General features: G+C 38.4%; 3 protein-coding genes and 2 long non-coding RNA genes across 10 annotated transcripts; 3 read left to right on the top strand and 2 right to left on the bottom strand.

Annotated features, from left to right (window-relative positions):
* Positions 1-69288: 69288 nt before the first annotated feature.
* LOC148116598 (uncharacterized) lies at positions 69289-100392 on the bottom strand. Of its 2 annotated transcripts, XR_015731160.1 has the most exons (4): positions 100261-100392; positions 99494-99617; positions 92094-92178; positions 69289-69376 (listed from the first exon to the last, which is right to left on the bottom strand). It is a non-coding gene; the product is annotated as an uncharacterized LOC148116598 (long non-coding RNA). The 2 variants fall into 2 exon arrangements; XR_015731159.1 differs by lacking the exon at positions 69289-69376 and having other exon boundaries at positions 92064-92178.
* Positions 89940-97686, top strand: ATP5MC3 (ATP synthase membrane subunit c locus 3). Its single transcript, XM_034427870.2, has 5 exons — positions 89940-90331; positions 90467-90595; positions 93096-93173; positions 93933-94129; positions 97437-97686. The coding sequence occupies exons 2-5, from the start codon at positions 90554-90556 to the stop codon at positions 97549-97551; spliced, it is 432 nt and encodes a 143-aa protein (XP_034283761.1). The 5' UTR covers positions 89940-90331; positions 90467-90553; the 3' UTR covers positions 97552-97686.
* Positions 100393-100433: 41 nt separating the features above from the next.
* Positions 100434-149992, top strand: ATF2 (activating transcription factor 2). 4 transcript variants are annotated; one of them, XM_087882034.1, is made up of 14 exons: positions 100791-100847; positions 103409-103584; positions 109363-109432; positions 110340-110504; positions 113063-113159; positions 115567-115685; positions 116064-116192; positions 117313-117491; positions 118472-118586; positions 120124-120210; positions 127690-127839; positions 128569-128775; positions 142693-142798; positions 147138-149992. In XM_087882034.1, the coding sequence occupies exons 5-14, from the start codon at positions 113111-113113 to the stop codon at positions 147362-147364; spliced, it is 1368 nt and encodes a 455-aa protein (XP_087738160.1). In that variant the 5' UTR covers positions 100791-100847; positions 103409-103584; positions 109363-109432; positions 110340-110504; positions 113063-113110; the 3' UTR covers positions 147365-149992. The 4 variants fall into 4 exon arrangements, with proteins under 4 accessions (XP_034283750.1, XP_087738159.1, XP_087738158.1 ...); XM_087882033.1 differs by lacking the exon at positions 103409-103584 and having other exon boundaries at positions 100458-100847; XM_087882032.1 differs by lacking the exon at positions 110340-110504 and having other exon boundaries at positions 100534-100847.
* A 23088-nt stretch (positions 149993-173080) lies between these two features.
* On the top strand, positions 173081-283965 carry CHN1 (chimerin 1). 2 transcript variants are annotated; one of them, XM_034427839.3, is made up of 13 exons: positions 173081-173684; positions 209712-209750; positions 216191-216246; positions 224160-224191; positions 227299-227412; positions 244407-244695; positions 253307-253384; positions 265319-265403; positions 274375-274548; positions 275946-276023; positions 277410-277547; positions 278271-278376; positions 283092-283965. In XM_034427839.3, the coding sequence occupies exons 1-13, from the start codon at positions 173666-173668 to the stop codon at positions 283261-283263; spliced, it is 1380 nt and encodes a 459-aa protein (XP_034283730.1). In that variant the 5' UTR covers positions 173081-173665; the 3' UTR covers positions 283264-283965. The 2 variants fall into 2 exon arrangements, with proteins under 2 accessions (XP_034283730.1, XP_087738157.1); XM_087882031.1 differs by lacking the exon at positions 275946-276023 and having other exon boundaries at positions 173186-173684.
* Positions 240073-244421, bottom strand: LOC117671723 (uncharacterized). The gene is made up of 3 exons (XR_004592988.2): positions 244328-244421; positions 243911-244048; positions 240073-240574 (listed from the first exon to the last, which is right to left on the bottom strand). It is a non-coding gene; the product is annotated as an uncharacterized LOC117671723 (long non-coding RNA).
* Positions 283966-288358: the final 4393 nt, after the last annotated feature.

The following is a 288358-nucleotide window of genomic DNA, read 5'->3' as shown; positions in this document are numbered from 1 at the left end:
ACATTTCAGTAAAGGTTTAATCGTTTTAGCAATTACATATTCATCATTTGTACAGGATTATATTTTAATTTAAATAGTATTAAATTCTATTCTAAATTCAGTGTTCAAAATAGAATACAGTGTTCAGTACCATACATTATTTCAAACTTTTCAAACAATTGTACATAGGATAACCATCGATAAATATATGCCTTTCTGTTAAATCTTCACTCATTCCCCTTACAAAAAATCTACTATCTCATAGTAAGTTAACCATTCATGTTTACTTATCATTTCTCTTCTATAAAATGCTTTTTGTGCTGAGAGCCACAAAGACATTTTTTGACCTGGATTTACTTATGTATTTATTTAGTATTTAGTCCATATTCTCAATATGGTATGTCTAACAAAATGATTTTTAAAATTTACATGAACTTTGGCTTTATCGTACCACAAATATCTATCCCACCCAAAAGTCTGTTCAAGTCCTTCTGACTCCAAAAGCCTTCTATTTCTCAGAAATGTCACTTTTTCACCCAAACTAAATAACAAGCAGCAAAGTACAATTTCAAACCAGGGAAACCCAAGCCTCTTCTTTCCTTTGCATCTTATAACTCCTTATATTTAACTCGTGACTTTTTCCCCTGCCATACAAATTTGTAGCACATCAGTTGTCAAAACAGGCATTGTCTTAGACAAAAATAACATTTCAAGAAAAAATTAATCACAGACATTCTTCCCAACAATGACAATTGTATATTTTCCCATAACCTCATATGTTATTTAACTTCATTCTATATCTTAACATAATTATTTTGAAATAACGTACACATCATATTGTCAGAGTAGTACCCAAATATTTTATATTCTTCTCAATTTTGTATCCTACTTTCTTCTTCAATTCCATTAGATACCCTAATTCAGAATAATTTAAAGATTAACATACAATTGAAACTGGAGGCTTTTCTTTTGGGATTGGTAGACTAAACGGTGGGGGGAAAGTTATGGAACTGTGTTTTTATATATGACAACTGCAGCACGATTATTATATGCACATAAGTGAAAAGACTCGACATAACCCGCAATGGAAAAATGTTAGTGAAATTGATAGAATTTGCAGCAATGGTTTAATAGACTTTCCTGACCAGAGAAAAGCCTATATCTGCATTTATTCCTGATTGAAAACTCCTGATAGATTTTTTTGTGTGAAATGGGAAAAAAATAGATAATAGGAAAAAGAGAATTTGTTTTGGTAAGTACAGAATAAGAGGTAATTTTGCATATGTACTTAGAAGCCTCTCTTTTCTATTTCTTTCTACTTTTTCTTTTTATTTCCTGTGTTTTTTTTCTTCCTTTGTTTTCTTTTTCTTTTATATTAATTTTTGTTAGTTTCTTTTTTAAAAAAAATAAAATCATATTTAAAAAAAAGAAAACATAGATTATACTGATTTTAAATAAGCCACCAATCAGCAAAAGATAATTGTGCAGTCTCCTAACTTAATATAAAGTATTAAAATACATGATTCTGTTGTCTACATTGCATTCTACTTTGACATTTACTCACTTCAGCTACACTAGGTTGTACTTAGTATGGAGGGGGTTACTTTCTCCCTGTTTAAGTTTGCTTCTAATGAGCACAAGCTGAGTTATACAAAGCATCATAAATCTAATGCCATTTATAATTAGACCAATTTATACTATACTCTCTGGTGCATGTTCCTATTATATTTATAGCAAAACACACACACATGTAGATGCATTGATAAAGATAACGCAGTCTGGATTATTGATATTCATGAAATATAATGCAATTCCTCAGGAAAAAATAGAAAGAAAAAACATAGCTGTAAGAGCCAGTCAACGGAAATTGAATTGTTCAGCATTTCCCATAATTTACTTGGTTCCGTACAATTTGAAAGGGCAATGTTAATCTGAGTTTCTGGCCATTTTTATCTATTAACTTATAATAAACCATAGCAACCAGTTTTTATCAATTTTGCTGTGACGTGGAAAGGTTCAAAGCAGAACTTTAGAAAAAGTGTGAACTGAATGTCTGGTAAAGTTGGGAGACCCAACAATTCCTGTTTTCTGAGATTTCAGTATTTGTGTTTCCTCCTTAAAAAGTCTTCTGAACATGCTTTTGAGGATGGTATGCCATACTAAGTTTATCAGAGAACGGCAGAGATGCAGAAAATGGATTTCTAAAAATGTTCTGCCTTTTTCCTTTCCTTTCCTTTCCTTTTCCTTTCCTTTCCTTTCCTTTTTTTCTTTTCTTTTTAGAGAATATTAAAATTGAATATCAGAAATCATCTTGCTTCGCTTAGAGGCTTCTTCTCTTCCTCTACCTCCTCCAGTTTTCAGATTGTAGAAGCAAAAGATTAAAAAAGGATTCAGGGGTGAAATCTACTTACCTTCCCTACCGGTTTGGAAGTGCACGCGCCATCATCAGATCTGATTTTTGACCCTCTGCGCATCTGCAGAAGGTCAAAAACAACATCCGGGTGAGTGGGCGGAGCCTCACGCTGCCACCGCTACCGGTTCATCAAACCACACACCAGCGCCACTACCGGTTCACATAAGCCGGATAGAACCGGCAGAATTTCACCACTGATTTATACATAATGGAGAAGGGCAGGGCCAGAGGAGAAAGAACAAACAGGCTTTGAAGGGTGACAGACCTTTATAGAATAGTGTTAGAATGCCAGGTCTTATTAAAAAAACAGTGGGAGGCCTTGTACACAAGGTATCAGCTCTAGGGGGACAATTGCACTTAAAATGTGATGAAAAAATGTGATTTAAAAAGCCCCTCATGGGTAGCCTTCAAAAACACAGACAGGGTTCTGACTGGATTAACATATATTGACTGTTTAAGTCTCTCCCTCTTTTCTTCATCTTTTTTTTTTTTTTGCTTCAGGACAGAGATACATGAGCTTAATTGCAGAGGCATGTTCTGCCAACTGATCACCAGAGTGGCAACCAAAGCTCTACTAATCGCTTCTTCATTAAAGAAAAATCTCTATTACCAAACGAATTAGGCAGGTGGTGGTCCTTCAGCCTGCAGGTCCAACTGCATCATAGCAAAGTTAAAGCGGTTAGAAGCACTGAGGGGGGAAAGAAAACTTATTAAGGTTTTGTGCTGAGGTAGCACTTTTGTATTGATTTTACAATACACAGGTATTATGATTTATGGAGTGCTGGTGTCACTCTAACAAGCTGAAGGACACACAATATCATCTCTAACATCATTAAAATTCAGAAGCCTCTAGAACTAACTCATCAACCACTGTGCATTGTCACAGCCCAGAAAACGGTGTCTGAGGTTTGAGATGCCCTCAAGCTTTGGGGATAGTGGCCCTATTTAGTAGCTTAAATCTGGGAGAAAAGAAGTCAGCTGGGTTAAGAAATTATCAGATCAACACAAAAAAAAGTAACAAGAAAAACTTAAACTCCTTAACAGAATGTCAGCAGCTCCTGAGTAATCAAAAGACTTCACTCCACAGATACACAGTTCTCATTTACCGAGATTTGCAAATCCTATATTTGTGACAGGACAGTCTACTTGCAAATACCTACTTGTTATATTGTAGGTACCATCTACTGAATAGCATGTAGTCAATCAGAAACATTTTGTCATGTTATCAGATTCAGATCACAAATCTGTATTTTTATAATAGAGGCCCCCAGCAGCCCACTGAAACCCATTAGACTGCCCCACTGAAACAAATGAAATAACCCCCTTTTAAAAGTCATAATGAAGTTACAAGGTCCATTTTTTTTTCTTTAAGAGATTCAGCCAATTCATTGGCAGATTATTCAATTGTATCTCACTTTATTCAGTGGTGCTGAATCTCAGATAAGTATTTAGACTCAATCTGATCAATCCTTAACTAAATCATGGTTTTTTTTTATCTAATTTGTTTTCCCTGATGCCTTTTGTAAGTGTCCCATAGGAGTTATCTAAAGGAGATATTGAATGTATGTTTGCATGTTAAAAAATAAACAGCTAAAAAATGGCTCTATTCTACCACAGCCAAATACTAAATCTCTTTTCCTATCTCTCCTAGGTTGGGATCTCACTGCAGGTGGTTCTCAATTAATGATCTTTTGTTCAAACGTATGATAGCACTGAATGAGTGATACTTCTGACTGGTCCTTAAAGTTCTGATCTTCACAGTGTCCCACATGATCTCGATTTGTGACCTTCCCTCAAAGCTTCCCACAAGCAAAGTCAATGGAAAAGCCACCAGGAAGTCAGAAGTCATGGTCACCTGAGGTCTTCACTTAATGAACTATAGTGATCACTTAACAACAACAACTAGAGACTACTAAAACTGCTGTTGCTAAGCGATATGGACATGAGGTGTCATACTTTATGATTGCTTAGTAAATGGAAATTCCAGCCCAATTATCTTAGTTAAGTGAGGACGACCTGAATTATAATGAGCTCTTGGATAACATCCTATGGATGAACTCCTCAAGGATATCCTCCTAGCCCTACTTAAGGTTTTTTCCCCACCACAGGCTATTGGATGCTCTCCACCCATCTTTAAGACAGTACTAATACTGTCTTATGTACTAATGTACTAATGTTGTACTAATAAAGGAGAATATTTGTAGCTCAGGATTGACATGAGGGGTCCTTGGTGCTCTCTAAGCATGCTTGTTTTCTTGCAGACCAGCACTGATGATGTTACCTAGTTTGGGTAATGAAACATCTGCAAGAAAGCAAGCAAGCTCAGAAAGCACCAAGAACACTCCCCCTCCCCAATATCTGCAGTCCCTGTTGTCAGTCTTGACTTGCCTCTCTTCCCAGTCACTGCCAGCCAGCTGGCTCCCATGGCTCCCCCTACCTCAGATAGCTGGTAACAAGCCCAATAGATTTTATGCACTTTGAGGCTGCCCTTGGACAGTCTAAAGGGAGAAGTACTATTTGAACACCAGTATATGGGTAGATTAAGCCTCTCTCGCTCATGGGCTAAGTAGATGATGGCAACAAAAAGATAAAATCCTGTCAAGGCATGTTTGTGTCACTGGGGGACAATCCTTAGACTTGCTTCATTCTAAACCTTAATACACTTTTACTGAAAATAGGCTTCATTAGGCTTAACAGGGCTTACTCTTACATCCATGTATTTTGTACCGTAGAATAATTAATATTTTAATATATTTTTCCACAGATACAACTCAATCATTTTGTAGAAGAAACAGGGGAACCCTGATGTGTTAAATTACACGCTGAGGAAATTCGTATTAATTGTATACATATAGAAGCTTTCAATATATTAGATATTTATTTACTTATTAAATTTAATAGCCAGGTACATAGATAGATCTCCTGTTCTTAGAAGAGACTGAGTTTAAAACAATTCCTGCGGCACCAGGTCCATCTCTTTTCTGCACTTCACTGATGCAATGCAGACCCTTGAAAATAGCACCATTATGTGAATTGCACTTCTCAGAGACACCCCTCATTCTCTCTGTCTCGCTTCCTCTCACCACATTTTATACTGTAAATAATCATGAGTGAATTGTCCATATCAGTAGTTCTGTGATGCGCTGGAGACCCCTATTGGTGAGAATCTGACAGTGGCAATCTGGAGAAGAGCATTTTGGTTCTATCAAGAGTTGCCAAGAGATCCTCCTGGTATTTTAACTTTTATGTCTGTGAAAACAAAAAGAACCTCTCTTAAAATATATTCATACAACTTTCATTCAGCGTTGTGTCCCTCTGTGTGTGTATTGTAAAATTAAATAAAACCTTCCTTTCTGCAATGAGGAAACTCAAAATAGGCAGCAAATGCTCAAAAGATAAGTTAAAATAATTAAGAAAAGGGCGGATTCGTGGGAATCGCCTGATCACTTTCATCAAATAGCTCTCTGTCACAATTTAATCCCTTGCCCAGCAACCTTTGCAATTGATACATATCAAGGTATACCCTAACCCATGTGATTACAGAATGCATCCCGGGATTCAGATGAGGGTCATTTAGTTTTGGACTCCCTGCTGATTGAATACAATTATCCTTCTGTAAGTAAGATTGTGCTTGGCCCTGGAAAATAGAGATGTAAATATTTTGGGAGAGTTGTTTGATATTGCAGATGGCCTGCTGTTTCTAATAAATGTTATTTACTTAGATGTGTATTTTTTTTTTTACCTTTGATATGTATTCTACTGAGTTCAATGGAGCTTATTGCTAAAGCAATCTGGGTAGGATTCCAGGCTTCATTTAAAACAGAATAGCAATTTCATGTTAATAAAAATATTATATTTAAAGCAACATTTTATTTTATGATATGTCTAATTTAAAAATAATGGATGCATTTGTAACACAGCTAATGTAAACAGAGAATTCAAGAATTGTTTTTTTTTATTGCAAAAGTTTTACAATTACATTTTCACCCCTTTCCCCCCCCCTCAACCCACCCCAAACTTCCCAACCTCCCTAACCCTCCCTAACCCTCCCCTCCCCCCGGACTTCCACACAATATACTCATATCAGGTAAAAAAAAACCCTTAGTATAAAACTTATATAAAACTTGAACCCCTCCCTCCCCCTTATAATTTTTTTTATCTTCATTACATTAAAATATGAACCAAATAAAAAGGTTTATAAAACGATAAAAACAACAGGTCCTCATGGGCAATTATTTATCTCTTAAAGAGTTTTAATCTCATGAACTACCATTACTCATAGCAGATTCTGTATTTTTTATTTCAATTTTCTTATTTGCAGTCGGAAATTTTTATTGCATTGCCATTCATTTATATTTACCACTGAGTCAGTTTTTACCCCCTGCAAGCATATGTAGTTTTCCATGCAACATTTTCAAACTTATAAAACCATTAGTAACAATACCTCAACCGAGAATAAATTAACTCTTCCCCAAGATGGACTATGATAAAGCTTAGCTATAGGTAAAGACCAAGTGAAATAAACTGTCTTTAAGGATCTTCTAAAAACTATGAGTTACACACCTCTTCAAACCCCAGGTGAGTGGAATTCCAAAGCATGGAAGCTTCCACAAGGAAGAAGGAATGGGACAACTCGCTGCTACTGATTTGGCCTGGCCGACTCGCCCTGACTGACCACTGTGGCCAACTCACCACAGCCAATTTACCATGGCCAATTTACTACAGGACAATTTGCCATGGCTAACTTGCTGGGGGGGGAGGGGACAAATCGCTGCAGAAGAATTGCACCCTAGATCTGTACAGAGACTACCCAGGTGTGCCATGCTTGCTTCACGGCTTGGCCGACAGAGTGCATGGCTTGGCCGATTGGCCACTGGGACTCCATATTCAGGCTTATCCCAGTCTTGAGGACTTCTAAATTGAGAAGGTTCAAAGCAAGACAAGATCCGCTGTTATTCTCCCATGAAGAGTTGTCCCACAGCAAGTTGGCCAGGATGAGTCAGTTGCAGCGAGACACCCGGGGCAAGTTGGCCAGGGTGAGTCAGCTGTGACACGTTTCCCAGACCCTAGGGAAAATGTATCAACTTACCCACACTTCAGGGAGAGGGGGGTTCTCGACAGGCCTTCTAGAGATGTCCTTATATGATCTATAGATTTACTTCCGGCAAGGCAGTGCTTAATGTAATCCAGTGCTGGGCCTTACTGAGCTTTATGGGGTCATTCTCAACTCTTGAAATTGGGCCCAGAAACTTATTGGAAACTGGTGCAGAGAATGCAAAGGAAGTATTACTTTAAAAATAAAGGAACCTCAGGAATTGAACATTCAGATGAACTGCTTTGCTTTCGAGAGAGACGGGGGGAGGGGTGAAATTTATTTAACTGGAGAGCAAAACAATGAGGCCTGGCTGAAGAATATGCTCGATGAACTTAGAAAGAGAGAATGGCTTGGGCCAGAATGTAGTTTTCATCTTTATGGTAGTTTTATTGTATGATTTTCATTTGTTCTGATTAATTTTGAACTACTTTGCTATCTCACTTGGTGCAGCAGCGCTGGGCACATTAGATAATCAGAGAAATGAATAATAAACTATTCATAAAAGTGCTTAGCTCTCTGTTGCTCTTAAACTTAATGGAGTCTCTGCTGCATATTTCTAATTCTAATAGCTAATAGGTATATTTAAAATGGACATAGACCAATCAATTAGTTGTTTACAGCTAACTTATTGTTACAAATTGTCTGTGGTGAAAGCAATTGCATGTCTACACAGTCTACATTTTATTTCATTCCTATTCCAAGTCAGATATAATCAGCAGGCAAGAACTGAAGCATATGAATCTACACTTCAGAAATTGATCTCTGCATCACAGATCATACACAGTAGATCCATTTTGTTTTTAAGCCAAATGAAGTGTGGGGATTTTTAAAAAAAAAAATTTTTTTTTAAAGCAAACAATGTATACCTTACATTATTAAATTACTCTTATAATAAATTCAAAACATTAATTGAACTTTGTTATTTCTGGGTTTTTCAAGACCAGCTAAATGAGATCGAATATGGGAAACCAACTTCATTGCTGATGGGAGAAGAGAATTTCATGATAACAACTTTATAGATTCTTACATATTTGAGTGTATCAGTTTATAGTAGGGTTCTATGCAATCTTCTGAAATAATAGAGGATTTGCAAAGAGTTATGCAAAGACTGCAGCCTGGATCCACATTTGTTCCTCTAAACTGAAAAAGAAAGACCTTCATTGAAGCATATATTGAAGCTACTGATGTTTTCACTGGCCCTATTGACTTCACATTTAATTCTCTTAAACTGAAAATCCTACAGAGATAATAGGGGCCAGGACTGTGTAATATGTGAGCCTTCAAATATTGCTAAACTCCAGTGACCATCTAGATTATGAGAACTACAATATTATTAAATATCTAGAGTGTATGTTACATACTTATAACGTACTACTGAGTGTAGGATTTTGCTATATAATATTGATTTAGGATTACAATCTAAATGTTTCTCCTTAAACTTTTCTCTGAAAAGTTCTCTGGCAGTCATTATCAAATAATACTTACTGAATTATTGTTTTCAAAATATGTATTCTACATTTCTTATTTATCTTTGCAACACTTCTGTGAGGTAGGTTAGAATGAAAGATAGGTAATATGGTCAAATCTGTTACTAACAAACTTTAAAGCTCTGTATATCAACTAACCAAAATGGGATTTCTTATTAGTTTTTTAAAGATTGAAGCTCCTTTCATTCCCTAAAATTATCCATATACAAACATGCTTACTTCCCAAGTTCTTTTCATAAATCTTTATAATTTATCTTGATTTGTCCTCAGAGTGAGATGTGGAGAAATGGGGTAAGTACAAATTCAGTCATATGGTAAATGCAAAGATTATGTACATAATGCTGAGTTCATGTATCACAATACTGTAAGCCAAAACGTAATTGTTTTGGTTTGAGCTTGTCATATTGTGTTGGATCTGTGTGTGGTGACTCTGTGATGAAGGTCATGGTTTAGGATTTAGCATGCTATATGAACCTAGTCAGTTGCAACTTATTCAATAAACATATCTTTAAAAACATGGTTAACATGAAATACAGGTCCCACACACTTCATTACAGCTCTAAACCTTAATGCAACGCTTTATTTATTGATCTGTTTACTTACAGAATTTGCATGGCTGTCCTCTCAACTTTGCGATTCTAGTGGTAAGTGAAACCCACTGAACTCTACAGAAATAGCACTAGCACTTAGACTTATATACCACTTCATAGTGCTTTCCAGCCCTTCCTAAGCGGTTTACAGAGTAGGCATATTGCCCCCAACAATCTGAGTCCTCATTTTACCGACCTTGGAAGGATGGAAGGCTGCGTCAGTCTTGAGCTGATGAGGATCAAACTCCTGGCAGTGAGCAGTGAGTTAGCCTGCAATACTGTATTCTAACCACTGCACCGCCACAGCTCAGTGATACATAGGATCTTCATGAAAATAAATGGTTGTTGAAATAACCTGATGTATGGGAACAGTGCATGGTTTGAAACTCAGAAAACTTTCATTCATTCATTCACTCACTCACTCACTTATTCATTCATTCATTCACTCACTCACTCATTCTTTCATTCATTCATTCATTCATTCATTCATCCATCCATCCATTCAATACCCTACCTTCATTGTTTTTACAAATAACTCAAGGCAGCAAACGTATCCATCATACCTTCCTCCTCCTATTTTGAGTGTGCAATGCAAAGAAGGAAAAGTTCCCTAAAGTTGCCTAGTTAAATAGAAACACCCTCCAGCCCTACTGTGACTTGGCATGACCCGTTGGACAGCTGGAAACTGCAGAGGAATGGTGTGGCTACCAGGAATGAAATTCAGTGGGTTTTCAGTGCATTCTTTCCTGGGAATCGGTGGCTACAGACACAATCAGTTCAACAGAGATGCTAGTAAGATACATCGGTTAGGCACAGTAAAATGTTGGTATCAGATGTATATAGTCAAACGATTTCTGCACTAAACATATTGGTGTGTTTTGGCAATGGGAGAGCAAGAATAGAAAGCCTGCTATCCTTACGTTTTGCTTAATATAATCCCCGAAAGCAGCTCTTGCCTCAAATGCCTTTTTATTAAATGCATCAAGAAAGATGAGCCGTACACCTTTGCGGCTGTTTATTTATTTACTTACTTACTTATTTATAACATTTATGTCGCCGCCCATCTTTCAGCCAACTCTGGGCAGCTCCCAAGCTGACTGTAGATTGATTGCACGGTCACCCTTTCATATTTTTACTCCCCTCCCTAAAGCTATTAAATATACAGTGGAAGCAGTTTTTTTTAAAAAAAAAGAAAGAAAGAAAAAGAAGATTTCTCATTTTGGATGTATAAGATTGTATTTCAACAGCAATTGAGCACCGAGGCCACTTAAAGATGTAATTGAAAGGGATTAAGTCAAGGGCTCCATTTGTTCCAACACAATTAGTCCAACATAATATCACTTCTTAGTATAAAAGAAAGACACTTCCTACCGCTGCTTAAAAGCTCTGCCTGCTGAATGCTTTATAATAAATATGTGCTATAAAAGCAGGTACGTGAATCCCATAAAGAAAGCTTATTAACCAGACTGCTAATGCTGCAAAAACCAGCCTCCAGCAAACATATGACTGTTTCTGTTATAATATAATGATGCATAGCTGATTTCCTTTTATACTGTGTGCTGCACTTTGGGACTGTATTCATTTACCAAAATAATGCCAAATTAGTAGTGTAAATATTGAAATCAGACTTTTCAGGCTAACTAGTGGCCTAATTTTCTCTTCAATCTGCTCTTAATCTCAATTCATCAATAACGCTGCCTTATTATAGGGGCTTTGACAGCAAGCAAGGGCATTTGATAAATTATACATCTCAAGCCAGATTTAAAATTTGAAGCTCAAGTGCTAATTATCTATACAGGCCTAGTTAATAACGAGATTCCTTGTTAAGTATCTGATCACAGCATGGACGTCATTTGTCAAGAACCTCAAATCTACCTTGGAGACCCGCTCTTCGAATTCTCCCTTGCCTACCATATGTAAAATGGGGATCTTTGTTTCTATAATAACCTTTTATTAGGAAGCTGACATAATGATTAAGTTCGCTGTAGACACACACAATGAATTAGACAATTACCCTTGCTGCTTTAAACTACTCAGGCTCCTAGCAAGACAAAATAATTAATATTGAATTTTAATTTGATGTGTTACACATTTAAACCCCAATTTGCAAAGTACACCTGGAAAGCTGCTGCTGTTTCCTTGCAGTTTTGTGCTGATGAAATCAAGGCCCCTGCCGTTCGAACGTAAAAGCACAGAAGGCCTGATGCACCACAATCTCTCCTCAGTGGAGCAAAGAATTTTCCAGCATTAATGGGAAAGGTAATTACCTAGGTCTAACTTTATAGCCTTTTCTCTAATGAAACTATAATCTCCCAGGCCGACACGCTTTAAGCATTTACAGGATTTTAATGATTTCATTGCCATAATGGTTTGTTACTCAGGCTACTTTTAAACACACGGTGCCTTAAAAAGCCAAAGATGCCAATTGTGGTTTAACATTTAATTTTGCAGGTGGATATATGTATATGTCTGTTTGTTATGGCTTCTGGAAGGAAAGCTGTCTAAAGAGAACATGCAGAAGAGTACTATCTGTTTGAAAAGGCAGCAGGTTGTATTTCTTTGAGCTAAGGATGATGAATTCTGATGAGAAGAAGTTGGCTTCATCCATTGTATTTCCAACAAAAATTGTTGGACATAAAGTCTCCTAGATGTTGTCTTCCTTTGAGGTGCTGCTCAAAAATGAATTAATCTGAAGATGAAAAAGCACCCTTCTGGATCAGACCAAAGACTTATCTGTCCCAGCATTTTGGTTATTCTATATCAGATGGTGGCCAATAAAAACTTATCCAAAGTCCAAAAGCAAACAATAACACTCTTCTATCCATGCTTTCAATAAACTAAAATTGCTCTACAGAACTCAAGGTCATTATTCAAATTCAAGGTAGGGTAATTCAGAACCGATTAAAGGATATATTTCTTAGAATAATGCAGAGTTTGTATATGGCAATTGGTTGCAATTAGCTAGAAATGTGGATAGCATTCAAAAAAATATCTACGAGGATAGGTATGTGTGGTAGTGGTGGGGAGCCAGATTGCAAAATCTGGATAACAAACATCATACAAATGCCACAACTTGCATCTTTGTGACAGAAAGCACCATTTGCATGACAAAATCACCACACAATGTCATCATTTTGGCATCATCAGTTTGCTACTGAAGCTACTGCAGATTATTACCGTAGTTTTAATGGCTGCATGCAACCTACTGAATCAAAATAGCATTTCTTAACTTCTGGGTTTTGGCAAGCCACAATGGACAACTGATTCTGCTAGGTGCATTTGGGAGTTCCACGAAGCATTTGATTAGGTGTCATGTGACACAGAATAGATGGATTATTGGCTTGATCCAGCAAGTGTCTTTTATGTTATTACTATAAGTGCTGTAGTTCTTTCCGTTTCTTCTTTATAAACTGGATTTTTCACAGAACAGCCACCATTTTATGTATTTACAGTAACTAAATATTGGATTGTGCAGTGATCAGGATATGAAAGTAAAAACTTGCCTTATATTGGGTGTGCAAGTTGTACTTTTTGGCACACTCATTTAAGAAGCTGCAGGTTTGCTGCGATCTCAGAAAACACCTGCTTAATGAAAGGAAGTGACAAAAGGTGTAATATGCAGCCCATGCACACTCCAATAACTTTTTCCCTTTGAATCCAGGTAGTATAATTTGATATTAATCATTACCATCAACAGACACATAGAGATGAACCACATTTACACATCATTCTAAAGGACACAATAAAAAAAAAAACTAAGAAGAAATCAAAAAGTCTAGAATACATTCCTCCAGCAACCAACATCCAGATAGCAGGGATTACTATCAGACAAACAAGCAGAAAACAATATCCTAATCAAAAGTAATTACAAAGGAGAAAAAACATACTTCTGTCAACCCTGACAGGGTAAGCTACTGTATATAAACAGGGAGCAAATCCCATACTCACTGGCTGATGATGTTACCTAGTCAATAATAAAACACCTTCAAGCAAACAACCAAGCTCAGAAAGCACCAAAGACTCCACCAAAATCTAATGTACTTTTCCTAGTAGACCTTCCCCCCGCCCCAGGAATTCCTCCTCCTGCACTTCTTCCTTACAATATAAAGAATAGGATACTCCTCCTATTCACTGATTCTAATCACATTTAATTATACTTCCAAGTTCCTTCCCCCTTTTCTCTATGATATGCATATTTTATATACTTATTGTCTGTACTCTCATTTTCTTTGTTTCTGAACTAAACAGACCTATGTATTATGATTTTTCCCCTTTAGGTAGTTGCTCCAGCTCTTAGGTTCTTTATTTTGGCTGGTTGTCCTCTTTTGCTCCAGGTCCAATTTAACAATAACTTTTTGGCAGGGGGGGGGAGGATGTAGGGAGAGGTAGGATATATCACATTTGACATATAATCATATCATAGGTCTAGAAATACAATTATGACCTTAGCCATTTTTTTTTTCGTTTCCAAATGCTATCAGTTTACAGAGATATATCCTTTTATATCAGGGCAGAGCTGTTTCCTTTAGTCTGGAAATATGGATGGAGCAGCCAATAATAGATAACTTATCCATTTCAAATGAGGGATGCCAGGAGCTAAACTTGAGACTTTCCTCGTGAAAAGTAAATTTTCTCAAACTGAGAGAAAGCCTAACATACAGTCCTGACCAGAGGTAGAATTCAATTTTTTTTACTACCGGTTCTGTGGGCGTGGCTTGGTGGGCATGGTGTAGCTTGGTGGGTGTGGCTTGGTGGGCATGGCTTGGTGGGCATGGCAGGGGAAGGATACGGCAAAATCTCCATTCCCACCCCACTCCTGGAGGAAGGATATTATAAAATCCCCATTCCCTCCCCACTCCTGGGGGAAGGATATTGCAACATCTCCATTCCCACCCCACTCCAGAGGAAGGATACTACAAAATCCCCATTCCCTCCCCACTCCTGGGGGAAGGATACTGCAAAATTCCCATTCCCTCCCCACTTTGGGACCAACCAGAGGTGGTATTTGCCAGTTCTCTGAACTACTCAAAATTTCCACTACCATTTCTCCAGAACCTGTCAGAACCTGCTGGATTTCACCCCTGCATGAGATTCCCTCCTCACTCCTGGGGGAAGGATATTGCAAAATCTCCATTCCCACCCCACTCTGGGGCCAGCCAGAGGTGGTATTTGCCGGTTCTCTGAACTACTCAAAATTTTCACTACCGGTTCTCCAGAACCTGTCAGTACCTGCTGAATAGCACCCCTGACTCTGACCGTCCCATTCTCCTCCCATAACAGGATTTGAATTGGCAAACCTCTAGTCCTCTGGGAGGGTCTCTGACCAAATATTCCAATCCAGATATATTGGAGTAGATCTTCCACCAGTCCAGATCATTTATCGGCTAGGAAGATAAGAGTTATGAACAGTATTTTCTCATAATAGGACAAAAATGATGCTTTTGCATTTTTATTTATTGTTGATTGACTTGGATATATAGTGTCTGCCTATATACTATTTGCTCCAACAGGGTCAAAGTCCTGTCAGATACACAGTGCCATCTAGTGGGACCAGGAAGCAAGCCCCTTTTTTTAAGGGCACCACCTGTCCTTTAGAACATATGGTTCCTAGCTTTGATTGGATGTTAAGTTATTCTGTCTTAATACATGTGCATTTTTATAATGTTTTATTCTTCTTTTGCATATAATTCTTTAGCTTTTCAATTGTGAAGGCACCCAGAGCCTTTAGTAGTACTTTCAAGTTCTGGAGCACAGTTTTCATAAATTCCAGTCAACAAAAATATTGGTCATATTGGATGGAAATCACAAGAATGGTAGTCTAGTTGCACAAAGTCTCAATTCTCTTGGAAATTCTTTTAGGTTCTATTGAAATTAAATTTAAATTAATGTAAATGGTGCAAGGGCAGAATAAAATTCAAACCTGCATCCTATTTATTTCCATCATACCATCATTTCTGCTAGCTAAGGAATATCAGCTACTCTGGTATTTCTGGAAAGATTTTATTTAGTCATATTTTGCTACTTGTATAATCAGGTTAGTTTTTATCCATTCATAAGGAATAAAGCAACACAACATCCATTCTCCACTACAAGATGCACACTATTTACCTAGTCTGTCTTCACGTTTCCATGTCAAAATGAGTGAGATTCTATAATGACTCTGCTGAATTTCTCAGTCGTAATCTAATTTTTGATAGTTAAGAGGTTGGCACAGAATTAATCTCATAGTCCCAGTCATGAAATGCATATAATCTTGCATGTTTCGATAACATCAAGTAAGCATCACAAGCTTCTAAGTTGGTTAACAGGATTGCAGCCTTAATTAGTTGCTCAAATTGAATTGGCTTCAGGTATTGGTAGAAGTTGCCAAATCCAGACCCTAAGAGAGAGCTTACATTTTTAACAGTTGCACTGAAAGTTAAAATCCAATCAAAAATGGCTACTCCTACCTTTATCACATTGCAGTGGCATTTGGTCCAAACTCCAAAGTTTGAAGATTCTAGATTTCTGAACTTAGTCCTGTTTTAAATATGATTCTTGCTGTCATGGTTCTAGAGAAATGTTTGGGTTTGGAAATGAGTTAGGAAAAAAGAACCTTAATTCTTTGCAAATTTTAAGTTCCTCGGTATTCATGAGAGCCAGTTTGGTGTAGTAGAAGGCATTAGACTAAAAGCCAGAGGACTAGCCCAAGAAATTGTCAGGAGTCAATATTGACTTAAAAGCAGGGGTGAAATGCTCCCGGTTCGGACCGGCTCGGGCGAGTAGGTAGCGATGGCGGCGGACAGTTCGGAGAACCGGTAGCAAAAATCCCTGCCCCCGCCCCCCATGCCCAGCTGAGCCATGTGATCATCAGAGGCTTTTTTTCTTTTAAATGCCTCTGACAAGCCAAGCTCTGATGATCCAAACTCTGACGATCCCAGCTGAGTTGCCTGCCGATCAGGCAACTCAGCTTGGATCGTCAGAGCCATTTAAAAGAAAAAAACTTTTTTTCTTTTAAATGGCTCTGACGATCCAAGCTCTGACGATCCCAGCTGAGTTGCCTGATCTGCAGAGGGTTAACCCTCTGACGATCAGGCAACTCAGCTGGGATCGTCAGAGCCTTTTGAAAACATTTTTTTACATGATTTTACATGTAAAAAATGGTTTTAAAAGTAAAAAAAAATTGGCCACGCCCATCCAGTCACATTATCCCCCCCACCAAGCCACGCCCACAGAACCAGTAGTAACAAATTTTAGATTTCACCACTGCTTAAAAGCCCATTAATGAAGGGATAACTAGGCTTTAGGCATTTCAGGATGCAACCCAATGATGCTCAGGATAACATCTCAGGTGCCAGTAATTTCTTCAGATTTATATTAAAATACTAGTCTCACTCTCAATTCCTCATTCTCCTGCCTTTTTTAAAGGCTGGAAATCCTTATATTGTATTATGGATATAGTTTAACCATTTGTTATCCTGAAGCTTTACAGTTTAATCCCATGTTATCAAATAGGTGCAACAATGACAGCAATAACAAATTGATTCTATCGTGTTGCTAAGAAAACTACACAAGTTTTGTCCATGAAGTCTACAAAACTTGAACTCTACCTGAGAACATCTTTTTTTTTTTTAAGCTCCAAGGTTACTAAATTTTAGTCACAATTGATTGGCTTATTATAATAGATCAATGTCTAACTATCAAAGTGTACTTAATGTAGTTTTCATATAATTTGAACATTGCATATCTGTGCCTTCACATCAGTCTTTGACTCCTGGCAACTGCCTGGACTAGTCCCTACAATTTTCTTGGCAAAGGTTTTAGGAAGTGTTTTGGCATTTCCTGTTTCCTAGGACTGACTGGCCCAAAGTTCATCCTTGTGCTTTGTGTTTAAGATGGGACTAGAACTCACAGTCTCCTGGTTTCTAGTTTGCAGCCTTAACCACTACAGATAGTCCTGGACTTACAACAATTTATTAGTGACTGTTCAAAGTTACAATGGCACTGAAAAATGTGACTTATTACCATTTTTCCCAGTTACAACGTTTGATGCATCCCCATGATCATGTGATTTAAAATTCAGATGTTTGGCAGCTGGTTCTTATATATGACCATTGCTGTGTCCCAAGGTCATGTGATCCCCTTTTGCGACCTTCTCACAAGTCATTGGGGAAGCCAGATTCACTTAACAACTTAACAAATGTGGCAAGAAATGTTGTAAAATGGGCAAAACTCACTTAACAAATAATTCACTTAACAACATAAATTTTGGGCTCAATTGTGGTCTAAGTTGAGGACTACCTGTATACCATACTGGTTCTTTATACAGTATATAGTATGAACTATATATAGTTACTTATAAATGTATTAACAGTGTGCTGTATTTTTTAAATTACTTGGTTTTGGACTATAAACAGCATGACAATGAGGGACAATAAAACAACTAATCACACTGCTTATTAGTTATGGTAATCACAAAACCCCAGGGTGATCGCAAACTCAGCAATCTGAAGTCTGAATTTTGCTGTGTGGGACTTTTAGAGAGTGGAACTTTTCAATCACTGCATCAGAGTTTAGGGAATCCACCTCTTACCCATTTAGACTCTCTGGCTACCATCTTTGCTTATCTTAAACTGCATGCTTCAAATCTGAGGCTAGCCCATCTGGATCACTTGTAGGTTTGTAGGTTGTCCCTTTTTAAATAGTTTTTTCCCCTGATAATCCATTTGTGTGTAAGTGATTTTATTGCTTTTACATTTAATCAAATAGATTGACTTAATATTTTAATTAATATATATATTATATATTACAGAAGATGGGATTTGAGATAAATCAGTTGGTAACATTTCTTTTCAGTAGTAAATGTGTGTTGCATTTTTAAACAGCACTGATAATTCTTTGGGGAAATATGGATTGTGGCAGACATTTAATATACTGTATGTCAGGGTGGGGAATTATGGCCCTTTGATGATTTGTGGACTTCAGCTCCCAGAATTCCTGAGCTAGCCATTGTGGTTGAAGTCCACAAGTCATAGTTCCCCATCTCTGATATACATAATACATTGTTGACAAGAGGATGAAGTAAACATCTTATTGGCTTAGAAAATATGAAACTTGAGGAGGAAAACAAGGAAGTAAAAATCTTGATTACTTTTGAAAATAATGCGTTCAAAGATTCCCTACACATTTCAGAAACACAACTCCTATGCAGGTGGGCCTCGCTTCAGCAACCTTTTGAATTTATGATAATGATGAACACGCAATACTTACTCCTAGTCCTCCAAATTCTGCCTGTTGCAACAGCCCCATGGTCAGGATGATCGCAATCCCACTGCTTGGCACCCAGCTCATAACCACACCACAGAAACTTGCCACAGCCAACTCACCCCGACCAACTCGCTGTGGCCAACTCGCCGCAGGACAAGAGTTACGCTAATATCAAATATCATTAAAGAAAGGATGTAAAAGGAGGGACAGAATGAAATGTGAATGACAAAAATTTAAAATAATGTTTTATTTATTTTAAATAATTAAATTGAATTGTTAAAGTGTCCCACAGTGAGTTGTCCTGTGGTGAGTTGGCAATGGCGAGTTGGTCTGTGGCGAATTGGCCCTGTTGAGTTGGCCACGGCGAGTTGTCCCATACCATCTCACAGTCACATAGTCGCATTTACAACCTTCTTTGTTGGCTTTGTACAAACAAAATTAATGGAGAAGTCAGAAGATTACAAATGGTAGCCATATATTCCCACCTAAGGGCAGTGCATAATTCACTTAATGATAGAAACCAGGAAGTGCCAAAGTACCATTGGTAAGTGACACGGTAACATGACAGCATACTTTACAACCACTTCACTTAATTATGGAAATTGTACTCCTAATTGCCATCGTTAACCAAGGATTTCCTGCACTGGTTTTATATGTGCAATTTCATACTGGATACATTTCCAGTATATGGCTACTGAAATACAATCCCATTGGCATTTTGTGGCTTTCATTATTGTAGCACAGTAAATTGCAATACATTTTTGTATCATTGGCTTTTAGGATACGTAAACAAATAATACTGCACTGGAAAGAAATAACCTGTTCTTGTAAATCCCTTTCGAGTAAGGATTGCATTCAAATAAGAATCTAGTCAAAGTCTCCTCAGAATATGTTTCCATCTGTAGTCCCATAGAGAGTGTGCATTTTCCCACTACTGCTTGAACATAAATCCAGCATAATACCTGAATTATATTTCTACTGATGAAGCTCCACACTTGAAAAAGAAATAAACTGATTTACTAACTGGTGCAGTAATTAATCTCAGAGAGGTTAGGAGATATTGCATTAAACTGAAAAGGTTATAGAGATGAAATCAAATGAACAAGTTGGTGTCTTTAATATCTTAACATTTACTCTACCCGCTGTCCAAGTACATCAAGAGATTTAATTAATTCTGAAATCTTCTGATCTGTCAAAGGGGAAGAAAAAGGCCCATGTATTAAGCAAGAGATTCCTGGTTGACCTCAGGGCCTGATACTCGAGTCACTTAACAACTGAGAAGCAAATGCTTTAATAGTAACAGTAAATTGTGAAGGGGGCCCTGGCAAACAAGGATAAAAAGGTTAAACCCCAATGCAAACAATCACTAGCACATTTAGGTTGAAAGGCTTGTTGGCTGAGCCTGAATTTTACATAATAATAGCTCTTTGCACAAAATCTCCTCACCCGTTCAGTGAACCGTGCCTTTGTTATAATACCTGTCTCTCCATGCTTCCCCATTCCCACAGGTGAGAAAGATACTGCTGGAAAGTTAAGAATGTGTGGAATCAAAATGGGCTAGTTAAGAAGCTTTGAATTTTTCATCTGGGAAAGGAGCCTCACCTCACTATACTTGCTTTTCCTTGTTTGTTTGTTTTCCTTTGCTTTCTTTTGGTTTTTTTTAAAAGCAACTTTGTGGCCTCGGGACATATTACTACAGAGATACCCAAGTTTTTCTTGGCCAAGTACTTCTTCTTTAAATACGGTAATCTGCCATCAGTATCAGTTCAGAAAGTAATAGGCAGATCCAATGCAAAATCTGAATTTGTTTACAATTTCAAATTAGTGGAAGTTAAAGATAATTCTTTTAAAAAAAATCCAATTTAGTAACAACATTTGGTAGTTTTGAGGATATGTCTTAGAATTTTGAGGTCCACATTCAGCCCATGTTAGCTCTGCGAAATAGCCCAGGCAAGAAACCTATCCAGGAATAGAAGCTCTGTTTCTTTACTTATAAGACTGAAAGTATCTCTCCCCTTCTTTCCTTTTATTCTGTGCAAAACTATAGGGAGGATCCCTTCTGAAACATTTCTCATGCCATCCCTCCTTTTGTGGACTGAGACATCTTTTACATACCGGTTGTCCAATCTGTAGCTCTCCCTCCTGTCTCCCAATATCATTCTCACATACCATTATATCCAGCGTGCCTCACATTGTAAAACTCAGCATGACACAAAGGTGCACGACCTTATTACAACTTCTTGGAATTTTAACGATCAACACCTCTGACACAATGAAGAGGAGCAAAGTTTGTTGGATGCAGAACGCTCAGTGGCTAAGACGCTGAACTTGCCGATCACAAAGATTGGCGGTTCGAATCCCTCGTATAGGTCTCCTGCATGAACAGGGAGGTTGGACTAGATGACCTCCAAGATCCCTTCCAACTCTGTTACTGTTACTTACCTTCCACCCCAAGTCGAGGGTGTATCCTCAGTCCTCTCACCCAAATTTGGATTATACCCATATCCAAATTTTATACATAAAATTTATTTCAGTACTTAAGCAGCTCTCTAACCAATTACAGGACAACGATAACAAGGAAACTGTTATGTGCTCTATTTTGTGACAGTCCACTCATGCTGTCTTAGACAACCACTTTTAAGGCCAGCCTTAGCCATTCAAATGGTAAGCCCATAAATTGTGTCATTCGAATGTGACGGAGGGGTTTGCAATCATTAGCATTGTCCCTTTTATAACTTTTCTATTTCCTGTAATACAGAATTTTTAGTAATAAATATTTCACAGAGGAAGCCTTACCTTCTTTCATTCTCCTACTGATTTTCTCCATGATCAATGATCTACCATGCTCTATCTCACTAATTCTACAATATCATTGGCATATGACTTCATACATGTAATGTGTCAGAGTGCGCACAGCTTTACTATGTGAGACAACCCAGAAGCAATAGCAAGCAGGTTTGTAATAAATAGTGGTTTTATCTACCAAAGAATATATACTATACATACATACTATAGGCAGAGGTCAAACAATCAGCAATTATAGCAGGGAAAAACACACAGTGAGAGAGAGATGCCCTAACAGGGCCTCTTCTTATTATACAGGCTCTTAAAGAGATAACAGCCAAAAAACCTTGCTGATTCATTCCCATCATTACATCATTGCATCATTGCAGCAGCTGGTCAGCTCTTAAATCACTACCCTCACATAATGTATTGGGATCTTTTAATAATGAGCTGTTGGTTTGTCAACTAAAGGACCTTTTTTTACATCGGAAAAAAATAAACCCTTGTTTAGCACTTGAAAGCAGGACAAGAAGCGAAGGATGGAAACTAATCAAAGAGAGACTCAACCTAGAACTAAGGAGAAATTTCCTGACAATTAATCAGTGGAACAACTTGCCTCTAGAAGTTATGGGTGCTCCAACACTGGAGTTTTTAAGAGATTAGACAACCTTTTGTTTGAAATGGTATAGGGCAGTGATGGCTAACCTTTTTGCCATCGCATGCTGGGGGGGGTCGCGCATGTGCATGCCCACACCCATAATTCTATGTGCCCTGCCCCCACACATGCGCATGTGACCCCCCCGCTCCCCCCTCTCCTGGCATGCAATGTCCCGGTAGGCCTATTTTTCTTTCTCACCTGGCTCCAGGGCCTTTTTAGGAATCTGGGGACGGTGAAAACGGCCTTCCCCACCCTCCCAGAGGTCTCTGGAGGCCAAAAATGGGCCGTTTTCAGCCTCCAGAGGGCCTCCGGGGGTGGGGAAGGCCATTTTCGTCCTCCCCAGACTCCTAGAGAGGCCCTGGAGCCAGGTGAGAAAGAAAAACGGGCCTTCCCCACCCACTTCCAGGCCCTCCGGAGTCAGGAAACAGGTGGGCCCAGAAGACCCGAAAATCAGCTGGCCGGCGCATGCATGCATGCTGGAGCTGAGCTCGCGTGCCCACTGATATGGCTACGCATGCCACCTGTGGCACCATAGGTTCCCCATCACAGGTATAGGGTTTCCTGCTTGTGCAGGAGGTTCGACTAGAAGACCTCCAAGGTCCCTTCCAACTCTGTTATCCTGTATTGTTAAGGGAAGAATTGGTACACTCCTTTAGCCTTCTAAAAAACCAAATGAAGGCAGAATAAATAAATGATAGACTAAATATACCATAAGCAAGAATCAAGAACAGCCAAGGTAATGCCGGCAATAAGGAAAATTAATACAATCATTCCAAGCAAAGGAGTAGCAAGCTGGAAGCATTTTAGCATTATTATTATTGGAATGTAACATTCCAATAATGGAAAGTACATTCCTTTTTCCATTCTGAAAATCAATATCAAGGCATAAAAAACTTCACAAAACAAGCTAGTTACATGTATAATTGCATAGCCATACAGGCACATGTAAAAGTATCACAATGGCAATCAGTCATTCACAAAAATCAGATTATAGAAATCAGTAGAGAAGATGCCAGGGGAAATGGCATTATTTGCAGCTCCAGGAGTTCAGTGCTGTAGTAGAGTAATTTTATTATTTATTTATTTAATTTATATGCTAACCATCTCATTGTTAAAGTGACTCTGACTGGCTTATAAAATGATAATGAAATATGAACAAGTTTCACACTTTTACACATATAGAAAAAAATCATCAATACATTCTATATGGACTCCTATATTGAGCTGCTAGTCTGTTTTTTGGCAAAGGAAAAAAAAGGCAGAGTTATTTTCTTAAGCTTAAAGCAAAAGGGACTATATTCAAGGTGGGGAAATAAACTCATTTTGGAGGGACATATGCAATAAAGTTCTTTTCCTTTCAGGAAAAGTAAAATTAAGATGTTAGCTGAAATGTCAAAACTTTTCCATTTTGATCACTTTCATCATCACCCCCACCAAATATCCACAAACATTTAAAAACTTGGCCTTAAAATATTCCACACAAATAACTCTCACGTTGGTCAATGGTTCCTTTGAAACATTATACAAATCAGTGATGGGTTGCCCCCGGTTCGCACCGGTTCTATAGAACCGGTAGTAAAACCGGTGGGAGGCTCCGCCCACCAACCCCGACATCATCAGAACGCTTCTACGCATGCGAACCGGTAGTAAAGGTAAGTAGAACCCACCCCTGATACAAATACTTTGCAATAATTGCCGAGTATGAATATTCATAGACTGGAATAGGCAGAGCAACAGATCAGCCAATGGGGACTATTTGGATAGACATGGTAACAGGTCAGCCAATGGGGACTGTTTGGAAACTGAAACAGTATTTGTATGGGGCCATAAGAAAAAGTTTGGCATCTGGGTGTGGCTTAGACTTGCTGAACTGTATATAAGAGTTGGTTTGGCCTCGGTAATGGGTGCCTCTGTATAATATTAACCTCTGTATCTATCTACACTGTAATGACTTTCTTCTATGAATATTGCTTCTGTGTTCCTGATTTTGTATCCTGACTTCTGATGTATGATATTGTATATAAAGAAATTTTCTTATGTAGATGAATCCTGCAGAATTATTTAATTGTGTGTCTGATTGTGTGTGTTGCAACAAACTCTAACAATAATTATAATTTTATCTGAATATGATCTGTGTAATTGCCAATTCAGCTTTGCCAGGCAAAGATTTGCAGCTGTGATTATAGAACAGAAAAACTTTTCAACTAGGCAGGTACAAACAGAAGTGTATTGAAGTACCTGGCACAGCTAAGGCACTTGTAACCTTTTTCATGCCAATAGCACTCTCTGCTTATTCCTTCATTGAATGTAGAGTACTCCTTTATCAGGCATAAACTCAATCCTGGACACAATTTTCTATCGTTTTCCACCTCCCCACTTGTAGTTGAACCTTTCAGGATTCAGTCTTGGTTGCCAGAAATGGATCTTTTCAGAAAAAAACGATTTGGAATGGAAAAAATTCATCATTGCCTCCCGCGGTATCATTCTACTGATGGAATAGCACCTACCTATGAAATGGATTTCTCTTTTTTTCCCCACCACCGTGCCATATATCTCCTAAATCTGTCCCAAAGGACTGCACTGCAGTGAAACGGAGATATGCAGGGGAAAGGAACAATCCCTTGCATGAAGAAAAGTGTAGTAATTGTATAACCCTGGACATAACCCTGGGGCTGGAGATAGAAATCAGTGTTAGAAGAGTGGAATGAGATAAGAAGGGTTCGCCTCCAGCAGTGGGTTTCACATTATGTTGCTACCAGTTCTCCGCATGCGCGCACGCTCACTTTGTGCTTGTTCGCACATGTGCCTGCCTTCCATGCATGCGCTTTGCTCACATGCGGGCCTTTTGCACATGCATCCAGCCTCAAAAACGTGCCTAAATAGGATGGCATAGAGCCGGGGAAGGCTTACCCTAGCAACTGGTGACTATCCCTGCTCGCTTCTCCATTGACGATTTCCGCTACTGGTTCGGGCGAACCGGTCCAAACCGGCTTAATACCACCTCTGTTCACCTTCCAATATATCTCACTGCTATCTCTGGTCAAGTAGGAGCTGGCAAATCATTCTGAATTCAGCTAGATTTCTTTTCCAAAGACATTTATGATAGTCCTCAAGCTACAACTGTTTGTTCCATGTTGTTTCAAAGTTACAAAGGCGCTGAACAAAGGGGCTTACAAACGGTCCTCAGAGTTCTAGCAGTTGCACACTCCCGTAGTCATGTGTACAAAATTCAAGTGCTTGGCAACTAGCTCACATTACAACCGGTTGCAACATCCCATGGTCATGTGATCGCCATTTGCAAACTTCCCTGCTGGCTTCTCAAAAACAAAGTCAATGGAGAAGCCAGAGGGGATAGTCACCAGTTGCTAGGGTAAGCCTTCCCCGGCCCTGATCTTTCTTTATTCATAGACAGCACATTTCATCTTTCTCCAGCGTCTCTGTACTTGCACTCATGCATGCCCATATGCATCCTATGTTCTCTGTCCCAGACCTCCCTTCACTTGCATGCACCCCGTGTCCTCTTTCCCTGAACCCTCTGCACCCATGCCCTTTTTCCTTGTCTACCCTTTGCTTGCGCACACCCCGAACACATGCTCTTTTACCCCAGCCTCCCTGCGCTCACCCCCATCCTGTGCCTCCCTGCACCTGCACATCCAAAATCAGCTGCTAGCAAGCACTTTGCAAATTGACAGTTCTGCACTGTCCTGTGCCATGGAGATATTCAGCTTCAGATTGACAGCAGAAAATGCATGAGTATTGATTGACACATTTAAAACAGTTAAAGCTAAGCTTCAACCAAAAGGTAAGTTTCAGTGTGCCATATAAAGAGTCTTATGGGCTCCTGTTTGTCAGAGAGGCTACCAAGGAAAGCATTCAGCCAAATCAAAAGTGTTTTCAGGGAATTCATGCCAAGGCATTTTTTTTATATAATAGACCTACAATGATATGCTATCCTACCTAATAAACTCTTCTGAGGGTGTATAATAATTCCTGAAATCTGGTACAGTTCAAATTTTGCATCCTTTCAACTTTAAATTTGGTTTCACAGGAGGTGCATGTGGATAAAGCATATGCTATTAGAGAGGAACTTGGAGCTGTTATACCTAGTTGTGTCTTAGATTTTACTCCTGGCACAGCCCTGATGCCTTGGCCCAAGGTTCCGTTTCATTCTTGGAAAGAACATAAAACCAGAGGCATAGGAGAGTCCAGGAACAAGGATACAACTCTGGAGAAATTCTGAATGGTCCTACTTGTATCGCTACCCATTTTCTCCAAGGAGTCAATTAAAAGCGAAGCACTAACATGTCAAATGCCCGAGTACAAAGTCACCATCCATTGATTAACCACAATGGCACTGGAAAATTGGCTGAAGGTTGGCAAGAAAAATGGCCAAATACTGAAGCATTTCCACATTCAGATCAATTGGTTAGAAGGCCAATTGGGTGTGTTTCATGACAGATTTTTCATTGTACAATTTGTTTTTAAGTCCTATGAAGGATGATTTTGGTACTTTTTCTGTAGTTGCCCCCAATTCCCACCATATTTGTGAGGTTCTCAGATTAACATATGCATTATTTATATCATGATCTTTTCCTATTAGTTTTTCCTGTTAGTTTTATCTTATTTAATATTGTCTTTTCTATTTTGGTAGTTAATTAATGTCCATTTTGAAGGCCGAGGTGCCTGTTTCTTTTCTTAAACCTTAAATTGCAATGTAAAGGTAAAGGTAAAGGTAAAGGTAAAGGTAAAGGTTCCCCTCGCACATATGTGCTAGTCGTTCCCGACTCTAGGGGACAGTGCTCATCTCTGTTTCAAAGCCGAAGAGCCAGCGCTGTCTGAAGACGTCTCCGTGGTCATGTAGCCGGCATGACTAAATGCCAAAGGCACACAGAACGCTGTTACCTTCCCACCAAAGGTGGTCCTTATTTTTCTACTTGCATTTTTTAACGTGCTTTCAAACTGCTAGGTTGGCAGAAGCTGGGACAAGTATCAGGAGCTCACCCGTTACGCGGCACTAGGGATTTGAACTGCTGAACTGCCGACCTTTCGATTGACAAGCTCAGTATCTTAGCCACTGAGCCACCACGTCCCAAAGTACATTGCAATGTACCTTGCCTAATATTCATACTTTCTGAAATATTAAAGAGTCAGCTCAGTGGCTGCTAAGGTGGAGTGGACAGAGGAAGGATAGATAGATAAAGGGATAATGTGGGGTGGAAGGAAGACAAAGAAGACCAGGGGGTGGAAAAGGAAAGGAAGATAAATTGGAGGGTGGAGGGATCAGTTGTAGGCATAACTTCCAGATCCTTCTTCACTATAGGAATAAAATAATGTGCACTGCACGCATGCATGCACAGTGCGCACAGTGCACCAAGTGCGAGGTGTGCGCACACGCAGTGCACACCATAAGGAGGTATGGGGTAAGTAGAACAGCATGCGGGGGGGGTGATCAACTGTGATGCGCAATCTTTTTTTTACTTTTAAAAGCATTTTTTTACAACCTATTCGGCCGAATAGGTTGTAAAAAATGCTTTTAAAAGGTAAATAAAGGCTCTGACGGTCACACAGCACATCTGTGATCGTCAGAGCCTTTTTTTTTTATTTTTAAAATCAAAAAAGAAAAACCTTCTGTGCATGCACAGAGAGTACAAAACACATTACTTCCAGGTTAAAACCAGGAAGTAATCACAACCGGGTGGGTGGGTGGAGCCTCTCGCTGCTATCTCTACCAGTTCTCCAAACCACCCACCATGATTGCTACCGGATTGGGTGATCCGGTCCGAACCAGGAGCATTTCATCCCTGTCCCAAACTACTTTTATTAGTATAGCTATACAGGTAGTAGCAGAATCCTACAAGTTAGAATATGCTAACTTTCTTCCCTCTTTGATTTTATATGAATTAGGATGGGGCTGCTGAACACATTTTTGTGAACTACAGTACTTTCTTAGGTTGGGCTTAAGTTTTCTTTCCCTGTTGCCTTGGTAATGTATATATGTGTGTGTGTGTATTTAAAACATATATATATAATCTTGTACCAAACTCTGGGCAGTTCCCAGTCAAGATTTAAAGCAACATAAAAGCCATATAAAAACTATGAAAATCCTAAACCTTAAAAACAGAAACCTGATGTCAAGTCAAGCTTCCAACACACAGTCATCTCATCCTGTCGCAATGCTTAGGAGAAAATTCAGATGTGCAGTACTTTTCGGAAGCCTAGGAAGGTAGAGGCCTGCTGAACTTCCAGGGGAAGAGTATTCCATAGGACAGGAGCTGTTGCAAAAAAAGGCATGCTTCCTGGCTGCCATCAGTTGACAATGTTTAAGGGAAAGGAATAAGACAGCGACCACCCTATGTAACCTGGTAGGATGGGTAGATGTCCTTAGGGAAGGGCAGTGCCCCATGCCATATAGGGCTTTAAAGGTAATAACCAGCACTTTGAATGGTGCCCAAAAAGAAACTGGAAGCCAGTACAGCTCACGCAAGAGAGGTGTTACATGGGTAAACCTAGGGCCACCCATCACTGCATATGTAGCCACTTTCTGGACCAGATAAGGATTTTGAATGGTTTTCAAGGGCAGCTCCATGTAGAGCACATTGCAGTAAGCCAAATGGAGGGTGACCAAGGCATAAGTGTCTGTGGAGTAAGTATTCCCAGTTTAGGAAAGGGCACCATTGGCCTACCGGCCAAATCTATGCAAAGGCCTCCTTGGCCACATACCTGTCCCTTGAGCAAGAACCATGAGTCCAGGATGACTTCCATATTGCACACCAAATTTCTTCCCTCAAAATTGGTTTGTGATTTTTAATTTTTGGGCCAAATTTATATATATTTTAATTGTTTTTTAATATTTGTATTTCATGTCCTTAATTCTGGCTGTACACCGCCCTGAGTCCTCAGGGAGAAGGGCGGTATATAAATTGGAAATAAGATAAAATAAATAAAATAAAATAAAACCATCCTCTTCATTCACTACAATCATTGTTTTCAGTCCCCACACCTTGGAATCAGTTTCAAAATGCCCCCTTCCTTCCCCTCCCCCCCATGCTCTCCTTACCAGCCTATTCAAAACAAACAACTCTTCCTTTAGTTTACTGAAATGAGAGCAAAATTCCAAATTTAGCTGGTATTCTACCTCCCTCTTTGTCTAGGGCAAGGCCGGATTTTCCTATAGGCTAACTAGGCTTCAGCCTAGGGCCTCAAGATCAAGAGGGGGCCTCAAGATCAAGAGGGGCCTACATTCAAATTGTTAGCAAAATTAAAATTACACTTTCACTATAGGTGAAAGGGCCTCATAAGTGGAATAGCCTAGGGCCTCTTTTCATCTAAATCCGGCCCTGGTCTAGGGCTAGGCTATTCTTTACTATTATTTTTTAAAGTAACACTTTACTGTTAGGGAGAGGTACAGAATCACTCTCAGTGAGAAAGACTTGTGTAAAAGTAGCAAAATGCTGTTGTGCCTTTATTTTAGCAGGGAGAGGGACAAATCCAGAAATAAAAAGCATGTCTAGTGTTTTATTATAATCCATTCCCTAATCCTATCCAGGTTTTAAGAAACACCTGACTAACCAAATTCAGTGTTTTTTTTTAAACTAACCAAGGAAAGCCCAGCTAAACAAAAAAAGAAAGCCAAGAACCAACAATAAGAAGAGTATTAAATAAGGTAAAAAGCTCTTGCTCTCTTTTGATTTAAAAAAGTTTGTTTGTAGGATGGCCCTGAATTTCACATCTCTCTTGGATAATCTTCAAGTGACATAATACAGTGAGGTGTTCTTCACCAAAGGGAAAATACCCACTCCAAAGATCTAGTGTTCCCCTGCAAAACTACTTTCTTCTTCAGAACTGAACAACTCAGTTGTTGAGTTGTTCAACAACTCAACTTCAACTGAACAGAAGTCAATTGGTGTCATGTTGCTCTGGGCATTGTGCGAAATGGCTACATGATCATGTCCCAAATTGTTAGGCAGTGAAAATGAAGATTCTTATTTCCCTTACTTCAATATTTCCTTTTTTCCCCCTTCAAAACCCAAAATTACTTATCAGAAAGCCCTTTTTATCCAATGCAGATAAAATACTTTAAGTCAATTTCAGTGTTCCTTTTGTGATTAGGTAATGGGTTTGTGATTCATTACCCAAAGAAAAAGTAAGATTCCCTTTGCATATATGTGCTAGTCGTTCCAGACTCTAGGGGGTGGTGCTCATCTCCGTTTCAAAGCCGAAGAGCCAGCACTGTCCAAAGACGTCTCCACGGTCATGTGGCTGGCATGACTCAATGCCAAAGGCACACGAAACAGTGTTACCTTCCCACCAAAGGTGGTCCCTATTTTTCTACTTGCATTTTTTACATGCTTTCGAACTGCTAGGTTGGCAGTGTTGCAATATTTTCAGGATCAGACTCAATAATAATAATAAGAACTAGAGATTTAAATATAATTCTCTTTAATTACAATAGGCATTCTATATTCACTGAATATTCACAGATAGAAGCAAGGAAAATGGTGAAGATGGCTCCTTATATATACAAAGGGTGGAGCCAAGAATGGGAGTGGTGAATTATGAATACATTAAGAGACAAAGAATAAGTTAACCCCTGATATCCCATATATACATTATTTACACATTAGGGAATAAGGCATTTACATCTGACAAATCCCCCTCTAAATGCCGGTTCGCTATACAACACCAATTACATTCAGATTCAGGACAATATAAGACATACAATTTAGAAGTTAAATACTTGTGCTGTTTAGAAGGTAAAGGCTTCGTCAATATGTCAGCTAATTGTTCAGATGTATCACAATGTACTGCTTTGATAAATCCATCTTGAGACAATTGTCTCACATGCTTAAATTTTATATCTATATGCCGGGATCTTTGTCCAATGGCATCGGATCTAGATATTTCAATGGCTGCTTTATTGTCTTCATGCATAACAAAAGGCAAAGCAGGTTTTTTCCAAACATTTGAAATTAAATCATTAAACCATACGAGGTTATTTGCAGCTTTGGATAAACAAACATATTCCGCTTCTGTGGTTGAAGTGGCTACCAGTTCTTGTTTACCAGTGTACCAGTAAACTGGACAGTCATTTAATAGAAAAATATAACCAGAAGTACTTTTTCTGCATGATATATCTCCAGCCCAATCCGCATCTGCGTAACATGTAAGCTTTGGTCCTTTATTATCACTAGGTTCTAATACTAGGCAAAAGTCTAATGTACTTTTCAGATATCTTAAAATTCTTTTGACAGCTTCCCAGTGATACATTGTTGGTTTGCTAACGTGCCTTGATAATAAATTGAGTGGTAATGCAATATCTGGCCTAGTCCAATTAGATATGTAAAGAAGTGAACCTATGACTGATCTATAAAATGTATTATCCTTGAATTCAGGGGAAGATTCATCAGTGTTTCTAAGGAAATCAGTTTGCATAGGAGTGTCACAAGGTTTGGCATTGTTTAAATTGCATTTGTTTAGAAGTTCAATAATCTTATCTTTCTGAGTAAGTTTGAATCCCCTTCTAGTTTTGTTAATTTGTACACCAAGATATTTGTTTATTTTACCTAGAGATTTCAACGAGAAATGCTCATTTAGCTTGTTTACAAAGATTTCTCTTCTCTCTTTGTGTTTCCCTATATATAAAATATCATCCACATAAATCAATACGAATTCAACGTAATCATCACTCTTTTTGACAAAGAAACAGTTATCAGCAGTGGTAGCGTTGAAATCCATGGTCTTAAGTACTTTTACCAAGCAATCGTACCATCTTTTGCCAGATTGCTTTAATCCGTATAAACTCTTGTTTAATAGCCAAATTTCATTTTTATTAGTGTATTGACTGTGAGGTGCTCTTACATATATTTCCTTATCTAATTTTGCGTGTAGATACGCAGTCTGTATGTCATATTGAAATACATCGAGATTGAGTGCAGATGCTACTACTAGAGCTGTTTTAACACTCTCTGTTCTTACTGTGGGGGAGTACGTGTCAGTGTAGTCCTCCGGATATTTTTGTGCATAACCTTGTGCAACCAATCTAGCTTTGTATAGAGTATTGCCTCCTTCTAGGTTCTTAATTTTATAAATCCACCTGGTACCAATAATTGTTTTATCTTTAGGTGCAATCGCAGGTGTGAATACATTTAATCCTTGCAAACTTTCCATCTCTTTTTTCATAGCTAGTTCCCATTTTTCTTTTTCCTCACGAGGGAGTTTTAATACTTCCTCATATGTATTAGGTGTTATTTGTTCACCATCCATATGCATTATGTAATCTCTGTATTTATTTGGCATTTGATTTCTGTTGTTCCTAATAGCTCTTTCAGGTTTGCTATGGTTGTCATGCATATATCTTGCTTCCTTTTTTGTTAATGTGTCTGTCTTTATTTTGTGTTGACTATTTGTCCATGTTTTGGTTTTGTTTTTATTTTTGTTGATATTTTGATTTTCTATTGTCCCTTCCTCACGAGATTTTGTATCTTTGCATTTACTTGGAAATATTTCATTAAGATGTAATTTAGACCAGTTGGCCTGTTCATGGAACACAGCTGTCCTGGAAACTATAAATTTGTTATTATTATCAATGAATCTGTACCCTTTGGTGCCAGTTTCATATCCCATAAATCTTAGTCTTCTGGATACGTTTTCTCCCTTTCTTCTCAACTGTTTAGGTATGTGTACGTCTGCAGTGACCCCAAATATGTGCATGTGTGCTAATTTTGGTTTCCTATTATACATCACCTCATATGGTGTCTTATTCACAATACTGGACCAGGTTCTATTTTGAGTGTAATTTGAATAATGTAATGCTTCTGACCAAAATTGTTTGCCTAAACCAGCATCCTCTAATGTGCACCTAATCATGGTTTGTAATGTGGAATTCTTTCTCTCTGCAATCCCGTTCTGGAACGCAGAAAATGGACTAGACGTGTAATGTAGCATTCCTCTATCCTTTAACCATTGGGAGAATTCTTTAGACATGAATTCACATCCCCTATCTGTCATAATTTGTTTTATTCTGATATTATGTTGTGTTTCTATGCGTTTGTAAAATTCTTTAAATTTTTGAAATGTTTCATCCTTGTGTTTTAATGTGTAAACAAAACCATAGCGACTGTAATCGTCTACTATCGTTAGGAAGTAACGTTTTCTATAAGTGATTGATGGAGTTAGTGGGCCAACTAAGTCCATGTGTACTAAGTCAAAAATTTTGTTAGTTGATCTGGTGGATTTTTTTGGCCTGGGACTAGTTTTTAGTTTAGTAGATTTACATACTGAGCATTCCAAATAATTTTCACAATTTTTTATTTTGACACCTTCTGCGTGTTCAGTCATTTTTTGTACTACAGGAAAACTTGCATGTCCTAACTTCCTATGTAAGATGTGAGCGCACTCATCATGAATTGGTTTACCTATTTTTGGTTTCTTCTCATTGTGTGTATCTGCGTGATCATGAGATATTCTACATTCATCATTGTCACTGTTACTAATATTTTCATTATCTGCCTCAATGTAATCTTCCATATTTGAATCAATGTTATGTAACCATCTTTCCTTCGTTATCAGATAGGGTAGGCCTCCTTTAATCATCACAGTGCCTACATTTGTTTCATTCTTCTCTAGAGTTGCTTTTCCCTTTGAGAAAACTATATTGATGTCAGAATCTCTGCTTAGTTTTATGGCACTTAGTATGTTATGGGGTATTTCTGGTATTAATAATACCCCCTCTATTTTTCCTAGACCAGGCAAGGTCACACTCCCTCTGCCTAATACTTGAACCTTTTCTTGATTAGCTACCTTTATTACAAACTTATCTTCTGTAAATGAAGACAATATATTTTTGTTATTAGTGGTGTGATTAGTTGCCCCAGAATCAATAAGCCAATTATTGTTCTCATTTTGTTGCGTTTTTGTATTGTCTTGTTTATTTAGTCCATTCAGTGAACCAGATTTCCTCTCTTTTGAATTTTCTCTGCCCCCTCTACTCTCTCTGTAATTTGGTGGGCTTCTATATTTATGTCTATCTGTGGAAGATTGTCTATAATTGTATTTATTCCTATATTCTGACCTATGTCTTTCCTTTGAAATTTTGGGACAATCTCTTCTATTGTGTTCCCTGGACCCACAATTGTGGCATTTAAAAGTTTCATTATATTTTTTCTTGGAAAGCTACCTTCCTAAAAGATTTGTGTTCTGTGTGATTGCTAGAACGATTTTTTCTTGAATTGTCTTCTGCTATCAATTTGTTAGATAGACTTTCTATGGTTAAATATCCTAGATTGATGGTGTCTAAGTGTGACATAAAACTATCCCATGATGAATCAAGTGAATTGATAATAACACTTTTCATTGTTTGATCTGAAATCACTTCCCCCCTCAAATGCAGCTCGGCTCTTATTTTGTTTAAAGATATTAAATGCTCACTTATGGAAACCCCTGGTTTTACTCTGGAAGAAAAGAAATCCTTAGACATTCTTGTAGTGGTAGCTACACTATCGCTGTGAAACAAATTAAACATGCATTGAATTATTTCTGAAACAGTTAGATTTGATTTGATGCTATGATACATTGCAGGAGACACGCTAGATATTATTAAGAAAAATGCTCTATGGTGTAAACAATCTATTTTTAAAGTCCAAGGTCTTCTTGGGGGACTAGAGATAAAGAATAGTAAATTTTCTTTCATAAATACAACCTGGAGCTGTTGATACCATTCTTGCAAATTAATGCCATCAACCCTAAGTTTTGGGAAGTCACTGGGTAAGTTTCCCACATTATTTTGTCCATTACTTACAACCTGAGGTAGTCCGTGGTCTCGCAAATGTAGGAAATTGCAAAACGGCATTGGGATGCTCGCAACGAGTCTGCGCGGTTCTCTGGCCAGTTCAAGTCTTTCCGGACCGTCTACGTAGTTTCGCACATGCGCGTTGTTCATTTCTTCTTTGGCGTCGTCGTGGAAGGTTCTCTCGATTGTAGCTCGCTCGCTCCGCTCCTCTTCAGACGAGTCGGTCTCTGGTTCGGTCTTAGGAGTCCTGATGGCGGCGGCTGCTCTTCTTTTTCTTTTGGGTGCGTTGGCACTTGCTTCGGTCTGCGGTGTAGGGCGGAATCGGCATGGCTCTCTGGGCTCGGGCGTCGTCGCTCTCGAAGTCAGGACGGAAGCATGCAGATCTTGAGGTATCGGCTTTTTCGCTTGCTTCTTCGTTGGCACTTTGGAAATTTTTAATTTTGGCCCAAATGCAGCAAAAAGCGTCTTCATTGCTGACTTTACTTGAGATTTCGTTAAGTCGTCTTCACTTTCTGATTCTGGCTCTTCCGAAGAGTTTGAATCCTCCTTTTCACTTTCGTTGTCTGATAACGTTTTTCGCGCCAGAAATTTTGAACTGAGCATCTTGATTGGCTCATCTTCGTTCACTTTGGAGGCTCGTTGAAACCAAGATGGCTGCCATTCAAAATTTCGCGCGGGATCACATTTTTTCTTTTGCATAGCGATTTTCTCTGTAGTCATATCACTCACAGTTTTTTGTTCTTTGGGTTTCTCTTTAGTGATGTTTTTCTCTCTCGCTGCTCCGCTGTTCTTCAGCATTTCTTGGAGGTTCGCGATGAGGCTTTCATCATTCTTCTGGCTTTTTAATAGCTTCAATATCTCTGACCTGAGTTCGTTATTTTCTATTTCGATTTCCTCTTGGTCATCATTTTTATTTATTAATTCTTCTTCTTCAGTGGTGTATTCTTCGGATTCTCTCGAAATCGCGTTTGTGGATTCGTTGCTTATTTCTTGTTCAGTTTCTATTTCTTTGCTGTAGGCCCTGGTGTTGGGCCTATCTTTTTTAGACATTTTTAGGTATTTATTGAGTCAATTAACCATCCTCTGCTACCAGCTTGTTGCAATATTTTCAGGATCAGACTCAATAATAATAATAAGAACTAGAGATTTAAATATAATTCTCTTTAATTACAATAGGCATTCTATATTCACTGAATATTCACAGATAGAAGCAAGGAAAATGGTGAAGATGGCTCCTTATATATACAAAGGGTGGAGCCAAGAATGGGAGTGGTGAATTATGAATACATTAAGAGACAAAGAATAAGTTAACCCCTGATATCCCATATATACATTATTTACACATTAGGGAATAAGGCATTTACATCTGACAGGCAGAAGCTGGGACAAGTAATGGGAGCTCACCCCATTACACAGCACTAGGGATTCGAACTGCTGAACTGCCGACCTTTCGATCAATGAGCTCAGCATCTTAGCCACTGAGCCACCGCATCCTTCAAAAGAAAAATTAACTTTACCCAATTTTGGGTAATTAAACCAGGTTTGGGAAGCATTGCCCTACTTCCATATAAGTACCAAGATATGTGCTTGCCTTAAAAAATTGGTTCTTTTTTTTTTTTTTTTTTTTTTTGCCCACCAAAACATTTTCGCTTGCCAGTGAGTTTTGTGCACAAATGGATTGTGTCCACTTATTTCAGTGCTTTCACCCTTTTATTCTCTCCAAATGGGTTAAGGTTATCAATCAAAGGTTGACAGTTACCTCTGCAAATTTATGTATCCACATCATAATTGCAACCAGGATGTTGCACCAATCTAGTACATCCGCAGTAGGGCTGGCAAAATCTTGCTGAACATTTGTTGGCCTCAAGGATAATAGCACAATATTAGCTGGCATGGCTCTGTTTGGCTTTAGCTTTGACACCCTGATTCTCTCTTCCCTCCGTGCTCCAATGCATATAAATGGCTGCCTAAAAGTATAATCTACAATAAACATATACATTTTCAAATAAAGCAAATCCGGTTGTTTAGTCCCCATAACATGCACATCACATTTTTGGTACCTTTGCAGCATCCTCTGTTTCTACTCCTTCGCAGCATACAAGAACCAACAAGAAACCCAGATTGCAATCTATCTCGTTGATACTAAAGATAGTTTTCCCAGCTCTGGATGTCCTGTACACACTTAAATTATATTCATTTTGAGATGGTCGACTGTAAACACTTCTAATGAATCATCATTAATATGCTTAGGGAAGGAATTTATTGGTGTCAGAAAAGAAGAACATAAATTTTCACTGCAGTAGCTCTTTGGTCCACTTGTTTATATTAAAAATACAGCTCCTTTCTGGAAAAGCTGTAGGAGATATTATTAACTTGCAAGTGATTCACTGCTAACTCTGAAAGGAATGTTGTACCTAACTCACCTATTTGCTTCTGCCCTTATAGTTTCAATTAGAACTGACATATAAACAGCAGCATTATTATTGCAGAGGTCTTTTTTTTCCTTTTAGGGTGTCTTCTCTAGAGGAGTGCCGCTAAAATGGAGGGAGAGGGTGGAATCATTCAGGTAACATTGCGAGCAGAAAACAAAATAAGAACAGTTCTCTCAAATCCAATTAAAAGGCTCGCACTGCACAATGTAAAATGAAAGCCACCTTCACAAGTCCTTGTGCAGAACACTTCCAGTGTTCAAAATATTGAGGAGAAGTTGGAAAGGCCAATAGGCAAGCGTGAAAGGCCATCTCAAGTAGTAGATGTTGAGTGTTACGAAAGGGCAGCACTTATTTTTAGTCTCTTTGATCTTGTCAGGGATGGGATAGATCAGGAATCATGAGGGTTGTCTATAGGTATTGTATGCTTTCCAAGGGCCACACAGGATGTAATTCTTGAAACATGCTTTTTGTAGTACTCTAATTAATATGAGTTGTATTTTAAATTTTATTTTTTTTAAAAATATATTGCTAATAATTTGCCATAAGCCTTAACCTTCAAGAATAAGACTCTCTTTAATTCTTGTGATGTAATTGAACAGATGACTATTTGTAAACCAACCAACTTTTGTTTTGAAGTTTTTTGTTGTGCTAACTATAAAAGTAAATGCATAGCTAAATCTCTATGGAGATTCTCAGTCATCCAGGTTATGGTTGGCCCAAAGGTACTTTTTTCAAGAGGCAACTGGAGTTTCTGGTTTTTCTCTGAAGACGTTTCGCTTCTCATCCAAGAAGCTTCTTCATTTACTTATAAAAATAAATGTAATCCATTTCTCTGGGTTCCCCCTTTTCAAAGGGAGACTCCACTTTATCAAAGTACTCTAATAAATGGCTTTTAAATGATCTTCCAACTCGGTTGCTTATTGGAAAAGGTGAGCTGAGGCAGAACTTAGGGCAAGATTTGGCCAACATATCTACCATAGAGAAAAGTCAACTAGTCTCCTGGCCTAATAATGTAGGGTCTACCCTGTGTAGATTCTGAAGCTAAATGAAAAGTCAACTTTTACCATTTAATGATAGAGCAGAGTTAATAAGAAATCCACCTCACTAGAAGCAATGGCATTCACTCAAAATCATAGGGGCAGTTTAGGCTGCCAAATCTAACTCTCTGTTTAGTTCAGGAATCTATATTATCTTTAAATCAAGTTAGCCATGATTACTGGACTATAATTACAACTGGATTGTGTCTGTAAAGCTGTTTAGGCTTTAAACATCCAAGCCAGTACATGGATGTACATTAACCAAATGTATATATAGTCACAATCATAAAAGATTCTCTGTTCACAATAAAAGTCCCGTTTTACAATAAACAAAATATAATAATTAACTAAAAAGCTTACAAATGCATTAAAACATTCCCAAACAACACTCAACCCCCAAAAGTCTTCAGGAAATTTCTATTTTCATTTTTTTCTGGAAGGCTAGTAATGTTGGAGACAAACAAATTTTATTGTGGTTTGTCTTACTGTACACCAGAGAATACTCTGATTCTCTGTAATGACCCACAGTATTCCAAATGCTTATCCTAAATTTCAATTCATTTTAGAGAAAAAGGGTTGGAATTCTAGTAGAGTATACTGACAAGATGTTGGAGTTGATCCAGTCTGAAGTCCATTCTCAGCCATAGAAATTCACTGCATGAGTTTTAGGTCAGGGTTATTATCATGAGGAGGAATTGAAAAAGGGAGTTTGATATGCTATTTGATATGCTCTTGGATAAAATCTGAGACTTTGACAAATGAACACCTCCCTTTACTGAGACATTATTTTTTAAAAACTGCTCAAGTAACTCCAGTGGTGGGATTCAAATAATTTAACAACCGGTTCTCTGCCCTAATGACTGGGTGGGTGGGGTGGCCATGCTGGGCATGGCCAGGGGGTGTGATAGGCAGACTCAGCCTCCTGCACCCCCGGGAGGAAAAATGGGCTGTGGGGGTGTGTGCCGCACCCCGTACCCCATTTTGGGCCTAGTAGGTCTCCCTGCAGCCTTCTGGGAACAAGAATGGGTCATGGGGGGGGACGTGCCACACCCCCATGCCCTGTTTTGGGCCTAGTAGGCCTCCCTGCAGCCTCCTGGGAGCAAAAACAGGGCACATGGTGACTTCTGGAAGGGGCGGGGAGGAAAGGGGTGGGGCCAGCCAGCAATTTAACAATCGGTTCGATTGAAGTGGTGCGAACCGATTGAATCCCACCACTGAGTAACTCCCAATATGACCTCTTCTTCAGAAGTGAAGAGGTCTCACCTTTTAGACCATGGAGGCAACATAAGTATTACCTTGACCAACAAGTCTGTGAACTAAAAAAAAATAACCTACTCTATTCTTCTCTCTGTTTATATATTGGCCAATGAAGAATGGAGACATTTTGGACTTTTCTATTTTCCTCCCTTGCTGGTTTCAATGTGGGATTTTATTCCAGCTGGCTGAGGCTAGATGACTTCTTGCTTGCCTGAGTGGACAGTGGGCATATGGGCTGCATTTGTTTTCTTGGTTGGCATTGAAAGTGGCTGGCTTGAGGACAAATCTGTGGGCAAGAGTAATTTATTTTGCTAGCTCGAGAGTGGTTTGGTAAGCATTTGGCACTTATTTCTCTGACTGAAAAAATGGCAGGGGACTTATGTTTTTTTAATCCAATAAATATTCTTAAAACACTATTAACATATTTTAAGATATTTAAAAGTTTAATTGTATGTGCAGCAAAAACCGAAATGTTTCAGGAGTCCCTTGGGTTCAGTGAATATTATTCTCAGATAAGTGCTCATAGGATTACTATCTGAGACCTCTTAATGCATTTAGGCCACTGCTATTTCACCCTAATTTGCCCCATCATTTACCATACAGTATATTATTATATCATGTATCAACACAATCAAATTACATTTTTATTCCGTGTTTAGCTTCTAGTTTAATGATGGAAGTATTTTATCCACTACTGATATGTGTCAGGAAAATAGACCTATGATTTCAGCAAGTTGAAGATTCTCTTGCTGTGCAAGAGGTAACAGGTTTGATGTCTACTCTTTGTTGATGTCATGGATGTCATTTATTTTATTTCATTCTACTGGTTTCATTGTGTGATTTTGCTTTAAAGAATCCACCTGTGTGGCCCACTTGCCCCAATGTATATAACTTTCTAATCAGTTTTCCTTCCGATCTGTAACTTTTATACAATTTTATTTAATAGACACTTGTTAAAACACTGGAAACTCCAGTACATTTTTTTCCCCAAACACATCAATATCATGCAAACTTTCTGCAAAAAATTTTGCAAGTATACATTCCTGCAAAATTTCTCCAAAATATACATTTTTTGGAGGATGCCGTTTTCTAAAATGTATCCTTCCTGCTGCATATTTTGGACAAAGGATGTTCATTGTTCTTCACCAAGGCCATACTGGAGTCTGTTTTGAAGGTTACATGGTTTTGACCCCATTGAAATCTGTGGATATGTAAATTATTTTCTATTTCAACAGCCAGACCATTCACAAGACCAGTTCGCTTAGGAAAAAAATTGATAAATTTAAATTGTGCTAATTGTGTGATGCACACTTCATCTACTGGACTTTAGTAGCCATACAGTAAATAAAGTTGTTGCTTGAAACCCAGCATTCACAAAGCTGATATGTACAAAACTGAATCAAAATCATGAAACATTTGGGATGCAGTCTTACCTGGAGCTCTTTTGAAATCAATGAATGTGTCCACAGAAGACTGTGGAGAAAGATAGCAATCCACTAATAAGATGGAATATAATGAACAATGCAAAGAATTGGGGTTTTTTTGGGTGGTGGGGAGAAGAGGAGGGAATATAATATGCAAGAACACCTGCATATTAGAATAATTTGTCATCAGATGTGCCAAATGTGCTCTGGGTTGAAATGTCCAATAATCCAGCCACCGATTGTTTATTTACTCATATCACTCAGCTATGACAAATCAGTGATATTAGCCAAATGGGTTAAAGCCACTGCCAATCAACATTAACATCTCTGTTGCATAGATAATGGATAAAAATGGATTTAAAATATGCTAAAGATGTCAGGGGTTTTCTTAAAAGGGATTGTACTCCTATTTTTTTTAAAAAAAAACATTCACTTTTTGCCAATCCAGTTTAAAATGATGATTATAAAGATTAATTCAGTCCACCAACATTAATTTAAACACTCTCAGTTTTTGTTGTTGTTAGCTGCGAAGTCGTGTTTGACCCATCGCAACCCCATGGACAATGTTCCTCTAGGCCTTCCTGTCCTCTATCATCCTCTGGAGTCCATTTAAGCTCACGCCTACTGCTTCAGTGACTCCATCCAGCCACCTCATTCTCTGTCGTCCTCTTCTTCTTTTGCCCTATTATTTCCCACCCTAATAATGTAAGGTACCTGCTGCTCTTACATTGTGTATCCCACAAATCAAGTGTAGTTTGCTTGGGCTGCTGCAGGGCTAGGCAAGGAGGGGACCTCAAGGAGCAACTGGGAGTCATGATATAATTTCCTGCTGCTTCAATTTTGATCTATTTGTTCTTTAGTTTTACCCCAACAGTCTGGTTTAAAGAAGAGTAACAGGAAAACTGTCTATTTGTTGCTTGTAAATTCTCTTTGAATAGTTAGATTAAGCATATAAATTATCTTAAAAATGAGAATGCTGATTCTTCAGATTGTTTTCAAGAATTTAGAAAGCCACCAGTTAAGCCACTTACTTAATGTATACCACAATTGCAGTGGTTACTGTCACAACTGAGTTGTATCTTCTATTTCTCCACCTATCAATTGATCCAGTAATTCATCTATTATTTTACTCACAGAAATAAACATACATATACATGGCTTCGAAACCTTCCATAAAGAGACTTTGATTTCACTGACAGATGGTGCCTTAACAAGTTTTGGCTGAGTTTCAAATTCTAGTACCATGGGCAATCTTGTTAGGGAGAAAACTTTTCTGAGCTAGGTCTGAGGGCTGGCTTGATTTCTGTTAATATATTCAGTTAATATATTCAGTCTATGATGTTAGACTAGGTTTTATAACCTAGATTTTATTTTGCAATTCAGGTTTTATTTAATTTGATATTATCAAATTATTATTATCATGGTTGTTGCACAATCAACCAGATGTTTAAACTGGATTTGGCATTTTTTTATCTATGTATCAAGTCCTTCCCAAGGTCTAGGGTAGGGAGATGTTGTTTGATGATGTTAAAATTATTGTTGCAGGATGTAAGCTGTTCCAAGTAAAGCTCCTTTTGCAACTGACTGATGATGATTTTTGTCAATGTCGATGCTGTTCAGGTAGTACTCCAGATGTTTTGGAATTGTACCTAAGGTGCCTATTGCTACTGGTACTATCTTTGCTTTCTTTTGCCACTATCATTTTACTTCTATTTGTAGGTCTTTGTATTTTGTTATCTTCTTTCTCTTCCATTCTGCTGTCTCCAGGTACTGCAATGTACACTATTCAGATCTTTTGATCTTACTTATTGACAATTGTTAAGTCTGGGGTGTTATGTGGCGGGTGCTTCTCTGTTTGAATTCTAAAATCCCAGAGCAGTTTAGCTTCTTCGTTTTCTATTATTTTACCTATTTCGTGATCTCAGCAGTTCTTGCTTGCAAGCAAATAGTATTTCATACAGACATTCCAATGTATTTTTCTTGCGACTTTGTAGTGCCATTGTTTGTAGTCAGTCTGTGCAATCTTCTTGCAGCAGTTAAAACCAGGTGGTCCACTGTTTCTTCAGCTTCTTTACAGAGGCAGCATTTGCTATCTGTTGCTATCTTCTTATTTCTGGCTTTGTATGAATTTGTTCTTAAGGCTTGAATACAAAACCTATTACTTTATTATTTCAATATATATAGCTGCCCACCTCACATACTTGGCTTACAATTAAAAAAGATAAAATTATATAAATAATAGAATAAAAATAAAATAAAATACAGCAACCAGGCATCATCCAAATATAATATACTGTAATATAATTGCCTATAAACTGAAGTTTTACAAGGGCAGCCCATGTAGAGCCTGTTGCAATAGCCCACAGTTTTGCCACATGATGAGTCCAGAATTGCCACTTAATAAGCTCAGAAAACAGTTTTACATTCCCCTGTGATCATACCATGTCAAATGTTTGTGCTTTTGGGCGGGGTGCAACATACAGAGGGCTGCTGCCATTATTTTCATCTCTGATGTTTTCCAAGGCACAAAAAGCTAAGGCAGTGATTTGAAAGAGATGAGTGCAATGCAGTAGTGGGTTTCAAATTTTTTTACTACCAGTTCTGTGGGTGTGGCTTCGTGGACATGGTTTGGTGGTCATGGCATGGGAAGGATGTAAAACCTCCATTCCCACCCCAATCCAGGGGAATGATACTGCAAAATCCCCATTTCCTCCTGATCAACTGGGACTTGGGAGGCAGAGAATAGATGGGGCGGGGCCAGTCAGAATTTTTACTACCAGTTCTCCGAATTACTCAAAATTTCCGCTACTGGTTCTCCAGAACTGGTCAGAACCTGCTGAAACCCACCTCTGGTGCAATGTGCTAGCATGATTTCAAGATCAAAATATCTCCTTTTTTATAAGATACCTGGACTTTGCTCTCACCTGCAAAATCCATATGACTCTATGTCCTTTCTTCTCATGAAATAAATTGATAGAAAATTAAGGATGATTTTTTTCTTTTTTCTTTTTTCTTGTTCTTTTCTTTCTTTTCTTTTTTCTTTTCCTTTTCTTTTTCTTTTTTTTTTTTTTGCATTAAGAACTTTATTCAATATCTTTGGATGAAAAAGAAGAAAAGCTTCTGTTTGTTTCCTTTTCAAAAATCTTCAGTTTGGCTTTCAACATCTTGCTTTCCTCTTGTATCACCCAGCAACATCTGGCATTTTGATGAAAACAAAATACTGTTGCATTAATTACCTATATTTTCCCTCCTAATCTTTCAGCTAGAGAGATTGCTGTGGCCCGGGTTAGGTCAGACTAGAATATATGATTTCCTGTTACTCACACTGAATCTTCCTTCCTTCCTCAATCAATAAAATAATATGAATACCTACAGTGCCATTTTTCAGTTTTATTAATAACATGATTGAGAAAGGGAATTAGAAATGGGTTAGATGGCCCCACCCCCATCTATTCTCTGCCTCCCGAGTCCCAGCTGATCAGGAGGCAATGGGGATTTTGCAGTATCCTTTCCCCAGGAGTGAGGTGGGAATGGAGATTTTACAGTATCCTTCCCCTGCCACGCCCACCAAGCCATGCTACGCCTACTAACCCACACCCACAGAACTGGTAGTAAAAATTTTTGAAACCCACCACTTATCACCAGCTATACCAAAAGTGTTGGAGCACTGGAATATTCCCCACATGCAGAGTCCAATCTAAAACACAAACAATCTAAAAGATTGCTTCACCTGAACAGAAGGGTTAGTCAAAAGATTGGGAAGAAATGGAGATTTTGCAATATCCTTCCCCTGGAGTGGGGTGGGAATGGAGATTTTACAGTATCCTTCCCCTGCCACGCTCACCAAGCCACACCCACCAAGCCACACCCACAGAACCGGTAGTAAAAAAATTTGAAACCCACCACTGGCATGTACATTCTATGAAAAATCTGAGCATTTTTGTTTATAGAAGGGATTAATGCATGTGGAATGAGAAGAACATCTCCATTCAGTCTTGTCTTCCCTCTGGCCCTTAGTATTATATTACTATACAAATGGAGAGATGCTATCCTGTCTGCGGGACCTGCTGGAATAACGTGAATGTGCCCTTATAGATGTAATATTGAAGGATCTCCAGGGAAAGTACTTGTTAACCTATATAGCTTTATTCCTCAATTTGTCCAGCAATTGACAAGAGCAGGCACATCCCTGTACATATTTCCATTCTGTGCTATACACCAAGGTCTTTTAACAATGATATTAAATATTAATTCTGCATAGGTTTAATCCCTAACCGGAGCAACATCCTTAAGGTTAATAGTCCTTTTAATTAAGGGATAAGTCAGTTATTGAACACAGAAGCTAATCACAAAAGGATTACCACTGAAAATGAACATAGTCTGTGCAATTAGTCTGATAATTAAGACTTAAGTACTGGACGGAGATCAAAGTGCTGGTAATCTGCAATAAAGTTCCTCGAGCTGTAAGGATTTTCAAAATGTTAGCTCATGCTTTATTGCACCTTCCATTTATTGTGTGCCCAGGGTAGCAGCAAACATGCTTTCCCAGTGGATATCAGCCTGTCTAACTGCAACAGCTGTTACCACGTAAGCCTGGTGTTTCTCACAATATGATTACTCTGTCAACGAGGACTATAAAAGGTGGCATCTGTATTCATCAAACAGAGTTATCAATAAATGTAAAGCCATACAACAATTAGAGATCTCCAAGGAAGAACAAATTCAAGAGGAAAAAAAAAATTAGCCAATGACAGTATTTAATTACTAAGATTGTTAATCAATGAAATGCCGTCATAATTTTTCATTATTATTATTTATTTGGACAGAATATTTAGAGAATTCAATGCTTCGTTTTTATATCAGCCCCTGTTCTTTTTTTCTTTTTTTTAAAAAAAAACAGTTGTGCTGCCAAAGATTTGGTAGCATCTGAACAGCTGCCTACCCCAGGGAACACTTCAAGTCTGTAATTGCATTTTGTCACCTACAGAGGGTGTTCAGAATCCTTGTTAAAAGTGAAGGAAATAGTTAGGAGACATCTCACTCTAGTCATTACGATTGTGCAAATTACCGGGCAGAGCAATCCAGTAGCTGTCAGGAAAGGTTAGTGAGAAAGAGATTCAGGAAATCAGCCATTCAGCAATTCATCATGGCCTAAACACTGGCTCTATAATAAAACCTTTAAAGAAGGCCTTGCTTTATGAATTCAGCCAATGGCTCTTACTCTTTTATTATGATTTCTTTTATTGCAGTGAATAAAGGTACCAAGGAAGTGATTCCATTGCTAAAGCCAGGAAAAAGTAGCACGGTGGCAGCTGCTGATCATTTGATTATTCAAGATTAAGTTGGGAACAAACTTACTTAGAATAAAAACAGCTTCCCTGGCTAATATAGTTTTCCCCACTTTTTATTTTTACAACCCAGTCTTAAAAGATGCCCTATCATCATTTCTCCAACATCAGTAAAGAATGCTAAATTTCTAGCAGGACTCTTTTCTATGTTTCATTATTCAAGATGGCTTGGTCTGCTTTTGAATGGCTCCCAAACAACTGGAGTATGTCTTCTAAATAGAAGGAAATAGCTTGGCGTTATCACTCCCAAGGACAATCCACAGTTTGGCTTCGACATTTTCCTTGGGGGATGTGGACTATCAGCTGCATTGGGCTTCTTCCTTCGGCAGAATCTAACCCCATCATCTAGGACACATGATGGTGAACCTATGACACACGTGTCGAAGGTGTTCTGCCATGACGTTTTGGATGACATGTCAGTGTTCACCAACATCTGACCATAGCTACCCGTGTTTTCCCAAAAATAAGACCCTGTCTTATATTTTTTTGAACCCCGAAATAAGTGCTTGGCCTTATTTTCGGGAGGTCTTATTATTTTGGGGCACGTGGAGCAAGATGGGGCTCCTCTTTTTTTTTTTTTTAATTTGATTTATATGCCGCCCTTCTCCGGAGACTCAGGGCGGCTTGCAATGCGTTAAGCAATAGCCTTCATACTTTTGTATATTTATACAAAGTCAGCTTATTGCCCCCACAATCTGGGTCCTCATTTTACCTACCTTAGAAAGGATGGAAGGCTGAGTCGACCTTGAGCCTGGTGAGATTTGAACTTACAGTAATTGCAGACAGCTTGATGTTAATAACAGTGCTTTAGTCTGCTGTGCCACCAGGCTCTTGCTGTCTTACCTGATTTCTAGCTCTGCATTTAAATATTTGGGGGGCAGGGCTTATTTTCGGGGAAAGGCTTATTTTAGCACATGTGCTCAAAAGCCTGATTTGGCTTATTATCTGGGGATGTCTTATTTTCAGGGAAACAGGGTATTCTCAAAAGCATGACCCATTCTCAATAAATTTTCAGAGACTATAGAAGCCACGTGAGAATTGGGTGTGCTCTGATTTGGCTTCTGGAACCTTCAGAATTCACACAAGGCCACGTTCTTGCTCAGCCTTCAGAGCCTCCAAAAATTGCCAAGAATGAGGTGTGCTTTTGATTGCTTTACAGAGACTGCAGAGGCCATAGAAGAGCATTCTCCAAAGCTGCTTCGAGAATGAAGGCCTTGTACCACCTGGACCAGCCTCAAGTAGGCCGCAGAAACCTCTCAACAGAAAGAGAACAGTATCTGAAGGTAAACAGGTAAACCCTTTTTGAGTGGCAGTTGTGACACCAGGTCAAATATGAGTCCCAGGCAGTGGTGGGTTCCTCCCGGTTCGGTCCGGTTCAGCCGAGCCAGTAGCGGTGACGATATGACGTCACCGAACTGGTTCTCTGCCCCCCGCTCTCCCTCCCACCCACCCACCCACATTATTCTTACCTTTTATTTGGTCCCACCCCCAATCTATTGCTGCCTCCTGAGTCCTAGCTGATGACTAGAGGGAAAAAAGCTGTTTAAACTCTTGCCGCGGGGCTTCAAAGGGCCGGTCCTACAGCTGATCAGTGTTAAAAGCAAACAAATGAGTCGGGTCGTAAGTGCAAGGACCTTCCAGAAATGACTGACCAGCTAGCCACCCCACCTAGTCACATGACCACCAAGCCACACCCACAAAATAAGCCACGCCCACAGAACCGGTAGTAAAAAAATTTAGAACCCACCCCTGGTCCCAGGCCTCAACTTGCTGCCACCAAGTGACAAATGTTCAGGATAGCCCAAAAGGCTGCTAGGGGAGAGAAAGAATTGTTTCTCTTTCGTTCAGGAGAGGTGGGGGGACATTCCAGCAGAGTCAAGTTAGACTTTTTCCAACTTTTTGATACGCTGAGCCCAGGTTCACTATCACTGATCTAGGAGCATTATCTATTAATCTGTAGAGCTTCCATATACGATGATTTAAGAAGGAAGAAACTGTAAAATGGATCCTCTCTGAAATGCTCTCTCTGTGCAAAAGTTGGCCACATGCTATTGGGACTCCTCCTTCCATTTATTACAAGACATTATCCTCCGGAAAATTATTATTTCTGTTTTGCCACAGGTGATCCATTGTAGTGGAGAAGAGCACTTTGGACATTCAGCTGTAGTTAGGAATGATTAGACTGGGTTAGTGAGTAAAGAAAAATGCAATATAAATCAAAGGGGAGAATCTTTCCCTTCCTTACATTTGGAGCAACCATATTATGGCATGAACTGTTATCTTTGTCTTCCCATCTTTGCTCAAGCAGAGACACTCTGCCCTCTAATTATTCCTGCCCCGTGGCTAGTAACACTCCTAAGTTTATTAGGCTATATTATTCTACAGCAATGTTTGTACATGTGCTTTTTTTAAAAAAAATCATATCATCTTGCTTAAATAGAATTAATAACCTGAATTTACAGATGGGGAACTGATGCAGAAGCCAAACAGATGGTGGGTAGATGATCTGAACCGAGATGTCCCTCATTCAGATATAACAAGAATGACAGCCAGGGGGTCCCCAGGCCTCTCAGCACTTTGGTTTGGTCTCCAGAGTCCCTGCAAATATTGTCACCCGGTTATAAGTTTAATGCAGCAGAAGGAAGACATTTTAGAATAAATGGAGAACAATTAGACTAACTGCATCTTAATACTGAGGAAAGTTACATTTCATTTTCTTGAATCACGGTTCATTTTTGCCCCAGCCTTGTCTAATTCCTTGTTCTACTGTGGCTAACTACTTTGCCACGCAATGAGCATACTGTAATACTCAATGGGAAAGAGCAGCCCTCAACCTGTAAGTAATTTTGTCCGCCAGTGGGTCACATTATTGTCCTTTTATCCCAAGATGCTTGGGATGCCAGAACAGTAACTCAGCTTCAAACATCTTTACAAAGCGAATCCGGCAACATACTTGGGTTCAGAGGCGCATCTGCAATATGCAGATCTATTGCTTAGTCCAGTAGGTACCTGCCTGCATATGGCAAGGAAGGAAATGCTTATTATTCTGTCATCGTCACAGAAATGAATAAAGAATTATTATTTGCTTAATAGGCTCTCTTGCCTTTTTAGGTTGTATGGTTGCACTGAGGTGATGAAAAGTAATTTCCACTAAGTTCATCCAGTGGAATCCGATGTAGATGTTTAGAAATAAAGTGTCAGGGTAAAAGATGGCTTCCAGGACTGGCATAAAGTGTGTTTCGCTTTTCCATTCTTCCTGACTAAATCAAACAATGAGAAGATGGAAAGCAACTACAAGTAGTCCTTGACTTACGGACACTGCAACCGTCATAAATATGAATCAGTTTTCAAGCATCTGAATTTTGATCATGTGACCAGGGAAATACTGCAAGGGTCATAAGTGTAAAAAACAATCATAAATCACTTTTTTCAGTGCAGTAACTTCAAACGGTCTTTAAATGAACTGTTGTAAGTCAAGGACTAGCTGTACAATATTTCTGTTTAGGGACCCAAGTACCCATAATGCTCACTTCAGTCCCATATCTATTTTCTTAGGAGTGATCCAAGTGACTTACTCCTTATACCTGCTTGACAGTTATAAACCTCACTGTATTAAGTATATTAAATTTCTTTCTGAGATAAAGAACTCAGGAAATAATAGTTTGAAAGTTCACATTTGATTTTTCAAAAAAAAATATCACCTACATTCCAGCTGCAATTTCCTGAATAATACTGAGAATTTCAGGCAAAGGAAGATTACATCACAGCAGAAGAACTGGGATATCTACTTTTTATTTTTGAGGCTCTAAGTCCTAATATTTGTCAAATATCAGAAAGCCAGGAAAGCTGAAACTGATCCACACTCATCAGTAGCACTGAAAGATTGCTTGGAAATAATATGAGCTTGGGGAAGAGTCTGGAAGAGTCTCCATGGAGATAGGCTGGCTCAGGGAATTAGTAATGGATATATGGAGCATTTCACACGTAAGCCATTGGATCAATGTCAGCTGAGTTTTCTTGAGAGCAGATATCTTCTATTCGGTAACTCCAAGGAAGCTGCAACATTGCAAGCAGATTCTTCGACAAACCACAAAAGTGAATTAGACAATTGGCCTGTTTTCATTTAGTTTTTTTTTTTTTTTTTGTATTTTTCTAAAGTAGGCAGGTACAGATTTTTTTTGTACTTGAAACAGAACATACCTACAATATGTTCCGTCAAGCACACAAAAAAATCTGTACCTGCCTACTTTAGAAAAATACAAAAAAAATACTAAATGAAAACAGATCTAATTCACTTTTGTGGTTTGTCGAAGAGTCTGCTTTATAATGGAAACTTGGCCTGCGTCAAATCACACTTTTACCTGAATTCTTATCACCTCCTCCAGACTCCCAGATCAAGCCAGTATGACTTTTTCAGATAATTGGGGATGCTTCCATTAAAAGGCCTGGACTACTGGAATCATACACTTTTTAATATTCTAAAAATTTCTTAAAAATACCAATGTTCATGGCTAGCAATTTGCTTTGCAATTAGTCAACTTCCATTCATTCATTCATTCATTCATTCATTCATTGTATCTCCAAAACTCAGATTAGTCAGCTGGGGTAATGTGCCAGCTAGATACCAAATTCTAAGAAAGGGCCTCTGAAAAAGCAGAATGGTTCTCAGCATCTGTTCTGAATCAGACCTTTATGAGTTAGTGTGAGGTAGTTAAATCCATAAGCTTGATTATTTTTTTCTAAGGGAAAAATACCATCTCACATGTAGAGTTTTTGTGAATGAAATCCAGAATTATATCTATATATAATATATTTAGATTTATTAATCTATCTCTATTTAACCCACAGAAGAGCAGATTAAGAAAATGCTACTACTATGATATTCAGGATGAGAATCTATCTTGTTGAAAAGTTAAAAACTCTCAATCCATCAATTAAATGTGGATTCAAGGCACTATTTCATACAGTATATCCTTCTCAAATAAATTATGTGTTATATCAAAGACCACACTGATTCCTATTTCACATAACAGGGAAATGTCTGGATGCATCTTAACTGTGAAATATGAAGGAGGACAACAATACACTGCAAATAAAATCAAAGATTTGTTTGTCAGCTAAAAGCTACCTTAGAAACAATGACAGTGGCAATCAAGGCCTATGATTAAAGAGATATTCTTTAGTCTGCCACGATATTGAATTGAGCCACAATTAGAAAACAACGAAAATGACAAAGCCCAAGCCAAATAAATGAAGCCATTATGAAAAACAAGAGGAATATATCAGCACTAAAAATTTAAAGCCAAAGCTTTGATGTCCTATTCCATATTAATGAATGTACTTTCCCACCCACATATGCACACAAAACCCATTCTTCACTTATCAAGTCCTTCCATCACTTGCATAATCCAGGGGTGCCTGTCCGCTGTGTCACTTGCCTCTTCCATGTTGCCTAGAAACAGCATATGGTCTCTCCTGTTTTTAGGATCTGCCTGAGGTATTTTCCCTTTATTTCCCGTTTGTTCTGGTATATCATTTCTCCTTTCCCGTTTCCCTTAAACTAGAATGGAAAAGCTGTATCTCTCCAAATACTACTGGACTACATTCCTCAGGATAGTTCACCATGGAGCAAGCACTCATGTGCTTCCACAACTAATTTCTGTCATTTAGTTCTACTACTCAGCTATGTTTTCTCTGATTTTCTGTTCATTTTCTCTTCTATCTTTCTCTTAATTATCAACCAAGTGGAAGATGCTAGAATTAGTACAGATTATACTATGGTTACACTGTATGGTTTGTGATTATTGTGTTTTGATTTATGATTTAGCAATAGTAATAGCGCTTAGACTTTTATATCACTCCATACTGCTTTACAGCACTGTCTGAGCAATTTACAAATGTCAGCATATTGCCCCCAACAATCTGGGCCCTCATTTTATCGATCTCGGAAGGATAGAAGGCTGAATCAACCTTGAGCCTTTCAGGTTCCAACTCCAGGCTGTGGGCAGAACCTGCAATATCAGCCTGCAATACTGCATTCTAACCACTACTCCATCGTAAAAGCATTATGATGCTTTTAATATTATATTTATTGGGGATCTTGCTTAGGAGTCGTTTAGGTTGTCAGAATGATTGAAGTGGCATAAGAACATTTGCAATTACAGATAGTCCTCACTTACCGACTGCAACTGGGACTGGCTACTCCATCACTAAGTGATGTGTTCATAAATTGAAAGTCATATGACCACACTGACTTACACTAGTCCTCACCTAATGACTTTAATTGGAAAAATAGGACCCTGGTGTTCCACCCTCTATCAGATGATGACCTTAATATTTCATCTTCTTTACCACTGAAATTTCCCAGCTTCCAAAAGCAGCAATCCAATGATTGTTGTGGTTCTTGTCCACAGTGTGGTGCTCCATACTTCTGAATTTTCCATTACACTACGGGTAGTTAGGAGCACTTATCAATTTAAAAGTTCATGGCAAAATTCTTTTTGAGTGAAATTCAGCTCCTAGTAATTCATATACACAATGGCGTTTTCTTGGCAACAACATGAAAATGATTTGCTACTGCATTTTTCTGGCATTAAAAAAAATCATTTGTCTAGCTCGGAGCCTTGGGATTTGCTGGTGATCCCTATCCAAATACTAGCCATATCCAAACCTTCTTTATATTTCTGATTTTAACCAATTTGCACTGCTGTCATTAGCATGTGCCCACCAAGCAGGGGTGAAATGCTCAGACCGGATCAGCCAATCCGGTAGCGATGGCAGCAGGTGGTTCGGAGAACCAGTAGCAAAAATCCCTGCCCCTCCCCCCTGCCCATGCCCACCCAATCGCCCAGTCACCTGCTTGCCGCTTCTTTTAAAAAATGCTTTTAAAAGATTAAAAAAAGCTCTGACGATCCCAGCTGAGCCGCATGATCGTCAGAGCCTTTTTTTCTTACTTTTAAAATTTCGGTCAAATAGGTTGTAAAAAAATGCTTTTAAAAGGTTAAAAAAAATTGCGCACCACAGCTGATCACACACACACCCCGCGCGCGCTGTTCTACTTACCTCATGCCTCCTTTTGGCGTGTGTGGTGAGCACTGTACATGCGCAGCCAGTGAACCGGTAGTAAACCGGTTCAGATTTCACCACTGCCACCAAGAAACAACTGTATTATTGGGAGAATGGGATGGAGAAGAAGAACACAAAGGAATATTCATGTAGATCTTGCCACAATGTGGTGCTGAGCATTTTATTTCTGTTTTTGTGTCTTAAGAAGGAGGAGACCCTGTTCTGAATTGGGAATGTGGCACAGAAGGAGAATTGACAGTTTCCGCTTTTCTCTTTTTCCACTGAGCCAAAAGACACTTTTATAGCAACTGGCAATTGTAGCAGATAATTTGCAAAGATAAAAATTAAATCTTTTCCGTCTCACTCTTGATTAGCAACCCTCAGCTGGAGTTCTTTTTTTAAAAAATGACAATGACTTTGCCATCATTCAGCAAATCCAAATTTTCCCCCAAGGCTTGGTAAATCCATTCCCATTTCTTCAAATCCAGGCAGATACTCAAACCAAGAAGTTTATCAAACCCTCATGAATACTTGGCTATACTTGTAATATTAATGCTTAGTTATTAGCCAAAGGTGTAGAATGAACACCAACATGAAATATTTCCTTGTGGCTTGTGATTTATTTCAGCACAGATAGGTATAAAAGAATTGTAGATGCCGGGACAGTAACAGAGCCAGAGATAGTAACAGAGGACACTTCTTCAAAACCAAAATGTTCACTTCCAATTACCCAAAATATACTGAAACTGCTTTTTAATTGAATTCAGTGCTGCTGGCCTCAAAATGCATGGAACAGGTTGATATCACTATGAACCAGTCGATGCTCCCTTCAGTTAACCAGTAAAACAGTGCAAAAAGACCTTCGATCAGAGACATCTGGGTTTATAATGGTCCTAGAGAAATTAAAATCTCTTCTCTGTCATTTCCTAGAATAAGCAAAGGAAATGCCCCCACCCTGCCCATGTTCTACAATGGGAAGCAAAGGGAGGGACAAATGTCTGGTAGCACATTTTCAGACTGATGCATTTTATCAAAGAGCATCCACTGTAATGAGCTGCAGTCCATTTCATTAGATGCAATTCCAGAGCCCTTGATGAAATTTGTAACGATAGGTATCTACAAACATGGCACATTATGGAAGATAAATGGATCCGAAATCTTTCTTCCAAAAAGTAGCGGAATATGTTGTAGAGCAAGCAGCTTGCAACAGGCCATGGAATTGGTTGCCTATTTGCTTCCATGTCCAATCCAAGGTACTGTGTGTCACCTTTAAAACCCTACATGACTTGAGGTCACGTTATTTGAGGGTCCATCTTTTCCCAGTTATTTCTACTCGACACACCACAGCAGGAAGGCAGGGTCACCGCTCTTCAGTGGGACCAAGAAGAAGGACCTTCTCTGTGGTAGCTCCCTCTCTGTGGAACATTATCCCCATAGAGATAAGACTGACCCTCATCTTGATACCCTCTTTCAAAAGGCCCTGAAAATATGGTTTTGTCAGGCAAGCTTGTGGATCCTATACAGAGCCTATCAAATGGTTTGTTTGATTGTTGTGGTGAGGTGAATGGGGTTGGGTGGGGGTTATATTTGAGTTTTATTTCTAGCCACCTAGACTAGAGTCACTGTGAGTTAGTTGTGCAGCCATATAAATTTTCTTAATAAATAAATAGATAAAATTCTGATTTTCTTAGGATTATGAGCTATTGTCACAGACCACACTTCAGATTTTTCTGGGCAGGAAAGAGATGTGTGGGTAAGTATTGTTCATTTAGTAGCAAGGAAACATTAAACACTAGCACACACACAACTGCTGCCTCCCCTTAACTGGGGAACACAAGTTCTTAGGATTGGACAGTACAGTACTACATCACTACTAATTAGACATTTTAACAATTTAGACTTTAAAAGATAAGTAGGAATCCTTTTTTAAAAAAAAAAAATTACATTAGGCTACTATAAGCAAGCCTCCTTGACAACCAATAAAGGAAAATTGATGGCATTAACAGGCAATTTTCAGATTGTTCTATATAATGTTTCCCAGTTGCTTAAAAACCGAGTAGAATAGCAAGTAATTATGTTCAGCAGCCAGAAATGAGACATCTATAAACCAGACCCACAATACGATTTCTGTTCCTATTCTAAATTTTTCAATTTTAATTTTGTTTGCGAGTGACTCAAGTAATTTGCAAAATGACAGGTGAAAAACTGCAATTGTACGCACTCAGATGCTCTCCCACTTGATGTGAATAGTCTAGATAGAAAGCAAAAAGTTTAGTCACAGCCATGTTCATTCTGACTTAAAAACTGAAAGCCACCTCTATCCGAAATGTGAAGAATGGCTCCTGTAGATACCCAAATTTGCATGAACAGAGAAGCTGGCAAATTTAGAAACTACACAACTTATTAGGATTTACGAAATGATTTGGAAAAGTGGATCACTTTCTATTGCGTTACTTTAAGACATTATCAAAGAATTGATATGTAAGGCGCCCTTAAGCTGGAAGTAATTAGAACTCCTGCCCAGGAGAAAAGTGATTGCTTTGGGAAACTCTTTTCCGGGCACCATTTTCCCAAACGAGATGGGCTAGTAGAGCAATAAACTGGCAATTAAATTCCTGGACTTGAAAATAGACCTTCAGTCTCCACAGCTCTATAAGAGCAAATGTTAAATGGAGATAATTCACTCAGTGGAGGGAAAAGAGGATGTGACTACCTCAATGACTCTTAGTGGTTGGTCTCTCTTCAGTTGATGCTAATGGAGAGGTTTCAGATGAAAGTGGAACTATACAGAGACAAGGGACACAGTTAAATCAGTTTCAGATGGTGAGATGTATAGGAAAACTTGAGAGGAGGACACGCTTTTTAAAATAGGCCCAGAAGGATGTGGCAGCTGCTGAATCAGATAGTCAACTAAATGTACATTTCTGAGTTCCTAACATGGCTATGATTCTGAAATTTAACTGGAATTTAGCAATGAATTATAATACAGATTTAACTTTAATATAGCACAGGTAGTCCTCGACTTACCACCACAACTGAGCCCAACATTTCTGTTGTTAAGCGAGACATTTGTTAAGTGAGCTTTGCCCCATTTTACAACATTTCTTGCCACAATTGTTAAGTGAATCACAGCAGTTGGTAAGTTAGTAACATGGTTGTTAAGTGAATCTGGCTTCCCCATTGACTTTGCTTGTCAGAAGGTCGCAAAAGGTGATCACATGACCCCAATATACTGCAACCATCATAACTGTGAAAAATGGCGATAAGTCACATTTTTTCAGCGCCATTATAACTTTGAACAGTCACTAAATGAACTGTTGTAAGTCAAGGACTACCTGTAATCTTAAACAGTTTTGCACATGTTATGCACTACACAGAAAATTGGCAAGATGTTCAAAGAACTTGTGTTTATGTGTGTTTCGGTTTTATTTTTCTCCTGAATTTGAAAAGTCCCGCTTCTCGGTTATATCTCTAGCTATGTGGCAACATCTAGATAATGTTTCCCCTTAATTTTATACTTTTAAAACTAATAACAAATGTTCTGTGTTGGGGGGGGGTGTAGGAATGGTTGGGTTGTATGATAGGAGAAGGGGGTATAAATTCAGTTATCTTTTACTACAGTGCTTATAAAAAGTCTTCCAACATTCTGGAATTCTGGGACTGTTTTACTTGCTACTGATATAGAACAGCTGTTGGGCCTACAACAAAGGCTTTTGTTTATGGGCAGTCTGAGCCTAGGAGGTAGGTTAATTAATTCAGCTCTAAGAAGGGATGGAAAAGATCACCCTCCCACCATCTCTGATTCCAACTTGCAGGCATGCAAAATTGCCCCACCTCTTTGAACACATGAAGAGGCACTTCATTAAAGCGTTTAGTCACATCAACAAAATCCTAGATGAGATAATCAAGTAAGTGAAAAGGTCAAGCGTGTTTCATTAGCGAAGCTACACAGCTATTTGTTTTTCTTTTTAATGAAATTCAAATACTTCCTAAGGAAACTTATAAATCTGGAGGTTCTTGAAGATGATGAAAGAAATACTTCCCTGTAAAGCAATCATCAGGGTGCTAGTTCTATCATTGGTTGACTTTGTTTTTTATGATATTAGGGAGATAACTGATTTATAAGGCATTTCCTTGATTCCTGTTGGAATATATGCATAGAATATGTATAGTTTTGCATCGAAAGATAGAAATAGGAAATTTGGATTATTTATTAAAAGAGAGCAAAGTAAGTTGCATAATTTAGGTTGTGATCCTACTTTTCTCATTTCTGAGATTTTGTAATTTCTATTTATTATGTTTGTTTTTAATTAGCTCGTTGGGTCATGGATCTTTTTTTCAGAGGAAAATTTATGTCCATTTGCTCAACAGAAACAGTTGTCTGATAATAGTTGAATTAATCAATGTTCCTACTAAAATATATAATAATTGAAAATAAAGAATTAATGGATTGTCATGACGTTCAAGAATAAAGATGCATGCCAAACCATCTGGTTATAAAACATAAAACTGTACCATAGTCTATAACACAACCCTTTTACATCTGTAAGTGTGTTAGTATTTTAGACTAATAGGATTTCAGAATCCTGGCTGGGAGACATTCCTAATTGATTACCAAAGCAGGAAGTCAGAAGATGTTGAGGAGAGGGAGAGGGAGGGAAGGAGAGAGGGAGAGGGAGAGAGAGATCAGAAGCTTATAGAAGACATTGGAGGAGGAAAACCATATTAATCTATAATAGACAAAAATCAGAAGGAGTCTGGTAGTACCTTTTCAACTAACAATTTTTATTAAAAGACAAATTCTTTCATGAACATTTTTATAGTAATGTTATTAAATATTACACTTTACAATAAAATTAATACAATCCAAAAAAGAAAAGAAAGAAAAAAAAGAAGGAACAGAAAAGAAAAAGAGAAAATAGAAAAGAAAGGAAAATAAGAATATAGTAAAGAAAATGAAAAGAACTGTATAAAGAAATGATTTCCCCCTTTATCACAACAAATATAAACAATTTTAGTAATTTATCACCTTCTCTTAAAATATAACAAATAATCTCCCCCCCATCCCATCTCTTATCTATAAACAAATCCTTAAAGCCTCATCATTCAATCCTGATCAGCAAAAGTCCATTAAGTATTACAATGTATGTGTTTTAAACTTGGCAGCATGGTGGCTCAGTGGTTTAAAAACTTCTAAAAATCTTGTTTTTAAATCCCTTTCAATAATCTCTTACAACTTGATTTCTTTTCATTTTTTTCATTGACCCTTGTCACAAATTTCTGCAAAGCATTAAAAGCCTGTTTTGTAAATCTAATATAGGAAAATCTCTTCATTTGTTATTTGTATATTCCTTTTAATCATTAAGAGCATCAGCTGGTTTCTTTTGTATGGCCAATGTAATATGTTGATTGTTTCGGGTGATACTTGTTCCTCTTCAACAGCATCTTTTAGACACAATTTATCTATAAACACTATTAAAAATAACTTCTAGGTCTTATATTCAAAAATACCTTCAGTATGGCCAATGTTAAAATATTTTGCTTCATTTGGAATTAACAAGTCAAGTTTGAGTGTTCATCTCTTTAATTGTAATATTTAGTTTCTTCTACTTCCCTCTAATGTCCAACTTTTTAAAGTCTTCTCTTTTCTTTTTAAAGAATTCAAAACAAAACCATTTTTCCATGAGAGGGATTTTTTTATAAATAATTCCAAAATCATCTTACAAATTTATCTGGACCCTTAGTCCAGTCCATTTGTAACTTTCTTAAATGAAAGTTTTAATCACCTATTTGTTATTTATTCCATTAAAAAAAGTCCATAAACTTGTATTTAAAACTTATTTTGCTAAGGATTGAAGGAAACTCATCCAGTGCTGTAAAACGTGTTGATCCAAGGGTTTCTAAAAGTAGTTAACAAGCAATTTCCAAACCTGATTAGAAAAGGAAGTATGTGAACCCATTGTACTTTTAAAGATACTGCCTACAATTTGAGCAAAATGGCTACTTCGTCACCTCCGAGAGCTCTAAATTCACCTGAGACCAAGTGGTCTGGAGCACTTGTGGGTTATCTCAAGTCTTCTCCTTGTCCAAAAAGGAATTAGGAAGAGCCAATCTACCTGCCGGTTCTTCATTCCACCACTTTTTGTGGAGCCATCTCCAGTTTACCATTTCTTCTCCAAAAGTCACGTTCATGAGCATCTAATGAAGTGAGATATAACTCACAAAAGTTTGTGCCTTTTAATAAATTTTATTAGACAGAAAAGGTGCTACAGACCTCAGGGTGATATAGAGCCCATTAAGTGGTTTGTTTGATTTTTGTCAATGTATTTGTGTGGGGGCCGGGGGGATGTAGAGTTTCGTATTTGTGGTTTAGCTTCTGTAACCCAGAGTTGTCATGTGTGAGTTGGGTGACCATATAAATGTTCTTAATAAATAAAGAGTAATAATTGTCTTTTTATATGCAGACTTTTAAAGTTTAAGTTTATAAACTTTGCTTCCATTTAGCTCACCATACACTGTATAGGCTTTTACTGATAAATACAAATATTAACTCTAAATTTTTCAAGGATTCATTTGCGAACTGTGGAGAAGATAAAAAGAAACCATACCAAATGCTCTCAAGGGATGAATCAAATGGCTGCTTACTTAAGTAAATGCAATCTAAATGGACAGCTCTTAGCCTAAGGGGAAGTGGGGAATGGCTGTTATTTTAACCCCTCAATATCACATTCTGAAATGCTTCAAACACATTTACTGCCATTATGAGATGAAGAACACACAAATTAACAGCTGCTGAATTCTGAATCTTGAAATAAAGACAACCAATATCATAATTAATGCAAGCGTTCCTCAATGGCATTTAAGAAACAGGAAGTGACCATGACATCATTCAACTTCTCTAGGGTTATTTCCTTGACTGATGGGATATCTAATACATGCAATCCAATTATGCCTTAGCCCCGTGATGGCGAACCTATAGCACGCATGCTGGAAGTGGCATGCAGAGCCATCTCTCCGGGCACGCAGGCTGTCGCCCGTTGCTCTTACAGGTTCCGGCGCACCAGCCAGCTGGTCTTCACGTGTGCAGGAGCGCCGGAAACTGGTAGAGCAGCCACCCTGTGTGCATGTGCACGCCGGGAAGATGATCTTCCGGTTTCCAGCATGTGCATGCGCACCGGACACCTGGTCTTCGTATGCACATGCGCACCAGAAACTGGAAGCACATGCGCACGCCGGAAACCAGAAGATCATCTTCCTGGCACGTGCATATGCACTGGGTGGCTTCCGGTTTCCAGCACATGTGCATGCTCCTGTTTCAGCACTTGGTGCCAAAAAAGTTCACCAACACTGCCTTAGCCATTGGACCTGAGCCAACATTTTAAACATTTTGTGCTGCAATCCCTCTAGTCTAATCAAGTGCACTCTTACCCCTTCAGTTTAACTGGGATTAGAGCAGTGAATACAAAGCTATACTATCTAAAAGAAGAAACTTTTATTTCAGTGGGAATTGCACTTACGTAAAATTTTAAACTATGTACTTTCAGCTAATAATATAGGTATCTGTGGCTTAGTGACCACAATTGGGACTGGTAACTCCATCGCTATGCACTGTGGTGGCTAAACAGAAAATCACACAGTGCAACAGGCTTACGCCATCCGTTCCTATTTGATTGTTAAGTGAATCACTGAAGTCATTAAGTGAGACATCACATGACTGTGACCTGCATTAACTTTGCATGACGCAAACTAGTTGGGAAGCGCACAAATGACAATCATGTGACTGCAGGATATTGTGACAGGCATAAATGTGCGCTGGTTGCAAAGCCCCAGGATGTGATCGCATGTCCGTGGGATGCTACAATCATGGTGAATGTGAGGATTGATTGCGAACTTTTTTTAGAACACCATTGTAATGTCAAACTATTGCTAGATGAGGCAATCAATAAACAAGAAGTACCTGTGGTACAAGAAGTGCCCATAGAAAAAATAAAAAAGTCAAGATGGCAGCCACAATCATGGCACAGAAAAAGGAACTAGACTAATATATAAGGCAAGAGTCACACAAATGAATGTTGGTTGTTTGACAAATGAATGGAAATTCTGGATTGTATTTTTCCTCCTCTTCCTTCAGGCACATTGCTGAGGCTGCACTTCTAGCTTCCTGTACCTGAGGGTAAATCCCATTGAATATCTTATATCTGAGGAGAAAGGTTTAGAGCAGGGATTCCCAAAGTAGTCAATATTGACCCTCAAGGGGAGTCCATTATTATCTATTAATGGAGGTCCATTATTATCCATTATTGTTGTTGTATTATTGTTGTTCATAGTATCATTAATTAAACTAATATTTATTAAATTATTTTTATATAATAAATGTTTTTGGGTTGATGAACAATCCGAAACATTATGAAGGGTTCAATTAACTGAGTTTGAGGACCCCTTTGTCTAAGGTATCACTGTTAAAACCAAACATATAATACTAGTTGACATATAGTTACTGCAGCTTTTATTGTAATAAGAATTAGGACATTTTTTAAAACTGCAGTAATTTGTAACACAAAGCTCTCCCTGTAGATTCAAGTTTAACAAGCAATATTGGAATTTGCTACAAATTTACACAATTTGCATAACAACTTGTGTGAAGATATCTCATTAACTACACGAGCATGAAGAGAGGCCCCTAAGAACTTAATTTCATTTTTTTAAGACAAATCCATATAGATCAGTTATGATTTTTGTTTTCCTTTTTAGTAGATTTATCAGGATAGGAGTCATGTAGTTTAATCCTCATAGCACCCTCTCCTGGTAGTGAAAAAGAAGACACTGAAATAATGTACCATTTTTTAAAGATATGATTTGTGTTGGTTTTCATCATTAAAGCTGTACCTGCCTTAGGTGTAGTCTCTCTGAAGCACCTATGTCTCTCATTCCAAACAAATCAGACTTTAAAATCTGCAGGAGAGGCTGTTTTGATTGTGAACATTTGGAAAGCTCCATATGCCAGGCATAAGGCAGGGCCTTTTCCTATATTACTCTCAAATTATTACAACACTTTCTCACAGATTGCCCTTAGTTCCTCAAATCCTCCATTTTAGCAGGACTGTCATGGCAAATGTCTGCCATCTGGCTTGTTCAACTACTGATGTCATTATTCAGGAATAGTTTGTTAATACAGTTTTAATTGTGTTATTACTTTACTTATTCCGTATTTTCTTTAATTAGCCACCCTTGTACATCCTTGTCTGATAGGAAGGTGGGACATCAATTAATTAATACTGATAAGACATTACCTATTCATAAAATGGAAGGCAACTACAATGGATGTGTAATTTTTGTAACGAAAGAAAAATGGCAAAGTTTATTAGACCTCCATGAAACTGAAAAAAATCATTTTCAAGTGAATCATTGTGGTCATTATGATATTATTCTTGAAAGCTAAACACTGAATGTAGGGAAGAGGAAGCTAGGGAGGTCAATTGATGCCAAACTCTGCCATTCTTCCTTTCAGATCTTTTTTAGGCAGACACAATAACACTGTGGAGACTATCAAAGTAATACAAATCCATCTCTACTATCAACACTAAGTCACGGAGAGTACCTGTAGTCCTTTAGGTTAGGAAATGAACTGGGGCTTGCATTAAATTGTGGTACAAACATTGGAAAATTGTTAATGGAGCCACCTAGCTATATACTGCTTAGCATCTGGTGGCCCAGGTAAATATTTATGTGTTGTAACAAATAAAGATGGTACAGTAATTATTTTACAGTACAATTATGTTTTATGTTGCCCTTTTGAACTAACACAAAATTTAGGTCTCATTTTAAATTCATACTTCTCAAAATTTTGCCATGCGGTTCGTCTGTTTAAAAAAAATTGACTAGAAAAAACTCTCTTCTGAAATGCATGGAATTTAATGCAATTCTGAAATTCAGTGGAAATATTAGAAAGATTTGTTTATATCACAAAACTGCAAACAAAAATGTGTTCATAAGTGGAGCACCAAAATGCACTATAAAAATTGGTGTGAATTTTACAAAAAAGAATGATCCAATGAACTGATTTGGATAGATACACAAATTGAAAAAACTTAGAACTGATTCGCTTAACTGCCGTAGTAGTAAGAAATATCTTGCATCTTTAAGCAAAATTAAACATAACTAAGTCTTTGTTATTGGAGTGAGGACCTTGAAATCCATGATAAAGTTTAATGAGCTGTAACCCAGATATAATTCTTCCAACTGCAGCTGTCCAGTTTTGCCCAGATGAGGGCTCCTCTCTCCTTTAGCATAGAGATATGATGTCATGGAACATATTTTCTTCTCATATACTTTGCTCTTGACATCACTCTGCCAAAAGAAGAATTAAGATGATAGACATTTGTCTTGACCACCAACAAACTCTATCAGTACCTTCATTCAAAACAGTACACTATCCTTCAGTTCATTGACAGCACTTCATTTTTCTTTGCATCGCCATTCTGGATCTGTCACTTCCCTTGTAAAATATCGCAAACTGCTGCAGAAGAGAACTTGAATGAAGCCTTACTTCATTGTTTGAAGGCCAATAGATAAGTATTGGTAGATGGGACAGGAAGAACAACCAATAAGTTATTTTAATTATTCCTCCATCTACCCAACAAGACAGAGAGTATCTATATCAGCCTTAGGATACTGTTGACAAAGATCAAATCAGAAACAACTGGGTCTTCAAACAAAGCCCCTGATTTGAAGCGACAATCATCTAGAATACTGTCCTTAGTAACTTTAGGCCCAAGAGCTTTATACTGCTCCCAAAGATATTCTTCCTTTTATCAGAGGGTGCAAATCTTGAGGTTTCATTTTGCACTGTAACCATCAGTCAAAAAATGAAAAGAACGATTTCTTCTAAATGAAGAAAACCCAAAGGAAACGTAACTCTGAGGTTTGGGATATAACTTTACTTATGGAGGAACTGCCAACAAATTATGATTCCTTCTGAAAGTGCAGAAATTAACCTCAGCATATCTTACATTGACAAGGGATTCTGTAAAGTGACAAGGCTGCTTAAAACATATGCTGACCTTCGTTCTTAACAGCTTCCATAAATATGTTTGGAGAAGAAACATTTGGAAACTTGCTTGTTTCTGTTTTACATCAAAGGTGCAAAAGATGAAATGGCTGGAGGAGATGAATGGGAGGCATTTCATTAATATTCTTATTTGTTGCATGGATCAGTTTTGCCAGACAGGCAGAAGTACTGATCATGGGGAATTGTGGCAGATAAAAATGGATGATTGACAAAATGGCATTGCTATAAATAATGTTGACATATTGGATCCATTAGTTTTTAAACCCCATGAGTGTTATGTAATGGAAATGGTTTCCTTCCAGTTTTAGGCTACAAATGAAATGCCCTGTATATTTAAAATAGGAATAGTATATATGGAACTATTAGCTATTTTCCCCCAATCACTTAAGTAGATTTACTTATCAAGTAATGCTGATAAGTTAAAAGCATGTAGAACTGCATTTTTATCCTTTTCTTTCTTTTACAGTTTTCAATTATTCATTTATTTGAAATAGTGTGCATGGACAAATACAATTTTTATCACTTTTAAGGCAATTTCAGTTTCAATCAGGGCAGTTCCCAAGAATAATTTCATTGGGCCAATAACTAAGGAAATGAATCAATGGAAATATCATATACATAGAGTACCATATTTTACTTCAAGAATCCTTCTTTCCTCTGGGCAGAATTAAATTATACTGTACTTTGCTGCAGGTAAAAGATTTTCCTGCGGATGTTTGTAGAGTCTTTGAAGCAACTTAGACTTAAGTCACTTTGCTCCACTCCTCTGTTCCTTACCAGATATTTTACTGAGCAATGAAAAGTGAATCTAACCCACTGGTTCCTAAACCTAGATAAAACACCCACAATTTAGTAAAAAAATGTTGTTGTTGGTTTTTTTTGTAGGATGGCAGAATCTTGGGGGGGGGGTGGAATGAAAAGAGGATTCAGCCTAGAATCCCTGCATAGCTACAAAAGAACTAAGTTCAACCCTTCCTTGAGTGCCCTTGAAACTTATTTAACTCTAAGCAGATACCGACTATTAGTTGAGAAGATTCCTGTGCATAGGCTTTTAGCAATAAATTGGTTTAATCGAACCTTCATTTGTGGAACTGGTCTTTCACTCCTGACATTAATCCGTTTACAGTTAGATAAGGGTCAATGACACACAAGGGAGGTTGGACTTAATTCTCTTATGGCTACATAAGATTCTAGGCTGATCCCCCTTTTCCCTCTGCCCCAGATCCTGCCTTCCCTTCACCTACAGTTTTTCTTTAAAAAATACAGCAAGAACTATCTGTGAAGGCTGGTAGATGCCATGGTTGATGTATTTACAAATCGCTGGGAGGAAAGAGGAATATTAAGAAAAAAGATTGATTTTGAAATGCTCATAGAAAGCCAACGCCATCTGTTAGGATACATATATAAACTTTTACTTAGACATAATACAAAAACAGAACGAACAAAAAACTATATGATAAAATGGATGCAAAATTTTAAACAGTTACTATAGAACAATGAGAAGAATTATGGTCTAAATCTATAAAATTTACACCAAGCTATAACTTAAAGTAAAATTGGTACAAAATGTTCTACAGATGGTACACAACTCCAGCAATAATATATAAGAGACAAATCACACAGTAATAAATGTTGGAAATGCCTCGAACAGAAGGAATGCCTTATTACATGTGGTAGACATGTAAAAAAGCACAAAACTACTTGAAAGATATACATACCACAATACAGAAAACTTTGGGCTATAAAACTGAAATGAAACCACAACTTTTTATTGGGAAAGAAATATTGTAATTTAATGAGATAAATCCTCACAGCAGAGAGAATAAATTATGTTTAACATTGGAAGAAAGAAACAAAACCAACAATATCTGACTGGGCAAGCTTGGAGAATATGCAGCAATGGCAAAATTAACAATTTATTTACACAATAGAACTTTAAATGTAAGCAAGAATGGATCACACACATATATCTATGATGTATAATATATATCATGCAATCTTACAGATATACCGGTAATCACATACTATTTGGTTTTTAAGTGAGTCCGAACCCCTGCACACATTGCAAACTAGCAGATGCATAACAGTGGGGAAGTCTGAAACTCAACACCTTATTTTTTTTATTTTCCTTATTTTAATTTTTGATTCTCTCTTTTAATTTTCTTTGTATTTCAAATATTAATTTTTTTAGTATTTCCAGTTTTTTTTTTGTTCACTTATTCTTCCTTTGTAAACTTGTATAAAAATGTACACATATCCATATATCCATATATATGTACATACATACACATATAGAACACATACACACACACACCAAGTAATAACACAATGGAGTTTAATATCAGCTAATTTAGCTTACAACCAAAATCCTTTTTATAAAACAAATACCACGATGCATGCTCTTCCTCTTTTCTCATTCATTTCCATGTTATAGTTAATTTTGAAGAAAATAGCCAAATTATCATAAAGCTTGTAGCATTAATATCTGAAATTGTAATTAAAGTTGATAGAGTATCTACTTATCTATATACATTATTCTGAAGCACCTGAACTATGGAATATTAAAAATGTGTAATATAAATACCATTGTACTGAAATAATGTATTATATTAAAACTGAGCAGATGGAGTAATACAGTAGATGGCCCATACGGCTAGATTTAATAACGCTAAAAGTTAAAAGTTGAGCTCTATCTATCCATCCATCCATCCATCCATCCTAGGCAAAGTTATCAATATATACATTTAAGGGCACCTGTTCTTTTTCAAATGGCCTTCAATTTAGAACAGTGGAAGGGGCTATCTTTCCCATAAAAAGCATTCATTGAAACTTGTTTGTGAAGTTTTTCTTCAGATCAGTGGTGGGTTGCCCCCGGTTCGGACCGGTTCGCAAGAACCAGTAGTAAAATCAGCAGGAGGCCCCGCCCACCACCCTGGATGTCATCATCAGCGATCTGCGCATGCGCAGAAGCAAGGTGCGTGCGTGAGTAAAGCACGCAATCCCATTGCAAACCAGTAGTAAAGGTAAGTAGAACCCACCCGTTTCAGCTCCCTCTAGAACCGTGATGGCGAACCTCTGGCACACATGCCAGAGGTGGCACGCAGCACCCTCTCTGTGGGCATGTGAGCTGTCACCCCAATTCAGCTCCACCATACATGCGCGCGCACCTCCCACTGGCCAGCTGGTCTTCAGATCTCTGCCGCACATGCATGAAGGGTGTGCGGGGGGCACGTGTGGGGTGCTGTGCACGCATACATGGGGGCCAGGGCAGGGGCATGTGCAGTGGGCTGCATGCAAACACACGGGAGGCTGGGGTGCATGGGGGGGCGCATGTGTATTGGCAGGGACAGGGCAAATGCGGAGGGGCCAAGCATGCATTGCATTTTGGGAGCTCAGGCGCACGTGCACACATGCACTTTGGGCACTCAGTCCGAAAAAGATTAGGCATCACTGCTCTAGAATCTGAAGTGCAGTGGGCTGCATATCTGGGGAGAAAATGCAATGTTTTGGATGAAGGCACAAAGTAAGTGATTATTTTGCTTGGATAATGGAAACATTCTTGTAAGCAAAGAAGTACAAATCCCAGCATCAAAGTAACAGAATATAAAATTTTTGGTTATGAATGTGACCTCAGGTTTTACTTAGCTTTTCTCTTTCTTTCTCTTCCCGATGGATAGGTGGGATAGCCATCTATTCTGTAGATGTTTGCTTTTCAGTAAAAAATCAAATTGCCATTTTCTTCAGAAGCTGCTCTTTAGGATGACAGCAGCTTCATTTAGAGTTTTATAATGTGAATTCCTGATGTCTCCTATCAGCTGTATGCCTGTGAATATAAAAAGCTCTGTTTTTCCCCGAGCATCAGCCAATTTTAGTCTGAAATGTGACAAATGATACCTCCTGATTTTTCTCTCCCCTTTTAAGAAAACAAGAGGAAAACATTTTGAAAAAAATGTATCATGGAAAAACAATCATATATATCATAGTTGCAGGGGTAATTTAATATGTATGACAGACTATTTCCAGAAACAGTTTAACTTTGGTTGTATAGCACAGTATTATGAATATAAATTTCACAGCTAAAACAAGAAGCTCTTAGTGTTTCATTATACTTTAAAACCAAAAGTGATCAGGAATATTGTAAATGACATAGTTAGCTTTACTTTCATTCTCAGAGATTTTACCTTAATTTCTAAAGTTGTTTTGCTAATATCTCTCTGAGTCCGTAGAAAATCGTAAGCATGGAACCCAAAAAAGCAACAGCAAAGACTTGAGCATAGTGTTTCTCAAAATATCTGGAGGATATCAAGTTGGAGAAGCTGATCAAGACCTTCCAGGACAAAACCTCCAGGATTTTTTCAATTCTTTATATTTAAGAGTTGGGTTATGGGGGGGGTGTACCCTTTTAACATTTTGATGAGCATGGCTTGCAAAGAATTAATAAATATTACGCATAACTTATTGCTTCCCTTCCTGCCTGTGACTTTGCTATGCTTAATCAATAAGTGTCAGTTGAGTCATAATTTACAGAAAAATAGCTGAGATGAGTCCGACTGTTGGTGGAAAACCATTCCAGGAAGGAAATTCCAGGAATTTTCAAGGATTATATTCCATGCAACGCAATGAACTTCCATCAGAAAGAGAAAGGAGAACTATTGATAATACAGTCCCTTCTCAACAAGTCCAGATCAATTTGAAAGTTGTAGCTCCTGCAAAGCAAAATAAGACCTAGTTAGTACTTGGATGGGCTCCATCTGACAATCCTAAACTTTAGAGTAGATTAGGAAGTTGAAAAACATCCTGGACGAAGGAAATGCGAGCACTATGGCAAGCATCATTGCCAAAAGCAAAAAGAAAGCCCAACAGGAGTCAAGCTCAAGCTGAAAAAGAAATTACCTTTAACTTGCTAATTCAATATAACAGAAGAATTATGTATATCATTCATAATAGAGACAATTTATACAGGATGGATCTCAGGTGTACATACTGTATATTTCTATTTGATATTTTATTGTTAAAATAATGAAATGCAAAAGAGAATGGGAAAAAGTATAAGATAAAAATGAAAGAATAACTACTATGTAACAACCAACAGCATTGTGAAAAGACTTTCTAGTAACACATCTCCCCTTCCCTTTGGTTTGTGTCCCTAACCGCAAACCGCAATTTAGATATCTGACTTTTTATTAAACATTAGACATTGTTACTGGTTTTTTTTTAATCCTAGAAGCCATATTCCAGATGTCTGAATTTGCCTTGCTCTGTAATGTGTCATATATACACGGGCTATTTCTGCTTGAATTTGGTTAAACTTCTATTATAAATACGCACACTGTCAATTTTGCTACTGCAGCATATTCTCCAATTTTAGTCTCTTAATCTGATACCATCAACAAGGTTTCTCTTATCTAGATTTATTCATGCAGCTGCCAACATGTATCTTAGTAAATTGTGGTATTTTTCATTTATGTTTTCTGGAATTATGTCCAATTAAAGCATCTGTGGTTTCAGTTCAAATTTTTATTTTTAAGGCTTTTTGAATATTTTGATGCATTTCTTTCCAGTACTTTTGAGCTTTTTACATAACCCCACATGTGGTAGGGTATCTTTTCTTTGTTGTGGCATTTTCAACATTTGCTGTATGTTTTATCTATCTTGGCAATCATTGACAGAGTTATGTACCATCTGTAAAACATTTTATACCAATTTTTCTTTTAATTAGAACTTTGGGTAAATTTTATTGATGTTTTTCCATAATTCTTCCTATTGCACAACTGTGATAGCATCTTTAAAATGGATCTCACATTATAATGTGCCATCTCAGTTGCTACCCACTCAAACCTCACGATATTTATTCCTGTAACATCTTGTCTAATAAATTTTCCAATGCACAAATTTGTATCAGGCAGTGAATTTATGGTGGGGGTATCTGGCAATAGGACAGCATGCAATTATTCAAAGTCTCATGAGGCATGGAATTTAACCGCACTGCACAAAGTCAGTTTAAAATTTTGCCTTATAATAGTGTGAAGCATTTTGCAGGCTCATCACATACATCAGAGTTTCCCAACCTTTCTGGCTTTTCAGACCAGCCAGGGTTGGGGTGGGGGAGAGGGGATGGCTCTGCGGGAACAGCAGACAAGGCTGTGTATGTACGTTGCTCCATTTGCACAAACAACAGGCAAGCACGCACACCGCTCGTGCAAATGGAGCATGCACACACACACTTGCCCGCTGCTTGCACAAGTAGGGATCCACACATGCTCACCTACTACTTCCGCAGGGCCCAATTCCAAAGGGCTCAAGGCCTGGTAGTGGCAGCCGCCCAGGGTTGGGAAACCCTGACATACATGATCTTCATGATCCTGGCAATGATCTCTAAGATAAATCAGTATTATTTTGGTATTACAAATTAGATGTGTGAACAGTTAAGGCTAAGCAATCACTTTTTCAAGACACTGGACACTAAGATAGAGGTTGAAAAAAGGAATATCTAGATCTCTGAGGGAAGAGCAGTAGGTCAGCCTAGAATTGTGGTACTCATCATTTTAACGTCAGCAACAAAATGCGCAACACTGCTTACACAAGGCCTCAAAACAGGTTTTGAATTGGAAGCTTCTAAGCTTTGTTTTTGTTCTGACCTAGGCTCCCTTAAAAAGCAGGAAGCAGGAATTGGTCCTGGCAAAGCCTCTTTTATTTACACGACTGTGAATTACTTTCATTCACAGTCAGCAAGGTTTGTCCAAACAGTTTTTCAAAGGAATATTTCTCAACACACCTTATCTCGCTTGGCAAGCTGCCATGTAACTTGTTTCCAAAGGCAGAGTAAGACAAAACTTGGCACAGAGTCTCTTAGAGTCACGAACAGAACTTTTCAATCTTGAAACTACCAAATGAAGAAATTGTTTCCTGCAAAAGCCCCGTTCGCTCCTCTTTTGTTTCCTATGGGAGGGGCCAATCATCTCCAAGGTGTGGCTTTACTCCCAAGTCGACCCTGCTTTCTGAGTTGTTCTTGTCTTCTAGCAGTTCTGCGCATACGCATACTGGGAATGGGCTCCAGCTGTTCCTCTGCTTCACTGCTGTCTATCTCCCTCTCTGCCTCTGATGCAGAGCCCTTGTCCGAGCTTTCCCCAGCCCCCAGGATTGGCCCATGTTCCTCCCCAACCTCCTCACTGTCTGACTCTGCTGCCAGCTCCACTGGCTGCCGGAGGGCTATAACAGTTTCATTGTTAGTTTAAAACACGTCTGTACTGTACAAGTTTTAATTTTAAATTTATGTCTTCTGCCCAAGGATGTAGTTTCAGGATCTTGAAAAACTAATAAAAGAAAACAAGTAAACATCGTGTGGCAAGAGCCCACTTAGCCTTGCTTTGTAAAGGAAACTTTTTCAACTAAGAATATGAAAAGGTTCCAGCTTATTTTCTAATCATGGTTCCAACCAGTTTCCTGCCTCTAATTAAGATTGTGCCCATTAGCCAAAAAATATATATATGGAGAATCTGGATTTGGAAACTGAGAGTTGGATGACAGTGGTCCAAATGAACAGCAGGTAAGTGGGATGCCACTCTTCCAAGTTATACTTTCCCCAATTGTTTATCAATTCTCTTACTTGCTTCAAATAGCAAAAAAAAAAAACCAAAAAACAAAACGAAGAAGCACAAAGCACAAAGCACACATTGTGATGTTTGCTTTCGTCCCATCACAGATCTTGTCTGATTACTGGAGCCACTGTGGAAGTTCTCCGCTCTCTTGAAACATTTCACTCATGGGTACATATATGACATTGACAATGTTTATTAAATTTCCTGTTGACTCTGGTCTTTCCCAGCACGCAGACATACATACTGATCTCTCTCCGCAAGCACAGGAAGGAATGTAGAAATTTGCTTCCAGATTTCATTAACCACACTTATGTCTTAACAGACGCAGTTAAATGTGGTTAATTTTTAAGGTAAGTTTTAAATAAACAAACTTAGTATGTTACTGAGCCAATTTGTTTGCTCTAAGAAAGAAATCCACGACTGACAAGAAACATCCACAATATCTTGCAGCATTTGGAATCTTCTACTCAGATGTTACCGAAATTCAATAGCTATTTTGTTTAGATTAACATAATTCTTTGGAAACATTAGGGTTTACTTACATTTAAATTTTGATAAAGTTAGAACACACTAAAAATAAAACAGCGTATTGCTTATTTGTTGTCTTAAGGTTGTTGACTTCTGGTTTTACCGTGTTTCCCCGAAAATAAGACAGGGTCTTATTTTCTTTTGAACCCTTAAATAAGGGTTTGGCCTTATTATCGGGGATCTTATTATTTCGGGGGTGCAGGAGGCCCCAGGCAGTCTGTGCACTAACAGACGGGAGTCCAGCAGAGAGAGGCTTCCTTCACACACTGCCATCAAGACCCTCCCCTCCCATGGTGTGTGTGTATGTAGAACGTGAGCAGCCCGAAGGCACCAAGCTGCACAAGTGCCTGTCCCGACCTCACCCTCGCTCGTCTGCCTTCCAGACCTCACCATGTGGGCAAAGCCGGTGAGCACCAGGTCCTTGAACTCGTAGCCAATGCCACTGGCACCCACCACCAGCACCTGCACAAAAGCTAGGGCCTTGGCCAGTTCTCCCTGCAGGATCCAGCTCCAGCCATCACCATAGAGTGGGAAGCACACTGCCAGAGCGGCCGCTGCCCTGGCTGGGGTTTGGAAGCACAGAGGCAGAGTTTGGGGGAGAGAAAGAAAGACTTCTGCTGCTTTCCTTGCAGCCAAAAGCAGAAGCAGCAGAAGTCTTTCTTTCTCTCTCCCAAACTCTGCCTCTGCAGCTTCTAAACCCCAGCCAGAGGTTTCCTTGCATGCAGCCCTGCTTTCCTTGCATGCAGTCAAAAACAGAAACAGTAGAAGTCTTTCTTTCTTTCCCACGAACTCTGCCTCTGAGGCTTCCAAAACCCAGCCTGGGCAGCTGCTGCTCTGGGAGTGTGCTTCCTACTCTATGGTGATGGTCGCTGGAGGCCTACCCTCCCCCCTCCTCCTCTCTGCTCCAATCACAGGTCCAATTTACTCTTTCCAGGTGCCCGGCAGCACACCGAGGGCAGCCCCGACAGACACAGCTCAGCTGGCCTAGCAACGGCCAATGCTCCTCCCCCACGGCTGAGCTTGGGCAGTGGGCCACCGGGCCTCTGCAGGCAGTGGCAGCAGCAACATCTGTAGCACCTCAGCCATCCCCGCTGAGACCCGTGCCCTACTGCCCGCCGCACATGGAAACCTCGCTGTCACCGGTGACCGCCCTGCCAAGGAAGCCCTGGGGCGGCGATAGTGCAGGCTATGCGGACACGGCGCCTGGGTGAGAGTGGGCGGGCCACCACCATGGCACAGGAGCAGGTGCTTGAGGTCTACGGTCAGTGCCATGGGCGGTGAAATGGGCAGGGGGCACAGGAGTTTGCAGGGATGTGGCTGCCTTGGGAGGGTTGGGGGGTGAGGGACCTGTGTGTGTGAGAGAGAGGGGTGGCTTATTTTCAGGGGAGGGTGTATATTTAGGCCACCCCAAAACCCTAACCCTAACCTACCCCAAAAATCAGGCTTGGCCTTAATTTCGGGACATGTCCTATTTTCGGGGAAACACGGTAGTTAGGATTAAGATTAACTTCAGTTTAAGTTTCAGATGGCACAGCAAGATATGCTATTAATCAGAATCAAAAGCTTTCCGACTCCTGTTTCTGGGCAAGTAGGAGGAGAAGGCTAGGATTAGGGTATACAGGATTTGCTAAATCAGAATTTAATAAAACATCCAATCATAGCCCAAGTTTTTGAAATCAAATGAGTTTTAAAATCAACTGTCAGCCACAAATACACATTGCTGAATCACTTGATAAATTGATTTTGCAGTCTTGATCTTAACCATGGGGATGCTAAATTTTTATATCTGTGTGCATGGAGTCCTTCATTAGAGTAAGATATTATGGGTAACTTCAGCAAAAAAAAAAATGAAGGTAATATAGATATGGTCTAAAGTTAGAATATGGAGAGAAGGAAAAACATTGTGGAAGTAATATAGGTCCATAAGATCATCAGCAATGTAAGCACTTAGACTTATATCCCACTTCACAGTGTTTTGCAGCCCTCTCTAAGTGGTTTAGAGTCAGCACATTGCTCCCAACAATCTGGGTCCTCATTTTACCGACCTTGGAAGGTGGGAAGGCTGAATCAACCTTGAGCTGATGAGATTCGAACTGCCAAATTGCTGGTAATTGGCAGTCAACAGAATTAACCTGCAGTACTGAATTCTAACCACTGAGCTACAGTGGCAACAATGCCATTAGGGGAAGGTAAAAGAAGAATACAATGTTTTCTTTTTTTTACCATGGAAAAAGCATCCAGAGAAGACTGCCTAACAATAAATAACAAAGGACTGTGTCTTCCTAGCACCTTACTTGAACTGTTATTGTGTTGAACCATCTAGCATGCTTACTACATTCATTCCTTATGCCTGATATCATGTTTGGTAATTACTACACCTGTCAATGCTGCCTCAAACAATAATCTATTTGGATATTCTTTACTCTGGAATGAAAACAAATTCAAAATATAATATACTGGATAAAAGTTCATTTTTAAACAGTTACCTAAAAAAAACAGTATTAATAAACCACGCACTGAAGGATAAGATACTTGCCTCGAAGGAAACTTCAGGAACACTATCTTACACATTCCTTTTACTGAAGCAGCCCTATATATCTTACATTATGTTAGGCCCTCTACTCAAAACAGCTGATAACACTCAACACTGTTCCATATGAATAGAGCCTACTCTGGTGGAGTAACATAGATATAACAAACAAAATGGAGGTTGCACAGTGCACACCCTTCTTCCCTGTCTTGATGGACCAGGGTCCAACCTATCTCCTCTCTTTGCTTAATCTTGTCAATTCTTCTGAATTTCCTATGATATACCTTACAAAAGCTGGTGCCAAAACCAAGGGTGCAAAGTATTTCAAAATGTATGTTTCTTAGTACTATCAGGCAAATCAGGTGTGAGCCAGGCCTCTATGAGTGACCATGTTTTCTTGGAAAAAATAAAGGACAAATTTTAAAAAAGAGGTATCTAAAAGAGGTTCTCTATCCCCCTTACTTTTTATATTATCGTTAGAAACACTACTGAGTAAAATAAGAAACGAGGAAAAAATAAAAGGGCTTAAAATTGGACATCAGGTATATAAAACTCAGGCCTTTGCAGATGATATGGCTTTTATTTTGGAAGATCCCATAAAATTTTGTTTATCCTTGTTAGAGACAATTGAAGAATTTGGGGCAGTAGCAGGTTTATTAATCAACAAAAAGAAAACAAATATATTAACCAAGAACATTTTAGAGGAAGACAAGAAGGGTTTACAGGAAGCGACTGGATTAAGAGTAGTCAATAAAATTAAATATTCGGGAATTTGCTTAACTGGCAGATGCTCGAGCATACAAGAGGACAATTATAATAAATTACTAACCCAAACAAGAAAAGACCTTGACAAGTGGGGTAAAATTCAACTATCACTCTTGGGACGGGTAACAACAATAAAATTTTACGTTTTACCGAAGTTTAATTTTTTGTTTCAAACTGCCCCAGCGAATTTATCAAAAAAATTCTTTATGGATCTAAATCAAACAATAACTAAATTTATTTGGCAGGGGAAAAAACCCCGGATTAAAAAAAAAAATGATGCAGGAGACAAAAGAAAGGGGAGGCCTGGATTTACCATGTTGGGAGAACTACTACTCAGCTGCTCTGTTAGTCTGGGTAAAAGAATGGATCATCTTAGGCAATAGCTGTCTTCTCAAGATAGAAGGACATGATTTACAACAGGGCTGGCATGTGGCATTCTGGCGGGATAACACCCCACAAAGCAAATGGTTTACCCGGCACTATATAAGGAACATCTTGATTCAAAATTGGGAGAAGATCAGTAAAAAGTACTATATTAAAACACAGTGCTGGATATTACCTCTAGAAGCATTGACATATCCAAAATTATATAACCCTGTGAAAAAATTAATGTACAAAGATTTGCTGAACGCACGAGGAGAGCTAAAGCCAAAACAGGAGTTGAATTCCCAGGGATTACAATTGGATTGGCGGACCTATCTACAGATCCAATCAAAATATAAAAAAGACAAAGATAGGAAAGGTATAAATGTCGACTTGCAGGAGTTAGACAAAATCTTGATGGGCCAGGAAAAAGGCATGATTTCTAAAAGCTACAAAAAGCTGAAAGCTGTTGATGAGGTTAGAGATTGGTGACGAGATAATAAAGGATACAATGATTGCCTGGGGGAAAAATTTTGGTTACTCAATCCATCTGGAAAAATGGCAAGAGATTTGATGGGGGAATATGAAGCTAGTAGTTTCTACGGCATACAAAGAAAATATTTACAAGATGCTATATAGATGGCATCTCTCCCCCGATAGATTGGCCAAAATGTTTACTGGACAGTCCGTTGAATGCTGGAAGTGTGGGTTTGAGCGTGGCACTTACTATCACCAATGGTGGATGTGCCCAGAAGCAGTAAAATTTTGGGGAAAAATAAAAAAGTGGCTTAACGAGATCTTAAACCAAGAGATTGAATGGCGACCAGAGACATGCTTGCTCAGCTCCAAATCGGAAAATATTTAAAAAGATTCATGGTACCTTGCATTACACATTATCATAGCAGCGAGATTAACATATGCTCAACTCTGGAAAGATAAAAATACCCCATCAGAGGAAGCAATTATAAAGAAGATTTTGGATTGTGTGGAAGCAGATAAATTGACTAAAAAACTGAAAGATAGATACCAAACACAAACATGTTTATCTTGCGAAAAACTATATATTTGGCTATCAAAGAGAAAACTATAACCCAAACCAGATTAGAAGTTATATTTATTGAAAAACTTATACAAGTAAAGTGAGGTCGGATAGACCTAATTGATTTACAAATGTAAATTAGGTTGTTCTGTCTCCCCCGGAACATAATATAGATGTATTGTACCGAATATTAAGTTATTAAGGTAGTACTTATAGGCATGTATGTTATTTGTTTTGTTGTTCTGTTTGTCATTTATCTGGTGTGTTGTCTTCTTTTTTAATGACAAATGTAAATAAAGATTATTTTTTATAAAAAATAAAAAATAAAAGAGGTTCATAAGGATAACAAATAATTGTTTATAACTTTGTTTTACAAAAGAAAATTCAAAAGCAAAACAAAGATCTTTTTGCAAAAATGCATACAGTATTCTACTACAGGACAGCTTTCTGAAATAAAGGACTGTCCTTTATAATAAAGGCTATATAGTCACTTTATATATAGTACTAAAACTGAAACTTATATTTAAAATAAGGTTTGAGTCCACCTATTATGGGATAGTATTATGCAAGAACCAGGTTTTCTGTGAGTTATTCATAATCGAATGTGACTCTGTCTCCAACCAAACTTGGCTTGAAATACCAGTGCAATATTTGGTGATGGAGGGAGTGTTATTTCTAAACCCGTAACAGCTTATGAGGCTTAACAAAGTCTTTATAGCTTATATGTGCAACTATTAAAGCTTAATTTCCAATCTGCTGGCTTTCTGAAGTACCAATAGAAATAGGAATAAATTTAAACTGAGAGTTTCTTAATTATAAAATGTGTATGTTATGACTATACTCCTAACACTTATCCTGTTTTAAATATTTACTTTTTGTAGTTGGATTACTCTTCCATTTAATTTTGTTTTTAATATAAAATTATTATTATTACATTTTGCTTTCCTCTGCAATAAAAAAGGGGAAAAACAACATTAGTGAAATAAGACATCATTGGACTTAAAATGCAGAACCTGTGGAAAATTTTTAATATCAATGTTTGCAAAACATAACTTTGAAATAAATGTCACGGCTATACAGAAACCAATCAACACCACCACCACCCATATTGCAATCAGAATCAGGCTAATATCTCTAGGATGAAATGAATGTCACTGGAGATAGCTCTTCAGAGCATTACAAGAATATCATTTTCCACAGATTCTCTGAAAAAATCCTAACTATATGACAGGTCAGTACACATAACAAGCTAGCACACATATGAATTTTCTCTATATCATACTTTAAGCCATACTCAATTCAATCACTTGGTTTAGCTATCATTATGAGCCATAAAGAATTATAAATCATACGTGTTGAATTTAAAGAAAGCATTACAATGAGAACCAAATAAAATGGTCAGCTTAATGTATGAACCCAGGGCATTTTGCTTGCTAGTGTAATATCACCTAAATTTAGTAATCTTCCTATACCTAAATCAAAAGCAGACAAGCCAAACCCCATTCACACATTTGCAGCACTGCATTTAAAGGGATACGTGTCCAACATGTAGTTAGCAATAGCACACTTCACACGAACAGAAACCTAAGCTAACTTTTCTCCTAAAATCACCTCACTCATTCATCACATGCCACTGAAACCAAAAATATGCAGGTGAACTGTGAAATAATTATTTTGGGTGGTCCTTTCATGATTTGTGAGCAGTTAACAGTATACTAAACAAATGCACATGATAGTTTAAAAGAAAAAGAAAGAATGGGTTTATTTTTACAGGGACCAATAAACTTTAACTGCCATCTGGCAAGGAATGATTAGAGGAGATGAAAATTAAGGTAGTCAACACAAATACTTGAGTGGATTCCTCCAGGAATTGAAGATAATTAGCTTGGTGCTCTGTTAAGAGAGAAGTCTATGAGAAATCAGGGGGCACCTCCATTATGGCTCCTGCCCACCTTAATGGTCAGACTCATAGCTGAAAGAGCAGGAGGGAGCAGAAACATCTGGGAATCATCAGATACTTGCCCTGGCATTAAAATAATAATAAAAATGAGGAAAATTACAGCACTCTAAAGAGCATCTTTGTTTCTTTTATATCGTTGTAGTGTGTTAAACATGGACTGCAACTAATGTTAAGTCAACTTACTATTCTTGGAGGTTGGAAGGTCTTTAAACAGGAACTTGTAACACACAAAGCTGGAATTAATTGAATAGCACCCAAGCATGATTCAAGGAAAAGCAAGGTGAAGACAACCTAAATCTATTTTCTTTCTGAGCTAAAACAGACGTGATTCTATATAATCCATCCTTTTCTCCTCCTTTTCCAAATACAAGTTCTTAGGGATTATTTCCTGTCATATTGTAGCTCATTTTGTGACCCAATTTTCTGATTTCCCCTTCTCTTTCAACATTTGCTGCTCTGATAAAGTGGATCTTGTCTTTAGCTTATTTTTTAAAGTTATAATTAATCAAAGTTGAAGGATAAGCTTCGAGACATGGTTGGCTTTAACTAAGTTCTTATTTAATCATTTTTATCTGCAGTATATTTTTCTAGCCATCTTTTTTAATCTAATTTTTTCCCATAAATATAAGCAAATTTTATAAGATAAAAACTATGAAAGAACACAGGCTTGACAAGCTTCTACCCTACTGGATTATTGCAGCATATAATAATAGCAATAATCAACAATAAGTGCAATTAGAGATAATGTGCTTGTGCAAGATCCCTCATAATAATACAATGTTACAGAAAACATAAACTGTATGAGAAAATTAAATTGCAAGTTATTTCATGCAATCAAAGACAAAACATAGATCTTTCATCACTGCTTAAAGCCTAACAAATGTCTTTGTAAATAATGCCTCTGATCCAACTTTCATTAGGATGGAGGCAACTCTAAGCTTTTCATATACTCAAGTGACACTGCTCTAACAGAAGCTTAGACTCAGCAAGACAGGTGGCCTACACATGGGCTCAGTTAGTCTTGGTTTGGCCCTGGTCCCAGACAGCATTTTATATTGTGGCCTGGAGTCATTTTTAAAGGAAAAATTCCAGGAAATTATAGCTTTCACAAGGCATGCTGTACACACTGAAGAGGTGGGTTTCAGCAGGTTCTGACCAGTTCTGGAGAAACGGTAGCAGAAATTTTGAGTAATTCGGAGAACCAGTAGTAAAAATTCTGACTGGGCCCGCCCCCATCTATTCTCTGCCTCCCAAGTCCCAGCTGATCAGGAGGAAATGGTGATTTTGCAGTAAATCCCTGGATTGGGAAGGGAATGGAGATTTTACAGTATCCTTCCCCTGGAGTGGAGTGGGAATGGAGATTTTACAGTATCTTTCCCCTGCCACACCTACCAAGCCACACCCCCAGAACCGGTAGTAAAAAATTTTGAAACCCACCACTGACACACTGGTATTTAAAAATAGATGTGTGCTACAATATTCTTTGTTTACATGTTCTTGGTTGAAAGCAATTTTTTTCCACATTAGACATATACTAATCTGAGGTATTGAGATGACAAAGTAATAAAGAATCTAAGCCAGAAACAATGTGTAGGACTGCCCTCAGAAATTTGACCAGAATATATTTTCCTGTTACACTACTATATGAAGGTATTTTTTTCCTGCAATCATTATGCAAAACTTGTATAAGAACTATATAATGCTACCTTATACTTCCCTACTATACATTATGAAAGTTTTTATAAGAATATAGTACTCCGGATGATCTTTAAAGGAAAATAGATCATGTTAAGTTTGGTCCTTGGTAATCATATCTATACAATCTTACTTATGTTACTGAAATAGTTGCCAGTGCCTTCCAAATAGTTTTTTCTTTTTCAATTCTCTATCCAGCCAATAGCCCTTTTTTCAGGTGGATCCCATCCAACTACGATACAGGGCCTACCCTACTTATCTTTCTAGATCAGTCAAGACTCTCCTAGACACCACTAGCTGAAATTCTTTAGCCAACAGGGCCATAATATGCTCTACTTGCCAGACTGGGAGGGATGGGTCAACTTAATAAGAACAAAATGGTTTCTCAGATAACCTGGACCCATGCCTTGAAGGACTTTCAGGATCAGAACCAACACCTTGAATTGGACCCAGAAGCAAACTGGCACCCAAGGTCATGCTGCAGAAGTGTTACATTGGCTGTCCTAGAGATGCCAGTAATTGCCCACGCTGCTACATTCAGCACCAACTGCAGCTTCCAGATACTTTTCAAGGGTAGCCCCAAGTAGAGCGTGTTGCAAGTCCAGATGCATACTTAACTCCTGTATGAGAAATAAACCATGAGAGGGGAGGCAAATAAACGTTATAAATAAATAAAGATATGCCGATAAAGAAATAAATAAGCTTTTTTTCTTAAGTAGATATTCACAAAGTTACCATTCTCAGTGTTCTCTCCAAACAGCCTAATCTTTTGTTCTGTATTCTGTTCCCACACTTCCATGAATATCACTTAGGAAAATATTTTTCCTCCTCGATTGCACACATTTAGATAGTTGCACAATTCTTAAAACTCCTATGTGGTTCTTCAGTTATTACCATTTCCTGGAGCATAATATATATTTCTCAGTTTTCTATGGATTTCTACTTTCGTATGTACTCATAACAACTTAAATAACAGCAATTTATAACTTCTGGCATATATTTTAGACCTTTCATACCCAATTAAATCTACATCTTTCCTTTCTTTCATGTATTCATCCACTCTATTCCACAAGATCAAGACTCTTTCATTTAGATCCATTTCATCATTCTGCTTCTTATTCTGATATGGATAATGTACCTATTTTTTCTATTGCCAGCGTCATTTTGGATGCAGCAAATGCTATTTACATTTCTTTTAGCTCCCACTCTGTTTAATAATCACCTCAGATAATTATCAAACCTCCTGTTTGAACTCAAGACCCAAACTGAATTTTGAAATTATTACGATGATCCTTTTTGTTCTTTGAAAACTCAGTGTACTAGATAGTACAAATTTTGTTAGTTTATAAATATAGACAACTGAGAGAAATAACATCTAGGATTCATACATGTATTATTACTTGGTGCCAGTTCTGCTCGAAACTTATATTAGTTGAGTCAAGATGCAGCATTAGGAATATGGTCATATATTTATTTTCCTTCTTTCCAACAGTTTATAAGGCTACATGGCCAATTAAAATCCACTGAGCCGTGTTGACTCCAAGGATTTCCCAAGTTGAAGGAGGAATCTGTCAGAATGTTTGAATGTATAAAAACCTCCTCCCTCCGGGACATTTTCCCACACAACATTCCAAATGTTCAGGCTAGAATGAAAGAGTTCTCCAGTACATGTGTATGGCTTTTATGATGCCTACAGGCATCTACAAATGGGATCTCCTGCCATGAAGCATGTGGCCCTAAGCTGGAGCTATTTGCACACAGCAGGATCTGCTGGCAGTAGAACTGGTGCTTGCTGTGTTATAAAGGCCCCCCTCTAAAATCATGTTTAGTTAACACCTATGACCTGCTGAAGGGGCACCACACATTTTCAGTGGGAACCATGCCAAACAAACAGATGGAAATGAATCTAGCCATGCCAGAGAACACGAATGTTCATCAAATGTGAACATTAGGGACAAGTTCCTTTCCAGGAAAGTAAAAATTGCAGGCAGACATGAAGCTTTAAAATAAATTGTGGGTTAAACGATTGTGTTAGATCTTTGAATGAAAAAGTGAATTATTTGTATGTTGGGAGGGGGAATGCTATCATTCACATTATGAATCTTACGATGGAAATATTTGGCTGGAGCCTGAATGCCACTGCAAAAGATTGTGCTTTCATTTTTAAAGTGATATTAAAAGTACCTGTGCAAAGTATCTCCAACCTACTGATTTTCAGACACCTCAATGTCAGAGGTTTCTAATTATTAATTTATGCCACCTTTCCCATCAAAAAAGAAATCACTCAGAGTGCAGCATAAAAAGCATAAAGAGTAATTATTTAACACATCTAAGATAAACTAAAAGGAACAACAAAACAGAAATTGTCAGACTGGTCACCAAGGTAATACAATAAACAATATGCAGAAAGAAATATTTTATTGTCACTAAAGAGCACAGATAGAGGAATATAACTTAATCATCTTTCCTCAGCCTGATGGCCTACAGATATTTATGTATTTGTCAAACATGTACAAGATAACAAGTGTAGGTATGAACATAAACATAAACAAAAGAAATAAACACAAGTAAATGGGGACAGTAAGACAGGGATGCTAGGCACACTGGTGCGCTTATGCACGCCCCCTTTACGGACCTCTTAAGAAGGGATTGAGGCCAGTGGTGAAATGTAAAATGTGTTACTACTGGTTCTGGGGGCATGGCTTGGTGGGGGTGGGGGTGTAATATGACTGGGTGGGCATGGCCAACTTTTTTTTTTTTTTTACTTTTAAAAGCATTTTTTCTACAACCTCTTCGGCCGAAAAAAAAATGCTTAAAAATGCTTTTAAAAGGCTCTGACGATCCCAGCTGAGCCGCAGAATAGAATAGAATAGAATAGAATAGAATAGAATAGAATAGAATAGAATAGAATAGAATAGAATAGAATAGAATAGAATAGAATAGAATAGAATAGAATTGGAAGGGAGTTGGAAGGGAGTTGGAAGGGAGTTGGGAGTTGGAAGGGAGTTGGAAGAGTTGGAAGGGACCTTGAAGATTTTCTAGTTCAACCCCCTGCCCAGGCAGGAAACCCTACACCACTCCAGACAAATGGTTATCCAACATCTTAACAATTTCTGCAGGCAAGTTGTTCCACTTATTAATTGTTCTGTCAAGAAATTTCTCCTTAGTTCTAAATTGCTTCTCTCCTTGATTAGTTTCCACCCATTGCTTCTTGTTCTACCCTCAGGTGCTTTGAAGAATAGTTTGACTCCTTCTTCTTTGTGGCAACCCCTGAGATATTGGAATACTGCTATGATGTCTCCCCTAGTCCTCCAGTCCCCTAATCATCTTTGTTGCTCTTCTCTGCACTCTTTCTAGAGTCTCAACATCTTTTTTACATCGTGGCGACCAAAACTGAATGCAATATTCCAAGTGTGGCCTTACCAAGGCATTATAAAGTGGTATTAACACTTCACATGATCTTGATTCTATTCCTCTGTTTATGCAGCCCAGAACTGTGTTGGCTTTTTTGGCAGCTGCTGCACACTGCTGGCTCATATCTAAATGGTTGTCCATTAGGACTCCAAGATCCCTCTCAGTTACTATTATTGAGCAAGGTACCACATATATGGTACCTGTGCATTTTGTTTTTCTTCCCTAAATATAGAACCTTGTTTTTTTCACGGTTGAATTTCATTTTGTTAAATAGCGCCCAATGTTCAAGTCTGTCAAGATCCTTTTGTATCTTGAGCCTATCTTCTGCAGTGTTGGCTATTCCTGCCAGCTTGGTGACATCTGCAAATTTGATGAGTTCCCCATCTATCCCCTCATCCAAGTCATTGATGAAGATGTTGAAGAGCACTGGGCCTAAAACAGAGCTCTGGGGTACTCCACTGCATACTTCCCTCCATGTAGATGCAGTTCCATTGAGGACTACACGTTGAGTGCGGTTGGTCAACCAGTTACGAGTCCATCTGGTGGTGATGCTGTCTAACCCACATTTTTCTACTTTATCTAGTAGTAGGTTATGGTCTACTTTATCAAATGCTTTACTAAAGTCCAAGTAAATTATATTGACAGCATTCCTCTGGTCCACTAATTTTGTCACTTTGTCAAAGAATGCAATAAGATTAGTCTGGCATGATCTGTTTTTGACAAACCCATGTTGGCTTTTGGTTATTACTTGGTTTGCTTCTACGTGTTCGGTGATTTGTTGTTTGATTATCTTTTCCAGAATCTTCCCAGGCTGATAGGTCTTGTTCTGTCCCCCCCCCCCACACACACAGCCAGCTGGGGGTTAAAGAAGTACTCGGCACATACAAGGTTCGTTATCAGGAACTTGGCAGCAATACGATAACCGTCTGCCAAGTGCTTTACTACAAGAAGAGGAAGTGTTCCTCCACCAGATAACACCAACGAATACACACAGTTTTCAAAACAGTCCAGCTCAAACATGAAACCTTCAGCAGATTAGGCGTTGTACAAAGTGACTAGCCAGAAGTTAACTTTGTCCGTCACAGAGTCTAAATGGCCACAACACTCTCTTATATAGCCTGTGGGGTGTGGTCCAGTGACTCAGCTTAATCCCTGGTATGCCTCATCTGCTGCAAACGTTTATCTCGCCTTCGTTGGCGTGGATCCAGGAACGACTTATCACCCTCATCGCTGTCATCGGAGACACCTGGCTCCTGGTCAATCTCCTCTCCCTCGGCAGACACCTGAGGCATTGCCAGAGAGGAGGGGCCTGGAGAGGGAGGCCTGGCCGGCTCCTCTCCTTCATGTTCGGAGCCTTCTTCCTCCGATAAGATGGGCTCGGGGGTCGGAGCCACAACAGGTCTGTACTTTCCTGGATCTATTTTTTTTCCTTTTTTGAAGATGGGAACTACATCAGCTCTTTTCCAATCCTCTGGCAATCATCAGAGGCTTTTTTTTTTTAAACTTTTAAAAGCATTTTTTCACCCAAAGAAAAAAATGCTTTTAAAAGTAAAAAAAAAAGCCTCTGATGATTGTGCGGCTCAGCTGGGCATGGGGGTTGGGCAGGGATTTTTGCTACCAGTTCTCCGAACCACCCATCGCTACCGGATCAGGCGATCCAGTCCGAACTGGGAACATTTCACCACTGAGTGAGGCCCACAGTAAACACTTCGAAGTTGAAACTGTGAGGGTTTGAGGCTGTAACAATGGAGTCGGGTAGAGCATTCCAGGCACTGACCACTCTGTTGCTGAAATCGTATTTCCTGCAATCGAGTTTGAAGCGGCTTACCTTGAGTTTGTATTGATTGTTTGCCCATGTACTATTGTGGTTAAAACTGAAGAAGTCGTTGACAGGCAAGACGTTGTAGCAGATAATTTTGTATACTATGCTTAAATTGGACCGCAGGCGGCGCAATTCCAGATTCTCCAAGCCCAAAATTTTAAGCCTGGTGGCATAGGGAATTCTATTGTGAGTAGAGGAGTGGAGTAGTCTTCTCGTGAAATACCTCTGAACCTGCTCAATCATGTTAATGTCCGAAATACAGTGTGGGTTCCAGGCGGATGAGCTGTATTCAAGAATTGGTCTGGCAAAGGTTTTATGTGTCTTAGTTAATAATACAATATTACCGGAGAAGAAACTTCACAAAATTAGGTTAACAACTCTTAGTGCCTTTTTGGCAATGCTTTACAGTTAGCTCTGGGGCTTAGATCGTTTGAGATGAGTATTCCTAAATCCTTGACAGAGTGAGGGTCGTCTACAAGATCGTTTCCACCCAACTTGTATTTGGTGTTCTGATTTTTATTGCCAATGTGTAGGACAGAACATTTTTTAAAAAATATTTTTTATTGAATTTATAAGTTTTAAAAAACAAAGTAAAGAAAAATACAACAAAAAACAAAAACACATTAAAAACACGTAACAAACATAACATTACATCATATATTATTTTATAGCTTACTGTATCGACATGGATATATATTCTCTATTCTTATTCAATCGTTCATCTACGTACTTATATTTACATTAGTATCTATTTACAAAACCATCATTATCCGGTTAACACTATTCAGTAATTTACACTTCCTAGTTTTAACCCGATTAAATTAACATTCCAAATTATTATTTTGATTTCTTTTTTCTCACCATCATATAGTTTGTTTCATACTCTATAATATTCCAACTCTTCCCTCTCTTTAATTTCCAGCGTCAACTTATCCATTTCTGCACATTGTAGAATTTTTCGAATTACTGTTTTCCCTCCTGGTACTTTGTTTCCATCCATGTGATGGTAATCCTTGCTGCCGTTAATATATGGAGTATTAGATATTGTAAAGATTTGTCTATTTTTGGATTAATTATTCCTAATAAAGAGTTCTGGTTTAAATTCTATTTTTAATTGGGTAATTTCCTCCATCCAATTTTTAATTTTACACCAAAAATTTTTTATCTTGGGGCACATCCACCACATATGGTAGTATGTGCCTAATTTGTAACCACATCTCCAACAATTAGGTGATAGATTTGGGAACATTTTGGCCAATCTCACTGGTGCCAAGTGCCATCTATGGAACATTGTATACAATTTTTTATAGGCTACTGCCATTGTTAATTTATAGTTTCTATCCCACAATTTGTCTCACTTTTCTAATTCTATATTGTGCCCGAGGTAGATCGATGATGTAAAGCAGAAAGAATGTGGGTCCTAAAACACTGCCTTGGGGGACTCTGCTGTTAACTGATGCCGGATTTGATATTTTGACCATTTGTTGCCTGTTTGACAGGAACGCGGCTATCCATTTGTGCAGGGATCCGGAGATGCCATGAGAACTTAATTGTCATGCACCACTGAATCAAAAGCTTTAGAAAAATCTATGTAAATTGCGTCAATTGCTTTACCTTGGTGAAGATGTGTGGTCCAAATGTTTCTGCAGTGTAGGAGTTGCAGATTGCAGGACAATTTTTTTCTGAAACCAAACTGCTTGTTGGAAAGCAGGTTGTTTATTTCTAAGTGAAGGGTAATGGATTGATTTATAATTGATCCCATGACTTTACAGGTGATGCAAGTGAGATCGTCTGTAATTTTCTACTAAACTAGGGCCTCCCTTTTTAGATTAATTTTATAATTTTAGATTATAACCCATACTATGTCCAACAGCTTGGCCACTATCTCTGCTATCTAAGAGTGATGGGAACTGTGGTTCAACACAAAAGAATACATTATGGAAGGCTATCCTAATTGCTTAAGGCAGAGTTTAACATTACACACAAACAAAATACTGGTATTTGGCCCTTCTTTAGTGACAATTGAGACCAGCAGCTCCATCACTAAGCAAAATGGTTGCTAAGAGGTAATCCTATAACTGCAACTATGCTTTTCTTTCCCTACTCCCGTATCTTTTGGAGTGCTCACCAGCAGCACTAGGATAGCCAGCCTGAAACTAACAAAACTACTCAGTTTCACACCTTTGGCTTTTGTTTGCCTTCTAACCATTCCAACCTAAGGAATGCTCACCTTGGTGCTGAGATAATTAAAAATGGAATTGTTATTTGTATTTACATTCATTGGAAAGAAAGAAATTACAAGAGGGTAACTAGATACCCAATGGGGAATACACATTGAAAGCAATGTACTGGTGCCAGCACCTCAGAGCACACTATGCAAACAACCCAGCATATTTCCCATTGTGCTTGATTACTCTTTTGTAATCCGTTCCTCTCTAATTTTTCCAGGGGGGGGGGTAATAGAAGCAATTTTTGTAGACAATTTCTTCTGTGTCTGATCCTCCCCAGAACAGAAAGATTGGAAAGAGATTACAAGATGCAGGCTGACACACAATGGTGACACACCATGCTGTTTGCATAGCATGTTTCGACTCTGGTGCCATTACATTACTTTCAGTATCTTTCCCCATTGTGTACCTGCTTACTTTCCTGTAATTCCTTCCTTTCCAATCTCTCTGCTCTGCAAGGAAGGGAACAACAGGTCAGGCACAGGACAGTCAGTCCCATACTGACTGTAATGTGATTGGGGATTGAGGGACACTGCGAATATCTTAAATTTGGTCATTGTTCATATTTTCTCAGCACTGTCATTATTTTGATTCCTAAATGAGGCTGGTAATTTCAAAAAGGTGGCCTGTTCTTTTTTCTTTTCTTTTGAGTCTCGGAGCTGTATACTTACAATTTTGGCCACTGAACATTTTTTTTTTCATTTCTTATGAATTTTCATTCTATTTACACAGTAATTATTTTTACTTTCATCAACACCCATTGTTGTCATATGGCAACAATTGAATCTTTGGGTGGACATGCCAAACAGAGTGTGCCACTACTGCTTTTCGCTGTTTTCTCCTGTTTCCTCTGAAATCTTTTCAATTTTGGTGCCTCCTTCCCCAAAACAGTCAAAACCCTTGGGTTGGTGCCTTAATCTGCCTTAGCTTTAGCTCCAACCCAAGACATCACTAGCTTCCTAACACAAAGTATTGCCACTTTTCCCTGTCAGCATTAATTGTGCCTTTAAAAACAGCCTATTTGAGGAGCAAATATCTAGGAAATGAAGCTCTGCCAACCCTGCAGGCCAGCATTAGGGTTTCATCTGCCAAATTATCAGTCCAGTAAACTGTGGGATTTACTTAATTTTTGCCTTTCCTACCAGAATCCCAGAAAAGGGAGTAAGTAGTTGTAGGTAAACCTTTCGCCTCCAACAGCAAGCAGTCTCTCCTTAGCAGCTGAAATAAACCAAAGGTCAAGTATGCCCACTGAAAGCTTTTAGAGGCACTTAACTGAAAAACAATCAGGGAAAACTGGTTCTTGCAGCGTCTCCCCCCCCCCCTCCCCAGACCTTGAGCTAGTCCCACTAGGCCCCACGGGCTTCCTTCTCCCTCTGCGATCAAAATGGACGTCGCCTTATTTACGGCCATTTCCCCGGCTCCCTTTCCACCCTTTCACAGCAGCGCCCGAGCCGCCCTTCCGCCCCCACGCCCAATACTAACGACGGCGCGCGTGCCGCAAAGTGACCTTCCCCAGCTGTGCACGCGCTTCTCCTCCTCCTCCTCCCCCGCCCCCACGGTTTTTGTTTTTTTTTAATGTTTCTCCTCCTTCCCCACCCCCCATGATCCCGTCCTCCGGCTACTGCGGCTGCGCAAAGAGCTTGCGGTCCTTTCGACCTCTACAGCCGTACTTCGCTTAGGCGGAAAGCCGCCCGGCGCCGCTGCTGCCGCTACCATCCCGTGAGTGATCCGGAGGGTGAGAAGAGGGGGGGAGTCCGCGGATCCGTCTCCATCGGGGGCGCTATCGTCCCCAGCGCGCCGTGGAAGCGCTCTCTCCCGGCTCCTAAAGTTCTCTTTTCTTCTCCTTCCCCCTAGCGAGCTACCAGGACCCCGGATCCTTAGGAGCTGCAGAGCTCCCGTGGCCCCCCTGCTCTCCCAGCAGCGCAGCGTTTAGCAGCAACCATGTTCGCGTGCATCAAGCTCGCCGCCGGCTCCCCCGCATTGGTGAGTTGCAGCAGGGCGAGGCTTAAGCCTTGCAGCCTGCGTGGCTCCCCTTGGGTCGTTGCCCTTCGGATGTCGCCTCCGGGAAACGGGGACGCCTTGAGAGGGTTTTTGCGGGCGAGGATCGGAGAGAGAGAGGGGGGGGGGCAAGGGCGGGTTAGAGGCCCAGCCGTCGCTTTTGCCCCTTTTAACCTCCCCGCCGCCATGCATGCACCCCGGCACCTCTTGCGGGGAACGCATCCGAGCCCGTTCGGCCGTGCGGGGATAAATCCCGCCTTGCGAGATCCCCGAAACTGATTTTCGAAGGACGTGGAAATCCGCGTGACCTTAAGAGGCCCAAGGACACCAAGCAGGCCGAGGCGGCCGGGCCCGGTTGGCTTCCCATTCATTCATTCATTAGGCCTTCCCTGAAATTTGACAGGCCGCTTGTCGGAAGTGAATTTGGGGTTTAAGGAGGGGCTATTATGGGAAATCGGGGGTGAAAACCTGCATGGGGAGAGAAAACGTGTGTGTGTGTGTGTGTGTGTGCAACGATGGGGCTGTTTTAAAATAATCGGAATTTCTCTGCTTGGATCCAAGTGTGACAGAGCTCTGGAGAGAGGAGAACCGGGGCTGTCTTTTATGCAAATGGTTTTAGGATTGGGTAATCCGAAGAACGTTTGAAGGTCATCACGTGTAGTAGTAATCTTGTAGTAGTCTTTTCCTAGGGAAGGTTTCTCCAATTTGGGTGCCTTTTCGATGGATTGGTTAACCCGTTTCTTTTATTCTCAGCCAGTAGTGGGTGACAATGCAGGGGATAGATTATTTGTAATCCAACACACCTCAAGGGCGCCATATGGGGAAGGCTGTTTGGATTGAATTTTAGACAGTGGGAGGCAGTCATTGCCATACAGAAATACTGGATTTTGGTGTTTTTCAAACCTGATCAACTATAAAAGCCTAAAAACACACAACTGCTTTGACATTTTAGAGGAGGAGTTAGAAGCCAAGATGAACGAAACCCTTCAAGGAAGGTACAGAGCATTCTGGCACAGGGAACAAACATTTTTGTGGGGTTCATTTATGTACTTATCTAGTCAGAAGTGGTCTGAGAGGAGAGAATGGGAAAAAGACAAGCACCTGAACAAGTAAGGAAAGGAAGACACAAAGGTCATTGCAAGGGTTTAAGGTGGGAGACACTAGCTGTGTTCTACTTGCTCTGTTAGACATGCAATTTGTTTCAGTCAAAACCTAGAATAACCAAAGTATTCTGGGATTTAGTCTGCTTGAAATTCTGGTAGAGCTTTTGAAGCATGAAGCATATTTTGACACACAGCCCAAATTGTTTCTCATTCTGTTCTGACTAAAATACTTCTATATTTTTCCCAAGGGTGATTTATTTGTTTAAAAGAGATAAGTTATGCTGAAAGACATTTCAACAGGCAATTTAGACATCTCACACACTGGAGAGAAGTCAGTGTTGATATATCTTCACAGACAAACAGTAGTTCAGGTTGCTGACCTTGGTTGAAAAAAATTGAGTGGAGTCCAACAGGTGTAGTATGTGGATGGGAGACCAATAGGAAATCATAGGGATGAGGTGTCATCTAGAAAGAGAACTTAAATGTTTCTTAAAATGTAAATTACTTTTCTGTTGCTAAGAAAATTATACGAACATTCCCATATAATTTTGTGTGTGTATAAAACATTAAGATAAAAACTATCACAAACTAATATAAAGAAGAAAAGAAAAAGAAAAATAAATTTGTTCATTTCAGCAAAATCTGTCAACTTCCAGTAACAATTCCTCCATAGTGGATTAAATTGAATCTATCTCTGTATATGTAATAATCTCACCACAGTAATTGTATATTTAAATAACCTTCCATGGTTTTTCCCTAACTTTATTCAATAATCCTAAAAAGAAAAATTCTGGCTACAGCTGAATATTAATCTTTAAAATCCTCAAAGTATAAATCCATATTTTTTTAGCTTTTTTGTAGGTCCAGCAAAGTATGAAGAAAAATGTCCTGAAATGTTCACATTTTCAACATACATTTGAAATTCCTCTAAACATTCGATAAATTTTCTCTGGTGTCATGTATCAATGATAACATTATTTTATAAAAAATTCTTTGAGATCATAACATAATGTAAATCTCAATCCTTTTCACCATATATTTTCCCATTCATCCATCTGTACATTATAAACAGGACATTTCCATGTAATCAACAATTGTACTTTATGGACAGAGTGGCAATATTTTCTTGAATAAAACCCTTTTTTAATATATTTATTGTAACATACCTTTTGGCAATCAACTCCTTTTTCAGCAATTAAAACATATTAGAATTAGTTAAAGGTTAAATATGTTACAATATTTGGTGCCAGAATGAGTTTTTCCTTATAGATGAGGTGGCTATTCTGAAATCCCAAATAGAATTAATTCCAAAAGTTTTTGGAGTCTAAAATCGTTGAGATTTGTTATGATGCTTGATTATGTTAATCTTCTCTGATCTTTAGATGCGTACTGGATCAAGGATCCTATACAGACCAATTTCTGCATCGATGTTGTCTAGGCCGGAAGTCAGGACTGGAGAGGTACCTTAAACAATTCTGTAGCTTCCTAAATTATCTGGTGAGCCCATGTGTTCTTGTGCTAGTAATCATAATTCACAGTAAAGTACCAAGCTGTAAATTTGACCTTGCCTTTACAGGCCACCTTCTCTGCCCACCTCCCAGTTTCTTCCCTTAAATAGTACATTTTACTTGCTTCGAGCAAGTTAGTTTCATTAATGAACATGGAATAGAATATAACCTAAGCAGCACTAACCAATTTATGTTTTATGTTAAGGTTGGTACTGTCTTTCTTTCTTAATAGCCCCGCTATTCTCCATGTCACTACTATTCTGAGCAAGATTCTTTAAACTTTATGGATGCTTTCTGGTTGCTCAGCATTGTATCTGCTTCTAAAACTGCACATTGAGTAGCAGAATCTGGTTTATTGGTTCCCAGTATCAAAAGGGAAAATAGAAGACAAATGCTGAAATACAGCATTCTCTTACTAGTTGTCCATTCTAGATACCTTGCTATCAATATACTAATCTGGGCAGAAATAATTAATGGTCATCAGAGGTGTGATGGTGACTATTTTTAATAATACTGATTTTACTTTAAGTAGGGCTTTTGGGCTAAATCCAGAAAGAGTAAAAACACTTCCTAAATTAGATTACCTCAAAAAAATGTTGCTGCCTTTCTTCTAGAATGCTTTTTTTAAATTTTATAATACAAATATTGGGCTACTACACTGAAATTAATCCTTGGAGTTTTCTCTTTGTTTTTTTTTTTTTTTTTTTGTAGGGCAATACTACTTTCCTTACAGGTTCTCATAATGCTGGCAATCAACTAGCACTAAGGGAGTTCCAAACTAGTGCTCTCAACAGGGACATTGACACCGCTGCCAAATTTATTGGTGCAGGTGCAGCCACAGTAGGAGTGGCTGGTTCTGGTGCTGGTATTGGAACTGTCTTTGGGAGTCTAATCATTGGTTATGCCAGGTAACCTACCCTTTATCTGATATTCAAGTAACTCTGGGATATATGTCGGGGAGCAATGGCGAATGATGAAATGTGTGATGAAGTGTCCCATACATACTCTTCCCCTTTGTAGTTGGACTGCAGCTTCACAAATGTATGAGGAGCTAAGCTTGCACCCCTACATCTTAATACACACTTTGTCAATTTGATGAAATCATGGCTTGCTGTGGAAGCTACTATTTTACATAAACCTGCATGCAGAAATGGAAGATACAGGTAGTCCTTAACATAGAACAGTTCATTTAGTGACCGTTTGAAGTTAACAATAGTACTGAAAGCAACAGTTTTTTACAGTTATGACCTTTGCAGCATCCCTCTAAAGTAAAAGAACTGAAAGAAAAGTCTACACCAAGAACAAGGAAAGCTTGTAACGAAGAACATGATATCTCAGCTAAGACTCAAATAAGTGTTTAAATTGTAATGTATTTGACTGAAAAAGAGTGATCTTTAAAATTCAGAAAAAGCTCCATACTTTCATACAGAGTAAGGGTTACGTTAATTATCTGTAGGAAAAGTCAGAATTCATAGCATACTAATGTAAACTACAATGGAAGATGAAATGGATACTTAACAAACGTACATTTTCTTAAACCTCAATTATATTTCCATATAGAAAGTTGCAAAGTTAGAATTCAATTAACTTTGAAAAAAATCAGTTTGCAATTATTTAGAGACTGAAAATTCCCATATAATTGATTAATTTGTCATCCATGTCCCTTCTTTTTACTTGCCGGTAGATCCAATAATCACTAAAATAAGTTGATTCTCCCTTTCCCATAAAAACATATGAAGGAATAACTTCTCCTAAATGCCAACCAAACGTCGTTCATGTTTAAAAACTATTGTGATAACTTTGGTATGATTTAGAAAATAAAGCAGTAAATTAACCATAAAACCCATGTCAGAGGATTTTGAAATAATGAGAAATAGTCCTTATTAACTGATCATAATTGTGACTAGCATCTCCAACATTAAGCAACACCATCATAAAGTGAAATGTCATATGACCATGCTGGCATCATATGGCATATGACATCAGTTCCAGCTATCATTGTTAAGCAGATCACCATTACTACATTATCACATAATAGATTATTAGATGACGATGTTACTTGCGACTTCCTGCTGACTTCCCCCTTGACTTTGCATGTCAGAAGCTGACTGTGAAGATCAAATGGTGATCATGTGACTGCAGGAACTGCAACCATTGTAAATGCACTAAGTACCCAAATCATGATCATATTACCATAGGAATGTTGTGATGGCCACAATTTTAAGGACCGGTCACAAGTCATCTTTTTTAACATCATGGTAATTTGGACCATGGTCACTGAACAAGTGGTCAGAAAGTTAGAGCTACCTATAATATTCAGTAACTGGAGAAATAGAGGACTCCCATCTTCTTTCCAGCTAAAAATAAGTTTTTCACCATAAGATTTATGGGCCTCACGGATATTAACTGGCTGCTTGAGAAAAAGCAGCTGTGCCAAGCCCAAAAACCAAGTGGCATATGGTGATTGTTTCACATATATAGACAAACCTTATCCGACTGAAAACTCTACTATCTGCATCTACAATATACTCTGAACTATTAGCAAGGGGCTATCTTCGTCCTCTTCCTCTCATGCAAAATATTTGGACTGAGTTTCCTCTTACTCTTCTATAATATACACCCTCCTTCCTACTATATTACATCACATCCAGTTACAGAATCAATGTCATAATCCTTTCAGCAAGTCAAGGGTGCTTTTGAAGTCGTGTGTTGATAGCCAACCTTTAAAACATACATTGCTGAAAAGTATAATACCAAACTGGATCTTCAGGACCAGGATAAGTCTATTCTTAGTATTTTAATTCCATAATCTCAAACAATGTGCCAATATTCAGAGATGTTGGAAGGTGTCAGGTTGCCTATCCCTCCCTAGCTGAAGAGTATGAAATTAGTGCCATTATGAGACTGACTCTTACACTTAAGAATAGAAAGCAATCTCTTAAAAACGGCTGATTTCACTAAACTAGGATTAGGATTCTTTTCATCATAATATGTAGATTTTGAGAAACTGATTTCTTAATCAGAAATATAAGCATTAAAAGAAATTCCCAAGTTTTCCAATTTCCTGAACTATGTAACGCAGTGGCTCACCACGTCCAGTTGAGCTAAGATCTCAAATTGACAGATGTGTCTGGAAATACAGGTGGCTGTAATTGCATGTGGAAGGGTAGCCATACCCTACAGCAAGCTAATCCCACCATCTGTTTTTAAGGTGTGAATGGGTTTAATGGTAATCAGATGTACTAGAAAGTGTGAGCTATCTCCTTCAAGAGTAGGCAGCAATCAAAAGCTACACTTAGGGCTGCCAATGGCACTAATTTCCAGAGGTATGACATCAGAAGACTCTTGAAGGCTGGAAAAAGAGTTTCAATGTTGTAGGCCCGTGATGGCAAACATATGGCACGTGTGCCCAAAGTGGCATGCGGGGCCATGTTGCCTGGTGTGTACGGCATTGCCCGTTCCTGTTTTGGGTTTTTGGCGCACATGCATGCGCGACAATCAGAAACAAAGAGCTGGTCTTCCATTTTCCTGTGTCAGCATGCGCACCGGCCAGCTGATAGTCGTGTGCACATGCATGCCAGAAACACGGAAGAGTAGCTGGAACTAGAAGTTCAGTATCTGAAACCGAAAGTTCATTTGTGGGGGTGGGGGTGGGGGGGCATGCGTCCTGGACAGCTCCACTTCCTGTTTGCGGCCCAGACGTATGCACGCTCCCTTTTTGGCACTCAGTGCCGAAAAGGTTCACCTTCACTGTTATAGGCTATATTGTTACCCAGATTTGCGTTGGTTAGCACATGCATGTGTCATCCCCTTGTTAAATGAACTGCATCTTTTTTATTAGCTTTAAGGTGTCATTAGCATTGGCTATGTGATCACCCCACAACCATCCTCTCATTGGCCTGCCAGAGCCCCACCTGTGTTATATCCTACTTAGCTGATCAGCTAATAGGCAAGGAACAGATTGCTATTTCTTCCATTACTTTTCTAAGAACTCAAAATGAAAATTAAATGAAATACCCTCCTTTGTGGCCATCCCTAACAATGTGAGAGACAGGTGTTGAAATACATTGTTGATCTTCCTAATACTCATGATTACCTACGAGGTCTCTAAAGATCAGAAGGGGCATATGTCCTAAAAGGATGCCTACTCTGTAAAATTAAAATTGCTTTCTACTATTTGTACAAATGTAACTTTTATCTTGTATTTCTGTTTAGGAATCCTTCTCTGAAACAGCAGCTATTCTCCTATGCTATTCTGGGATTTGCCCTGTCCGAAGCCATGGGTCTCTTCTGTCTCATGGTTGCATTCTTAATTCTGTTTGCCATGTGAAGAGATTTGTTTCCAGTGTTGGCACTAATGAACTACAATGTGATTCTGTGAACGTGAGCTTGGAAAATGTTTATCATGGAAATGTATGCTACTTCCAAAGCAGCTTAATTAAAGATGGTAACAAGTTTAAACTTACCATGGTTTGTTCTTTAATTACCTGACTTTTTCAAAGCCTATTGAGAGACCAGAGGTTGACATTTATCTTTTGGGAGCTCATGCCAAGAAAATTGGTATTAAAGCTCAGCGGAATAATATTGTGAATGTGATCTGTTCAGATTATGTATATGACTTTGCTTTATCTTACATGGGCATAAATTATATCCACAGTTGGAAATAATGCCCTTTGGCGAATGGCTGTCAGCTGTGTGGGTAGCACCAGTAGCATCATCATCATTTGGGGGAGGATTAATTAAATCTGTATGACACTTTAAAGAAATACAAAAATGGACCACTGGGAATTCGTATTCATATGGAAATTGCTTTTCAGATTATAAATGAATCTACCAGAAATATTTAATAAAGGGTGTAACCTAACACATGTCTTTTATACAACATTTGGTAGATTTATCATGGCTCTTGAATAATGAAATAGAAAATCAGAGTTATTTAAAGGAGAACATACTGAAGTAAAAAAATCAGCTCATATATTACTTACAAGCCAGACAAATGCATACTTGCAACAAACAAAGTATCTCATATTCAAAATAAAGCATCAATATAATGCCAAGAATGGAGAATTGCCAAGCAAATCCAATTGCATATGTGTTAAAACAAAACAAATGAAAGAAATTTTAAATGGGAAAGTCGGGAGGATCATGCATGCAAATTACATTTGTGCATGCTCAAAAAGCTTCTTGAAGTTGGATTAGGCCACGCATATGTAAACATGGACTACTATTTTAGGAAATGGAAACCATTTTATTTTTTATTTTTTTCAATCTTGTCATCCAAAACCCTTTTCCTGGCAGAATATTGATCAGGTCCCAGTTCAGCAACTGCCCCTTCTATCAGGTAGAAGCAGTGAGCAGTTTGTGCGCTATTGCTGATCATGGTTTAAAAGGCATATTTTATGGCTGCCAGGTGAGTTTTAGAATGACATGTCCTGTGGTTTCAACTGCTCTTTTTTGATCTTATTTCCTTAGATATTGATATATGGCAGACAATTCTCATTTCGCATAACATGCTGGGTTAGAATGCTTGAACATTACTGAAAACCACAACTGGAATGTGGCTGGGATTTATGCAGTTGGATAAGTTGTCTGCATTCTTTTTACCTGTAACTGATTTTACAATTGGGGAAAAAAAGCAAAAAGCAAGAATTGATTATGACGAGGCTAATAAAATTAAATTGGTAGAAGACTTGCATCAAGTTTGCATAATCTACAAAATGAGCATCAATATTTAAGACTCATGTTATATCACAAGCATTAATTTAGCTTTCCTCAAAGCAGTAAAAGTAGCCCTTGGATATTGTCCACTCAGTGTCTGCTCAAGTGTATAAATTACTGAAGAAGGATGGCTTACAACTGATCCTTGGAGTCCTAGCCACTGTAGCATCCTCAGTCACACAATCATAATTTCCAATATTCCTTGCTGCCTTCTCTCAAAATCAATAGGGAAGCTGGCAAGAAGATGGAAATCACGCTCATGTGAAGTCCCAAGTCCTTGCTTAATACAATTGTTTAATGATAACAACTAGGACTGCCACAATTGCCATAACCAGGTCTGCCATCTGCAATCGTGATGGCATGCTTTATGATTGTGTCATTTAACAACGGCAATTACTGTTCCAAGTACCATTGTTAATTACCTGTATTCTGGAACTGCTGGATTTCTAACATCCATAATTCCTATCAGAGAAAGAGGAGTATACAAGGTGGTCCTTGACTTAAAACAGTTCATTTAATGACTTCAAAATTACATAAATGAAAAAATAACTTACGTCCATTTTTCACACTTGCGACCATTGCAGCATCCTCTATAGCTATGTGATCAAAATTTGAAAGCTCAGCAACTGACTCATGATGGTTGCAGTGTTCCAGCATCATGTGATTGCCTTTTGCGACCTGACAAGCAAAGTCAATGGGGAAGCAAGATTCACTTAGCAATCACATTACTAACTTAACTTCAATGGTTTACCGGTATTTAATGGCAAGAAATATCAAAAAGGGGCCAAATTTACTGTCTCGCTTAGCAACAGTAATCTTGGGCTCAATTGTCATAAGTCGAGATTGCCTGTATATATTTATTCAGAAGTTACAATTGTATTGCTTTCCACTTTAGGTAAATATGCAGAAATTACAGGCTCAACATACCCTTTCCTGTGTAATAATTGATTTAACAGTTGAACCTCCATGTGCAGAAATCCATTTTATCCTAAATACATAGTTGTGTGTATGTATATACATATGGTGTGTGTGTGTGTGTGTGTACACACACACACACACATATATACACACACATATACACACACACACACACACACACACACATATATATATATATATATATATACATACATACACACACACACATACACAAACACAGTGGCCATGTTTTCTTGGTAAAAAGCCTGAACCTGAAAAGGGCAAATCTAAAAGGTTCATAAAGATAATATTTTTAATTATTTATAATTTTTGCTTTACAAAAAAAAAAAATCAGGAGGAAAATCAAGAAAAACTTTACAAAACCAATATAATAAAGGACTGCCCTGTGGAATAAAGGACATCTGGCTGCCGAGACTATCCACGTGCAGTGATTTTTGCGTCTAGCTAACACGCCTCCATGCACTTCAAATCCAACAGTCCTGCCCCTCCCTTCCAGCACTTGGGAACACCCAGGCTCCCCTGGAAAGGACAGCTTCCTCTTCTGCGCGCAGGCGCGAAAAGGAGGAGCGCAGGAAGGAAGGAAGGACGGACGGGGCTGCTTCCGGCCACCCAGGCACCGGCGGAATGGCACAGGCCCCGCCTTCGCGGAGCCCACAACCACGCGGCCTCTCCCTCCTGCGGTTGTGCGTGCCTCCTTCCTCTTCCGTTCCGTTTGTGCTGCACCCGGCACCCCCCTTCCCGTCTCCGCGCGCGGGGCACGTGACCCCGCTTTCTCCTGACCCAGCCACCCTCCCCAGAGAGGGGAGGTGGGGGAGGGGAGAAAGGAAAGGAAGGCAACGCGAAAGAGAGAGGGAGAGAGAAACCGATATGTCCCGGAGTTCCCGCGAGATGTGACGAGAACCGGGTGGGAGGGGGGGGAGAAAAAAAAACCCGGGCTTTAATGTGCGGCTCGGCCGGCGGTCGTGAGGGGTGAGTTGGCTGTGTGTGTGTGCGCGTGTGTGTCTGTATGCGCGCGCGGCGGTGTGGTTTTGTTTTAATGGAGGCGGAGAGGAAGGCCGTGCCTCGCCTTGACGTTGTAGGTTAGGATAACGGCTCGGGGTGTGGCTGTAGCCCCAGCCGGGGGTAGGCTGAAGGAGAAGAGCCGGGGCCCTGGTGGTGGCTGAGGAGAAGGGATCCTGGGGAAATATAACATGGCGCCGCCGCTCCGTGGCTTTTTTTCCCCCTCCTTCGACTCGTCCTTCGCTCCCGGCTGCCGGTTTTGGCCGCCCCCGACGCCAGCCTGGCTTCTCCTGTCGTTCCCGGTTGGCCTTGGCCCGGACGCCTCCGTCTCCTCCCGTTTTTCCAGGAATCCTGGAGGAAGAAAGAAGGAGGCTGGAGCCACGGAGGGCCCGGGCCTCCTCCTCCTCCTCCTCCTCCTCTTATATCATTGGGAGTGCAGATATATTGATAATACATGCATACATATATATAACCGGACCTTCCCTCCCCGCGGTCCCTGATGGAGAAGGCCAAAAAAGCGTTGGCTTTTGATGGCCAAGTGTCGCTTTTGACGAGCACTGGGCACCTATCTTCTCCTATCACCTTGTTTCCTGCAAGGAAAGAGATCTAGGCAGCTGAAATCGAGAATAAAATAGCTCTCGGCCCAGAAGGCTTTTCCTTTTTTCAGTTATTAAAAGGAGGTGTGAGAGTTAAGTGTAGCAGAGGCTGCTGGTGTTTTATTGTTGTCACTATTATTCCTTATTGTAGGACAGAGGATAGTCTATCCAATCAACGCTTTTTCATTTGACTCCAATGGTGGCAGGAACATAACTTTTTCCTTCTGACATTGTCTTCACCTGATCTCCACCCTATACCTGCAGCAAGTGTTAATCGTCCTTGGCCATTTCAGTTCTTAAACACTTTTTTTCTCTCTTCTGCTGACATAATTGTGGTTAATAGGACCTGGCACGTTTCATTGGCTATTTGATTACCATTACAATTAGGCAGTGACCATTTTGATTTGGGGTGTAGAAAATATTGGACCTTCAACAAAGGTTATCTGCCCAAATATTTATTTTGTAAAATGCATTTTCAGATCTTGCACCCAGGCTTTTTTACATTCAAGTTTTAGCACTTTTTTTAAGTTACACAAGTGCTAATCCTGTGTTCTAAACATAAGTTTAGGATTCTTTTGAGAGACCAGTAATCCTATGCTGCACAGAGGGTTGGTTTTAACAGGGAAAGTGAACAGTGTTTTGCCAACTATAGGTGGTTGGCTCAGTCACTGTTGGGTGTATTACATGTTCCTGCTGGGTTTAAGCAGTGACCTCCCCCATCCCCATTACTACTTTTATTTTGGAGGATTCACAGATAAAAATACTGGTCCTGATTATTAGATTATTAGGAAGGTACAACTGGTGCAGAATGCAGCAGTTTGCTCTGTAATGATTGAGACTTGCCACAGTTCAGACAGCCTAACTGGAGTAATTTACTATTCTAAAAGCTGTTTGTACTAACTCCACCTTGATTGTCTTTGGAAACTAGAGTAGCCACCAATCTGATTTCCGTGGGGAAGTGCTTACCATTTATTATTAGAACAATTGTCAGGTAGCTAAATCTATCATGCTAAGCATCTTAATCATGATGGAGTCAAGTGTCCTACAAATCCAATAAATCTGTCTAGATGTCTTCCTCTCCACAGTAAGAAGAATTTTTTTCCTGCTTGGAGTTGATGCTGTGTCGGAGAAGAAACAAATCCGGAGGAGTTTACCAATCACATTTTTAAACTTGACCTTTAATAACTAAGTTTATATAGCACCATTCTAAAGCCTTGTTACAGTATGAGATTAAGGATCAGCAATCAGGGCAGCACAATTTATGTGACATGCTTTTCTGCTGGCTAAAATACTCATGGATAGCACTTTTAATTTAGCCATCTGAAAGAAGCCTAAATTTTACTTGGGTAATGTTTGAAATGCAATGAAATATCCTGTTTAAAGTTATTTTTCATAGAGGACCTATAGTGGAAGGTGAAGAATCTGTCTGCTTATTTATTTATTTATTTATAAAGAATATGTTTATATATGCTTATGAAATTTATCTTATCGGTCATGTCAAGTTTTAAGCTTGTAATTTAGTCTGAACTGAATCAAGATGTTTAGTGCATAGACTCTTACTGTATACAAATAGTTCTCAATTTATGACCACAATTGTGATCAGAATTTCTGTTGCTGAGTAAGGTGGTTAAGTGAATCACTGATTTTACGACCCTTTTGCCACAGTTATTAGTCAAATTACTGCAGTTTTTAGGGGAATTGCATCATTAAGCAAATCCAGTTTCCTCCATTAACTTTGGCTTGTCAGAAGTTGGTTGGGGAGGTTGCAAAATGATAAATCGTATGACTCTGGGATGCTGCAACTGTTGTAAATACATGCCATTCTGAATTTTGATCACTTGACCGTGCGGATGCTATAATACTCATAAGCATGAAGACTATCTGCATTCCATTGTTACCATGGTTTTGTTCATTTCCTATTTTAAATGATTACAGGTAGTCCATGGGTGATGGCAGTTGGGTCTGGGATTGGCATCACTAAGTAATGTCATAAAATGCAATGTCCATATTGTACAGCAACAGCAATCCAGACATTCACAGTTGCCATTGTAACTCCAAGACGTGTGGGTCATTAAGCATGAAGCAGCGGAAGCCCCACATAAGGAGAACGGGTATGTGATAGGCACAGGCCACAGACAAGTTGGGGAGGGAGATGCTGTGGTGTAGTGCAAGTATAGGGAAGCTGAGAGAAGGAGGGAGCAGGGACCCAGAGAAGGGGGTGCAGTTTGCAAAAAGGGGGAGATTTGCCAGAGCCACTTTTGACCTTTGCCAACTTCCCCATTGATTTTGTTTGCTGGTAGGGAAAGTTGCAAATGGCAATCTCATGATCACAGGATGCTGCAACTGTCATAAATGCGAGTGGTTGCCAAGTACCTGAATCACAATCACATGACCATGAGAGCAGTGTGATAGCTGCAACTTCAAATGGTCGCTGGATGAGTGGTCAGTGAGGCTAACCATGTGTATATTTTACTAAGTTACTATTGTGACACTTTTCTCTCAAGATGAATTGCGGCTCCCAAAACTTTTTTTATTCTTTTAAAAATTAGCTAATTTTCATCTATTTCAAATAATTTCTAAAGCCCACATTGAGTAGTTTCTGAATGTTTGTAAACTAAGATTACCAAGTCAAGAAGAAAGATTTTGATGTGTTCTTTTGAAATGATGTACAGGTAGTCCTCACTCATTAAGCAACCATTTGAAGTTGCAACTGTGCTGAAGATAGCTTTACAATTGGTTGTTGCACTTATAACCTTTGCAGTGTTCCATAGTCACTTGATCTCCATTTTTATACTTAATAGCCAGCTTCCAACAAGCAGAGTGAGTGAATTAAACTGCAATAAAATTCCTAAATCTCCTAAATTAATGGCCGTGTTGCTTAATGGTAGAGTTGCAAGTCTCAATTGTGGTTAAGTGAGAACTACATGTAGTTTAAAATACTTATTTTAAAAACAATTACGTTACTCTGTGCACATAATTTTGAAATACGGAAATACATTCCTCTAGTTCAGCTCAGTTTTCAATTTTTCTATTAAAAGAATTTTGAATTTGTCCCTATTGATTCATGATATATATATGGTCATAGGAATTTAGATAAAAACTTTGGAAATAGATTATTATATAGGCTATTATATATCATAAAATTAACATTTCCCCTCTGTACATGTTTACCAACACCTTGTTTAGATAATTCCATAATTATTGAATGTCCTTGTGTTGTAAATCTGCTTATTCATGAAATACCATATATTTGGCAGAATATCTAGTTTTGCAGGTTGGAGTTGTTGCCCAAAAAACAATGAAAATGTATGTGTTCTAAGGAAGAATTCTAAAGTCCTGAAACAAGCACATATTAATGCATTTACCTCTGTCTTCAAAGAATAAATAAAATCTATTTCTCATCATCTCAGAAATACGTGTTTCCAGGCTATGTATATAATAATATATTCTCCAAGTCATGTGTCATGTGACAAAAGTTTCTATTCGCATTCATTTCTCAAATGGACCAATTAGGGCAGCGGATGCAATTAATTTTCCCAAGGGGCAACATGAGAAACTAGAACTGTTGCAGAGGGCTGAACCAATAGGCTGAACTTAATTCCGCTCAACATTTATTTTACCATTTTATAAAAAGCAGTAAATTACATGGTTTTGATTAGTTGCTACTGGTAAGAATACATATTACATCTTATTTACATTTTGATTTTTAATTTCCAATTGACTTTACATGGGCTGGATAGGAACAGCCAAACGGCTAGATGTGGCTTGGGCACCGCAAAATGCCCAGGTTTAAATTAAGATGTGATGGCAACAATTTGAAATTATGATGGTACTGAATGAATGGACTTATGACTGGTAGTCAAAATTATAAACGGGCAAAGCCCCCATAGTCACCTGATGAAAATTCGGACACTTGGCATTCAGTTCATTCTTATGACCGACTTCAGGTTGCTGTAATTGCCCCCACACATGAACCTATATCTACTCCAGTCTCAGCCGCCCTTTACCCCACCAGTGTGCACAATGCTGCCATGGCTGTAGAGGCCCAGGCCTATTCTCCACCCCTCCATGTCCAAGGAGGCCTCTGCCAGTTACAAAGCCCAGCAGCCACATCTTTGCCTTTTTTGCAGCTGCTGACAAGCGTGCTCAGCCAATGCAAGGTGTGGCCTTATAGAGGCTGCCTTGGGATGTTCCACAAACGAACCATTATCATCATTTGGAAGGCTCCTTTTCCAAATTGTCCCAATTTGGAGAAGGAACCTTTCAAACAATTGCAAGAATAGTGCTACCGGTCGTGATTGTTTAGAAGCCTAGAAAGCTAATCAATGTGATCATTCAGTTGTTTGTTGCATTTATTGCATCAATGGATGACAATACTTTATTACTATTGGATCAAAAAGAAGACTCGAGATGTCTTTTAAATTATTATATGCCTTGTCTTGAGATATAATTTGTTTTAATAAGAGCAAAATATATGTTTTCATTAGCAAACATAGCTTTAAAAAACCACATAATCTCTTGCCGAGGAAGCAGTGGTTCATAAAAAATACTTTTTAGGATTTTGTGTCTGAATCCAAATATGTATTGATTTGATGGAACAAGTAGCAGCATGGGATTCCTTTCCCTTGTGCACTTCAATTATTCTATCTATAGTGGAAGCAGAACACAACTAAATTTATGTGGAAGTAGTGATCTTCATTTCTGATACTGACTTGTCTTCAGGACAAGTTTTCTCAGCTACCCCTGAAGGATGGTTGCGGAGAAAAAGGAAATTGTGACTTAATGGGTTCTTGATTTTTTGGCAGCTTAATGATAGCACTGATTGCATGAAAGTAGTAAGTGTCTGGATGAAAGCTCATAAAGCTCTTCAACCATTTCTAGGTGGGATTAGACTTTTTCTTAATAAATTGGAGGGAGTTAAGGTGTGCTCACTAGCTCAGAAGGCATGAAACCAATTATGGTTGGTTCATAAACTCTGGCACTTTTCGATATTGTTATTTAGCTATGTTGTGGTCAGTGTTCCAATAATGAAATTAGATTGTCCCTTACTTTTATTCTTAAGGGCCTCATATAATGGTAGCATGTTGAGAAGGATAAATTCATACACTGATTATCCCCATACCATCTTGGTATAAAAGAATCCAGATTTTTCTTCCTTGTGTATAATGTCCATCTGGGCAATACTGTTTGGTGGACAGTATGGAGTGCAATTTTGATGGAAATTGTGGGTAATCCTCAATTTACAACTGGTCCCTAGGGCTATTTACATCCTGGATTCAAAGTTCCAACAGCTAATGCCCCATCCCATCCCCACTATGGTTATATGATTGCATTTTGGGTGCTCAGCCTGTATTTACAGCCATTTGCAGTATCCCACAATCATATGAACATGTTTTACCATATTTTTTGTCAGAAATTTCTGGTTTCCGGCAAAAAATCGTCCATTGATATTTGTTTAATGACTACCACAAAAGTCATAAAACCAGGTGCAGTCATTCATTGAACCACTTACCAACCAGGACAATTTGCAGCTGTAATTCTGGGCTGAATTACAGTTGTAGGTCAAGGACTACCTGTATTCTCTGACATTGTTCACATTGCAGCAACTTAAATACAAGTGCTACCTACATGGAAGGCCATTTTGAATTATCAATATCTGGACTTCTGCTGCATGTTTTATGTGGAATTGCCATCAAAAATTCCAATGCAGTTCAGTTTGGCCAGTTAGCTTAATTGGAACCATAATATCAGTTATAAGAACTTAGTCTTGTCCATCTAGAACTTTGGTTTGGTTTCAAGTCATGACATGGTTTAATTTTGGAAGAAAAACAACATCTAAAGATATAAATGTAATGTTGAACTATATTCCTAAAATATGGACGTTAACATTTCATGAAAAGAATTGACTCCACCAAGTCAGAGTAAAAAGAATAATCTTTCATAAATGGAAATAAACTTACCCACCTGAAATTAAAGAGAGGTTCACTTCACTGAATCTGAACACTTTTCATTGGAATCCATTAGAATCTAAAATTGGTTAGAATATTTTAAAATTTAAATTTATTTAAAAAGTGTCCCATTTGTATTCATTAAGATATAAATTTAGTCTACTTATTGTCATGCATAATTATAATAAACCTGTTTTAGTAGAATAAAAATTATTCAAGACCTATCTGATCTAATTAAAGATTCCACTGATACATTTTTCTGATAATATTTTATACATTCCTCATTTCCATTGTTAAGTTTAAGAACCTCTGAATTAATGGTATCTAATACACTCTGAATTTGTTTACATTAAGCTTTATAACCTTCTATAGCAATTAGGTTCCACTACTATTAGGCACCACTTAGTAACATCTTTGTTTATATATTTACCTTGCTTCTGTCACAGGTGATTCTGAACACCTTACACACCTGAACATAATAATGAAAGTAAAAATACGAATAACAGAATATTACCACAATCATATACTCTAAGCACCAAGGAACAAATATAAGCAATCTGGAGGAAACTCCTCAAGGGACAAACTCCAGGTCCCAGAAGGTTGTTGTCAAAACCAGTTCTGGATCATTTTTTGAAAGTCCAAATCTGACCTCCAGGTTCTAGAGAAGGGAGGATAAATTATACTTTCTAGCAGTAGTTTTGCAAAAGGAACCAGCTGTTCAATATTGGAAGGAACTAGAAGGAACCACTAGAAGGATATTACAAAGATGCTCAGGTTCTGGATCATATAGAATTTTAAAGATGACAACCAGCACCTTGAATTGCCTCGGAAGCAAACTGATATCCCACGAACTGGCTAAATAACAACGTTACATGTGCAGATAGACCAGTACCCATAAACTCAAGCTGCTGATACACACCGGCTGCTGCATTGTGGACCATCCGAAGTTTCTCAGTAACTTTCCAAGTCAGTCCCATGCCTATATCCCACAAATAGGTTATCAAGCTATGAGTGATTTGAGCAAGGTTTTCTTATCCAGGAAAGGCCATGCTGTAATTGCTGTACAAAATGAAGCTGTGAAAGGCTCTTCTTCGTAAAGGTAGCACCTGTTCTTCAGAGACTCCCAGATTATAAACTAACTCTTAATGGGGAAAAAGCAACTCATCCAAAACCAGAAAAAGAATATAGCATCTCTGGAATAAGAGATCTTTCGCACTCAGTAAATTGTTCATCATGCCCCTTTGGCATAAATTCTTGATTTATGACCACAACTGAGCCCAAAATTTCTGTTGCTAAGCAAGACTATAGTCTTGTTAAGTGAATTTTGCCCCCTTTTACCATCTTTCTTGCCACAATTGTTAAGTGAATTACTGCAGTTGATAAGTTAGTAAGACAGTTGTTAAGTGAATTTGGCTTCTCTATTGACTTTGCTTATCAGAAGGTTGCAAAACCTGACTCTGGGACACTGCAACCATCATAAATATGAGTCAGTTGCCAAGCATCTGAATTTGATTACGTGGCCATGGGGATGCTGCAACGGTGGTATGTGTGAAAAATGGTCATAAGTCGCTTTTTTCAGTGTTGTAACTTTAAACAGTCACTGAACAAACCCTTACAAGTCAAAGACTACCTGTATAGGTGTGGAATCTACCAAAGGGAGATATAGTGACTCATTTATGTCCTGTTAAAGCCTAGTTTCTGTACTTCATAAAAATGAAGCTTGACTAATAATTGCGTCTTTAAGTTTCAATTTCACTTTGGCAAATAATGCCCCAGATTATTTGGGATTTTTTTATTACGTTATTTTAGAAATATGCTTGAAATACTGGTAATTTAAGTGTATTGAAATATTGTTTTTTATGTGAGGCTTTGTCATGTAAATCAATGCAAGATAAATTCTTGGCACAATCTTAACTAATTATGTTTGCTATTCCAATGTAGGTAACACAAGAACCTGTAGAATATGAGTGATGACAAACCCTTTCTATGTACTGCCCCTGGATGTGGACAGGTAATATATGTATTTTAGATTTGTTCATCTAAGTCAACAGAGAGACATCTGTTACATCAGAAGTGGTTTATTTCTGATCCTAAAGCATCTGTCTCCTCCTTTTAAACAAGAAGGAATTGTCCCAGTCTAATAATGCACTTCTTGCTGCATGTTCAGTTTCTGGTTCTTGGACTGGGATGAGCAGCAGGTTTAGCTTCCCTTCACTTTCAAGATACATTATGAGTCTTAGTATTGCTATATTGAACGGCAATATAAGGTCTGCAGTGGATCTGCATGAAGCCTCAATCCAAGTGCATTTATTTGTTTGTTTGTTTGTTTATTGTAATTGTTCCTGATCAGGGGGTAATTTAGGAGTGGAAAGTTAGATAGATTAGAAAAAACATATTAAAATTATTTCTGCTAACAGAGTTGTTTCATTTTTCAAATTGCTTGATTTTTCTAATTGCTTCATTGCTTCATAATCAGAAAACTCTTATTAAATTGTTTACCTTAATTTTGAAAGATATTCCATAGCCGTGCTGAATAATACAAAGGAGAAAAAAAAAGAAATTACCTTGGAGTTTCTTTTAATATAAAGAATATTTTAATGTTTTCCCATATGGAGTGATATTTTCAATTATATAAAGTCATGTTTTCACCATTCTTGTATTCTTTTTGAGTATGTATAAATACTTTTACAATATGCTTGAGGAACTCATTTTGCAGTACATATTTGTTCTGGAAAGGAGTAGTTTTCTTGAAGAATTATTTTGAAAATAATCATAAATAATAAATAGGCCTAAGCAAAATGATGGCTTGGAATAGGTTTAATAACTGTCACTCAGTACAAAAAAAGCAAACTTCCTGTAAATGGGCTACCTGTTTGATTGTGTTCATCTAATTGAGGAAAGACTTGTATTTCCACTAGAGTTCAAGGGTATGGTTTTGGTAATATTTTTGGACCCAGCATTATCATTTGAAAGCCTGAGTGACTTCAGGAACTTAGGATACCTTTTATCATCTTGGGCTGATGATAACAGCTATGACCTTGCCAGGAGAAAAATAGCCTAGCAACATCATCATTTCACTCCAGGTAGGATTATGGATTATATATGTCCCTTTGAAAATAGTCCAGAAAGTTTGATTTAAAAATAGAGCAGCTAAGCTGTTACCTAAGAATGGCTGACACAATTACATTATATCAGCTTTGTAATTTGCCTGCATATAAGTCCATTTTTCTTGCACCAGTTCAAAAAAATGGTAGTAGTAGCCTATAATTCCCTAAAGGACTTAAGGTCAGGCTGTGGAATCCCTGATGCTCTCTGAGCTTGGTTGTTGGCTTACAGGGATTTCATTAACAACTAGATAACATCATCAGTCCCTTTAATTTAATCATCAGTTAAGGTCAGTCTGCCAGAAGCAGTATCTCCCTCTATGATTACTTATCAGGACATTATTTTCTGCAGAGATGCTAGCCTGATGCTTCCATTTTGGTGTCAGATGAAGATTTATTTTATTTTATTTTTGCTTGAATGTTTCAAAATGTATGTAATATGTTAATTTTAAAATTGTAATATTTGTATAATTTTTAATTTTATTGTATAACATGTTTTAATTGATTGTATAACATCCAGAAAATTTCTGATGTGGGTATAATATAACAGTACAGTAAACATTAAGAGGGTAGGAAGATGAAAAATTCAGCATGATCTAACTTCTGAAGTAATTTAAGAAAATGCAATTCTTAAAGCAGTTTTTCAATTTAAATTCTGTGGTTTGTTTTCTTTCGTATTCTACATTTATAAACGTGACCTAATGCGTTACAGATAGATAAATTGTAGCTGTGATATTTAGTGGATTAATATATTTAGAAATATTGACATGGAATATTCTATTTTCATATGCGTGCCCTTTTTTGGATAATGTTTAAATGATTTCTGAACACATCTAAAGCACATGTAGCATTCACATACTACAATTTTATTTTATGTTAGTCAAAAGCTACTAATTCCTTCCCCAATATAATATTAAAATGGCTGAATGATTGACAGCCACTGCGCACTGTTACACTTCTGAGTTTGCAAAGCATCTTTGCTATCACATTTTTCAAACAAATGACCAGAAAGCCATCTCCCTTTTAAAAATAGTATAGGTTAGCGATCCAATATCATAGATATCTTATCTCTATCCAATATCATAAAAAGAGACAAGGAAGAGAAAATGTTCAGGACTCTTAGGATGGAAATTCAGAATTAGTCATGGCTTATTAAAAAGGTAAAGGTTTCCCCATCCAGTCATATCTGACTTTAAGGGACAGTGCTCATCTCTGTTTCTTAGCCAAGGAACCAGAGTTGTCCAAAGACAATTTCCATGGTCATGTGGACAGCATGACTATACGCCAAAGCACACAGAACACTGTTACCTTCCCACCAAAGTGGTGCCTATTTATCCAATCACATTTGCATGCTTTTGAACTGCTAGGTGGGCAGGAGCATGGCTCACTTTTGCAAATAGCTAAATATAATAATCTAATGGTCCAAGAGCGTTTAACTGATATGTTCAGTGGTATTAAATGAAGACTATATCCTGATGTGTGATCTATAACATCAAATTTTAGTTTTGAATAATTTCAAAGTGTTATTCTAAGAAATGCTAGTATGTGCTAGAAGCATATACACCATCCAGAAGAACACACACTAGAATGCATGTTAAGCTAAGTCTTATATGCGAACAGCAGTTGGGGAATTTGCACAGAAATGATCTATTCCTTGTAATTTCCATTTAATTGTGCCCCACAATTACTGACCATTGGATAGAATCTAATGGCAAAGTTGTGTCAAGGAAAACAGAGCACATAGAAATAAGGCAATTTTTTATATGTATTTTCAATCTATTTTTTAAAATTTCTGATTTTTCTGGAGTAGAACTAGAGCAGGGGTGTCAAACTCAAAGCCCGTGGGCAGATTCGCCCCGCAGGGGGCTTAAATCCAGCCTCTGGCAGCTAAAACTGGCTGCGTGCGGGGGGGCCTCGTTTTCACCCTCCATGATCTCCAGCACTCTGTTGGCCAAAAATGGGCCCCAATATGGCCCCAAAACAGCCGGCTGTTTTGCTGCAGAGTGCTGCAGGGTGCTGCAGGAGGCCGTGGCAGCCTCCCGTGCCCTGTTTTGGCTGGCAGGGTGCTGCAGGAAACATCCGTCCTATCCACCCACTCACTGCTGCCCCCCACTGGCTTGCAGATGGTCATCTGGCGCTCGAAGAAATCCAGTTTGACACCCCTGAACTAGAGGATTCTTAGGTGGGTGGCTTATAGAATAAAGGCTTTCTGCCTGTTGCAAGTCCTTCATATTTGCAATTTATCTTGGTGGTTAAAACTCTGAATTATTGTGTGTCAAAATTTGTATTTAAGTAGAGTGAAAACCATTAAAATTGATATGTGTCATTTGTTACTTATGATGATGCTACTTAAATATTCAAGAGAATGGTCAATAAAAAAAACAAATTTAGAAGTACGTAATTGTATCAACCTTTTAATTAAACAAAAATCAATCAGCCTTTTCATTGCAAATGGTTTGTAACCCATTCAGAAAATTATTCCCACTGTTTAGTCATAATTCAAATTTATAACTGTATTTTAAAACTTCTTGTCACAGCGTTTTACCAACGAGGATCATTTGGCTGTCCATAAACATAAACATGAGATGACACTGAAATTCGGTCCAGCTCGTAATGACAGTGTCATTGTAGCTGGTTAGTATATCTTTTATTAATCCAACTCTTGGAACGTGCCCAGATTTTGTGTATTTTCTGTATATGCTTGAGATGCTGTCAGAATTGTTGTTTTTTTTACAAATAAAATGCAGTTATGTCATGTATTGTCCTTTTCCTTAACATTGATTGGTTGATAAATTAATAATCTACTGCCTATATATGCTTCAGCCTTAGTAATTAAGAGCAGTCTAATATACAGAACTTCACAAAATTATTGTGAGAAGAAACATCTAGCAATTTATTGTAGATACAAAGAATGCATATCCACACAATATATTTTTATCGAAGTCATTTATACATGTTGCTATGAGATAACTTCTTATGGTTTCTTACTTTTTTACTGATCTTAATTATGTCTTATAAAGAAGCTTTAAAAATAAATTTTAATTGGTTGAATACACTCTTCCTTAATCTCTTTATATCTTTGATGGTCTTTTATGGTAATATCTTTTTTTAAAATATTTTTAAAATTTTTGCTTTTGAACAAAAAGGTTTATAGAAAAAAAATTGAAAAGGGTCTGAAAGGCAATATTAGAATAACACAGTAAACAGAATTAGGTTTTTTTTAAAAAAAATCTATTTTGTAATCAAAACGATGCTCACATTCTAGAATGATCCATTGACTATGTTCACATTGCACTAAGCCAGAATATGGTTTGTTTGTTTGGATTTGGATTGTCATGTTATATGATTTGATCCATAGGGGTTATAAATCATGGTAAATGTAATGTGTGATCCAGGTTATTATGTTATTTGGGCATTATTGTTTGTATAGGCCTGATTCAAATGTATTTTATGTCATTGTATGAAATACAATGGAATTACAGTACATGTAATGTTATCTTCCAAAGGTAATTTTAATAAATGCATACAAATCCTTTATGAAAGGTACACCATAATTTTACACCAAAATAATTATAAAATTATTTTGGTGTAAAATTATGGTGTACCTTTCATAAAGGATTTGTATGCATTTATTAAAATTACCTTTTATAATGTTACGATTTAGCTATTATGTGGATTATTTTCTTCTTTTGCCCCTATGAAGATATCTAATTGTGATTGCATGAACTATCTACCAATGAAATACTAACATAGAACGATAACATATTTAGGAAGCTATCACTAAGTCTCAATCATTATATTATAACTGTCAGATATGAGATTCAAAGAAAATGAGATTTGGACGATGTGTGGGCACATATATCTTGGGAATGCTTTAAACACTGTTGTGTTTGAAGGATTGTGTACTGCTGACTGCAACGGATATACAATTTGGAGAACAATACATTTTAAGGTATCCTAATGAGTGCCCCTCCACCCTCTGATTATTTTGTTCTTCAAATCTGGCCAATATCCCATGTTACTATCATCGATACAAAATTAATTGTGGGTTTTAGGGTATTTATATTCTGCAGTGTTGGAAATTAAAATTAAAATTTGTACTGATTGTGTTTTTTAAAAGTTTCTATCGTTCTCTCCCTTTGTATTTATTTTGAATAGAAAGATACTATTCTTCAACAATAGGTTTTAATATTATTTAATTCTTATTTATTGTCGGGTTGTTTTATTGTTGTGAGCCGCCCCGAGTCCTGCGGGAGAAGGGCGGCATATAAATCTGACTAAATAAATAAATAAATAAGTAGGTGAAGAGGTGTCAGGCACAAAAGATCAGGACCACACATGATTTATTACTAATCACATCTATGCCCAGGAAATTGCTCCACTAACCATTAGCCTTGGCTTGGCTTTAGATAAGGGTCAATCGAATTCAAGAGATATATAGGATTTAGTCAATTTGTGCCTACATAGAGACTTTAGGTGACTTCTCTTTTGACTCCGCCCCCATGTTCTGCCACCCCTTCTCATATAAGAGATATTTTTTCTTAATACCTGACTTTTTCACTTTAACTGCTCAGTTATAATTTTTAAGATGAAAGGCTATTTTCAAATGAATTTAATTTTATGATATTTTGGAGAAACAAACATTTAATTCTGTGTTACATTTAATTTTGATATTCCAGTATTTACAAAAAGCAGTATTTGCTTTTTCTGAAGCCCATGAGCAAAGTAATGGATAAAGCACATCTTCAAATACAAAAATGTTATCTTTATTCTTCCTTATAAAGAGTATCCTGAATTTCTACAAATCAAATGTTCATATTTTTAAAGTCCTTTTAACTATGTATGAATTTTCAATAATGTTGTTCAAACAAAAATATGGTGACATTAAGAACAAGATGTTCAACTTTGTTCTTACTGTGCTCTTGCTTGAACATAATAATTTTATAAAGTGCACATGATGTTAATAATATTGATTTTGATTGCCAAACATGTATGCCTTTATATTAGGGGGTGAAATAATATATTTCTCTTTTAATCTCAGATCAAACTCCAACGCCAACTCGATTTTTGAAGAATTGTGAAGAAGTGGGTTTATTCAATGAACTAGCAAGTCCTTTTGAAAATGAATTCAAAAAAGCTTCTGAAGATGATATTAAAAAAGTATGTAAATGTAGCGGATTAAATTATCAATTTATAGAGTATTGATTACTTGAATTCTGTTTATAACTAGAAATTTTGCATTAACAAAATGAGGATGAGCATTAAAATGTTAAATTTAATTCAATATTACTTTACTTGAAAGACAAAGCTCTTAATAGGCTTTTTGTAGTTCTACATTCTATTTATAAATGGACACTGTTGTTTTTCCTAAGATTGAACTTCAAGGATATCACTTATATTAAGTTAATATTAGCAGTAGATACCTTCTAACTAACTGAAGAAATCATATTTTTGGCTACTACATTGGCATTAATGTTCTTTAAAGAGACATTTATATTTTGCAGGTTTTAAAATTTATCTCACCATTAATTCTTACAGATGCCTCTAGATTTATCACCTCTTGCAACTCCAATTATAAGAAATAAAATTGAAGAGCCTTCAGTGGTTGAAACAACTCACCAAGATAGTCCCTTACCTCATCCAGAGTCTACGACCAGTGACGAGAAGGTCAGAGATTTTTTATACTTCAAATATACAGTATTTCTATTGATATTACCAGTAAATCTAAAATAATCGTAAAATCATAAATATTCTGCTAAACTTCATCTGCAAATCTGTATTCCTCATATACAGTAGGGCAAATTAAACCCACATTAATGTAAACATTACATTAAAATTAAATTTTTAAGTGTTACATTTTTGAAGCACCGAAATGCAGTTTTATTACCCTGTATAGTTATTAAAAGTTGGTATAGCAATGTTTGTGATGCAAACACAATCTTTACTGCTATGTATCTCAAATGGACTAGGCAATCAAACCTATCCATATCAAGAATCCATACCGGTATTACACATTTAAGTGATATACTTACTTACTGATTAGCCCTTGGGCCATATCAAAGTGCAGAGTTCCAGACACAAATTATTACTAAAATCTGATAAAAATAATTTAAATTTAAGTGATGTAGAGACACTTATCAAGCGTGAGGAAAAAAACCCTCTCAAACAATAACATGTTTGCAGAATATTGTCTTTGCCTGTAGTTCTGATCAAACAATCTCTGCTGGGGTGAGTGATCTATTTTGCGACATGAAAGTGTCATACATTTAGTTGTAATGTGTTGGGAATTTCATTGGCATTGGCAGTGATAGGTGAGGCAGAAGCAGGTCATGGAGAGAACCAGAGCAAAAGTGAACTGATTGACCCATTTAATCTCTTTCTAGAATTCCTCTTTTTTTCTCATACTTTTTCTTTCATAATCTCTTTCTGACACTTTTTTCCCCCTTTCTCTCTTTCTTTTCTCACAGCAGTCTGCTGGGGAAGGGACAGATCATTCTTGCCAGGGGTCTGAACTGATCAGTTGTGAAGAATTTTTGAAATTAGTCTGAGGGTTGCATGAAATCGGGCCAAGGGTTGCATTGGGCCTTAGGACTGCAGGTTGCCTATTCCAGATCCATGTGGTAGTTCTTAATGTAAGAAATGGTAGTAAGTTGCAACTAAAAGAATTCAAGGGATTTTAACATTTTTGAGAAAAAGTTAAAAGAAATCTAAATATAATTAAATAATTCTGATTATCTTTGATTCTAATGAGGCTTGGGAAATTGAGAAGCTTTCATGTTTCTTGCAGGAAGTGTGTCTGCAGCAAACTGCCCAGCCTACTTCCACAATTGTACGCCCAGCTTCTCTACAGGTTCCCAATGTGTTGCTTGCAAGTTCTGACTCAAGTGTCATTATTCAGCAAGCCATACCTTCACCAACATCTAGCACTGTCATAACACAAGCTCCATCTTCCAATAGGCCAATAGTGTAAGTGTTAAATAGATACTAAAATGTTCTTATCGCTTGTAAATATATCCTCACAACTGCTGGTATAAGCTTCAAAGAATTCAATAAAATGGCAAGGACTAGTTGGGGTTTTGAAAAGTTGAAGAAAATAATCCAGATTTTCTAATAAAAACTGTCAGTTTTATTTAGTTTTCTGCTTTATATATGACTAAAGGGGGGGGGGGAAATGATGGAAACAAATGTTGATGTTTGTTTTGTAAGCCATAATAGTTCTGACTTATCTCCAAAGTTCCTCTCTTAAAATATTTTTGCTGAAAGGAAGGTAGTGTATTCATTGATTCCTCCATTTTTTGTGGGTGCTATCTGGAAATTTGATGCGTTAGTTGTATTTTGATGAAAGAGAGGAATTGCTAAAAACATTTCTCCTTCCATTAGTGGTTCTTGGTTTTTTTTACAAATCGAAGGATTAATTCAGATTGCAGAACTTCGTATCTGGATCAGATTATTTCTTCCTCTTCTTCTGCTTCTGCTTCTTTACAATGACATTCCAGGTCTGAAAGGCCCCACTAACCCCACCATCTAGAAAACCATCAGATAACGTTACAGTGTTCCATAAACTATTTCTAATTTATGATCAATAGCAATGATCTCCAAACAAATCTCTTAGTGCTGAAATGGTGAAACCCATTAGATGAGTATATCTCTGATTTTTTTTAAAAAAAAAAACCTAAGTATGTTAATAATTTTTATAATTGGATAGGATTGTTGCAAATATTTATGAAATAAAAAAAGATTATCTGTGGTCAAAAATTAAAAAACAAACATCATGGTGATTTTTTCTGGTGGTAGAAAAGAGAATCAAAATTACAAATTAAAATTAATCTAACAATGGAGATAGAGTAGAAAATGTTTCAGCACCCTAGACCTTTTTCAAGGACTACTGAAATTTGCAATATTCTCTCTATTATACGTGCTATAATTATTTTTTCTTCTTTTCTTAGACCGGTGCCAGGCCCTTTCCCCCTTTTGTTGCATCTTCCTAATGGACAAACCATGCCTGTTGCTATTCCCGCTTCAATCACAAATTCTAATGTGCACGTACCAACTGCAGTTCCAGTAAGTCTATTATATGATGTAATACTTTCCTTCAAAGGTTGGACAAATCCCTCTCACTGAATCCTTATATTGGGAACATCTGTGTCTCTGGCAAAACCAATGAGGTTGATGGGAGAGGAGCATATAATTATACAGTACTAATACTGGGAAACTGAAATTAGATCTAAATCAGGATCCTGTGGAGAAAAAAGCTGAAAGACATTCCTCAGTAGGAGTAAGGGGAAAATCTTCATATAAACTAATTTGGGCAAGGAGGGATGAAGCATATCTGCTCTAACTATCCCCCCAACATAGTTTATCAACAGTATTACAGGCATCCCTAATGCATACCCTGTTTGTAGTATTCTGACTCAGGCTTGGTATTTTTTCAACATTTTTAATCATCCTTATGTATAATTGGTCATAGTCAAAGGCCTGGATACAGGTTTATTTATTATATATAAATAATATATAGAAGAATATCTGGCTCTTCAGAATAAAAATATCTGGGTCTTCATGAATAAAAATGAAAAGTAGCAGTCCATATTATTGAGATATGTTTGATAGCATAACTCATGATAGGTGGAGGCCAGCTGAATAGGGGAGGAGAAAGTTTCATCTTTACTCCTTAGGGAATAGGCTGTCCCTTAAGATGTAGGAGGTTAGTTTTCAATTAACCAGTAAGAGGTGCACAAAATGTTCAAGAGGCAGGGCTTCTCTGTATTGATGGTGTGAAACCAAAGTCTAGATAGCCATCTGTTGAGAAAGAATTCTGGATTTTTGTGCTGAAGAGTGGATTGGACCAGGTGGACCAATAAGTTCCATTCCTCCTTTAGTTATAAAAGCCAACTGGGGGACTTCAGGCTAATCATTCTCAGCCACATCCACCTCACAGGATTGTTACTGTGGATTAGAATATAGGAAGCAGGGCATTGTGTAAATTGCCTTGAGTTGTAGAAAATAAAAAGTGATTTGTAAATCTAATAGTAATAAAAGTGATCATAGTAATAGTAAATTAATAATATTTCAACAGATAAAAAGCCTTATTGTGAACTAACAAAACAAGCTCTGTTTTTCAGAGTTGGCCCTGGCCCTGGAAGCAACTCTCATTGGATATTTGTCCATCTCCCACATTGTCTGCTTTCCATAAAAAGCTGATGGTTGGCTTTTCACTGGGATGTTTGAACAGTATCTATTTTACCGTTACGGTTTTGTTTAATACTGTACTTGATTGTGTTTTTGCAATCTCGTTAGCCACCACAAGGCATCAGCACACACATTTGATTAATAAATAAACATGTCTGGAAAGATTATTTCCCAAACAGACTGCTGCTCTTGGTAGGGATTCTTCTTCCTGGGTACCACCTACCTAATATCAGCAGATAGGATTAAAGATCCTCCGAGTCAAGTCTTAATAATCTCATTGAGATAGAGCAGTGTTGTGGTATAGTTTACTTCAGTAAGGGGATGTTCATTCATTCACATAGGTAGAAAATCCTAATTGCTTATGAAGTAGAGTTTCTTTGTATTTGGTCTTAACTCAGACTCTCTTGGACAGCTTGTCAGACCTGTCACCATGGTGCCTAGTATCCCAGGAATTCCGGGACCCTCATCTCCACAACCGGTGCAGTCAGAGGCAAAATTGGTAGGTGCTGCATCATTTTCCCAGACGTAAAATTGTATGTGAATACTAATAATCAGTACAAAGCTGATCATATTTTGATTTGAAGTCTTTTGGTACTTTCTGATTCTCAGATCATTGACAGGTGTGTTCTAATGAAATGAGAATTCTGAGGGAGCCTTTATGTTATGTAGGGTTTTTTTTTAAGTTTCAGAAAACAAGACATTTAAAACAATTACCAACTCGATTTTCTTTCATATCTTCTTTTCCTTCATTAATTTCAGCAGAAGGGAATGCATTCTCTAAGTCCCCATAGGTAGAAGATGTCTGGAGATTCTCTAAATCCCCATAGGTAGAAGATGTCTATGGAAATTCTTAGTCATACAGGTCATGGTTGTCCCAAAGGTACTTTTTCAAGAGGCAACTGGACTTTCTTGTTTTTCTTTGAAGACATTTTGTTTCTTATCCAGAGCTGAAGAAGCTTCTTGGATAAGAAGCAAAATGTCTTCAAAGAAAAACCAGAAAGTTCAGTTGCCTCATGAAAAAGCACCTTTGGGACATAGGTAGAAGATTTAAAGAAAAATTCCAGGGCATTAAAACACATTAGTGACACACAGAACAAACTGACCTGCTGTCAGATGAATTAACACCGCCGGTGCCCCCACAAGTTGGGGATTGTTTTGTCCAAACACTGAATCCTGCTCAAATTATTTTCCACATTTTGTTGATGGAAGCATGAAAACTGGATCACAATTTACATATTTAAATGCAATGTTGTATTCTAGTTTATATCATTTGGAGAAAATTAATGTAGCCCCTTCAAAATCCCTGGTAAAAATAACAATTTTATCAACCACTGTGGCTGAAAAATTGCTAGTTTAAAAATTAAAATTACAGTTGAGGCAATTGTTCTGTTACATGTTTCTGATTTAGCAGTTCATTGTTGTGAGTTCATTTCATTGTTACTTATTTTTAGTGTAGAAAGTGTTAATTCTTATCTATTTTTGTTAGTGTGCATTGGTGAGTGACTGCAATAAATTCAAATTCAACTCAAATAATTCCATGACCAGCTCAACATTTGTATAACTTGAGGTAAAATATATTGTAGTTTCTGTTTTTTCTCAGCTGCATGAATATATATAGTTGAAATGTTAGTGCCTACTAGGTTAGAGTTGCGTGTGCATAGATGCAGTCAAGAAATTGACAAATATGGATTGGAGGGCAAAACACTTTCTTTGCTGTTGTAGCTGTAGCTGGTATTTAAGGCATTCTGAATCTTTAAGACTTGTGGTCATTGATAGCGCGATTCTCCTTTTAAAAATTTTGAACGTAGTGGCCATCATCACCCTTGATAGCATTGAATTCCATAGTTTTCTATGTTTTGTAAACATAGTTTGCAGAAAAAGCTGATTCTTTTCCTAAACTTAGATGTTCTTTATTACTTTTAGAGATTGAATGAACTGATCACTTGATTATAATACCACAGGTATTATATTTGGAAATTATCAAGGTGGATGGGATTCCTGCAAAATTTAATGGTAGCCATATAATTTCAGAGTAGCCAATGTGACTACAGTTAATAGCCTACTGTACTTACAAAAAATGAAAATATTCATGAGAAACTAGAAAGTCATGTTCCTTTGAAGTTATACATTCCAACTTTTGTTACTTAACTTCGCATAGTGTATAAATTACTTTATTGTAATCTTTAATTGTCTGTATTGTGTGTATAACGATAAGCAATTATAGTTCTTTGTTTCTTGTAGCCAAATCAACACAGGCCATACACAAGAGGAAAAATAATCAGCAGGTTTGAAAATATGTATGCAGATTTATATTTAAAAATGCTAAGAGTGAAGGAGATGAATATTAAAAACATAGTCTACAGAATATTAAAAAGTGGGAAGCAGGGGAATAAAATGTCTTGACTAGGAGTACTGTTTACCAGCGTATTTTGTTTCATCTCCTACTTACCTATAATAGTAACAATAGTAGGCGTGTTCTCTTATATAACAGGACTAATTACACAACACACAAACAGCAGAGAGGCCATGTTTCTAGATTCTGCCTGATTTGAAAAAGTAACACCCACCCACACAAACCAAGAAACTTAGGAGAGAAGTACATTCAAAAGGGGCTAAAAGAATTTAATATAGTATGTTGAGGACTCAGCTTCTAAGTAAGCTCAATATATACTGGTAGATAGTCATTGCCTTATAACCATTCTTTTAGTGACCATTCAAAGTTACAACGTCACTGAAAAAGTGACTTATAACCATTTTTCACATTTACGACTATTGCAGCATCTCCATAGTCATGTAATCAAAATTTGGGCGCTTGGCAACTGACTCATATTTATGGCAGCTGCAGTGTTCTGGGGACATGTGATCACCTTTTGTGACCTTCAGATAAGGAAAGTCATTGGGGAAGCCAGGGTACCTAAGAACGGTTTTACTAACTTAATAACTGCAGTGATTCACTTAGCAAAAAGGTAATAAAATACAATGAGGCAGAACTCACTTAACAATTTTCTCACGTAATAACAGAAATGATGGGTTCAGTTGTGGTCATACATCAAGGACTATCTATATTATTTTTCAAACTTGAAATGAATGCTTGTCAATACATATGCCTATATATTTATTATAATCATCACTCACACATTCAAGTATATACAAATAGTGATATTTCCTGAAAGAATGCTCAAAGTAAATGACTTTTAATCCTGGTAGTCAAAAAATAACTTAATGCTAGTATGCTTCCTTATTAAAATAGTATCATTCACTGTTCTCTCTCACAAAGCTGCTCTTGGAAAGAGTAAATACTCAGTAGTGACTGAATGTTTAACTTGTGATTATTACAGCTGTACTTAGTCAAAACAAAAAAAGGTGTTGAATTTTATTTGCTGTCCTAGTTGTCTAGTTTTTTAACTAGAATTTCATGAACTTGAATTTTGTATATTATTCAAAACTGACTAATTAATTAATTAATGACAATTACCATATGTAATAAAGAATGCTTGATTTTGTATATATATATTTTTTTAAAAATATGTTTCCTATATTTGAATTGAGCATTGTGGTGTAAAAGAAATGTACGGGGAATACTTTTAGAAATGTAGATTGTATAATTGTCCTAATTCAGAATAATTTGCTATTAAATCTTCAAAATATTTTTGTATTCTGTGCAACAGTTCTCAGATATATAAATATCCATCAGAATGCTGTTTTTTTAAAAAGAAATGTTACAGCAATTTATATTTTATGAATTATAAAAAGAGCCTTGATGGTGCAGCGGACTAAGTGCTGTTATGCAGCACTTAGCTGCCAGTTACCTGCAATTAGTGCGAGTTCAAATCTCACCAGGCTCAAGGTTGTCTCAGCCTTCCATCCTTCCAAGGTAGGTAAATTGAGGACCCGGATTGTGGGGGCTATAAACTGACTTTGTAGAAACACCGCTAATGGGGACAAAAGCCCTAATAAGCAGGTATATACAAAAGAATGAAGGCTATTGCTATAAGTGCATTGTAAGCCACCCTGAGTCTTCGGAGGAGGGCGGCATATAAATTGAACTAATAAATAAATAAATAAATAAATGAAGCTTGAAGTGTACAGAATTAAAAACAAAAATAAGCCATGGTGTCACATCTAAAAAGGCTGCCAGAGCAGTCCTGCCTACCAGTTAGAACACTTTTTCAAAGCCCAGCTTACTGGTTATTTCCCCATTCTTCTCACAAGCTGGTCTAAATTTCTGCTAAAGTTTAAGGAACTTTTATCAAAGTCATTAATTGATCAAATCTATGATTGCTAGGCTGATATTCTAGATATTATTCATTGCAGCCTAAATAGCTCAATTTAATTTGTTTTCCTTTCTGATTTAGTTAAGTGGGGAAAAATTAAAATGTTGATACTATTATTACACATGAAGGCATCTGCAGAGTCTGTAAATAATGAGTTGAATTGGGAATCCCCCTGAATCCAGTCTTTTTTTTAAATGCTCAGCCATCAATTTTGGCCAAGAATGTTGTTGCCCAGCTGTGATGCATCTGGTTCTGCTGTGGTCAGACTTCAGTATTAACACACTGGTCTTAATTAGGGATTAAGTAGGGATGTGCAAACCATTTTGAAGTATGACTCTCACTGCATGCCTACTTTAAACTCTAGCTCTTCGTGCTCAGAAGACAGTTTTGCTGTCAACATTTTCAAAGCTAGAAATTGAAGGCTAGGCTTCAATTGTAATTCCAGCACACGTGTCTTCAGTGAAGAACATTGGGAAAGACCTTGCACTGAATTTTTCACAGATGTAGCTTCATGAAAGTTTCACATGAAAAACTAATACTGGTTCTTTGGTATTTGTTTGAATTTGTTTTTCAAATACAAAAAGCTGTTCTTGTTTCCTACCAGTTATAATCTGATTATTGAAAATAAGGCTTGTTATTACACCAGAGTTATCTGGATTATAAAATATATAACTGAGGCCACTTTAAGGATGGCTCTCAATAAGTGTATATGGGAGAAAAACTTCTCCTGCATTATTACAAAAATTGACATCCCACTTTGCTTCCCATTTTCTCCAATTTAAGGAATTAAGATACATTTTATCAGTGAATTCTTTTGAATTTTTTTAAACTAATAAAATACAGTCCAAGACAATGTTGTCTTTTTGAACTGTTCAAGATTTATTTTGCTTGAGTGAAATGCTATATTGTATGTTTAAATATTTTAAGTGTTATTTTTATTCTGTCTTTTCTTGTTTAACATTTTTACTTTGTTATTAGCTAGCTTGATCCTATTAGCTTAAACCTATTAGGATGCAAGAGGAGATATAAATATAAATATAAATCAGATGTGTAATGTTAAATTAGGTTTCAACATTGGTGAGAACTTTAGGAAAGTAGAATATTAGTTTTAATAATAAACTTGTAGCAGCTTTGATTTTTAGTTTAGCAGCCCTTGCTACTTGAAAATTGATTATTAATATTACAGTGAAAACCTGATGCAAAAAATTGCCACTAAAACATTTGTGCCACTTGAGTTGTCACTTGAATTTAGAAAAGATTAATATTTCAAAATATTTTTTATTTAATAAAATCTGTTACAAGTAAAGCTTCCAGAAACCTGTTTACATTTATATAATTATGCACTGGAAGATCCTGTGAGCAAATTAGTATTAGGGATAAATCTATATTTTTAATTAAGTAGAAATACGTAAAATTAGAAAGTATTAGCAACCATGCTGAATATCGTAGCTAAGCTTGGACAAATATAAAAGCTTTTAAACTTTAGACTGTAAACTCCTTGAGACACTATGCATTTAAGTTTTTAAAATTGCCACCTAAAATGATGGTGCTTTAGAAGTAATAATATGCAAATGTCCTCAAATGAGTTATAAAGCATAATCATGGTTTCTGAAATGCCAGAATTGTAGCAAATAAAGAGTTAACATTTATTGTGGAAAAGAAAGAGGTAACAAATAAGGTATCTTAATTAGAATTATTGTGATAGAAAAACATTTTTCTTCTTAAGTGGCATTCCCCAGAACTCTGCAATGTCTTGTGGCAAACTGAGAGATACCTGGCATATAGTGGGTAGCCTGTAGGTTTTCTGCAGGGGTTACTACAGAGAATTGACAGAGGGTAGCTTGGCAAATGTTCAGAAACTCACATTAACTTGGTTGAGCTCCACATGGGACCTTATATTCAGTGGAATTCTTCTGACCTGGCTCTCTGCATGCTAAGCTAATCAGCAAACACCTAATGAGCCTGCTGTAAGGAAACAGGCCCTTTCTTAAATTCATTTTTATACATTCTTGGAGGGGGGAGGGGGAGAAAAGACTTCATGAGGACTGATGATGCTGCAAAGACCACAATAATGATAATTAACTTGCTGAATTTAGAAGATTATGCTGTTAATTAGTTGCAAAATAAAGATAACTAATAGAGTAGCAGATGGTAAGATAACACCCAGGAGAAGGAAGGTTATTACTCTGATGAGGTTTTGTGGCAGATATGAAATATGGATCTGACTTTTTCATAAATTGTTTTTACAATAATACTGTATCTGTGAACTCATGATGGAGTGATCTAGTGCAACCAATTCAGGCAGATGTAATAGGAATTTATTTTCAACGATAGAGGCATTTTTTTGCAAACACCTTTATTGTTTACTATTAAATAGCAGTTAATATTTCAGATGTATTGCAAATATATTTTATTTGTTTGTGCAGTTGTTTATTTTCTATAGCCGCCCATCACAACCAGTGACACTGGGCGATGTACATCATAAGCACATAATAAAACAATAGAGAATAAATATATATATGGTTGCCAAATAAAATTATTACTATTGAGGTTAAGATAGCCAAGAAATGGGATCCTTAACACATTTGAGGTCCAAACCTAAGCAGATCTTCACATCTTTACAAAAGGCTAGTAGGGTTGGGGTCATCCTGATTTCTTAAGGGAGAATGTTCCAGGGGGCAGGGGCTATGGCAGAGACAGCACGTCTCCTAATCTCCACCAGTCAACATTCCTTGGCTGATAGGACCCATAAATGCCCTATCAGCCATACTGAATTAGATGGGTAGAAACAGCTGGGAGAAGATAGTCCCTAAAGTAATCTGGTTGTGAAGGACCAGATTACCAGATTGTTAAAGTCCTTGTGAAGGACTTTAAAAGTGGCAACTAGCACCTTGAATTGTATCTGGAAATACTCTGGCCACCAATACAGCTCACATAATATTGATGTTACATGTCAAACATCTGACACAGCCATATTTTTCACTGGTTGATGCTTTCAAATATTTTCCAAAGGCATCCCTATATAGAGCACATTGCAGTAATCCAGTCAAGAGGTCACAAGGCCATGAGTGATTTCACAACGCCTCCCAGTGCAGGAATGTGTTCAGCAGGCGCACAACCCAGAGGTGTGTGCAAAGACCCTCCTAGCCACAGCTGTTACCTGCTCTTCTATCAGGAGCTATAAGTCCATTTTGAATGAATATCTGTGCACTTTAGCCTTACTAATTCTGTGTTTGATTTTGCTGTGCCAATATATTTCTATATCACTAGTGCAATATAGTGATGGAGGTCTCTGTTAAATTTACTAAATTTAGTAAGAGGTCTCGGGTAAACCTGTTACATTGTAACATAATTTGTAATATGATTATGGGTACGTGTATATTGTTTTAAGGTTAAGATACCAATGGCAGAATGGTTGATAGGAGGCAGTTTATGGATTGTATGCAATGCTGAGTGAAAAGAATTCTGCTTGCATGTGAGGGCTTTTTAATCAAAGTCTCTGATCTTAGAAAAGCCCGTTTTGGGAATTCAGTGATCTCATGAAATTCTCTGGAATGTGGCAGCAAGTTATAATACAATTGGATAAAAACGTGGGTACATATAACATTACAATTTTTTTATTGTTGATTACACTTTCTGTTGCAGGGCATCATTCATCATTGAGTAAATGGAGTGTGTATGGGTTTTTGTCTCCCTCTCTTTAGAGATTAAAAGCTGCTTTGACCCAGCAGCATTCTCAGGTAACAAATGGAGATACTGCTAAGGGACAAACAAGTGGACTAGTTCGAACTCAGTCAGAGGAAGCACGACCACAATCACTACAACAGCCCGCCACATCTACTACTGAAACACCGGTAGGAAACCTAGTTTCTGACTGAGTACTAACATAAAAAAAATCTTAACAATTCTTTCATGTTATATGTCTTAAACATATGGAGAGGAGACAGATTCATCTTGATATAATTAGATAAAAGAAGAGGACAGACGCTGGGAGTATATGGCAACTAAATTACAAGCAAGTAAGATAGTTGAATATGTTTATTGTACTCGTGCAGAAATGAAGATGGACTTAGTGATTTAATTTAAATTTACCTGCTTTTCATTGCATTTATCATGATTGTAAATGCAACATTGTTGCATTTATTATTGTTAAACATTTATTATTGTACCTCTGTCCGTCTTTTGACTGTATTGTTTAAATTATTAAAAGGGACTAACTGTTTTAAATTTATTATTGTCTTGGGGCGAAGATGATAATGAATGAAAACTAATTCCACTGTGACTTTGTGTAACTATATTAGGTTGGAAAACAGTTTTATATATTAGACAATAATTGTCTTCTCACTTTGGGTAGACAACTTTTAAATTTTCTGTGAGTTCATTAATTTCACACATTGTCCAATATCTTAAGTGCTTTAGGCATGCTCATTCTTAAGTTTCAGTTATTTTACATGATATTCAAATAACAGAGTGACTAATAACAATCCTGGAATCCTTTACAAAATAAATGTTAAAATTTATAGTGGCTATATCAAAAAGCATGCAGCGTTTGTCCTAACAAACTGATATTCTGGTATCTCTAGGCCTCTCCTGCTCAGCCTGCACCACAAACGCCAAATACAGGAGGCCGGCGAAGAAGAGCAGCAAATGAAGATCCTGATGAAAAAAGACGGAAATTCTTAGAGCGGAACAGAGCAGCTGCTTCGAGGTGTAGACAAAAAAGAAAAGTTTGGGTCCAGTCTTTGGAGAAAAAAGCAGAAGACCTGAGCTCACTAAATGGTCAATTACAGGTATTTTGATTTTTTGACTTGCAATTTTACATTTTCTTATTAAGAAGTTTAGTCAATCAAAATTGCAATTATTTTTAACAATAAGCATAACATTTTAGAAATGGGCCACTGTGTTGCTTATCTGTCTTAGTGATCTTAGTGATTCTAGTGTATTAAGCGTAGTAAAATCTGCATCCAGACTAATATTTTATTTCAGTACAACTTGAAATGGTAGCAAGGAATACTAAACTAAAACCTCTGTCTAATAAAAATTATATGTCCTGAATCTAATAAAACACCCATCCCTTGTTTAGTAACATCCTCAATTAGTGACTATTTGCAAATGCGATGGTAATAAAAAAAAAAATTCAGACCAATGTGCACATTTACAACCAAATTTCATATGCCTGACAAAAACGCATGCCAGAATGATAATGCTGGTGTAGATATACAAGAACTTTATTTGAATAAGACAGAAGCAACCAGTAATCTTCACAGTCTCTTTCTCTCTGTCTGTCACATATTCGTTTGTAGCCATTTTGGTCAATGACCTGGTTGTTGGAACGGAACTCAGTTGATAAGAAAGGAGTGGATGTAAAGTAGCTGAGCATGATTTTACAGACACAGAACACAATTATGAGCAACTGGTGCCCTGCTCAGTTTGGACAACCATTGTCAATTTCCCTTCTACCTTCCCTTGTAACAAAGGCAGGTAGAAGAGGACAAGATGGAAAATGGCAGCTAGAGTCTTTTTCTTCACATTTTGATTGCTAGGCTCATGAAAGGTGATCCCATCTACTTTATTCATAATAAGATTATGAATAATAATTTAATTTAATTTAATTTAATTTTAATTTAATTTCGAATTTATATACCGCCCTTCTCCCTGAGGACTCAGGGCGGTGTACAGCCAAGATAAGAAACATAAAATACAAATATTAAAACATTTAAAAATATATATAACATTTGGCCCAAAAAATTAAAAATCGCAGACTAATTAAAAGGATTTAAAAATTTTAAAATTTCTTCTTAAACCAACCCGGCTTGCTGAAAGATAGGTTTTCAGGGAACGACGGAAGGCATTGAGGTCCTGGATTCTTCTTATCTCCGGGGCAACTGATTCCAGAGGGTGGGAGCCCCCACAGAGAAAGCCCTCCCCCTGGGGGCCACCAGCCTACATTGTTTGGCTGATGGCACCCTGAGGAGGCCCTCTCTGTGGGAGCGCACGGGTCGATGGGAGGTCATTGGTAGCAGCAGGCGGTCTCGGAGATAGCTAGGCCCTATGCCATGGAGCGCTTTAAAGGTGATAACCAACACCTTGAAGCGCACCCGGAAGACCACCGGGAGCCAGTGCTGTTACATGGGAGCGCCATGTTGCTCCCATCACTACCCGCGCTGCTGCATTCTGGACCAGCTGGAGCCTCCGGGTGCTCTTCAAGGGGAGCCCCATGTAGAGAGCGTTACAGTAGTCAAGGCGAGAGGTGACGAGGGCATGAGTGACTGTGCACAGGGAATCCCGATCAAGAAAGGGCCGCAACTGGCGAATCAGGCGAACCTGATAAAAGGTCCCCCTGGTAACAGCCGTCAGATGTTCCTCCAAAGACAGCTGCCTATCCAGGAGGACTCCCAGATTGCGAGCCCTTTCAGTGGGGGCCAAAGACTCGCCCCCAATAGTCAGTGATGGAGTCAACTGACTATATCGGGATGCCGGGAGCCACAGCCACTCAGTCTTGGAAGGGTTGAGCCTGAGCCTGTTCCTCCCCATCCAGATCCGCACAGCCTCCAGGCACTGGGACATCACTTCAAGGGCATCGTTGGGGTGGCCTGGGGTGGAGATGTACAGCTGGGTGTCATCAGCGTACTGGTGGTATCTCACCCCAAAGCCACGGATGATCTCGCCCAGCGGCTTCACATAAATGTTGAACAGAAGGGGCGAGAGGACCGATCCCTGCGGCACTCCACAAATGAGAGGCCTCGAGGTCGACCTCTGCCCCCCTGCCAACACAAACTGCGACCGGTCGGAGAGAAAGGAGGAGAACTAGAATAATATTCTAGTTCTCATTAATTGATAAACTAGGCTGCAATAAGTTGACTTATACTTCTAGTATAGATTTTTTTTTTGTGGTGTTTTATATTGTGAGATTTTAATATAATCATTTTCATAAGGTCCAGCAGAAAATATTTCTTGAAATATCCACTCAATATAATTTCTTGGAGTCGATTTCTTTGGGCATTAGGAAAGTGATATTATCAGTTGGACTACTAAAAAAAGTTTGTCAGACCTTTTTAAACTAATCATCCATGTTAAGAAATTTCTGAATATTAACGCACAATAATAACAGTAATATAACAGCAACAGTAACCATTGTTAAGAGCACTCTTGTTCAAGCAACTTGTACAGGTAGTTCTCAACTTCCAACCACAATTGAGCCCCAAATTTCCATTGCTAAGCAAGACAGTTAAGTGAGCTTTGTCTCATTTTATGACCTTTTTGCCACAGTTAAGAGAATCACTGCAGTTAAGTTAGTATCATAGTTGTTAAATGAATCTGGTCGCAAAAAGAGATCACATAACCCTGGGACACTGCAAACACCATAAATACATGCCAGTTACCAAATGTCCGAATTTTGATCACATGACCATGGGGATTCTGCAGCAGTCGTAAATGTGAAAAACGGTCATAAGTCACTTTTTAAAATGATGTTGTAACTTCAAACCGGTCACTAAGCAAATGGTTGTAAGTTGAGGACTACCTGTATTCTTTAAAAAAAAAAACCCAGCATAATAGCATGCTGAACTTATCAAGAGATGCTAGTAAGATAGCTCAAGTCCCAACTACCATATTTTTCGGTCTATAAGACGCACTCCTCCCCAAAAAAAGTAGGTGGAAATATCTGTGTGTTATAGAGCGAATGTTGCTGAAGCCCTGCCCACCCGCTAGCCCCCACCCTTCGGCCTCTGTCTCCCAGCAATTTGCCTCCTTGCAGCAAACAGCCTGGTTAGCTTCAGTACAGCCTGATTTAGCACGAGCAGCTGATTGGCAGTTGGATCTGCCTCCCAGAATACTGTCCATCAGCTATTCCAGGCTGCGGGGATCGCCATTGCCGCCTCTGCACCCCCCATTTTCGGCCTCCATGCGCCCTGTTTTTGGGTTCTGTATGTCCCGTTTTCAACCCGTTCAAGGCGGTGGGGATAGGTGGCGGTGATGAGTGGCGGCGATCCCTGTAGCCTGGAACAGCTAATCGGCAGTATTCCGGGAGGCTGATCCAACCGCCAATCAGCTACTCATGCTAAATCAGGCTGTGCTGAAGCTGACCAGGCTGTTTGCTGCTTGCTGCAAGGAAGCAATTTGCTGGGAGGCAGAGGCAAAAAAAAATTTCTTGTTTTTTTTTCTTGCCCAAAAGCTAGTTGCGTCTTATAGTCCAGAGCGTCTTATAGTCCGAAAAGTACTGTAGTTTGTCCAGCAAATCAGTGGAGAGTGTCATCTAGGTCAGGGTCAGCAATACAATATGCCTACAGTAACTTCAAATACCAGGTTCTTACAAAATTTTCAAATTTTAAGAAATCTCAAAACGCCTGAAGTATTGGTCAAAATTTATGAGTTTATTGTTTCATGGTTCTTTTAGCAATTAAAAATAAATAACACCTCTGAGATGGTAATATATAGATTTATGATGAAAAAGCCTCTTTCAGTTTTGTCCAGAAAGACAATTTGGAGGTGAGTGATATATCCCAATAGGCTGCGCCTGTCTAAAATAAATGTGACCTAATAGGGGTTTCTGCTTGTGTTAATAACTTTTCCTACTTAGAACTGTAGTTAGGTGAAACTATTTTTTTCACATTCTCAGAAATTACCTTCATATTAATAGATGTAAAAGAAATACATAATTTACATTCTGCTATCAGCAAAACTGGTCATTGTGAAGGCCTGAATAGTCAAGAAAATTAAATGTCAAAGAAATAATTAAACCATGCTTTATAGAGAAACATTAATCCTGAATTCCTGTAATTCTTGACTTGACAAGTTTGGAGAGCTGATCAGGGTGAGCAATGATGATCTGCAGTTACTTACATTCAGTGTCAAATATAATAAATTTGATCATCCCCAGTATGCTGACTCTGAAATAATGCAAAGGTTCAGTATTTTTTTACTTTGTCAATTCTACAGAATAAACAGATTCAGGAATATAATTAAAAGCCTGAAATTGCGAAATACAAATATTACTGTACACAGATTTTTCTTGTTTTGAAAGCTTATAGATGTCAATTATAATATTAATGTCAACTTAGAAACGGATCGGGCCTGTTGCAGCCATTTTTTCCATTTCTCAGCTTGACACACTTTGGGGGGAGGAGGGAGCTCTGGAATGTCAGTCCAGACATCAACAACTTACTATATCTCATGGGAACCAAGGTCATCCCAACAGGTGCTGGCCAGAGACTGGAAGAGGAGATGCCAGAACACCTGACTGGACAACGTAACCTGTGACAAGGAGGGAGGGAGCTGTCTAATCTTTAATTATACTAAAAGCGCGAGAAATAGCCAGAGCTGGTTTGTTTTTCAACCGTGCTGAAATGTTGTACTCAATAAGGCAGTTCTTTGAGAAAGCTAAAAGTCTCAGAGTGCTGATTAGATGCGTTCATTACTTGGAACCTTGACAATTAATTGAATTGATTAATTATTCTGGGTTCTATTTCAGAATAAGAAATATTGATCAAAACGTAAAACAATGGGACTGGGACATCATAAAATTACATAATTTTGGAAATGAAATGTTTAAAATATCAATTAGATACTTTGATTAAAGAGTATTATCATTCTGGTTTACTTGGATTACAAATATACGGTAGATAATTATTTCTGTCTTTGAGGCTGAGACCTCCAGCACTGCATTCATAAGCATACAAATACAGTCATACTTTGGTACTCGACTGCTTTGAAATTCGTTGAATTTGATACACAACATATTTTGATGAGAAAATTTTATCCTGGTACTCATTTGTTTGGTACTTAATGCTCAAGCTAGAACTTGCCGTTGTCAGTTGCCTCATGACTCCGTACCCTTTCCAGCCAAAGCAAAGGGTCATGCATTAGTCACACGGTAGCTCTCGCCCTTTGCACATCCCCTTGCAGTCTTCTCTTCGTTTCTGTGGTTATTTTGTGCATTTTTATGTGTTTTTCCTCATCAGCATAGGTAAATTGAAGTTTTAATTTTATTTAATCTAAGTATTCATTTTTAGATTTGTTTCTCATATAATGAAATACAACCCTATCATTTTACACGTTGCCTTAAAATGTGCATTGACTTTGGTTTGGAAACACATTGAATTTATTTACATTATTCCTTATGGGTACTTGCCATTTTTAGTACTCGTCATGCCTCCTGGAACCAATTAACAATGAATACCAAGTACTACTATATTGATGAACATCTCTTGCTCTTTGAAAATATCAACTATATAGTCTATCCAAATGCATATTTAGAAGCAAAAGTAAGAAAATATTGGTTAACTGCACTTTGCAGTTCTGTTTAAAGTTTGTTATTAATATCTGCCACTGTTTTGTTTTGAATTTCAAACTCAACACGAACAGTTGCTTGGTAAAAAAAGCAATTTACTCAAGGCTGAGTAGATAAACAGCTCACAAGGAAAGGAATGTAAATCGGCACAGAATCTCTGAGAAAGGCAATTGTCCTGAATAGTTTTGCTTCCAGCAGAAAGAAGAAAAGTCAAAATGTAGTCCAAAGTTCATCCAGTCCAAAGGTCAACGTTTCAGGGTTTGTTTTACAGAAGCAGAATTCACAGAACTCGCACACCAAAGCAGTAGATAAGATGGTTGCTTCCAACAGAGAAACTTGTTTCAGTGCTGCTTTTTCATTGAGGCTGCAACTATCTATCTTTATTTAGGGTCGTTCTCTCTTGCTTGGCAAGACATTTCATTGAGCATTTTTCCTCTGCTTTCCACTCTACTCAACAATCTAAGGGCGTGGGCACCATATCTCATCAATTGACTGCTCCAGATGTTTTCATAGGGCCTGTATGTGATCAGCTTCAGGTGATCCCTGGCTTGGTGTCTCCTGAGGCTGACATTCCACTGATTCAGCTCTAGCAGCTTCTTCAGAGACAATAATCCTGGATCATTACAGCCACAATGAAAAATAGTAACTAAATTAATGGGAAGAGTATTTTTTAAACAAATTTCATTCAGTTTTGTTTTGCTTCCAGGCTGAGATGAACAGGCAGGTGAATTCACTAGGGTTTATTCTGCAAAAAAAAAGAAAATGATAAGCAGATAAGGCAATTTGAGGGGAAATCACCTTATGACCATATGTGGTGTGGCAGCTGGTCAATCTGTGCTTGTGCTCATGACACTCAAAATTGCAAATACATTCACATAATTTAAAGCTGAAAAATGCTGCCCTTGTGTTAATTTGTGCATTATATGTGCTCACTACTGTTGATATTTTCAAAAGGGAAAAAAGCCCTACAGGGACCCTTAGCCTCAGGTGTTATTCCTGTTTTTCCTTACTGCCCAGCTGATTGATTTATTCAAATCTCTGTTTAACATGGGAGAAACTGCTACTTTGAAAAAAACTACTTTTCCCTACCTTCAACTCAACAATTAAGTTGCAGTAGGGAGCCATTGTTTTCCTGCCACTTTTCTTCATTTAATGTATATTCTTGAATCTATCACACTTATCCTAGCCTGCCAACTGGCTATTTACCATACCGGTAGCTAAGAGCAAGAAGGATATGGGGGGAGATTCTGCCATTTCCCAGCCAGCAGGTAGAGATTATTCTGCATGAGAATCTTTTAGTGTGTAGAGGACATTCTGCAGTCCAAGACATTTTTTTGGAATATACTCAGGTCATGAAAAATATTTGGCTGGCTAGGTGTCTGATACTTCCCCCCACTCACGGTACAATCCATAAAATTTAGAATATTCAGTTCTGTTCTGTAGCAGTTGCAATGAAGGAAAGATTACAATTGTAATTCTTCCTATTGAATTTAAAAGGCTGTCCTATGAATTCAGGCAACATTGAGAAGACTACATTTGAAGTTTATTATCTAGGTATTTTAGGTGTTGGCTCTGAAAAGTTTATTGAGATAGTATATTTGTTTTAAATATACCTTTAATTTGCCTTTTGGGACAAATTATTTCCAAAGTGGCTTATATAATATAATAAAAATTACATATAATTTAAATGTAAAAATACAAATATCGGTTATTTCAGGAATAGTTGTCGATGATACCTAGACTTGTTCAACTCAACATATCGCAAGGATACATATCCTAAAGCCCTAAAGCTTCTCAAAACTTCCTAAAAGTTCTCATCAAATTATACTTTGTAATTTCTAGGAGATAATTATTAAATGCATATGGAAAATGATTTTGGTTATTCTTAATTAATTTAGTTCTTAATTTTAATTATGCAGAAATGAAATTAAAATTCTGCTTTTGTCCTAGCATTACTATCTCTTGCGATATTGAAGTAATATGTTCTGGAAATCTGTGCAGTGGTATTAATTCTTTATTTATGGCTACAACAAAAAAGAGCCAGCTATGTATAACTTATAAATGCTAAGATATATATTGATATCTATTGATATATATATTGGTGGTAATTTAAGTAATTTGACCACGAAGTCATAGGTCAAAACCACCTTTTTACTTTCTCAAGTGTTGTTCATTCTATTGCATAATTAGGTCTACCTCAGGTCTGGACTGCAAAAATCCAGACAATCACCAATGGTAGCAAATATTGCATGCTGAAAGTGTGTTTAGTAACAAAGACGTTGCAACTTGGAAGCACAACCAAATCAAAATCGGTAACTTTTTAGTTGTTTGGAGTTTCAGCTGAGGCAAAATCCAGAAGGGTATAATAGGGTCAGTAGGTCAATGGTGGTATTGTTCTCCTTTCTCTGTTCCTCCATGGCCATTGTGCTTGCCCTCCTACCAAATTCAGCACCTTCTTTCTCTTACTCCCATGACACGTTTACATTCAAGTATCCACCCGCCTGCTCATCCTGTGCCTTTCTTCTTTCTTCCCTATAGATCGTCACATTTGAATTCAGCCAGCCTGCCCATTCCTCTCCAATCTTCACAACATATTTGTTTCCATTACCTCCCTTAGCTGACATTACATGTGCTGCCACCGAAGGCCTTTTTTTTCCCCTCTTGCTGTTCCTATTCCAGAACAGGTCCTGCCTGAAGTGTGTTTCAGATTCATGCTCAGACAAAATATGTGTGTTTTGATCAGAGCTGCCAGTTCCTTACACTATATTGTTTATGCAGAGAAAGTTTTGCACATCCCTACTTTGCTGCCATCTAGGGGTCATTTGGATTTTGCAGCCTGAATCTGTAGCTTTAGTTGGACACCATTAAAAATTTGAGTAATATGGAGTAGGAATATAGTATTCTTTAATAGAGTTTCAGATTATTTTTAATTAAATGAGAAAATGTATTCTGAATATATCCTTCTGGTCTACCATTTAGATATTGTTGAGGGGGGGAGGTTGTACCAGTAGTTACATATATATCCTCGGGTTGTGTCACTTCAGTGAATATAATTATTAATTGGTGGGATTCAGGCGATCATATGTAGGCTCATAAGGCAGTATGTGGATTACAAATCCTAACTTACATAAATTAGCACAAATATGAGGGAATAAAACAAGGTTTCTGTTGTCTTGTGATATACAGTCCAAAATATAGTGTGAGCAAGGAGTGCTGCATGTAGCATGGGTGCAACTAATAGTGATAACCTAGTCTACATCTTTCCTGTTTTACTGCCTTACTAAAAAGTTACGTATAAGCTTCAGTTAAGGTCATGATGAACACAGACATCAATATGGGGTTCATCAGATGATGACCATGAAACATTATAACTTGAAATTAAGAGGAATGTGAACTATTAAATGAAAATTGTTCCTTTCTGAAATCTGAGAGAAAATTGAAAGATGTAAGAGATGCAAATAATGTTTTTGATCCTTGTAGAATGAAGTTCATTAAAAGATGTAGGAAAGTGATGGGATCTGTTTAATTATGAATGAAAGAAAGGTTCTGGATTACTATTAAGGTAGGAATCGTAGCTTGGCGATATATATGGTGGTATTGTGATGGAAGAACAAAGGACAAATTTTAAGAGAGAAAAACCAAAAAAAAAAGTCAATGAAATAAAAGTGAACATAAGACAAAAATGAATGCTACAAATGTTAATATCAAGGCAAAATAATGAAAAGTGAGGCATCAGTGCTATGACAATGCTGAAAAATCATCGAAGTTCAAGTTGTAGGATTTGTAATCTTAAATATTTTAAGAGAAGTCTTAAAATATGATGTGGTTTCTTTATGAAAGGTTCCATAAAAGTGTGTGTTTGATGTGCATTAAGACTGCATCTGTAACTTTGTTGGTTTGGAAAGTGAATGTGTATTTTTATTTATTTATTTATTTATATGCCGCCCTTCTCCGGAGACTCAGGGCGGCTTCCAAGGCGTTAAGCAATAGCCTTCATACTTTTGTATATTTTATACAAAGTCAGCTTATTGCCCCCACAAACCGGGTCCTCATTTTTATATGCAGACAGTGCCATTTTGTGTGAGAAGTTAAATGATTTGCACTGAATATTAGATTTTATTTTGCCAAAAGGAGCATGGAGAGATACCATTTCCTCATGCCAAAAGAAAACGGAGTGACCAGTTGCAATTTATATATATAAATGACAAAACACTAGAGCAATTAGTGCAGCTTGTAGCTTGATAAAATATTTATTAAAATAGATGGGGAAATTTTAAGAGATAAACATTGTGGTGGAAAGGTACTGGATAACATATGGTCTGTTACAAGGAATGCTTATTCCTACTTTGTTATGTGAAATGAGAGTGGGCATATCAAGAAGAAGCATAAATAAAGTGACTGTAGTGGGATTGTATACTACACAATACTACTACTGTGTAATATTACAGGGCAAATATGTGAAGGAAGGGGAAGAAAAGGAAAGCCATATTTGAATGCAGATGATGAAATCTTCAAGAAGATAAGAGTGAGGATTTTAAATAATAAAAGGCAATGTGCAAGATATTGTATGGCCATAGAGATTAGAGGAAGTAGATAAAATAAAAGAAAAAAATAATTCAATTAATAAATATGAATAATACTAAGAGGGAAGAAAGTATTCCCACTATGATTTATTTATTTATTAATTTATTTGCTGCCCATCTCATTTCGAAGTGACTGAGTGGCTTTGTGTAACAAAGGAATAGAAATAAAGTTATCTGGCCACAAGCTTCAGCTATTCGTTCTATTTATATCCCACTTTTCATAAATATTAATTTTTTTGCTATTAATATATACTAGAAGTGTGTGCTGTGTCTGTCAACTCTGAAGCGAATCTCGCTGAAGCCATCTTGTGCTGCCTCATAGTTGCCACGAAGCCTGAGAGAGGAAAGGGAGGGGGGAAATAGATAGCCCAGCTAACAGTCAAAACAAAAAAGTTTTCTTGTGTGAAGCAAGGTTATTGTAACAGGTGGCTGGTGAAGAAGGAGAGGAGCGACTTCCTGTCTGGTTTCCGGTGCCGCCAGACGGTCCTCTGCGACCGCCGCCCCGTTGCCTGTAAAAGAGCCGCCTTTACATCTGAAAGGCGGCTCGAAAAACTCCATTTCCTGATGGAAATGCGAGTCTGAGCGGGTGGGGGTGGGTAGAGCCCTCTGCGAAGTCCCCAGAGTCTTTTTAAACTCTTGGGGACGAGCAGGTTGGCGCTCCCCCTTTTTCCCTCGCCGCCGCTCCAGGCATCGGGTGCACTATGCACTTTTGCATAGCCAGGCGCTGGAACCGGACTAATCAATGAACTTAACAGATGGATCTACTAAAAAAAAAAAAAAAAATATGAGATTTGGATTTGGATTTGGGACCCTAAACCGCAAGTATTCTTAATGAATTTACAAGCATTTTAAAGTGAAGAGAAGGAAAAAAAAAGTTTTAAAATGGCCGCGGAGGCTTGGGAAGTAGAAGAAAGAAGAGTCTTTTTATAACAGATACAAAGCTGCGGAATATACAGCGCTGGCTACAATTTGAAACAATAATAGTTATTTTAGGTTCCTCTCTTCCTGGTGATTACTTGATCTTGTTTGGGGGGTAAAAGAGAAAAGTCTGCTGGAAGAATGGCGTTAATAAAAGCTGACAGACAAGAAAGGGGGGGGGGTGCTCCCCCACTCTCTGAGCCTACAGACTCTGCAGAATGGTTGTAATTTAAAAGAATTTATTCAGGAGGAAATGGCAAAATATTATGAAACTGTGAATCAGAAATTTGAAAATTTAAGGCAGGAAATTAAAGAAATGATACAACTAAAGTATGATAATTTGCAACAAAAGATTGTAACAGTGACTAATGGTTTTTCAGAAATTGCGATAAAGTTGGATACAAATATTAAATTGCTAGAGTCTAAAATGGAGAAAATTGATAACTTGGACAATAAAATATTAAGAATTGAAAAGGACTTAGCAAATATTCGAGATAATAGCTTAGAAGTAAAGTCTAAAGAAGAAGCTGGTCACGAGACTTATAATCTAGAAGATATAAAGCAAGGAATTGAAAGAGAGGCTGTAATGTTGCAATACAGGATCACAGAATTTGCGATCAGAATTAGAGGCTTACAGGAAAATAATAGTGATGACTTAAGAAAAACATCTGCTCAAGTTTTGGCTGGGATCTTAAAGGTTCATCACGGGGACGTAATCAGTAAAATTGATAAGGCTTACAGAGTGGATTCCTGGATTGCCAAGCAAAGGCAATTGCCTAGAGATGTGGTAATTTACTTTACAGAAAAAGAGATAAGAAATGATATTCTGCAAAAATCCTTTAACTCTACTTTACAATTGAACGGGAGAAAAATTTGGATATATAAGGAATTGCCGCCTAAGATCTTAAGAGATAGAAAGAAATTTGGGCCCTTGGTGACTGAGTTAAGAAGACAGAATATCTTATACAGGTGGGATGTCCCAGTGGGTATAATATTGAGATATCAAGGAGTAAGATATCAGTTAAATACTCTTGAAAAAGCGGAAGAATTCTATTATAAGGTACTTAAAAAGCAAAATCAACAAGAGATAGAAACCCAAGAAAAGCAGAAGGAGATGGAAATAACGAAGAAACAACAAATTAAAGAGGTCTCCATAGATGAGCCGCTTTTGGATCCTCTTTCAGAGGCCTCAGCTGGATTATCTAATATAAGAGAGGCGGTTCCGGACCTTAATGCAATGATTTGTCAAGCCACAAACGAGCATGTAAGTCAATCAGCTGATATACAATTTATAGAACCAGAAAGATCTCAGCCACAGATGCAAACCCAACAGGATCAAGCTACTCTTCAGCAAAACCAAATAGTTGATACACAATCTACAGAAAGGAGTTTAGGATGGAGATCCAACCCACAAGAAGTTAAGAAAAGAAGAAGTAGGTCTCACAAACATAAAAATTTTTTAAATTAAACAACAGTGTAATGCCAGTTACTTATGAGAGGACTGAATATATAAAAAGATAATGGGCAAAATATTGGCTTATTTTATCCTGAGGAGAGTGGCAGATCTCTGCAGTGCTGAATTATTGGGTGTGAAAAAGGCCTTAAACCAAATGGTTGGAAATATCTTGTTTGTTTTTTGGAGTTCCGGATAAATACGTGTATGCTGAGCTATATGGCAAGAGACTTATTGGATTGGGGCACGCAGAAGATCTGGTTGTTACCCTATTATGATGGTTGGAACCAATTATCTGGATCAAAGACACCTCCATAAACATTATATGGAATATAATTATAAAGTCACTCGGGTGGTTGTCGGGGTTTTTTCTTTTCCAATATGAAGATATTTGTTGCTGATGGGGGCAGATGGTAACTGAAGATATCGAAAATGCTGTTGGAATAAGGATGCGATGTTACCCTAACATGGGTGGAGTTCATCATCCAGTTGAAAGATATTCCAGAAGATACTATATGGATCATAAGTTTAAAGTTTTTTTTTTTTTTTTAGGATCTTATTTACATAAGGGAATATTTTTCTAGGGGATTGGGTAGAAGAATAAAGATATTAAGAATAATTATGGTAATTCTGTAGGAAAGTGGGTGGAGAAAGGTTAGGTTATGGATTGTTTATTTTAAAGAAATGTTTAGATGTGAATATTTGTAATGAAGGGGGGAAACGAAATGGCTACTGGAACTGAATAAGTGTTAAATTAGGACTTTTTGAATACTTAGAATAGAAGTATGTTTTGAAATGTTATATTGTCTGAGGGGTAGTAAAAGGGTAGACTACGAGTAGAAATTGTTAAATTGGGAGATATAATAATATTATTACTTTAAATCAGGAGTTATTAGATAATGTTATAATAGAATGTCACTTTGAAATGCTTATTATAGCATAGTATACGGGGGGTATGATAATCTTATTAAAATGAAAGGGTCAGTATATTGAGATTGAGTATGTGGATAGTAAAGTATGATATAATCTGTTATGAACTTGGGTTTTACTATGAGGAAGTCAAGGGGAGGGGGGGTGGGGGGGGAGGGGGGGAAAAAGGGGGAAAAATCTGTATTTGAAAAACTTTTTCAATAAAAAAAAAAAAAAAAAAAGAAGGAGAGGAGCCTGCCAGCTATATTCATTGGACAATGTGACTGGTGACACCTGGGAGGGGGGTTTACTCTTAATTAGGTGAAAACCGCAGGAACCTTTAGAGTTGGTTTTCACCGGCTGTGCCAATATGATGTATCCAATAAACATGTTCTTTGAGGAATCTACCTGCCTCAGAGTTCTGCTTTCAATGGGTGCATTACTCAGAACCCTGACAGTGACTTTTACTTGTCTTTTCAGGATCTTGTAAACCTCCGACTGAAATGCATATAATTTAATACAGCTAAAATACAACTTGCTTTTTTTTTTCATTTAGAATGAAGTCACCCTGCTGAGAAATGAAGTGGCACAGCTGAAACAGCTACTTCTGGCTCATAAAGATTGTCCTGTTACAGCCATGCAGAAGAAATCTGGCTATCATAGTGAGTAATATTCCATTTCCCATAGCACTAAATACCAAGAAGTACCAAACCAAGAAAACATTAATACTGAAAAATGATGCTGAAATTTAACAGATTAACAGAGTTGGAAGGGACTTTATAGGTCATCTAGTCCAACCCACTCAAGCAGGAGACCCTACACCATTTCTGACAAATGGCAGTCCAATCTTTTCTTGAAAGTCTCAAGTAATGAAGCTCCCACAACTTCCAAAGGCAAGCTGTTCCATTGGTTGATTGTTCTCACTGTCAGAAAGTTCCTCCTCATTTCTAGGTTGAATCTCTCCTTGGTCAGTTTCCATCCATTATTCCTTATCTGGCCTTCAGGTGCTTTGGAAAACAGCTTGACCCCCTCCTCTCTATGGCAGCCCCTCAAGTATTGGAAGACGGCTATCATGTCTCCCCTGCTCCTTCTCTTCCCTAGACTAGCCATGCCCAGTTCCTACAACCGTTCTTCATATGTTTTAGCCTCAGGTCCCCTAATCATCCTGGTTGCTCTCCTCTGCACTTTTTCTAGAGTCTCAACATCTTTTTTATAGTGTGGTGACCAAAACTGGATGCAGTACTCTAGGTGTGGTCTTACTAGGGCTTTATAGGGTGGTATTAGTACCTCACTTGATCTTGATTGTATCCTTCTGTTAATGCAATTTAAATACATTGGCTTTTTTAGCTGCCACTGCACACTGTTCCACATGTTTTTGGCAAAATATATTCAAGGACACAGTAATTCATAGAATTCTTTTTAAAAAAAATATTTTCATAAATCCTTTTGATGATGTTATATATTTATATTAAAAAGCTGTTAGATGAATTAAAATTAATTTTCATCCAAAAGAGTAATATATCGTATTGTTGAAGGGAAAAAAATAAACATTAATATTTATGGATAAAACAATGTAAAGGTATAAAATGTAAGGAACTAAATTGTTGGCTTTCTGATTTTTTCAGCACTTCAAAGGTTAATTGTGTATGTCTTATTTGGGGATATAATAAAAAGTCCAGAAAGCAGTTGCTGCAGTAGAATAAATGGGCAATTTTGTCCATTGTATACAAATTTGTAACAAATAACTGAGCTGGGAATGCATTAGGCAACATTCATAATATATAACCCACAGCTTTCGTTTTTATGATTTAGTGATATTTCAGGGTATTTGTAAATGTGAAGATTGTTTCTGCCATATGTAGCCACTTCATTTTAATTTGCCAGTGTCAGTAATTTAGGAGAATAAAAGAACATTTTGTATTGCATGTGAACAGTTCCTCAGGTGCTTGCGATAAAACTTAATGGCCACCATCTTTACTTGTAGCCATTGTAAGCAATTTCATCAGAATGGGCAATATTTTTTAATTTAAAAGATTCTGGAGATTTAGCAACTCTCTGTAACTGTATATATTTAGCACATTGATTTTGTCAGTTTTGAGGTTATAAATCTCAGTCCTTTTGATCTCCAGTCATTTTGACAAGATAGAAAGTGGCATCTTGGAGCAAATTGAAACCATACAAAATATATTTTGAATTTATATTAACAATGATTGTTGCAGGGATGAGGCTATTATAGCTCCCATCTGACAAAACAATATTATTTCATATATTCAGGCTGCTATAGGATAGCTTCTTGTATGCCTAGTTTGCTGAATGAGCTTAGGTGTCTTGAATATTAATGTAGAAATAACTTTTCCCCCCTCTGACATATTTAACTATCTCAGAGACATTAGTATATGCTATTTTTATTCTGTATGGAAGTCAGCAATGAAAATAGCATTAAACTAGCATTATCACTCAAAAGAAATAGTATCAGACTATAACCAGAATATACAAATGCAAATACAAGTAAAAATTTGGCATATGCCATTAAGATGTATAGTACATATAACCTACTTCCATATCAAAATGGCTAAATTATAATTTAAAAATTGAACACAAGCTACACAATTCAGTGAAACCTTGAAGAACCCAAAAGATACCATGGCAGAAACATTACAAAATGTTGCTACCTATTCTTCCCTATATTCTATACAATAACATGCCCCAAAAATCCATTCTAAGGATTTGAAGAGACTTCTGTATTAGATAGAAATATGGAAATCAGTGAAAATAAACTTTCTCCTCTTACTACCCGAACGCATCAACATTTGCTCCAAGGATGAAATTACAGAATAGAAATCTACCTTTTGTGTTTAATACTTATAATTTTTCAGCGTTTTTCAGATATATACTATATAGTATATACTATATAGTTCTTTGGGCATTTTAAAATGTGTATGTTCAATGTCTTTAAACAATATAAAGTAACCAAAATTTTAAAAAGTGTAGTCAATTGAGCTGCTTTATTTTAAATACTTATAAATGTTCCAATAAAAATCTTTTTCTTGTTTTCCTAATTTGAAATTAATATTTAAACTGTATTAGTTGTACATACTCCTGTAGTCAAATGTCTCTGTTAATTACTTTTGGCTATTGGCCTTTTTTTCATGTGTATTTCTATATCATGTAAAATTAGCATTGTTTATTTCATCCGGTAAATTAGGTCTAGTTCTCCAACTTGGAGTCTGGCACAAAGTGAAAGTTTTCTGCAAAATCCATATCTGTTTATTAGCCGTGTGAGGACTTGTAAATTCCAGATCCAAAAACTTACTAATAAGTTTCAGATTGAAAAATTTATTTTAATATTTATATATACTCTCCATACAGTCATATTTCTATTCACAACATATAATTCTATGTATTACCAGGAATGCACACAAAGTAGAAAAATGTGTAAAGCTGTATATTCATTCCAGAATATTATATATAGTTGTTGAGAACCAGGGATGTGTTTTTGCTAGCTTCATCATAGTATTGGTACTGTAAACCTATCTTGATTCTGAATAAAAAGGCAAATATTTTAGAAATAGCAGGTAAAATAATATATTTACTATATAAGTTACTTGGTAAATTCAAAGTCAGTTGCAGTAAATTGTGCCTAAGATAAATAAAATAATAAAACTTACAAATGCTTGATTAGGCAAATAACTATAGTTTTTAATGCTACGATAGAACAAAAGGGATAGGCTAATGCAGGGGTGTCAAACTCGATTTCATTGAGGGCCACATCAGGGTTGTATTTGACCTCAGGGGGCCGGAGTGGGCGTGGCCAGGGTGGAGGTAGCCAGCTCAATGTCACTCATGTCAGGGAGCCTGTGGTGACCCGAGCGCTCTGCCAGAGAAAATGGGCTCCTGAGTTCCACTTTTGGCTGTGACAGCCTCCTGCAACCCTCTGCCAACAAAAACAGCTTGGGAGGGCTGCCCGTGGCCCTCCCAAGCTCCGTTTTTGCTGGCAGAGGCACCGCAGGCCAGTCCTTCGCTGTTTCCAGGGCGGTCCCGTGGGCCAGACCTAAGCACCCCACAGGCCGGGCCCCAGGCCTTGAATTTGACATCCCTGGATGTAATAGGGTTTTTTTTTTAAATAAAGGCACACAATTACTAAATAGAACTTTGTTACAGGTATGATGATTAACATTTTTGAAACAGTCGATGAAATTCAGTGTTGAGTGGAAATTTGCTCAAAAATTGCAGTTTTGCCTGTCCCCTCCCCCCTCCCCCCCACAAGCCACCTCACCTACTTCAAAGTATTCTTCATTCTCAAGGACAGATTTTTAGAGGGAGGAAAAAAATGGCCATACTCCCCAGTGCATTGATGGAAGGCAGTTCTACCAGCAACAGAGCTGTGTTGGATGCTACTGGCAGGACATTCTCCAAATAATTGTTTGAATTTGACAGAGCTGTGTTTGCTGCCCAGCTTCCCTCATTAGTTTCCTATGCCAGTTGTTTCCTTCATTGGAGAATTTCACGTCTTGAAAGGAAGTAGAGAAGAAAAAGTCAAAATATATTAAATAGTTATTTTTGGTTATTAAAATAAAAAGTTTCTTCGCAATATATATGACTAGCAGCTAATGCAATTTAATAGAACAGGAGCTTGCTCTTTTGTATGACTGACACGAAATATTAAACTTGGGGGGGGTTGATTAGCCTATTTCACAGCGAGATGCATAGGTGCCATTGGCCCATTAAGGCCCTTCATGTACACCCCTATCTCCCTCTTGATTTCCAGTTATTGTAAGAGCAGGAGTCTGAGGAGTGAAGCAAAGCATAATGAAACCATTCAGTTGCTTTTCTCAAAAATGAAGGGACCACGTTGTTTCATGAAGTAGCTTTAACCGCCTGTTAAAACCTTTAAAACATTGTTTGTGTCAGAATTTTCAACCTGTAGTTGTTTGGATATAACACGATGGTTGGTGGGTGTTTCATGAACAAGGAATAGAAATGCTGTTCTTCTCTTTTCAGCAACAGATAAAGATGACAGTTCCGAAGACATTTCCGTGCCAAGTAGTCCTCACACCGAAGCTATTCAGCATAGTTCCGTCAGCACTTCTAATGGAGTAAGCTCCACTTCCAAGGCAGAAGCAGTGGCTACGTCAGTTCTCAGCCAGATGCCTGACCAGAGTACAGAGCCAGTGCTGTCACAGATTGTCATGGCACCTCCGTCCCAATCACAGCCTTCAGGAAGTTGATCAAAAACTTAACTTTGTTTTTAGATATTCCTTAGCAGCTTCAAAGGGAAACCAAGGAAATAGCCTTCATCTAGGAAACATCTGTAGCTTAATAATTACTCATCTGTAAAATACAAACTTGAATTTGGCTTTGGAAGTTGGCAAACAGGAATTGCACAGCCGGTTTTAGTCTCTTTGTAGTCACTTTGATTCCTAACTAGGATGGCTTGTTATTTTCATTGCTTGCCATGTAAAAGTGTTGGTACAGTTGAAATGTACTCCTCTTTCATTTCATATTCCAAAAATAATAAGACCAGTCACTAAATACTCATCCCAAAACTGTGATCATAATCTTATAATATTTTATACCAAAGTTCTACATAAACTTTGTAAAGTTGACACGATCATAAAGCACTAGGCAAGAGGGGAAAAGACCGGAATGGTAAATTTGCTTTTAGTCTTTTTGCCTTTGTATTGTTTTGCACATTATGAGAAGAAAACATTGGGAGAATATGTTTGATTATATTATGTAGCATTAATATTTTTTTGGCTTTTTAACTTTGGATGTTTTTTTAAAGAATTTTGTTCAACAGGGCCAGTACAGTATATGATATACAGTACTTTTATGCACATACATAATCTTGATCAGGGTCATTTTAGCTAGATTTTCTTTTTAATTGATACCAGTTTAGCTAACACTTCCATTTTAAAATCAGGACTTTCATTTCTGACATGGAAATAAATTCTGCAGCTGTCCATTTACAAAAATCAAAAAAGACAATGGACAGATGTTAACAGGGTTGAAAAATGGAACTGTTTTTCAAAATCAACATAACTTGATATTTTGTGGTTTCTTGACTTTTAAAGTAAGAAGCTTTTGTGCGTTCTACTATGGTATGGGTGCCAGAAAAGCTTAAATTCCCTCATCAAACAACTCAAGATTTCTTTCTTTTTTGGTTAATGTCTTGTAGTTGCAACATAACTTGACTTTATTCTTGTGTAAGCACTGTCATGTTTTAGTAGAGAAATTTTGATACCTGGATGCGGGGAAGTTAATGATTTACCATACCTTGGAAACAATTACAGTATGTGGGTGTGCGTGGGTGTGCAGTATGCATTTGTGAGTGTGCATGTAGATACATGAGTGAAAACAAGAATGATTCAATACTTTATGCCGGCAATCTGTGCTTGAATGTTTAAAGATGCCTTCAATGTGATGCTGGCTTGAATAGGTGTTTGCAATTTTGAATTGTAATTTACTGTGTGAACTTGGATAATTAACATTCCATGATGTAGTTTCTGATGAGATGGTGTAGGTACAGTTCATCTCATTATCCAATCATCTGTAAGATACGGAGTTTTTTTTTTTTAATGTGCCATTATCTATTTTAATTCTGAATTTACATTAAAAACAACAGCAGTATACCATTTTATTAAATTGTAAAATTTGAAAATATAGGTCTGTGCATTCACATCAGTAAACCTTTGTAGAACAATGAAGTAAATTACACAATGCAATATCTGGCAGTAAAAAAAAAAACCAGGAGAAACCCATTATGTATATAACAAGCATTTATTGCATTTATTGTGGGTTGTGTGACTTGTTTCACCTATGCTTTGTTTTAACCTGGGGTGCCATCAAGCTATGAAGTCACAATTTTAAGTGGTGGCAATGACAGAAAACAACTTTATGGTGTACAACCAAACTTGAACAGAAACTGGATGCAGTCATTAAATTATGTATATATCATTTCATTGCTTTTAAGTCTGAAAATAAGAATTTAAATATTTTGGGTATTAAAACTACAAGGAACAGGTTTTTGCATAGTTTGCAAAGAAGTACTCTTAATTGCCTTTGCTTTATCAGGTTGTTTTAGAAGAACTGTAATACTGAAAGCACGCTTACAGAATTTAAAACCCAGAACAAAAACGAGTGTCTCCATCAGCAAATACAAATCCTGAAAGAAACCTCCACAGAAAATTGCTTTGATCTAATTCTAGCCATGCCAAGGTGGGGATGTGCCCCCAGTTGAAAGCAATGCATCGTTGATAGGTGGCATTTATGTTCTTGTGAACACCTGATGTACACACCTGCTTTGTGCTCCCTCCAATTTAGGCACAATGTAAAAAGCAAGGGATCTGGACTCATATCCCTATCTGAATTGGAGTGATTACTCTCTCATTGTGAATTCCATGAACTAGGTAAGAATAATTTGGTTGTGTTTGCTCTGCTAAATATGATGGGCTGTGCTGTACTCTACTATCTTCATTTCTGTTCTGAAGCAGCTCACTGAATTAAATGATGATGCCTCAGTAACAATGCCTGGAGCAATATAAGCCAATCTTATTTTAAAACCTTATTTAATGTAACACGGTGTTTTTAGTAACAAAAGTGTTGCTGTTGTAAATCTAAGTATGTGTGAGGAGATATGTAAAATGATTTTAATGGAGGGGTTAGTGAAAATCCTATCTATGTTCAACAAAACAGTTGTACAACCATAGATTCCGTTTTAAACTGTATGTCACTACTTCTGTACTTTGCATTTGCGTTCCTTGAATTTGACATGTTTCACAAACTGTACTGTTTTCTTCACTGTGCAGTTTGCATGAGTAAATCATCAAGAGAATAAAATTTATCTTTAAATTGTATCTGCTGTCTTGCATTTATGATATGAGATTTCCTTACCAAGTCCTGCTGTTTCTCTACAGCAAGGCATAGTGCCAGAGAATAGGATTTGTTTCCTGCATAGTTTTGTCTGAAGCCATCCTGCTGTAAACATACTGAGATATTCAAATTTTGAGTGGGCGTGTCTATGAGATTGTGCTATTAGGATATTGGTACTGAAAACAGAGTACTGAAATTGCAACTGTTCCCATGATTCAGAACCTAGAAAAAGGTTTATGGAAGTGACCGTATTAATTTTTAAATAGCCATAATTCCATTCAGACTAAAAGAATTACAGGGATATAAACTTTTGCATATTAGATACCCTCTCCCAAATAATGTTGTGCTAAGTAGGAAGAGATATACACAGATACGAAGAGATTAATTTTATTTTTGTAAATAGAAATTAAAAATCTTGAAATGCAAAGAATACCATAATATCTACCATAATATCTACACATTTAAGCTCTTTCAAATAATAAATTCTCTAAGCATAGAAAGGGATTCTAATGTTATATATGACATTAAAAAATACTGAACAAATTTGCATTCATTCAGATTTTGACATAAATTGAAGTTTAATTAATAACATTCTGTTTGTATGGAATTTCAAGATATCACACATTTAACTCTGTAAATTAAAGCTGATAATAAGACCTGTCCCCAAAACTATAGCCATACAGATAGTCCTCTATTTATAATTTGTTTCATTTAACAGTGGTTCAAAGTTACAACATCCTTGGAAAAAGTGACTACAACCTGTCTTAAAAGTTACGACCCATCATATTATCCCCATTGTTACATGATTGCAATTTGGTTGCTTGGCAACCAGTTCACACTTACGAAGGTTGCAGCATCTTGTTGGTCACATGGTTGTGATTTGCAACCTTCTCAGCTTGCTTCCAACAAGCAAAGTCAATTGAGTTGCTGAACAACTACAGTAAAAAATTTCATAAGTTTGGTCATGTGGTGACTTGTTTAATGACTAGATCAATGTGGTGCAACCGAAATTCTGGTGCTAATTGTCATACATTGACGACTACCTGTACTAGCATAAAAATCCTAAATCCTTCAATTGGATGGCTCATTTTTTGAACACTAAATATATTATCAAGGTTTCTGTAAGAAATAGTTCTGTAAAGTTCTCAAAACTGAAGCATTATACAGGTAGTCCTTGACTCACAACAGTTTGTTTAGTTACCATTCGAAGAACCATGGTGGCACAATGATCAGAATGTACTACTGCTAACTGCCTACTGCTGACTGCCAGGGATTCGATCCCGACCAGCTCAAGGTTGACTCAGCCTTCCATCCTTCCGAGGTCAGTAAAATGAGGACCCAGATTGTTGGGGGCAATAGGATGGCTCTTTAAACCACTTAGAGAGGGCTGTAAAGCAGTATATAAGTCTAAGTGCTATTGCTATTGGTACAACGACACTGAAAAAAAAGATTTATGACCATTTTTCACACTTCAGATTGTTGCAGCATCTCCCTGGTCACATGATTAAAATTCAGACACTTGGCAACCAACTTGTATTTATGACAGTTGCGGTATCCTGAAGTCATGTGATCATCGTTTGCAACTTTTTGACAAACCAAGTCAATGGGAAAGCCAGATTCACTTAACAACCATGAATGTTGTTCTAACTTAACAACTGCAGTTATTGACTTAACATTTTATTTATTTATTTATTTATTATTTTTTATTTGATTTATATGCCGCCCTTCTCCGGAGACTCAGGGTGGCTTACAATGCGTGAAGCAAAATTCACATAACAAATGTCTTGCTTAGCAGCATAAATTTTTAACTCAACTGTGGTCGAAAGTCAAGGACTACCTGTATTTTGAACGATGTGTAGACTGGGATTAGTGTAAAAGACCATTGTCCTTGGAGTGTAGAATACTGGAAGGCAATTTAGTTATGCAGCAGGTACAATATTTTGCCCATCATTTTACATTTTAAAGTTTTGCTTTTTTTGTACGGATACTTTGAAGAAAATACGTAAACAAATATGAAAAAGAACAAAAAATATTAGATATAAAAATGGTTTCCAGATTGAGTTGAAATCTCTATCAATATCAAAGTTTCAATACATATCAATTTCAATTTCATATCAAAGCACATAGCTTCAATTTGGTTGTCCTTTTTTCCACTGAAAGGATCAGGTAACTGTTCCAGTAAGATGCATATAGTATCCTTGTAGCAGTTATATAAAAAGCTGATTCAGGGGATATATAGTTTCATGAAATTTAATAAAAAATATAGGTTAAAATCAAATGCAACTTTTAAGATTTGTTTCATACTAGAATGAATCTTTTCCAGATTTGTATTATAGTTTTCCCACCAAATATGAAAGAATGATCCAAGCTGGTCATTGAAAATGAATTGTCAAGTTTAGAAATCAGACCTGAAGTATTATACCAATGGTAAAACATAACAATTTTTTCTAAGAATGATGTTTGAAGAAATTTAATGTTTTCTTCCACTGAAATGATTTCTGCTATTGGATCCCTATTAATGAATCTATTTTATTGAACAATCTTTTATCTGTTCAGATTATGAGCCATAGTTCACCAGCTATCTATAAATTTGGCCCAACGTATCTTCTGAGTTGCCTATTTTTAAGATTTTCAAATTCAATTTAATATTTTATTGCTTATTTCTGCAATTCTGCAGAATTGCAGAAATTGGGTTCTTATTTATTTTATTTGTTCAACTTGTATGCCGCCTTTCTCCGAAGACTCAAGGCGGCTTACAATGCATTTAAAAACCATATTTAAAACATTAAAAATTAAACCATTAAAAGCAATTAAAACCCATTCACACCATTCATGGTTGTGTAATACTGTAATATTATTTACAATATATAATATTATTTCTGTAATACTGTGCTACGCATTTGAAAATACTGAATACTTTGCTTTATTAATAATTAAATCTAGCAATCAGAACAAATTGATAATTCTCTACTGAACAAATTTTGAGAGCAAGAAGGGGGGTTTTTTTGGCTGAACCATGTCTGTATAATTTTTATTTGCTGGGGTTTGTAGTACATGTGTTCCATTCCACTCCTGTCCTGATCCTGTTATTAAACACTTCACCTAAGCATTTCTTTCAAAAATTGAATTGTTTCCAAATAACCCTTCTCAATTACAGAAAGAGATTTCTTTCCCTTTATTGTTAATCATCTGGCAGGCAACTTTTTAAAATGTCTTAATTTTAGAGTGACAACCAAAATGCCTGAAGAATGAATGAACAAAGTATTCACTGTATTTGTTCCTATTTAAGAAACATTACATAAACTAGACATAAAAGGTGCTTTCGGGTTTAAAAAGAGATGGTTTTCAAGTATGCATTTGTAATATTGGACAATTTAGCTAAATGAGAGGAACTACAGAGTTTCCCATTATAGATGAGCAATCTAGTGTGTTAGTATGAGAAAATTGTTACATTTCTCATTTAACAATAGATGTGATGGTAGTCTCTTGAGAAAATGTTAGTTAAATGACTCTGAAAACTTAAATATTTTGTATGGTTTGTTAGTCTTCAATTTTCCCCTGAGAAAGTCAGATGATTGCATTGGTTTCTACTCAATAATACGAATTGTGATTGCAGTATGTTTAAAATAAGAACAAATTGTATTATTTAATTCTAGTTAAATCAGTGAGATGTAATGTTGCTTTTGTACATTGCCTAATGTCAATTTGAGGCTTTACACAAAATTGGTAAAAAAAAAAATAATCAAAGATGATGAAACACAAGATCTGAAAGAAGCCAAAGAATATAAAGTCTTGCAAATTTTGTAAGCAATAATACCAGCTTTAAAAATAATGTTTCTAATAATAATAAATATATTTAAGTGGCTTCAGAAGAAACATTTGATGATTAAATATTAAAGCCACCCGGAGTCCTTTGATAGTGAAATGACAGCATTATAAATTTAATAAATAAAAATAAATTTTAAATAACATTCGTTTTTAGCTCTACTTTCTCATTTACATGCAAGTATGAACTTCAGTCAATAAACTGAACTAAAATAAAAAAGATCAATAGTTGTCTTATGATTATCTTATGATACATAGCTGGATTTAAGCAATAATTATTTCCAGTCAAAGTATTTTATCATTCAGAGTGGCTCAACTCTGTCCTGAGGTTAATTTTTCATTTTTTTGGTCATCTGTGTAGGGAGGACGGAGGGGGCCCCCCAAGTTTCTGCTCTGGTGCAGAGAGCTGCGAAGGCCTGGCCTGAAAAGGTAAGGGCGATGGTGGGGGATGCAGAAGAGGCCGGGCCAGAGACAGAGATAAACAGAGAGAGAGGGAGAGACATAGAGAAATACAGAGAGACGGGGGGGGGAGAGACACATACAGAGAGAGAGAGAGAGTGGGAGAGAGAGAGACAGAGAGATACAGAGAGAGGGGGGAGAGAGAAAGACATAGAGATACAGAGAGGGAAGAGAGAGACATAGATACAGAGGGGGAGAGAGAGAGACATAGATACAGAGGGCGGGGAGAGAAAGACAGAGATACAGAGAGAGGGGGGAGAGAGTATCTGCCCTATACTTTCAATCCTATGTTTGCTACCCAGTGTCACAGGGGCAGATAGGTAGCTGTGTAAATCAATAAAATAAATTAAAACTGTACAGACAGCACCTTTTACCAGCATAATTCCCGAGACCAGATAGGGTTCAGTGGATGGGGCAGCACCATTTATGCTGGCATGCTTTTCCGCCAGCTCAAGGGCTAAAGGAATGTGTATTGATAAGTCCTAAATTTGAGCTAATGACTAACTACATGACACATTCCATAAATCTCCCCAAGCTCCTTGGTATAACATACTGCAAAGGTAAATCTCTTGAGGATCTTTCACAATATCAACAATATTGTGTTAATACTGATGATATATAGGAGAAACATTTCACTGCGAGTCTAGTTTTAGACCGATACTAATATTGCTGCAAATTACAGCAGCATAGATATAATATCACTGCTTAAATAAGAAGAGAAATCACCCTGGGAAGGGATCAAATAGCAGAGTCTGAAACTCATTGTGTTAATGGATGTTATTAAGCATGGAAGAAACTATCAATTTTTATGATTATGGCCTTGGTGCTCTACATTGGTGATGGTAAACCTATGACACATGTGTCATTTTTGGCGATACACCTAGAGGCCACACAGTATTTCCAAATTGTTAATTAGGCAGTGTGTTCTGCCCTTTAAAATTGGCATAGTACCATGATGGCAAACCTATGGCATGCATGCCACAGGTGGCACACAGAGCCCTCTGCAGAACGCCAGCCGTCGCCCCAGCCCAGCTCCACTGCACATGCCCATGCACTTCCTGCCAGCCAGCTGGTCTTCGGGTCTCTGCCGTGCATGCGGGGGGTGCATACGCAGGGTCCTCGCATTGCATTTGGGGGTTCACATGCAGGCGCACCACCCAAGACCCCCCATGCTGTGCGAGGCCCCCCCGCCCCCCTTTTGGTTTCCAGGTTGGTGGAGGCTTTCCTGGCTCAAAACAGGGCATGGGGGGAGGGCTCGTGCTGGTAAGGAGGCTGCGGCAGCAAGCCGTTCGCGCTGGCAAAGAGGCTGGGGTGGCAGGCCGTTCGCACTGGCAAAGAGGCAGCAGCAGCAGCAGCAGCAGCAGCAGGCCAGTGTCTCAGGGCAGAGTCTCATGAGGCCCCCCGGCACCCTGTTTTGGACCTGGAAAGTCTCCTGCACCAACCTGGAAACCAAAACGGGGCATGGGAGGGGCCGGGGCACATGTGGGGGGGGCTGGGGCACATGAAGGGGGATGTGTGCATGCATGGGGCCGGGGCACATGCGTGGGGGGTGCTCACATTGCATATTGGGGGTTTGGGCATGTGTGTGTGCATTTGTGTGCACGCACACACTTTGGACACTCGGCACCAAAAAGTTTAACCATCACTGGCATAGTATGTATTACATTGCTTGAATGACCCTGTAAAAAGTTAAGACTTCTGCCCCAATAAGTTTGCCAGTTAAAAACTAAGAATTTAAATCTTCAAGTCAAGTTCATGTCCTCATGACTTCATGGTCGCATTTGTGTAGGTTTCTTAATTACAACAATATAGAAATGCCAGTGTCTTCTTCCAAAACTTTTTTTGGAAGTTTGGTGATACACCTAGAGGCCCTGGAGAACCTCTGGAAGTTACATGAGTGGTCCTTGGAGCTTTTGGAAATCATGCAAGAGTGTTCTTACCTGTTTTTCGGAGTTTCCAGAGACTGCACGACAGCAGGAGCCTTTTGCACAACTTCCAGACAGTTCACAAGAGCACACACTCTTTTGTGCTTTATGGACCAGGGGCGGGTTTCAAAACCCATCGCTACTGGTTTGCTCGTGTGCAGAAGCTTCTGCACATGCACAGAAGCATCCAGGCAGGTGGGCAGAGCATCCCGCCGCTGCTGCTACTGGTTCGCCCGAAGCGGGGTGAACCGGTAGCAACCAGTTGTGGACCTTCCAGACAATGGGGTACAATTTTCCATCCTTTTGGAGACTGCAAAGCAGTAAAAATTTTTACTTCCGGTTCTGTGGGTGTGGCTTGGTGGGTATGGCAGGGGAAGGATACTGTAAAATCTCCATTCCCTCCCCACTCCAGGGAAAGGTTTCTGTAAAATCCCCATTTCCTCCCAATCAGCTGGGACTCGGGAGGCAGAGAATAAATTGGGGTGGGGCCAGTCAGAATTTTTACTACCGGTTCTCCGAACTACTCAAAATTTCCGCTACTGGTTCAGAACCTACTGAAACCCACCTCTGCTGCAAAGGCCATGCAAGAGCATTCTCTGAAGTTTCCAGGCCTCTGGCGGCCCAGAGCTGCCTTGGATAGACATTATTTTTTTGAGAGACAGAGACAAATAGAAAAATATTTACAAATACATAAGTAATTAATTTATAGGCCACCCATCTCACTATCTAAATGCATGCAGCCCAGGACAACAGGTAATACAGCCCCACAAGGCCATAAACTTTTAATAAATCATTTATGTACATTAACTATATTATATATTTTATATACAGACCAAGATAATTCCTCTTTGCTGAATGTGGCTCAGGCAAGCCAAAAGGTTGGACACCCATGATCTACAGCCACTCTGTTATAAATTGCTTCTCTTTTGTCTGTGTATGTGTGTATGAAAGACATGCCAGAAGAGTCAAGTTAGGCATTTTCTGAATTTTTGACACACTGAGTCCAAAAGGTTCACCGTCACTGCTCTGATGACACCATCTTTTTGAATGGCATCAGGGTGGAGTTTTCCCTTCCACCCGTGACTTTCTTAGCTACCGGTAGGGTGTCAGATAAAATGGTAAGAAATGGTTCCTGCGCCTATTAAAGATCATAAATCTTTTCTTCCCCTCCCAGAAAGGTTGCAAACCATAAAGCAGACTTCCAAGATATTTGACATTGTATTTGATGCAGTATAATCTATCCTCTGAGAGTGTACCTTTTGAAGAAAATACAGTGAGATCGTGCGTGAGAGCTTGTGAATTTGCTAGTTAAAAGCTTCCCTAAATAGCTCTCGTTTAGAGCAAGGGATCAATACTGCCAGCCAGACCCACAGCCAAGGTATTTGAACAGAAGCCAGTTTAATAGCAGCAAAACGGGACTACATTTGTTTTCAATTTTGTAAATACTTTGTGTCAGCAAAGTTCCTGTGCTCAGCTGAAAGTTCTTTTGGTCTTGTCTGCAAAGAAGTTTACAACAAATTGAAGCCTAATTTTATCCCACAAAACACAGGGCTGCCTGTGATTTTTTTATTTATCTAAGTAATCTCTTTAAAGATTATAGCCTAAGCTTTTATGATTAGACCATTTCATCAACTGTCATCCTAAATTAGTTAGTATGGATTTAGAAAAGAAGGAAAGCGTGCAGTTGGGAAGCTTGGCAAATGAATAATCACAGGTTGGATGTTTTTATTATGCCACACACATTATCATGCAAAAGACGGTATTTACATAACTTGCTTTGCTGTGGGCTCAGATATGGAGAGCTTCCAGAAAGAAAAAGATGCTACTGGAGAAACCAACCCTCAGCACACACGGCTTTGAAATTGGAGCTTACATCCAGCTCCATAGTCCCCTTTAAAGCTGGTAATAAGTGATGAAAGCAGCTATTATTCCTAGTGTTTTTAATAAGACAAGACATTCTTCATGTTTTCATCCAGGTTCAAACATAGGAAACAAAACAGCTTTATAAATTCTAAAGTACACTCTAAAGTGGCTCTAATTCCTAATATCAAGAGGCTGACAAAATTTATCCACCGATGAATCCATATAACATCAGATGAATGTTTCAAAAGATGAGGAATTTAAAAGTTAAAATTCTCTCAAAGAAGGTTTTCTTAGTTTAAGATTGTTATGTATCGAATTAAAGTAGTTGCAGGGATTCAGGATGTCCTTTGAGAACGCAACTTGGTTTAAAGTGACCCTGAGGAAGGGAACGCAAGTCAGATAAGAAGGGCACAGAAATGTCAGGCGGCCAAAGGATTATTTTATAATGCAATAGTAAAGGAATGTAGATCAGGGGTGAAAGTAATACTATGGGTGTCAGCCTCAAGGTCTGAATTCAGGCGAATTCTTATCTATCTATATATACATATAAAAGCAAAAACCACTCACGCCGTAATCACGAAATCTCCAGAACCGTAAAGTCTACAAACTTGACATTTGCCACGTTTGTTCCTCTTGGCTTCTAGGTGCTCACTAGGAAAGGATTTTTCGAAATGACCATCAGAGCATTAGTATTTCCTATACTATTTTAACACGCTCTGATGCTAATTAGTTACAGGTTCTACTCACTCCCCCTCCCAACTTGAAAATAACTCTGGAGAGAATGGGATAGCATAGGACAGGCTTCTGTGGGGCAAGCCTGAGGGAGAGAAGGGGCTAGAAAGCCTGAGGGAGAGAAGGGGATAGGATATGGGAGGATTCTTTGGGGCAAGCCTGAGGGAGAGAAGGGGATAGGATAGGAGATGTTTCTGTGGGGCAAGGCTGAAGGAGAGAAGGGGAGAGGAGAGGCTGATCAACTACTCATTTATTTTCAAGCTGTAAGTGTCAATTTATCAAGCCCGATCACATAGTTTCATAGCGGAGCATGAGTATCCAGCTAGTTATTGATATAGAGGAGGATGAGTTCTTGTCTATGCAAATGTAATTAATTATTCATGATTATTGATGCAACTTTTAAAAATATCCTATATAATCCTTTGCCTATCTATTGTCAAGGGTCTCAATCACTTTGACTGAGAATCCAGTGAATACACTTTTAGGTAATTTAATTAATTGTTCCGATCGCCATGCTTTGGTTCATATTATAATGGATTGTGGGGGGGAGGTTCCAAGCAATCTCACATCACAGAATTCACAGAGTCTTCTGAGTTTACTTAACCCATCCTTGAGATTAAACATGGTGACCAAGTACCAGTATTTAACTGGTCCTTACGCCTAATCAACTGAGCATACATACCAGCAACCAGATAGTCTCACAAGAGAAATGATTACTGGGTTTTAAGTCCATACTGTTCATCATTCACAGTTGCAGGAAGCAACTAAACTCTCTACTTGTTTTGTGACTACAGTCCATTCCTTAAATTGGAAGTGAAATGGTCACTAAACAAGACAGACAGACAGACACTGGGAAAATCACTGTTTGCTTGTCTTCTCATTTAATAAAGTTCTCTCATATAGCTACTCCAGCTTTACTCTCACTCTGGCATGTTATCAGGTGTACAACATTTTATTATTACAGATATTGCATGGAAAATTGTTCTTTTTTAAAAAATTATCACCGTACTCCCAGTCACCAAACATGGTAGCCACTAAACTAGGAGTGGCTATATGCAATATTGAACACATAGTATTCCTATAGTAGCAGCCAAAACCTCTGCCAAGCAAGTTTGGAAATAAGTGAGCTATCAGTCAGTTCTGCACCATCCAAAAAGAAACTATCATTTGTGACTAAATTTGGGCCTAAAACCAAACTTTATGTCTAAAGGTTAATTTATTCTTCTGCAGCCTTAAATCAATCCCCATGATTTAAAATAGTACAACTACAAGCCAGATATCAGTGGTGGGTTGCCCCTGGTTCGCACCAGTTCTATAGAACCGGTAGTAAAACTGGCGGGAGGCTCTGCACACTGACCCTGACATCATCAAAACGCTTCTGTGCATGCGCAGAAGCGCACACACGTGCCAGCAAAGCGAGCGAGCGCGCGTGGCCCCACTGCAAACCGGTAGTAAAGGTAAGTAGAACCCACCCCTGCCAGATATTCTATTCAGATCTATCTGAAAAGAGAAAAAAAAATCATCTACAGACTTCCAAAAGCCTTTCAACCCTTTCACCTGGGTCATTAAAAATGTCTGCAATATGGAACAAACCAGGACCATAGAGAATTGTGGCCCATTCAACTAAAAACACAGTCACACCTGTCATCTTCTACACTAATAACCATTTTGGAGACATATGTAAGGCTGCTGTGTGATCCTCTATATACCCTATTTATTAAAACCTAAAAAATTGTCATAGTTTGGCAACAGCTTCCTTCAGCAGGAGATGTTCCAGAAAAAATGTTCCTAGAAAGGATCACGTGCTCCAATTTAAGTCGCCCCCCCCCACACCCACCCCAGGGTCACCCATGTCCCACTGTGAAATGCCCTGGCTCCATTATTGGAAAATGGTTACATGGAGGTCTTTTTTTTTTTTTAGCACTGGAGGAAAGACATCCAGCCCACATAGGTATTTAAAAGTAGAAAACAAGAAGGCTTTATCTCTGGCATGAGTGGAAGGAAGATATCCCATTGTGGTATGCCATAACAAATCCAAAGTACTATTTTTCTTTAAAGAGTTGTCTTCTTTTGAAAACTGGATATTCCCTACTTCCCCATGTTTTGAAATGAAGCACCATCTAGTGGCAAGTAAAAATATTCCACAGAAATGCATCTTTGTTTGAAATTTCTAGGCGTTTTCCACGATTAGGAATTTCTTAAATTCCTCATAAAGACAGTAAGACATTTTAGCTTTGCTTATGAGCAATCTGGTTAACAAGGTGCTTCCATTCTGAAGGGCCCTGAACAAGATAATCTTAGTGAAGCCCCTAAATCTAGCAACAATATCATGGATAAGATCTGAGTCAATTTCATCTTGCTGTTGTATAAACTCATAAGATTTAAGATGGTAATTTAATCTGTCTCTGCCTAGTTTTGTGAAATCTTCAAATATATCTTTTTAATTGTATTTTAATGTTTGTAGTTCATGTTTTTACTTGGCTGTTCACCAACCTGAGTCCTCAGGGAGAAGGGCGGTATACAAATTTAAAAATAAATAAATAAATAAATAAATAAATAAAATGCCTCAGTATGCAAGATACTGATACCACCAAACCAATGTATCATTGTATATTGGCTATTACAGTTGTTGCCATTATGGTCAAGTTGCCATTGGAGGAAAACTGGATTTCGCTTCCTTATTATTGTGCGGATGAAATATTGTATTTGTAATCTTTCCCTGAATAGAATTTTTTTCTTCTTCAAAACAATACATGCTGACACTTCTGGGGAGAAGCCACCCAAGTTTTGCTCTTGAACATTAGACTTGGGAATAGGGATGGCACAATTTGCATATGCAATTTATTTATTAACTACGTTTCTAACCCACCATAGTCCAGAATGAGAACAAGACATTCTGTGTTTGTACAGACTCTCTTATGAACCAATTGTACCAAACTGTAATTAGGATTTCAGGGTGGCTTGCATAGCACGCCTCCATTTTTCTCTACAGTAATAACTCTATGAGATTCAATGGTTAATAATTTAGGCACAAAATCACTGAGTTTCATTCTGGATGCCACAGGTATGTATACCTAAGTCAATGGGCTTCAAAACCTATGAGAGCCCACACAACCACACAGGTCCTTAAGCAACACATATACAAGCATTCAGAGGCTAGTACTCACTGCTCACTACTCCACTTTTTCCCACTTCTCCTTCTCCTCCTCCTCCTCCTCATCATCATCATCTTGCTCCTCCAGCTACTAATCCTTGTGAGCCCTACTGCTGGAGAACAGTATTTTTTTTCTATCTGCTTTGTGTTACTTTACTTCCAGACACAAACACACATCCACTTCCCCAATGCTAACACTCCCAGCTGCCTCTCTGCTCAGCTGTTATAGCTAGTAGTTGCTGTGCTGGCTAAGGAGAGGTCTTAAAGGGACAGGTGCTGGCCATTTTGTAGGCAACCTGTCCTCTCATACTGAAGAATGGACTTAGATGAAGTTTTCGTGGTACTGCACCAATATCTACACCATCTGTAATAACACATTGGAATTGGCTATGTCCATGAGTGTCCAAAATGCTACAGCTAGCAGAACATTATGACTAAAGTTCCACACATTTCTAATGTGCACTTAGATCATATCCTACAAATATCTCTCAGAGAATTCAGAAAAAAACTAATACAATATTACTATATAACTGTTCTTTTCCATTCACAAATGTTCTTGTTATTTTGAAGTCCAAATTAATATATTTTGCAAAATAGAAAATATTCTGATTTTGAATGGAAACTCTCTTCCCCTTGTAAATGATATACTGATTTAATTCAGTGTTTGAGTTTTAAGTTAATATCTATTAGGTTGATATTGTATTTAAAATTCACGTTTCAAAAATCTATTTAAATATGGCCACAAGGTTCTCATATTGCACTAAGCCTGTGATGGTGAACCTATGGCATGCGTGTCACAGTGGGCACGCCAGCTCAGCTCTGGCGCGCATGCACGTGCCAGCCAGCTGATTTTTGGGCCTTCTGGGACCAGAAGTAGGGAAACAGGCTGTTTCCTGCCTCCAGAGGGCCTGGGAGGGTGGGGAGGGCCTGTTTTTCTTTCTTGCCTGGCTCCAGGGCCTCTCTACATCTGGGGAAGGCGAAAACAGCCTTTCCCACTCCCTCAGAGGCCCTCTGGAGGCCTGAAATGGCCCATTTCCCAACTCCTAGTGGGACAGGAAGTGTCTTTTTTGCTGTCCCCAGCCTCCAGAGATTCCTAGAGAGGCTACCGGGCCATCAAGTGCCAGGAGCTGGGGGGAGGGGGGTTGCGCGCGCATGCACAGGGCGGGGCGCATAAAATTATGGGTGTGGGCACGTACATGCGCGAACCTCCCCCGCCCCCCTCCTGGTATGCAATGGCAAAAAGGTTAGCCATCATTGCACTAAGCCATGGTTTTATTGAATTAACAATTATCAAGTTCTAGAACCATTGTTTACATACCACACTGGGTAGGTTTACCCAGCACAAAGAAGCAAAGCAAAGATACTATTTCTTAATGTACTGTGTATTCATTGTGTATTTTATTTATTTATTTATTCACTAAATTTATTCACTAAATTTATATACCGCCCCATTCCTAAGGGACTCAGGGCGGTGAACAGCGAACGACAAAAATACATGCAATACAAACGCCAATAATAAAAAACCAATTAAAATATACCAAACATTCTGGTCCTAGATAATTCAAGACATCCCAGTTTAAAATAAAATCAAAAAGCAATATAAAGGGAAAGTTAGGCCAGGCCGGCCTGCTGAAACAGGAATGTTTTGAGGGCACGGCGGAAAGTGCGCAGATCCGGAATCTTCTGTATCTCTGGGGGGAGTTCGTTCCAGATGGTGGGTGCCCCCACAGAAAAGGCTCTCCCCCTGGGGGCCGCCAGTCAACATTGTTTGGCTGACGGCACCCTGAGAAGCCCCTCTCTATGGGAGCGTACTGGGCGGTGAGAGGCTATTGGTGGCAGAAGGCGGTCTCGTAAGTACCCCGGTCCTAAGCCATGGAGCGCTCTAAAGGTGGTAACTAAGACCTTGAAGCGCACCCGGAAGACCACAGGGAGCCAGTGCAGCTCGCGCAGGAGGGGAGCCACATGGGAGCGCCATGCTGCTCCCATAACTACCCGCGCGGCCGCATTCTGGACCAGCTGGAGCCTCCGGGTGCTCCTCAAGGGGAGCCCCATGTAGAGAGCATTACAGTAGTCCAGGCGTGAAGTGACGAGGGCATGAGTGACCGTTTTTAACGAGTCCCGATCCAGAAAGGTACGCAACTGGCGAATCAGGCGAACCTGATAAAAAGACCTCCCGGCCACAGCTGTCAAGTGTTCTTCTAAAGACAGCCGTGAGTCCAAGAGGACGCCTAAGTTGCGAACCCTCTCCGTGGGGGGCAATGACTCATCCCCAATAGTCAGTGATGGCACCAATTGACTATATCGGGACGTCGGAAACCACAGCCACTCGGTCTTGGATGGGTTGAGCCTGAGTCTGTTCCTCCCCATCCAGATCCGTACAGCCTCCAGGCACTGGGACATCACTTTAAGGGCATCATTGGGGTGGTCCGGGGTGGAGATGTATAGCTGAGTATCATCAGCATACTGATGATACTTCACCCCAAAACCACGGATGATCTCACCCAGCGGCTTCACATAAATGTTGAACAGAAGGGGTGAGAGAACCGACCCCTGTGGCACCCCACATATAAGGGGCCTCGGGGTCGACCTCTGCCCCCCTGTCAACACAGACTGCGACCGATCAGATAGAAAGGAGGAGAACCACCGCAACACGGTGCCTCCCACCCCTAACTCCTCCAACCGGTGCAGCATGATACCATGGTCGATGGTATCAAAAGCTGCTGAGAGGTCTAATAGGACCAGGATAGAGGAGCAACCCCTGTCCCGGGCCCTCCAGAGATCATCTACCAATGCGACCAATGCCGTTTCCGTGCTGTATCCAGGCCTGAAGCCCGACTGGAACGGATCTAGATAAGCCGATTCATCCAAGTACTGAGGAAGCTGTCGCGCTACCACACTCTCAACAACCTTCGCAATGAAGCGAAGGTTGGAGACTGGACGGTAATTAGCCAACACTGCTGGGTCCAGAGAAGGCTTCTTGAGGAGAGGCCTCACCACCGCCTCCTTCAAGGCAGCAGGGAAGACACCCTCTCTCAAGGAAGCATTTATAATCCCCTGGAGCCAGCCTCGTGTAACCTCCCGAGAGGCCAGCACCAGCCAGGAGGGACACGGGTCCAATAAACATGTGGCCGCGCTTAGTCTGCCCAGTATCTTGTCCACGTTTTCCAGAGTCACAGAATCAAACTCTTCCCAGATAATATTCTCAAGACTTGCCTCCATCCTCCCTCCCGAATCTACCCAGTCAGAGTCCAAATTTTCCCGAATCTGAGCGATTTTGTCATACAAATATTGTACAAAGTCCTCGGCTCTACCCTCCAAGGGGTCCTTCCGCGCTTCCTGGTGGAGCAGGGAGCGGGTCACCCTAAACAGGGTGGCCGGGCGATTATCTGATGACGCAATAAGAGCGGAAAAATAGTTACATTTTGCCGCTTTTATTGCCACCAGGTAGGTCTTAATATGAGACCTTACCAGTGTTCGGTCAGATTCAGAACGGCTGGCCCTCCAACTGCTCTCCAGGCGTCTTTTCCGGCGTTTCATCTCCCTCAGCTCCTCGGTGAACCAGGGAGCCAGGTGAGATCGACGCTGGGTCAGAGGCCGCAAAGGCACAACCCGGTCCAAAGCTCCAGCGGCCACCCTATCCCAGATAGCCACTAGGTCTTCAGTCGAGCCGTGTGCCAGAGCCTCAGGAAATGGCCCAAGCTCCGTCTGGAACCTATCCGGGTCCATCAGGCGCCTGGGGCGGAACCACCTCATCGGTTCCGCCTCCCTGCAGCGAGGTGTGGCGGTTCGAAGGTCAAAGCGAAGGAGGGAGTGATCTGACCATGACAAGGGCTCGATCGCTATATCCCCTATCTCGAGACCACTCAGCCACTGACCAGAGACAAAAACCAGGTCCAGCGTGTTTCCCCCCGTGTGAGTAGGGCCATGAACTAACTAGGTCAGGTCCATGGCCGTCATGGAAGCCATGAACTCCTGAGCCACCTCAGACGCCTCACCGACGGATGGCAGGTTGAAGTCCCCCATGACCATAAGTCTAGGGGTATCAATCGCCACCGCGGCTATAACGTTGAGTAGTTCAGGCAAGGCCGCTGCCACGTGGCAGGGAGCCAGGTACGTAACCAGCAGGCCCATCTGCACCCCATGACCCCACTTCACAAGGAGGGATTCACATCCGGCCGTCTGAGGAACAGTGGCCTCCCTCGGACTAAGACCCTCTTTAATGATAACTGCCACCCCCCCGCCCCTTCCCTGTGACCTTGGCTGATGAAATGCCCGGAAACCGGGTGGGCACATCTCTATGAGAGGGACTCCCCCCTCCTGGCCCAACCAGGTCTCCGTAATACCCACCAGGTCCGCTCCCCCCTCCTGAACAAGATCACAAATGAGGGGGGCTTTATTTACCACGGACCTGGCATTGCATAGCATCAGCCGAAGGCCCAGGGCCTGAGGGTCTGTGCCACCTGGGGAACAAGAAGAGCATTGGGGGCCGGAGCGTGCCACCGCTTGAAGACAGCGAGCGCGCACTCCTGCAACTTGATGTGGCCCCCTACTCCCACCATATCTGCCCCTCCCACCTACAGTACTGATGTAATGTCTATCAACAGCACAAGTTCTAACCCTCTCCTTGGCCCCAGATTCTGCATCTCCTCCGCCGTGCTCTTCAGATGGACTAGACCCCATCCCTCGCGGGTTAATCCCTGAACCCATACAACCCACCCCCCTCCCGGGAGGCTCCCCAGCCTCATTATTTACATTGGAAACCACTCTCCTCCCAGATCCCCTTAAAATAGAATTTGAAAAACTATCTAAAAAACCCCAAAGCTTCCGGTTCTTAGCATACCACCTCTCGGGGTTCCAAAACCCGTCCTTGAGGGCGGCCCTAGATAACTGGGAGGGCCAAACTTGCGAGAGGGGGGAATCTCGCAGTGCTAGGAGTTCTGTTATTGAATACATCGGAGGTGAGATAGAATTGGAGGCGATGAAAGGCCATTTTCTTCTTAAGGTGTTAAAGATGGTTTAAAACAGATGGTTAAGACAAAAAGGGTAAAGTAGATAATTGTACAAGGAAGCTAATATAATAGAACATCGGAATACCATCTCCCTCTTACAATGATGGGAAAGTCTTGTGATTAAAATAAGTTAGTCATAAAAAGGGGGATGAGAGTTACAATGACCGCCCTCTCACGGCGACCAGTCCAGAGTTACAGAAACAAAGGAGAAGATGGTCCGTCCCATCCACTGGTATAAATATTACAAATAAATTGTTCAAGACTCTCGATGTCTATGCTTCCTCCCTTTCTGATACCAGCAAAAATCCGAAGATAAGGTCGAAAAAAGCAAAAGTGGAGCATCCAGGTGGAAGAGATGAAATCAAATAATCAGGATAATTAGGATAGTCAAGGAGGAAAAGATATTTTAAAAAGGCTATAAGTTGATCGAAACAGCTGCAAGTTTGTTTGTTTGTTTGTTTGTTTGTTTGTTTTTGCTGAATGGCCAAACTAGGCCTAGGTCTAGTAAGGGGGGGGGAGAAGCAGACAGGGGAAGATCAAAAAATGTCTTCAGTTCTCAGCCCCCACCACTACCATGCTCTTTCAGATAGGGCCATTCAGGTGATTAAGTTGAATTCAGGTGATTAAGTGAATGTCCAGGCCCCCTCCCCATTACATCGAGGGGGGGTAACTGCTTGCAGCAAAGCCCTCTCCATTGTCTAGAGAGGGCATCCTCATAGCCTAGCCTCCCGGTGTTGCTGCTGCTGTTGCTGTCAACATCGTAGTTGCAAGTGTCAATTTAGTCGGCTCCGCCTCCGTATCCATGGCTGCCGCCCCGCGTTGCCGCCCGCAGCGCCCAGTACGCTGCAAATCAAGTTTTCCTTGCTGATCGTCTTCTCAAAGGAGCAGTTTTAGGTAGTTTAGGCCTGACTGCTTTGTATTTCTTACAGTTCCTGGTGTTCTCAATAACCATAATCTGAAGGTGTTAAATGTTGCCTAATTTTGTCATTGCTTTCCTCCCTAGTGGTCAACAGATTTCAGATAGGTATCTTTAAAGCTAATCTGAAGTAAGAAAGTAAAAAAAGGAGTCTGTGGATTTTACTCTGCTAATTGTTGCCGACTACAGGGGGTGGTGCTCCTCTCCATTTCAAGGCCATTGAGCAAATGCTGTCTGAAGACATTTCTGGTTATGTGACCAACATGATGTCACAGAGCACTGTTACCTTCCCACCAAAGTGATACCCATTTATCTACTCGCATTTGCATTTTTTCGAACTGCTAGGTTGGAAGGAGCACTAATGCATTATTGATAATTTTCAGGACTATGTACGGTCCTAGCTCAGATCCTGTGGGTAGATTCATTTCCCCTACTTAGTCATCCAGAAGTTTAATTTTAAAATGGGAAATGGATGCAATATCTCTACTACAAAAAGCAGTATTACAGTGTTGTGCCAGGCATTGTATACAAGCACTGGTAGACTACTGTATGATACTGTGCTGCTCAGTGAATTTTTCAACAGGCTAAGATAACCATCATCACCCTATTGCTTTTTAAATTATCCATGCACAAGTTAGTGCTGAAAGAAAGAAATACAGAGCACAAAAAAGTGGAATATGGATATCAACAGAAAAGAGTGGGGTCGTCTCATTGGGCAGTAACCTTTGGCAGGAGAGTCCATTTATACAAGATTAGAATATCTAATATCACAATGTGTTAAAATTGTGCAGTTTTTTACAGGAATATCTGTCTTTTTTTTTTTTTTTAACTGCAACATGGTCTTCAGGAATAATGAAGAGGCATTAAGCCATACCGGAGTTTCTCCTGGTTCAAGTGTCTTGCAAAAATAGCTCCTCGGGTTCACTCAAGCATTATCTGCTTTAAAAAAAGTCACTTGCAAATCACTGGAAGAACACTTGCAAGCATGTAACCACATTGGTAGCTGAAAAACCCAACGGGGTCTTGGTAATAAGTATCTGGTGGGACAAAGTGACTAACACTATATTACATAAGGAAATTGCAGAAAGCCTTGAAAAGTGCAAGTTACTTCTATACACATGTATCTGGTTTTCTTTAGTTTTAAATATTATGAAATCTCTTCTCGTATGAATGTATTAACATAACATTCACTGAAGGCAGAGCATGCTTATCATGATTTATTGGACAGTTGGGGCCCAGTTTAAGAGGCAAAGTAAATAAGAGCAAAAACCTTTTCTAGGATATTTACTGGCTAGTTCTTCCTCCTGTCCACCCATCCCCACCCCACAATCGATTTGTCATTATTTTTCTTTTCTATGCTCTTAGCAGATCATCTTCAAGATATGTGCAATATAACCTTATACCTTTCTGAAATTGGAATGTGAAGCAACAAGATCAGCCTGTTTGTTCAGATTGGCGTATCAGGGATTGAAACCCTCTCCCTCCCTCCCTCCCCCTCTCCCCCCTCTCTCTGTCTCCTCCTTCTCTCTCTCCTCTCTCCTGTATTTCATTTTCTTTTTTCATTATTTACTATTTTTATTACCTTTATTTTATTTTACTTTGCTAAAAATTTCTTCAATGAAAATGCTATACATAAAAAAAAAAAAAGCTAACAACTTTGTAACAGTGTAAGCCACCCAGAGTTGCCTGATGGTAAAATAGGCGGCCAATAACTTTAATAAGTAAAAATAAACTTCAGGAATATTTGGATTTCCAGGAGGCTATTGCGTCGAACAAGCATAGTCACAGAGAAACACTGTAGCAGCCCCCCACTCCCCAAGCCTGCAAAAATAGGGAATCAATAGTAGTTTCCTTTAGGATTTTCAAATTGGGTGGGTAAAATCCAATTGGAGAATATGGTCCTGTAGCTACCTTTTAAACTCTGTCCCAAAGGTGCTCTTTTCAAAAGGCAACTGGACTTTCTGGTTTTTCTTTGAGAAATTTCACTTCTCCTCCAAGAAGCTTCTTCAGCTCTGACTGGATGGTGGGGAATGGAAGGATTTATACTCCTTGTAGATAGCTGGTCATTTGCATTCTTTTAGAGAGTCATTGAGACCACTTGGAGGTTTAACTGTGTTGTCACAGTCACTTGAGTAGTGCAAATTGAACAGCCCTCTCTCAACAGAGAGGGAGGGATACGACATCATCTATCTCCAGTCTACAACACAGTCCTTTCAGCAGTTCCAAGAAGGCTCCATACCCATTTGCACTACTCAGGTAACCTTGAAGACACAGATAAACCTCCAGGTGACCTTAACGACCTGCTAAAAGAATGCAAATGACCAGCTGTCTGCAAGGAGTATAAATCCTTCCATTACCCACCATCCAGTCAGAGCTGAAGAAGCTTTTTGAATGAGAAGCGAAACATCTTCAAAGAAAATCCAGAAAGTCCAGTTGCCTCTTGAGCAAGCACCTTTGGGACAACCATGACCTGGATGACTGAGAATCCCCTTAGGCTTTTAAATTCTGAAGCACATATATGACTTCTGAGTTTAAACCCCAACACTCAAATTTTAAACAGTGCCAGTTCAAAGCCTGTAGTACTAGCGTAATGTTTTTGATGATATATACCAGCTAATATTTAATGTGCTGCATTTTGGACCAACCATATCTTTGTTAAAATATTTAAATTTAGTAGTTGGAGCGGTGGGGTTGTGCAGCAGAACACACAGAACACACAGTTGTAGTTGATTGGTTGAAGAATGCTGGTCTTGCATGAGGCAATCTGCGCTGTGATTAGTTGCTGTGGGTATGGAGGGGGAGTTTCCTCCCCCCCTTTTTCTTTATGCTCTGTGATTTACCTCCTGATGCTCCTGTTTGTCGGACTATCTAGCTTGCTGTATCTATATAGTTGTAAAATATATGTATTTATATAAAACTACAAGTTTGTGTCAGCATCTCTCTGACTACATTTGAACAGCTGCTGCTCAATTCCCTGACAACCTTTCTGGTACTCTTCAGAGGCAGTTCCATGTAAGACACATTGCAATAGTCCAGAGAAGTGCTGATGAGGGTATGAATCACCATTCTGAGGTCCTTCTATTCCATTTAGGCTCACAACTAGTGCACTGGCTGCTGGTAAGCAAAGACCCATTAACCAGGGCCTCTACTTGCCCATTCAGCTACGGAGAGACTTGCAGGTAGGAACCTGCTGTCTCATGAGTAGTGTCACCCCATCAAGAAACAATTACCAAAGCTGTCAGAACATCCTGATGAATGTACAATTTCCATCTTACTTGGGTTCAACTTCATTTTGTTTCATTCCTATCCAAACTCTTATAGCCTTCAGACATTGGGTGGAGACATCAACAGCATTGCCTGTGTAGTCTGAGGTAATAATGTGCAACTGGGTATCACCAGTATACTAAAGTACAGTATACAGTATACTATACTCCCACCTCCATTCTGCAGTTTCATGTAAATGTTATAAAGGATAGGAGAAAGGACTGAACTCTGCAGCTCCTCAAAGTAACGGCCATTGAGCTAGATAATCTCTCTTCTTTTCTCCATTCCGCAGGAGTTTTGAACCAGTCTAAAACAGTGCCTTCAATCCCCAAACTCTGCAAGATGCCCAAAATGACATCATGATGAATAGGACTGAAGGCTGCCTACAACATTTACAGTACGAGGATGTATAACACTATCCTAATCCAGGTGCCAACAAAATTCATTCACAAGAATAACCAACATTATCTCTATCCCATGTCCAGGTCTAAACTCTGTCTGAAAAGGGACCAGAGAATCCAGTTATTCCAGGGTATAAGTGAATCTGAAGCTATATGGAAAAAATGACATCTAAAATAGAATTGCTGCTCAATACTATCCATATATGTAACCAAAATACTGTAATGGGATTTGGACTGAGTAAATGGGCCACTTTTACCATTAAAAGGGTAAATGTAGTGAAAACTGAAGGAATCAAACCTAAACATCTGGTTGAGTGTGCAACCAACAACACCAATACTAATGTCACTATAGTGCCTGGAGAAACCAAAATAGAAGAAAAAGAACTGGGAAAAAACCCCAGAAAATATAAAGGTCTGCAAATAGAGGTAGAACAACTATAATAAAAAAAGTAAAAATATCTAGATTGCACCATATAAACAGAACCATATAAACAGAATCTTGCTAGGCTAAATCTATACTACCCTAACCTAAAGGATTTATCCTGGGAGATTTTACGAGTGGCTATCCTAAATCACTTCCTCTTCCACAATCCAGTTCTGGACAATTGCTGTGTCGTCTCGTTCCTTTCCTTGAAATATGCTTCCTCCTTCCTGTAAGCCTTCCTGTAAGCCTTCTGCATTACCCCAATCAATCACATTTACTTGGAACAACTTACATCCTGTGACAATACCTTTAATATTATTAAACAACATCCTTGGAAAGGACTTGATCTGTGGACAAAAATGCTAAATCCAGCCTAAACATCTGTCTGACTGTGCAACCAACCATAATAATAAAAACAAGGAAAAGCCAGACAATATTTTATTTTAGGGTTATGATGGAGGACACAAGACAAAAAATTTGGCAATAGTGGACCACTGGTGACCCTATACATGTAGAAATAGGATGTAGGCATTGAAGTTTTATCACAGCCTTTAAACTGTGGGTAAACTGAGCATTGATTATTACCACAAGTGTCGGGGGGTTTTTTGTGGGGGTAAATGGTATCATTCAAGACTAGGAGAGGGGTAATTGGGTCAACATTTCAGAATAACCGACCTTTTCAGGTTCTAATATGTATTCAAGTTTACCTTCCCAAGTTTTGTTAATTTTCATCTGGTATGTACCTTGCATTATCACTTAGAGTGATCCCCCCTCCACCCTTCCAATGTATTCTTTGTGTTACAGGTAAAGCAAGATATTTCAATCGAGGCCACCAAATATGCTGATGCAAGAAGTGAACCTTGCACGGGGACCCTGTTTTTACATATAAGGAGAACTTAAAAGAGGCTAAATAAAAACGAAAGTAGGGGGAGGCAGTTTCCTATAGCCAGCGCTTGCAACTCAATCCTCCACTATCTGGACCAAGTGTAGTTCAGAGACCAGAGGGAGGCAGAGACCTCCGTTCCCCTCTGCATTTTTTCAATGATCAAAACAAAACCGCTAAAAGGCTGCAATCCCAACCGAGAGGCCTTGACCCCCTTGTCCGTACGCTCCCGTCTTTCTTAGCTGACAAGAGCCTGCCTCTCCGAAGGATGATGGAGGGGTTAGTAGTAGGGATGGAGGAAGGTGGTGGCCCACGGATCCCCCGTTGCCATGGGAACCCATTCAGGGGAACTGCAAGCCGCGAAGACAGGAGGGGAGGAGAAGCCGGTCATGTGGCGAAGCAAGATGGCTACCAGAGCTTGAAGGCTGCAGCCGGAGTGGGTGGGTGAGTGGCAGCAGCGCCGTCCGAAAGGGAGTAAGCATACGCGCCTTTCGGCGAGGCAACAGCTGTCCGCTGCTCTTGAAGTTTTCTTCCCTCCAGGCCTCCCGGGACCTGGCGCAGCCTCTCTCTCTCTCTCTCTCTCCGCCCCGACCTTCCCCGAACGCTTTCCCCCCACGCCCCCCTCGGTCAGCAGGCAAAGGCGATCGCGGCGATAACTTTTATTGCAAGCGGCTGCTTCGGCTCTTTTGTTGCTTTGCTGCGCGCCGCTGATGGGAGAGCCGCAGAGCTTCGGACCGTCCGCCGCTCCGGCTCAGTAAAACCTCCGAAGCGATCCCGCTCGTATCGTAGCGGAGCCGAGACGATGGCTCTCACCTTGTTCGGTGAGTAGGCGCTGCCTCTCTCTCTCTCTCTCTCTCTCTCTCTCTCTCACTCACACACACACACACACACACTCACACACACACACACACACACACACACTTCTCCCCTCCCTCCCTCCACAGGTAGATAAATAGAAAGGGAGGCAGCCCCGAAGGGAGGATGGAAGCGGCTGGAGGGAGCGCTCGCGCCCCCCCCCTTTCTCTCTTTTACTGGATTTTCCGGATTATTTTTTGGGTTGGCCATTAGCAAGATAAAGACTTCCTTCCTTCTTCCTTCCTTCCTTCCTTCCTTCCTTCCTTCTTTCTTTTCCTCACCCATTGTTTCTACTCCAAGCAGTGCCTGTGGGTGTGTACTTACTTCTTCAGTCACTGTCAGGGTTTGGTGGTTGATTGGCATTTGCAGTATGAAGTACTAGAGTTTTCAGGCAATCTCTTTCATCTCTTTCATACAGTCTCTCTCTCTCTCTCTCTCCCCCTCCCCAAATCTAGCTTGCAAAGCGCCCATTCTCTTTCTCAAAGCAATAGTGAAACACACCAGCTAGCTTAGTTCATTCTCTGTCCTTTCTGGGAAGTCAGAGAGAAGTTGCCCCTGGCAAGAAAAAAAGCTGGCCTTTTTCGTTTTTTTTTTTAAATGTGTTTCTTCCAGAACGAATGATAATCGATGTGATAAATGGCAAGCGAAGATGCAAATGTAATTTATTTAAAAAGCGTCTCTCAAAAACTAATGGTAAAAACACACTTGTTTATTTTTGTGTGTGCACACACCCAGAGGATGTGTGTTTTGTATCATTTGTTTTTGATTATGTGTGTTTTCAGCAGCACGAAAATGTTCCCTGTAAATAAAATATTAATTTGGGCAAGTTTTATATATTGGCACATTAATTTATTTAAACTAATTATTAAGCTTAATGGCACACATTTCTAACTTAGTACAGTAATTAAAAACCACTTTGTAACAGTAAAGTGAAGCAAAATAATCTTGACACTAACATATCATTTGGGGAAGCAAATTTCATTACATAAATAACTCACAGTATTCTTAACTTGAGGTTGCTGTCCACTGATTTATTTTGTGTAATTATAATTTATACCGAATGTGTCTTTATATAAAGTTGTAAAAATACTATTTGTTATATTTTAAAAAATGGATGTGATCAGTTTGATACCATAGTAATGAATAATTTATTAATAATTGAAGTGTTTTCTTAATCTTTTATCTTCAAACTCTTAACTGCTGCAACAGTTTTTACACCTGTACATTTGCTCTTTACAAGAGTGTCTAGCCTTTGAATTTCACTGTTTCCAGCAAGCATCTGGGAGATTCCAAATATAACCATGGAAATATATTTTAAAACTGTTAACATGTTTGGAAATTATTTAGCCTAGGGCTAAGATGGTTATATTAAATTTATGTCATCAGACTTGTATTGTGAATTGACTCTTCAGAGTATAAATTAATGATCCTGGGTGAGTTTTTCTGTGACTGTAGTAGAAGTTTTGTAATACCCTGTTTCCCCAAAAATAAGACCCTGTCTTATATTTTTTGAACCCCGAAATAAGCACTTGGCCTTATTTTGGGGGAGGTCTTATTATTTTGGGGCATGTGGAGCAAGACGGGAATCCTCTGATTTCCAGCTCTGTCTCCCTAACCCTAACTAGAGGAAATGGAGGGGACCAACTGCGCATGCATTTAAATATTTTGGGGGAGGGCTTATTTTTGGGGGAGGTTTATCTTCAGAGGAGGGCTTATTTTCGGGGGAGGGCTTATTTTCAGGGAAACACGGTAGGTTTATATTGTTACCATAGTAAAGATATTTGTGACACCTTTTTATTGTGGAGTAGTGTCTATTTCATTTAACAACTGGGAAGGACTATGTTTTCTGGACAAAGATGCAATTGAAAAGGAGAGGGATAGAGGTGAGTTACAGAAATAATTGTTTATAGATAGTGATTATTAATAAAACAATAAAACAATGACTTCTTCCAATCAAGTTTGACATATTCATGAATTTTCCAGGCAACAGTACAGAAGTTATTGTCATTGTTTTCACCCATTATGTTTTTTTTTAAGTCTAACGCTCAGCCCCGATATTCCCTGGTAGTTCTTACACTCAAGTATAACCAGGGGTCACTCTGCTTAGCTTCCAGCCAGGTGCTGCCACCTGTTGAGGCAACAAAATAGCATTGTTTTAATAATGGTCACTAAAGCTTTGAATATTCTTCAAAAGATGTACGGGAGAATATATGGGAGAACATTTTTGAAGTGTTTACATCACACTAATATTGTCCCTAGTTAATTCCCAGTGTGACTTGTGACTATAAAAGTTTAACTATCGTAAATGTGATGGTATATTATGGTATCATAATGTTATGCACTGTTATCTTTACTGGAAGAGATTTCATATGATTACTGGAAATCTCATTGCTAGTGAAAGACCAATGGCTCCTTTTCTTTTTTCTCCATGCCAGTCAGTGGCTTCTTACTGCCTCATAAATCCTGATTGACAATTCTCTCTTGTAAATGGTGCGAGAAGACAAGGATTGAGATTCAAGCACTATGTTCAATTCAATTTTTTTATTAGGGTCATAGACCACCATTTACTATGCTCAATTTTTAAATCTTGGTTAGTTCCCACCTGTTGCACAAATGGAAAGAGCCAAGCAGAAATGAACCAATAGAGTAGTTCAACACATATCAAGGATTTTCTTTCTTCTGGTCTGAAAATTATATATACAGTATTTTTACAGGATCCCTGTTATTCTTTTAAATAGTAATCTGTCTAATAACTAAGAAAACAAAAGTCATATACTCCATCTTTGAGAGTCAGACATGAAATCTTAATAATCTTCCAGGGCTTTATTATTTCTGGCCTTCATTCTTGAATTTACAGTTGTGTTACTAAAAAATCTGTAAAGTATACTGCTGTTCTCTGCTGGGTGTGTTATATAAAGCTCTGGGGAGCAGTAAATATATTAAAAGAAGCAATCACTAACAAAATGTCAGAATTTTTTTTTTCTGGTGGCCAAAATATTTAGGCATTACCAAATATATTCAATTGCACTTAGACTTATATATTTATATACTGCCCCAAAATGCTTTACAGCGCACTCTGAGCTATTTGCAATGTCAGCATATTGCCCCCAACAATCTGCGTCATCATTTTATTGACCTCGGAAAAATGGAAGGCTGAGTCAACCTTGAGCCCCATCAGAATCAAACTCAAAGCTGTGGTCAGAGTTTGCCTGCAATACTGCATTTTAACCCCTGTGCCACCATGGCTCAATAAATTCTTAAAACTATTAGATAGCATTTCTGCCATGGAATATGACAGTGTCTATGGAATATGTTGTTCAGAGACAAATAAAAGAAAACATGAACCAATATTGCACAGTGTTGTCCGCCAGCAGCCTGTGGAGCTGGCAGCAGAGTCCGACAGCGATGAGGCTGAGGAAGAACATGGGCCAGTCCTGGAGGCTGGGGAAGGCCCGGATGAGGGCTCTGCGTCAGAGGCAGAGATGGGGCGAGGGCCATCGTGGAGTGAGGTGCGGACTTCGGAGCCTCCAGAGGCTGACAATAGAGAGGCAGAGGAACAGGAAGAGCCTGTTCCTAGTGCGCATATGAGAAGAGCTGCCAGAAGACAGGAGCAGTTAAAGCAGAGAGGACGACTCGGGAATAGGGCCAAGAGATGATTGGCCCCTCCCATAAGGCTTAAAAGACCAGCAATGGCTCTTGGCCTCTTTGCCAGAAAACAACCGTTGAGAGAATTGCTTCTTTTTTGGCTGTAGTTATTTCTTCTGTTCCTGAACTGTTGCCAAGAAAAGCCTTCGGCAGTTTGCCTAATTATCCCAAGATCAGAGATAAACTAAAGACTGGTGTTTTAAGGACTTTGATTTAATTTCATTTAGAATACGCTGAGAATGAGTTCATTCTCAGCTGTTTTAATAAAATCTGTTTGTTTTTTGGAACTATTTTGCATTTAATATCAACTACGTGGGCCTGGGTCACAACACACAATTGTGCATGGACACCAGAATAACAAAGGATTTTTCATAAATTTTTTACCTTCAGGTGGTCTGTTAGGAAAGGGTTCAGTGTTCTCAAATTGGAATCCCAGACAATTTGGGAAATATTGATGAACATCCTGTAGAAAGTCAAGAGTCTGAATTTCTTTTGCAGTGGGGATGAGGAGAAATGGATATACAGTAGCTGGTTGCGTGATGGAGTTAATTTCACTTTTATATTGTTAAATAATAATAATAATAATAATAATAATAATAATAATAATAATAATAATAATAATAATAATAATAATAATAATAATAATTTTATTTCTATACCGCCCTTCTCCCGAAGGACTCAGGGCGGTGTACAGCCTATTTAAAAATAGAATAAACATCAATTTAGAATAATTTAAAAGTATTAAATAAATTTGGCTTAATTTAAAACCCCAAAAATTTAAAACATCCAATTAAAAATTATGTTGCTAACCCAGCCTGGCGGAACAATAGGGTCTTGAGTGCGCAGCGAAATACCCGGAGGTCAGAAATCTTACGAATTTCCGGGGGCAGTTCATTCCACAGGGCTGGGGCTCCCACAGAGAAGGCCCTCCCCCTGGGTGTCGCCAGCCGACATGACTTGGCCGATGGCACCCTGAGGAGACCCTCTCTGTGGGAGCGAACTGGCCTGTGGGAGGCTATTGGTGGCAGAAGACGGTCTCGAAGGTACCTGGGTCCTATGCCATGGAGCGCTTTAAAGGTGGTGACCAACACCTTGAATCGCACCCGGAAGACCACTGGGAGCCAGTGCAGCTCGCGCAGGAGGGGTGTCACGTGGGCGCAACGGGTTGCACCCATAACCACCCGCGCGGCCGCATTCTGGACCAGTTGGAGCCTCCGAGTGCTCTTCAAGGGGAGCCCCATGTAGAGAGCATTGCAATAGTCCAACCGGGAGGTAACAAGGGCGTGAGTGACTGTGCGCAGGGCGTCCCGATCCAGAAAGGGCTGCAACTGGCGAATCAGGCGAACCTGATAAAAGCCCCCCCTGGCCACGGCCGTCATATGTTCTTCTAAAGACAGCCGTGCGTCCAGGAGGACACCCAGATTGCGAGCCCTCTCTGTGGGGGGCAAAGATTCACCCCCAATAGTCAGCGATGGCACCTGCTGACTATATCGGGATGCCGGAAGCCACAACCACTCGGTCTTGGAAGGGTTGAGTCTGAGCCTGTTCCTCCCCATCCAGACCCGCACGGCCTCCAGGCAGCGAGACACCACATCAAGGGCATCGTTGGGGTGGTCTGGGGTGGAGATGTACAGCTGAATATCGTCAGTGTACAGGTGACACTTCACCCCAAAACCACGGATGATCTCACCCAGCGGCTTCACATAAATGTTGAACAGGAAGGGCGAGAGGACCGACCCTTGCGGCACTCCCCATGCGAGATGCCTCGAGGTCGACCTCTGTCCCCCTGCCAACACAAACTGCGAGCGGTCGGAGAGGAAGGAGGAGAACCACCGCAGAACGGTGCCCCCTATTCCTAACCCCCTCAACCGCCGCAGCATGATACCATGGTCGATGGTATCAAAAGCCGCTGAGAGATCTAATAGGACTAGGACAGAGGAACAACCCCTGTCCCGAGCCCTCCAGAGATCATCCACCAACGCGACCAATGCCGTTTCTGTGCTGTGCCCCTGCCTGAAGCCCGACTGGCACGGGTCCAGATAGATAGCTTCATCCAGGTGTCGGGGAAGCTGTCGTGCCACCACGCTCTCAACAACCTTCGCCACAAAACAAAGGTTGGAGACCGGACGATAGTTGGCTAATTCAGCCGGGTCCAGGGAAGGCTTCTTGAGGAGGGGCCTCACTACCGCCTCTTTCAAGGCGGCAGGAAAGGCACCCTCGCTCAAAGAAGCAGTTATAATCCCCTGGAGCCAGCCTCGTGTAACCTCCCGGGAGGCCAGTACCAACCAGAAGGGACACGGGTCCAATAAACACGTGGCGGCACTAATCTTACCCAGAACCCTGTCCACATCCTCGGGAGCCACAGGATCAAACTCCTCCCAGATAACATTCTCAAGACCTGCCCTCGTCTCCTCCCGTGAACTCATCCAATCGGAGTCCAAGCCATCCCGAATCCGAGCGACTTTATCGTGCAGGAATTGCACAAAATCCTCAGCACGACCCTGCAAGGGATCTTCCCGCACTCCCCCCCCCCCGAAGAAGGGAGTGGGTCACCCTAAACAGGGCGGCTGGGCGGTTCTCTGCAGATGCGATAAGAGCGGAAAAATGATTAGATTTTGCCACTTTTATCGCCACTAGGTAGGTCTTGATATAAGACCTCACCTGTGTCCGGTCGGAATACTTCTTTCCCATCAGCTAACGTAACACCTCTAGATATTACTTTTATACCTGTGGCTATCATTCTAGGAAGTGTTACTCTTAATAAAGTGTCTGATATCAGTTATAAATTGGATGACAGAAAACAAACACTAGATAAGAGTGGTGGTCTTGGTCAATTAAAAACAGGTCAAAGAATTGCTGGTTCTCTTAAATCCAGTTTGGAGGGAAAATTAAGATATAGATTTTTATAATTAAATTTTATCCAAACATATCATTCAATGATCGATGATGTTGTAAAAATGGACGTGATCAGTCCTTGAAATTCTGACTGTTGCAACACCTCCACCATCAAGTGATTGTGACAGGCACTTGGGTGCCAAGCTCATGCAGTGAGCCATGATTATGTGATTGCCATTTGTGACTTTCCCTACCGCCTTCCTACAAAGCAAAGTCATTGGGGAAGCTGGCAGGGAAGGTTGCAAGTCACTCCCAACAAGTCACTCCTGCTGCTTTTTCTCCTGAGGAGCCTGCTAGAGAGTACTAGAGCCCAGGATGACGATTATTATCTTAGTGCTTGAAGAGCTGTGAAAGTATTTTTTCCTAGAACTTGATCATTAATGAAAAGCAATAATGGCAGGACTATTGCACTGTGAGCAAAGTCTCATGGTGAAGATAATGGTTCCTATTCTAGAATTCTGGAATTCAGAAAGGTTAGATTGCAGGAGGCTATTTTAGGAGGTTTGCTGTGGGATAGTTGTGGTTGTGGGACAGTGGTTATGGACACTGTATAGAACAGAAAACTGGTATGAACTTCAGCTGTACATCAAGAGAAGGTTATAGATTAGAAGAAAAGCCAATGTTTCAGTTGCCCAGTGCTATATTGACAGGCTCTTTAAACATCCTCACCAAATGCTAACAGAAAGGGCTAAATCTGATACTGGTATCACTTTTCTTGGGAACATAGTCTTGCATTAGAATTGGTTGTTGAATACAGATAGTTCTCAACTTACGAATGTAATTGAGCCTGCCAATTACATTGGTAACCCGAGGATTCATTGGAGTGAATCACGTAAAATGAACGTGAAATCTCCCTGCTTTCGCCCACACATTCACTAATTGAATGTTCAGGTCATTAAGTGCACATGAGGTATCTCAGGGTGGGGATGGCCATGGGGGGGGGGAGGGAAGTTAGTGATGGAACAGGCCACCTGCTTGAGACCATCCAAGGCTTCCCCCAACCCATTGAGATACCTCATGCTTCCCCCCCCGCCATGCAGAGCCACTTACCTTGCAAAGATCTAGTGAGCTGTCTCCTCTCCAGCTTCTTTGCCACATAAGATCACTGCACCCAGATGCTTCCAGTCTCCGCGCAAAACATTTGCAAGCCAACAGGATGCTTTGATGGAGCAAAATCACACTGCCTCAAAATATCTCGTCGGCTTGCAAACGTTGTGCATGGAGACTGGAAGCTTCTGGGAGCTGTGATCTCGTGGCCTGAAGGCCTGCAAGATCATGGTACCCAGAGGCTTCCAGTCTGCTCAAAATGTTTGCAAGCTGATGGAATGCTATGAGGCAGCGAGATTTCTCAAAAAACGCGGCAGAGAAGAGACATCTTCGCATGGTAAGTGAGTCCAGCACAGCAAGATAGGAGGGGGGAAGCAATTGTGGGGAGCTGGTGGGCATAGGCAGGATGAATGTTGCAGTGCCTCTGTGGTCATTCGCAAGGGTGAACAATTGCCGTGGTGCTGCAGCATTTGTAATTTAAGGACTATGTCGTAAATACTTGGAGCTTATCGCATAACTTTGAACAGTCAGTAAGTGAACTGTTATAATTTGAGCATTACCTGAAGGAGCATGGCAAATTCTGCATCCTTCAATAAAGCTTTGTTGTTTTGGACTAAAGTTCTCATGTACGCAGGTAGGCAATTTGATAGCTAAATGGTAATTCCCAGCATTGTTACTGGGCATACTGAAATTATGTTTTAAAGGTTCATATCTAAAGACTCATATCTCTTCATCCATGAATTACAAGCATAGGACATCCTTTAATAGAACAGGAAATGTTACATTTTGCATTAAGTTGCCAAATTTTTATTTTTCAATAGATGTTAGGAATGAGTACCAAAAATCAGTAACATTGGCAGTCACTGTCTAAATTCAATGGTTGAAATGTTATAGCTATGTTAAATATTCTGTACTTAATCCTATTATTTTTCTGCTATGAAACTTTTTTCATGAGAGTGTTTTTTATTTATTTTTTTTAGAATAAAAATAAATGGTATTGGTGCTTCTTTTAATCAAAATCACAGAACTAGAAATGTTTTTAGGACTAACAAGTTTAAATGTTCATATTTTAAAAAATTGAAATGAGGATGCTGAAAATGTATTTATCTCACCAAATATCTCCTTAGAGGAAAACATTATTTACAGCTATGTTCAGGTAATAATTATGGACATTTTCTTTTGGATTTTGTATAAAACATGCAATGTTGACACATACGGAATTTTGTTTACTAGTTGGAGTAAATTTCCCTTGTCCTGTTGGGATGAACTGTTATCATCTTTAAAAGCACTTTTGGAAAGATGTTCAGAGCAGTGGTGGGTTGGTACCAGTTTGCACCGGATCGGGTGAATTGATAATGGCGGCGGCACTTCTGCACATGTACAGAAGCATTGCACGCGTGCAAGAGCAAACCAGTAGCGACAGGATTTGGAACCCGCCCCTGGTTCAGAGATCTTCAGTTAACGTGTTAAGAGCTAGGAAGTAGTTGGCCATTTCTAGCCAAACAGCCATAGGTTGTCCAGAGGGTATCGTTTATAATTTAATTTAATAATTATTATGTACTGTGAGCATACTGAAGTCAATCAAGAACTCTATCTTCTATTGTAAACAGTATATCTGTAGCACTTGAATTATCTGTGTAACCTTGAGAGCTGAATTTGCTTTTCACTTGGTGCAGTGAAATGTTTATCTAATTTGAAAAACCTAATGAAGCAAATAAAGAGAACGGCTTTGTTTTGCTAACGGTGCATTTTCTTGACCAAAATTGAAAGGAAAGTCTTCTTGGTATTGGATACCAAGATCATCCCTCATGATGTGGAGTAGAAATGGGATCACCTTTGTCCAACTTTCCCCTTCTATTCTGCTGCTATTGTGTACATAAAAGGGTTAAAGCTGAAATATCAGAAGACCTCTCTCTTTTGGTCATGCTAATTACTCACGATTATTTCCAGTGGCTCTGGAAAGTGTTGAGATATATACATAATATATATGTATAATTGGTGCATCTCTTTATATCTGTTATAAGGGATAAGAGGCCTGTTATTCAGGTCTCTTTCCCTTCTCTTGCATGCTTTTTATTTTATTTTTTCCTGTTAACTGTTGTGAAGTTTGCTGTTGTTTAATAAACATCAAGGGGTGTTGCATTTTTGCTAGCTGAATTAAGTAGTACATGTAAAGTAGAAACGTGCAGAACACAGCACTGAGGAAAAGGAACCATGTTCATTGCAACATTGGATGCCTGCTTTAAAGACAGAGGGAACCACGGCAAAGGAAATATTTGGGATATAAGGCAGGAAATCCTAGGGATGTAATTGGCTGGGCAGTTTGGGAAAGCTATGCAGGTCTTTGTCCCTATAGCTGGGTATGAGTTCTGTTGTTAAGTCAAAAGGCTACTTCAGAAGGGGCAACAGAGCTGGGAAAGTCCACTGTGAAGGAGAAAGAATCTCGAGACCATCAACTGATGGAGGATGGAAGGTTGGAGCTTCTCTATATTTCAATTCCCTTGTAAGAGAATTGGGCTAGGCTGTGAACTTCTATCCTTTAGTTTAGATGGGCTTACAGAGGGGCTTTGTCTGGGGCAGGAAGGGTCAATTTGGGTTTGATGGGATTGGGTAAAGAGAGGAATTGGGTTTGACTCTGATCATGTCTAAAAGACAGGGGAAGATAAAGAGTGCTGCCTCCATTTTGGTTACTATTTTCTCCATGACAACAGACAAATGCGAGCTCAAGAATGAATGATAACATTTAAATATTCTAAAATTCATGAACCATAAATTATCAGAGAATGAACGTTTAATGGAACATATGTTGGAGTATCTCTTCCATTCAGAAAATGCTAAAACAAATGTGAACTTTTCTAAAACCTTTATTAGTATAATCATCAGAAAACTATAAATACTGTATTTTTCAGAGTATAAGACACACCCGAGTATAAGACGCACCTACCTTTTTTGGTGAGGAAAAGAAGAAAAAGAAATCTCCCTCTGCCTCTGAGCGATTTTGCCTCGGTACAGCAAACAGCAAACAGCCTGCTTTACTTTCATTTTCGTTTTCAGCATAGCTTGATTAGCACAAGGAAAAAAAATCTGTTCCAGCAATTTACCTCTTTGCAGCAAGCAGCAGAGCCTGTGCAAATCAGCTGAGAGCAAATCAGCTGAGAGTCAGAAGGCCGATCCAATCAACTTGTGCTAATTAGCTAATTAGGCTGTGCTGAAGCTGAAAGGAGCAGTTTTTTCTTGCTGTTTGCTTGCAAGGAGGTAACTGCTGCGAGGCAGAGGCCAAAGGGTGAATGTAGCCCCCTTTTAGGGGGGGGAAAGGTGCATCTTATATTCCGAAAAATACGGAATATAATTATATTCCGTAAAAATACAGAATATCAACCCTTCTTTACTATGGACACCCTTTAAATACCTTTTGTGGCCACAGACCTTGGCCACAGACCCCCCCCAAGACTTAACTCAAGATTTAAATCATAGCATTCCTTCAAGTCTTCGCGTACCCTCTGTGATAACATCACACTGCCCCAGGGTCTGCAAACCACAGGTTGAGAACAACTGTACTAGATCAAATCTCAACTGTACTAATCAGATCTCATGAAAATACAATTATCATACTACAGACATACAAGAATGATTTGAATGCGGCAACTGAAGGGAATTCTCTAAACAAGAAAAAGGAGAGAAATCTAATTCCAAGAAGCATATCATGTATCTAAATTGGATGCAAATTTTATAAGTCTATGCCATTTTATGCAGTATTTCTGTAAAATTGTGCTTAAAATGGATTTTAAGTGTAGTAAAACTACCACTTAATTACATTAAACAGTTTGCCAAGAATTAATTTCAAACAAATCAAACTCAATCATGAGGTTTATGGTTATTCAGAATAAGTAGTGGGAAAACCAACTTTGTTACATTCATAGGCTGCGAAGTATTTGAGAAATTCAAAATTTACTAAATGTACATATAAAACAAGTTCAACAGAAAAATTAAGAGATTGATAATGGGGGAGAATATTGCAACTTAGAATTTGAAAAATACTTGACCAAGAGAAGCAGAGAACATGAAGCTATGAAAAAAATTAAAGTTGTAGTCCTGAGCAAAAGAGGGTTGTAGAAAGAAAAAAAAAGCATGTTATCTTATGCTTGATGCAAGATTACCTGACTATTTTTAGGGAAACTTTTCACATAGTTTTTTTATGTGTGTGTTTGTCTATGCCTTTGAATCAGTGTTGACTCCTGGGAGTGCCTGGACTGGTCCCTGTGGTTTTCTTGGTAAGAGGAGGAGATTCACATAAACCATCCACCATGTTTTGAAGAACCAATGAAAGAAAAACAGCTGGATAAATTGTAAAACATTATATATGGGTTAAAGCTAATCATCTAATATGGCAAAAATCCCAAAACACAACAGCCCTGTCATTTACTGATGAGGAACAAGCATGCAGGAAACTTACCTGGTTGCAGAAATCATTGCCCAATTTTAAAATAAAGAACAAATCCCAGCCATGTTATATGAGGAAGACATGGGACTCAAACTCTAGACACAAAGCAGTCTAGACCCAATATGAAACATATAGGTAAAGCACATGCATGATGGACAAGTAAAACTGAAGTACACCCAACTAATGATATGGCAAATCCCTCATCAAGCCACTGCCCTGAGATAACAGACTACAGACTAAGAGCAGCATTGGCACCCAGAGCACGAACCAATGCACTGTGGCACAATGTATTACAGTGCATACATAGTTAGATGGTTGGAGCATGGTTGCATCCCTCCATCCATGAAATTGTTTCTTCAGTGGTGCAGAATAGTGGGGAGATCAGCTGATGTCCTGCTTTTCTTTTTTTGTTATAATTTTTATTTAAAAAATAATAACATAAAAACAGTTCAAATTTTAGAAAGAAAGTAAAGAAAAACAGTGAATAAAAAAGAAAATAGAAAAATGGTTTATGAAGAAATGGCTTCTGATCTTAACAGTGATTATAAGCGCATTTATATTTTGCTCTCCAAATCCAAGATTACAATACAATTTCCTTCGTTCCATAGTCTACTCTTTCTAATAATCAAACCTATAACTTACAAGTTCATTTTTTTCTTTCTTCAGGGGAGAAAAAAAGGCATTAAGGCCGAAGTAGGCAAAAACCCTTTCAGAAGTGTCCATATTAATTATCCATAGTAGAATTTCCAGTGGCTACAGAAATTCTCTGCCTTTTGATATACAGCTAAAATAAATTCTTGCCTGTTGGTACTGCTTTCACTCAATTTGTTTTTGTCCTATTTTGCCAAGTAACTGTTTTTTGATGTTTGCCGATCTTTGCTGATGTTTGGTAATTTGGTTACAAGAGATAAATGATTAGGGACTTGAAGACTGAAGCCCACATGTGATAAAAAATTCAGTAAGGACTGATCAATTTAGCATTTTGCAAAAATAGTAAATACAGCTGCTGAGGTCAGGGTAATGCAGCACTGAGAACATTGGAGGATATGCTAACCTTGTCAGCAATTTACCTCTCAAAATTATCTTCCCATGATATTACTTTTTCTTCATATAAATTTTGATGCTTCCAATAAATCTGCTGTGAGAGGAAAGAGGAGGTTTTTCAAGTGTTGGGGGAGGGAAATAGCAGGTATGAGAAGAGTTCATCAGCCTTAGATCTCTTTTGCAGTTTAAAAAAGTATCTTGACCTTGCATAGTAATCTAAATTTAAAAAGACAAGACTGTTCCATATAGCTCTCTTATTTACTTTGATAACATAAACTTTACAAAGTAGTTCTTTACAAAGTTGTAGGACTTGTGAAGACAATACAGATCTATTTTCTTAATCCCCTTGATCCATGGGTTTACAGATGTCTCTCCTTCCCTTTGAAGCAGTTGCAGAAATTTAGCTACATCAGCTACAGGACCTGAATTGGGCCCACTTCAAGGAAAAGAATGGGTTTTAACTCCAAGATCACAAATGACCAGGCTGCTGTTTGTAGAATATCTATCCAGTTATAAACTCTGCCCTCACCCCCCTCTTCTCCACCTCAGGTAGACCTTCCAAGGTCTCCCTAACCCTGAGGCACCCCATACTCTGTTTAACGACCCAGGTGGTTGTTAATGACCACATCAGGGAAAGTAGTTGATTAAACGAGATTATCATGTGGATGACTCGCTTAACAACCATTATGGCTTGCAACACCAATGGGCAAGCTCCATTAAAGTTATAAATCAAGGACTATCTGTAGTGGGGCTACTCACTTCACTTTAACCTTTAATTCTTTCTGGTTGTCTGTAGTAGCCAGTCTTCAGGCCTCCTCTTATCAAAAGGTATGGTGGCGCAGTGGTTAGAATGCAGTATTGCAGGCTAACTACTGACTGCCAGAGGTTCAATCCTCACCGGCTCAAGGTTGACTCAGCCTTCTATCCTTCTGAGGTCGGTAAAATGAGGACCCAAATTGTTGGGGGCAATATGCTGATTCTGTAAACTGATTGGGACTGTAAAGCACTATGAAGCTGTATATAAGTCTAAGAACTATTGCTATTGCTATCATGTTTTTCTCACATCCAAGACATTTTCTCAAGAAAAGTATTATAACATGTAAACTCAAAATCTTTATATATTTTAATAAGATTTTAAGCAAATCACAGGAAGTATTCTTATAATTATTTCAAAATCTTATTTCCAGTTTATTTGACTTCTTATTCTGTTTAAAAGCTTTCCAAAATCAACATGCTAATCACCCTTTTGCTACATATTTCCAAATAAAAAAGTTTTTCTTTTAAGTTTTAAACATATGTAAAGCTTGTTTTGCTGCAGATTGAAAGAAAATCATTCAGCGTAATAAAACTTGTCCTTCTGAAGGTTCTTAATATCCAAAAAACAGTCCACAAGCCATTTTCAATTACTGATTAAGAAAGGAAATGGGTGAACCCAGTGTCCCTTTGAAGACTTCAAACCAGAACTTTGAAATTCAATAGAGACCATTATTTTATAGTCTCATCATAGGGAGCATCTGTATGTAACCCTGTGGGCAATCCCAAATCCACTCCTTCATCCAGAGAGGAAGTCAGGAAGGCAATTTATACACCAGCTCTTCTTTCCCCCATATTGTTCTGCCCCAGCTACAGACCCCAAAGAACGCAGCACACACAAAGTCCGTACAAACCGTAGTTTACTGATTAAGGACTACTAATGAGCTTTCTTAGTAGTTGTTCGAACACAAGTACAGTTTAAACCAGTCTTTTCTGAACAAGGGCTGTTAATTTAACTTCATTAACAGCCGACAAGAATCCAAAGAATAATAACTCAATTCTGAGGCACAGTATTTCAGATAACTGTAATCTTACTGTGGTTGGCAGAATGCCCAGAAGCAATTTGCAGAAAAACTGACGAGAGAAACAAGAGCCGAATCAAACGTTTCTGGAATCAAGAGGTGAAGGAATATGAACGAAGTTGTTTCCTGCAAATTGCATCAGTCGTTGTCCTTCCTTAAATAGGCTAGGGGAGTGGCCAATTAGCCCCAAGCCTTACTCTTGAGGAGACCTCCTCCTGAGGAGCCACTCCTGCCTTTTAACAGCTCTGCACGCTCGTGCATCAAGAAGAGGCTCCTCTTCTTCTTCCTCTTCACTTATGGGAGCTTCTGGAGGTTCTGAAGGCCCTGGCTGAATCCCTGCCTCTGGGATCTTCTCCAGCCTCCTCATTGTCTGACTCGAGCGCCAGCTGCACAGGCTGCTGGCACAGCACCACACCAGCCTCCTCGCTGTCGAAATCAGCTACTAACTGCAGAGGCCGCTGACGGGCCACAACATATATTCATTAGCTCTATTTCTTATAAATCATCTTTAGTTTGCCGTTGTTTCCACAGAATTAAAACATTAAAATTCAGGACCAGCCAGTTGAAAGCAAACACTTGACTAGAAATAATTCACCATGACCAGGCAGCCCTCTCTAGAATATGGAAGGTATTGGTTTCCTCCAGTCAATACATGTAAACGCAGGAGGAGATTTCTAGAGAAAATCCTCACTGACCATTCTTTCTGGGAAGGTCAAGTGGGAAAAATTTGGAGTTATCTTTCCAGTGGAGAAGGGTTTAGGATGGGATAACTTCCCCAAATATGAGCTGCATGTCAAGGCAATCTAGATGTTTCACTTTCATCTCTGCCCATGTCCTTTTACTCTGGAAGGAGATGATAAGGAACAGACTTGGAGGAAAGGTATGAAAGAGAAACCCAATACACGGATAGCAAACCTAGACAGTAATGGATGTGGGAGAAGAAATCCTATGCTTTAATTTGGCTGATTTTCATCCTTCCATGTTTTTTTTCTGTAGAATTCCATCTGTAAAACAGCACAAATACATGTACATTCAGTAAAGTAACTGAATGAGAAGGTTAAATAAACTTGGAAATATTCTTACCTGCCTCTGCATGGAGCTAATGTAGCCAAGAGATTTCAGTATACCTCTCCTAGATTATTATAGTTTATCTTCATTATGTGATCTGTCCTGGAAGCTCAACTGCAGCCTTGATGCTCAGCATTTTAGATTAATCCATGTGCCCCGGGCTCTGCTTGTTTAAATCTGGTTGTTTAAAATAAGGACATGCAGTATTGAACCCCACAGATGTTTTGGATAATATGTCCAGTGATCTCTGCTTCTTGGCAATGCTGCTTGCAGCTATTAGTCATTGTATTTCATTATATCTGGAGACCATTGAGTTACCTACTGCTGAGAATGGAGGATATGTTCCCTACAGGCATCCCAAATATTCCATGTTATTTCTGGTCACTGCTGTTGAGAAACCAACAGTTTTTTTGCGATTTACATTCCTTATTTGTTTCTCTATCTTGCAGACACCCTAATTGGAATTTGAAATCACAATTCTGATCAGACAAAATATTAAGACTGAAAAAGTTTGTGCTGGACAGCTTGTGGTGTATCATATCTTGAGGGATTTTCCTGAGAATCCCTTTATTCCTGAGAATAAAGACACGACTAATTTTTTATCTTCCATGCCTTATGTATTTTATGTATTATTATTATTATTATTCTCATCCTTCCTATTACCTATCTCCTTCCACTTATGACTATAACCTTGTTGCTTGTATCGTTACAATTTATATTGTTTTATTTAGTTTCCTAGTATAATTTGATTGTTTATTTAGTATCCTATGACTATCACTAAGTGTTGTATCTTATGATTCTTGTTGAATGTGTTTTTTTAAATGTACACTGAAAGCATATGCACCAAAGACAAATTCTTTGTGTGTCCAATCACACTTGGCCAATAAAGAATTCTATTTTTTTTTAGGGGGGAAGTCTTTTCCCCCACACTTTTGATGCTTAGGTGGGGAAATTCCAAACATCCAGGATTTTCCATCCCTTAAACCAGGGGTGTCAAACTCAATTTCATTGAGGGCTGCATCAGGGTTGTATTTGACCTCGGGGGGGCGTGGCCAGTGTGGGCATGGCCAGCTTGACATCACTTGTGTTAGGGGCACCTGTAGCGGCCCAAGCGCTCTGCCAGTGAAAACAGGCCCCCAATCTCCATTTTTGGCTGGGACAGCCTCCTGCAACCCTCTGCCAGTGAAAACGGAGCTCGGGAGGCACGGCGGCCCGATCCTTCATTGTTTCCAGGGTGGCCCCGCAGGCCAGATCTAAGCACCCTTCGGGCCAGATCCAGCCCACAGGCCTTGAGTTTGACACCCCTGCCTTAAACCATCACCATCCAGCAAAGTATGTTCCATTCTTCCAGGCAAGAATCTGTACAGTGAAATGAAATGGTACTAAATATTATTGTAGAAAGAGTGGCGTTGTTTTTCTTAACTCCTCACCGTTGGAATTAAGCAACTACTTATTGGTTTCTTACAGACCACTGGAGGGGAGCAGAATTTATCATCCACTTCTGGCAGGAAGAAACCTTAGGTATTGCTTGCCTTGAGCCTCTGTGGATAGTTTTTTGCTCAAAGGCCATGATGCCCACTATTGTTTTACTGTGAGAACTTTTTTACTACCTTATTTAATTGGACATTATACCTGCTCACATTTGTTGCTGGAGTAAAAGATATCCTCTAGTATAGGGTCCCCAACTCCCAAGCTGCCGCCCACTACTAGGCTATGGCTTGTTTGGAACTGGGCCCACATTATGCCACCTAGAGCCTCCCCCACTTCTGAGGCACTCCTTGCTCCTCTGAATAACCTGTGTGGTTACTTAACAACTGCAACGCGGAGAGCAGGGATTGTAGATATTAAGTGAGGCAATTACGTCAGCACCTTGCTTAACAATTCCACGGCTGAACCGGCTCCATTACTATCATATGTTCCTGTAACTTACACAAGTTAACAGGAAAGCTCTGCCCTCTGGTCAGTTATACAACTTCTCTGTGATGTTTTGATTTGGGGGCATACAACTTTTTAAAGTTTATGTGTGAGGGAGACATCTTTCCCCTTTACCTTCCACTAGTAGGTCATCAGAAAAATAAACATGTCTGTATTTTTCATTTTTTTCTTTAGCAAGTAGAAGAAATAAAATAAATTTGGCTGCCGGAAAATATTTGGCAGCTTTCCATATAGGTGGGCTAGCGATAATACCAGCAGTGCATCTAACATGGAAGTCAGCAGAAATGTAAATAGGTAATGTAATCATGCTCTTCAGTAAAGAATGGCTTTGGTAAAAAAATAAATTGGAAAAATCTCAAAACAGAACATTAATAGCTTGTATCTTTTGTAATCTGAAAGTAGAAGTGGGGTTTTTTTTGGTTCTCAGTAAATCCAGTAAATTTTGAAACATTAGGCAGCTACTCCATCTTGTGGCCACGAATCTTATAGTGATTCTCTTAAACCGAGAAAACCTGTCAGCTTTGAATTATTGGGAGATAACAGCTTTTATATTCTTCAGCAGATCACGGTACAATGTAGTGTTCAAAAGATGTGCTCCAGATAGATGTGTGCTTTCTGAATAGCCTATGTGTAGCTTTTAAAATCTCTTCTAAGACAGCTGACTGTCGCCTAATAGATGTACCAATTTTGGTATCAAGAAGATGCACCAAATAATTCTGGAATATCCCAGCATAATTTAACTTGCAGTGGTGTGTAATTGTCCCCCTCTTAAGGAATAGAAGCAATTAAATAAAAGAAGATATAGCACTTTCCATGCAGAAAGCATCATATCTATTTCCTGGTATCTCCAGGTAAGGCTCAGAAGGATCTCTGCCTCTGCTGGAAAGCTACTGGCTTACCACTGGGAATAATATTGAGCTAGGTGCACCCAAACTAGGTGGTTTCTTTTTCTTCTGTTTATATCTGTGGATTGGGGACTAAATGATGTTTTTGTGTTTCCTTAGGATCAATATTGCTTTTCAAGGATTTAATTCCTTCTTCCATTTAGACCTTCGGTAGTCTAAACTTTGGTTCTTAATTCCTAACATGTTGCACTGTTACATATACAACCCTGAGCACATGACAGCTGAGCTTCTTTTGAAGAATTATGAAGTATCTAACATTAGGAAACGGGGAGTTGTACAAGTTTGAAAAATGAGGGAGTAATCAAGGGTCTGTGCTATGTTTCTTTTAAATTTGTGGATGCTATACGCAAACTTGCTCATAAATGTTGAACCATAAATCCAGACAGGTATTTGTGATAGTTTGTAAAGATTTTAGGGGGAATTTCTGAAAATACTATTAAAATACTATCACAGCAGAAGGTTTCAGTATGCTTACTGCCTTTAGCATGTTTTTGATCCATTTGGCTTTTGGAATTTTTCATATAGACAGGCTACTTTGCATAATTACATTTATACAGTATTGGCTTGCATTTGTTTTAGCATAGCCAGCAGAGGGATGCCGAGATCTTTAAAAACTGTTGTTTTATACTTTTTTTTTAAAAAAAAACCTGAATCTAAGAAAGGAACTGCCAGAGTGCACTCATCCTTATCTAGACTAATGAACACACATTCTGGGGTAGCCACTTAAGGCTTAGTTCCCAGTGTGGCATTGTTCAGCCAGACCTCCAGATACTGCTCACTCCTTTGTATTAATAACCTGGCTTGTTATATAGCAAAGCAAGCAAACTGTGGCAGAATAATAAGCAAACAGGAATTTTAAGCAAGAAAGAGTGAGGAAACTTTATAAACAAAGGCCAGAATTACATTTTTGTATACCGTATAAATATTGCTGGAGAGGGCAGTTATTTATATTTAAAGTTTAGCTCCTGTCTTTAATATGAATTGTTCCCCTGTGAAGCACTATCTGCACTATTGTTCAAAAGGCATTTAGTGGTTTGTGTTTTTTGGCAAGAGAAAAGATGTAAGCTATGTTAGAAAAATAAGAGTGGGTTACGAATGGAAGAAGATCTAAACTTTCTCCTGTTATTTGTAATCGTCTCTCATAATTGTGGGCAGTTAGAATAGAATGGAATAGAATTCTTTATTGGCCAAGTGTGATTGGACACACAAGGAATTTGTCTTGGTGCATACGCTCTCCATATACATAAAAAGACCAGATACATTCGTCAAGAATCATAACACTTAATGATAGTCATAGAGTACAAATAAGCAATCAGGAAACAATCAATATCAATATAAATCATAAGGATACAAGCAACAAAGTTACAGTCATGCCGTCATAAGTGGGAGGAGATGGGTGATAGGAACGGTTAGATTACATGATAGAAGCTTTGCGTAGAATTTCCCATGGTTTTTACAGCTTGTGCTGCCTCACAAGTAAAGGTACCATTGAAGGGTCTTTTGAGGATTTTTGATGATCTTTACTTTAGCTTCTTCTCTATTCTTGTCAAAATTCTAGTCCTGGTCATTGCTCAGATGTAATCTCTCCACTTGAGCTGATGAAGCAAGACAGTGAAGCAGGGAAACATAATTAACTAAGCATTTTTAAAGTAGTACTTCTAACTAGTATTATACAGGACAAGGTCATTCAACAGCATGGAATGCAGTATCATCAGTACACTAATGATACACATCTCCACCATTGGCTGGAAAGGTGATGCTATTACAATGCTGGCTAAATGCCTGGAAGCTGTGAGGATATGGATGGAGTGGAACCAACTTTGACTCAACCTTGGAAAACGGAGTGGCTTTAGGTTTTGTTCCACCACCACCACCACCACCACCACCACCACCACCACACACACACATTTCCAAATCTGGTAATATGACATCTTTCACTCTGGATAGGGTTGCACTTTCCCAGATTGAATTGATGCACAATTTTGGGGGTCCTCCTGGACTCTCAGCTCCTGTTCAATGAGTGGGCATTCACCATGGCTTAAAGGGATCCTTTCCATAGATTCATCTGCATGAATTTTACCCTTTCCTTTACTGGGAGGCCTTGCTCATGGTTGCTCATGCCTTAGCCTCTTGCCATTCGGATTACTGCAATGTGCTTTGCATGGTCCCTTGAGGACCATCTGAAAGCGCAACTGATTCAGAATGCAGCAGTCTGCACGAGAGCTGCAGACTTCTAGATTCACCCACATTACACCTCTTGTGCAAGCTGCACTAATCCTAGTTTCCTTCTGGGTGCAATTCACGGTGTCGATGATCACATTTAAAGCCTTACACGGCACAGGACCTTATCAGATAAGGTAAATACACTCCAGGTCACTTTCCTGAAATGTTGCCATCTGTAGTGAGACTTCAGAAGTGTGCTTTTTCCATGACTATTCCTAGTTATTGAACATCCTTCTCCTTTCAAGACCTGGCTCTTTATCCAGATGCTAGGATAGAGTAAGAGTATTTGGGGTTGATTGTTGGGGCAGACAGATGACTAAGGCACTAAGGATTTGGTTGTGTTTTACAGTTTTATGGCTTTTCTAGTTTGAAGTGTTTATTGTTGTTCTGAGCTGCGCAGCTGTGTTTTAAGATGGGCAGCCATACAATTCCTTTAAATAAAACAAACAAATAAATAAGTACTCCATCCATGCATAGTAAATTAAAAGAGGATGCCTTGATGCAAAATTAACAGTTGTGATAAGTTAACATTAATACAGCTGTTCATTAGTATTGCTTTTAAAATCAACACAAATGGATGATTTACAGTATTTTTAAAAATCTAAAGAAATGGTTCACAAAATAACAGGATGTTGTGTTGCCACAGGAATTAGTGAAAGGATGAAAGGATTGCTTGTATTTCCCAGTTTAGAAAAGTTCTCTTCTGTCAGAGTTGTATAATTTTCAAGAGGCAAAATTATATATACCCAGAAATTATGAAACAACATTCAAGTGCAAAAATGGAATTGTGAAGACATCTTTTTTTACCAAGAATTTTACAAATAGTGCCTCAATAAAGTATGTATTTAGAATTTTTGTTTGTTTATTAATTAAATTTATATGTCGCCGTTCTCACTATCAAGGGAAATGATAAATATTCACGATTTTATAACCTATGGATAGTCGTATATGAATCCTTTGGGTCCAAAAGGGCTTTTCTGTCTAGATTGATTTAAAGAAGTGGATCTTGAATTCATATCCTACAAATGGAAATGTCTTCTGATTCAATTGCACTGTTGGCAAAACGTGCAAAAAGGGGAAATAGAATTAATTATTTCTTTTCTTTGCAGTCTTCTTTGCAATCAAATCAATCTGACTGGATGATCCCCTGTAACAGCACAAGAGGGATGTTTGAATAGCAAATGGGAGAAAGAATCAGCTTTCATATGGCTGTATTCTAATTGCTGGCTGGGCACTTGAACCAAACTGTGCTCAGGAAGTATTTCTGCTAATGTAGCAAAATGATACTCTGCTCTAAATATTTAGAATCCTAAAGAAAGTTTAAGAGAAAGAAGGAAAGAAGGAAAGGAGGAAGGAAGGAAGGAAGGAAGGAAGGAAGGAAGGAAGGAAAGAAAGAAAGAAAGAAAGAAGCCATGGTCTATTAGCATGCTGACCAGTTAAATTTCCCATTCCAAAAATGTTAGTTAACTATTGGATGACTGTGAAGAAGGAGATGGTATTAAGATCTGCAAAAACTCCTAAGGTTAAACATTAATTAATTAATTAATTAATTAATTAATTAATTCATTCATTCATTCATTCATTCATTCATTCATTCATTCATTCACCACTCATCATAGGGTAACTCTTGGCAGCTTACAGTTACATATACAGTTAAAACATAAAAAATTAAAATCAGACATTAAAACCAAGGACACATGGGCGCAAGGGTGGGGCGGAGTGGTCGGGAGGTGGGATATGTTATTATTCAATCAGCCATCTCCATTGTGCTGTTCTCGCACTGGGGCCCTAAGCCGACTGGCAAATATAGCTAAAACCAGCACAGCAACTGTATCAAATTGCACTAGAAAGGTGTATTTATTTATTATTTATTTATTTATTAATCAAATTTCTATACCGCCCTACTCCTGAAGGACTCAGGGCGGTGAACAGCCAAGATAAAATACAGATAATACAAATATTAAAAAAATCCCTTAAAAATTTATTAAATATTATTAAATAAACACAGATTAAAACACCCAATTTATAAAATCACAAATTAAAAAATTTAAAAAATTTAAAAGATGGGAGTTAGGCTAGGCCAGCTTGCTGAAATAGAAAAGTTTTGAGAGCACGGCGAAACGTGCGCAGGTCCGGGATCTTCCGTATCTCTGGGGGGAGCTCGTTCCAGATGGTAGGTGCCCCCACAGAGAAGGCTCTCCCCCTGGGGGCCGCCAGTCGATACTGTTTGGCCGACGGCACCCTTAGAAGCACCAATTTATCTTGGATGAACAGGAGAAAACTAAGGTGTCACGAAAGCTTAGAAGAGTCATTGACTAACTTAGAAGAGTATAACCGAGCCTGGATGGAATGGCATGCCTCTTTTTGAATTCCCACATAGCATATCCCTGACATACGCAGCATCCATTAAGTCTTAGCTGACAGTGTGGTACATAAGGGAGGAGTCACTTTGTCAGATATTAAAATCCTAAAATGATATGTTGTTAATAAGAGCCAGTTAGGTATAGTGATGAAAGCATCAGGGTAGAAAGTCCTAGCCCCTCCCTGGGCATAATATCAGCTGGGTGACCTTGGGCCGGTCAGTCTCTGTCAGTCCTAGGACAGAAGCAGTGGCAAAACCACTTCTGAAAATCTTGCCAAGAGAACTGCAGAGACTTGTCTGAGCAGTCACAAGGAGTCAACATTGAATTTTAGGGTACACACACACATTTGTGTTGACTTCCTCTCTGAGGCGAACTGGCAAATCAAAACAAGTACCTTTGGAGGAGTACCTACACACACACACACACACACACACACACACACACACATGCATATACTGTATATGTACCGTATTTTCCGGCGTATAAGACGACTTTTTAACACATGAAAATCTTCTCAAAAGTCGGGGGTCGTCTTATATGCCGGGTGTCGTTCTCCTGTAACCAGGCAGACCAGCCTGAAAGGCTCTGACAAGCCAAGCTCTGACCATCCCACCTGAGTTGCCTGCTAATCAGGCAACTCAGCTGGGATCACCAGAGCCATCTAAAAGGAAAAAAGTTTTCCCCCTCCAGCTTGCTTATCTTAGCTGCTAGTCGCAACGCTTGCCTTGCTTCGCTTGCCTGAATCCATTATATCAGCAAGCCACTCCCTGCCTGCAATCAAGCAGGCAGGGAGTTGTGGACTTCAACTCACAGAATTCCTCAGCCAGCAAAGCAAAGCTGGCTGAGGAATTCTGGGAGTTGAAGTCTACAAATCTTAAAGTTGCCAAGGTTGGAGACTCCTGTTCTATTGGGTAAGTTTTTTCCCCTTTGGGAGCTTTAAAAAAATAGTTAATTGGGGTTTTTTTTAGTTGTTCTTTTTTAGACCTAGCCATTTAAAGTTTAGGAAATTTTAAATTTAGCTTTCATATAAAAATAAAAAATAAAATAAAATAAAATAATATTTGTGCAGCTTTCTGAGATTTAGTGTGTTTCTGTAGTGTTTCACTCTAACTACACAAACACACAAAATCTCACAAAGCTGTATGTGGAATTTTGTGTGTGTAAAGTGTGAAACTTGGGTTTTTGGGCTTTTTGTCGCTGTGTGAGGTTCCTGCTTGTTGCAGGGGCCATTTTGGGTCTAGCACAGCTGCTTTTACATTGTGGATGAGCCAGTTGTTGTTTTTTAATTTTTATTTGGTGTGCGTTGGAAGAGGGGTAGTCTTATACGGTGAGTATAGCCCAAACCCTATATTTTAACAGGAAAAGTCAGTGGTCGTCTTATACGCCCAGTCGTCTTATACGCCGGAAAATATGGTACATACACAAACACAGAGTATGTGTGCTTGTGTATTAATCCTTTCTGCAGCAAGACAAGTCCGGATAGAGGCCATGGGCTTCATTCAAAACATAGCAAAGAACATTTTATTTACCCAATTCCTTTCAAAGTACTTAAAACATTTCATCTTTTTAACAATCCTGGAGCAACAGGTAGCTTAGTTTAAGAATGTCTTAACCAAAATCCCAAAGTGACCTTTCTGGCAACTGAATCCAGTTTTCCCCTAGTCAACACTTTCCCATTTATACTTTATTGGAGAACTATAATGGAAGACATAAAATTACTCATATTTTGAGTAATTTCATTTTCTCTCCTTGGGTGACAGATCGGAGGAGATCTCAGTGCTCATTTTTGCTTATGCTCAGTGGGTTTTCTGTTGTCTCCTGATACAACTCCAGATAATTTCCTTAAGTGAAAAGAAGAATATAAAAAATGCTGAATTTCCTTACAAAAAGCTAGTTATCACTCAGACATCACTGTAGATTTAAAGTTCCACAAGATGGCGCTTTTCAACTTCCAAACTTATGACTTTTCACCAGAAATATTCCATTCAAAGCAGATTAAATAATGTGAATAAGATTGGCTAATCATATATGTACAATACAAATATACCCACCTACATACATTACATACACACTTACATACATTGCATATAGACACAAACACAGAGCTAAATGAAACAGAAATCCTGCTTAATATTTTTTAATTTTTTGTAACAAGTCATGAGAATATAAGAGTATTATATGCTAATGATATTGTATTGTTTATTTCTGAACTATTTACTTTAGTGTTGACCTTAACGCATTTTTAAAATTTGTTTGGATAAATTGCAGGACTCTTAATTGGTCTATGTCAGAATTGATGACAATCAATAATTGATTTATTATTTTTATATTAAGGATAATGTTTCTATATATGCTGAAAGCATTACACATTTAGGTATTTCTAATCTATGGAATATTTCGCAAATAATTAAATATGAATTAAATATTGATACCTTGTTACATATATTTATAGATAGAAAATTTTAAACTTCAGTTTTTGAGGTAAGGTAAATATTCGTAAAATGAATGTTATTTCCAAAGTACTTTAATTTTTAAATGGAATTCCCATCCATATTTAAATGACAGATATTTTCAAAAATTATGTAAATTTCTATGGGCTACTTCATATTGCTGATCAAGATTTAAGTGTCAATTAAGACGGTTTTTTTTTTTCCAAATTTTGAATTATACAGTTCTTCTAATTTTGGTATTTCTACTAATACCAAATTTTGGATTGCTTCATTCATTAAAACTCTGTCCTAGACCCTTTGGAAGAGTCATTCCATTGCATATTTAGTTAACTGGTCTATTGGGGTTCAGGATATAATAGATTAGATATAACTCATTTCATAATTACACTAATTTGAATTTTCTATTATACTATTTTGGAAAACCATTTTGATCTTTTTTTTCCTTGCTAAATTGAAGTTATGGGGTAATAATAGACCTTAGAACTGTAAAAAAGCAGTTATATGCAAGATTTTGATGGATGCTGACATTTTTTACTTTTTACTAATTACTAAAGGGCAATGATGACTATTTATTAAAGGTCAAATATATTTGTCCTTTTACTGCTTACAGGTAATTTACAACATCTATTGACATCTTGATTTAGTCAGTGGGATTTTTTAGATTCAGAGGTACTTAAAATTATTAGAAGTATTATCTTATGAGACTAAACATCTCACAATGTTTATATACTTGATATCAATAAATCAATTTGATTTGCAATTTCAAAGACTGGATGGAATAAGCAATTGAAGATCTCCATTACGTCTAGACAATGTGAGACTTTTTAAAATTCTGAATCACAAATTTCAATTGTTCTTAGTCTATGACTTTTTCTATAAAAATACTGTTTTGGACTTACTGAATTCCATTGCATTTGTACAAAGAAGAAATGATTAAATTACATTATTGGAAATGCCATGAGAATAATACATTATTCAAATGCATGATTTTTATAAGATACTCTGAGAAGAAGTCATATGTATTAATTTGATATATTCAGATATCTACTGTCTGAAAATTCTTAGTTGGACAAAGGATTCTTGCTGTTCTTTAACATTGAAAATATGTATTTATGGCCTCGGTGATATTGCTTTATTTGCAACTTATGAATAACTTGCTGATACATAAACTACAAATGGAAACCATTAAATTTTACTGGTTATCAGCTTAGAATGTGTGTGTGTATTTGTATGTGTGTGTATGTGTGCATACATGCATGCATGCATGAGTTATGAAATCTTTTTTAAATTCAAGCCATACAATTTGTTCTTAGTGTAATTAATTCTTTGGATAATCTCCAATGTGCAAAAGTGATAGAGACATTTTAGTAGGTCTTATGAGATCACTTTTTGTGGCCAGTGACCTGGCCACAAGCGAGTGAGTGACCTGGTTTTATTAGTTTCCAAGCTAACTACTATAGTTGGAATTTATAATAATTGAACTGTAATAGTAATCGGATGGGAAGCTACTGAGAAATCCTAGGGCCATAGGCTAGACTAGGAAATTGAAAATATATCTTGGAAGAAGGTGTCCCTTCTGTATGTTTTCCAAGAAAATGGCATAGATATGACATCACCAAGACTAGGGCTTCATTTGAAGTAGTATTTACTTGTTATTAAGTAGAATGCAAAAACATTTAATTTTTTTTTAAAAAAGAAAAAACGTGTTCCTTGAATCATTGCTGACTCCCAGGTGACCACCTAGACAAGTCCTTGAACTTTTCATGACAAGAATTCAGAAGTCGTTTGCCATTTCCTCCTTCCTAAGAGAGTGACTGACCCAAAGTACTCAATTGGCTTTACATCCAAGGAAGGACTAAACTCATGGTCTCGCGGTTCTAGGTTGGTGTCTTAACCAGCATACCGAACTGGCTGTTTGTGAGGACAATAGAACATTATATGGCTTTGCTACAAAATTATTTTGTATATTTGACAAGAAATAATCTCGTTCTTTCATTTACAATAAGTTTTGGTAATATGTAAATTCTAGTCTAGAACCTTTTGTTGTATCTTTTAAAATAATTAGCTTGCACTCCTAAATCCAGTTTGCACTCCTACTGTAAATAGAATCCCCCGAGTTCTAAATCTATGCTCAATACAGATTAATTTTGGTTTTAATCACTATTTAGTTGGAATTACATTTTAATTGTTAGATGCCTTGAGAGAGGGTTCAGTTCTAGTGGGTAGAATGTAGGAGAAAATATTTGATACTATATTTCAGTGTCTTAAAATTTTGTCCCCCCAAGTTGCTTTTATTCTGTAATTAGAATGTATTATTGTTTTCAATTAAAGTATATTCTAAAGAGACATGTTTATTTTTAATCACTTTGGAAAAAATTGAAGAGATTATGGGTCTATTTTATACTGTAGCCAATAGAAGTATAGCAAAGCCTTTACAGTCTTCACAGTTTAAATGCTAATGCTGTATGACATTGCATGAGTTTATTAGCACAGAACTTTCAAATATTGTGGCCCTCACTACAAAAAAAAAAAAAAAGCCTTAAGACAGGGGTCCCCAACCCCCGGGATGCAACCCTTTACATGACCACGGCCTGTTTAAAACTGAGCCGCGGGAGAAATGAGCAATTGTAAAGCTCCATTCGTTTGAGCGGCATGCGTGAAGCTCCATTCGTTCAAGCGGCAGGCAAGCACGCACACATGCATGAAGCTTCACTCATGCGAACACAGGGTTTGCATTCGTGTGCAAAACTCCTTTTAGAATAGAATAACAGAGTTGGAAGGGACTTTGGAGGTCTTCAATCCAACCCCCTGCTTAGGCAGGAAACCCTACACCGCTTCAGACAAATGGCTATCTAATCTCTTCTTAAAAACTTGCAGTGTTGGAGCATTTACAATTTCTGCAGGCAAAGTTGTTCCACTTATTAATTGTTCTAACTGTCAGGAAATTTCTCCTTAGTTCTAAGTTGCGTCTCTCCTTGATTAGTTTCCACCCATTGCTTCTTGTTCTACCCTCAGGTGCTTTGGAGAAAAGCTTGACTCCCTCTTCTTTGTGGCAACCCCTGAGATATTGGAACACTGATATCATGTCATCCCTAGTCCTTCTTTTCATAAGACTAGACATATCCAGTTCCAGTAACCGTTCTTTATGTTTTATCCAGTGGTGAAATGTAAAATTTGTTACTACCGGTTCTGTGAGCATGGCTTGGTGAGGGGTAATGTGACTGAGTGGGCGTGGCCAACTTTTTAAAAAAAAAACTTTTAAAACCATTTTGTCTACAACGTCTTCGGCTGAAGAGGTTCTTTAAAAAATACTTTTAAAAGCTTCTGACGATCCCAGCTGAACCGCACGATCATCAGAGGCTTCTTTTTTACTTTTAAAAGCATTTTTTTTGGGCCGAAGAGGTTGTGGAAAAAATGCTTTTAAATTTTTTTAAAAAAAGGCTCTGATGATTGCTCGGCTCAGCTGGGCATGGGGGGGGGGGGCAGGGATTTTTGCTACCAGTTCTCCGAACCACCCACCACCATCGCTACTGGATCTGGTGATCCAGTCCAAACCGGGAGCATTTCATCCCTGGTTTTATCCTCAAGTCCCCTAATCATCTTTGTTGCCCTTCTCTGCACTCTTTCTAGACCCTCAATATCTTTTTTACATCGTGGCAACCAAAATTGGATGCAGTATTCCAAGTGTGGCCTTATCAAGGCATTATAAAGTGGTATTAACATTTTACATGATCTAGATTCTATCCCTCTGTTTATGCAGCCTAGAACTGTGTTCGCTTGTTTGGCAGCTGCAGCACACTTCTGGCTCATATTTAAATGATTGTCCACTAGGACTCCAAGATCCCTCTCACAGTCACCACTATTGAGCAAGGTACCACATATACTGTACCTGTTCATTTTTTTTTCTTGCCTAAATGTAGAACCTTACTTTTTTCACCATTAAATTTCATTTTGTTAGATAGCGCCCTATGTTCAAGTCTGTCAAGATCCTTCTGTATCTTAAACCTATCTTCCGGAGTGTTGGCTATTCCTGCTAGCTTGGTGTCATCTGCAAATTTGATGAGTTCCCCATCTATCCCCTCTTCCAAATCACTGATGAATATGTTGAAGAGTACTAGGCCTAAAACAGAACCCTGGGGTACCCACTGCACACATCACTCCATGTAGATGCAGTTCTATTGCAGATTACATGTTACAAGTAAATTATATCGACAGCATTCTTCTGGTCCATTAGTTTTGTCACTTTGTTAAATAATGCAACAAGATTAGTCCGGCATGATCTGTTTTTGACAAAACCATGTTGGTTTATGGTTATTACTTTGTTTGCTTCTAGGTGTTCGCTGATTCGTTGCTTGATTATCTTTTCCAGAATCTTCTCTGGTATTGAGGTCAGGCTGATGGGTCTGTAGTTTCCTGGATCTATTTTTTTTTCCTTTTTTGAATATGAGAACTACATCAGCACTTTTCCAGTCCTCTGGCAGTTCCCCAGTTCTCCAGGATCTTTGAAAAATATAGTTCAGTGGCTCTGAGATCACATCTGCCAGTTTCTTCAGAACCTTGGGATATAATCCATCTGGTCCTTATGATTTGAACTCGCCTACGGTAGACAGGTGCTCACTTACCATTTTCTTTCCTATTTTAACTTATGTTCCTAATTTGTTTTTTGTGATGCTGTTTTTGATAGGTTGGACTGTGTTTTCCCTTTGTGTAATGACAGATGCAAAAACCGAATTAAGTAGTTCTGCTTTCTCCCGGTTGCTTGTCACCTTCTTGCCACTTTCACCCAGCAATGGACCAATTGTTTCCTTTACTTTTTTCTTGTTTTTAACATATTAGAAGAAGTGCGAATGGACCTTGGCACATGAGCTTCTAATGAAGCTTCATGCACAAGTGCAAGTACCTGCCACATGCATGAAGCTCCATTCGTCTGAGTGGAGGGTGCATGTGTGTGCTGCTTACACAAATGGAGCTGTATATACTTGCATGTGTCTGCCACTCATACCCTGCCCGCGCTGGACGAGGCCGCCAAGCTGGAAAGGATGGGGACCACTGCCTTAAGATGCAGGCAGGCAGGCAGGCAGGCAGGCAGGAAGGAGGGAGGGAAGGAAGGAAGGAAGGAAGGAATTCTATATTATTCCATAGTTACAGCCCTAGTGGTTCATATACATTATTGCAGCTGACTCTGCCCACAGCCTGGAGTGCGATCCTGACAGGCTCAAGATTGACTCAGCCTTCCATCCTTCCAAAGTCGGTAAAATGAGGACCCAGATTGTTGGGGGCAATAGGCTGATATTGCAAATCACTCAGAGAGTGCTGTAAAGCATTATGAGGCAGTATATCTATATATATAAAAGTGAAATACCACACATGCATCATCACAAAATCTCCACAACCGTAAAGTCTACAAACTTGAAATTTGCCACACATGTTCCTCTTGGCTTCTAGGTGCTCACTAAGAAAGGATTTTTCAAAAGGACCATCAGAGCATTAATATTTCCTATATTATTATTAACACGCTCTGATGCTAGGGAGTTCTACTCCGCCTCCCCACCTGAAAAGAAATCTGTTCCAAATGCAAAACACAAGCAGAGAAGAGGAGTTTCAGTTTCAGTTTTACTTTCACAGCAGCAAGCAGGGGATAGGATAGGGAGACTTCTGTGGGGCAAGGCTGAGGAACAGAAGGGGACAGGATAGGATAGGCATCTGTGGAGCAAGGCTGAGGGAGAGAAGGGGAGAGGAGAGGCCGATTGTAACTACTTATTAATTTTCAAGCTGTAAATATCAATTTATCAAGCCCGATCACATAGTTCCATAGCGGAGCACGGGTATTCAGCTAGTAAATATGTAAGTCAAAGTGGAATTGAATAAATTTGGTAATGCCTAAAATTCTTTTTTGCCACCTGAAAAATATTTTTCTGACATTTTATTAGTCATCGCTTCTTTTAATATAGAAATAAATAAAAATAAAAATTGTTGTCAGAAAGTCTTTTAAGCCATATCTCTGCATTGATTTTAGGCTTCCAAAATCCCCTTATCAGTTATCCATTTCTTTTCATAGGAAACATCTGAGATCATCTACCTCAAGGTCTATCAGCAGAATGGGGAGCATTTCTTCCTCTTTGTTTCCCTAGAATTAGTAGACTTTACAAAACAGAGAGAAAAAAATCAGAAGCAGAGAGGCAGCCTGATTCATCTAGTGTTGGATTTTATCTAACCAAATCTCTGGTTAGGTGTTTACTACTTTGCTGACTACAGTATCTTATGATTTATAGTAGGGGTGTCAAACTCGTGGTGTCACATTGTTGTCACGTGACATTCGCTAAAATGGGGGTGGGCGTGGCCAGCACATGACTCATCTGGCCCGTGGGCCGTGAGTTTGATACCCCTGATTTACAGTGTTTCATGATGAGCAAATAGTCTTGTCTCCTTTGCTGTTTTCATTACTACCACACAAGAAGTAACACTGTTTCTTCAGATCTGGTACAGTAGGTTTTCTTTCTCCATAGTTTTTCTGGAGCTTCATTGTTTTTAGCTAAGGGGAAAAAAATTGGGCCAAGAATAAGGGCCTAGCACCCAATCTTACCTTTCAGCTTTTGCTTTGCATCAGAGTATAACATTAAAATAAAATTCAAAAATTGTTATCATCTGTAAACAATAATCTTTAGAAGACAGTATAAAAGCAATACAGTGCAGGTTTTTCACTTAGCTGTCATTGATATATGTTTACTAGATAATGTTTGGTATTTTGCTCCCTAATGTGCATGGCCCAAGGTTACATATACAACAGTAAGGCAGTAAAGTATACAGGTAGTATTATAAAACAAAACATTTCTGAACACCTGCATAGCATAAATCATGGCTTCCAGCAGCTGAATTTTAAATATTACATTATATGCAAAGTTTCCACATTTCTTTGTTGAGATTTAATCAAGACGTTTTGACTTTAGTGAAAAATAGTCTTGTTTTTGAGTCAAGTCATCTTCATTTCTTTTAATGAAGATGCATCTCTAGCATTACCAGTCCAGTCAAAAACTATTTGTAATTTTACTGTATATTTATTTAGATGAACGCATGGCTCTCCACCTACAATAATTTACTTGAAATTGAATTTCAGTATACATATGTTACTGGTAAAGCGGAAAACTGTTATCAATGGAAGCTTAATTAGTAATCATTCAAGTTTCATTAGGTATAAAGCTTGGTTGATATGTACATACATTTTTCTTGAAGATGTATGGGTTACAACTTCAGGTTAGGTTCACACATTGTGCAAAATAATGGTTAGTTTAACCATGATTAGAATGTACCATATAGCAAAAATTATACTAATTCACCATTTATCAACTGCACTAGCTGCATTCATACAACACACTAAACTGAAACTTGGTAAACTGTGCCAATAAAGAAGAATATTTGTAGCTCAGGGTTGAAATGAGGTGTCCTTGGTGCTCTCTGAGTTTGGTTGTTTTTTTGCAGATGTTTCATTACCCAAATTAGGTAACATCATCAGTGCTAGTCAAGCTACCAGGTATAGTGTATTGTGTAAATCCAGCAATAGAATGAAGAGTATCCTATTGAAAAATATTGCATTCGATATCAACTGAATATGCCAATCATAAAATATCTGCGGTGGTATTTTCTACATATTAAACAACATATATCACTGCATTTAGTGAATGGTGAATAGTGTGTGTGATCTGATCCTGGGACCAACAGGTATTTCCCTTGAAATAAGGGAATACATCAGTAGTGGGATTCAAATCCCAGCACTACCAGTTTGCTATTGGGAGTGTGCGGACGCGCTCGCTTTGGGAGCACATGCGCAGAAGGTTCTGCGCATGTGCAGAGCATTTTGGTGACATCTGGGCGGGTGAGCGGAGCCTCCTGCCACCGCCGCTACTGGTTCGCCCAAACCAGGGCAAACCGGTAGCAACCCACCCCTGGAATACATATCAAAGATGAACAGTATCCTATTTTAGGCTGAATTATGGATTAAAACAGCAAAAAGACAGGTAGAGTGTTTAACATTTTATTTTATTTATGGCCACAGAAATACATAGAGAAGTAATCGACAAGTTGCTCCAGATTTTGAGTTTCTAGAGAGTAAATGTCACAGGGCAGAGAAGGAAGGGTCAGTCTACTAAGGACATCTATCAGATAGATAGAGGGAGATGGATGGATGGATGGATGGATGGATGGATGGATAGAATAAGTATTCCTGCCTGGATAAGCATTAAAAGACCTCCAAGATCCCTTTAAACCTTATGACTCCAGACTAGCCAGAAATTTGCCTCTCAGAGGAACTTTGTGTTGGGAAAGAAAAGGCATTTTCTTCAAAAGGCACTACCTTTTGATATTCAATCCAGTACGAGCACCATTTATGCACTGGTAAATCTGAATCAGAATCTGGGCAGTGCATCCTGTGCTAGAAGAAGCTATAGTAGGTTTTGTAGTAAGGCCCAGTAGGCTTAATAGGTTAAAAGGGCTCAGTCATCTTTCAATAACAGGTATATTTATACAGTTCGTAACATATTTTGTGGACACCATAGTTGTGCTGTAAAAATCTGCATGATTGCCGGAAGACAGTAAGATGGTTCCAGAAACTTCTAACACTTTATTGCTATCTATGCATCATCTAGTGCCATTCTACTACTGGGAGGCAGAAACCAAGAAAGCATAATGAAACAAAATTTATTTTGCTCAATGTAAATGATATTACACGCTTAAAATTTCTTAAAAGTCCCAGATTAAAGTAAAACAAGCAATAATTGAGAAGTCAATGGACAGATGGGAATGAACTATAATAGTACTGTATATATTTTAGTATGAATTGGTGAGGGCCTGCATCTGATCAAGGGACTTTTAATCACCTTCATAAAAGAAGCTCTAGGTAGGGCCATAGTTGAAGGGACAGGTATTCCTCAGTTAACGTCAGAAATTGGGACAGAATTTCTAAAACTAAGCAATGTGGTTGTAAAATGCAGCGCTATATGACTGCCTTGTTTAACATCAGTTTCACATTTATTACCATTGTTTAGCAAGTCTTGGGCTGTTGTTAAGTGCATCGTGACATGGTCACCATTTGCCATCTCCTATCAATGGCTTATCCATTGACTTTGCTTGTCAGAAACTGTCAATGAAGATCACAAATGGTGATCAAACAATTGCGGGATGCTCCAATGTCGTAATTGGAAGCTGGTTACCAAGCATTCAGATTGCTGTTTCGTGACTATGAGGGTGCTAAGGTGGCCACAACTTCAAACACTGGTCATAAGTACTATTTGTTCAGGGCTGCAGTAAGTTTAAATGGTTGCTGAACAAGTGGTTGTGAAGCAGCAACCTCCAACCTTTTGGGCACCAGGGACCAGGTTCTGTGGAGAGAGATTGTTCTGTGGACCATAAGGGGTCATGGTTTCATGTGCTGCCTGCATCAGGGTTTTGCTTATTTGCATGGACTGGTTTCTGGCATGCCATGGACCAGGAGTTGGGGACTCCCATTGTAAAGGATTGATTGCATCAGTAAGTAATGTCACTTGTAAAGGTAACTCTGGCAAAGCGGCCACACAAAATCTGTTATAATTCCATTCAACAAAACATTTTGTATTTTTGCATTTTATTCTATAATGCAATAAAATGTTGAGAAACACACACACACACACACACACACACACACACACACAAAAGGTAGAACATTTTGTAACAGCATGTAAGATAAAAGTATTATGAGTGTTTCCGATTCAGGTGGGACAGAAACATTCCAGATGTCTAATGTTACATTTATTTCAGCCAATGTATGTCTGAATAAGGTAAATGCTGCATTTTTAAATTTTTCTTTTATTTTTAAATTTATTTTTGTGCCTTCAAGTCAACGTTGACTCCTGGCAACTCCCTGAAAAAGTCCCTGCCATAGTGCTGTTATAATAATAGTTTCTCTTTTTTTTTCTTTTCCCATTTGAAGTCTTAGATTTAGGATTTTCTTTAAATGGGCAAAATGGATGACTTTACATAATCAGTTTTAAAAATGAAGCTGTAAAATGAATCTAAATATTTATTCTACATCTAAATCTGCCGAATGTTAATTTTCATTCTGTTTCGTATTTTATATAAACTGTCTGCTTTCCTGCTGTGTTTTTTCTTCCCAGATACTGATGAATACAGGCCGCCAGTTTGGAAATCTTATTGTGAGTATTTGATTAGATATTATCACTGTCTACCCTATTCATAAATCTACCGCCCATGATAAGGAGAATGAGGGGTGGGTGGGTTAGCTTTTATAAAAAACTCCATTTCTCACATATCAAACCTAGGTTTGTTTCATCCAGTTTCCACCTGAACTTGCAACACTTTTTCAAGCCTCACTCAATTGCTTATGTGCATTTCTTTGACTATATAGGTAGTCCTCAACTTACAACCACAATTGAGCCCAAAATTTATATTTATGCTAAGTGAGAAATTTGTTAAGTGACTTTTATGACTTTTCTTGCCACATTTGTTTAGTAGCACAGTGAAAAGTGGTCATAAATCACTTCTTTCAATGCCGTTGTAACTTCAAATGGTCACTAAGTGAACTGTTGTTAAGTCAAGGACTTTTTGGTTTTCCTTAATTTTTGCATTTCTTCGCCAGATATTACTGCAGCTTCCTGTAGATCCTAGTGATATATATATATACGGGGCAGTGTGGACAAATATCATCAAATTTTAATGCATGTTTCATTTATTTCATAATGTAACTGATCTAACATGATATGAACCAATGTGAATGCATTTTTTTGAAGAGGGAGAGAAAACGGCCTGGGAAATATGTTATAAACTAAGCAATTCAAAAAAGTGACCTACATTGTTTGAAAATCTTTTTCCTTGCCATTTATTAAAAAAAATATTGATAATCAACGATATTAACAATTCATTGCTGCGAAACAAGGATAGATATAGTTTTCTTTATTGTATAATAATTATTAGTCAATCCTGTGGTCAGACAACTGACCTTTGATAAGTTTTGCATAGTGGATACATACGTCACCAAAATCATATCAAGAAACTAGTTGACCTCATCACCAAATGCAATTATAGAACATTAAATGCAATTTAGACCACATGTGGGTTCTTGATCAATTCCTGAATTACCTATCTAACAGAGTTGTTCTAAATAACTGAATTATCTCTGAGGTGTGTACAAAAAAAATATTTTGTGATTGTATTAACCTTACTTTAAGAGGATCAGTTGAAGCTGTTTAATTCTCCCTGGATTTACCAAAACAGGATCTTTAAACTCATTACCATGGACATGTAGGTAACTTGTGAGATTCTTTCATACAATTAAGTTACTGGCTAAGGAACCATTGATAATTCTTTCAGAAATTCTTTGTGGAACCTCAGAAGCAGCAGTTGCAGCTGGACCAAAAAATCAAAATAACAAAAGTTTAGGTTGAATATACTGTTGATAAAAACCTCTGGGGTAAATCAAATTCATTTCCCCCGCCCCCATTTTGCACAAGTTTTAGCTCTCTTAGAACGTTGATGCAAAATAATGAACTTGCGAGAAGCTCAGTTTACCCCATATCACATATTTAGATATATGAACTGAGATTGCTGAAAAAGCCTGAGTTGTGTTTACCCACTGCCCTGTCCCTATATTAACCCTGCCTCTCCTTCCTCTATAAGTCTTACTACTTGGTGGAACTTGTGGGGAAGGATGATACAAGTATGCATCTTTTTTACATAGTGATATTATTCATTGTATGTGAATATTAGCCCAAATTAATTTTGGATTAGTTCCTGGCCCTATTACTTTGCCTGAGGTAATAGAAATAAAAAGAAAGGTGAGGGGGAGGGGCTTGAAGAGGAAGATTATGATCTGATAACATCAAGACAACTGTGTGAAAAAAGGAAAAGCCTCAGCAACTGTGCTACCCAACCCAGGTTTTTATAGTTACATGAAGGCAAAACTCAGAACAATTAAAAATGAAAGCACAGTCATTCTTATTAACTGAGAAATGGTATTTATATAATAAAGAATGCATCTATTCTGTTTTAAGAAGTAGATGTGATGGTGCATTTTTGATTTTTTCATTCTAGGGTATTTGTTTCAACCCAGTACCAAAATCCTAAGATTGATCTATTATCATCAGAGTTTAATTAAACTCGAGTTATGTCAGTTGTGCACCGACATTAATGCAGTGCCAACCTTCATTTTATTTCATTTGCACCCGGTTTCCTTTTGTTGGAGTCTGAAAGGAACGGCCGTACCTTTAAGAATCTTCTGCCCGCAGCTGCTCTTTTATAATTGCTATTGTCAGAACCTTTGTCTGCTTCAGAGCTTAAGGGCCCCAGTGTGCAGGTTTTAAGTCATAACTTACTCGATCAGTCACTTGTCATATGCCAAGCCAGTTATTTAATATAAAACCATTAACACACAAAGTGACTCGAAGCAGGCTTTTGTCTTCAAAACGATGATTAAAGGATAAAAATTGGCACTCATTGTGTCGCTTATATTAAAACCCATTAATCACAACAGTCACACATCCTGCAGTTGTCACCTAGAAATGCATGCCTGCTGTCTCCAGTTGCAAATAAGAATAATAAATGGCTGAAAAATAACCTTTTGCAAAGGAAGTGCATGTATGTTCATATTAGGCTATATACCACCTATACTCTAAGGATGTTCGGTTTTTATTATCATGACATCTTGCTGGCAGCTAAAAAATGCTATTCCTTTGTGTGTGACTATTTCTAGTTCTCTTACATTTGTAAAGATTTGTGGTTATGCAACTAATCTGTTCAGAGCAGGTTCTAAGCGGCGAATGAGAACCAAGGAATGAATTTTCTTTCCTCCTTTGTAAAGAACACAGTCATACTAAATCAAATCAAATCAAATCAAATCAAATCAAATCAAATCAAATCAAATCATATCTTTATTATAGTCAAAGTCCAGCCTAAGGAAGGTGGGTACCGTCAATTTTAAAGCATCAGAATACACACACACACACACACACACACACACACACACACACACACACACACTGGAATAATGAACTAGGTGCTCATTAAAATTAGTTTACGGCCCAGGCCTTCATCTGATGGATTTTAAGCCTGTTGTGCAGAACCTGGCAACACTATATGTTGTACCACGGTTGGTATTTGAAAGCAGCAGGGAAGTATATAATTGTCCTGTGTGCCCTGGATATTTACGTAATAATGGTGAGATGAGCCTAGTATGAATGTCTCTTAATACGGGTGCTGGAAAAACACATGTTCTGTTGTTTCTATCTAGAGTCTCATGGGCATTGTTCCACTAGGTGTGGAATCTTCCTATACCAAGCTTCAAGGATACCTGAAGGGAGGGCATGGACATTATGCCAGAATAAAGGTCCTTCTATGGTTAGATACCTTGAGTTTGTCATAGGGGAGGCAGAATACCTGTTGGATTCACTGGCAATAAAGATAGGGGACTATCTGCTAGATCCTGAGGGCACTGTGTTTCCACTGCCTGCTGTTAAATGAGTGTTTTGGCCTAGTCATATCTCATGCTGAGTAGAAGACCTGGAGAGAAGCCCAAGGATGAGATGCCGCTACTGTCTTTTTCTATGCAGCCTGAAAACCATCCCTCATAGTTTGTGGGACAAAGCCAAGGGGGTGAAAAGGATAGTTGAACCAATAGTTGAGTATGATCACCCATACTCTAGCCTCAATTTTAATGAAGCCTATATCTAGTCCCTGGGTAGCATGAAAGACACATTTCAGGATTTGAAGGGCCAATTTTAGACATTCAGATTGAAAAAGTCTAATGGTGCAAAATTAGAGAAGGGGCCCAGTGGGCATCATAAAGAAGTTGTATTATCGGCTTGGTTTAGCACAATTTCAGTGCTACAGGTATATAGTGGCCATCTCTTGTCAAGGAATTTAAGGATGCCAGATTATTTCCTCTGTATTTTTAGCAACATAGTCCCCATTGGGTTCCCTACTGCTGGCAGAATGGAGGACTACTCCCAGTTATTTGAAACAGGAGACTTGCTCAATCTTAAGAGTATCTATGATGTATGCTCTGTCTTGGGCCTTTTGGCAAATTCCTTGATTGTAGTTTTCTGAGTTCTAGCTGGTCTTCCTCCCAATATTGTATTAGTGCTTTTAAGTGCTCTTTTAGGATCTATAGGTGTTCTTGAAAGAGTTGCTGCATTGTTGTCTGCATAGAGTAGAACATAAATGTGACTTCCAGCAAGTTTTGGAAAGTAGAAGTTCATATTGAGGAGTTTGCCTACCATGGAGTTGATTTAGAAATTGAATAAGAGTGAGGCCAATATGCAGCTTTGTTTGATGCCTTTCTCAGTTCCAGTAGCAGTGGTGAGATGGCCTGGAGGTTACATCTTATTTTGAGTGAGGTCACTTCATGACCTAGATATTAGATGAAATAAATGTTGATCAATCAAGCAGGTCTCCAGTTTTTCCCATAGTTTAGCTTGAGATATGGAATTAAAAGCTGCTTTGAATCTATGAAGGCAACAGAAAGGGAGTTTGTGTTGCAGAAAGAGCGTTTTTCAATGAGTTGATAAGAGTACTAGACACTGATCGTGGCCTTTCCTAAAGCCAACTTACTTTCCAGCCAGTTCTGGAATTTCCACTGTAGCCGTCTTGCATAGAATTTGCTGATTGTATTAAGGAGGCTGATAGGTCTATAATTAGTCCCCAGTCTTTGGGGACTCCAGCATAGATGTCAATGCAGGTAAAGAGTGGGGCCAGTGAGCGTCCTGAAGCCCAAATTATTTTCAATGGTCTCTGGAGAAATTAGATATTTTCCTGGGACTTTCCATGGTCATACAGATATTGTAGGATGGTATAGCTGTTTCTGTTATATTTTATTATTTAATAAATTGATAAGATGTGTGTTTATTACAAAATATGTATCTTAGGTCAGTCTCGGATTGTATGTATCCCTCACCCTCTCCTTTCTATTAGCAGTATCCAAAATATAGAGCAAATTGCTCAGAGGCCTCATTTTCTCCTCATCTAGTGAAAGAGAGACAACTTCTCAGGCAATCATCAACAGAAAGCACCATTATCCAACATGAAATGTACAATCTTGGAGTCATCTGACAGAATATCAGAGCCATTTTAAAGTGTCTTAACAGCAGTTAATATTTATTTAGACAAGACAAGATTCTTAACGTTCCTATTTTCCCTAAAACAACAATAAAATGAGGTTGATTGGCCCAAATGTAAGTGTTATGAATTGGGATAATAAGACACCTCACCCAGGCCAACCTGGAAGTTTTGGGGTGGTCCTCAGGTGTTCTTTTTCAATGTTTGCTAAATTGGTTTCCAAAAGTGTGGAAACTGGCTTTGTTACATGTTTTAACTGTAACATATTATGGTCCCATTAATGGTATCCAATTTTCCCAATATGTTAGTTATTTTTTTCCCCTAAACTGAATTTATCTTCCCTCATCCTCAGTTTGGAAATGAATTTAAGCCTCTGGCATTTCATATTATTCATTTAATACCATGAAAAATAGCATTTGTATTTGCTATTGGGGATAGGAAACTTTGTTCTCTAATGATTATAGGCTGTCTCAGAAAGGGAATATTATGAGGTGTGAAAGATGAGGTCCACATATGAAAGTCCAATTAAACTGACTTATTGCTAATCATGCCTAGCCACAAGAATAGCCTGCTTGGAGTTAGATAAGGGCTAACGGAATTTAAGGGAGGCTGGACTTAGTTCGCTTGTGGCTATGTAGAAATTCTAGGTTGCTCTCGCTTTTGACTCCACCCCCAGGTTTTGCCACTCCTTCTTCTACAAATATTATTTGATGTCTAGGTTTTATTATTTCATGTAAAGAGGTCTTTTTATCCAGTGTGTTAGGACATGTATGGAGGACTTTAACATTTTACTTGAAAAGAACAGAATGATTTTATTTGTATGTCACGATAGACCAAAGAAAGAGAGGCCTGTTCCCAACATTTGTCAGTTGGTGATACCTATTATCCAGGTGGGATATGAAATACTTTTTCACAAATTTGAAGCCATACTATCATGGCATTGGTGACATTTGCTGCATCCCTAAGAGGGAAACTCTATAAAGCTCCAGCATGGTCATTAAGTTTGTTTTATTTGAAAGTGTACTCTGTCTCTAATCATCTCTTAACAATAAGCTGCCACATGCTAGGAAATGTTTTACTCTCCCATTAGTGTGAGGAAAAGCTGGTTACTTATTACTAAGATTCTCTGAAATTTTTTTAGTGTCCTTGTGCTATGCTTCCCTGCTAAATATGATCAGACCTCTGTGTTGCGATGTCCAAAGTGTTAGTCTCAGGAAAACTAGGAGGAATGCATGCTATACAGTAGGCAATAGGGATTCAATTCTGGGAAAGGTTCCCAACAAAATGTTCGGCTCTAAAAAGTTGCAGCAAAGGTACTGCACAGATGCAGAATTCCATCTGTTCATTACAGAGATAACTTGAAAAATCTCATGGTAAGGAACAACTTCTTTGGTTATTGTGTCTCTTATACAGAGAGATTCTTCTTCATTAAATAAAGAAAAAAGAAACCTACCCCGAAAGAAGTCCTTGATTTAAGTTCATATTTGTGTTAAGACGTAAAGTAAAATCTCTGTTTACCTTTTCTTAGTGTATCAGCTGCAGCAAGAAGCTCCACATCCTAGAAGAATTACCTGCACGTCCGAGGTGGGTACGAAGAAAATAAGATATTGCAGGCTGTTGCTGTGATACTTATTATCATTTGTTTGTTTGTTTGTAGTCATAGATCTACCAGATCTTACAAAGACTGAATCCTTTTTTTCCCCAATTTTTCTCTGTACCCATTTCAATTTTTGCAATTATTCACAGCAACACTATGTTGGACATGTTGTGAGAAACAGAAATAGTGATTGCCCAGTGTAATTTGGAAAAGTACCAGTGGTACCACAGCTAGATAAACTTGCCATCCTTGAGTACAGGTAGTCCTCGACTTACGACCATAATTGAGCCCAACATTTCTGTTGCTAAGCAAAACATTTGTTAAGTGAATTTGCCCCATTTTCATTACCTTTCTTGCCACAGTTGTTAAGTGAATCACTGCAATTGTTGAGTTAATAACATAGTTGTTAAGTGAATCTGGTTTCCCCATTGACTCTGCATATAAGAAGGTTGCAAAGATCACCTGACCCCAGGACACTGAAACTGTCATAAAGATGAGTCAGTTGCCAAGAGCCTGAATTTTGATCACATAATCATTCAACAGTTGAAAGTATGAAAAATGGTCATAAGTCATTTTTTTCAGTGCTGTTGTAACTTTTAACAGTCACTAAATAAACGGTTGTAAGTCAAGGACTACCAAGATCTGACACTCTCAAGGTCATCCTTAAGGATCTGATGCATAGCAAGATTGCTGTAAGAGAAGCAGCAAATGATCCTTCTTTTAATCCTGACTGCTTGCTTTCGGAAACCAGTCCTTTTTCTCTGATATCTTCAATATATATGGAAAAGTGAATAAGAATGATGCTTCTTATTGTGTTGATTTTTAAAAATTCTCATATAAGTACCTATTAATTTTGTGGTTTTTTGTTATGTTTGTTTAATTGTTGTTAGCTGCCCAGAGTCACTTGTTTGAGATGAGCAGCTTTATGCAATGAATGAATGAATATAATATTTTTCCTTTCATCTCCTTAGATCTAAATTTACTGCAGAAAAAGTTAATTATAAATCTACTTGTTGGTTTATATCAACAGCCTCCTTTACTGTTTAATATTATCACTTTACCTTTTGTCAGATGTCATACACCAGTTTCGACCCACAAATTTGTTACATAGTAAGCAGCTTAATCAGAAAGTAATGTCAATTTTAATTTTCAGCATGTTACACGGCAGGTTTGGACTTGTTATAATGCGGCTCCTGTTCACATTAATAGGTATTGAAAATTATTAAAGTTTAAATTTTATTGCAATGCTTCCATCATGCGCCCAAGAGAAGAGGAAATTAATCTTTGAAATGTGACTTAAATCCTGAGTGCAGAGTACTGTTGTGGTTTTAATAGTTTATATCACTTAGATACCAAACAGGATTAATTTATTAAATTAAATAGGAGCTTCTTTGTGCAGTTCTTCCAAATATACTTTAAGCCTTTAGAATGAAGAATAAAACACAAGTAAATATGAAATAGTCCCAGGTTGCTGCCAGCATTGCAAGCATTTTTCATATTTCTCCAGCAAACATTTATTCCCATTTATAAAGGTTAAAAGTGATTAGAACAAATTAGCAATAATATTTGGTTCTGCAAGATTACTAAACTTCACATGTAACGTACTATCTTCATTCACTCTAATTCCTGAATTTAACACATTAGTAACAATTTAATAGGAATTCATCACAGTAAGTAATTTGTATTCATTACTCTCGGTTCAGGTTAGCAAAAGTATAGGCTTTCGTGTATATGTTCTTAGCTATAATTAGAATGATATATACTCCTAGATGTAGTGTTCTAGTTTCCTTATTTCAGAGGTTCTGCTGAGATGGTATTTGGCTCTGCTCAGTTCATCAGGAATTATATCAATAATCTCTTCAGGAGGGAGGCAGATTCTGTCTGCCAAATGAATGGCCAGTGGTCAGTGCACAGACCAATTCCTGGTCAGAAATACACCTGCAAGAATTACATTTTTGCACACTACTGCAACCCCAGAAGAGGTTGCAGAAAAAAATGCTTTGAAAAGCCTCTGAGGATCCCAGCTGAGCCGCACGACCATCAGAGGCTTTTTTTTTTTACTTTTAAAAGCATTTTTTTGGCAGAAGTTGTAGAAAAAATGCTTTTAAAAGTTAAAAAAAAAGCCTCTGATGATCGTGCGGCTCAGCTGGGCATGGGGGGGCAGGGATTTTTGCTATCGGTTCTCCGAACCACCCGCCGCCATCACTACCGGATCGGGTGATCCGGTCTGAACTGGGAGCATTTCACCCCTGGTCTTATGTCCTGTTAGCTCTTCAGTGATTAGGAATTGCAATCATCTTATGATCCGTTATGATTGCTAAGGCCTCTGTCCATAATTTAAGTTGTAGTATCTTTAAATATTTAACCAGAGAGAGAAAGAGAAATGTGGGAATGCAGCAAAAGCACAGGTATATTGTTAGCATATAACAGTAAGCTTTGATAATAGAGTTTGTGATGATGTTTTCATGGACAATAGAGATGGAATCAGAAGTTTAGCTTTTCAATCAGCATATGAACGTTTACTTTTTCTCTCTTGTCTATCTGCCGTTTTCCTTTGGAGTATTCCATCTTTGGAGTATTCCATACATCTTTGCTGTTATCTTCCCTCTTTCAACATCAGTTTTACTTATCTTTTGTAGAGACTTTCTGAGATCATTTTCTTTGTGTCTTCTGATTCCTGTACATATCCTTCTGCCTCTTTTTTATCAATAGTGAGAACAGACATCTAACATGGAAACACGAAGACCAGTAATTATTTGATTTTTGTTTTAAATGATAGGACTAATTTTAAAAACACTTGAAGTTCGTAGTGGTGGAAGCTGATCACCATTCATAATATATCTCAGAGACACAGTATCAATTGTACTGAAATTATAAAGTTGTTTTATGATGCTTTAACAGTGTGTGTGACCAACCATACTCTAAATAAATAAAGTGTGTGTGATATTTGCTGATACTTTGAAGTAAAATGAAACAAAATCAGTTCTTATTGGGTACCGTGTTTTCCCAAAAATAAGAGCCTGCCTTATATTTTTTTGAACCCTGAAATCAGCCCAATTGAGTTTATTACCAGGGGATGTCTTATTTTGGGGGAAACAGGGTATTTACCAGTGGATTTAATGTTCATTTCTATTATAGTGTAAAGTAATACAGGCAGTGCACTTTTCAAATATCCTGAATAACTGAGGTGCCACTAAGTTGTGAACCTTGATTGTAACAATGTCTACTATAGTTGTAGAAAAAGATACAAAGAGGATGTCCAAAATGTGTTAAAGATGCAGATTAGAGTAGCTTCAAAAACCAGGGCTTCATTTTATTTCTGGTTCATGTACGGTCAGTCCCATAGGATTGAAATCAGGAAAGCAATTAAATGCATGCTTATTCAGAAATTGGATTTCTGTAAGCATTAATCTGGAGCGGCCTCTAAATGTTCTCAAAAGCTTAGCAAAGCAAATTTGGAAAGATACCACTTGTTTTTGACATGTAACCTCTAAATGTTAAATATTGGGGTGGTCTCATAAATAACAGTTCAGAATGCTTCCTGTTTTCTGCTTTTTAAAACATCAGATTGTCACAAGTGAAGGAAAGCCATTTTAAAACAACGATTCTATAGTTGTCAGTATATCCCGGTATATATTTTCATTTATATGATACTTGTTGGAATATTTCAGGAGCTTTAGTGCTGTGGGACTAAATATTTTAATTTAATCCAATAGTTCCCTGAAATGAGCTTTTATGTACAGTATGTAAGGCTAAAAACATATCCTAGTCTTTTTTACAAAGGACATTTGTAATACAAATCAATATCTAGAATACTTTGCATTAAATAATTTGCATTAAACTATACTCCAGGAAGGAAATAGAATTTGCATACGTACACTTGAATTTGACTGTCTTTTTTTTTTTTAAAAAAAAAACAACTTTGTAATCCTGAGTCATTCTGGGCAAAGATAAAACAATAAGAAGCTTTCTTCAGTTTCTGTTGCAAACACATTTGGCCTTTTTGCTTAGCTTTTTGGACCCTTTGCCTGGCAATTAGCATTCTTCTTAGAGAGGGGCGCGTTAGCACTGTCTTCTCAAAGAAATTGAATAATTCCACCGTGTAAATATATTGGTCTAATAATTGAACTCAACTCGGAATAAAAACAACCCTGGCACCTTTTTATCCCGAAAGCAATCTATTAATGTGGTGTTAGTTGGGGCTAGGCCAGGGGCCGGCAACCTTAAACACTCAGAGAGCTATTTGGACCCGTTTCCCACAGAAAAGAAAACATCGGGAGCCACAAAATTCTTCCCGTACCTGACTATTTCCTGAGCAGCCACAAAACTAGCATATATAGTTGAATTAAAGATTCTGTTTTCTTCTGAAACTTTACTTTTCTTGGATTTATCCATGATTTGCCTACCGGGGATCGAAAAGCTTAATAAATTGCGCATCGGTGGATGTCGCACATTGGCAGTTGTGACGCATATTTTGAGCGACAGGGAGCCGCAGCAGAGGGATGAAAGAGCCACATGCGGCTCCAGAACCGCAGGTTGCTGACCTTTGGGCTAGGCAAAGCATTTGAAGCTGCTTCCCAAATGACTAAGGTACCTTTCCTCCAAGAAGGTTCTCCATGCCAGGTCATCTCTGCATTCTGCATTCAGCTGCAGGGACAGCTGCTTCTCTGACAGGGAACTGTTCACTTTGCATGCATGCACGCACGCACACACACACACACACACACACACACACACACACGCAAATGACCTGTTAAAGCCCTCAGAGCTGCTGTGGTACTTCCACTGAATGCTAACCTCAGAGAAACCTGTATGCTGTTTCCAGTTTTGAGAATTCAGAAGGAACATTTGTTGGGCCTGGAGAGACAAGGAAAAAAAAATACGACTACAGTTTTAGGGATTAAGTGTATGTCGTGATTGACTACAGAGGTGTGAGTAGAATTTAATCTCTGGCATAAAAAAACTATAAGAGCAGAGGAGACCTATAAGAGGTAAAACTGCCGTTTAAAGAGAGATAACAGCAAATTTGGGGGTGAATTATATAATGGCTAGATCTTCAAAGTAGCGAAGATATTTTTGTCTTGCAGGGAGATGGGCGGTTCAGAAATGTGAATGAATGAATGAATGAATGAATGAATAAATAAATAAATAAATAAATAAATAGGTTATTTCCATCTTGTCATTTGGGAGAATGATGTTATTTTCTGATCAAGATAATTAGGCTATGAACATCCTTTTGCACGATGCCCAAGGCGTTACATCAGATCACTGGGTAATTCCAGAACATTGGTAAACTGCTGAGTTTTAATCCAATTATGCTGTTTCATTATCAAACAGAGCAACGAAAACTGGACTGTAGTGATCATCTGGATTTTTCCAGCCCAGATGAAATAGTGCTATCTCAGGAGAAAGAGAATAGAAAATACATAGTATAAAAGTGATAAAAATGGACTAGAGCAAACATTTCCTAAACAACGTAATGACCAGATTGTAGTTACAACTATTTTCATAGCTTTTTAGGGTTTTGTTGTTGTGGTTGTTGTTTAGCTAGATACTTCATTGCTGTTGACTTCCCTACATATTTGTATTCTGTATGTTCTGCTGCTTACTCACTGCAGTTGTATCGTTCCAATTTTAGTATATGTGCTGCCAAAGCGAGCACTGCAGTTGTGACTGGAAACTTGGGGCCCTCCAGATGTTGCTAAATAACATATTTAGCATCCTAAATAAGAATAACTAATTGAGACTGATATAGGGAGGCATACTTCAACACTGTTCAGTGTCAACTTTGTCACCGTCTTTTCATACATATACGTGTAGTGTACACACGCATAAAGTTTTCTGTTCATCTGCTCACTCTAGTGAGTTACTCCTCAGTGGAAGCCGTTCAGGTCTGCCAAAGTCAGAGGACAATCCTGGCTTATGTTGTTTACCTCTTCATGATGCTTTGTGAAGAGGTAAACCACATGGTATCCACAGTTCCCATGGCTTAATCAGTTTTAGCACATATGTCTGGAACATCATTATCATCAGGGGAGATACAATGAACTTCTGAGAAAAATGGATTTGTTTTTGTTTTTAAATAGATTTTATCACTAGACACATTTCTCTCCCTCTTTACTTGCATCCGTGTTTTATTCTTTATCAGCACAATTTTGATTCAGACTTAAATTGGATAGGCTCCACGCTATGTTCAGTGTGCTTCTGAATGTCGTATACTGCAGGGAGTGGGAGGTGGGAAAGGATAGGAAAGGCTTCTTGCCTTTATGTCTATGCTGGCTTTCAGAAGTTTATTTTCTTGTCCTTTGTAGGGCAAAAAAGGAGGTTGGACTAAGTTGTCATTTGATCTGTTTAAAAAAGCACTTTTTACCTTCTTTGTTGTTTGGAATTAAATGTACTGACTGACCTCATTCCTTATAACAGGACCACTGCTAGGATTCTTTAAAATCATAATTTGATGAACAAGCCATACAGTCTTGGCTCATATCTGAGTTAAACCCTAATGTGGATGTACATGTTGGGAGAAACTCAAAGAAATCATGACTCATAATTTTTCATGTGAACCAAAGGAGGAAAGAGTACTCCTCTTTTTTTTAATAAAAAATATTGGCCACCCATTGTCAAGCCTCGGTTGGGTCTCGCCATCACTGGGGAGGATGACGAGGAGGGGGCAAGCTGCTGGACTCTCCGGGGGCGTGTTTGAGAAGTCTTTACCACTCGCGCACAAAACGAAGCAAACTCTTTCATCGGAGATAGGGGGGGCATGGAGTTTGCAGATGACGCTGCCTTGTGATGTAACAGAGGTGCGCTCCTCCTACAGGCCAGCTAGGGGAAGGAGGGATGATGTTGACTGTTTGATTGCCGATTGATTTATTGTGCTCCTCCTACAGGCCAGCTAGGGGAAGGAGGGATGATGTTAACTGTTTAATTGCCACTTGATTTATTGCTGCGTATATAAAGGGCGCTACACTGCGATTGCGTGTAGTGCTAACTTTAAACCTTGTTTCCGGCTTGTGCCTTTCTCCTGCCTGTGTTTGCTGTGCTGAACCTAATTAAAGGATTGCAACTGCTTTATTCCGTTCTGGTGGTGGCTTGTTTCCAGTGCAGTTGGGTGGACTGGCCGAGACCCATCCTACCACAGAGTAACGCTGGGTGGCCTACAGTCATAAAAATGTATTTATACACTATATTCAAACATAAATTAAAATCAAATATTAAAATGTAATGATACATGGGGAGAGTGGGGATGGAATGGAGGGAGGTGGGATCTGTTCTTACTTGATCAACCATCTCCACTACACTCTTGCTCCCTTGGAGCCCCATCCAACTGGTAGAGTCAGGTCTTGAGGCCCTTATGAAAGGATCAGAGGGTTGGGGTCCAACTATGTTACTAGTTTGATTCACACACACACACCATCTTTTTTCATCTATTGTCCTATCATATCCCACTAGGAAATTGCGATAATTCATATTCACTGTATCACTGTATTCATATTCACTGTTTCACTGTATGCATATTCAATGCATACAAATGAATATAGTGTTATATGGTGGTAGAATGTGGCTTCTACAGAACTTTCTAAGTGCAAATCAGATATGAATTACTCTTTAATATTGGTATACTTTTGTGAATAAAGTTGCAGCATCCAGCTTTATTCAAAGCTTTAATGAAATAGAAATTACTGTACATTTATCTTCACAGTTGAAATTAATAGCATTAAATGAAACAAGAATTCTTAACATTAATGGTTGGAGAAATTCAGCAAATTTCCTAATATACTAGCAATCGGAGAAAATACAAAAGTCTTAATTCTTTATCAAATCACATAATAAATAGAGATGATTTTTTAAAAGACCTGTATATCCAAGTAAAATATTTATTTCTTTTCTTTTTCAATAGGTGGAGAACAGACCTAAATACTATGGGCGGGAGTAAGTAGTATGATTCTCTCAAATCTTTGTCTTGAACTGCAAAGCAAATATAAAAAATATGCCCAATGGCTACTTTTTCTGTTCTTTCTTTCTTCCACTTGTTCCTAATGTCTCAGTTTATCTTAGGCTATTGAGAGAGAGATGGGAATATTTTATAATTTATTTATGGTTTCAGCATAGGCAGTCTTGTTCAACCATCAGTAACTCACAGGATAAAATGTTGACATCTACAATCTCAGTAATCAAATCAGATTTCTTTCCAGTCTGGCTGAAATGTTCCCTGTTTTGCACTTGGAACAATTTTTTTACTGAACCCATTTAACTGCCTCCATAAAAATGAATGTGCTATTTTTAAGAACAAAAGAGGGGGAAAAGCTATCATTTTTGTTTCTATTTCTATTTTTTTATATTAGAAAAGTATATAGCAAGCTTGTCACACTTACTTCGTACAGCAAATTTGGAAATTTTCACCCTGAAGTTAACACTTTTTAATTTTTTATTATTAAAATATAAACAAGCTTTTTTTTTAAATAGCTTGTGGTACTATATATAAATTGAATAGCAAATTAAATGTACATTGATGTTATATATAATACACTGCAGTTTTATATTTAACCTGTTATGGTAACAAACCTATATAGAAATTGGGGGGGGGGATTCTACACTGCCAGAGAAAGAAATAATAGCCAAACAAAGGGGAAAAAAAGAAACCTTTTCATTTTTCTCTCTTTTCTAGTTTTTCTTTAAAGTCTTGAATTACCACAAGAAAGCAAGAATACTCCTCCATAAAGGTGGGAACAGCAGCCAGGAATGGGTTAACTCTGTCTGATAGGACTGAGTCTGCAAGGTGTTAAGCCACGCCTTTTCCTCTTGCTTCCCAGCTTTTAGACTCAGTCTGACTTGGACAGGCGTGTTTTTCTTGATTTAAACATTCCTGACTGCTTAAAACCTAACAAACAACAACGGCTTAAAACATCAAAGAAGGTTCCCAGTTCGGCTGGTTGAGCCTCACTTCGATTCCAGCATGAAGGGCGATCCAGCCTGAGCCCGCTGAAGGCTGCATAGGTGGCAAGAAGAATCCTAATTTAGATATATTTTCAGCAATAAAAATCAGTAATTTAAAAAATTAAAAGCTTCATGAATGAGAAAATGAATTAGCTCCTAGTTCCTCCAAAAACTTGTTTTGTGTATTTTGTTCCTAACTTTTTTGTTTACTACTGGTATATTTTTAACTCAGATCATTTATTTATCTGATTATTTATATACAGCTCTTTTTAAAAATAAATGTATTTTATGAATGCAATGAAATATTAATTACCAATCTTTAAGCCAATGTATATATTCCATTTCTATTTATTTTGCGGCTGTTTTTATTGTTTCAATGTTTTTTAATTGTTTTATATTTTTGGAATTGTAAGCTGCCAAGAGTCACTTAAGTTGGGCAGCTATAGAAAAGGAAGGAAGGAAGGAAGGAAGGAAGGAAGGAAGGAAGGAAGGAAGGAAGGAAGGAAGGAAGTCAATCAGTCAAGGTGGCAAACAAACTTAATACTTTTTCTATTTTCCCACAAAAACAATCCTGTGAGGTGAATTGGGCCGAGAGAGAGTGACTGGCCAGGGATCACCCAGCTGGCTTTCATAGCTAAGGCTGAACTAGGAATTCCCGATTTCTAGGACAGCACCTAGGAATTCTTGATTTTTATATGTGAATTTTCACATTTGCAACATGATAGTTATTGCCTTGGGATTTGTTATAGTGATGTTTATAAACTTGGAGAAATATGCTACAAGATTAATTTGCTTTTATGAGTTAAATGGTATCAAACATAAACAGAAGAAATTGTTCATGGATAAAACAAAAAATCTTGTTTGTGTGAAAGAGGGACTATCTAAACCAGGAGTGTCAAACTGGTGGTGTCACGTGACATATCACTTTTCCCCCCTTCGCTAAAACGGGGGTGGGCCTGGCCAGCGTGCGATGCATCCAGCCCACGGGCCGCAAGTTTGACAACCCTGATCTAAACTAAGGATCTGTGAAGTATTTGAAGGAGGTACTTTGCAATATGCAGCAGTATAGGCAAAGTACTCCTTTTTAAAGCATCTGCATCTTTCACAAAAATCAAACTGTTTGGAGGCCACTCCTTAGTCTCTGCATGCATATACAAGACTGTTTCATCTGCTGGGACTCACAGCAAAGTGGCTCTGCCTCCACATAGGTGTAGAATCTGCTGAGGACAGCTTTTGAAGCAGCAGGCAAGCCTTGCAAAAGATGCAGCTGCTTTAAGAATTCAAATTCATTCCTGCTCCTGAAGCACATTTTCAGATATTTTACATATTACTGGAAGAAATATATATATGTAAATTATGTTACTGAGATGATTTTTGGATTGTACGCTTGTCCTTAGGATTCATCCAGGGATTCTTAAATTTTCCCTGTTGAGAAATATATGCAACCTTGATGTTGGTGTTAATGTTGATGAGAATCAAAGAGAAAATGGGCAAGTATAAATCAAGATGATCAGAAGTACCTAATATAAACAGAATTCACTTAGTCTGTAGGGTGAAAATAAGCAACACATTTTCAGGCTAAGTAGAGAAATTAACATGATTTTGAAAGAAATTTAGTTTTTTTTAATGCATTTTTTTTAAAAAAATCAACCTCAATTGAGCCTAAAATCTTTGTTGTTAATTGAAATGTTTGTTAAGGGACATTTGCCCCATTTTACCACCTTTCTTGTCCCAGTTGTTAAGTGAATCACTGCAGTGCATAAGTTAGTAACCCGGTTGTTAAGTGAGTCTGGCTTCCCCATTGACTTTGCTTGTGAGAAGGTGGCAAAAGTCACGTGACCCCCTGGACACCACAATTGTCATAACTATGAGTCAGTTGCCAATCGTCTGAATTTTGATCATAGGTTATAACTGTGAAAAATGGTCATAAGTCACATTTTTCAGTGCCGTTGTAACTTTGAACAGTCACTGAACGAACTTTTGTAAGTCAAGGATTATCTGTAAGGTGTTTTTTAAAAAATAGGACTTTACTTTTTTTTCTTATATGGTTTTCTTACAGAAACATTCTCTTGTATTATGCTGATATAGACTTTGTTTTTCAGGTTTCATGGTATGATATCAAGAGAAGAAGCAGATCAGTTACTGAGCGTAGCAGAGGGAAGTTATCTTATTCGTGAAAGCCAACGACAACCTGGAACGTATACTTTGGCTTTAAGGTTGGCAATTAATATTTCATTTCTGCAGTATAAGAATATTTATGAATTCATCTGCAGGGGATAAAATTAAAATTACTGCTTTCTAATTTTTATTTATGGAACTTTTTGAAATAGTCAAGATTTAACCAAATTCATTTATTAATGCTTAATTCTAATGCATGTTTTAAGTGTTTTAAACTTAATAGGCAGTTGAAAGACTAGTGTATTAAAAAATAGTCAAGAGGTTAACTTACATCAGACTTTTCAAACATGGTGCTCTCCAGATGTGTTTGAGAAATCTGAGAAGAGTCCCCCAAACTTCTGGAAAGCATCTGTTTGGAAAGCTGCGTTAAATCTTCCTGTCATTTAAAAATAACAAAGAGAATTTAACGGCTGAAAAAATTAATGTGTTAGTCTTCCAGGTGTTGCAAGATTCTTTCTTGGTTTTTTTTGCTGCGAAAGACTAACATGGCTACCCCTTTGAAAAAATTCTTATTCAATTTCCTCCTCTAATGCTGCTGCTTTTTCTGCTCCTGTCTTTCATCTCTTAAGCTCATTTTGATGCAGGTGCCCTTCTTTTTTCTCCTTGTGTTTTCCAGTGAAAAATAATATGCATTAATAGTGCAGTCAAAATGAAAGTGAAAATTGCACTGGCATTTGACTGCATTTTTTAAAAGAGGAAAAATAAAAATTGGTCCTTCTGTGTTGGAAGTATGTATGTGTGTGTACTGTGAGCATAATAACTTTTCAGTTGTCTTTTGATACAATCAAATATCTGATTATTTGTGGAGCAGGTTATATAGTATCTTGGTAGCTTCCCAGTGCTTTAATGCTGAAAATTTAATCTCCTTCCCTTTCCCTAGTAGACATATTCTGGTACTGGGAAAGTCCACACTGATTCTTCCTGAGCTTACAGGCGGGAATCCATTGTGTTGGGTTTTATTCAGTTGCAACACAGATACAAAAAAATGTAAGGATTGAAATTTTGAATATTAATTAAATTAATTACATCAGAAAATTTTTAATTTAAAAGCCATGTTTGTATGCAGCTTTGTTAAACTCAAATAAATGAATTAATAAACAAGCATAATAAACTAGACTGGACCTATTTAGTACTGATCTACAATTGTGCAGGACAGCCATACAATCTCACCTATATCCTCTCTTCCATTGTGCTTTTTTTGGAGCTGAATCTGAACTGCTTCAGAATTTTACTGATTAGTACAGGTAGTCCTCGACTTACAACCACAACTGAGCCCCAAATTTCTGTTGTTAAGTGAGAAATTTGTTAAGTGGGTTTTGCCCCATTTTACGACCTTCCTTGCCACAGTTATTAAGTGAATCACTGCAGTTGATAAATTAGCAATCTGGTTGTTAAGTGGATCTGGCTTCCTCACAGACTTTGTTTGCCAGAAGATTGCAAAAGGGGATCACGTGACCCTGGGACACTGCAATGGTCATAAGTATGAACCAGTTGCCAAGCATCTGAATTTTGATCACATGATCAAGGGGGATGCTGCAAAGGTTGTAACTGTGAAAAATGGTCCTAAGTAATTTTTTTCAGTGCCATTGTAACTTTGAATGGTCATTAAATGAACTATTGTAAGTCCAGGACTACCTGTACTTGAATATTTGCATAGAAGACCATCAATGACTAAAAGGATTTTTTAAAAAAAAAAAATCCCTGAAGGTGTGGGTAGCACACCATTTTTGTATTGTTGCCGCAAGACTTTATATTTTTTGTTTGTTTTAAATAACTAGTCCAATTTTCCATGGGTGAAAGCCAGAAATCTTAATTATGCCCACTTCTTTTAGAACATCCATGTGTGAAGCTTAACGTTTTCTTATGTATGCTAAAGATTCTTGAATGAGTCATTCATCTGTGTTCAAGCTACATGCTTTTGGCTTTAGAATTCTTTTCAGTCATCCTTGTTTTGTCTTGTTTTAAAGTTCCTTGTCACTGAAATTCAGGAGACTCTTCTTTAATTATTATTATTATTGTTATTGTTATTATTATTTTATTGTCTTTGTACGTATATACTCAGTATACCCATACAACGAAATTCACTTAACACCCAAAGACCAGGTCCAACACACATAACAATCCCCAAACACACTCCCACCCACCACAATTCCCCACCCCTAAGCCACCCAAACATCCACACAACAGACCAAGTAATACTGTCCAACAGCTCACTGATGGTGGCCCTTTAGTTCATTGTTGAGTGCAATTATAGCTCTGGGATAAAAATTATTGAGAAAACGTGTGGTCCGAATTTTAATTGTTCTGTATCTTCTGCCATCTTAAATGAGTCTCATCCTGCTGCATAATCCTGTAATACATTATTTTTCATAACTTACTGTAACTACCTTTGTGCACAATCTGCCGGGCAATATAGTATTTTTATTTCATTGGCAATATCATATTATTTCTGACACCAAGAGCTGAAAGGAAGATCTGGGGGAAAAAAATCTATTTGCATTTACCTGAATTAAGTTAAATTTTTCACAGGATTACCAACCCTAATAAAGCAATATTCCTGTTATAAAATATTTACTCTCACTTGAGTGATCATAAGTAGGAAATCCATTTTAAACTGGACAAGGGCAAGAAGAGTGAAACAAGACAGACTTGTATTCCCCTGCCCCTTGTATCATGTACTTTGTCTATCCTGCCCAAACTGGTCTCTGAGGATAAATTTGTTTGAAAGACCCTGTTTGTTTTCCTGTCTTTCTAAGGTTGTGGGAAAAGGGTCTACTCAAAAGAACCTTCTGAATTTCAGTTGTTTGTCCTTGACACATTATAAATAATTCAACACATAGGTAAATGAACTTATTGAGAATGATCTGTCTACATGATAAAAGACGAGGGGTAAACTTGAAATATGGAGGCAGTCTTCCATTAATGACTACCCTGTAGCAAGGGTGGGCAATTATATCCAGTTTGTGACCTGTGGACTTCCAACTCCCAGAATTTCTGAGCCACCATGTAATTCTGGGAGTTGAAGTCCACAGTTCATAAAGGAGCCACAATTGCCCAGCCCTGTTGTGATTACTCAGAGTTCCCATAGTGTTGAAAAAGTAACTTTAAAGCCAGTCCTTGTACTTTTGACAGTTGTAACATCCCCACAATCACATGACTGAGATCCCACAACCAGCGGATATTGCAACTGTTGCAGTGTCCCATCATTACATGATCACCCTTTCTGTACTTCATAGCTGACCCCTCCCAAGCAGAACCAATGGAAAAGCTGGCAGTACAATTATGAGTTGTGGTCACATGGTATCTCTCTTTATGATTATGGGTCATTTGTTTAATGACCATGGTAGAAGTAAGGTTGTAAATCCATCGCAATCATCTAATATCTTGCCAATCCCAGTTGTGGTTATTAAGGACAAAACTGAAAATTATGCCTATTTGCTGCCTTTAATTTTCTCGAAGACATTCTGGATCTCTGTTAGGATAAAAAGAATGTGATTCATTTTGGAAAGAGCCATGTGTAGGAGAGCTTAATGCTGGATAAGACTTGCTAGCCAAGTCTTCCCATTCCTGAACTGATTCCTTAGAAATTGAAAGGTTGCTCTGAGACAGTTAGGCAATCATTTCCCCCTAAGGGCTGCCTGCTTTAAAATTCAGGACATTAGTTATATAAGTAGATTGGCAAGCACACATTTCTCTCTTCATTTTGCTTGACCAAACAAAGAAGGACTCACAATCATGTGTTAATATTTTATGATACTTAACTGCCTTGGGCAGTCTGGGCTCAATATGGATTTGATGAGAACAGCTCTTCTGGATTTTTTCAAGAAGGAAGGATCATCTGCATATCGCTTTGCTAGCTAGCTGTGAAACATGACTCGTTTCAAGCATGTGTATATTATTTATTGTGTACCAATAAACAATTGGCTACCCTAGTAGTCCATGGCTGACAACCACAATTGGAATCAGAATTTCCATTAATAAGCAAGGCAGTTGTTAATGAATCGCGCCCCATTTTATGGCCTTTACTGTGGTTGTTAAGTAAATACAGGTAGTCTTCAACTTACAAACGCAATTGAGTCCAAAATTTATGTTGCTAAGTGAAAAATTTGTTAAGTGAGTTTTGCCTCATTTTATGACTTTTCCTGCCACAGTTGTTAAGTGAATCATTGCAGTTGTTAAGATAGTAACCCGGTTGTTAAGTAAATCTGGTTTCCCCATTGACTGCTTGTCAGAAGGTTGCAAAGGGTGATCACATGACCCAGGAACACTGCGACCATCATAAATGCGAGTCAGTTGTCAAGCATCCGAATGTAAATCATGTGACCATGGGGCTGCTGAAACGGTCGTAAGTGTGAAAAATGGTCATAACTCACTTTTTTCAGTGCGGTTGTAACTTTGAACGGTCACTAAGTGAACTGTTGTAAGTTGAGGAGTACCTGTATTGATTTTGCTTGTCGGAAGCCAGCTGGGAAAGTTGAAAATGGTGATCACAAGACACCCCCCCCCCCAGGATGCTGGAACTTTCATAAATATATTTTATTTTTATTTGATTTTTTATTTGATTTATATGCCGCCCTTCTCCGGAGACTCAGGGCGGCTTACAATGCATTAAGCAATATGCCAATCATGTCAGTGTTAAATCATGTAACTGTGGGGATGCCTCAATGGTCATAAATGTGAGGAATGGACAAGTCACTTTTTCAGTGCCTTGTAACTTCAAACAGTCACTAAATGACCATCCCAAATGTGCTTTTTCAAGAGGCAACTGGACTTTCTGGTTTTTCTTTGAAGATGTTTAGCTTCTCATCCAAGAAGCTTCTTCAGCTCTGCCTGAATGGTGGGGAATAGAAGAATTTATACTCCTTGCAGACAGCTGGTCATTTGCATTCTTTTAGCGAGTCGTTAAGGTCACCTTGAGGTTTATTTTTGTCATCAGGGTCACTATCATCTATCTCCAATCTACAACACAGTACTTTCAACAGTTCCAAGAAGGTTCCACATCCATTTGCACTACTCAGGTGACCCTGAGGACACAGATAAACCTCCAGGTGACCTTAACAACCGGCTAAAAGAATGCAAATGACCAGCTGTCTGCAAGGAGTATAAATCCTTCCATTACCCACCATCCAGTCAGAGCTGAAAAAGCTTCTTGAATGAGAAGTGAAACATCTTCAAAGAAAAACCAGAAAGTCCAGTTGCCTCTTGAAAAAGCACCTTTGGGACAACCATGACGTGGATGATTGAGAATCTCCATAGACAGTCACTAAATTAATGTTTGTAAGTCAAGGACTACTGTACCTGTAACATAATTAGATTATACAGGCAACAGAGATCAGATTGGCCCCACCCTGTTGGCCTTCCATAAGGCCTTAAAAACCTGGTCCTGATGGTCAGGAGGTGGGGTTGAGCCATACATTGGTTATATTGTCACTAATACCTCAACTGCTGTTTTATGTGGGGAAAGGGTTGCTTGTGGAGAAGTTTTCTCTAGCTCCCAGAGTTCTTAATTTGAGATAGACAGCCATATAACTTGACCTGAATAAATAATAATTTGCTTTATCAAATGTGAGCCATTTTACTTGCCATCTTCGTAATACTTCATATTACTGAAGAACTAAACTCTTGTATTGCAGCTGACAGGCTTACCTCCGCTGACTAAGTGGCTACTATTCTTTTATTCTTTTATCTTTCTTATATGCATTAGTAAATTACAAATAGGTTTGATCTTTGAGCAACAGTCTTCGGCAGCTGGAATGTCCATCTTTTCAAATCCAATTTTTCCTCCCAATAGGAAGGAAACAGAAAGCAACTGCTTTCTTCCCTTCCACCACTTCCCTACTTCATTCTCTTCATTTTGGAGTCTTGTGTTTCCTTTCCTTCCTTCATAAGACTGTGCCATTCAATTATTTGCCATATCAATTACTAATAATATTGGTAATAGTATTAATAAAATGTACTTGAAACCTGGTAGTGCAATCTTATATAAATAATTTATAGCAACAGGAACATGTTACGGTACTAGGCATTTAGACTGTAATGTTATGTGAAAATACGTGTATGTAATGTGAATATATGAATATATATTATGAATAAATATTCTGTTCACATACTCATATAAATATGTCTATTATATTTTTATATAACCAGGTAGACATTCTATAGTACTTTTCTTTCTTTAGCCTACTGAATTCCAAACTTGCTTTTCTCCTTTTTTCTTAAATGTAGGCCAACTTTATCATAACTTCAGCTCCCATGGCTTTTGAGTCTTTCAGATTTGCTAGTAATATTTTTAGTGTTGTTTAAGACTGAATTTTGAAATACTGTTTTCTGAAGAGAATGTTTTTATGTATTTTAGTTCAGATCTGTCAAGCTTTGTCAAGAACTGGAGTAAAAATGCTTAAATAAATTCAAGTTTCTGCCTATAAAGCCAAATGCTGATTTTAGTTCTATGTACATAAGGCAGCACTGTATCCTCTTTATCCCCAGCCTGTTTTTTAATATTACATCTTTGTGCTCAGTCCATAGATTAAGTGCTTATTCCACTCCCATAACCAGTAGTTTCGAAATGCCAGCATAGTGTTTTAAGTTATTTATTTTGAGAGATGGATTTTAGTGACTAGTGTGAGGTAGCTTTCACAGACAGTAGCTTTTGATAATAATAAAGTAGTTTTCCATTTCAGTTTTATGGTCTCTCATATTACAGCAATGCTGTGTTAAAAGTATGTCCAAACAACTGAGTTTAAGCAGATCAGATGGATAGAGTGACCATTTGAAAATAACCAAAGAAGAGAAGCCAAATCCACTTGTAGTTGAAAGAAAAATAAGATTGTATTTCAAATAACAGGTTTTATTAGACTAGGTGAGCAAATCTGATAAGCCTCTTTTGTAGAGAATAGGGTCAGCAGACATGAATATTTGCTGCAAAGTGCATACTGTAGATCTCAACATTGCTATAACAGGCTGGATTCAAAGCAAATATACTTTTTCAGATTTCCCCCCTCCCCCCCAAGATGATTGAACCAGGAAGGAGTAAGGTATCTTTTTAGCTTTTAAAAAGAGCATATGTATTATTAAATATTAATATTAAATAAGAATATTGCAAGTTAGTGACTGCATCCCAGAAGCAAAGTTTAATAAAAAGAGGGTTTTTTTAAGACAAAAGAAAATGTAGCCCAAGCTCATTATTGCACAGGTATCCGTGCTAGAAGTGAGAATAAAAGTATAAGAGAAAACATTTTAATGTAAATCAGAAATTCCTTACAGCTAAAAGGGACAGGAAATTTCTAATTAATTCCAGAGGGTATTAAATCTGCCTTTAAAGTCAACTAAACAGTAGGGCCTGCTTAATGCCAAGGCCTATAACAGATGATAACAACAATAGCGCATCATCTCCAGTGTCAATTTTGTGGTTGGAAACTTGTTTAATTAGGGAGAAGATAAAAAGGAAAGCCAAGAGAAATAGAAGTGGGAGGCGTTGAAGGGCAGCAGCACTCTCTGTTCTTTGGAGATGATGGCTGCTGCTGCTGCCGCCACTGCCACTTCAACTCAACAGTGTTTAGCTGGTTACCATGGTTGCTTTCCCTTCAAGGCCTACGGTTGCGTTACAGGGGGGGGGCGACACTGCAATGTGACATGGGAAAACTCACTTGATTGGAAACTTCATTTGAATTTTTTAATATAAGGAGTACCCTGACACTCAAGACTTATTTGTAAAGAGATTAAAGGCAAGGTGCTTTTATGCTGATTAATTTTTGCTGCAAATGATTCCTCTCAGCTGTTCCCCAAGTGACACGGAATATTAGCAAACAGTAACTGCTGAGGATAATGATGCAGAGATAGGCTACCGCTGAGTTAAGTAACAGGGCTTGGGCTGGGGAGGAATCCTTTCACGTGAAGAGTTTTAACTGTGTCCTTACGAGGCCATGAAAGAAAGGGAGACGTGCTGATACGGATTTGCTAGAGAGCTGGAGAAATGAGTCCAGGAAAATAACTGAAGGAGAGGGAATAGAGATTACTTATAAAAGGAAGCTTGGTTTGAAGGCCATAATAGAAGTAAACTCTTTGAGCTCTATGATTTGGAGTGGGGAGGGAGGGTGAAGGCAGGGGAACATAACATGAAGATGCAACAGCCATGAACAGAAGTGGCTGTTTGCTGGGGTGTGGGGAGAATAAAAGAATATTGATCTTTAGGCCTGGATAATAAAGTAGGAATCCTAAAGCATGGATTAGGATTTAGGAATCTTTTTCTTCTTGTGCCATATCCATCATCGGATGTTGGCAATCATGTTGGGGATCCTATTTTTATCAACAGCCGCATGAAAAAGTGCTGCTGAGTTTTGTCCAAACCAGTCCCTTCGATTTTGAAGCCATGATGTTCTTCTTCTTAAATCCTAATCCATATCAAATGTATTTTCCTAAAGCAGCTACTTCTTAATCTAGGAAGATTACAGGCAACTACAGTGATTGGCCATAGTAGTCCAAAAAAAATCTGTTGATATTTCTAGCTGATGTGTCAGGTTAAAAACACAAAAAACAGAATTATATGTCCAGGCCTAAATTCTTTCTCCCAGATGTATTTGGTAGTTGGATGATATAAAATTCAGAAATAAAAGAATGGCCCTCTGGATGTACTTCAACAGTACTCTTTCTCACCATATCCAATCCATTCTTCCCTAAGAACTCACAAAAATATATTTCCCCACTTATTTCTTGGGGGCTTCATAAAGCCATAAGTGGTCTACAATGTAAGTCAAATTGTATTTTTTTTTCCTGAAGGGAACCCAGGAGATTGAGGGTTTATAAGTGTAATTTGGCAGGAAAGTTCTTGACATATGTTTTGGATTGTTATTGCTGCAGTGTCCCATTTGTGTTATATCTCTGGCATATCCCTTACAATCTTCCATTTTGGATTCAATTTTGTTATATGCCAACCCTCCAAAAAATACAGACATGCTCCTTGTATGCAGGAGAGACTGATGGCTGTTATAGCTCATATAGAGCCTTGGTGCCGCAGCAGACTAAAGTGCTCTTAAGTAGCACCAGCTGCCTGCAATTACTGCAAGTTCAAATCTCACCAGGCTCAAGGTTGACTCAGCCTTCCATCCTTTCGAGGTAGGTAAAATAAGGACCCGGTTTGTGGGGGCAATAAGTTGACTTTGTATTAAAAAAAACACCGCTGGGGGGGGGGGCGCGAAAGCCCTATTAAGCAGGTATATACAAAAGTAAAAAGCTTAACCCATTGTAAGCCGCCCTGAGTCTCCAGAGAAGGGCGGCATATAAATCGAACCAATAAATAAATAAATAAATAAATAAATATGGTAACAGCTAATGCTGTAGCGTAGCTGATAGCTGCTATTGCTGATAGGGTAACCCTTCTTACCTGATGTTCTCAGAGGTTATTCTGGGTCTTCACCCTACATCGTTGGAGTTTCTTTCTCTTTTCTCTTATCTTTTTCCTCTACAAGATAGCAGAGTCCTACGATTATATACCGGAAGGTAGCTCTGAGGACACTTTAGAATTTAAACATGTCAGATGTATATTGTTCTACGCCAGCACAATACTTCACTAATCAACCACATAACAAATTCGGTATGTAATAAAATTATATTTCGAAATGCTTAACAATTTTTAGGGTGCATTTCCTTACAAAAGTGCAAATTTGTGGCAGTCTCAGCTTTGCTACTGTGTAATCTATGAAAAGGCTTTTGAAAGTTCTGTGTGCCTTCCATTCTGCAATATAGAGCTTTAATACTATAGCTAGTGTGTTAGCCTACTTTTGTAAAGATTTTCTAAAAGTTAATAAAGAATGAATTACCTGTCCGGTTATCTCCCTCTGACTACTTTTTCTCTTTTTCTTCACATGTGATTCTTGCTACATTTGTGTTCTTCTTTCCATTGCTGCTGACACCCACTTCAGTCTGTCATTTATTATAATTTCTGCCTTGTTTTGGCCAGAACTCCTACATCATCCTTTGCTGTTATGTTAGCAACATACTTCCACCTGCCCCCACATCTTTAGCAATTACTAGCAAGAGATTCAGAGGCTGAATAATATATTTCAGCAAGGCTCATTCCTGCTGAGTTTTTTTTTTTTTTATTTGCAGAAAAGGGAATATTTCAAAGAAGAAAAGGGCCTCAATCTCTATCTCAGTAAGCATTTAGTAAGCATTTTGACAGTTTTTCCCTTCCTGCTCCCCTCTAGCTCCGCTGGGATCATTTTATGAATGCATTTGAGGGTTTTTTTTCTTTTGTTTTATATAGGGCAAGCCACCAGGCTTCCTTACAAATGTCCAAAACATTTAGGACATATTTTATCCAGTTATCCATTCCAGCAAAACAAGTATCTATCTGCCCACTTCAACTGAAGTCAAGAGAATTGTATAGCTCAGAGAAAGCTCAAATGGTGGGGTTGCTATGAGGTTTTGGCAACATCACTTTCCTCTAGTAAGTATTTTTGCCAGGAAATACTGTAGTTAGTACCCACAAATGAAAAGAATTGGACTGTAAGGCACCAAGGGACTCAAACCAAAGAATATCCCGGCAACAGAGCCCCAATTTTACCTTATGCCTGCTAAGGAAGCTCTCAAGCAGAAGGACCTATTGGCTTGATACTTGTTTTGCAGCTGTGACATACCACAACAGAAGATTGGGTAGAATGCATCAAAGCTGAGCCAGGGCATGTGATTAGGGCTACTGACAGGAAACTGACTGCCATCATATACTTGTGGGTTTAGGCTTGGTTCTTCAGCCTGGTTAAGTTATTTGCAAGAGTAGCTATACAGAATTTTGTGACATCCTTCACTCTGTTCTTCTCCCCTAGGTTTCCAACTTTTGGAACCTATCTACTTTACTCATCTACAGGTCTGCTCTGGTCTCTCTGACTTTTGACCTAACTTGGTCTAGGCACTTGCTTCTTGCTCTTCCAACTGACTGTGTATGAAGCCTTGACGTGCTACTAATTGATATTGCAAAATGATTATTTTTATTGAGAGCAGCTTTAGAGTGTTCCACTGTTCTTTTTCTCTGTACCAAGTAAGAACTCAGGGTATGTATAGCAGCAATTTTTAATGTAGAATTCATTTATAGCTAGCAAAAAAAAAAAAAAAAAAGCACCCCACATTTTTCACATATATGTACTTCAGTTTTTCAGTACCAGTAGAATTTCTTTACTTTTGTTTTGTGCTTTGAGTATAATTAATAGATAATTATCAGATATATAATAAATGCCATTCAAGTGAAATGTTTTATTTTAGATTAAAGAACATAATAGGACAAATTTATGATATATTGCTATCCTTTATTCCTCCCAAATGCTTTCTTATAATTTGTAAAGGAAGCATTTAATTAAAAAAAATTAACACTGTACTCAGCCACTAAAGAGTAGAGTAGAGAAACTTGTCCTAATATGCACTTTGATTATCAGTATTACAAGTCTATCAAGGGGATAAGAGGTCTCTTGTTGCAAATGAAGCAGCAACTGTTAATGTTTGTTGTTTTTGGCCAAACGAACCAAATAAATTGCTGATTGTAGCGTTAGCTCAGAAAATAAAACTGAAGAGGCATCATAAAAATACCACAATTTTTGTGCAATGAATCTTCTTGTTTTTCCCCATTCTCAACTATTTTGCTTCAATATCATGTAAAATGTGGAAAAATTGGAATACAGTACATAACTCTGTCTCGTTATCATGTTTGACTTGTTCTGTCTTCAGTTTTAGTTTTCACCAGATTGTCAAACTGACAAATCAACAAATAAGTTTCTTAAAGTTTATATTTCTATTTATGATCAACTGAAAAGAAACTAGTACATAAAATACTGTCTAAATTATACTTTTATAATTTAGACATGTAGAACGAGATAATTATATGAATAAACCCAAGTATACAAAATGCAGCTTATATTTTTAAAATAGCAAAGTGAACTTAAATCTGGAAAGAATGTACACTTATAAGTACTTCATGTGTTTCTAGTTTTCCTACAACTTTCTTCTTCTTCTTTTTTTTTTTAAAGAAAAATCAGAAAAAGTTCTCCCAACTCCTCACCCATGGCTTTAAAATCTCCAAAAATATTTATATATCTGTACTTCTCATTTAAGATACCCAGCAGTATTTAAAAATTAATAGATGAAAACTTGACTCCTCCCTTTCTGTTGACTCCTCCCAATAGTGCAGGCTAGGATGGGCAAGTCCTGTTTCCACTGAGACTAATTGGATACTGACTGAATTTCATATTGAAACAAACGTAAAACAAAAAGCTAACGTGAAAATAAAAATGAGATTATTCTAAAATAATTTTCAAATTATTCTAGTTAAGTGGGCATATTCTGAACAACAAATTGATTAGCAAGACTGCAGGATCTTCAGACTATGGGAGAAAGCTGGCTTCTGCCTTTGCTGGAAAAGCCAAGACTGCTTAGCAACTCAGTTTCCCTTCAGTACCACATAGGTTATATACGGTACTTAAAAGTCTGTGAACCCTTTTTGGATTATTTTTCTTGATACATGAATGAATAATTTTTTTGATTTATTTGTTTCACTGGGTTCTCTTCATCTAGTTGTAGGAATACACTTCATCTTGAGTGGAATACATTATGTTTTAGGTCATATGCAGCAGTACTGAAAATTCAAAAGAGTTCACAAACTTTTAACCACCAATATAATGCTTTGGGGACAGGTAATAAACATAACTAAAAACAGATCATTGAAAAACAAGAGTTTAATTTTAAATCTAGTGTAATATATTAGTAATTAGAACAGTTGATAAAGACATTCTAGAGTTCATTTACATCTTCACATTTGGGGAATGGATGGTTGGGTTGTACATTATACAAGTCTCCCAAAAATAAGGGGGGGGGAAGCAACATATAAAGCTTTTATTTCTATATTAATTCATTTTGGAGCATGCAAAAATACATAGCATTCAAATAGATATTGTCCTTGATATATGATGGGGCAGTAACTTTGATCACTTGTTCAACTAATAAAGACACATCAATTTCTTTTAAAATGGAGTCGGGTGGGGAAGGGAACAAGGGAATATTTTAAATTAACATGCACCTGCTCTTGCAATTGGTTCCTCGCCTGATTTTTGCATTATTCCCTGTGGTAGATTAATATTTGATTGCAAAGTTGAAGACCTTCAGATGTGATCATCCATGTTTTGCCAATAGTTGAGTATCAAAATTATTGTGCTTTAAAATCTGTATAAAAATAGATGAAGACAGATGTTGTGTTCCTTGATTAACAATCAGATTTTATTAGATATTTCAAAAGCTGTAAAAAGGTAAATTACTCCGTCCTAATGTTCCTGGAATAATGATATCATGAATTGAACCAAGAATGAATGAATTTGGAAAGGTTGTACAAATTTGGAGAACGTAGAAATCATACATAAGCATTTCATTCTTACGTTGTTAGAAATGTTGCAGGGTAAAAAGAATGCTATTTTAGCCATTTGTGAAAATTTGAATTATAATTATACATATTCTGTCGATTTTTGTATGTCATATAATCCATGCCCATGCGCGCCCCAATTAGAAATCATGGAATACATTCCAAGCCCTCTTGATGCAACAGTAACTCTTCCTCTTGTTGAAGTATCTGTACCTGGGGCAGCCAGAGTGGGTAAATTGTTTCTGAGCCTGACTAAGCCATTCTGTTGATAGGTTGCTTGAAGTTTTGAGCTTTTTGTCATTAACAATGTGACAGACCAGACCATAAAACTTCATCTTTTGAATCTCCCTCCCCCACCGCATCTCTCTCTCTCTCTCTCTCTCGTTTCAGATCGTTATTGTGTTATAGGAAAACATTGAGGGGGGGGAAATACCTCAAGGTTCCTACTTTTCCAGTCTTCATGGCATTTAGTAATACAAGTTACAGCCATATCTTACAGAAACAAAAATCTTGCAGGAGAAGTATGAAACACTTCCTCTCTTTTATTCCCATCCTATGGCCAATTTTCTCCCCAGTTGGAATAACTTGTGGGAGGAGACCGTAACATTTCATTTCTGTTCTTCCTGCAGGCCTTTTCTGCTGTCATTTCACCCTACACTCTGCTCTTTTCCATTGAAATAAAAAGGAATTTGGCAATCACATTGTTTGTCTCTAAATCCTTTTGACTCCCACTGCTTGATCAGAAACTCAGGATGCAAGGACTCAATTTTTTTTTAAGCCAGAATGCCATTTTCCAATTTATGGGCAGTTGTCCATTCTTTTGATCAGCTATAAAAGCCAGACAGCAATTGAAAGCAATTTTTAATACAGCTAAGAGATTCATTTTAACTTGCAAATAAACACACAAGGTATTCATTGAAAATGTCTTGAAGACAATGTCAAGGTCTTTGATACATTTCTGTTCTGATATTTTTAATAGTCTTTATTATATAAAGTATAGACAATTATATATACTTAACGTTCCTGTTTAATAAACACAACTGTCACAATGCTTCTACATTTCTTAAATGACATAATAAGATTTCCAAATGTGGAATAGTTATATTTCTTGGTGGCAAAAAAACCCTTTTCTTAAATTAATTCAGATAAAATATGATTAAAGCTGTTATTATCTGGTGTTAATGATGGTGAAAATTTGTCAATAATAGTTGGTAGTAATATATATTGTATAGTACATTTAATATACTTATATGTACGTGTGTGTGTATTTATCATAGATTCTAATCCATTAAATAAATCTAATGTAAACCAATAGTGGATCAATGGTAGAAACATCAACTGAGAAAAATTGGGGAACTAATGCAAACTATTTTATTATTTCATTCTATTATTTCATTTTATTATTTTATTCAGCCAGGACACTGCCTAACTCTGGGTGACTCGCAGCCTAAAGACAAATATACAAAAGCGTCTTGATATAACCAATATTGGCAGCAAAACAAATACGCCATATACCTACAAGAGTCTCCAAATACCACAATCCAATACTTGTCCTTCAATGCCATGTCTACTAAGATATATGTCTTTTCCAATAGATTAATGGTTTGACGTATTTTATTTTACCAAATCCATATTTATCTTCTTCAAAAACTAAATCATTAATCTGAAGATCACAGCTAATTTGGGTGTCTGTTTCTTTACTTTTAAAAAATATTATTTTTAAGAAGAAATATAAGCCATCTCCCCAATATATTTTCAGTGAAAATATACTACTCTTTGATCTGAGCTGATGAACTAATGAAAACACAGGGGCACATACACACTGATATACACAGAGCTAATGAACATTAAACCTTTCTGGAAATAGATATTTGATTTAGGAAATAGCAACATTGTTGGGGTTATTTAATAATAGCATTGTCCATACCATTTATAACTTGAAATATGATGCTCAAGACTTCACTTGCAACATTTCTGATAAACTATATTCCCTGGATAGGCTGAGGATGCTCTTATTCTTTACAATCTTCCAATTCAATAAGCCAGATCAAAGGTAAATTATCTGAGGGGAAATCTCCAATTTCTCTGCTGTATTTGCCAAACACTTTTTTAAAAAAGCTTCCACTTTAGTAGATAAAAGAGCAGGAATTATAGTTTGGAACTTGAATGGCATACAGAACAAATACTTTGGAGAAGAAACAGTCTTTTCACTAAATATATATGTGTGCATGCATAGGCTTGTGTTGGAGTGAGATACTTTCATGTAATTGTCAGTCGAGAGTGTGCTTTTTCCTTCTCTGATTTTATTCCTCAGCAGTGAAAGTTCTTGCTTAATAGTGCCTCAAATCTGCCACATTCAGAACATTGTTACAATCTTCATATACAATGTTTAAAAAAATTAAATATGAAAAAAAAATTAAACGTTGCAAGGTAAAAAAATATTACCATGCTCATTGACCACAGATTATTTCAGTTCAGGTGATAAAATTAAGAATACCATGGCGGTATTATCCTTAAGAAATAGATCACTAAGCTTGTGGTTAATATGTATCCTCAACCCCTGCTATTAAAGGAACCTCTTAACAGGTTACACAACATCACCTGTATTAACAGCTGATGAAATTGTTCATTCATGACTTGAGATGTTGGCTACATTTACTGAGCTCAGGTTTGGAAATCAACTTAAAAGCCTAAATCATATTTGCCTTAATATTACAGACAGAATTTAGAATTTAGATTCTTCTAAACTACAAATGAAAATCTGAATAAGATTTCTTGATAGAACTTCAAAAGCATATTATGTTCAAATGGAGAAGTTTCTTCAATAAGCTTTCATAGGCCTAGACCCGTGATGGTGAACCTATGGCATGCGTGCCAGAGATGGCACGCAGAGCCCTCTCGGCTGGCACGTGTGCCGTTGCCCCAGGTCAGATCTCCATGGCGATTCTTTCGTGAGCTTCTGTTTCCCTGCAAACGACAAAACAGAAGGTCACAAAAGAAAAAGATCTTACCTGTTGCTGCGCTACCGGTATTGGGATGCCCTGCCTCCCGCCGGCCAGCTAGTCTTCAGGTCTCTGCTGTGCATGTGTGCATGTCAGTGTGTTTGCACATGCATGTCCGCGTGTTTGCATGCGCACACGCACCTTTCAGTTTGGGCATGCACGCGCAGTTTGGGCACTCGGTGTCTAAAAGATTCACCATCACGGACCTATACACTGTCCCATGAGTAGTCTGTTATAGCTTGTTGCTTTTGAACTTGACCCCATCTATATGACCTTTTCCTACAAAAAGACAACAGTGTTAAAAATATAGATCTACATAAGATTTTAGCACTAATATTTTGCAAAAGAAAAATCTCTATTATGGCAATGTTTCCTTTTACTGAAAAACAAAACACTTTTTTTAAGAAAAAAAAAGTGCATGTCAATTTCTTTTCGAGATCATTAAGTAACAAATCACGTCTTTTCAGAACCGAACATCTCTTTGACTTTAGGTCAGTGGTTATAATGAGACACTGATTTGGACAAAGTAGCAGAAGCTGATGAAGAGAACGTACTAACCTTAGTTTTTTAGAAAACTATGTGCCCAGGGTTGTCTATTTTTAATGTATATATGTATTGTTCTGTTCCATTGAGGCAGATTTGGAAATCAAACTAGAAACTTCAGACTCTACTATGATGGAAAACACTTTGTTGGAGAGAAACGTTTTGAGTCTATCCACGACCTGGTGACAGATGGATTGATCACCCTTTATATTGAAACCAAGGCAGCAGAATACATTGCCAAGATGACCATAAATCCAATTTATGAACACATAGGATATACAACTTTAAACAGGGAGCCAGCAAACAAGAAGCATCCTGTGGCTGTGAGAGATATAGTTGATGGCAAAGATTCTGCGGGAGACAATGACATAGTAGAAAAAAGAGTAAGTAATTCATTTAAAGTTATACTTTTCCAAGTCTTAAAAATATTTCATCATTTAATTCATCTGCCTTGAAAGACAGTAAATTCTACTGCAGGTTACTGAGGATGAAAGATATACATATGTAATCAGATGATAAATAGAATGAAAAAAAAATTCATTCTGACGGCTGCTTTTTTAATCACAAAAGCTACAGTTTCCTGATTCTTCTTTGCCCTTTAATACTGTTTTATTAAAAGCATAGGATATTGACAAAAACTGACTTTAATAATACTACTTATTAAAAATAGTAGAAGTAAAGGTGTCCAATATCATGAAGGAAAACTAATACTACTACCCTGTTTCCCTGAAAATAAGACATCTCCTGATAATAAGCTCAATCGGGCTTTTGAGCGCAGGCGCTAAAATAAGCCTCCCCCCGAAAATAAGCCCTCCCTGAAAATATTTAAATGCATAGCTGGAAATCAGGTAAGACCGCAAGAGGAGCCCCATCTTGCTCCATGTGCCCCAAAATAATAAGACCCCCCCGAAAATAAAGCCAAGCGCTTATTTCGGGGTTCAAAAAAATATAAGACAAGGAAACATGGTGTTTGTTTGCCATCAAAGAACAGTAGATCCAATAAGATGGTGTTTCAAACCAAGAATTTTTAGAAGCAAAATGCAAATACAGGTACTGTAGTTTTTGACTTAACGACCATAATGATGTCTGCTCATTACCGTAGTGAGCCGTGATGGTCATAAAGCAGGTCATGACATGATTGACCCAGTTTTATGACTTTTTGCCGCAGTTGTTAAACAAATCACCATCGTTATTAAATGAATTCTCAGTTGTTAAGCAAACCCATTGTGTCTGCTATGGGGCATTTTGGGCAAAAATGCCAGAAATTGTGATCATGTGACTGTGGGACACTGCAAACAGCTGTCATTACAGGCTGGTTGCTGAGCACATGAAGTGCTGTCGCACAACTGCAAGGTGGGTGGGGCAGAGCTTCAGAACCAGAGGGAAAAGTATTATGTGTGTTCACCACTTCAAGTTACTTATAAAGTAATAAAAGTGGGATAAAAATCAAATAAATAAGTTCAGATACCTGGTTGACAAGTAGAGACCACTTTCAAGACCAGAAAAAAAGATTAAGTTAAGTGCCAGTTTGCAGTTCAACACTTCTTTCTTTTCATTCTGTTTCCAATTCAATGAAACACCCAGAGGTTGCCTCCTACAGCACACAGAATAAAAAGTGTTAAACGATTAAAAGTCAAGTGAAAACAAAGCATTTTTGCTACTCTACTAAAAGGGGAACAGGACCAGAGCAGTTCCCCCTGAAAAAAATGGCTTACATCATGGACCAGGAAAAAGCTCTTGTGCGCTGGATATCTGGATACCTTCATAATTGGAAAGGTGATCCTTCAGAATCATGCAGATGTAATTATTCAGCTATTTTTTTAACATAAAAGGAGATAAGCTTAGCTAGCAGATCTATGGGGGTGGCCAAAATTTCCTTTCACATGGAATTTTGCGCTGCAGAGGTGGTGCTGACACAGTGTGCATCATTGAGATGATTTGTCACACACACACACACACACACACACACACACTGAGGGGAGGGAGGGAGAGAGAGAGACAGATAGAGTCTTAGTTATTTCTCTGGTACTTCCAGGAACAAAGCAAATGCTTTGGAAACGTTGGAGCAGAGTGTTTGTAGGAAGCTGTTGCAGGTCCTCCTTGTTGTAGAGATCTTGCCCTTTATTTTTCTTTTGTTCTACTACTACCACCGCTAAATCTCTTTGATGGTTTAGACATCTGCCTAATGAGGGAGGTATAGATAACACGGATATTTTTATTAAATAACTTTTTAAAATATGTTTTAAAGCAAATTTGCTTATTTCTGCAAATTATCTACATTCTCTCAACACTTGTCTACTTTGGGCCTAAAAATATTGCTCCTTGACAAAGGGGCATAACTTGGGAGGGGAAGCCCAAGTGCTGCCTTCTTTTGACTAGCAGTTCCAGCATCCAAATATCACAAAAACAAGGCCACATAATATTTTTCCTTCAGTCTTTAGAAGCAGGAGGCATGTTGCTTTGCCAGCTGCTTCAAAGGGATGTCTCAGTCAAAGCTTTGCTGAAGTGAAGACTCTGTCAAAGCTCTGCCCAGCCCTGTTAGCTAATTACGAGGCACCCTTATCTTTGAAGCTACTTATATTCCATCTCTGCAGCACCTTGCAGTCTAATCAGCCTTGCGCTGTTTGTCAGCTGCTTCAAGAGAAAATCTGTTTCATCAAACAGGGCTTTGGTTGGGGGGGGGGGAGGATGAAGCTGATGATCTGATCAGGTATTTTTTTGTGTGTGTCCCTGTTTAGCATAGTGCTGACTCCTAGGAAAAGTCAGCCTTGGATCTGGATTCATGCAGAGTTTAATCTGGCTGGTTCTTATTCAGAGAAATAAGGACAAAAGGGATGCTGCCACTTAAGAAGGAAAAAAATATTCAGCTGCCAATATCTTTCTGATATCACTTGTTTTGCAAGACTAAAGTCAGAATAGAGTGGGATGGGGTGAGAAGCAGTTGTCCAAATCTGATTTGTTACAAAAACATAGAGCATGGGTCCTCAAACTACAGCCCATGGGCCGCATTCGGCCCATCAAAGCCATTAATCTGGATCATGAGGCTGCCCCGCCCACATCACTCTGCCCACCTTTCGGCAAAGTGCAGGACTTACCTTCGTTAGCCCCGCTGGCTGGAACTGAAAGGTAAGGCCAACAATTTTGGCCTGCAGAGACATTCTGGAGGCAGGGGAGGTGAAAAACGGGGTGCACAGACGCCCCAGGAGGCCAAAAAACGGGCGAAAACTACCTGTTTTTCACCTCCCCCACCTCCAGAAGATAGATAAAGAGAGATAGATAGACAGAAAGAGAGAGAGAGAGAAAGAGAAGGAGAAACAGAAAAAGAGAGATGTAAAGAGAGAGAGAGAAGAGAGAGAGAGAGACAGATTTCTCAAGCTCCTTGGGGCTGAGAGGAATTGCTGCAAAACTGAGTTTTCTGAAGTGGACCACTAGACTTCTAAACAACTGAAAAAATGATCTAGTAAAAGTCAACCAAAAGAGCAACATGCAAACAAAAGCAAATAAAACACCCCCATGAGCAAAACAAATTAAAGTTTAATTTGTGTGCATTGTTTAATGGACTATTAAATTGGCCATGCCCACCTAGTCACATGACCTAGCCATCTCCACCCAGCTTGTCCGGCCCCCCAACAGTCTGAGGGACCATGAATTGGCCCCCTGTTTAAAAAGTTTCAGGACCCCTGGCATAGAGTTTTCAAATAGAACCAGAGTGCTGGAGTAGGAAAGGCCAAATTCAATTCTCGTTCATGCTCTTTGCCTTTAAAAGCAGTGCCCTATTGCATGACCCTTCAACAGGATACCTTCTGTACATACATAGTTTCCCAATATAATTTCAAACTCTTTGGGACCAAATTACTTGATCCATTAATTACCTATCAGATATCCGTAAGAGCCGAATGTTTTCACTCCTCCATCAGGTAAGGGTATTTAAGAGCCTATCGACATGTTACACGGGCTCTCACCTGATCCCCTTGAAATTCGAGCATAGAGATAATTATTTGAGAGAAGGAAGTGGCCATTTCATATTGATATCCCAATAGGCATGACGGTTCGTGCAGTTGCTTCTTACACCATGTATCTAGGCAACATATTATTGACATGAACTGCATCAGTTTCCCATATTACAGGAAGGGTTCTTTTCAGAGCATATGACCTTCTGCATTCCCACAAGGCAATAGAATCTGTCTATGGAAGACAATCATTGACTTTCTGTTTGTAAAAAATAATAGGACATAATCCTTCAGCATGTTGGTTGGATATCATTTAAAACAACTGGCAAAACTAGGTCATTTCATTGCAGAATGAAGATGACAGTGTAGTAACAATTTCATACAACACAGAATGGATAATTTTATGCATTTATTTGGGGAAGACCAGCCACTCACTAGCAAAGGATAAATTGACTGATTAAATATAAAGATTCAAGAACAAAACAGATTATTTTACCTAAACCATTTTAATTACAATACAAATATGTTGTCCTAGTGAAGGTCATTTATATGCTTTTGAAAAACACTACAAAAATTTGATATGGGTGAAGCATCTTCACAGGAAAGGATGATGTTTGATTTGTTAAATTTCATGGCATTTTTTAATAATAAGTCCAATTCCCATCTTTAATTTGTAGCAGTTCACATTGGTGGACATTACTGTGGTCCGCAACTTTTCTTGATTTCTGAACATTCAAGATGATTGTGTTAAAATTGCCATGTTATATAGGTGTAATAAGGAACATTTTCAATTTGAATGAAATATTAATTTTTCAGAATTGCACTGAGTCTAGATTGAATTACTGCTCTAGGCATACATACATAAAGCACTAATTGCTGCATTTCTATTTCTAAAGTCCAAAAACCTCTCCCATCTCATATCATCTTCAATTTCTGAAATTATCGCACACAAATAGAACAGAAACTGTTCACTTTTATTGTTTCAAACTAATGGTTTCACAGATACATACATACATACATACACACACACACACACACACACACACACACCAGGGGTGGGTTCTACTTACCTTTACTACCGGTTCGCAACGGGGCCGCGTGTGTGCACTTCTGCGCATGCGCAGAAGCGTTCTGATGATGTCAGTGGGCGGAGCCTCCCACCGGTTTTACTACCATTTCTATAGAACTGGTGCGAACCAGGGGCAGCCCACCACTCACACACACACACACACACACACACACACACACACACAGGGAGAGGGAGAGTGATTCTCTCTATATCTCTTGCATGTACGCATCCATCTTCCCAGAATTTTCTTACAACCTTCTTTCTTGCTTATGGCTTTCTGCTATAAAGTCAAATTATTTCTGAATTATTTCCAAGACTTGTTCACACCTTGTGGCTTACCCTAAGACATCTTGTGTAATCTCATTTCTTTTGAAGCAGATTTCAAGAGAGTTTATAAATAGAGATGATCATCTTGGGAGTAACTACTAAGAACCTAATATTGGCTCAAAGGCAAATAGTTTGAAAAACGGATCTGGAAAGGAAAAGTATCCCCATGAAGCAGTCACAGACATTTTAAATGTTGGGCAAAGATTTCACACTCTTTCACCAACACATTTTTCTGGTTTTTAATTTGATTTTCTCATGAGGTTGAGCCTATCGTGGCATATTCAACTTCAGGGTGGAACCAAATTTGAAAAGAGCCCCTATTAACTAAAAGAAAGGAAGAGTATGACTTTTGTCAATTACCATTTGTCCTGCAGATTCAATAGGCTCAGTTGCTGTTTCATAGGAACTGATTTTGCTATTGTGTAATACACTAGTGGAAGTTTTGGTAACAGTGAGTTGCTTCATCTTAGAAAAATTCCACACAAAATCTGTATGTTTCTTGTGAGAAAGTGGAGCAAATTCTTGTTAGCTTTGGACCAATCTTTCCTAGATTGATGAAAGAACAGTCTTTCCTTACTGGGCATTGTTGAGTTCAATTTTTTTAGCATTCTCTAGATTTTATTTTCAGAATTCAGAAAACATTTTCTACCAATAAGATAAAATATGATTGAAGATAATCATATTTAAACAAACAAGGGGAAAAAAACAAGCAAAATATAAACATAGTTTTTGCCATGGGAATAAAGGAACCTAACAAAATATAAGTTGCTTAAGATATTTTTAAGTAATTTAAAACACGCAGCCCAATTACATAAATACCTCAGTAATAATTTGCTAGTTCCTACTTATCAAACTAGAAAATAGTATATTACCCTGAAAAATCAGGGCAATTTTATGAAACCATGTACAGAGCAGGATACAAGTATGAATGTGATAAAGAAATTATTATTACAACCAATCTCTATTTTTACCACATATGAAAGATGAGTTTTACATCTTGCAGAAAAGGAATGTCTATATTGGACATTCAGATTGCTTGGACATTAGGATATGTGCATATAGGCCGCTAATCATTTTATCATTTTCTTTTAAATGCCTCTGACAATCCAAGCTGAGTTGCCTGATCCTCAGAGGAATTTAAAAGAAAAAAAGCCTCTGCCGATCAGGCAACTCAGCTGGGATCTCAGAGCCTTCGCTGAAGAGGTTGTAGAAAAAATGGTTTTAAAAGTAAAAAAAAACAAAAATTGGCCATGCCCACCCAGTCACATTACCCCCCTATAAAGCCATGCCCACAGAGCCAGTAGTAACAAATTTTAGATCTCACCACTGATTACAGTCATAAATCAAGGACTACCTGTATTGCCCATTTTTTAAAATTGGTTTGCTCTGCTGTGCTGTACATACTATGCCACATTAGTTGCAAATGGTCCAGGAATGTCTATCAGTATTTTCTTAGATATAGATGAAAAATTAATGAATGACAAACCCTTAGACTTCCACTTAACAACTATTCTTGGGGACAAGGATTAATTTAGAGATAAGCTTGCTATTTAAATGTGATCTAGATTTGGTGCATTTTGTGTTTACATGTGTGCATGAGTACAAAGATTTGGTGTGTTGTTTTCTGTTTTGTAGCGACATCTTACAATGAGAAAAAAGTATCATTTGACAAAAGCAGATTAACTCTGCTTGATTAAAAGTGTCTGACCATGATCAGCTTCTTCACATAAGAATCCCATTGACAAGACAAAGCTTTGAAAAGCACAGGGGGATTTTTTTTTTCATTTAGTGACCATGTTGTAACAAAAAGAACTCATTTCTGTTTGCCCAGTTGATCTTTTGGATCTTTTGGATTGCGTTACAGCTTCTATAACACTTTCTTTATGAATATTATCATCCCATTTGTAGGCTATTTTAATTTCTTTTGCTTGCTTGCAAAATATCATGCAGCTACCCTTTCTTCTTCTGCTCGTTGGAAATGTATATGGCAGTGATGGCAAACCTTTTCGGCACTGCGTCTGGGCCACAACCTGGAAGAAGAGCTGCCCAGGGTGCATGCGCACGCCTGAAAATGAATTTCTGGTTTCAGCTACTGAACTTCTGGTTTCAGCCAGCTACTCTTCTGGGTTTCTGGAGCGCATGTGCACGCGACGATCAGCTGGCCGACGTGCATGCTCACGCAGGAAAACAGAAGACCAGTTCTTCCAGTTTCCAGCACTGCCTCATGCAAAAAGGCCAGCTGATCGTCGCACGCACATGCACGCCAGAAACCCGGAAGAAGAACTGGCAACGCCACGTGTGCCAGATGACATGGTTCCGCTTGCCACTTCGGGCACGTGTGCCATAGGTTCACTATCACGGGTATATAGTGTTCCCTTTGAGCACCTGGGAACCTATTGACACATCTGGGAAATTTGAGTCAAGAGTCGTTTTTATATATTAAGTTTGGCTAAATATATAGCAAGTAATATTGGATTCCTTCTTTCCCATTCTTTTGAATGTATTGAGAATCATTATATAATGGCTAGGAAAACCACGGTGAATTACTTTGTTTTATAACAAAAGGACTAAGTGAAGTGCAAGAAAGGGCTGTGAATATCACAAAACGGGTATACTGTAAACAAAGCAGAGGAGATGACTTCATGTGTGAAGCTATGAATAAGCTAAGAATCGTTCTATTACATTTCATTTAAATCATCCATATCATACAAAGCTTTTTCAGCTAGCTCTTTAGTGTTAATGCCTGAAAAAAAAGTGTACTGCAATCTCCTTAGTCTTTAAATGGCAGAGATGCCATTTTCTAATGATGTATGACTCATTTATTTCTCATAATCGTCCTGATGATTTTTTTTTTTTTTGTTCCTTCTCTTTTGAGCGAGCAAGATAGCCTTATGTGGGAGGGGGAATGAGAGAGTTGAGTGGCACGCTGCTTAAATTCTTCTTCTGCTTTTTCATTGGTTACATATTCTCCTAATCTAACCAATCCTGATACATTGCTGCCAGTTTAAGCCCACCTCCCCCCACCCACCCCCTTTGCTAGACGGAGGTTAGCAAGGACCTATTAACTGGAAACTGATTATATGCAGTATGAGAACATCTTTTGATACAAAATCACTATCAGGATGGTTGAATAGGAGAGAGGGGAGCCTAGTCCTTCTTATTTGACAATTACTACATGAATTTGTAAATGGATGAAGACACTGTGGGCTGTCTTTTGTTAACAGTGACTCTCTATTCAGACCTACAAGTTTTCAAGCTTAAATTAGAAAGCTTTTTTTTTTTTAAAGTCTACTGCAAATGAAAAAAAACTGTAGTATCAACACTACAATACTCTCTACAATTTGACTTGGGGGTGATACTGCTTTTCTTTTGCTTTCGTTCTATTTGAAATAAGTATCAAGGGGGTTAGGGTTTTGTGTGGTGATTTTTTTTTCCCCCCTGTGTGGGATATTCTTCTCTCCTGCCTCTTTTAAAATGCCCTCCAAAGAGTCCTGGTCAGGGCAAAAAGCTAATAGAGTTGCTGTTCACAACTTGAAACAGGAGAGCCGTCAAAGAGATTTATTGATAGCAGCCTTGGGAATGCGGCTAGGCTTGCAAAAGTCATCTGTGACAATCTGGCAACCTCTTAAACTCTTTGCTTATTCGCAGCTGACATCCCTTGTCAGAAGAGCAACTCTGAAAGAAAACGAACACATTCCAAAATATGAGAAGGTTCACAGTTTCAAGGTAAGATGCTCAACTGCATCATTAAGCTTCTAGCCAGCTGTATGTTGAAAGCTTGTTAAGAAATGTAATGGATTTGCATGTCTCTGTATTGTCCTTATGCTGAACAAAAATATTCAAGTCAGAAATGTAATGTCTTAATACATAATATCAGGTAAAAGGCATCACATTTGATTTGCTACAGCTTAGATATTGCTGTTTTATATATGTGTATGTGTGTGAGAGAGAGTGTGTCTATGTGCATACATATACACGTGCTTATAAATGCAAACTATTCAGAAATATTTTTTTCTGAAAATGTTTTTATATTTTCCCCTAATACTTAATCAAACATTTAGCCCACTTCACTATCTTTATTACTGTAAAATAGTATTGAGTACTGAAAGATACAATCTGTACTTTTCTTTCATACTAATTATTTTTTCCTCTCTATTAATTAATCATCAATATTGAAAACAGCACATTGTTATAACCATTCTCTTAAATCTGGTAAAGTCTTAAGGAGTCATTCAGTTCTCTGAATACAGGCTTTGCTTGTTTGGTTTTTACTTATTTTTCTGTAGTCTATTGTTATTCTACTTCTGTTTTTTAAAAGTGACATTTCCCCCGTTATCAGGGAGAGATCTCCGAAAAAAAACTATACTTTTCAGTGTTTCTGATTATATTGAGCTAATGGTGTTGTAAGCATTTGTTGTACCCAACTAATTAACTCTTAATTGAATGTGTGTCTGTTTAGCCTGCATAAGTTATTATAAATAGAACAATCAGTTATCACTGGAGAGGGAATACTACAGCAATCTAGTGTTCTAAAAATGCTGACCGTAATGGTGAGGGTAACATTTTAGCCAACATCTTAAATTAAATCAAATCCCTATTTTCCTTCTTTCTGAAAATGTCCAGCACTCCATTTTGCAAGTCCAACTCCTGTTCAAGCCATGGGCCTTTCAATGTGTTTACAAGAACTTTCCCTTCTATAATATAATATGAATTTATCAAAAGAGAACAAGGTATATAAGTAAACACATACACGTACCTGAGGATACAGCAGTGATGGGATTCAGCCAGTTCGCACCACTTCGGGAGAACCGGTTGTTAACTTTCTGAGCAGTTTGGTGAGCTGGTTGTTGGAAGAAATCATTAGGGCAGAGAACCAGTTATTAAATTATTTCAATCCCACCACTGGGATACAGAGATCTACAAATTAGTGATGTGCTTCAGACTCAACTTTCATGTGGACAGTTTTCCCCAACCTGGCATCTTCCAGATGTATTGTGACTATAAGTCACAGATTCCTAGCCAATATAGGTTTGGTCTCCTAACGAACTTAAATGGGGAAGAGTGCCTCATTTGTATTAATGTCTAGAGCAGGAGTGTCCAACTTTGACAAGACCTGTAGACTTCACAACTGTGGAGAATATTAGTAGCTCATTGTAGATTTTGGCACAAACATATCAAATTAGAACCAGCATAGGAACCAATAAAAAAACGGACCATCCGAACTACCAGTCAATGACAGAACCAACCACCTCTCATCAGTTGAATTTCACATCTTGCAAACAACCAGTCATGTGACCTGACCACAACACCACACAGGACCTATATAAAGATAGAAGGAAATCGAACAAGACACTTCACCCTAAATCCCACTGAAGATGTTACCTAGTCTGGTAATGAAATGTCTGGGAATTAAACAGCAAGCTTGGAGAACAAACCGCTGCCAAAACCTATAGATTTCAATTCCCAGAATTCTCCAGCCAGCCTTGTTGGCTAGAGAACGCTGGGAATTGAAGTCCACAAGCGTTAAAGTTGCCAAGTTTGGACACCCCTGGTCTAGAAGGCTTCCTGATTTCAATCTTCACTGTATCAGGAAGTTGCTCAGTAGCCTTAGGCAAATCACACTATCATAGTTAGCCCCCTATCGTAATTGCTAACATGTAGACAATAATATTGTTTTAGTTTATAGGATTATTTTAAGGATTTGTAATCTCATGTTGAATATAAAGTGCTTTAAAACTTGACAGAATTACACATGTTGTTGGTGTATTGCCTTTTCAGTTAAAAGGTTGATTGCAAAAAAATAATAATAATTTGGGATTAATGCCTTTTGAATTTCTCCAGTGCTGTTCAAGAGATTTAATGCCAATGTAGCCTTTTCTGCTATGAAACTCTCACCACACCTCATACCACCACCATCCTATAACCGGTTAAATCCAATCAGCATTAACTTCCAAATTAAAGTAGGTGTAATGAAGATCAAATTGATACAATTTTTGAACAAAAAATCGTTAGTTTAATGCTACAATTGTCAAAGCAGTCTCCTAATACAGTTAAATTTATGAAAACTATAAGAAGAATGGAAAACAGAGTCTAAAAACATGGTAACATCACCTTCAATAATTGTTATGTTTTTCCCCCTTACAACGCAATTTTCCCCAATAAGGTATTCACACGTATTAGATTTATACCTCCGATACCCAGCTAGTCTTCTGAAGCCCATCATATATTAAAGGCATTAGGTTTGTGAAAGCTATTTTAACCTCTTGGGCTGCTTTAGAATATTTCAGAAAGTTTTGTTTTAAATGAATGCTAAAATTAGAGAGAAATACTGCAGCTTTTTTTTTTTTAATCTCCCTGGCAACCAAATAATCTGCTCCATTTATTTTTAATGGCAGTTTGAATAATGCTTCCTTTGGCAGATCTTCAAGGGAGTAGAGAATATCACTCCACTGATACACAGGAGGCATTATCAAAAAAACCTGCCCTAGGTTAACTGTACAAATTATGATCATTCATGGTGAAGAGTGAATCTGTAAGATGTGAAGCTTGGGGACTCTGTTACAGTACTCTTGGGAATACTGCAATCCACTTTTCTCTGGGGTAAAAAAGGCAAGAAATTAAAAGCAAATAGCAAGATGAATTTGAACCTAAATAAATAAAACCAGGTCAAAACTCATTTAAATACAGTAATGCACTTTTCTATAACCTGATATTATAGTATAAACAGTTTATATTAAATTGGGCTCCCTGGCACGAAGAGTTATTATAGAGTAATGTTTAAACACTTGGAAAGCATCAAATCACAGCCCTGCAAAGGACTCCATAAAGATCTTGGCATGTGGTATTTGTTATATAACAGTGTGTGTATTTCCTGTGCAAACAATTCAGCCAGGCCTTTGTTGGTGAGCAAAGTATGTTTCTGCATCCTTTCCTTGAAGACTGGAGCAGCTGTAAGTGCTTAGAGACTTAACCGCTTGGTGGGCTTCCCAGGATTTCAGGGCATGTCTGTGCATGCATGTGTTTCTAGAGTATCAGCAAAGCAGAGAGGTCCTCATCGTGTGATTTTCACAAGCTTAGTAGTGGGTGTGCAAGATGCAGTCTACGTAAAAGGATTAAAAGTCGGTTCTTTGCAACGAAACTTGCAAAAGTGCTACCCTCCCCCCCCCACCCCAACGTTGTTCAAATGGTATCAACTCCTCAACCCATTGGTTCTTCCATAAGCCAGACCTGTCATCAGCATTATCAGGGTCCTTGCTTATCAGGAAACTAAACAGAGGAGTTTCTGCAGGATGGACACCATTGGAGCAACACGGAGAAGTGGATTGATAACTCTTGAATGGAGGTCCAGGTACATACACACACATTCTTTTGATTACCCAAAATGAACCCAGAAGATGTGCTTTAAAAAGTAAGGTTTTGAGGGGTTTTTTGACTTTCTAAACCATTTTTTGAGCCATTTCTCACCCAGAATTCCCTCTTGTTGTCCTAATTTATAGGAAGCAGTTTCAACAATCTTTTTGGCCTCAATTTTTCATATAGAGCAAATGGTAATTATTACCCTCTGGAATGAGAGCACAATTCCACATGTAATGGAATAAAAGGTTCCATGTGTAATGGCCCCTGTGAAAAGTGTGTGTGTGAGAGGGACAGACACTCCCACTGGAGCAAGCTCTGTGGTGACTTAATTTCCATTTTCTTTCACTCAGTAATGTTCTTCATCTGATCTTAGCTAGCTATTTCTTTCTGAATTTCAAGCTTCTTTTGGGCCCCAGCTCTTCAGGTGATCCAATCAATTGAGACAATCTTACATTTCAGTGACGAACCCATTAAAGGAGTCCTTGATTTAGTCCAGATTCTTTTCAATCATTTTTCACAAGGGTAAATTGAATGCCAGATAGTTGGAATTACTTTTAAGGTGTTTATTAGCTGTAATTGTTTGCATCTATACATTTTAATCCGCAAGGCTTTATTTTGGTCCCTTACAGTTTCAGTTCTTCAATTAATTAGTTAATTAAAAACTCCTAGATAGAATCCTCAGATACAATTCTCCACAGCCCTTTATGAAATGAATTTTGTAAAAGGATTCCTAAAAGATGTTTTTATGCATATACTTATGCCTACAATCCTATTTCTGGGAAGTGACTGTAAGGCAAAATGGCGCTATTTACCGCTTCATTTCTTTATTTTCATGTATAACACAAAAGAAATATTCTCCACTGCTTTCCCTCTATTCCAAGATAGTCAAAACTGTGGAAATAGACTCCCCCTTCCCAATTAGCTAAAACCTCTGTGTTTATCCATATTTTTCTTGGTAAATCTAGCTTTCTAGATTGATGCTTTCTAGTCTCTTCCCATGTGACAAAGTGTAGAAAGATTGCATTGAAGCAGCCAAAGCTCTTGCTTCAAGGACATGATACGGTGTGTCACTGCCTCTTATCTTCAGCGGTTTTTTTTTTTTCCAGATTAGCAAAAGCATCATAGCCAAACTGATTCTATTCATATTCAGCTTTGCAGCATCCTATAGCTATATATTTTGCTGCTGGCTGCCACTTTTTTCTTGACTAGAATAATTTGCAGCCTATATAGATAGTCCTCGACAGCAGTTCATTTAGTAACCTTTTGAAGTTACAACAGCAGTGAAAAAAGTGACTTATGACCTTTTTCATACTTACATCTGTTGCAGCATCCCCATGATCATATGGTCAAAATTCAGTTGCTTAGCAGCTGGTTCATACTTACGACCTTTGCTGTGTCCCAAGTGATCAAAATTCAGACGCTTGGGAAGTGACTCACATTTATGACCGTTGTAGTGTCCCCTGGTCATGTGATCACCTTTTGCGACGTTCTGATAAGCAAAGTCAATGGAAAAACCAAGTTCACTTAACAACCTTGTTACTAATTTAACAACTGCAGTGATTCACCGAACAACTGTGGCAAGAAAGGTCGTAAAATGGAGCAAAATTTGCTTAACAAATGTCTAACTCAGCAGCAAAAAAATTGGACTCAATTGTGGCCATAAGATGAGGACTACCTGTATTGTTGTCTCCTTTAAGAAAACTCTTCAAGAGTGGCTAAAAAATGCATCTGAAAACATTAGCATCATAAAAACCCAGCAAATTCAAGTGTCTTAGCTACGTTGTACATTACAGTTTCAACATTGCATTGTAAAACACCATTTATCCTTAAAAAGACAGGAGAGGGACTCCTATTGTCTTCTAGTTCCTGTAGTAGTTTTTTGGTCACTTCAGTGAAATACAATTGCCGCTTGTTCCTATTCCTGCTGACATATTCAATACCTACAAGAAAGTCATTAAGAGCTTCTGGCCAGGAATGAGTTAGAGTTGCAAACAAACTTTGACTATTTGACATTCAGGGCTGCAACTCTCTTTTCTGATAATCATGCAGCAGTGAAGTCTGCCAGGTGCATAATGTCCTCAGTGTCCCCTGAACCAAGCAAGTTGTTTAGCCACGATTCTGGGCAACTTCAAGAGACAGGCAAGCTTAGTCTTGCCTGAAAGGCAAAAGGAGCACAGAAGAGTCTTGCTGAAAGGTTTTCCCCCCTGTGCTAACAGATTAAACAAAGTATTTACTATACTGCCAAATGCTGATTGTTTTAAAGCAGGAATGTGCACCTTTCTCTGAATCAAGAGCTGCATTTGAGTTCTGAGCCGTATACCAGGGACTGCACTCCAAACGAAGAAAAAAAAAGTTGAAGCAAGAAGAAATACCAAAATTGACTGTATATCATTTCTGTATTATTAAAAAAAAACCAGTTTGCATTATTGTTGTCAACGATGCATATGATGCTTTATTGGTTCTATTCAGGGGTGGGCTTCAAAAATTTCAGCAATGGGTTCTCTGCCCAGTTGCTGGGTGGGCGTGGCCTAGTCGGCCTCCTGCACCACAACACAGGGCCCATTTTTGCCTTCCCCAGGCTCTGGAGGCTTTCCTCAAGTCTCTGGGAGGGTGAAAACTGCCTTCCCCGGGCTCCGGAGGCTCTCCGGAGCTCCCGGGAGACCTGTTTTTCCCGCTCTCCGAGCCTCCATGTGAGCCCTGCACTTACTTCACATCCAAAATGGGCCGAGTGGAGATTCCTGGAAGGGGAGAGGCAGGTGGGCAGGGCCATCCAGGGGTGGGATTTGGAGGTTCTCCAAACCGGCCATAACATTAGCTACGTGTTCTCCTGAACCCAGGCAAACCTGTAGCAGCCCACCCAGGTTCTATTATAATTTGACAGCATTGTTTAGAAGTTTCTGGATGTCATATCCAAAATTTTTAAAGGCACACAGAACTCTTGTTCTGTGTTTCAAGTTCAGCATCAGGTTTTAGATCGAGATCCCCTGAAAAATCAATTTTTGATATCCTGTTAGTTTTTTCCCGTACACTGCTAATCAAGTTTCTGTTTAATAAAAATCAATCTTTACATTTCTGCCAATCATTTGGGGAGTCTTTTTCATCTTTTGTTCCTTTCTTTTCTCATTCATGAGATGGGAGTAATGTTTTCTTCACAAAACGTTTTATTTCTGCTTTAAACATTTCTAATATATTTATGTGAGGAATTATAGCACTCCATTTTCAAAAGCATGAATGATGCATTTGGGATTTAGACAGAAGCTTCTGTGCTGGTTCATGGAAGAAAATAAGGCCAGGAATTTGGTAGGAGCTTGGCTTTTTATTAAACATGGAAGAAAATGGATTGTTTTCCAGCATTTTGGCATGTTTTGAGCTGGCTGGAAAAAAATATCACCCACTCACCTTATGTTCTGTTTTGCATTACAGCTTATGCTGTGAATGTAACCCTACTCTGTGACTGTTTTGGGCAGAAGACAGCCCAAAGAGTAGCAGTGACTCCTGAGTACCTCAGGAGTTTTTAGCTTTTATTTAGCTGCTGGCTTTTCCTAGCTTTCTCCTTCAACCTTCTTTTATAATGCTCATTTGGCCTTGTTCTAATGCTACATAGCCAATGAATCTGACAAGGCTGCCACCAAACAACATCCAAGGCCACCAGTGTTGTTTTAGCTATAACTACAGATCATGTGAGAGTAATTTTTCATCTCTTGTCCTCATTATTTGTCCTTCCTTTACAACCCAGAGATTGTATGAAGGAGATTAAAGCTACAAAGGCAGTGCAGTAATCTTATCTAAACAGCTGAAAGAAAAACTCGTACCTGGAAGCATTAATAAAATAGCTGCCTTAGGGAGATGGAAATCTTGGGGTATTATCAGGAGGAACATGTTGTTGTTTGCATCCACTGGGTGCGATGTGCTGACCAGGTTTATTCATTCTGTGCATAGTATATTTTAACAATGACTGTAAATCATTTTCAGGAGTTGCAAGTACATGTCAGAGCTGGCTGTGTTAAATCCCTCTATCTGTCTGGAAGGAGCAGGTTGAAGATATTTATTTGGTGAATATGAAAACATGGACTAGATAACCTATTTAAGGAACCTGGAGGAGGATGAACTCTAGAAAACAGTTTTGACCCTCCATACAGTGTAGAACCTTTACTTCCATCAGCCCTAAACAGAATGGTTGTCAGTCAGGGGCGATGAAAGATGTAGGCCAAAATGATCTGTTAGCAGTTTTTAAGTTCCTCTGGTACTATATGGGATGCTGGCCTTCCACCCTAAAGGGTTAGAGATTGGGGTGTGGAGAGGGAAGTCCAAATTTTTTCCCCCATCTCAGTTTCCCCGTTCATTTTCACTAGAGCTAAAACCAGAAAGAAATTGTGCCCCAGCCTATTTCCAATGTACAACATGCCAAAAATATCTGAGTACAGTTTCAGGAAAAGAATGCTTGATCTCGATCATATTTTGTTTTTCAAATGAAATACAAAATATTAACAGTAATCTCTCTCCCCCCTCTTTATTGTCAAGCCTAATTTGGCTTCTGTTGTTTTGTGCTATAATTAGTTTCTCACATGCAGGACAAAAAAACACTCCATTCCCTTAAGTAACATAAGAACAAAGATAATCTCAAGTAGTTAACATGCAGCACCCCTGACTCATAATCCTAGGTCAGAAAAGCAGGGAAGCAGACAGAGTGAAAGCTTTAGCCACCATCTTGCTATGGATAAACAAAGAGCCATTCTAACAACCCTACAGTCCTATTTCTAAAAAATACAGAAAGTCAGGCTGGATGCTAAAACAAATACAGATACCTCTTCTGGCTTATAATGGTGACACGTATTTAATAATAAAAAGTCCTTTCCATCTGTACAGCACTGATGCTTGATAAAACCCACATAATCTTGGGCTTTAGGGCTAGGGGCTAGGAAAATTATTTTCACTGGCACAGGTGATTTGTGGAATTGCAGTGACAATATTGTACTCATTCTATATGCGTGCGTTGTCCTGTATTCATTACAAATAATTTATTATTAATAATAGGTTAGCATAAAGATTTGCCTTGGTGTATTCAGAAGGCTTCTGAATATGGGATTTTTTGCCAGGATGTTATGGGTAGAATTTTTGTCTGGGAAAGTACTACAGTAAAACAATACTGTTCTTTCATATTAAGAATTTCAACTGGCGAAGCAGTACCACAAGAATGCAGTGCAATTCAGCCACATGCTGAATATAATGCCAAACTTTCTTTTGGGGGAAAAAAAACCAGTCAGTTTTCTAAAAAGCAAAACTAACAGCATCCCAAGTACAATGCTGAAACCTATCCCCGTGGGATCATGAATTCAATTCCACGTTTATAAATAATCGACCCATTTGGGGTCTAATGACAAAAAATATAGAACTGCCATCTTATTCGTGCTATAAAAGTCCTTCTTACACTCTTATTCTGCACTATTGTTACTTGACTATAGCAAATGGAAGGACTGTGGCTTTCTGATAGGGTATACACTCTGTTAGCATAGATCTACAGTGCCTACTATCTCCCATGTGAAAGCACCCAGCAACAATAAGTCTTATCGTTCTGTGTAGGGAGACTGGGATGTCACAATTGTCAGAGAGAAACATGTGGAATGGCTAGCTAGGCCAACAAGCTGGTCCAAAGATCTATGTTCTTTAAATCACAGAGTCACTTAACTCAAATTTAACAATTGTCCTTGTCAACCCTTTAAAATAACTATTTCAATCTCTCTCTCTCTCTCTCTCTCACTCACTCTCACTCTCAGGTTCCAATAAACTTGCTTTATTTAGGACGTAATTTTGTTTTGTAAGGCAATTACCATCAGGTAATAACAAAACATTGGATTGTTTACTTATTCAAGTAACTATGTTAATTTTAATCAAGGAATCAACTGTATTTCTAAAAGATTTGTATTTGAACAAAATATGCCTAAGGGAAGAGTATTCCCAACTACACCTTAATCTTCGGTAAAATAAACTGTAGCCTAAGAAAGATGATGCCACAAATGAATATTGATTCGAACAGCTTTTAGGATAGTAATGTAAGCAGATATACAGAATATATACTTCCCCCCCCCCCAAAGCATGGATTGAAAATGTAGTAAAACAATAGCAGATGAAATGTGAAATGGCAATTTGGTTTAATTTTGAAGACAATTTAAATTAAGAGATAAAGTTGAAATGTTAAAAAGTGGGATGGGGATTTTTAGAAATATATTTTGTAATGGAGAAATAAGATAATTAATTGATGTTATTATAAGAGATTAGGAATTAAGGGCGGATACTGATACGGTTTATGTAGTAAGAAGAAATTAAGATAAGATAAAGAAATATGGAAAAAGAATATTATGGCTGAAATTGGAAATATGTAAAATGGACTTGGGAAAAAAAGAACAATATGGCAGAAGCTGAAATAACAAGATATGGTGAAAAATGATTAATTTTAGATAAAGAATTATATAAAAGAGATGAATATGGAAAAACTGAGAAGATTGGAATAGATTATAAAAATTGATACATATAAAATGTGACCTGGTCAACACTCTGTTCATAAAATGATGAAAGAAAAATTCTAATAAAACTTAGTTTACAAAAAAAAGAAAATGTAGGATTTCTAAGTTTTATCATAACTATTGTTAGCTTAGAACAGGATTACTCCAGCGTTCCTTTTGTTTTCTGCTGCAACATGTTAACCTGACTTGAATGTCGGAATGAATCAGTTGTTGATTTTATTTAGTAATTTAGCAAAGGTAGAAGAAATTCAAGCTCAGCTTTAATTGTACAGACTGAAAGGCTACATGCTAAATAGCCGAAGTAATGACTTTCCATGTTAAGAATATTGCCGTATCACAAGAAACTTGGCCCAATGAAATCCACCATTACTTAATTTTGGTTGGAACACAAATTTTAAGAATCCCATCTTAAAATGTTGCTTCCAGCAAGAGATTTCATTCCTTTTATATTAGCCATGAATGCTTTGCTACACAGAGTTTTATTCGCTGGAGTGCAGTTTTGTCCTGCAGAAAATATAAGATCAGGGTCTAAGGAAGGACGATGAGCCTACCTTGGTCTGTCTTTTCTTCAGCAATCATTGTGGAGCATTAAAAAGTATGAATTTCATTTAAAAGGTTATTTTTTAAAATATGGGCCCTCATCCTTTAACAACATCCACACGGTCTGAAGTTAAACCTTATATTTTCTCTGCAAGACCCATAATATATTTAGTGCCATAAATCTTTTATTACATTAGGTATTTTTTATTATTGCAGACTGCATGGAATAACAAGTTTTATAAGAAAGCTAGGTACACATGAAAAGATTTGTACTGTGCGTCTGAAGCCTGCAATTGAAATCCTGTAGCAGAGAAAAAGGGTCCACACCAGGAACCACCTGATAAAGCCTGCTTATCCTATCTGAAGGGTCTCCATCACTCCTTTTAAGAACGTAAGCTGGTGCAGACATAGCTTCATGATCAGCCTTACCACCTCTCTTTCTTTTGCTAATCAAATACCTGATGACAAATTGAAAACAAGCAAAAGCAAGCAAATTTATAAAATTTGGTTGGTCTAATAAAGAAAGATATTTCTTTCAAACATTTTTATTCTTTTTTTCCCCTCATGGCCAACAGAGCTGATAGCATTGCCTTTTAATCAGAGTCTTGATTCTTTTCATGTAGTGAATGGTAAATGTATTTTTATTTATATGATCTAGATTTAAATAAGTGACTCTGGCCAGTTTGCAAGAATTAAAAAATACACAACTCCAGGTGTCAAATAGAACAATAATCCCACTCACAGGAAAACAACAACAAACTAACATTGATACAACAGAGACAGCAGTTCCCTTCAGATCAAATCATAATGACTTTGAATTAGCTGACCTTTTCTGCCCCAACATAGAAATAGCTTGGCTTATTTTCAACACAATCAAGAAAGCCCCATCTTTTCTCCAGCAAACAGAAATGAGGCACATTCTGGCTTTGGGTTTTCCTGATGGATCTCATGTGCCTGCTTCCAGACTTCCCTTTCAAACAAGGAGTTGGAAGTGGGGAAGAATCACTATGCAGCTAACAGGGTGATCCCCAACTATTTCTGCTATTGGAGCTTGAAGCAATCTAACCTAACACACTCTCTCTTTAAATTTATATTTTGGCATATTTTCCTGTAACAGACAACACATGCCAGCAAGTTAAATTTGTTATATTATTGCTGTAGCTTAGAAAAGGAGAAGAAAGCTGGTGTGCTTTTGAAAAATCTCTCTCTCTCTCTTTTATTGTTTTCTGCTTTTGTTTTTCAGGTTCATACCTTCAGAGGTCCACATTGGTGTGAATATTGTGCCAACTTCATGTGGGGCCTCATTGCTCAGGGAGTGAAATGTGCAGGTAACAATGACTCAGATTGGAGATGGTGTTTTTTTTCCCATGTAGTAACAGAATTTGTTGCCCTGATCTTTAAATCTGAAGTGGCATATATTAAAAACTGGATTAAAGATCCTGAAATCTAGAGCTTTCCCAGATAATGTATAATTGTCAGTTGCTAAAACGCAGGAGAGTTGGAAGCGATAGAAGCTTCTGAATTTGCAACAGCGAAATAAAGCTATAAGATATGATGCAATCAGATCAAGCCTATCTATCCTCATCATATTCCACATGCAACAAATGAATGTCTAGAACAGAGGTCTCCAAACTTCCAAGCACCAAGGACCAGTTTCATGGAAAACAATTTTTCCACAGACCAGGAGGGATGTTTCACGCACAACCTAGATCCCGCACATGCGTAGATGAAGCTTCATTTGCTCGCCTGCCGCATGCACAGACCAGTTCCTAACAGGCCACAGACTGGTACTGATCCAGGGCCCAGGGGTTGGGGACTTCTGGTCCAGAATAAGTATAGTTTTATATCAATGACCAAAACATTGAAAAGAGCTGGACTTTAAAGACTGTTCCTGTTTATCTCTCCATATGTGTGCATGGAATGGAACAAAAGCCCTTCTGTAAGTGTCCTTGTTTCTGTTTGCATAGGTAAAGGAAACTTGGGGGGAGGGGGAAGCAGATCTCATTCTGCAAAACTAAAGGCCCTTCAATTGTCTCAATAATTAAGACACTTTTAACTTGGCATGTAGAATCATTTGCTTGCAGAAATTGCCGTGTAACATAGCCATTATTGTTGAAACAAATTTCTGTTCATTTTGTCCCTTTCAATATTTTTTTTAATTTCTTAAACCAATGTAATTGGTGCATGAATAATGTGCAGTTTAGTATTTAATAGAGCGTAATATATTAAAAAAAGAGATGCGGTTTGTTGTACTGTAGTGGCTAAGACATCAGGCTGGAAACTGGGAAGTCTGTGAATTCTAGGCCTGCCTTAAGCACAAAGTCAGCTGGATGACCTTGGGCCAGTTACTCTCCCTGTCAGTCCTAGGAAGGAAGGCCAGGGTGAATCACTTCTGAAAACTTGCCAAGAGAAAACAGCAGGACCTGTCCAGGCAGTCGCCAGGAGTCAGTTCTGACTTGAAGGCAGACACATCTACGCATAATATATCAAAAAGAGCTAAAAACCGTTCTTCTTTTGAAATGTTAAATGTTTTCAAGAGCGTGGAACAATTGTTCTTCCTAACTATGATCTAAGTGAAAAATGGGCAAAGAAAGTACAAATTACTGTTATTATTATTATTACTTTATTCATTAAACATGAAACTCAGTCAACTGAACATTTAAAAATGCATCGTAAATATCATTGACTGGCGCTGATGGTTGATACGGGTTGCTGTCAGCATCCTAGGTATCAATCAAGTACCTTCTCAAAATATATGATGTTCCAAGTAGCGCAGTTTTTTGCAGTTCCGCTGGTGTTATTGCAGGAAGCTGCAATTTGTTGATGTATCTTATAAAATTCTTGGACATGGTATCAAGTGCCCCAATGACAATGGGTATCACTGTTATATGTTTTATCCATAATTGTGTAGTTTCGATGGCCAGGTCGCGATATTTCGTAATTTTTTCCCGCTTCTTTTTCTTCAACTCTGGCATCTCCAGGTAGCACAATGTCAATAAATGTACGTTTCAGTTTTCAACAACTGTGATATCTGACATGTTGTGTTCGAAATGACAATTATTATTATTATTATTATTCAGTGTACCTGTTGCTTATTAATTTTGTTTTGCTGCAACTACCTTCCGTCATTGGGGAACTCATGTTAAATGAAGCTCCAGCTAAATCACAGAAGCTAAGGTGAAACTGTGGATTATGAGACTGGCTTTTTCACATAGTGAAATTTAAACCAATCGGATGTTGATTGTTGGATATTAACTGTGATTGTGACGAATAAAATCAGGCATCTGATTTTCTTTTCCTGACACACAAGACAGGAAGGAAGGGTATCTGCAAGGCCAGTGTTCACCATATTTGCCCATGTAACACTCCACCCTAATTTAGCCCATTTAATTATTTCAGATAACTTTGTCTACTAGTTCCTTCAGCGAAAACATCTTTCTGTAGAAAGCCGTTTATAAATGGAGTACTCTTTGTCTTTTACATTTATCACACTCAAGTTCACTACGATATTTTTAAGTTTTGATAGGAAAAAATGCAGGTGTTGAAATCTCTTATGTCAGAGGGAAAATTAAAACATGTTGATCACTTTTATTAAAATGGATGGAATGCACTTAAAGTTCTTATATTTAGTTGGCTTTTCTTATTTGAGCTTGTAGACCAATAGTAATGATAAAAAGTATAATAGAGAATAAAACCTTTAGAGCAGGTTGGCAGATATTGGATGCAAAGCAAACTAAATAGGTTTAGTTAGCCTAAAATTTTACAGCCTTAGGAAGCATACAGTATAATAGATACTTGAAAACTAGGGTTCCTGGCTGAAACAAAAACTGCCCTATTCAACTGCCTCAATGAGAGAATTTTAGTCAGATGCTGTTTTAAATCTGATAACTGTTTATTTGTGTTGTTGGCGTGCCCTGCATCTCCTGTTCAGGAATAAAATAGAGAAGACTGTAGGATTATAAAATAAAGAAGCAGAAAGCATTTTCAAGTACTGTACGTGGACAAGTGTAAACTAGTAGGTCTACCTAGGGCGGTGATGGCTAACCTTTTTGCCATCGCGTGCTAGGAGAGGGAGGGGGCGGGAAAGGTTCGCGTGCATGCATGCCCATACCCATAATTCTATGCGCCCCGCCCTGCGCATGCGTGCATGACCCCCTTCCCCCCGGTCCTGGCACACAGAGAGGCTCTGTAGGCTGGGGACAGCAAAAAACATCACTTCCTGTCCAACCGGAAGTTGGGAAATGGGCCGTTTAGGGCCTCCAGAGGGCCTCCGAGGAGGTGGTGAAGGCTATTTTCGCCCTCCCCAGATGCATAGACAGGATCTGGAGCCAGGTGAGAAAGAAAAATAGGCCTTCTCCACCCCGCCCCCAGGCCCTCCAAAGGCAGGAAACAGACTGTTTCCCTACTTCTGGTGGGCCCAGAAGGCCCAAAAATCACGGAGCTGAGCTGGCGTGCCCACTGATATGGCCATACGTGCCATAGGTTCGCCATGAAGGACCTAGGGGTTGTTGAATCCAGTTTTACTCCTGCCCCAAAAGCTTATCTTGATTTATGTACAAGTCAGCCCAAAAGATCAGAGTCAGCTGGAGGTGCATTTCACAACCAGAGCCAAATGTGTGTAGTTGAACAGGCTGTTTCAGAAAGCAGTGAAAGTGTTGCTTCAGCCATTTCCTCTGAGAAGCCATGCTAGAATCAGTCACCACTACTTTGTGATCCATGTCTGGAAGCCTGAAAAATGTGAAGGACAGTTCCCTCTCAAACCAGTCTAAGATTAGAGAACTTTGAGGCTTCCTGTGATCCTTTCTAGTTTATCTTGAATGTCCCATTTTAAAAACAGACTGTTGTTCTGTTTGCAAAAGTACGATGGCATAGAAGTGAATATTAAGCATTAGCAACTTAAAAGCAATGCTTGAAACAAAGAATAAGATAAAATCTGCATCATTTTCACCCAGCTATTGACTATTCGAGAAGAGTATTTGAAGGAGCACTTTGTTTGAGTTTAGAATGCTGCTTCTCTTAAGACCGTGATGGCGAACCTATGGCACGCGGGCCACAGGTGGCATGCGTAGCCATATTGGTGGGCACGCGAGCTCAGCTCCAGCGCGTGCTGATTTTCGGGCCTTCTTGGCCCACCGGACGTCGGCAAACAGGCCGTTTCCAGCCTCCAGAGGGCCTCCGGGGGGGTGGGGAAGACCATTTTTGTCCTCCCCAGGCTCCTAGAAAGCCTCTGGAGCCTGAGAAGAGAGGAAAAACAGGCCTTCTGGCCCCACTGGAAGTTGGCAAACAGGCTGTTTCTGGACTCCAGAGGGCCTTTGGCGGGGGTGGGGAAGGCTGTTTTTGCCCTCCCCAGGCTCCTAGAAAGCCTCTGGAGCCTGGGGAGAGAGAAAAACGGGCCTACTGGGCCCACCGTGCCTTTGCATGCCAAAAGCAGGGGGAGTGGGGGGGTTGTGCGCGCATGCATGGGGGTGGGGCACATAGAATTATGGGTGTGGGCACATATACATGCGACCACACACACCCGCAGTCCCCCCAGTTTTGGCACGCAATGGCAAAAAGGTTAGCCATCACTGTCTTAAGAAATAGACTGTATGTGGGGGGTGGGAAGAGGAAATAATACAGGTAGTCCTCAAGTTGTGACCATTCATTCATCAACCATTCAAAATTACAACAATATTGACGAAGGGGGACTTATCCCCAAAGTTGCAACCAGTACAGCATCCCCACAATCACATGATTGTGATTTCCACTTTTCCCTGTCAGGTTCCCACAAGCAAAGTCATTGGGAAAGGCAGCAGGAAATCGGAAGTCACTCCTGCTGCCACTGCTTTTTTGCCCAGCTGTGAACCTGGCCATGCTCAGTAGCACCTGCCTGTAGCACTCCCCCATGCCCTTGCAGTACCTGTGCTCCCAAGTACCTGTTTGTGGCAACTCCTATAGCACATGCACCTCTACCCATGCACCACCCTGCTTTCTTGGAATTCTGGCTTCTTCCCACTTAATGGCCAAGATGGTTCTGGGGTTACAAAAGCCACCAAGACTATGGGATTGTTGTTGCTAAGCAATGAGGTCATTTGATGTTGTGTTGCATGACCACATTGCTTAGTGACAGAAATTCCAATCCCAACTGCTAGTTTCAAGGACTACTTGTAGGAAGATTTTCTTATAAGGTATAGGTAGATGTATAGCACAAAAGGGCACTGGTCTTTTTTAAAAGTTTATTTATAGCTAGTATAATAGGTATCTTTTCTACAGTGCATAACCTACCATGGTAACTAGCCTGCAATTTCTCTCCATCACGATATGTGGGTGGCTTGTCTTTTACTTAGATACGGTTTATATAATGTACTTTCACACTCTATGCATATAGCCACCTACCTTAAAATAATTCTTTAGGGGCAGATTTTTCTAAAGCTTTGAGTGGGAGGAAGAAAAATTGAAGGCCCCGATACATTTTGAGCAAAAGAGAGAATAAACTTTACAGCTGTTTTATTTTTCCTTTTTAAAAATTGTCTTTTAACATTTTAGTGATTTGCTTTCATGAGAAACAGTATTTTCTCAGCAAGTAGAAGAGAGACGAGAACAAAAACTCCATACTTATGCTCAAAGTTGCAAGACCTCTGTCACACATCTCCTCTAAAGGAGCATACTAATGAGGTCACAGATTTTCTTTCAGTAATACCAGGAAGCTAAGGAGAAGGAAGAAACTGAAGGCTATGAAATACTTTGAAGTATGCGCTTGACCTCCTACATCACAATCTTAAATTTTCCAGGGTTGGGCCAAGTGCATTTAACTCTGCTAATTTTCATCTTATATCTCTGGGATATCAAGGTTTTTCTCTAGCTTAGTGCATTTCATGGATTTCCACATTCCTATGTTATCCTCCCACAAAGCACCACAGGCATCTCTAATCAGGAATATTTAAGAGGAGAGATTAGCAGCCATTTCCTTGGACTTGAGTTTCAGATTGGGATAATGGCTAAATCTAGGTAAGGATTCATTCATTCATACCCACACTCATTCATAAGATTTATTCAATGGCTTGGGCAAATCACATTTTCTTTCTTTCTTTTTTTTTTACAGAATAGTTGCGGCATCAAAAACTGTGTCCTGGGTTTCTTGGAGAAAGGATACAAATGGCATAAATGCTTGTAAAACAGTATGGCTGCATTTAGGCTAACCTCTGATGGATAGAGCAAGGAAACAGGATTGCCAGAACAGTTCATATACACAAAGAGCTAAAGAGTTAGAAGTCTATGAAAAAAAAGTCAAAAAACAACCCTCACTGAAAAGATAGATTCATAGACAGTCTTTGTAACTGATCTGGAAGGAAGTTTAGCTAGATGAAAGTCTTACAGTCCAAGTAGTTTACTTTACCACTAAAAGGCACAAATGCTCTCCTTTCACTCAGGAGGGATGAATGCTACATTGAATGGGCACAAGATTCTTTTGGTGTCTCCAAGATTGTAAGTCTGTTTCTAGGAGGAAACATCAAGATTGTGGTAAATGAGCAAGACAAATTGTGAATATCTTCTACAAGTTCTGTTCCTTGTTCAGGGTATTCAAGTGTAGGTTAAAATTGCCTATGTCATAAAATCCACTCTTTTTTCTCAGTTAAATGACTTGGTTATCTTCAGTAAATAGCTCCATCCCAGTACAATATAGCTTAATAACCTATTCATGTTTTTACTCTACTGAACATTCAGTCCAAATGATCCTGTAAATCGCCAAAGAGAAACATGGCATATGGAATTGGGCACTGGGATTTATCACGCATCTTGGTGGGTCCATCAGTAAACTATACATCTTTTGGGTTCCATAGTAAAATAAAGAATGAGAATGTGGGGCAAACAAATGTTATGCTAATATTTAGCATAAATATTATGCTAAATATTGGGGTTAGGGTTAGGATCATATGATCAAATTTGGACATTTGGCAACTGGCTCATATTTATGACAGTTGCTGTATCCCAGGGTTTCTGTTAAGCAAAGTCAATGGAAAAGATAAATTCGCTTTACATCTGTGTTGCTAACTTAACACCTGCAGTGATTCACTTAACAACAGTGGCAAGAAAGGTCATAAAACCATTCTCGCTTAGCAGTGGAAGTTTTGGGTTCGACTACCTGTATATGGCCTCCCATCTTAAGCAACTCTCTTTAAAAATCTATACTTTTATATTTATACTTTTATAAGTGAATTGTTGGCCAGGCAGATTTCCTGAATTTCATTAATGATAGGTTGTCCTGTTATTTCAACATGAGAGTGTAGAGGGTTTTTTTTTTTTAGAAATTCTTCTATAAGATCGCAATCTTAACACTGGGGTCTAGTTGAAAATCTGTGTTTTCAGTTATGTCTACTGAAGAAATAAAATATACCATTTTGATTATTCTCATAGCGATTTTTCTTGAATTGAGATAAGCTCATATAAAGAACAGCAAATACATATTTTCCTGCATTCTGAGCAAGTATATGTATTCCCAGATCCTAAATTGCCCTTGAATTGGCCCCGAATGCAACATATCTGAAATAGCTTCTTTCATACACTTAACCTCCAATCCAATTCTGATTTCACAGCAATCCTAAAACTATTAGAACTCTATAGCTGTCTTTTTGAATAGCATATAAGCTTTTCCCCCCAGTTTATGTTAGTTCTTAAACCCGACACAGTACTTATTCTTCCCCAGTGTAACCTATAAATATGATGGTTCTGTATTTAACACACTCTGATATTTCTATAATGCATACTTGGCAACTGTATATTTTCATGAATTATAAGCAGGTTGAAGGTTAGGGATGATAAAAATCAAATCAGCAGTAGAAGGGAAAGTGACAGCTCTGCTTATTGTACTCTCAGCAAATATTTGAAATAGATCCTCTTGGGGCAGCCTTAATACAGTGCTTATAGTTCTTGTGTTTGCTCATGCATTAATAAAAGCACATTATTTCAGTTTCATTGGAAAATGTTAACGTTGATTTTTTTCCCCCGTTCCTAAATATAAAACCTTTTCTGTGCTGCTCTAGAAATGAAAGAGAAAGAGCAGCTCGTCTGAGAGGTTTTAGCTTAATGTATCTGAAAATCCACTTCGCAATGTTTTTTGAAGCTTTTTGCCAGCTAATAAAATTAAATGTGGTCTAATCTCCTCTGCCTCGGTGGTCTGAAAAAACTGCAAAACATTTGGGTAACCTGATAACGAGATAAAGAGTACTGCTGGTTTTAGAGGCTTTGAAGGAGAGCAGCAATGAATTCAGATGATTCCTTTTCATAATTATGTTTCTGCTTTGACTCACATGCACGCACACACGTACGGGGGTGGGGGAGGGACAAAGGTTGGTGATAAAACATACTCTTTGCATCAAGAAAGGACTGGGGGCTGTTGGCAGAATCTCAAAGGAGTTCCAGTAGCAGGATTTGGAATGACCTCTCTTTGGGTGGGGCATTCCAGAATCAGTATTGGATGACTTCAACATAAGGTGCCCTTGCAAAATCCACTCACTCATGCTTTATGGTAACCGTAGGTAAGCTCTGGCTTGAGCTACAGCAGGGTGTCAAACTCAAAGCCCGGGGGCTGAATGCAGCCCTTAGGGTCTTTAGATCTGGCCCGCAGGACCTCCCTGGAAACAGTGAGTGCCTCTGCCAGCAAAAATGGAGCTTGGGAGGGGCCGCAAGTGTCTCTCCCGAGCTCCATTTTCGCTGGCAGTGGGTTGCAGGAGGCTGTTGCAGCCGAAAAGGGAGCCCAGGAGCCTGTTTTTGCTGGCACAGCACTCAAGCCACCACAGGTGCCCCTGACACGAGTGACGTTGAGCTGGCCATGCCCACCCTGGCCCCCCGAGGTCAAATACAACCCTTATGCAGCCCTCAATGAAATTGAGTTTGACACCCCTGAGCTAGAGGATGTTCAGGCAGTTCACTGAGCATAACTTCACATGTCTTTTGGATGTGTCCACAAAATTTATGGTAGGTAGCTAGAAATGTAACCTATTTGTTCTGCTGCCTTTGAAAGCTTCCAAGCTAAAAATGCCACTAGCAGAATCACCCAGCTCTAGTGATGAATGACCCGGTTCCCTAATTTAGTGCGCTAGAATTTTAAAAATTAAACTGACAGGTATCCCACACCTGGTTAGCTGCAAAGACTGACGTCGCGATTAAGTGAGAATGGATTCTGTGCTGTTATGACTCACATCCTGCATAAATCCACACAACTGTAGCCGTGTCTTTGGGAGCGTTGCATAGTTTACAGGTACAGTTTCATTGCGCTGAATCTCACGCTAACGTTTCTTTTTTGTCTTCTTCTTTCATCAGACTGTGGCTTAAATGTTCATAAACAATGCTCCAAGATGGTCCCAAATGACTGCAAACCGGACTTGAAGCATGTTAAGAAAGTGTACAGCTGTGATCTCACTACGCTAGTAAAAGTACACTTAACAAAGAGACCAATGGTTGTAGACATGTGCATTAGGGAAATTGAGTCGAGAGGTAAAGTATATTTATGTGATTTGGTTGCCTTGCTAATAATCCTGTTAAACTGATCTCACTCAGTTGGGGGCTAGCGCTAACTAGTTTTACCCAGGGTGGTCCTAAAATTATCGGTGGCCCTGGAGAAAAATAAATCTAAATTCCATTCATTTAGAAAATAGCATTATATAGCAAATCTCTATATTACTGTCTTTTCTTTGATAGTACCGAGATAGAAAAATATTGTTCCATTAGATTTGCATGATATTTATGCTATTGAGAACTAACATTCCTTTTTTTAAATCATTTTTGTGAGAAATGTATTTCCTCCTCCAAGTCTTTCTTCGCTATGCTTGCTTGTTTGTTGTTACCTACATAACTTTATATGTAAATGAGTATAAATATCCAATATGAGAGGGTTATTTTCAGATTCTTTCATCTACTTTTCATTCATTCTATTTGACAATCAATCTCTGTGGTGTCCGTGGTGAAGAAATGGTTAAGAACCACCGTTCTGATACTTTTTTATGCAGGACCCATCGCTCTTCCTGAATCTTTTTTTTTACTTCCTTCACTCATTCTTTCACAGTTATCATAAATGATTACATCAATCATCCTTTTTTATTCTTTTCCTGTGTGTACATATGAACCGCACATAAACACAATTCAAAACAGTGACATTTATTTCTGAGCAAACAGCTGACAGTCAATATTCTCATTCATTTGGGGGGTTCCAAATGGCCCAGTCAGTTTTTCTATATTCTTTCATAATATTTGTGTGTGTGTGTGTGTGTATGTCAGAAGCCTAAAAAACCTCCCTTTTTACAATCCTATAGTTCCAACTGACATCAAATAATACTTTATGTACATTTTAGCTCTTTCATTCATGATTAAACCTATAATACTATGTATGTATTTATCAGCTCTGTTTCACAAGCAGAGATAGCCTTCATCACATCCCTTTCTTTTCTCTTAGTTTCAAAGACACACCAAATATCTATTTTGTTAGTTTGTTAATCCATTTTTTTTAACATTCCCTATCTTATATTGCATCACAATCTTTGATATGTCATGGATGTCACCAGATGGGCCTGAACCCATCTTGGCTTCAATTGCACATAATTTCTTGGGCTTAATGTTTATTACTTCTTATCTGTATTTTGTGTAAAGCTATTTGCCTTAAAAGGAAAAGCATGATGAGTATGTATGTATGCATGTATGGCATCTTCTTTATTCTGGAAACATTATCATAAATATGTTTGCACAGAATAATTGAAAGCTGGTTATAAAATTATGCTGAGTAAGAAAGTTGCAGCTTTAAAAAAATGAGCTCTGGTTTATGTACTGCTAATCGTAAAGTACATGTTAATCAGAAAACATAATGATTGCTTAATCTAGCAATGATTTTAATTTAAAAGGACTCAATTCTGAAGGACTCTACCGAGTATCAGGATTCAGCGACCTAATTGAAGATGTCAAAATGGCTTTTGATCGAGGTATGTTCTTTACTCTGTGCTTACCATAATAATTACCTCTATCATATTTGCTAGAATCCAGTGAATGAATATTGCATGACTAGTATTTGGTTCTCTGAAAGCAGTCCTCTCAGCAGTGCCAAATATGAAGCATTTTTTAACATGCATGAGCTTGGGATGCTGTGATATGATGTGCTGGGCAGGTTAGATCGGTGGTCCAGGGAAGAATTAAAATTAAAAACAAACTAGTATTTGAACTATTGGGCATGCTTTAAGTAGTTGCTTAGATCTCAGCCATTTCACAGCTCATTCTCTCCCAAAAAAGCATGGAGAATTAGGTTTGAGTTCTAAGAGTGGCTTTAAAAAGCTTTCAAAGCGCACTCTTTGTGATTACTTAGTACTACTACAACTTCCATGTCAGAAACCCCAAAGTGCTTCCATGATGAAAGGGTTTGCTACTAATGTCACCTTGCCTGGGGGAAGCCCAGTTGAGAGCTCCTTTCATGTCCTTATAAGGTTGCCCACCAAAGTGGTACCCATTTATCTACTCACAGTCACCTGCTTTTGAGCTGCTGGGTCAGCAAGAGCTGGAGGGTGTGACCAAAGCTCACCCTGCCCCACAGCAGCAACCAGGTCTCGAACATGAGCCTGCCCAGCCTTCATCAGTCCAGCCTTCTAACCTCTTGAGCCACCGTGCTCTGATTACTTATAGTCATCTGATTTACTGTAGCAATTATTCTTATTAATAATACTAGGAGGTGACTGTAATTAACTTTTTTTAATCATGCTAATTTGCTAATGAGGCTAAAATTTGGATTTTATTAACTTTTAAAAGTTGAAGGTTGTCTTTGAATATGATTTTGTGCAACCTTTCCTAATCTGACATTCTCAATATATGTTGGACTGTGCTTCTCACTATGTCTAATGGTTGGAGATTTTGGATGCCATAGTGTCTCATTCTACCAATTCCATTGTAGGTGTAACAAAACAAGAAGAAATCTGCTGCTTCATGCCTGACTTTCTATGTCATGGCACTTTTTATTTAAAAAATAATCTTGCATTTGAAAGGCATAACACCACCCAAATCTCATTGAAATCAATTACAGTTCTGTGATAATAGAAATTAAAATGGCCATGTAGTCTGCAGCTGAATCACAGAGCCCAGCTATTGTGACCACAGGCAATTTTCTCTATCTTATTTTTTATTCTTTGCACAGAATTCTTGAAAAGTGCTGTTTATAGAACAGTGTCTTCATTTCAAAATGCATTTTACCTTGTTCCTTCTTTTGTATTGTATGTACAACAGTGTATGTATTGTTTTAAATATCATTGTAAATTACAATTCCATTCGTTAAAATTATGTACATTTTATATTTGGGGTCCCCCTCCCTCTTTATTTATGTACAGATGGGGAAAAAGCAGACATTTCCGTGAATATGTATGAAGATATCAACATTATCACTGGTGCACTTAAACTCTACTTCAGGGACTTGCCAATTCCATTAATCACATATGATGCCTACCCCAAATTCATAGAGTCTGCAAGTAAGCCTTAAATTGTATCATTTCTCAAATGGATACTTTTATTACCATGAAATTTGTCTAAATTGTTCATGTTATGTTTGTTTGAAACAAGGGATATATGTATATTGCAGAGCCAGTTTTTCTCATCTTTAAAGAGCTAAGCCATATTGCAACTTTTGAAGAAATCAGCATTTTTTTAGTAATAGAAAAAAATATTCTGAAATAGAAAGGCGGTTACCAGTACACACAGTATTATTGGAGAATTGATTATCAGAGATTTTGTGGCCGCATTTTTGAAGGTGGTATGTGCAATTTATGAAGAACAGTTAGTCCTTCTGTCATAGATGTATGCTTGTGGCTTTGGTATTTTTAATATCTCGGCCAGCCATTCAGATTTAGTTAACAAGAGGATTAAATAAGCTCATGTATGTCAGCTTATTTAGGTAAATAGTACCTCTAAAATACCAGAATGTGTTCAGATTGAGCATTTTTCTAGGCATGGGCATGTATGAGTCATTACTAGCTTGAAATGGAAGCCAACCAAATGCTCCTAAGAGACCTCTCCAGCCGTCACCTTCTTTTGACGTTGAATATGAAGCTTTCTACTTTTCCTTTCCTGGCGCATAATTCATTCAAATAACATTGAAAATGTGTTATATCAGGAAACATGGGTCTTGGAAGAAGCTTCTCTAACTTTATTTTGTGCATCTTTGGGCTTAAAAGTTTATCACGTTTCAATTTCAGAAACCACAGATCCTGATGAACAGCTGGAAATACTTCATGAAGCATTGAAGCTACTGCCGCCTGCGCATTGCGAAACCTTACGCTATCTTATGGCACATTTAAAGAGGTATTAAGTGAAAGGATTTGTCCTCAATTCAAGCCCACCAAGCAATTGTTCTAGGTTCTTGTGCTAACTGCTTCCATTTTTAAATCCTTTGGTCTCTACATATACGACCTTTTGCTGATAACCTCTGGCTGAGCCAGGGTATGCGTGATGCAACCATCCTAGGTTTTCTTGATTTTTCAGCAACCCTAGATACCATTGATCATAGTATCCTTCAGGGAGAGGTCTGACAGAACCCCTGGTTTTCAGAATGCCTGAAATTGTTGATGCTCTCACCTCTCCCATCTACATATTGATGAAACTGTTGGGTAAAGACATCTATTGACCATCAGAACACCTATGATGCTCAACTGTATATTTTGGCCTCTGGTTGATCACGCTGTGCTATTGAAATCATATTCTAATTCCTGGAGCCACTTCAGAGATGGACTTGATGACGAAAAATAGGCTCAAAATCAAACCTGATAAAACCAAATAACTGTGGATATTTAGCTCTCTTGGTTCTGGTAGTTCTTAATGGGCTTGCACTCCCCCATTCAAAGTTGTGTGCAACTTAGGGTCCTCCGAGATCAGGGGTGTCAAACTTGATTTCATTGCGGGCTACATCAGGGTTGTAATTGACCTGGGGGGGCCATGGCCAGGATGGGCGTGGCCAGCTCAACATCACTCATGTCAGGGGCGCCTGTGGTGGCCGGAGCACTCTGCCAGCAAAAATAGGCTCCCAAGCTCTGTTTTCAGCTGCGATGGCTTCCTGTAATTCTCTGCCAGCAAAAACGGAGCTCGGGAGGGTCTCCCACAGCCCTCAGGAGCTCTGTTTTCAGCTGCAACAGCATCCTGCAATGCTCTGATAGTGAAAACTGAATTCACGGCCCTCTCGAACTCTGTTTTTGGCTGCGACAGCCTCCTGCAATCCTCTGCCAATGAAAACAGAGCTCAGGAGGGCCGCACATGGCCCTCCCAAGCTCTGTTTTCGCTGGCAGAGGCACCGTGGGCTGGTCCTTTGCTGTTTCCAGGGCGGTACTGCGGGCCAGATCTAAGCACCCCACAGGCCGAATCTGGCCCTGGGCCTTGAGTTCGATACCCCTGTCCTAGACTCATAGCTTGTGCTTGACAAGCATGTAGCAACCTCACTAGGAAGGTGTTCACACAAATTCACCCAGTGTGCCAATTATTGCCCTTTCTGACCCAGACTCCTTTCCTATAGTTACTCATGGCTTGGTCACTTAGTGTGGTTGATTGCAACATTGTCTTCATGAAACTGTATTAGAAGACCAAAATTCACCCATATTATCAAATATCAATGGGGAACAAATGGGGGAATTCCTTACTGGAGGTGATTGCTAGTTTGATGGCAGACTCCACCTCCCTTCCCCCCCCCGCCCCACCCATTTATTTTTTTTATATTACCATATTGATGTATTTATTCTCATTTTACTCCCTTGTCATTATTTACTTTATTGTTCTATTATTTTACTTCTGTTCTGTTTGCACTTCTTTCATTTTCTTCTTTTTTACTATTGTAAGCCACCTAGAGTAACCCCACAGTGAGATAGGCAGCAAATAAATTCAACAAATGAATAAATATTATCAGATTAACGTCTAACATCTCCAATAATCCACCTAGCTTGTTTCATAGAATAATCTGTCTCCGTATAGGTAGTCCTCTACTTATTTCCACAATTGTGTCCAAAATTTATGTTGTTAAATGAAAAATTTGTTAAGTGAGTTTAGCCCCATTTTACGACCTTTTTTGCCACAGTTGTTAAGTGAATCACTGCAGTTGATAAATTAATAACCCGGTCGCTAAGTGAATCTGGCTTCCCAATTGACTTTGCTTGTCAGAAGATTGCAAAAGGGGATCACATGACCTTGGGACAAAGCAACGGTCATAAGTATGAATCAGCTGCCAAGCAACTGAATTTTGATCATATGATCATGGGGATGCTGCAAAGGTTGTAACTGTGAAAAATGGTCATAAGTCATATTTTTCAGTGCCGTTGTAACTTTGAATGGTCATTCAATGAACTGTTGTAAATAGAGGACTACCTGTACTAGCAATTTTTCTGTCTGGTCTTACTTCACCAACGCTATCTGCTCTATTCTTAAACTGGGTGTGTTGGCTGAGTTCTCTAAACATGCCTGTGGAGCAGTGGTGAAATCCAAATTTTTTACTACCAGTTCTGTGGGCATGGCTTGGTGGGTGTGGCAGGGGAAGGATACTGCAAAATCTCCATTCCCGCCCCACTCCAGGGGAAGAATACTGCAAATCCCCATTCCCTCCCCACTTCTGGGGGAAGAATATTGCAAAATCTCCATTCCCAATCCACTCTGGGGCCAACCGTAGGTGGTATTTGCCGGTTCTCCGAACTGCTCAAAATTTCCGCTACCGGTTCTCCAGAACCAGTCAGAACCTGCTGGATTTCACCCCTGTTGTGGAGCCTCTGCTTCACTGTTGGAAGTAACCTTGGCTTGGGACTTCCTCATTTTATTTAATTGGAGGCATCTGAATTTGCAGTTGGAGGAACAGAACACCACTCAGTTCTGACTCCGGCCCTTTAAAATACCAACTTGAAGAGTCAATTCAGGGCAGACTTCAGAACCCTTTGTTCCCAAACTTACAGCTCCTGTCTGTTGTTATAGGTGTCTGGCATGATTTAATTCCACATTAAACAGAGCCTCTGGGATGGTTTTTTTTTTTTTAATGTTTTCGTTATAATTCATGAACTTTCCAATAATGGAAATCTAGTTATTTAACGACTAAATCCTTAATGGCATTTCTCTTGAGTTGTAAATCAGTAATATCCGTTAGAGCTTTTGTTTAGTCTGCTCAAAAACTAATTTACAAATGTGCAGGTTTTTTTCTGAAATAGGCAATTAGCCACCATAAAGCAAATCATAGCCTCTCAAGACAGCAGTTTGTATGTATGTTATGCCATTAAAACAGAAACAGGGAGGGGGCAGCTGTTCCTACTGTAGCCATTAACTAGATGCAGAAGGTGTGGGATCTGCAGCGGTCCGTCTTTCTGTAGTGGCTTTGGAAGTGGTTGGATTACGTTTTACTGCTTTATATCATGAGGGTAGAAGAGGCAAGGGTAACCTTTTATAAAGGCACATGGTCTTACTCACGTCTAGACTTTTATCCTTCCACTGTGGAATTCATAATGGCACGTGAGTCTCAAAATAGCTTTTACTTGTTTATATGTTGACTTTCCGAACATAAATCTTTTCCAGCTTGTTTACAAGTAACATCCAAATACGTGTTTTAAAACACCATAAACTAAACGATGCCATCCCATGAAGAATCATCAAGATCCTTTCCAAAGGGTAGTGGGAAGTAGATGGCTCTGTGGAGGGAAGAATTCTCCAAGCAAAACAAGAGCAAAAATTGGAAATTTCTCTCCTTGACCCCCTCCCTCTTCTCCCTGCCATGTTCATGGCTTTAAAGAGTCTAGTTGACCATGTAGAAAATGGGGTGTTTGTCTAGTCCCCGCTGTGGTATCAGGGTGCAATCAACTGACCATTGCCTTATATAGTTACCTCTCAGGTACCTCAGGTACCTTCAGAGGATTGTCAACCTCTCAGCCTAATTTTATTATGTAAAATTATTTTAATTTTCATGAATAGGAAGCTACCATGCTGCAAAGCATAGCATCAGTCATAAGAATAAAATATTTCTGGTAATACCTTGGGTATTAGACCCAAAAACATTGGGTCTAGGAACTAAACCCTAGACCCTAAAGGAATTAAATAGGAACTAAAATAATGAGTGCTGAAGGCCAGTAATTTGTTTGCCTGCTGGTACATTGGTGCAACACATCTAATATTTTGCAAGAATGCCTGTACCGTGGTATAACTGGCATCAAAAAGTGAAAGAACCTTGCACAAGATGGATGAATTAGATAAATAAGGGAAAAGAAATGTTGGATAAAAGGCCACCTAGCTCAGTCTCTTTCTGCTGATAGCCAACCAGAGAACAATAGCAATTTTCTGCTATTTTTACCAACATCTGATCTTCAGAGTTACTTTGCTTCCCATCACATATAACGTTAGCATTGCAAGTACACTAAAAACCTCACCTGGCATGAATTTGCCCTATCCGTAATATAAGTAGATGCTGCATGAAATATTTCCTTGTATCGTGAAATGTCTCATCGTTCATCTTTCTTCAATGATCCTGAATTCTAGTAGTATTGTATGAGAGAAAGAGGAAAGATCTCATCTACTACGACAACTCTATTTAGAACTTGTCTAAAGCAAACTAGTTCCTATTAGCTACAACTAAGTGGCAGCTGAAGAAATCTTTTGCTATGTTGGCAGTGGTCTGTGATGTGCAAGGAATCAAACGTTCCCAAGATCAAGATAGGTATGTGTGTGTGAGGGAGAGAGGGAGAGAGAGAATAAATGAGTCACTCTTTGTTAGCTCCAGTACCTTACTCACAAGACATCTAATATTTTATTTTGTTCTTCCCTTCAATCTGCCTTATCATTGTTGCCTTATCCATCGTTCTTTATCAGCCATATTGGAGCATTTCCATAACTGTTAACGAGGGAACACTGAGAATTTTAGCTTTGCACAAAGGCTGCAGTTACGACTGTTTAAGCTATCTTTAATTTGTATTTCACGTGACCCTTTTCATTTCTGGGTAGACGAGATCACGATTACAGCTCATTCAGGCTTTTGCTGGCTGGCATTTTAATCACATTCTGTCTTGTTCCAGGGTAACTCTCCATGAAAAAAAGAACCTCATGAATGCAGAAAACCTTGGCATTGTTTTCGGACCAACCCTTATGCGAGCGCCCGGGCTGGATGCAATGGCTGCCCTGAATGATATCCGTTATCAGAGACTGGTGGTGGAGATGCTTATAAAAAATGAAGATATTTTATTTTGAACTTGGAGTACGTGTGCAAGGGTTTCTTGGTGGATGGCGAGAAAAATCAGAGGACTGTGAATAATTGAGCCAGCTCCTGCAGCTGAATTTTTATTGTGAGCTTGTGCTGTGTGAAAGGTGTTTCTTATGTTGCTTTTGCCCATACAGAAAATATTGGGGAGAGGTGATTATATGCTCTACTTCCCAGGATTTATAGCTGTGTGGGCTGTTTCATCCTAGTCCAGAATTTCTGTTAACCTGGTCTGCTTCTTGCTCACCTCTTTTGTGAGGCTCAAAGGGCACAGGAGAAAGAGTCAGCATCTGAATTCTGAAATAGTCTGTGACTGTGATTTAGCATGTTTCTCAGTGTCAATCTGTGGTGGTTTCCTGCTCTGTTTTGTAATTGGTCTTTCAGAGGGGGAGGGGGGAACAAACTCCAGAGAACCAGAACTTCTAAATGTTTATTGACATCTCCTGTCGTTCTTTTCCTACTTGAAGGATAACTTTTGTTGGATTTCATAACATTTCTTTTAACTGCTGGAAATACATTTTCATGTACCAGAAACATATTCTGATTGCCATTTTAAGTAAAACCTTTTAGTGTATTTCCAGTTAGAGATGGCAACACTGAATGAATGAAAATGGCTTTGTGGTTTTCAGTTGTCTTTTGTACTTCTGATGGGCATGCATATTAATTTATTAAAGTTTTGCTTTAGAACCTTACCAAGCTTTATTTATATATTTATTGGGGGGGGGGTGTTGTATAAATAACTCATAGCGGCGGACATACATAATGCTTCTCCCTCCTCTTGTTTTCCCCACAACAACACTGAGGGTTAGGGTCTCCACATTGTTGACTAATTTTCCAGCAGTGCCAAATTTTCTATGTTATGAATACCCCCAGGAACATCAAATCTATTGCATACTTTTGTGTCATCAGCAAGAAGACAAACCTTATCTAGCAATCCTTCTATTGTATCCATGAACCATGGTGGCGCAGTGGTTAGAATGCAGTATTGCAGGCTATTTCTACTGACTGCCAGGCATTCGATCCTCACCGGCTTGAGACTGATTCAGCCTTCCATCCTTCCAAGGTCAGTAAAATGAGGACCCAGATTGTTGGGGGCAATATGCTGACTCCGTAAACAGTTTAGAAAGAGCTATAAAGCACTGTGAAGTGGGTATATAAGTCTAAGTGATGTATCACTTAACAAACACATTGAACAGAACAGGATCTAGGACTGATCCTTGTGGTACAAACATCAAGAATAGAATAGAATAGAATAGAATAGAATAGAATAGAATTCTTTATTGGCCAAGTGTGATTGGACACACAAGGAATTTGTCTTTGGTGCATATGCTCTCAGCGAACATGGTTAAGCCTTAGCCTGTACAACTTTTTTTATGAGCACATTACATGGAACTGTATCAAATGCTTTGCTAAAATCCAGATCGGCTATGTTTACAGTATCCTCTTGATCCAAAACATTTGTGACACAGTTAAAAAAATCAGTCAGATTAGTATAATATAATCTGCACTCGGTAAAGCCATGCTACTTTGGGTCCATCAACTTGTGCGCTTTTAAATGTTCATTAATCCTTTTTTTTTTCCCCCAGGAGTGATTCCATTAACTTCATTACTACAGATGTTAAGCTCACTGGCCTATAGTTTCCAGCTTCCAGAAATATTGTAAACAACGTAAATTTAAGGGACTCCTTCAGATTACTTCAGATATAGTGGACTTGGTTCAGGGGGCCTTGAAGTCAGAAAAAATGACTTATGATTTAAATGTTTACATTTTAAAAAAATAAATGAATCCAAAACATTACACTTGTTCATTGATGAACCAAACTAAACCAAACTAAATAAACCAAAACTACTGTACATATTTGTATGTGGCAAAAGGGGTTTTGTGTGTATGTAGGAATATTGAAAATTTCAAAGGATGTATGTACAGTCTTTTAAGTACCGCTGTAAGTGGGCTTAAAGAGACAGGATTTCATGACTGGAACTCCAGTTTATTTTTGGTGAATAGAATAGAATAGAATAGAATAGAATAGAATAGAATAGAATAGAATAGAATAGAATAGAACAGAACAGAACAGAACAGAACAGAACAGAACAGAACAGAACAGAACAACAACAGAACAGAACAGAATAGAATTCTTTATTGGCCGTGTGATTGGACACACAAGGAATTTGTCTTGGTGCATACACTCACAGCGTACATAAAAGAAAAGATACATTCATCAAGAATCGTAAGATATAACACTCAATGATAGTCATAGGGTACAAATAAGCAATCAAATCATATTAAGAAATTATTATCCTGTCTTTATATTTTGTTAAGGCAGCATATATGCCTAATGCTCCCACCTCCTATTTTTTTCTACAGCAACAACCCTGTTAAGGCTATTAGGTGGGTTGGGCTGAGAAAGTGACCGGGCCAAAATTGCCCAGCTGGCTTTCATTTCCAAGGGAAAACTACTTAATCTCCTGGTTTCTAAACCAACACCTGTGTCACTTCACCAAACTGGCTCTTCAGCTGAGTAACACTTGACCTATGCGCAATTGAAGTAATGCATAGTTCTATGAAATAATTAACTAGCTATAATAACAGAACTACTTAATTAAAGTTTGCCCTTCACCCACATTTTAAATCATTTCATGCGACTCTGCTCTCTTTCGTGACTCACTGTTCAAAGGCTGGAATGACCCACTGAAAGTTACATGTCTAGAGGAAGATTTAACACTGGTCAAAATCCCAGAGGGGAGAACTTGCATTATGTTAGCTAATCAAGTAAAGTAGCCCAGGTCCCAGTGGAAGATCAACTCCTTAGCAAGGACACTCATTTTCCTCCCCTGCTAAGATATTCACCAAGCTATCCTTCTCTGTCCTGATTGTTGTGTACAGTCCAGAATTTTGTGGCCCACCAGAAGAAGAAAAAACAATTAAAATGAACTTCACTATGCACTTAAACTACCAATTTCTTTTCTTGATAAATGGATATAGAAAAGATGGTTTACCCTTCTGATAGGCCCTGCATAAAAGGAACATGAACTGAGAGAAGAATGTTCATGTGATTCCCATTCCCCCCCCTTTTTTTTCTATGTCTTCTTCATTTTATGTTAAGAGTTTGTTGGCCTCAAAGTACTCCAGGTGTAGAAATACAGAAATAGCACCTTCTACTTGAGTGCAGATATATTCCCAGAACAGAAGATTTTCTCACCTTAAAGGACATGGAAAGTGACTATCCCAAAATTGCATGTGAACACATTGAACAAAAATGCAAAAGTGTGCTGCAGTGATAGATTCTCTGCATGCAAGTTCTGACAGCATATTACTAAATTTGCTTTTAAATGCAGAGAGGCAGATTTTAGGTAAGAGCTGGATGAGACTATTGTTTTTCCATAGGCCTTGTCAAGAAGGAAAGACCAGGTAAAATGTAATTGGGTGGCATCTTGCAGTGAGCATGTGATAACTTGAAGGAAAATTAAACTTTCTTTCATCCAGTTTGAGCTCAGCTCTCTCTCAGCACGGAAAGGAAATTCTTCATCTGAGTATCTGAAACAAATAGCTTGGCACGTGCACAAGGGGAATCCTGTGCCCAGAAAATTCCATTGGGCTAATGTAGATTTTCGTTGAACCGAATATATTTCAGCTATTATTGAGTACAGGTTAATACTGGACCATGAGTCAATTATGGGCATACAGCATCATTACTGCCTTAGACTTCCACAATAGACTTACTATTTTTAAATCAGGCGGCCTATATGTCCCTCCAAAAAAAAAAAAGGTAGACATGCAGTCTTAAGACATTTCTTAAAACCCATGCTTTGTCTTGTTTTGTGCATATGCATGCACAAGTCTTTGAATGACAGAGGCATTCTGACTTGCTTAATGGAGGCAGTTTTAAAATATTTAGGGAGAAAAATTTACTTTTGCCTGACCTCAAAGAATTCTCAATCGGTAGACCAGCCTCAGATTTTCTATTCTTGGGCAATGGGATTGAGAAAGTGACAGCCTCGCAGCTCTAGAGGCACCTGGGTGAAATGGATGTTCTGGATTCATTTTTGGATTTGTTCAGGATATTTATTATTTTATTGTTTATTTATTGGTTCGATTTATATGCCGCCTTTCTCCAGAGACTCAGGGTGGCTTACAATGCGTTAAGCAATAGCCTTCATACTTTTGTATATACCTGCTTAGTAGGGCTTTCGGGCCCCCCTAAAGGATGGAAGGCTGAGTCAACCTTGAGCCTGGTGAGATTTGAACTTGCAGTAATTGCAGACAGCTGGTGTTACTTAACAGCACGTGAGTCTGCTGCGCCACCAAAGCTCCTCATCCTATTGGTACTCTTTTGTTTGCCTTGACAGATGACTTATCCCTGGAAGGTAGATGCAGGGACAGAGATGGGTTTCAGCAGGTTCTGACCAGTTCTGGAGAACCAGTAGCAGAAATTTTGAGTACTTCGGAGAACAAGTAAATACCACCTCTGACTGGCCCCACCCCCATCTATTCTCTGCTTCCCGAGTCCCAGTTTATCGGGAGGAAATGGGGATTTTGCAGTATCCTTCCCCTGGAGTAGGGAGAGAATGGAGGTTTTACAGTATCCTTCCCCTGCCACACCCACCAAGCAAGGCCCGCAGAACCGGTAGTAAAAAATTTTGAATCCCACCACTGCGCAGGGAGTACAGCCCAGCTAGTTTTCCTGAACTTTAACCATGTCCATAGTAGCCTACTGATCAGCAGGACAGGATTGTGGGTCAGAATTTTTTGCAGTTCTTGTCCATCTTGTCAGGATGAGCCCAGAAAGGTAATCCTATGGTGTCACACTAGTTTCTGTCTTGTCCTTCTGCTGTTTAACATCTATAGGAAATCGCCAGGGATCCAATTCAGAGTTTTGGAGTGGGATCCTATCATACGTTGATGAGTCCCCAGCATTATTGTTTTCTGGTTTCTAATTCCATGGAAGCCATCAACACCCCTGAATGTTGCTTCACTTTGCTTAAATAGGCTGGAGAAAGGAGAACAAGGTGAAATTAAAATCAGATAAAATGTAGTTACTGTTGGTGAACTTGATTGAAATGGTAAACCTTTTGGATGGAGCTGTA

The sequence above is a fragment of the Pantherophis guttatus genome, chromosome 1 (assembly GCF_059756535.1).
Source record: "Pantherophis guttatus breed Tessera chromosome 1, ASM5975653v1, whole genome shotgun sequence".
In the NCBI taxonomy this organism is placed as follows: domain Eukaryota; kingdom Metazoa; phylum Chordata; class Lepidosauria; order Squamata; family Colubridae; genus Pantherophis; species Pantherophis guttatus.
The sequence above is the reverse complement of the archived record's forward strand: the minus strand, read 5'-3'. Positions and strand labels throughout refer to the sequence as shown.

What these genes read in the sequence shown, in the direction of transcription:
- ATP5MC3 (XM_034427870.2), top strand. Translation starts at nt 90,554, where the DNA reads ATGTTCGCGTGCATCAAGCTCGCCGCCGGCTCCCCCGCATTG. An exon ending in CGGAAGTCAGGACTGGAGAG is followed by an intron (nt 93,174 to 93,932) that starts GTACCTTAAACA and finishes TTTTTTTTGTAG; the next exon opens with GGCAATACTACTTTCCTTAC. An exon ending in CTAATCATTGGTTATGCCAG is followed by an intron (nt 94,130 to 97,436) that starts GTAACCTACCCT and finishes ATTTCTGTTTAG; the next exon opens with GAATCCTTCTCTGAAACAGC.
- ATF2 (XM_034427859.2), top strand. Translation starts at nt 109,385, where the DNA reads ATGAGTGATGACAAACCCTTTCTATGTACTGCCCCTGGATGTGGACAG. An exon ending in CTGAAGATGATATTAAAAAA is followed by an intron (nt 115,686 to 116,063) that starts GTATGTAAATGT and finishes TAATTCTTACAG; the next exon opens with ATGCCTCTAGATTTATCACC. An exon ending in ACGTACCAACTGCAGTTCCA is followed by an intron (nt 118,587 to 120,123) that starts GTAAGTCTATTA and finishes TCTCTTGGACAG; the next exon opens with CTTGTCAGACCTGTCACCAT.
- CHN1 (XM_034427839.3), top strand. An exon ending in GCCAGTTTGGAAATCTTATT is followed by an intron (nt 209,751 to 216,190) that starts GTGAGTATTTGA and finishes ACCTTTTCTTAG; the next exon opens with TGTATCAGCTGCAGCAAGAA. An exon ending in GAATTACCTGCACGTCCGAG is followed by an intron (nt 216,247 to 224,159) that starts GTGGGTACGAAG and finishes CTTTTTCAATAG; the next exon opens with GTGGAGAACAGACCTAAATA.